Source organism: Heteronotia binoei, chromosome 1, assembly GCF_032191835.1.
Source record: "Heteronotia binoei isolate CCM8104 ecotype False Entrance Well chromosome 1, APGP_CSIRO_Hbin_v1, whole genome shotgun sequence".
Lineage (NCBI taxonomy): Eukaryota > Metazoa > Chordata > Lepidosauria > Squamata > Gekkonidae > Heteronotia > Heteronotia binoei.
The window spans coordinates 192,432,960-192,721,317 of record NC_083223.1 but is presented as its reverse complement, the minus strand read 5'-3'; the positions used below and the strand labels follow the sequence as shown (position 1 = coordinate 192,721,317).

The 288,358-nt window shown below is 44.0% G+C and overlaps 2 protein-coding genes across 2 annotated transcripts; one reads left to right on the top strand and one right to left on the bottom strand.

The window, feature by feature from the left end:
- Positions 1 to 45,564: 45,564 nt before the first annotated feature.
- On the bottom strand, positions 45,565 to 161,568 carry ITPKB (inositol-trisphosphate 3-kinase B). The gene is made up of 8 exons (XM_060245520.1): positions 161,243 to 161,568; positions 153,062 to 154,998; positions 66,207 to 66,306; positions 63,858 to 64,071; positions 51,900 to 52,104; positions 51,288 to 51,389; positions 49,597 to 49,668; positions 45,565 to 49,181 (listed from the first exon to the last, which is right to left on the bottom strand). Exons 2-8 carry the CDS (start codon positions 154,817 to 154,819, stop codon positions 48,966 to 48,968), a joined length of 2,667 nt encoding a protein of 888 aa, XP_060101503.1. The 5' UTR covers positions 154,820 to 154,998; positions 161,243 to 161,568; the 3' UTR covers positions 45,565 to 48,965.
- A 78,852-nt stretch (positions 161,569 to 240,420) lies between these two features.
- On the top strand, positions 240,421 to 269,465 carry PSEN2 (presenilin 2). The gene is made up of 10 exons (XM_060245507.1): positions 240,421 to 240,625; positions 240,828 to 241,060; positions 241,874 to 242,015; positions 255,349 to 255,416; positions 256,602 to 256,822; positions 257,866 to 257,964; positions 259,080 to 259,157; positions 263,915 to 264,034; positions 266,707 to 266,825; positions 269,156 to 269,465. The coding sequence occupies exons 1-10, from the start codon at positions 240,482 to 240,484 to the stop codon at positions 269,309 to 269,311; spliced, it is 1,380 nt and encodes a 459-aa protein (XP_060101490.1). The 5' UTR covers positions 240,421 to 240,481; the 3' UTR covers positions 269,312 to 269,465.
- The last annotated feature ends 18,893 nt before the right edge of the window (positions 269,466 to 288,358 follow it).

Below are 288,358 nucleotides of genomic sequence, written 5' to 3'. Positions count from 1 at the left end.
AGGAAGCAGTAATTTTGTTGATACCGAAAGAAGATAGAGACGCTACAAATGTTAAAAACTATAGACCAAGGTTGCCCTCTATCTGCATTGATATTTATAATGACTTTAGAGATTTTGCTTATGCAAATACAAGAAGATAAGGAAATAGAGGGGTTGAAATGAAAAGGTTTTTCTTACAAATACAGAGCATTTGCTGCTGATGTAATGTTTATTAATGAAAATCCCATATATGTAACACCATTGCTGCTTCGTAAGATACAAGAATATGGAGAATTGGCTGGTTTCTATGTAAATTAAAAAAAAAATGAAAATTTTTGTGTAAAAATATGACAAAGAGCCAACAGGAAGAATTACAAAGGGTAACAGAATGTGAAGTTGCGGCGAAAGTAAAATATTTAGGCATGGAAATTACCATGAAAAATATAGACTTGTATAAAAATGATTAAGAGAAGCTTTGGCATAAAATTTATGAAGATTTAATTAAATGGAATAAATTGAACTTGTCTATGCTGGGCAGAATTGCTGCAATCAAGATGAATGTTCTACCAAGAATGATGTTCCTATTTCAAACAATTCCAATTGTGAAGGACAATAAACAATTTAGTAAATGGCAAAGGAAGATCTCAGAATTCGTATGGGCCAGGAAAAAAACAAGAATTAAAATGAAAATTTTAACTGATGCAAAAGAAAGGGGAGGTTTTCAATTGCCGGATCTAAAATTGTACCATGATTCAGTATGTTTGGTGTGGATTAAAGAATAGATAACATTATTAAACAAGAAATTATTGGTTCTAGAAGGTCATGGAAATGTTTTTGGTTGGCATGCTTATATGTATTATGGGAAAAGCAAGATGGATGGGTTTTTTCACATCACTATATAAGAAGAAACTTGTTAAATATCTGGTCAAACTATAAAAAATATGGGGATGAGAGAAAGCCATTATGGATTGTGCCAACGGAAGTAATAAAGCTATCATTAGATTCTGAAGATGAGATGAGGTTAACATTTAAACAATTATTAAAAATAAATGGAGGAAAAGTGGAATTAAAATCAGCTGAAGAACTACATTATAAATATAATTGGTTTCAACTGGAACAAATTAAAAGTTTGGTAGAACAGGATATCAAAAATGAAGGTATAAGATTAGAACAAACAGAAATGGAAAGAATGCTGTTGGGGGACAATGAAAAGTTGATTTCAAGAATTTACAAATTATTATTGAAATGGTCTACGGAAGATGAAGTAGTGAAATCTCAAATGATAAAATGGGCAATTAATTTTAATAAAGAAATAAAGATGGAATCATGGGAGTATCTATGGAAGAACTCTATGAGAATATCGACATGTTATAATATCAAAGAAAATTGCTTTAAAATGCTATATAGGTGGTATATGACACCTAAGAAATTGACAAAAATGAATAACCAGGTGTCAGATGGATGTTGGAAATGTAAAAAACATGAAGGTTCTTTCTATCATATGTGGTGGACTTGTGAAAAGGCAAGACAATTTTGGCAAATGATTCAGAAAGAAACATCAATAATTTTGGGCTATGACATTAAGAGGTCTCCAGATATTTTTTGTTGGGATTACAACTGGAAAATTTCCCGAAACATGACAGAATGATTGTGTTGTACCTGCTTTCAGCTGCAAGGACATTATTTGTGCAGTTATGGAAGCAAAATAAAATACCAGAAAAATGGGATTGGATTTTGAAAGTTTTGTCTTGGAGTGAAATGGACAAACTTACAAGAATCTTAAAAGATTATGATTTGGAGAAATTTAAAAGTGAATGGAAGAAATTTCAAAAATATGTGGAAAAATACTGGAAGGTAAAGGAACATTTATTGATTTTTGACAGCAGTTGAAATCCTGTGGATTAATGGACTAAAAATACAAAGGAATAATTTTCTTTGGGTTTTTTCTTTTTACTGTGCGATTGTATTTTTTTATCTTCTTTGATAAGGGTTAAAAGATAAGAGTAAGGATGGACTATAATGAATTTATAGCATTTGGTTTTTTCTTTACTTTCTATTTCTTTTATGTTGGTTATAAGGTTTTTAATATGAAGATTCTAGGACTAGAATTACCTTGTTTTTCTTTAGTAAATTTAGTAAACATCGGTGGGGGTCTTGAAAGGAGGGGAGGAGAGGAGGGATGGGGAAAAAATGTAATGTATCGGTGTTAATTTTATATTAATTTTAAGAGTATTATAACAATATATTGCAAAATAAAATTGTTTTACACCAAAAGTCTCTGTATAGTCAATTCCTTGTTCTTGGTTGTATCCTTTTGCTACTAGACATGCTTTGTATTGATCCACACTGCCATCAGGATTGTATTTTACTTTGAGTATCCATTTACAACCAATAGCTGTTCTTTCAGGAGGTAAGTTTGCAAGTGTCCAAGCTTGCTTGTCATGCAAGGACTTGATTTCATCATTCATTGGCATCCATCCATTTCTTTCTTTCTGTATCAGGTAGTTGACTTATTTCTTTCCAGGCTGTGGGTTCTTTGACAGGTTGCACTGTTGCACAAATGCCAAGTCTTGGCGATGGTATGCCTTTGTTGCTCCTTGCTGACTTTTTCACAGTAACTATGGTTGTCTCTGCTTCTCTTGGACATCCTGCTTCCCCTTCTGATTCATTGCTTTCTTGTGAAGGTGGACCTGCCTGCTCACAGGTGGTCTCTGCAGGTTGCCAAATAGCAAAGTCACTGAAGGTAACATCCTATGTAGGATTCTGAACAGTTTGTACTGTGGATTCAGCTTGCATAGGAGCTTGCAAAACACTGATGCCATCTATGTATACCACATTGCATTCTTTTACAGTATGTGCATTAGGTCTAGGATTCTGTATCCTCTTCCACTATTAGCATAGCCCACAAGTATACCAAGTTCTGCTCTGGGGTCTAGTTTTCCCCTTTTCTCCTTAGGTACAAATGCGTATACTTTGCAACCAAAAGGTCTTAAACGTTTCAAACCGCGTTGTTTGCCATACCAAATCTCAAACAGCGATTTGTTAGTCACTTTGGATGGAATTCTGTTATGCAAATAAACTGCAGTATTCACAACTTCACCCCCACATATAATCTGGCAGTCCAGATTGCATTAGCATTGATCTGGCCATTTCCATAATTGTTCGGTTCAGTCTCTCAACTGCAGCATTCTGCTGTGGTGAATAGGGTGTAGTGGTTTTATGTTGAATGCCTTGTTGTTCCATAAACCTTTGGAACTCACTGCTACTGTATTCAGTTCCATTGTCTGTGAACAATACTTCTGGAACTTTGCCAAATTTATTTCTCACAGCAGCAACATAGGATTTAAATTTGTCAGATACTTGATCTTTGCTTTTAATTAAGAAGACATAGACATATCTTGACTTAGCTTCTATGAATGTTAAAAAGTACCTGCTTGCACCAGCCAATTCTTTGATTGGCCTCGCAATATCTGAGAATACTATTTCTAGAAATTGTTCATTGTCTACAGTATTTTTGCCTGTGTATTTTGGGGCGCTACCTTTCCTTTTGCTTTTAGACATATATCACAACCAACTTGCATTTGATCACAATCAATAACATCAGCATTACATTCCTTCAACAATTTCTGCACACTTTACACACTACGGTGACCTATAGTTATATGCCATTTAAGAAGACATGATTTATGCTTACATATAGATTGCATTGTATTATACACTGGTCCATCAACATTAATTACATCGGTAACATTTTCTGCATCATTCTGCACATCATCATCAACAATATGCTTTAGGTAATGAATATCAACTACATCAAGCATAATTTTAGTTTAATTAGGGATCTGTAGAGTGAATAGACTAGATTAGGTTAGATTAGTGTGGGGTATATGTTAGTTGGACCAGCTGGACCTGATAACACTGTGTGGGGAGGATTATGTCTGGGTCAGGAATTCTGGTTATATGGGGGCAGAGAATATATGGCGGTGGGTCCAGGTCCTTGTGTTTTGGAAGAGGTCAGAGATGCCGGAATGCTCGGACCTCTTCCCTCCTGCGTCCCATTCCAAGGCATGTCAATTGTGGGACTAGGACAAATTACTCGGCTCTGACATTGGTGCTGATTAATGGCAGATCTATCAACAACAATCTCTACAAGATTATCTTGTGGAACAACAGATAGATCTGGCATGTGTGACCGAGACCAGGGTGTGTGATGGTGAAACTGTGGCACTGAACCAACTCGCTCCACCTGGGTTCTCGGTCCTTCACCAATCCCGGATGATCGTGATTCTTTCTCTTTCAGGGCACTCCCTGCCCCAAATATCACCGGCATTGAATGTGTCAGCCTTGTGTGGGAGGCTGAGGAGAATTTTGCTATCTGAGTGGTGTACCAGCCGCCTAACATGCCCCCAGCAAGCCTGCCTGCCCTGTTGAACGTGGTATTGGCCTGGGGCTGGACTTCCCCAGGTTAATGGTCCTGGGGGGTTTCAACATCCATGCTGACGATGCAGTGTCTGTACAGGCATAGGACCTAGTGTCCTCCATGGAGACACTGGGACTCAGCCAGATTATATCGACCTCCACACACCAGGCTGGGCACATGCTGGATTTGGTTTTGGGGGCAGGGATAACATCTGATCTGATATCTGTCGTTCCAGTTCCATGGTCAGATAATTATGCCCTGAAAGTTCAATTTGACTTGCAGCCCTCCTCCTGTTTAGGCGGCGGGCAAATTTATGCTCACCCGTGGAGCCAATTGGATCCAGAGCGGCTTCAAGAAGCTCTGCGGGATCCAATGCCCTCTGATGGGTCATTAGATGAGCTAGTGGAGGACTGGTATTCCTGATTCTCTGCTGCCATCGATGACATCGCCCCCTGGTACCCTCTTCATCACCATACCAAATCAGCTCCATGGTATACCCTGGAGCTGAAGATGATGAAATGGCAACTTAGATGGCTAGAGTGAGTGTGGCAGAGATCTTATGACGAGGAGTCCAGAACTTCTTATAGAGGGTTTATGAAAGCCTATGAGAAGGCAGTGAAGTCTGCGAAGAAGGAATTCTACGCGGCCTCCATTGCATCTACAAAGTCACGCCCGGCCCAATTATTTAGGACAATTCGATCATTGACTACAGTGCCTACGGGCAATTCAAAAGTTAGAAACTGTGAGGCTTTTGCGACCTATTTTGCAGATAAGATCTCGACTGTCCACCACAACCTCCCGGCCACGATTGATTCAGTACGGGAACTGGAAGCCCGTTGCCCGTCTTCCGGTCCTATATTGAACTGCTTCAGCCGTCTTAATAGGGAAGATGTGGACAGGATCTTGACTGCAGTGAAGCTGACCACTTGTCCACTGGACCCATGCCCATCCTGACTTATTAAGGCAAGGGTATCCAGGGCTCATTAGCTGATATTATCAATCTATCCTTGGAAGCAGCCAAACTTAAAGAGGCAGTGGTCTGTCTGCTTCTGAAAAAGCCAGTTTTGGACCAGACGGTCCTGGCCAATTACTGCCCAGTCTTGAATTTACCATTCCTGGGGAAGGTAATTGAGAAAGCGGCGGCAGAGCAGTTTCAAGCATTCCTAGAGGATACCTCTTCCTTTGGACCCTTCCAGTCTGGCTTCTGTCCTGGTCATGGGATGGAGACAGCTTTGGTCGCCCTCACAGATGACCTTAGACAGCACCTTGACCAAGGCAGATCAGCACTGCTGTTGTTGTTAGATCTCTCAGCAGTGTTTGACACGATCGATTATGATCTAATGACCCACCACCTTGCCGACATTGGAGTTCAAGGGGTAGCCTTGCAGTGGCTCTCTTCCTTTCTCCATGGTCGGGGACAAAGGGTGGCAATTGGTGAGCAGACCTTGCTGCGGCACCCACTTGAATGTGGTGTGCCACAGGGAGCGATTCTCTCATCAATAATGTTTAACATCTATATGCACCCCCTTGCCCAGATTGCCAGAGGTTTTGGGCTGGGTTGTCACCAATATGCAGATGACACCCAGCTCTATCTGTTGATGGACAGACGGACGCTGCCACAGACCATCTGACAGGACCTTAGAAGTTGTGGCGGGATGGTTGCAGTTAAGCTGGCTAAAGCTTAATCTAACTAAGACGGAGGTCCTGTACCTGGGTCGGGGGGGGGGCAGGATTGGGCATCTGACTTCCCACCTTAGATGGTGCCCCTTTCGTGCCAGCCCAGCAGGTGAGAAGTTTGGGGGTGATACTGGATATCTCCCTTTCCATGGAGGCCCAGGTCACTGCAGTTGCACGTTCTGCCTTTTATCATCTTCAGCAGGCCAGGCAGCTGGTGCCCTATCTGACCTCTCAGGACCTAGCTACATTGATCCATGCAACGGTCACTTCCAGGTTAGACTACTGTAACTCGCTCTATGCAGACTTGCCCCTGAGACTGATTTGGAAACTCCAATGGGTGCTAGGTGCTGCGGCACGGCTTCTGACTGGATTGCCTGTACAGGCAAACAGTCGACCAATGCTATGCGCATTGCACCAATTGAGTACTGGATCCGCTTCAGGGTTTTAGTATTGACATTCAAAGCCTTACATGGCCTGGGATTGACATACCTGAGGGACTGCCTCTCCCCATATGAGCCCTGAAGGCAGCTACGATCTGCCAATCAACATCTTCTGGTCATCCCTGGCCCAAGGGACATCCATCTTGCCTCGACCAGGGCCAGGACCTTTTCAGCCCTGGCCCCATCCTGGTGGAATCAGCCCCCGGTGGAGATACGGGCCCTACCTGATCTGTTACCTTTCTGGAGGGCCTGTAAGACAGAGCTGTTCCACCAGGCGTTCAGCTGAGGCAGGCGGATGCCCCTGGGTTATTGCCTATATCATCAGCCTTCCTTCCCCACAGTGATTTGAACAGTGATCTGAACTGCCATATCGAGGCCACTAATTTACCCCAATCTGTATTATCAGTCTGCCACTTTGTTGCACTATACTGCATTGTGTGCTATGTTAATTGTATTTATTGGCTTTTTTTGGTTTTATTGTATTGCATTTATTGCATTATGTGTTGATTTTTATATGTATGTGATCCACCCTGAGCCCACTTGGGATAGGGTGGAATATAAATTAACCAAAATAAATAAATAAATAAAGTTCCAAATTCAGGATCAACAATATTTCCATTTTTCTTTCTGAGTACAATCTCATGATCTCTTCTGACAATTCTCTTTGTTGATACTAGGTTGCTGACTGCCTCAGGAGCAAATGCACACTCTGTTAGTGTAACCTTTTTAATTTCTTGACTTTCATCCATAACATTTAAGATTACTGTCCCACTTCCTTCAACTTTTAGTAGTTGTCCATTGGCTTGCTCTAATTTAGGGCAATTGTTTTCATCCAATTCCACAAAATAACTGCAAACATGAAAATATGTCCCTGAATCAAGCATCCAATGATTCTCAAGATTTGCATTTGATTCAGTAATTGCATATGTAGAATTTCCACCAGACACGTTCTTAGCCTTGGCTGCTGGCTTTTCAGATTTAAAATCATGTTTTTGTTGGTTGCTATTCTCCACTTGCACACTGGATGTTGCTGCTCCAGTAGAAGCATTTGCACTTTGATTACTTTGATTTTGTTTTAATTTTTTTACAGTCAAACTGGTAGTGCCCTTTTAATTTGCAATAATGGCAGATTATTTCCTTTTTCTCAGGATGGACTCTAAGTTCAGACATTTTATTCTCAGTTTCAAAAAGTTCCCTCCTTCTGGCTTCATCTCTCAAATATTCCAGAATGTAATCAAGTTCCTGGTTCTCTCTCATTCTCAACAAGGATGCAATATTGTTATAGCTTTTAGGAAGGGATTTAAATATAGCAGTAATTATCTCTTCATCTTCAATTGTGGCCCCAATTCTCTTAAGTTCTGAAACCACTTCCATTATCTGATTCAGATGGGTAGCCATAGAATCTGTATCTTTCATCTTAAAATTGTATAGCTTTTCTCTAAGAAATATTCTCTGAGTCATAGAAGGCTTAGATGATTGCTTTTCTAAGAATATCCACATCTTCCTACTTGAATCACAGTCCAGTAATAAAATAGATTCTTTATCACTTACAACGCTCAGAATAATTATGCGTGATTGTCTTTCACATCAAAATCTGGGACCTCGTCCTTATTTTCAGTGAAGACAGCATCAAAGTACACCTTTTTCTGAAGGAGCAATTTTATTTTAATTCTATAGTTGGAGGCGTTTAAACATGGAATTTTAACATTGAGAGGGTCGCTGCTCATGACCTGAGCCATTGCATTTGCTGAGGAGTTGTCTCTCCCAACAGCTATGGTGTTTTGGGAGGTTGAGGGATTTTCCTCTGGATCGGTCATTTTAATCAGGCTTCAGCAGATCAGCAGCAGTGGGGGGAAACAGCGTCTGTGCTTTTTCTCTGTGCTCTTTCACTTCACAGCGTTTGGGGGATGCAGAGATTCCCAGCTTCTTATTGAAATGCAGATTTTTGCTCATCAGCATCAAATGAAGAGACAAGGCTTGCCTTCCAGGGGTCCTTTGTTCCTCTCGATTGTTCCGGTAGCAAAAAATACAGCTTTCAAACAGCTTCTGGTCACTCTAAAATACTTTAACTTTCTGTCTGCCTGTTCCGAATTTAAAAAATCATTCTCCAATGCCAATTCTGAGCAACCATCTGCTCTGCTAACATATGTTGGGAAATACGATTGAATTCAAAGGTGTGGAGTGGCAATAAATGAAGACAAGGCTTGAGCTTAGCAAAAGAAATAAAGTTTAGAAAAACATCAGGAAAAGGTTCTTGGGATAAAAAAGAAATATGACTTAGCTTACTAGCATGGCTAAATACATCTGGTCTCTACATGGCTAAGGATTACAATCACTTTGTCTTCCAGTCCTTGTTCCCAGAAAGCATTTGGGACAGGAAGACAGGCTATTCAGCTTGCATACAAGATCAAAGCTTTTCACATCTAACGTGCTGTCTGACCAATGCAATGTTAACATGTTTCCCGGGCTTAGAAGAGTCAGTCCCTAATTGGGTTTAAGCTACAATATATCATTTCCTCTTTCAGGTAAACAAACAGTTAACTCTATAATGTCTGAAATGTGCATAACTTGTATTTCAACGACCCCACTATGCTGTCACCTGGGGAAAGAGTGGTGGCCAGTGGGAGGAAGAAGCCCAATTTCTCTCAGCAGGGAGAAGTGGAGGGGGAGTAGGAGGTCCTTCCATGAAAAGCTCCCCACACTAATGGTGTGGTGGGTGGGACATCAAGGCAAGCCACACTCCAAGAGGTCATCCCTCAGGGGATAAAGGTTGGTGTTTGGGGGACAGTTGTCCCGGAGACACTCGCTTGTTTGTGGTGTGCCTCAGAGGGCGGTGCTCTCCCCAATGTTGTTTAACATCGACATGCATCCACTTGCACCAGGTCCAGACTTCTGGGAAACAATCAGACCTGCCGTCCAACAATAGATACAGCCGGGTGTCATCTGCATACTGATGGTACCCCAGCCCATACCTCTGGGCAATCATGTCATGTCTGCCTTTCTGTTGTTCTAAATCTGCTTTTGAAGAATTGTGGATAGTCCAGCTGGCTGGACAGGTGTTTCCTTTATTCTGCAGAGTAGAAGAATACAATATGGTGTTTCAGCCCGGGGTGGCGGGGGGGGGGGAGCTGTGAGAGTTGTGGGTATGCTTCCCTTGCTTGTCTGGTGAGGCTGGGGTGCCCAGAAATGCAATCCACCCTCAATTTGACGAGGACCAAGTGGTAGAATGAGGTTTCCTGAGTTTGGTGTGTGCAGTTTGAATGGGGTCCATTCTATACACTTTTGAACCTGTGCCTGACATTTCCCCCAAAAGCACTTTCCTGGCTTACCCTTCGTCCTGTTGGGTTTGCAATGCCACAATGGCACTGGTTCTATTGGGATTGCAGAAATGCCCCTACCTTCAGTTTCTACAGCAGAGATTCTCTGGCATTTTGATTCTATTCTTCTGGGTCTCTATTGACCTTGCTTTTCTTGCTGTTTTTTGGGGACACCTTTTTTGGGGTGGGGTGGGGTCTTAACTCAAATATCATAAATCCAATTGTCACCAAACATGAAGGGCAAGTAGAGGAGAGTCAGCTGGAGATCCCTTGTGAGTTTGGTGTCTCTAGCTTGAACAGGATCCATTCTATACACTCCTGAACCTATGTCTGTTATTTCCCCAGAAATCACTTTCCTGAGGGTACCTCCTTTGGGGGAGCCATAGCTTGAACCCCATAAATCCAATCCTCACCAAACCTGGAGGGCTGGTAGAGGAGACTTCACTCAAGATCCCCTGTGAGTTTGGCAACTCTAGTACATGTGCGGGGCATTCTACCACATCACAAACCTCATTAACTGAACCAATTAATATAGCACCCAAAAGTTCATGATGGTCTGTAGTCTGTGAACTGGCACACCAGAAACTGAATCACATTTTCCCTGTTCATAACCATCCCAAGTGGGGGTAAAAGGGTTACCTCACCTCTGCTATGGCTCCAATCTGAGGGAAAGGTTCTCATTTTTGCTATTTATCAATGAAACCAATATCCAATAATTTCGTGCTGGAAAGAGACTTTAATGTTTTAAATTAAAAAAAATCAGCCACAGGTTTCCAGTTGATTGGGACAAATTTATGAAGTTGCCATATCAGAGGGATCACTAGTTACTTCTCTACTTTGACACAGATATAATGACAGTGTATTTTACCATTCTGTCCTCTTTGTGTGTCATGAACAGCTGGACTTAGCACTTGAAGGTCATGTTGTAACTTATTTTCTGAATGAATTATCTAAGACATTTCCTTAATTCTTCTCCAAAAAACTGTCTCCCAGCTTCTTGGCACTGGCTCTTTTTTTGGTGTCAGATGCACATTTGCAGGGCTTGAAAATTTCTATCTACTCCACCCACAAGCAATAAAGCCATTAGTAAGCTCCTGAGAGCAGGGCAATCATCATGCCAATGTAGTAGGTTGCCTAGTGTTGCCAATCCCCAGCTGGGGGCAGGGGATCCCCCAGTTTGGAGGCCTTCCCCCTGTTTCAGGATCATCAGAAAGTGGGGTGGGGTGAGAAAAGTCTGCTGGGCATTATACTCTATGGAAACCAATTCCCTTTGGGTATATTGGAGAATTGATCTGTGGATATCTGAGGCTCTGGGGGGGGCTGTTTTTTGAGGTAGAGGCACCAAATTTTCAGCATAGCATCCAGTGCCTCTCCTCAAAGTCCTCCCCATGTTCCAAAAAGATTGGACCAGAGGGTCTAATTCTATGAGCCCCCAAAGAAGGTGCCCCTATCCTTCATTATTTCCAAATGGAGGGAAGGCATTTAAAAGGTATGTGGTCTCTTTAAATGTGATTGCTAGAACTCCCTTCAGAGTTCAAATCACGCTTGTCACACTCTTTCTCCTGGTTCCACCCTCAAAGTCTCCTGACTCCATCCCCAAAGTCCCCAGATATTTCTTGAGTTGGACCTGGCAACCCTAAGGTTGCCCCACTACAGGAGCAAGGTTTAGGGAAGGTGGAATAGTCTTCCTCCTGTTTGTTTCAGGCCACATGTGACTATTTGTCAAAAGCACTTACACCTTTGGCAAAGGCACTGGGTGTCAACAGTGACTTTTGTAGTGAACAACTAAGCATGCCTGTGGTGTGTTGGCCTCACTACACTGGCTCTCCATTTGCTTCCCAGCCCAATTCAAAGCGTAGTACTGACTTTTAAAGCCCTATATAGCTTAGACCCAGTATACCTTAAGGACCGTCTCTTCCCATATGAAGCTACACAACCACTTTGATCATCTTCGGAGGCCTGATTAGGGTTCCTGGACCATCTGAGGAGATAGGGGCTGTAACATGAGAAAAGGCCTTTTCAGTCATGGTGACAATACTTTGAAACACCCTCCCCAGATTCAGCTGTCTTCTAGCTTTGTTTTGTTTGGCTTTGCCATATTAAGTCTTTTTAGCCATCTTTCATGTTTTTGTGTTTGATGTATTTACATGTCTTATTTATTGGTTAAATAATGTGTGTATATTTGTGTGTGTATGTGTATTTTAAACACTGTTTTTAATAGCTGACATGTTTGTAATATTTGAAATGTTTTTAGTGGCCTAATGTTTGCTGCCTTGGGGACATTGTATTAGGCGGATAAGTGGCATAAAAATGTTTTTTTTAAGTAAAATAGACTGATACATAGAATCATTTCTGGTCAAGGCAGAATCTTGCTTGGTCTCAAGTTTCCCAGATCCAGTTTGGGAAATTCCTGGAGGTTTGAGGGTTGAGCCTGGGGAGGGCAGGGGAGGGACCTCAGTGGGCTGGAATGCCATGGAATCCACACTCCAAAGCAGCCATTTTCTTCAGGGGAACTGATCTCTGTATTACTTGTAATTCCAATAGCAGGAAGTTGGCAACCCTACCTGGACTGCTGCTTGACACAGCCTGGTGTAGGAATAAGCTTTCAACCTGTTCTGCTTTGGTCTATACACTTTCAAAGATCTCCTGACAATACTGTGATGCTGTGCTTTGCTTTTAGCATTTCGGGTCATGTTGACTTAACCCCTGTGAACATCATTGCAAAAGCTATCTTAAAATAGCCCGGAGCCTTATGGGTTCCCACAGTGAAACTTGAAAGTGAATGCTAAGGATACGAAGACTCATTGCTAAGCACCAACAACATATCAATAAAACCAGAAAGAACTAGTCAAATGGGGGAGAGGAAGTGGCTTTGCAGAAAACAGACATAACACAACTTTGTCAGGACATATTATGTTTCAGATAAATTAGAAGAGGCAGCTACCGCTTACAGCTGATTTAGACATCACTTCATTCCACAACATTCCTCTGAATTAGAGATCAAGAGCAGATGTTGGACTTGCTTGCACACTCTCCTGCCATTTGCATTATCGGTTGGAATGGAATGGAAACAGCCTGCCTTTTGGTGAATGCAGGACCAGGCTAGACTGCTTCACAGATAGCATTTAAGAGTAATGTAAAAGATGGGTGTTTACATGTCTTTTGAAGCCTCTGCTGGAAAGAGTAACATGCAGCTCTTCTGTAGTAATTAAGTTGATCTTAGCAACACAGAACAATCACCATTTCTAGGTCCTTTTGCAAAATTATCCATCCGACTGCAAGCCATTTGACCACCATCACAGGGTTGCCACACTTGAGAAAGGTGCCGGTCCCTTTAACAGGGTTATCTATGTCGTGTTATTTAATCTTCATTTGTTGAGAGTCAGTGTGGAGTAGTGGCTACAGTGTTGGACTAGGACCTGGAAGAGCCAGGTTCAAATACCCACTCCGCCACAGAATCTTGCTGGGAGACCTTGGACCTGTTTCCCTCAGCCTTACCTACCTCATAGAGTTAATGTACAGATAAAATGGAGGAGAGGAGAATGATGTAAGCCACTTTGGGTCCTTATTGGGGTGAAAGACAGGGTATAAATGGAGTAAGGGAATTAAAAATTGTGATCTTATTTATCTCTGTGCCATGAAAAACTTTAACTGCTCATTTCCACACATCAAACTATTAAACAGACAAAAAAATCTTCTCCAAGCCAGCTGTAAACGCTACTCTAACCGTGGCTATTCAAATAATGAATATTTTAAAAGTTCTTACTTATAATTATAGACACCTCAATTTTCATTGGAAGAAAGGTGAAATAAAAGAGATTTTTTAAAAAAGAAAAGAAAAAGCGCTAAACATACCAACAGCACCAACGTGCCTATGGGACCACTTCTCCTAGTATGCCCCTCGTATGTCTTCCAGCGAGCCTTATGCTCAGGAGACCAACACCTACTGGAAGTCCCTGTCCCAAAAAGCATCCAGCAGTCCTGAACCAGAGCCAGAACTGCTTTTCACCCCCCTTTCCCCCATGCTAAATTGGGGACTCAGAAATTTGTATTATGATGCCATGTAATTTTATGATCAGGATTTTAGCTTGGTTAATGTATTATATATGGCTTTTTTAATGAATTTGTTGTGCACTGCCCTGAGCCCACTCACAGGGAGGGCAGTATAGAAGCGTAATGACATAAATAAATATTGCAATAATTTGCTGTAAGACACCCACATATCTAATAACAGTTAAAATATAATAATGATAAATTTTTATTTATACCCTGCCCTCCCTGCCGAAGCAGGCTCAGGGCGGCTTACAGGACATGGTGCGTCACCCCATGATGTAACAATAAACACAACATAACCATTAAAATACATTTCTTAAACCAGAGATTAGATTAAAATTTAAAATTTAAATTACAGTATAAATTAATGGTGCTACATTCTTAATATACATGTAAACATAGCTTATTGATGTGATGGTTCCATCTTAATATGCCAGCTGGAAAAGGATGGTTTTGCAAGCCCTACGGAACTGATTAAGGTCCCGCAGGGCCTGCACCTCCTCTGGCAGCTGGTTCCACCATTGGGGTGCTGTTATCGAGTAGGCCCACTCCCTTGTTACTTTCAGTTTGGCCTCCTTTGGCCTGGGGATTTTCAGTAGATTTTGTGAACTAGATCTCAGTGCTCTCTGGGGAACATATGGAGATATAGCACTTTCAAAGTTATCCTCATTATTAGCACATGAAAGGACTGAAGGATAGATCATATATGTAGCCTGGCAATGAGTAAGTTTGTAATATAGATGAGCCTTGAACCAGCAACTTCCTAAATTACAGCTCATGCTATACCACCTCCTACCTCTTGTATACATAACTGCCCCCTTTTATGAAGGCAGAAGCACCAATGAATGTGCAAAGCTCTCTTGGTTTTTTCAATGGAAAGAGAAAGCCCATCTGAAAATGAATCCAATTCAAAACAGCTTCAGCTGGGAGGGACGCCTTCAAGTGTTGAAAAGGCTGAAGAGCAATGCTGGAGGTTGAAGCCTATTTGGCTGCCTCAGAACTGATGCCAATCCCTGCCTGTGGAATAAAAGTTCTCTTATGCAGCTCTGGGGGTCTTTCTTTTTGATCTAAAATCCCAAATCTAGCAGCTTGCAATCATGGCTGTGATATGTTTATCTGAATGTTCACTTAGGGACGTCTGTGGGTTCCAGAGTACAAAAGACATAGTACTCAGGTTCTGCCATGTGGAGATGATAGAGAGTGAACTAGGCTGAGGTATGATGACAGTGTGATGCAGTGGCTGAAAAGGCAAATGCAATTTTGGGCTGTATCAACAGAGGTATAGTGTCCAGATCACGTGATGTGATAGTATCACTTTACTCTGCTCTGGTAAGACCTCACCTGGAGTATTGTGTTCAGTTTTGGACACCACATTTTAAGAAGGATATAGACAAGTTGGAATGGGTCCAGAGGAGGGTGATGACAATGGTGAGGGGTCTGGAGACCAAGTCCTATGAGGAAAGGTTGAAGGAGCTGGGGATGCTTAGCCTGGAGAGGAGGCGGCTGATCACCATCTTCAAATACTTGAAGGGCTGTCATATAGAGGATGGTGTGGAATTGTTTTCTGTGGCCCCAAAACCAATGGGCTGGAATTAAATCAAAAGAGGTTCCGGCTCAACATTAGGAAGAACTTCCTGACCATTAGAGGGATTCCTCAGTGGAACAGGCTTCCTCGGGAGGAGGTGGGCTCTCCTTCCTTGGAGGTTTTTAAACAGAGGCTAGATGGCCATCTGACAGCAATGAAGATCCTGTGAATTTGGGGTAGGTATCTGTGGGTTTTCTGCATTGTGCAGGGAGTTGGACTAGATGACCCTGGAGGTCCCTTCTAACTCTATGATTCTATGAATTGTTTTTACTTACTTTCTCCTTTTGCTAAATTATCTGCACCAATGGAAATTATGCAAATCAAACCAAGCTGTATTTATTTATTTGAATTTATTCAGTTTGTTAGTAAGTTGGAAAGACAAAGAACTGTGCAGGGCACAGAAGGATATGTAGTTTTCAGGATTTTGACAGGCCACCCATTTACAAGCCTATCACAGCAGCCACAAAGCCAAACCAAACCTGATAGTTGGGATCTGAGATTAATCTGCTCTACAAATTTTGGTAATTAATGGATAGGGATGCCAACTCTGAGTTGGGAAATACCTGGAGATTTGGTGGGTGGAGCCTGAAAAGGGCATGTTTTAGGGAGGGGAGGGACTTCAATGGAATATAATGCCATAGAATCCACCTTACAAAGTAGCTGTTTTCTCCAAGGGTAATGATCTTTGCCACCTGGTGGTCAGTTGTAACCCCAGGAAATCTCCAGCTATCACCTAGAGCAGGGGTGACAAATGCATTTGGCTGAGAAATAGGAAGCAGAGAGTGAGTATAAATGGGCAGTCTTCGCAGTGGAGGACGGTAAGCAGAGGGGTGCCACAGGGCTCGGTACTGGGTCCCATGCTCTTTAACTTGTTCATAAATGATTTAGAGTTGAGAGTGAGCAGTGAAGTGGCCAAGTTTGCGGATGACACTAAATTGTTCAGGGTGGTGAGAACCAGAGAGGATTGTGAGGAACTCCAAAGGGATCTGTTGAGGCTGGGTGAGTGGGCGTCAACGTGGCAGATGAGGTTCAATGTGGCCAAGTGCAAAGTAATGCACATTGGGGCCAAGAATCCCAGCTACAAATACAAGTTGATGGGGTGTGAACTGGCAGAGACTGACCATGAGAAAGATCTTGGGGTCATGGTAGATAATTCACTGAAAATGTCAAGACAGTGTGCGTTTGCAATAAAAAAGGCCAACGCCATGCTGGGAATTGGGGTGGCCATAATATCTGCAGGCCAGCCAGGGACACCTTGAGGGGGGGGATGAATGTGAGTGCGCGCGCGCAAAGCGCGCCCCGCCGGAAACAGGAAGTGACGTCACTTCCGGTGACGTCATGCCACTGCCGGAAACAGGAAGTGACATCACTTCCCGTGACATCGTTTTCCCTGCGCCACCTGCCGGAAGCAGGAAGTGACATCACTTCCTGTGACATCATTTCCCCCAAATGCCACTGCCGGAAACAGGAAGTAAAATGAGTACCCAGCTTGCTGGGGGGAAAGTGTAGATGACCGGGGAAGGCAATGACAAACCACCACCTAAAAAGGTCTGCCGTGAAAACGTGAAAGCAGCGTCACCCCAGGGTCAAAAACGACTGGTGCTTGCACAGGGGACCTTTCCTTTCCATTGGTAATAACAGCTAGGAGCACCTTCATTGGAGGCTCATAGAATAAGACCCCCTGGTCCAATCTTTTTGAAACTTGAAGGGTGTTTTGAGGAGAGACACCAGATGGTATGCTGAAAATGTGGTGCCTCTATCTCAAAAAACAGCCCCCCAGAGCCCCAGAAACCCGACAATTCTCCATTATACCCTATATCAATTCTCCATTACACCCTATGGGAATCAGTCTCCATAGGGAATCATGGAGAGCCCAGCAGACATTTCCCTCTTCCCCTCTGCTTTCTGATGACCCTGAAGTGGGGAGAGGGCCTCCAAACTGGGGGATCCCTTGCCCCCAACCTGGGGATTGGCAACCCTATCCCCTCAGGCTGCTTTCACGGCCAGCGGCTGGCCAATCTCGACTCTCGTCCGGCTTTCCTCCCTGCCGCGCCCCCCCCACAGGCGCTCCTCCGATCCTGAGGAAAGAGCAAAAGCAGCCCTCCCTCCCAGCAGAGAGACATGCTTTGCAATCCATTAAGAGAATACTGGCACATTCAGAGTTTCTGTAGTAATTCATTCTGCCCGCATTCTATTACATCCTATGAATGCAACAACTCCTAGTCATTGATCCCAGTACTAATATTATTGGTCATTTCAGGAACGTTATTTGTGGGCAGTGTAAAACTTTTACTCACTTTATCTTCCACCCTCAAATAACTATTACAAAAACAACCTAGATTCTCCTTTCCTAAAACTAAGAAGTATTTCCTGATGCCACCCTGCCACCCCAGATCTGAGGACTCTCACATGTCTCTATTAAAAGATGCTCAGAAGTACTTTCCACAACTTCCAATGGCAAACAGAAAAGGATTTCACACACACACACACACACACACAAAAAGATTGCCTTTAAAACACTATAACTCTTTTTTGGGTTTTGCTGTAAGTTCTATGGAACTAGACCCTCTTTTTTGTAAGCTCTTGGAGGATTGGCTACATCAGGGGGTGAGGCCTAATATGCAAAGGAGCTCCGACTAGAATTCCACCTCTGAATAATACCCATCTTGATAGACCAAAGGTCAGTATAAGACAGCTAGAAAGCAGTATAAGCAGCTAGAAAGCAGCTTTGGCTTGGCATGCAGAAGGTCCCAGGTTCAACCCTGGCATCTCTAGTTAAAAGGATCATGTCATGTGAAGACCTCCACTTGAAACCCTGGAGAGCCAATGCTAGCTTGAGCAGACAATACCCATCTCGCTAGACAAAAGGTCAGTCTACAGCAGACTGGAAGGGTCTGTGGCTCAGTGGCAGAGCACCTGCTTAGCATCAAAGAATCACAGAGTTGGAAGGGACCTCCAGGGATCCCTACAAAAGAAAGAAAGAGAGAAAGAAGAGAGAGAAGGAGGGGGGAAAAAGACAACAGGGGGTTGGTCTTTTCCACAACAAGCCTCTTGTCGGAGACAGATATTATTTCTCTTTAAAAAAAAAAATACACCACCACAACAACATCCAGAGAGCCAACAAGCAATCTTTACACCAAGCAGCCTAAGCACCCTGTGATAGACAATTTTACACGGCAAAGTGGGAGAGGAAACCCCAATTTTAAAAAGCAAGCGGGCCTAAGGATAGGGTTGCCAAGTCCAATTCAAGAAATATCTGGGGACTTTGGGGGTGGAGCCAGGAGACTTTGGGGGTGAAGTCAGGAGACATTGGGGCGGAGCCAGGAACAAGGGTGTGACAAGCATAATTGAACTCCAAGAGAGTTCTGGCCATCACATTTAAAGGGACAGCACACCTTTTTAAAATGTCTTCCTTTCATAGGAAATGAAGATGTTTCCCTCTCTCCGCCCCCACCCTTTCTGGCTAGTCGGCTCTGAAGAGGGGATTGGCCTCCCTACTCACGAGTTGCTGCTACAGGAGGTGCAAAAGCACATGGTCCTGGGGCTTCCCTCCTCTCCGTTCCTGGCTAGTTGCCTCTGAAGGGGGGATTAGCCTCTCTACTCACGAGTTGCTGCTACAGGAGGTGCAAAAGCACATGGTCCTGGGGCTTCCCTCCTCTCCGTTCCTGGCTAGTTGCCTCTGAAGGGGGGATTGGCCTGCCTACTCACGAGTTGCTGCTACAGGAGGTGCAAAAGCACATGGTCCTGGGGCTTCCCTCCTCCCCGTTCCTGGCTAGTTGCCTCTGAAGGGGGGATTGGCCTGTCTACTCACGAGTTGCTGCTACAGGAGGTGCAAAAGCACATGGTCCTGGGGCTTCCCTCCTCTCCGTTCCTGGCTAGTTGCCTCTGAAGGGGGGATTAGCCTCTCTACTCACGAGTTGCTGCTACAGGAAGTGCAAAAGCACATGGTCCTGGGGCTTCCCTCCTCTCCGTTCCTGGCTAGTTGCCTCTGAAGGGGGGGATTAGCCTCCCTACTCACGAGTTGCTGCTACAGGAGGTGCAAAAGCACATGGTCCTGGGGCTTCCCTCCTCTCCGTTCCTGGCTAGTTGCCTCTGAAGGGGGGATTGGCCTGTCTACTCACGAGTTGCTGCTACAGGAGGTGCAAAAGCACATGGTCCTGGGGCTTCCCTCCTCTCAGTTCCTGGCTAGTTGGCTCTGAAGGGGGGATTGGCCTCTCTACTCACGAGTTGCTGCTACAGGAGGTGCAAAAGCACATGGTCCTGGGGCTTCCCTCCTCTCCGTTCCTGGCTAGTTGCCTCTGAAGGGGGGATTAGCCTCTCTACTCACGAGTTGCTGCTACAGGAGGTGCAAAAGCACATGGTCCTGGGGCTTCCCTCCTCTCCGTTCCTGGCTAGTTGCCTCTGAAGGGGGGATTCGCCTGTCTACTCACGAGTTGCTGCTACAGGAGGTGCAAAAGCACATGGTCCTGGGGCTTCCCTCCTCTCCGTTCCTGGCTAGTTGCCTCTGAAGGGGGGATTAGCCTCTCTACTCACGAGTTGCTGCTACAGGAGGTGCAAAAGCACATGGTCCTGGGGCTTCCCTCCTCCCCGTTCCTGGCTAGTTGCCTCTGAAGGGGGGATTGGCCTCCCTACTTACGAGTTGCTGCTACAGGAGGTGCAAAAGCACATGGTCCTGGGGCTTCCCTCCTCCCCGTTCCTGGCTAGTTGCCTCTGAAGGGGGGTTTGGCCTCCCTACTCACGAGTTGCTGCTACAGGAGGTGCAAAAGCACATGGTCCTGGGGCTTCCCTCCTCTCCGTTCCTGGCTAGTTGCCTCTGAAGGGGGGATTGGCCTGCCTACTCACGAGTTGCTGCTACAGGAGGTGCAAAAGCACATGGTCCTGGGGCTTCCCTCCTCTCCGTTCCTGGCTAGTTGCCTCTGAAGGGGGGATTAGCCTCTCTACTCACGAGTTGCTGCTACAGGAGGTGCAAAAGCACATGGTCCTGGGGCTTCCCTCCTCCCCGTTCCTGGCTAGTTGCCTCTGAAGGGGGGATTGGCCTCCCTACTCACGAGTTGCTGCTACAGGAGGTGCAAAAGCACATGGTCCTGGGGCTTCCCTCCTCTCCGTTCCTGGCTAGTTGCCTCTGAAGGGGGGATTAGCCTCTCTACTCACGAGTTGCTGCTACAGGAAGTGCAAAAGCACATGGTCCTGGGGCTTCCCTCCTCTCCGTTCCTGGCTAGTTGCCTCTGAAGGGGGGGATTAGCCTCTCTACTCACGAGTTGCTGCTACAGGAGGTGCAAAAGCACATGGTCCTGGGGCTTCCCTCCTCTCCGTTCCTGGCTAGTTGCCTCTGAAGGGGGGATTGGCCTGTCTACTCACGAGTTGCTGCTACAGGAGGTGCAAAAGCACATGGTCCTGGGGCTTCCCTCCTCTCCGTTCCTGGCTAGTTGGCTCTGAAGGGGGGATTGGCCTCTCTACTCACGAGTTGCTGCTACAGGAGGTGCAAAAGCACATGGTCCTGGGGCTTCCCTCCTCTCCGTTCCTGGCTAGTTGCCTCTGAAGGGGGGATTAGCCTCTCTACTCACTAGTTGCTGTTACAGGAGGTGCAAAAGCACATGGTCCTGAGGCTTCCCTCCTCTCCGTTCCTGGCTAGTTGCCTCTGAAGGGGGGATTGGCCTGTCTACTCACGAGTTGCTGCTACAGGAGGTGCAAAAGCACATGGTCCTGGGGCTTCCCTCCTCTCCGTTCCTGGCTAGTTGCCTCTGAAGGGGGGATTAGCCTCTCTACTCACGAGTTGCTGCTACAGGAGGTGCAAAAGCACATGGTCCTGGGGCTTCCCTCCTCCCCGTTCCTGGCTAGTTGCCTCTGAAGGGGGGATTGGCCTCCCTACTCACGAGTTGCTGCTACAGGAGGTGCAAAAGCACATGGTCCTGGGGCTTCCCTCCTCCCCGTTCCTGGCTAGTTGCCTCTGAAGGGGGGATTGGCCTCCCTACTCACGAGTTGCTGCTACAGGAGGTGCAAAAGCACATGGTCCTGGGGCTTCCCTCCTCCCCCAAACACCCCAGTTTTCCCTCCCCCTCCCCTCCCCATCGTACCTTCTTCTCTCTCCGCTCTTCCTTCTCTGGTTAACTGCAGTCGGGCGGGAAGCCTGGAGGCGGAGCCTCCAGGGTAGGCAGCAGGGCCCAATCTGGTGAGAGCCCTGGTGCCTGGCATGCCCCCCTTGCCTTCCAGGTGCCCCTGTGATTGGCTGGGGGAGGCAGGCTGCCTTGTAATTGGCTTCATCATTAAAAAAATAATGGAGAAAAAATGACGGACAGGGGCACTGGCCAATCCGGGACTCTGAATGAGTCCCGAGCTTGGCCAATCGGGACGCGGGATTCAGGAGGCGGGGCGGGACTTTCTCGGGAGGACGGGACGTTCTGGCCACCCTACTGGGATTATTAGGAATGGAATTGAAAACAAATCAGCCAGTATCATAATGCCCCTGTATAAATCGATGGTGCGGTCTCATTTGGAGTACTGTGTGCAGTTCTGGTCGCCGCACCTCAAAAAGGATATTATAGCATTGGAGAAAGTCCAGAAAAGGGCAACTAGGATGATTAAAGGGCTGGAACACTTTCCCTATGAAGAAAGGTTGAAACGCTTGGGACTCTTTAGCTTGGAGAAACGTCGACTGAGGGGTGACATGATAGAGGTTTACAAGATAATGCATGGGATGGAGAATGAGTAGAGAAAGAAATACTTTTCTCCCTTTCTCACAATACAAGAACTCGTGGGCATTCGATGAAATTGCTGAGCAGAAAGGTTAAAACGGATAAAAGGAAGTACTTCTTCACCCAAAGGGTGATTAACATGTGGAATTCACTGCCACAGGAGGTGGTGGCGGCCACAAGCATAGCCACCTTCAAGAGAAGGTTAGATAAAAATATGGAGCAGAGGTCCATCAGTGGCTATTAGCCACAGTCTGTGTGTGTGTAATATATATATATATATTTGGCCACTGTGTGACACAGAATGTTGGACTGGATGGGCCATTGGCCTGATCTAACATGGCTTCTCTTATGTTCTTATGTTCTTATTTGTTATGAGGACTTAATCTGACAGAAACGGGACATTGTTGGGCTGGACCACAAGTTTCATAAAATGTAATGTCAGATAGCATAGACATAAACTTTATAAAGGACACAGGCAAACAGAATAAAAAAATATTAATTTTAACTTAAAATACAAATATGCTTAAAAAAACCCTTGTGCTATATTTTGTTTATTAATAGTCTTTGATAACTGACACATCCCAAACCTTCCCTCCCCCACCACCCTTAAAAGATGCCTGCCTAAAGAGAAAAGTTTGGGGAATAGTAAGATTTGCCAATGCAATTTTTACAACATGTCATCAAGAAAAAGTACAGCAGAAATTAAAAATATAAACTAAAAATATAAAATGTTCTGAGCTTAGGAAAATATGAAATGGTTGGGCATTGCAAGCTCCCCCCCACCCCAAGGTCTACTCAGAGTGGCAGTAACTCTCCAAGTTTTCAGGGTTTTTTACAGGTTGGTTTGAGATAATAATTTTTGGTTGTCATCTTCAGCACTTTTTCTGCATTGGGCCCCCATATTAGAAGGGTGTATGTGTTAAAACTAATATTTCTCTGGGAAACTGGAGTTCCTTGAATTTGTAGAACTCTGTATTTTAACTGTGGTTGATCCCAAACCTCCCCCCACCAAGCCTTTAAAAATGCCTGCCTAAAATGGAGAGGTGGGGGAATAGTGGGATTTGACAATGCAATTTAAAAAAAATAAAACATCAAGAAAAAGCACATAGCTGACAGCAGAAACTAAAAATATAAAGTAAAAAATATAAAATGCTTTGAGCCTAGGAAGACAGGAAATGGCTGAGGTACAGCAAGCTTCTCTCCCCCCTCCCATCTACTCAGAGTGTCTGTAGTTCTCCAGGTGTAATGTTCCCTTTTGGCTTTGGTTGTGAATTCCCAGGTTAGAGTACTCACTCAGGCACTTTGTTCTCAGGTCCATTCAGCAGAGACAAGCAGGCTCAAAATATCAGCCATTTGCAAGGAGACAGCTGAAGCTGTTAGTTTTTGAAGTTAACATACAAAACTGGAAGCTGAAACAAACACTCCACCCAGTAGGATTAAACTAAATCATATCATTGGGGGGGGGGGGGCAGACTGTTCCATTACGTACAAAAAGATGCAAAGAAAATGCAGAATGGATTTTCCATTAAGGTCTCTGGGCACAGACAGACTACTCTGGGAATAGAAAATCCACTCTGCATTTTCTTTGCAACTTTTTTCTGTGCTATATTCTCTACTGAGCCTAGAGGAGAATCCAGTGATGATGAAGACAGCCCTGTTCTCTGCTTCCTGCAGCTCGATCTTGAAAGGGTGAGGACAGGCAGGGGAGGGAGTAGGGGGAAGGGAGCCATGGACCTGATTAAAGCCTTTGATGGGCCAGTTCTGACCCATGGCCTGTGAGTTTGATATCTCTGACTTAGAGGCTAGCAATCCTAGGTTCAGGACTGGTGGCAGTAGGGAAACAGTTTGTCATCTCTTCCCCAATGTAATTTCTGTAGTCAGATGGTATTTAAAAAGAGATGTTTCAAAGCAGCCTGGAGAGAAAAGGATGAAGCTAATTGTTTGGACCCTTCCCAGTTGGTTTTCAGACTGGTTATGGGACTGAAATGGCCTTGGTGCCCCTGGTGGATGACATATGCTGGGAGATGGACAGGAGGAGTGGATATGAACTAATAAACTGGAACTTAATCCTAACAAGATGGAAGTGCTACTGATGGGTATAAGGTCTGACCCATTTAAGGTGTCACATGCTCTGGATGGGGTTGAATTCCCTCTGAAGTCTGGGGGTGTTCTTGGACCCAGACTTGCTGCTGGATAAGCAGCACTGACTGATTAGCCAGCTGCAATCTTCCTGGGCAGAAAAGATATAGCCCCTGTGCTGCATGCCTTGATCACAATTAGATTAGGTTATGGCAATGTGCTCTACATGGGGTTGCCCTTGAAAGCCTCAGTTAGTGCAGATTTCTGTAGGGACGATGCTGAATGCAGTAGGTTGTAGGGTCCATATAACTGCAGTGTTAGCCCATCTGCTCTGGCTCCCAATCTGTTCTGCACACAATTGAAGATGCTGGTAATACTTACCTCCAAAGCCCTATGTGACTTGAGGCCTGCATAGCTGAAGGACTGCCTCCTCCCTTATTAACCTTCTCCTCCCACAAATGCTATGGTCATCTTCAGAGGCCTTGCTTTGGATGTCCCATGCCTTCTGAGATTAGGTGGCTAGCAAGTCTGGAGAAGGTCTTCTTGGGCAAGGTAGCAAATTTAAAGCTGAGAGTCTCGTGTTGTATTCTGCAGTAAATGTCGCTTTCTGTACCCACGCACTTAGCAATAGGCTTGCCAAGTTCCTGCCTGGGGCAGGGGTTCCACCTCTTTCGGACCTTCAACCCACCACCCCATAACAGGCTGGCAGGGGAGCCCCACTCCCAAAGAGTTCCAGCACACTGCAACGTGCCTGGTGGAATGACATCACCCGGAAGTGAAGTTATCACACCAGGCACATCACACACGTGATGCTCCAGCAATTGGGTAAAACAATTCTATGGTGCCATAGAGTTTTTACCCAGTTGCTAGAGCATTGTGCCCGGTATGCCTGATGCAATAACATCACTTAGAGGTGATATAATTGCACCAGACCTGTCACAGCGCACAAATAACAGCCCCCCCCCCAGCCAGGTAAGACTTGGCAACCCTACTTTGCAAGCACGAATCCACACAAACCAAAGAAAAACAAACTTTGAGGACACTGTCAAGCATGGTAAAAGTCCAATGGTAATTAATTGTTTAATGGCCCTCCATAAAGCTGGTCTGTGAAATATCATGGAGGACTGAAGTAGTTTGGCTCTGTTATTCTTACCCCTCCCCCTTCTTGCTTTATTGCTTGTAGAAAGAAACAAAACTAACAAGAGAAAGAGTAATCAACACCTTCCCATACATTCCTACTTGGGAGTGTGGGACATCTGGGGAAAGCAAGGACAAGACACTGATAACATTGTGAGAATGTAGACATTTATGATAGTTTATGTGTTAGAGAGCATTCCTAGCCCCCACCTTTGGGAACCCTTTGAAGTATGACTTAAAAGAATTGTATCAATGTATTTTCAGTATCACTCTCAAGAACCTGTACCAGGAGAGCATATCAGTCTATCAATAAATGTAATTTTGTATCTACCTGACTCATCATTGAAAACTGCATGCTTGACAGTCACTGTGCTTCCCACTTCTGATAGAGTTTGGTTGAACTTTGCTGACTCAGTTAAGTGTCTGGGGTATTTACAGGACACAGCAGGTTAATGAAGCCACAAAAATGCTTTCTTCCCCACTTTGTTTAACCTGGAAGATGGCACCCTACACTGACTTGGCCAATCTGACCACCTGGAACCATCCCACAGTAACATCAAGATTAGATTACTGTAATATACTTGAAGTCAACTCAGAAACTCCAGCTGATGCAGAATGTTTTGTTCAGTTTTTAACAGCAGCTAGCCAAAGCATGCATATTACACCCATCGTGCAATCATTCCATTGGCTGCCCATTGGTTACTGGTGGGTTCACCTCAAGGCACTGGCCATCACATGCAAAGCTCTTTGCAGCCTTGGATCATCTGCACATCTGCAGGACTGCCTCTCCCCCATGACATACTCACATGAGTAATTTGAACAGGGCCTACAGATGGACACGATCAACACCTGCTTGTACAAGTGCATTCTCCGTTGTGGCATCCATGTTATGGAACAGTCTGCCTAAGGCAGATAGGAAAGCTCCCACTCTTCCATCATTCTGCAAATTGTATAAAACAGAATTTGTTCAGGAGGGCATTTTGTAAAAATGATAGGGCTGTATTATATCAGAATTGTTCAGGAGATGTTTTAAGAGAGGGAACAAATGTGTGGACTTTATAGCAGTGCATGACGTGTTATCTGTTGCTGTATTCATTATCCTCTTGTCAGTACGCTGATTTCTGTTTACCTAGCACTGTTTACTATTTGTTTAACATGTCACGTTTAATACTTATGCATTGTTCAGATTTCTACTTTGTTTCAGATTTTGGTAATCCCAGTCCTATTACATTGCTTATTATATGGCTCATCCTATTGATGACATTGATTTACACTGTGCAATCTACTTTAAATCCCAGTGAGAAAAGCAGACTATAAATAAATATAGATAAACAAATACTCTGAAATGCCTTCTGAAACTAGCAGTGTCAGTTTGGCTTGCTAAATTTATTCTGTGCTGTTAATACCACTTTGATATGTAGACAGTAGCAAGACATTTCTTACTCCCTGAAAAGCCTCAGCTCCTGACACCTGCAGAAGCAGCGGTCCAGTCTATTGCCTGCCTTCCCCTGCCTTTACAAATACAGTTATCCACTGGCCACAAAAAGAGACTGTCGTGCATATTAAAAAAATAATCCCAAATCTCCTGAATTGGAGGGCAGTGTTACCCCCATTGCTAGAGAAAATTGTAATTTATTTAGTATAGAAAAATTAGATCACCTATTACAGGTTAAGTCATTTTCATTTATGTTTTGTTCCAGGGCTTTGACAGCAAAAGACAAAATCCTCCTGGCCATGCAGTACTGCCACCTGCTGGCTAAAATGAGCACCCAACAAGCATGAGTTTGTAATATGGTTCCGCAATGCTTTCAGGACAGTAAGACGGTTCCTTTGTGGACGTGGATCATGTACAGAGAGTCTTCTTGGAAACATCTGTGCCTGCTGCATAAAATCTAGGGCTAGGCAGCGCTTCTGTTTCCCCTCTTTCTACAGGGAGTTCAGTCTGGGCATGGCCTCAAAGAGCTCTAGGCTTTGGGCTTGTTACCTATGGCCATGAATGAGCTGGGCCGGTGTATCCAGGACAGTACATTTTCCTGTTTGCTTGATTCAGTTGTATATTTGTATTTTGTAAACCACTCTGGGCCCTCTCTGTAGATAAATGTCACAAAATTACTTAAATGGATGCAGTGTAATTGGTGGTGGAAGGCAGGAAGCCAGAGTTAAACCACATGTTGACACTGAAAACAGGGTTTGTTCTTATTGCTTTGTGTTCCTACTTAGCTGACACTGCAACTGTTTGTCAGTACTTTGGCTCCAGGAACTCCGCAGGTAAATGCCAAGATGCCTCTCCCCACCTCCTTGATCTCAAGGTTCCCCAGTATGGTGCCTGTGGGGGAGGGGGGATATGGCACCCACTGATACTTTGCTTGGCAACTTCAATGCCAGAGTAGGTAAAGACTCGGAAGCCTGGAAAGGAGTACTTGGCAAACACGGCATTGGCAACTGCAATGATAACGGGCGCCTCCTGCTAGAATTCTGCATGGAGCACCAGCTCACCATCACCAACACTATCTTTCAGCAGAAGAACAGCCTGAAGACAACCTGGATGCACCCACGGTCCAAGCACTGGCACCTTATCGACTACATTCTGGTGCGCCAGAGAGACCTTCGAGATGTCTTAAACACCCGAGTAATGCCCAGTGCGGAATGTCATACGGATCATCGTCTTGTACGCTGCAATCTCCGTCTTCACTTTAAACCCACACCCAGGAGAGGAGGTATCCCTCGGAGGAAGCTTCAGGTTGGCAGCCTTCAGTCAGCCGAAGTTAAAGCTGCCTTCCAGGCAAAACTCCAGTCAAGAATTGAGGACCCCAGTTGCCCCACAGACCCTTCTCCAGAAGCACTCTGGGAACACCTAAAAACTACCATCCTGTTGATCTCTGAAGAAGTCCTCGGGTTCTCCACAAGGAAGAACAAGGACTGGTTTGACGAGAACAATCAAGAGATCCAAGAATTACTAGCGAAAAAGAGATCTGCCTACCAAGCACATCTTGCTCAGCCCTCCTGTCCCGGGAAAAAAGCAATCTTTCGCGCTGCATGTAGCAACCTCCAGCGCAAGCTTCGAGACATTCAGAATGAGTGGTGGACCAAGCTTGCAGAGAGAACCCAGCTGTGTGCAGACACTGGTGATTTAAGAGGGTTCTACGAAGCCCTGAAGGCAGTATATGGCCCATCATATCAGGCTCAGAGTCCCTTGCGTAGTGCAGACGGCCAAGTGCTCCTCACAGACAAAGCATCCATACTGAACCAGTGGTCGGAGTATTTTCAGGTTCTCTTCAGTGCCAACCGCGTAGTTCAAGATTCAGCAATCCACCTCACCCCACTTCAACCAGTGAAAACAGAGTTGGATGAGATCCCCACCCTAGAAGAGACTGTTAAAGCCATCAAGCAACTGAAAAGTGGCAAGGCAGCGGGAGTTGATGGAATCCCACCAGAGATCTGGAAGCATGGGGGCACAGTACTACATAGCACACTTCACAAAGTACTTGTCACCTGCTGGGAACACGGCAAACTACCACAGGACTTTCGCGATGCAATCATCATCACTCTACACAAGAACAAAGGGGAAAAGTCAGACTGCTCCAACTACCGGGGGATAACCCTGCTCTCCATCGCAGGCAAAATCCTTGCCAGAATACTCCTGAACAGACTGGTGCCCACCATTGCAGAAGAACTCCTCCCAGAGAGCCAGTGCGGCTTCAGAGCTAACAGGAGCACCACCGACATGGTATTTGTTCTCAGGCAGCTCCAAGAGAAATGCAGAGAACAGAACAAGGGTCTATATGTGACTTTTGTCGACCTTACCAAAGCTTTCGATACCGTTAGCAGGAAAGGCCTGTGGCAAATCTTGGAACGTTTAGGATGTCCCCCAAGGTTCCTCAGCATGATCATCCAGCTACATGAAGACCAGCGAGGCCAAGTCAGACACTGCAACGACCTCTTGGAGCCCTTCCCAATAGGCACAGGTATAAAGCAAGGCTGCGTTCCCGCGCCAACTCTCTTTACGATCTTCTTTAGCATGATGCTTCAAAGAGCCGCAGTAGATCTAGATGATGACGATGGTGTCTACATCCGCTATCGCACTGATGGCAGCCTGTTCAACCTGAGGCGACTAAAGGCCACTCCAAGACAATGGAAAAACTTATCCGCGAGCTACTGTTTGCTGATGATGCTGCACTCGTCTCCCACTCGGTATCAGCTCTGCAGCATATGACGTCCTGCTTTGCAGAGGCTGCCAAGCTATTTGGCCTAGAAGTTAGTCTGAAGAAGACAGAAGTTCTCCACCAGCCTGCACCCCAGGAAGATTATCACCCTCCCTGCATCACTGTGGGTGAATCAGTTCTGAAGACAGTCCAGCAGTTCAGCTACCTGGGGTGCATCATCTCCTCAGATGCCAAGATCGACAAGGAGATTGACAACAGGCTGACAAAGGCAAACCGTGCATTTGGCCGACTGCACAAAAGAGTGTGGAGCAACAAGCATCTGAAAAAAGGCACAAAGATCAATGTTTACAAAGCGGTTGTGATGACAACCCTCATCTACGGCTCCGAATCGTGGGTTTTATACCATCATCACTTGCGACTCCTTGAGCGCTTTCATCAGCGCTGCCTTCGCACCATCCTCAACATCCACTGGAGTGACTTTGTGACCAACACTGAAGTCCTCAAGAGGGCGGAGGTTACAAGCATCGAGGCACTGCTGTTGAAGACGCAGCTGCGCTGGGCAGGGCATATTTCTAGGATGGAAAACCACCACCTTCCCAAGATTGCCCTGTATGGCGAACTCTCCACCGGCCATCGAAATAGAGGGGCACCAAAGAAGAGGTACAAGGACTCCTTGAAGAAATCCCTTGGCACCTGTCGCATCAACCATCACCAGTGGTCTGACCTAGCCTCAGATCGCAAAGCATGGAGGCACACCATCCACCAGGCTGTCTCTTCCTTTGAGAACGCACGCATAGCTGGTCTTGAGGACAAAAGGAGATTGAGGAAGAATCGCACTGCTACAGCACCAACCCCAAATCAGACTTTTCCCTGCAGCCACTGTGGCCGGATCTGCCTGTCCTGCATCGGTCTTGTCAGCCACCAGCGAGCCTGCAGCAGACGTGGACTACTGCACCCTTCTTAAATCTTCGTTCGTGAAGTCAAGCCGAGAGAGAGAGATACTTTGCGTGGTGCATGCTGAGTTTTCAGAAAGTGACCTGGGCCATTGTAAGGCAGGGCTCATTGTTGGCTGCCCTCATTTGAATGAAAGACTTTTCCATGGCTGTAATTGCAGCTGCAACCACTGGAGGATCAGGAGGACTGGGTGGACACCTAGGCTTTCCTTAGTCCGTGTGTTCTTCCACACCCCTTCAGCCTTCCCTTCTTTTTATTCTCCAGTATCATCTTCTTTATTCTCCAGTATCTATGTCCCCCTGCAAGCTTTCCTTTATTTCTTTTTATTCTTTCTCTGGCTCCCATGGCAGCCATTCTGGGTTTGGCTTTGCCTCCTGTGGCAGCCATTCTTGAGTGGTGCTCATGACCTCTCAAAATTCCGAAGGCATCCACAGGCTGCAAAGGGCTGGAGACCCTGGGCATGCATTGATCCAATTGCCTTTCAGACCCAGAAGAAGGTGCTCTTGATCTTTCCTTGCTAGCCTCATGCAATAATTGACCCTGCTCTGTTCTGTACCTTACTCCAGTATTTCCAGCATGTTTCTACAGCTTGGCTGATTGTTGGTATGAAATCACAAGAGCAGATCAAGAAAAAACAAGGAGAACAGATTTTAGTTTCCCTTGCTCATGCACATTCATTAAAAATAGACCCTCCCACACCCTGTTGGAGGATCCTGGGACTGAAAAGTGTGAAAAGCACACTCATGTGCCCTGAGCCCACTCACAAAGGAGAATATTCACTGACTATACAACAGGGATGCTTTTTCCTACCTACCTGATTCTAGGGAGGATATTCCCTTGGGTGAGGGATATAGTCCTTTAGATTTTCATCCTAATTGGATAGATGGGATGAATGCATTTCCTATTGAAACCAATAGAAATGGCAATAGGAATATGTCTAATTCTCAACATAGCCAAATCTGTGGTTAGACTAAAGCCATGAATAGATAAGACAGATTTTTCTACAAACCTGAAATATCCTACTTTGCAGGAAGATCTGAAATTTGTAAAAATTGAAAATAAAGCTGCATTTGTAGCTTTAAGAAACAAATGCCCTCTCACTGGCCATTGCTAGGCAGTGTTGCCAGCCCTGTTTCAAAGGCAAGGAGTAGGGACAGGACACTTTCCATGGCTGTTTTTGCCACTGAGGGCCAGGCCTGGAAGCAACCACCAGGCAACTAGCAACAGTATGCCTTGCATGACTCTCCAGGCTCAGCTGCTTGATACTATTTAACAGCAGCCACTTCACAATAGCCACTGTGCTGTAGTGGTTAGAGTTTCAGATGAGGATCTTAAAGACCCAGGTTTGAATCTCTATTCTACCATGGAAGCTCGCTGGGTGACTTTGGACCAGTCAGTCTCTGTACCTAACCTACATCACAAGGTTGTTGTGAAGATAAAATGGAAGAGAGGAGAATTATGTAGGCAGCTTTGAGTTCCCATTGTGGATGAAGTTAGTGTACAAATGAAGTAAATAATAAATATATTTGAAGGTGGGGATGGACAGTAAAGAGGTATGTTGATAGGTGAGTGAGAACAAAACAGAGAAAGTTGAGGACATGGGGGCTGCCAGGAGAAGGGAAAGGGAAAGTATTATAGGAGGGGGATAGAGGGGAAAGTAAGAGCCCCCCCCCCCACAAATCCCACAACTCCTTGCAGATTCCATACTATGCTAACACAACTGGACCCAGCTCTGAACAACTGGGCCCAGCCCAGCCCCAGGCAGCACAGTGTCTGGGAAAGGCTGCCAGGGGGAAGGAGGGAAAGTTGAAGACAGGAGGGCAGATAAAAGTAGGCTGGCTGGTAGATGGGAAGGACAGAACAAAGCAGGAAGGAGAGAAAAGCCATGGGGGCTGTCAGGGAAGAGGAAAAGGGAATAAGTTACATGAGTTAAATGAGATAACCCAGCAAGTCCCAGTGGATGTCCCTGTCATTCTTTCATTCTATAAATATCTTTTTTAAATGACATATTAATCCAATTTTATATTTTATTTATTTTCTATTCTTTTCTCCAGCTCCCCTATTCCCACCACTGGAACATTCCATGAAAGCCTTATACAAAAGGGTACATAGCTTATTCTCTTTTCTTTTTGGTAATAATTTGTGTAAGACATTTTCTCATAACCTTCCCTTGCTGTTCCTGGAGTGCTGTTAAACACCTTTTCATCTTTCAGTGTGCTCCGAGAGCTTTTCAGTAGGATCTGACTCACACATCTCACTCTAACATCGCTCAGAGTGAATCTAATCTGAATAGGTGAATGGCTTCCTTTTGAAAAACTTTAAATTATGTGAAGAGACATGAAACACTCCATCTGGGATGGCTGAACTGTAATCCATCTTTTGGATGTATGCTTGTTGCTAGGTGACTCCAACATTGTGGTGACTTCATTGTATGTATTGCCATCAAAGTCAAAAGTTCCACGTCCCACCTTAGAAAATAGCAGCTTCCAAAGGTGGACTGTAGGTATCACATCTTCACTGAGCTGCTTCCCTTCCTAAAACTGCCCTCCCCAGGAATCACCCCAAAGCTCCAGAAACTTCCCAAGCCAGAATTTGCAACCCTAACCCAGCCCTGGTGAGCAATCCCCTTCAGCTAAAAGGAATGAGACACAAAGGAAACAGCTGAACAAAGACATAGCAGAATGTATTTCTCCATGTGTTCTAGTTGTTCACCCACTCAGTTCATGGCCAGAAGTTCCTCAGCAAACAAAAATGCTGATTTTGCTTCATTGGTAAGTAGAAGGCACCTAAGATCAGAATGGGTTTACAGCCTGGGTCAGCTTTGACTTGCAGAATTCAACCAGGGCTTGCTTGACAGTTCACAAACAAAAAGGGAATGCTGGGCTGGATGAACTTTGGACTGATCTGGGAAAGTCAGTTCTGACGTTCACCCCACTGAAGTTATTGTACTAGCAGTTGGATAAACTGAATTAAAATTATCACTTACTCACAGAACCCTTTTCCCATTGCCAACAGGATGGATCTGACCGTCTTCCAAGAAGCCTTCCTCCAATTTAAACAGCTCTTCTTCTAACAGTAATTTAAGTAAAAAGAGAAAGTTTCTCAGTGGAGTGGCAGGATCCATGCAATAGACAGCCAAGGGCATACTGAAGTAATGATCAAGGCACTATGCCATTAATTTATATTCAACTGGTCCTTATCCAGACAGCCCAGGCTAACCTGATCTTGTCAGCTCTCAAAAGCTAAGTGGGCCCTGGCTGGTATTTGGATGGGAAACCACCAAGAAATACCAGAGGCAGACAATGGCAAACCACCTCTGAAGATCTCTTGCCTTGAAAACCCTTCAGGGTTGGCTACAACTTGGTCTCCCATGATGAAGGGTTTACCACCTCTACACGGTGCAGATTAAGAAGAAGATTTTAGGGACCCAATGACACCAGTTTAAAAATTATGTATGTAGACAAATAGTGTGACCTGTTGTCAAGTCTGCTTCAGCTCTGGTCAAGCCTGTGTGACATCTTTGGTTCAGGGGAAAGCATTCTGGGTAAAAGCCATACTGTATGCCAATGCTGCTAGCTCTCTTCTTCCCCCCTCCCCTCTTCCTGTCTTTTGTTATGTAGTTTTGCTCTGCAATGGAAGCATGTGAAAGAGATAATAGTGCCTTCTCAGACTGGGCAATGGGGGAGAGGCACCTTGCCCAAGGCCAACCGGCCTGAGAACGATTTGTAACATCAATGTGTGAATGTGCCCTGCATAGTACCCCCTCCCTAAAGAATTCCTTTGAAGAACACCTTATATGATTATCCTTACTGTATGTCCCTCAGTCTCGCAATCTCTTAGCTGTTGGATACAATGATTTCAATAAACTAGAAACTTTTTATCAAAAGGTCTCATTATTGAGTCAGCCAACTTGACATTTTGCGAGACTCCCCTTCGAAGTTCAACCTTTCCGGCAACTTTAAAGCCTTATGGCTGAGCAGATTCCGGACAACGGAGAACTTCCCATCAACGTGGATCTGGAAGGGGCAGAGGCGCCGTGGCACGTCCTAGACTCCAGGAGAGCCGCGGACTCACCCCCCCAGTTCCAGCTAGTGATCACGCCCTGGCAGTATCAACCGAGGACCTCTACCACCATCATGGAGCAGGCCCCGATCCGCCGGGAGGCTATTCTGAATCACCACACCAAGCAAGTCCGGATTGCCGCAGCCGAGGCCGCCGAACCAGATCTCATCGAGTCGGGAGAGGCGGACAGCATCATTGTCGTCCAGGTCCCGGAGGACGACAACGTGGGTGCTGAGTGCAGAGGGGCTGAGAGCGGGGAACCGAGGCCCAAGGACATGCACGATGAGGACTACCAGATGTTTCGTTCGATGGTCCGGCGGGAGGTCGACGGAGCGATCCGGGGCCTGAAGGACGAGATGCACACCCTGACGGCGCAACTGGGAAGAGCCCTGGGGGTGACCGGGTCCCGACGCCAGCCACCAGCCCAACCGGTGACCCGAGGCCGCCTGGGTCCCCCGGCCCAGGTGGCAGCCCCTGGAAGAGGCGCTGCTTACCAGATACCGGCAACGCCACCAGCACCCCCGGCCCCCTGCGATGCGGGCCGGGGGCGTGAGCTGGACGCGACCTTCGACGGGGACCCGGAGGAGGTGAATTACTTCGCCATTCAAGCTAACAGCTTTATGTATTACTGGGGGAACTCCTTCCCCGACGAGTTCAGCAGGGTGGACTACCTGGGCTCGAAGCTGAGAGGAGCGGCCAAACGCTGGTATATGAGCCTGTGCGAAACCATAAGCCCTGATCTGGACTATGTGCATACCTTCCTCCAAGCCCTGCTGACCCAGTATGAGGACCCCCTGCAGGAGACCCGCGCGTTGGCAGCTCTCTGCAACATGCAACAAGGGTCCCGCTCCATCCACGAGTACGCCGCGGACTTCCAGGCGAACGCAGCCAGGGTGCGAGGGTGGAGTGAGCTGATGAAAATTGAGCACTTCTCCAACGGGCTGAACGCCAGTATTCTGGATCGGGCCCTTACCCAGGTGAGCCCGGACACCCTGGTGAGGTGGATCCAACTGGCGGGCGAAGTGGAGACCAACTTGAAGCGGGTGGTGATGCTGCGCCAACACCAGTCCGGGAAGAGCCAGGCGAAGGGGACCCCGGGGACACCCAAGCCTCCGAAAGCCAGAAGACCACCTGCTGCGGTGCCGGCGGGGCCCCCCCGATGCTACAGGTGCGGGGACCCGAATCACCTCGCCGCCAGCTGCCCGCTGCTGGCTCCCGCCCAGGCGACCCCGCCCGCTGCAAAGCCCAGCACCCCGGGGTCGAAGAAGACGACCGGCCGCCCTAAGGACGCGGCGAAAAGCAGCGCGGTGGCACCAGAGGAGCCGCTGGAGGAGGTGCTGCTCTCCGCGGAGCTGGCTGACCTGGCTTGGGTCGAAGAGCCGGCGGGAAACGAGGCCGGCCTGCTCTGAACGGTGCCAACCAGCAGGTCAAGCGGGAAGAGGCACCACTGACAGTGAGAGTAACGGGACGGTTGTACTTTGTCAACGTGAAACTCTTAAACCCCAAGCTAAGAAGGTTCTTGCAGATCCGGGCCTTAATATACTCGAGGTGTAACCGAGAACTGATTTCCCCAAAGGTAGTGGAGGCCCTGGGTTTGGAAAGCTCGCAGCTGCCCCATCCCATGCTGTTTGAGCAGATGGACGGGTCAGTGATGTGCGGAGAGCCGTGCACGAAGGAAACGCAAGCCTACCCCATGGGGATCGAGGAGCACTGGGACCACGAGGTTTTTGTCATTGCCCCCTCATGCTCCTACCCGGTAGTCCTGGGGGTGGGCTGGTTAGAAAAGCACGAGCCCCTAATCCGGTGGAGGGCCCAGACTAACAGGTTCCCGGACCCCTCGTGTAAAGTGCATTTGTGGAACACAGCGTGGGGCCCCCGGGCTCCCGTAGCCAAAGAGCGGGCATGCGTCTCGGTAGAGGAGGCGCACCCAGTCCCCAGCGCTTACCGTGACTTAATGGAGGTGTTTAGCGAATAGGATGCCAATCAATTACCCCCCCACTGGAGCACAGACTGCACCATAGAACTGATCCCAGGGGAGAGCTTGCCTAAAGCCAAACTGTACCAGATGGGGTGGGCGGAAAAGAAGGAACTGCGCAAGTTCTTAGATCAGAACTTGGAGCGTGGGTTCATTAGGCCTGCCACAGCCCCCCACGCCGCCTCCGTGCTATTCCGCAAGAAGAAGGATGGCTCGCTTAGACTTTGCACAGATTTTCGCGGGATAAACGCGATTTCGATGTCTAACGACTACCCCATCCCCCTCATCCAGGACCTGTTGAACATGGTGTTGGGGGAGAAATTTTTCACTAAGTTGGACTTGAGGGATGCGTACTTCCGAGTGCGCATCAAGGAGGGGGATGAATGGAAGACGGCGTTTAATACCCCGATGGGACAATTTGAATACCTGGTTATGCCGTTTGGGTTGCAGGGGGCGCCAGGAGTGTTTATGAACTTTATAAATGATGTGTTCTGCAAGTTTTTGTACAAGGGGGTGGTGGTGTACCTTGATGACATCATTATTTACTCACAAGACGAGCAGTCCCATGTGAAATTAGTGAGAGAGGTGCTGAGCACATTGCTCGAGCACCAACTGTATGCCAAACTATCCAAGTGCGAGTTTCACCGGACCGAGCTAGACTATCTAGGCTTCCGGGTGTCAGGGCAGGGATTGGCCATGGACCCCGCGGAAGTGCAGGCAGTGCTAGAGTGGGCTCCCCCGAGGACACGTAGACAGCTCCAATCATTTCTCGGGTTCGCAAATTTTTATAGGGCGTTCATAGAGGGGTTCGCCCGAATCGCTCTGCCCCTGACGGAGCTCCTAAAGACAAAAGGGAAGGGGCCGGAAGCCAAGCGGCCGGGAGCCAGGTTAAACTGGACTCCCGCGTGTCAGGCGGCATTCGACCAGCTCAAGCGCCTGTTCACCAGCGAGCCGGTCCTGAGCCACCCCGATGAGCAAAGGGCCTTCGTGGTTCAATGTGACGCCTCCGACGTGGCCGTAGGAGCCATTCTCATGCAGAGGGATGGGGAAGGGAAACTGCGGCCATGCGCTTACATCTCCCGAAAATTTTCAGACGAGCAGAAAAATTGGTCAGTTTGGGACAAGGAGGCGTTCGCAGTCATGTTTGCCCTAAAAACCTGGAGATCTTGGCTGGAAGGGGCCAAAGTGCCATTTGAGGTGTGGACCAACCACAAAAACCTAGAGGCCCTCACGGGGAAGAGGAAACTCAGTGAAAAACAGATCCGATGGGCAGGTTTCTTCTCCAAGTTTGACTTTACCCTGAGGCACATCCCGGGAACAAAGAATTTCTTAGCGGACGCCCTCTCCCGCCTCCCGCAACACGAGAGTCAGCGGGAGGAGGTGGTGGACTCGCTAATCTCGCCCTCCCAAGTGGCGGCCATGGTGACTACTCGGTCCCAAAAAAGAAGGGAGCTGGAGGGGATTAGCCGTGAGCGCATTGCCACAGAAACCGAGCGGGAGGGAAAGGACCGCCCCGAAGAGGTGCTGAAAGGGAAAGATGGGCTCTGGTACAGGGGGGAGAAATTGTACATCCCAGAGGAGCTCCGGAGGGAAATTTTACAACTCTGCCACTCCTCCAAGCTAGCTGTGATATGGTATTTTGGGTCAGTATGAGAGTTCAGTATGCGGTTGAGCCATGGTACGTCTGATATCAGAAATCAAGCAGTAGGCTAAAATAACAATAGCAGACTAAAAAGGAAAGGTCACTCTGGCCTCTGCCACCAAAGGGCTAACACTCCCTCCCTGGTAAGAGGAAAACCTGACAACAATACACATCTTCCAGGTCCAGTAGGCATTGGATATGGAACAGCACGCTTTAAGAGTTTCTTTAACTTAAGAGTAATTTTGGAAGCCAAAATATGCAAGAAAGATTGAAGTCAGAATATGCAACCAGCAACTCACACTTCTCAATTCTCTGTCATGACCAAATAAAGAATATTTCTTTGTTTCCTCTTGTAAGATGCATTAACCTGTGAGAGGGATGGCTTGCACATTTCGTTAAGACTAAAGAAGAGGAGGGAAAAATATAAATGTGAGAAAAGTATGGGGAACAGGAAACTGATTGGCTGCTAGTCACGATTATTTGTCATTACTAAATGTAATCATATATTCAAATAATGTATTACCATACTCCATAATTATAAATTATATATTAAATATCCCCAGGGCTTTTTTTTTTTTAGCAGGAACATATAGGAATGCAGTTCCAGCGGGCTTGGTGTCAGGGGATGTGGCCTAATATGTAAATGAGTCCTACTGGGCTTTTTCTACAAAAGCCTATGTGAAACAATGGTGACATCAAGGGGTGTGGTCTAATATGCAAATATGTCCCTGCTGGACTTTTTCTACAAAAAAGCCTTGAATATCCCGAGACTTCCGGGGGAGGAAAATGCCAAGCTGAGCCGTCTCTCATAATGGGAGCAGGCTGGAACTTCTGTTCGGGGTAGTGGAAGGCAAATTAATGCCTACTGCCTACTTTTCTCAGTTAGAGAATAGTCCAAGACATGCATGGAAAACTTTAAGGAGATTTACCTTGGCTTAAAGGGAGCCCCGAAGGGGGACTTTTTTGAGGCTTTGAGGGGTCTCAGGGGAAGTTGCATAGTCATCGTCTGCAGAAGGGCCCAGAGTCATTTATTTGACATAAGCTCGTCAGGATCCTAACCTTCTTGGACATTGCTAAACATCTAAAGCTTTGAAAGACCTGTGGAAACTTGGATAATTGGAAGAAAAGGTACAGAAGATTATTTTTTCATTCCGGAGCTATTTATAGCTTAAAGGGACAAAATTAAAAGGTGGAAAAAGAAAGTATAGAAAGCTTGGAAGAAGAGGGAAGGAAGAGGCAAAATTTGGATTTTATAAATATAAAGGACAGTGTTAAAACTGCTAAAAAGTGAGAAGGAATTTATTGTTTTGTCTACTTGCGGTTTGGAAGTAAAAGCAACATCGTCATACTGGAACAGACCTGCAGCACATCTGAGCAAGACAGGAAGCAGTAGAAAGAAAACCTACTCTAGGAATATATAACATTGAGAAACATCGGCGGCCATTGCTGGGAGGCTAAATTAAAAACATTGTTTTTAAAAGAATTTGAGACATTAAAAATTGTTGGAATCAACTGCAAAGAGAGTAAGAAGATAAGTACTATTGGTCATATTATTTGTGGGCTCCTCGTAATTTTTTAAAAGGAAAAGGAAATTATAAGAAATAATAAAAAGTTGCGGCCGCCATTTTGGAAAATTTAAAGACTTTAAAAACAAATATCTGGATTTTGGGGGCTCAGAGGACGGCGAAATTGGGCTTGCCATAAAGGGCAAGTCCTAATCTATTGAACCTGATAGTCAAATTAAAAATTGGTGAGGTCAAAGATTTCGTTATTTTTGGAAGGGTTTAAAAGTTTTAATAATTCATATCTTGGCCTAGGAAGCTCCGAGGAAGATGAAATAAAGTTTATTATAAAAAGTAAGCCCAAATCTCTTGAATCTGATAGCTGAATATGAGATTTGTGAGATTAAAATTTTGGTGTTTTTTTTTTAAATGTCTGAAGCCAAGCAGCGCCTAACAAGGGCTCTTTCAATGGAGAAAATGCAGGAACAATTGGATTCAATGGAAGCCAGAATGATGAGAGGGGTCAGGAAGATGATAGATGAATCAAAAGAAGAAATTATTGCAGAGATTAAAAAAGATATGGAAGATCTCAGAAAGGAATCTGGGGAAACAGTTAAGAAAGTGCAGGAAGTAGAAGGAAAAATGAAAGTATATGATTCCACCTTGTTGAAAATTTAAGAAAAAGTGACAATTCATGACTGCAAATTGATGGAAACTCAGATACGTCTGAGAGGAGTACCTGAAGTGGAGGATGGTGATCTGAAAGGATATATAATAAAAATAATTGCAGAATTCCTAGAAGAAGATCCTGATGAGACCAAAAATATGTATGACTATATGTTCAGAGTGAATTTAGTTTTTGCCAAGAAAAATAATCTACCAAGAGATGTTGTTATAAGATATATGACAAAGGAAATGGTGGTAAGGATTGTGAATAAAAATTTTGAAAAGGCATTGATAGTGGGAGGCAGTAAAGTGAGAATCATGAAGGAGTTGCCAAGGCAAGTGACAAATGATAGGAGAACATACAAAAAGTTGACAGAAAAACTGAGAGACAATGGCACGAGGTTTAGATGGATAATACCTGAAGGTTTGAGCTTTAAACTCCAGGGGAAAAGAGTCACAATTACAAATGCTCAGGAGTTGCGTAGATTTTTTGAAGAAAATAAAGAATTTGCACCATGATGGATTACAAATTATTGCCTTGGAATGTTAATGGACTAAATTCACCACAAAAAAGAAGGGCAACATTTCATTGGATTAAGAAACAAAATTATAATATAATTTGTTTGCAAGAAGTACACATTAAACAAAAGGATTATAAATTTTTATGGAACAAACAATTGGGAGTAGAGTGTTTTTCACTAGCTGAACAGAAGAAAAGGGGAGTGGCTCTATATATTAAACAAGAATTGGAGCCTATATTAGTATTTAAAGATAAGGTTGGAAGATTTGTAGCAGTGGAGATAATATTAAATGGGGAAAAAAATGTTGTTATTGGGACTGTATGCGCCTAATGGTGCAAAGGATGCCTTTTTTAAAGACATTACACAACAGTTGGATGAGCTGATTTATGACCAAGTATTGTTAATGGGAGACTTTAATGGAACAGTTAAGAACTCATTGGATAGATCTGGAGGGGAAAAAATGATGGGAAAGAAGGGAAATTGCCAAAGTCTTTCTTTGAATTGGCTAAACAAGAAAATTTAGAAGATATATGGAGGAAATTTAATCCAGAAGTACGGGATTACACTTTTTTTTCAGCAAGACATAAAACTTTTTCTATAATTGACATGCTGTAGGGAACTAAAGACTTAAGTCTTATAACAAGGAAGATAGAGATTTTACCTAAAATTGGGGCCGACCATAACCCAATAATGTGGATTACAAAATTATCCAAGAAATTGAGAAGATGGAGATTGAATGAAGATTTGCTACAGATTAAAGAAATAGTGACATTTCTAGAAAAGGAAATGAAAGTTTTTTTCCAAGTGAATGATATAGAAGATATTGATTTTCAGACGGTCTAGGATGCTTATAAAGCAGTAATGAGAGGGGTGTTGATTACTTTGAATAATAAAGACAAAAGAAAAAAAGAAAAACAGTTGTTGGACATTCAAAATGAAATAAAGAAAAAAGAAGGGGAGCTGAGAAAAAGACCAGGGAAAAAGAAAATTCTAAGTGAAATTTCAATATTACAAACTCAATTGAGACATTTGTTAAATAAAGAAGTGGAATGGAATTTGAAGACTTCAGCAGAAATCGTTTGAAGGGGCAAATAAAACGGGAAAGTATTTGGCTTGGCAATTGAAGAAAAAGAGAGAAAATAAAATTATTAATAGAATTGTGATAGATGGAAGAGAAGTGGTTACTCAAGAGGGAATAAAAAGAGAATTTTTAAGTACTATGCCAAACTGTTTAAAGGTGTTAAAGTAAAGAAAGAGAAGATGGATGAATATTTACAAAAATTAAAAATAGAGCCCCTAACTGAAAATATGTGAAAAGTTTTGAACGATCCAATTGAAAAGATAGAAATTGAAGTAGCAATCAATGCAATGAAAAATGGGAAAGCTCCCGGGCCAGATGGATATACAGCTAAATATTTTAAAACTTTTAAGGACGAATTAATCCCAAAATTGCAGAAGTTGATGAATATAATAAGAATAAAAGGGAATGTACCAAATACATGGAAAGAAGCTGTTATTTCCTTGATACCTAAAGAAGATAGAGATGCCACGAATGTAAAAAATTACAGACCAATTTCGTTATTAAATATAAAATATTTATAAAATATATATAAGATTTATAAGATATTATAAATATATAAAATATTTATAAGAATCTTGGCAGAACGGCTTAAACAACATTTGATAAACTTTATAAAGGAAGATCAAGCAGGGTTTCTTCCCGAAAGACAAATAAGAGACAATATTAGGACTGTTGTAAATATTGTAGAATATTATGAAAGACATCCAGAAAAAGAAGTAGCATTATTCTTTGCGGATGCAGAGAAAGCATTTGACAATTTAAGCTGTGACTTTATGTTTGCGGTAATGGCTAAGATGGAGCTGGGAGAAAGTTTTATAAGAATGATAAAAGCAATATACTCTGAACAAAGGGCAAGGCTGTGTGTTAATGCAGATCTCACAGAAGAAATGAAAATTAGCAAAGGTACTAGACCAGGTTGTCTGCTCTCACCATTGTTGTTTATAATGACTCTTGAAATTTTATTGATGCAGATTCAAGAAGAAAAAGATACAGAAGGCTTACAAATAAAAGGATGTACTTACAAATATAGAGCATTTGCTGATGATAAAATGTTTATAAATGAAAACCCCATACAAGTTACACCTTTGTTGTTAACGAAAATACAAGAATATGGGGAGTTGGCGGGACTTTCTATAAATAGAGAAAAATCTAAAATTCTGTGTAAGAATATGCAGATGAACAGACAACAAGAATTACAAAGACTAACGGGCTGTGAAGTTACCTCCAAGGTAAAGTACCTAGGGGTGGCGATAACAATGAAAAACATTGATCTGTTTAAAAATAATTATGAGAAGTTATGGCATAAAATGGATGACGATATGCTAAAATGGAACAAGCTTAATTTGTCATTGCTGGGCACAATAGCTGCAATAAAAATGAATATTTTACCAAGGATAATGTATTTGTTTCTAACTATTCCTATTGTGAAGGATGCCAAACAATTTGATAAATGGCGTAGGAAAATTTCAGAATTTGTGTGGGCCGGGAAGAAGCCAAGGATTAAAATGAAAATTCTGTCAGATGCAAAAGAGAGAGGCGGATTTCAACTACCAGATTTAAAATTGTATCATGAAGCAGTTTGTTTAGTATGGATGAAAGAATGGATAACATTGTTAAACAAAAAACTTTTAGTGTTGGAAGGTCACGGAAATAAATTTGACTGGCACGCATATTTATATTATGGAAAAAAGAGGATGGATGGTCTTTTCTCTCACCATTATATAAGAAGCAACCTATTAAATACATGGATAAAATATAAGAAATATGGAGATGAGAGAAGACCTTTATGGATAGTGCCAGCTGAAGTGATAAAGATAACGGCTAAGACAGGCAAAGGAAAGTGGCTGTCATATAATCAATTATTAAAAATACAAAGTGGGAAAATAGAACTGAAAAGTGCTGAAGAACTGAGTCATAAATATGATTGGTTTCAAATGCAACAAATAAAAAGCTTGGTGGAGAATGATATCAAAACTGAAGGAATAAGGAAAGAACAAACAGAAATGGAAAAAGTTCTGCTTGGACACAATGAGAAACTAATTTCAAAAGTATACAAATTACTTTTACAATGGTCTACAGAAGATGAAGTAGTGAAATCTCAAATGATAAAATGGGCAATTAATGTAAATAAAGAAATAAAGATGGAATCTTGGGAATATTTGTGGAAGAACTCTATGAAACTCGGAACATGTCAAAGTATTAAAGAAAACTGTTTTAAGATGATGTATAGATGGTACATGACTCCTAAAAAATTAGCAAAGATGAATAACAAGATGCCAGATAGGTGTTGGAAATGTAAAAAGCATGAAGGTTTTTTCTACCATATGTGGTGGACTTGTGAAAGAGCTAAAATGTTTTGGCAGATGATCCAGCAAGAGATGTCTAATATCTTGGGATATGAGTTTAACAAAGTTGCAAAGACTTTTCTGTTGGGATTACAAATGGAAAAATTTCCAAAAGAAGATAGAACTTTAATCTGGTACTTGCTCTCAGCTGCTAGGACATTGTATGCACAGTTGTGGAAGCAAGAAAAAATACCAGAGAAATGGGATTGGCTTATAAAAGTTATGTCATGGAGTGAAATGGACAAATTAACAAGAATATTAAGAGACTATTATTTAGCAGTTTTTAAGATGGAGTGGAAGAAGTTCAGAAGATACGTAGAAAAAGAGTGGAAAATAAAAGGACATTGGACAGTCTTTGATAATGATTAAGTTTTTAAAAACAAGAATACAACTTTTGGTTTTTTAATAGTTAAGGGTACCTTTAATATTTGTTTTTCTTTAAGTAAATAACACTGGCGGGGGTCAAGGAATGGGGGGAGGGGTGGGAGAAAAAGTAAGATATGGGGTAGATAAATCTTTCCTTTTTTAAGTTGTAAGATATAGATATAGATTTGCTACCAATAAAATTGTTTATTGAGAAAAAAAAGAAAGTGACTGTAACGCAGAAGCCTTTGCCAGGAAAAATGTGGCAAATCTATTGTTTTTGTTGATTATGAAAATAAAGAGAGTTAAAACAAAAAAGCCTTGAATATCCCTAAATTGTAATCAATGTGAAATTAAACAATCATGGCTAGTGAACACATTACAAAGTGCACCCCAGTTCTCTCAGACATGTCTAGAGTTCTGTGTTTGGAATTTAATTCCCAGGCATATACAGGCCCTATTCAGATCAGGGATCAGGTTTCCCTCATGCATCTTCCTCAAACTGGGATGGCCCCAGGGAGCTGCAATTTACATGCCAGGTGACATGCAAGTTTCTCCAGAGGGAAAATAGCAGCTCCCTGGGGATGTTTTGGTCAGGAAAATGGCTTAAGTTCCCATGACTCACATGCCCAGCCTCTACCTGCACCCAGGAATCAAATTCTAAGCATGGAACTCCCAAAGCACCACTCTTCAATGGGAGCCATGAGGAATTTATAACCTGTGAAGCTGCCCTTAAAATTCCAAAATCTTGTCTCCCCAAAATATAGTTCAAGTTTTTAAATGTGATTTCTATCTGCTGTACTTTCAGGTTCCACTCTTCCCATATAGACCAATTTCATTTTATCTTGTTTCCCAGGTAGCTCTAATTGACAGCAATGTAAATGGACAATGACAGCACATCACACAAGCGACCCTTTTGTATGCCTTTATTTTGAATTATTTGACTTATAGGCACTGTGCATTGGTGGTTTTTATAATTCTGCAACTTCTTTGTGTCATTGCTAATCAGGGAGAAATCAGGAGGGGAGAAACTACCTCACAGCAACAGTTCCAGCCTCCAGGAAGGTCAAAAGACATCTGGAGAAACAGTTCACTTCTTTTAAAGCAACAAAGCAAGGAATCTTGTTTTACAAACTGGCTTAACAAAAAAAATGTTAAAGTGTATAGTAGAAGCAATTTAAAAGCTAAATACAGTTTTAAAATGATCTACATGTTTGCTGCTTCAAGGACTTTTTACCTTCCACAAAGGTGGTAAAAAAAAAATTTAAAACTAAACTTTTAAAAAATTCCATGCATTAAGACTTAGTGTTCTATGCAACTTTTAAAAAACAACGGCAATAAATAGAACTTTTAAAAACCCAACCAAAACACTTTTCCACGACACTAATGGAACAGCGACTAGTTCATAAGGCACTTCCACAAAGGCTATTATTAAACAACACAGGAAGCCTGAAGCTGACCAGAGCAGCTATTTACAACAGCACTGAGGAATAACAGATAGGAGCTCAGCCAGATATTAACAGAGGAACTCGCAGAAGGGCTGAGTCTTTGTGCAAGGCTTGAGCAGGGACTGCATGCCAGTTAGTGACCAATGGCATCTCCCACCACACTGGTGACAGAGACTCTTGCTGCAAGGGCAGAAGCTATGGCCATCCCATTGCAAGGACAGCATCACTACAAGGAAGATGAGTAACAGCATGTTTTAGAGGTATATGGTATGTATCATGAACTGACAAAAAAAGTTGAAAGATATCAGAATTGGAGCCAGCCAGAAAACCAGATCAGGATCATTTGTAAGCTAAACTCAACACAGCCCTGTCCTCTGCAGGGTTTCTGCAGTGCTCACTTTCCTTGAGAAATTCAAACACATGAGGAGCCTTTCCCCTCCCTGCAGTTCTGTTGGCTACAGTTCTGATGCAAGTAAACTGCTTAGTTCATATGTTCCAGGAAGTTATAAAATAGCTTCCATCCTCAACTAAAGAGGCAAATGTTTTCACAAGACTACAAGTGGCAGAGATGTCATTCATGTGTGTGGCCAAACTTAGAGCCAAATCAGATGTGCCCATTTCAGTAAGCAGTATCGGGCACATAATTATCAGGCATATGTGGGCCTAATTTGGATTGGGACTGTGGCATGAGGTGAGGGTGGTGTTTAAGCCCCCCCCCCATGCCATTTTCCTGAGCTGACATGGCCTTAGGGAGTTGCTAGGGGAACTTGCCTTGTTAGGGGAACTGGCATGTGCAAATTGTAGTTCCCCAAGAAAGGCTTTAGCCCTCTCTCACCTTGTCGCATAGTCCCAGTCCAAACTAGGGTTTTGTGTGCTTGATGTTTGAAACAATCCAGGAATATTGTAAACAGGCATGCCTGATTTAGCCATGAGAAAGGCAAACAGATAGATTACAATTATGTTCAGGGACTGAAGGGAGAGCCTTAAATCAGTCGTGCATTACCAAGTAGAGGTGTGCATTCAGTTAAATCTGAGTAGAATTTTTTTTAAAAAAAAAAATTTCCATATCAGTATTTTTTGGATATTCTTTCAGCTAGACAAAGATTTAGCTATTCAACGAGTCTGAACCACAATATTTGAAATTATTTGGGAATTTTTGGGACCACCAGATAGTCAAAGTTAAAGGATGTTTTAAGAGATTGTAGTCCTTTTAAATGCCTTCCTTATCAGCTGTCTCATTTGAATACCACTTGGAGAGGGTATTTAAAGGGATCGCAAGCCCTTTAAATGCTTTTGAAGTTCACTCTCAGAGTTGCAGCTTGGAGAACCATTTAAAAGGATCACAATGCCTTTAAACAGCTTCCCCCCCTCTCCATTGAAACTTATGGAGGATGGGGGCACTTTCTTTGGTCCAATCTTTTTGAAACTGGGGGTTTGAAGAGAAGCATCAGTGACTATGCTGAAAACTTGGAGCCTCTACTTCAAAAAACAGCCCCCCACTCCAAGCTCCAGATACCCCTTGGATTGATTCTCCATTATACTCTATGGGGACCATTGATTAAAACAGTCCCCCCTCCAAGAATATCATGGTGCAAGAAAATCAAATCAAATCAGAATTTCCCCCCCAAAAATCACAAATTTGAATACTATACCAGCATTTGGGATTCAAGAATATCAGAAAATACCGATATTTGTTGGGTTCAATATACCCCAAACCCCAAAATACCTATTTTTTTGCACACCCCTATTACCAAAGGAGATCACAGCTCTTTTCCTTTCCATGTTTCTTGCAGATGTATGACAGTTATGTATTTCACCATTCTAGAATTATGCTTGCAAATATAAATGCTCTTTTTAGGCCTAGTTAACACTACTCAGAGATGTGAAAATTGGAATGTTTTGCAAAAGTTCACCTTAGAAATGCTAACTGTTCCTAAAGGGCCTGCAATGCTAACTGAGGCATTTGAATGATGATAGCTACAGCCCTCCCCACTCCACTGACATGCTCCTTGGCTGCCCCCAAGCAATGGAAGTTTAGAGCATAGGATCTTGCCCTGCAAGGCCAAATCCACCTCAACAATTACATGGTTGCACCAAGTTAAATGGGAACCATGGAAAGCTTTACAATCCACACAGCCACTCAAAAACTGCCTAAGCTGACTAGAAATGGCTAAATATATATTGACCTGATATTATTTCTAAAGGTGCTTACAGTCAGCTTTCTAGGTTTAAAGTAGTAAATACATTGCTGCATTGCTGACATTCAGAAACGCTATCTGCCTTTCTCTTGAATTTTTCCCTCTTAAGGTCTGGACTCAAAAGTCTTATGTATTTAGGAGCTTTCCAAGAAGAACGAACTCCTATGATCCACACAAAACATACAATTTGAAGATATATTGTCAACAATTATGTTCCAAATCTACCAGCTTTGGACACAAGAGGGCAGCAAATACCTACAAATATATCTAGCTTTCAAAATGGACCTGGCAGCTTGATAAAATTATAACATTAGGGCACCTTCTTCATTCAGCTCAGTATGGGGAGAGCTGTATAAAGCCTTACATTAAAGAGCTTTCTGTATTAAAACATGTGGGACAGCAGCCAGTTAGTCTACTGTGGGAAAGTTATGCTGGAATCTAAATGCAAAACCTGAAGGAGCAAGTCTTTTCTATCTGCTTCCATCCCCCAAGTTTCATGTTCAGCATTCATTCTGGCATGGAACTAATGTATTTACACATTAAATAGAAGGGTTTCTAACTTTAAGACTGGAAAGGAGAGGGCAGGAGAAAGTGTCTTGTAGTGCAGTTCAGAAAGTCAGTATGAAGGGCTGGGTTCTGGATAGTGGTAGAGTTGGACTTTTGGCTTTAATGCAAGTCTTTGCTTTGAGCCAGCTCTGTTAGGATCTCAATGAGGTTGTCCAGTCCCCAGAGGTAGCCATCCTCCCTGTTCCCTTCTACCCAGGGCACATTGTGCTGAAGGACTTGTCCCTCTGGAAGTGGTGTGGTTTTTCCAAAATCTATCATCCACACTTTGGCTTGTTCCCTCTTGTCATGAATGAAGAGAAGGGAACTCCCAATGACCTGCAAAAGGAAACACAAAAATATTGCAATGGTTATACTCTCTTATAGCTCTGCAGGCCCCTAAGATGTAAGAACAACATCAGGGGATCAGAAACATAGACAAATGTTTGTCAAGAACAAGATGAAATCTGGCATCATTCCCTCCCCCCCGCTTCTAAGAAAAGAAACATCCCTCAATTTGGATTAGAAGCCGGAAAAGCAGATATTAAACATTCAGTTCAAACAACAGTTTTAAGCTAGTTAAAATGAATTCTGAAAACCAAATGTCAGCCCTCCTTCCCCAATACCTCTAAAAAAGGTATGCTCTGGATCTCCAAAGATGAGAAGCTCCATCAGGGTGGAGCAGGTAATGAAAATGTCTGTGCTGTCAGTTAGTCAGGGATGTCAGGGATCACAGAAAGGTGGGCATTTTTACCTCATGGCACTTAAAGAATGGCGATGTTTCCAAAGTGGCACGTATCCCCTTCATCCGGTTAAGGTAACTATTCTGAAATTGAAAGAAAAGAATACTTAAAAGCCCTTGCGTGCCCCACAAACAGGCATTGGCCTTGTTAGTTGAGGCTTGGGGCTGAGAGTTCTCAAGAGAGCTCAGGAATAAAGAGTTGTGAACGTCATGGAAAAACAGATCAAGTTGTCAAGTGCTCCCCTTTTCGGATTAGAAACTGGACAAGCAGAACTCCAGGATTCTCCCAAGCGCAAATGCTAATGATTTACGAAAAGCTTCATAATGAAGGAAGTGATTATGGCAGCAGCAACTGACACAAGTGTAGAGAATGACAAGATGCCACTCTAGTGTGCTCTGCATGGCATATACCCCCCTTTCCTATAGCTTGGTGTGGTTTTGCCTGGACCCTACTGAGCCAGGAACTAAATGGCACTGAAGAGGCAAGCAGGAATGCAGGATCACAAACCCTCCTGCTCTTGACCAGCTGTCTCATTGGCAGCACCTGAGGCACAGGTTGGCCATCCATGGCTTTAAGAGTCTGGATTAAGAGAACCCTTCAGCCATGTTTTTATTCAACTTTATCATTTCTATAATAAGCTTCCCATGAGTTGCCAGCTACTGTAAACCATCTCAGTGAGTCTGTAATTGGGAAAGAGCTATTAGTTAGAGGCTATATATAGTAGGATCTAACAATTGAGCTCTTTTATCCAATTGGACAGCTTGCAGAGTTAATGCAAAATTATGCTTGTGTTTCACCAGGAAATAAGGAAGTAGGAACAACTAGAAATATGTAAATTGTTGGAGTGAGCAACTCAGCATGTCTGGACATTGGGGGGGGCACTATATCACTCTATGTATGTAATAGATGTTATCTCTTTGAATAGGATGCCTCTCTTTGTCTTACCCTCCCACCTCACAGGGTATCTGTTGTGGGGGGAGAAGATATAGGAGATTGTAAGCAGCTCTGAGACTCTGATTCAGAGAGAAGGGCGGGGTATAAATCTGCAATTCTTCTTACCCTGGGAGCTGCTCCCTGACTCCTCCATTTTCACATGGCCTTCTGTGAAGACACATTTCTCTGCACGTCTCTCCTGTAGAGACTGCCGTCATATTCCCACACACACGACGCCAGAAAAGCTGGCCATTTGTGATAGGGAAAGTACTCTTTCAATTAGACTTCTTTCTCTCTCCTTTCAACTGCATCCCGAATGTGAACAAGATCTACTTGAATAAATGTAAGTTTACCTTTTACTTATTGGGAGATTTATTTACTGCACTCATTATCATGCTTCTATGACTTGGCAAACTCTGCTATAATAACCAAAAATCCCAATATAAGCAACCCTGAAAAGTATGAATCCCTCTCTTTGCATGTCACCATCTCCAGCCGCTACAACACAGTTGCTGTTTAAGCCCTTTCTGCCCGAAGTCCACTTCATCCTTACTTCTAACCAATGATATGATCATTGAAACAATCACAGGCTACTGTATTCTTCATACTCTGGAACTCACAAAGAGTTGCATCATTCCTTAGGCAAATTTATGTTTCTCAATCTACTACCTTGCCTTCTTGGAGAAAAAGGACATATTAGCCCAAGGTCATGGATATTAATTTAACCCAGAACAAAAAAACCCTGACAAAACATACTATTATGACTCACCAGAATATTACAGTTTCCTTTGGTAAATTCTTTGAAGGCTTCCATGACCTGTTCTTTTGTCCTGGTCTTCTTAAAATCCCTGTTCACAGTGCCATCTTCTTTCTTTCAAAATCAATAATAAACAGTAAGGTCTTTACTGAGATGAATGACCATAGTTTAAACAAAACAAACACCCACAGGAATGGATTGGATGGTTTTCTGAGTGCCTACAGAAGATGGAGAAACCAGGTTTTTTCTGTCTTACTGTTTTTGAACACAATGCATTTTCTTAGCACTCACTCATAAAACTGGGAGAGAACTCAAAACATGGTGGCCTTATACAGAATCAGCTTATTGATCTTTCTAGCTACGGTCTACTTTGGCTGACAGTTTCTTGACCCTCCAAAGACCTTTTTCAGCCCAAGATCCACAGTATTGCCAGCATATATTTATCCATGCAGGCACCCTTTTCATGCATGGTTCCCTGTTCAGCAGGATATATCTACTCAGGGTCTGATTCCATACACCTGTTGCTGCAAATGTGTGGCTTTAAGGGGGAAACCTCTGACATTCCCAAGCACTGTGTCTCTGTGCTAGACTACAATTTTCTCCATAAAGCTTCATCAGGCTCACCTTTATTCCTTCAATTCTGAACCCTAGAGTTGCTGTAGAGCTTATGGTTTCCCTCCACTGCATGTATCGGGGCTTAGTTACTGCATGCTGAGCATTCTCCTCTTCAGTTGGAGCCTCAGGGTCTACTTCAATCATCTTTTGATACATGTCCTTCCGTAAACTTGGCTTCTTTCTAGCCTTTGTTAGTTCCTCCTCCAAGTAGGTTCTGCAAGAACAACACAAGTTATCAATACCACCTTCTGTAACTGGTCCATTAACTCTCAAGTACATGCATCTGGTAATACTTGAAACAACCTCCACATACACTACCCATTTGTACATCTAGTGCAACTGGAAATTATAACATTTTGTACTGTGGATTTGGGGCACCATATTGTAACTACTCAACGAACTCCCAAGCTAAGAAGACCTTTGATTATATGGCAGTTTCACTGTAAAACTCAAAAACAAAGTTGCTTTATCTCAGCACTTGGCTACAATACTGCACCTGATGTTCTGCTCAATCTTCTGTTATAATCTACTGTGTCTCCTTCCGTCCCACACATGCTGTTTTGCATGTCCTTCAAAGACCCAACTGCTGCTGAACTTAATATAGCGCTAAAACCAGTGTTTTTCTAGGACACAGCTTCTGATGAGGGTGTACCAGTTTGTTCCAGTGGAGTATCCCAAAAGGAACATTTGCTCTCTCTGATGGAAGCCAGCAAAGCAAGTGTGGGAATACTTCACAGATTGGAAGTGGTCTTGGCAGTTCATTCTTGCTGATCTGTTCTCTTAGGAACAGTTCACATGCTCAAAAATCAGCTCCACATAATGCATCTGAAGTCACTAATGGGCATGGATCCCTTCACAAAGAATGTAATAATGAGCCCATCCATGAATACAGAGAGTCCCATGGCACAGAGTGATAAAGCTGCAGTACTGCAGTCCTAAGTTCTGCTCACGACCTGAGTTTGATCCAGGCAGAAGCTGGGTTCAGGTAGCTGGCTCAAGGTTGACTCAGCCTTCCATCCTTCTGAGGTCGGTAAAATGAGTACCCAGGTTGCTGGGGGGAAGTGTGGATGACTGGGGAAGGCAATGGCAAACCACCCCATGAAAACATTTTGAAAGCAACATCACCCCAGAGTTGGAAACGACTGGTGCTTGCACAGGGGACTACCTTTACCATGAATATCCATGAATACAGCTGCAGCAACCTCCATAACCATGTTGCTTTTGTTAAAAAAAGTACCATATGGTAAAAATTGGCAGGTTCAACCCCACAACCTGTCAACAAAAAATGATAGCTGCCAATCTTTCCACCTTTTTCCTCCCCTCCCCCAGCAGTCATTTCCAGTTCCAGGGAAGTCTACCCACAGCCATGCAGGTCAGGAAGTTGTAGAGGAAAGGGAAATTTGGTGATATTGCTCCCTCTTGTCTCTTCTGTGAGCCAAGCCATTCCCCTTCCCACTGCAGCCTCCTGAACCACAAGGTTATTACTCCAGATGGATCAGATGCCATCCTGCAAATAAACTTTCCCATGGACAGAAATGGCTGCTGGAGAAGGCTGGGAAGATCAGCAGTCCTTGTGCTGGATCCACCCCAGCACCAGGACAGATCTGTGCTTGGCTGGTTCACCTACTGATCTCCAAACAATCCCACAAAAGCACAGAAGGCTCTAGGCATGTGGTATAAAGCCAATATTGAACACAATGACTGGTCCTTCATATATATAGACTGGCCTTGGCTCTGAAAACCTGAAAAGCATCCACATAAACACATTCTCCTGCCAGCTGAAGTCATTCAAGTATACATAGCTAAGTTCAGGGCTTGTTTTGAGCAGGAATGCAGTTCTGGCTGGTTTGGCCAGGGCTCTGGCACGAAAAAAGGGTCTCCAGCAGAGGGAAGGCACTAGGCAGCCACACGCTCCTAGACCATGTGATCCTTCCTCTCTGCCACCTTCAGCCTCCAACGAGCTTGCAAAGAGAGCAAGAGACATGAAACTGCCCATAAGCACCCCCTCCTGGAAGAAGCTGGGCCTGCCGCTGCCTGCGGCTCTCTCTCGCCAGCCATGTTGGGGAGGGGGGGGACAAGGTCTCTCACTGGGCTGTTTGAGAATACATATCCATGAAATGCAGTTGATGGCACTGTACTGTTTTGTGTCAATGTGTGGAAAGTAACCCACAGAATGGGTGATGTCAGGGTGTGTGGCCTAATATGCAAACGAGTTCCTGCTGAGCTTTTTCTACAAAAAAATCTCTGGCCAAGTTCCAAACACACAAAAGTATTCCATGTATATGTATTTAGATAAAAGTGCACATGGCCTCTTTTAAACCAGATGAAACTTCTGTTCTAGGAATTTAGCATTTAACATGAAATATAGCATAACTTTTTTTAAAAGTCATTTTTCACTTATGTTAAGAACAGTTCCCGAGGACATTAATGGCAGAGCAGCTTTACATGCTACTGAGTGCTTTCCATGGAAGCTTATGAAGAAAACATGGGATGTGAATGCTAGCATAGGGCCCCAGAATGTGCACCAAATGCCTAGGGTTTAAATCTCCCTTCAGTCACAAGCTCATTAAGATGACCTTAGATAAACCACCTAACCTTGGTTGCAGCCACCCCCTTCATTCAGCAATGCTAAAACATCAATGCCTTATAGTACAGAAAGACAGACAACTGGCTGAATTTGGGAACACTAGCACCTCCTGGTTGATGGGATTCTTACAAGGAAAGCTGCACTAGCTAAACTTGGGTTTGGCCAAGGTGATTCTTCAAGTGACAAAGCACTTAAGCCTTGGAGTGTGCACTCTTCATGCAAATTTTAAACATGCTGGTGAACTGTGGACATTTTCATGTTGGTTTTTAAAGGATATGGAGGAATGATACGGACTTCACCCTGCCTTACAGTGTTGCTGTAGAGATTGTTGAGATATATTGTATGTGAAGCATTTTAAATGTCCATATCACTATATAAATGCTAATTAACTGTATTACCACCACCTGGCTTTGGCATACCTGATATGCACACCTGGGCAATCCTTTTCTGTGGGGTAAGTTCCTCCACAATTTAGAGGAGGGACAGAGTATTTTAAATTGTGGAGTTTGACATAGCTCAAGGCCCAGACTGGCACAGCCAAGTTATGTGTGCACTTTCGTTACCTTCATTCTGTTTGATGTATCATGTTCCACCCTGTTCCCCATTTTTAGACAATTCTCTGTTTCCTTTAGGGCTTCTATATTAAAATTGCATCATATGTAGCAGAGTTACTTTAAGGCAGTCATGTTGTTTGTGACCCACAGTTCTAGTTTTCTGGCATAAAATTATTAACTTGTGTTAGATACATGATCATGATTTGTGAGCAGAAAATGCTGCAAGCAGGAAAAGAGACATCCATATATATACTAATAAGGCTAAGATTAATGTAAAAGATAAGAAAAAAGTTATTGCAGAATGTGTTAAATCATATTTAGCTGCCATTCTTTTGTATGATCTTTTGAAGATTCTATCCCACCTTTCTATGTTCGTCCCTATTTATATATGCACTTGCTAAAAGCTCTTCCTGGAAAGAGAAATAACCTTCTATTTGACTATTAAGTGAATAGATGCAGCTTAGAATCTTTTCCTTTTGAACTGTTAAATATTTTTGCTAACCTCCTGCAAGGACAAAGTGCCAGCTCAAAAACTGCTGGGTTATAATACCCTAAAAATATAATAGCTCATGATCTGACACATAACCTTTATACTTCTGTCGAGAAATCTTTTTTTATCCTATTCATTCATGCATCTTTCACTGTGTTGAAAGAATTCCAGTTTCAAAAAAAGCACACATGCACATAAGGCCTTGAGAAGCCTAGACAGGCTCTTTTGTGTACGGGCGGGGGTGGGGGGAGACCAGGTATTTGAAAAATACATGAGCACAGATTTATTGATTTGCTTACTTCAATTATACCCTGCTTTTCTTCCTAATGAGGACCCAAAGAGGCTTACATCATTCTCCACTCCTCCATTTTATCCTCACAATAACCTTGCGAGGTAGGTTAGGCTGAAAGTGTGTGATGGGTCCATGGTCACCCAGCAAGCTTCCATGGCAGAATGAGGATTTGAACCTGGGACTTAGATCTTAGCTTGAAACTCTAATCCAGATCTTAGCTTGAAACTCTAATCACTACACCACACTGGTTCTCACAGTACAATTGGGTTGGAATAGTTTGAACTGGGATACCAAACTGCCAATTCTTTCATGATTTTATACATTTGAAATGGCTACTTAGATTGAAGAGCATTAAAGCTAACTGTAAGACATAAAAATATGACTTATCACTCATACATAGCAGTTGTATGCCTGGAACTTTGGGTATAACTTGTACCCTAAATTGTTCCCTGCTTGTACATATTTTTAAGGGGAAAGCCACATTCATATGGTTGATCTTCATAACTGATTGCTGTTCCATACTCTGGAACCCTTTCCAGGTACAGAAGTAGTTTATATGAAGTGACCCACTTCATAGTTAATGTCTGCACAATCCAGTGGAACAAAGCTACTGGCTCAGTTCACTTTTACAGCTCATTTGGAGGAAAGGCAGCAAAGACTTTGAAGGCTAGGCATTTTCCCATTTGGCCACAAGAGGTCTCTGCAGTTTGGTGTAGTGGTTAAGTGTGCGGACTCTTATCTGGGAGAACCGGGTTTGATTCCCCAGTCCTCCACTTGCACCTGCTGGAATGGCCTTGGGTCAGCCATAGCTCTGGCAGAGGTTGTCCTTGAAAGGGCAGCTGCTGTGAGAGCCCTCTCCAGCCCCACCCACCTCACAGGGTGTCTGTTGTGGGGGAGGAAGGTAAAGGAGATTGTAAGCCGCTCTGAGACTCTTTGGAATGGAGGGCGGGATATAAATCCAGTATCTTAACAGCCAACAGTTCCAGCTGTATGCAATGCTAGGTGGGCAACTCCTCGCTCAGGAGACATTAGAGAGCGCACAGGTCAAACTATATAATACCACAGTGATTTTTGTCCCTTATCAGTAACTCCTCTCCCCATATCTGTGTGTTTCATGTGATTATGTGTTCATATTTTTGCATATTTTATATTGTTTTTTACTTAATCATTGTAAATGTTTTGTACGTATTTGTATTTTGAATGCTTTTTCATGTCTGAAATGATTCAATGCTTTGTTTTAATGTCTGCTGCCTTGAGGGCCTTGAATAAGGTGGAAAGATGGCATAGAAATATTTTAAATAAATAATAAAAACAATTTCATTCTGGCTTGATAGCTGTTTAAAGACCCTTAAGTCACAAAACACACGCACAACCATAATCTCTGAAAGATCTGTGAAAGGTACTCAGCATTCAGCAAAGCGTTCATGTCTTAGGTTGGGAAGACTGAATCATTGGCTACCTTGAATTGTCTAGATAGAGAAGAGTAGAGTCAGAGCAGTCTTGCTGGATCAGGACCATTGAAGTAAAGCGTCCTGTTTCCAGTAATGGCCAGACAGTTGTTTCTGGGAGGTCCTTAAGCCAGGCAACTATCTTCTGTATTTTTTCTTAGCAACTGGTATGCAAAGGTACACTGCCTCTAAACATGGAGTTTAGTGATTGCAGCTGATAATAACTATCCTTCGTGAATTAGTCTAATCTTTTTAAAAGCCATCTCTGCATCTTATGGCAGTGAATTCCACAATTTCTGTAAAAAAGTACTTCCTTTTGTTAGTCCTGAACCTACTGTTAATCAAATTCATTCGGTGAGGCTGTATGTGTGAGTGTGTATATAAATATATGTTTAAAATAATATCACTGCATTTCCATCTTCCAAGCATCGCCAAAAAATGCTACATGAAAATATAGTAAACACCACTGGTGAGGTTTTTTTTTCCTTAAAAAGGCATGCAACCATGGTAACATAGTGGACTTATCCTATAGTAATCATTTCATTTTTAAATATCCTGTTTAATATGCTAAAGAGCCCCGTGGCTCAGAGTGTTAAAGCTGCAGTACTGCAGTCCTAAGCTCTGCTCACGACCCGAGTTCGATCCCTGGTGGAAGCTGGGTTTTCAGGTAGCCGGCTCGAGGTTGACTCAGCCTTCCATCCTTCTGATGTCAGTAAAATGAGTACCCAGCTTACTGGGGGGAAAGTGTAGATGACTGGGGAAGGCAATGGCAAACCACCCCGTAAAAAGTCTGCCATTAAAACATGAGAGCAACATCACCCCAGAGTCGAAAACAACTGGTGCTTGCACAGGGGACCATTCCTTTCCTTAATATGCTAATACATATGCTAATACTATACAGATAAGAAACAGGGGTTCTATAGGTTGCTGCCAAGTCAACCGAACTGCAAATTATCTTCTGGACAAGAATGTACTGGGTGGGGGGAGCACTGGTTAGCCCAGCTCAGAATGTTTTTGCATTTGTTTATGCAGTTAATTTGAACTCTGCTTCTCTTCAATGCTAGCAGAGTCCAAGTCAAAGAGACTTTTCCCTCACAAAGAATAAACTTATAGCACAGTGAATGTATTTATCCTAGAAATCAGAGAAGATAACTTGACATTCAGAGCCTCGCCTCAGGTAAAGTGCTTCACACAAACATGCATTTTAGTTGGGGTGTTTTCCCCTCCACCAAGCCCTTCATTTGACTTCCCTGCATTTAATTCAAGTATAAAACCATTGATCAGAATGCACTATTGCAAGATGGCTTTTTTCCACAGTTCATCACAATAGAGATCCGGAGAAATGGGGAAGATTGAAAGGAACTTTTAGAATTTAAGTTTTAACATGTGAAAATTTTCTTAAGGGTCAGAGGCACACTACAGTCTTAAGCAATCTGGAATGCCTGTGGATTTTCTAGATACTCTGCTTAAGGAGTAGCTTGAATGAGGGCTGCAGAGTACTTGCTCTGGTTCCTATACACCAGACTACCCCGCATATATGATAAACATATTTGTTGTTGTTCAGTCGCACAGTCGAGTCCGACTCTTTGCAACCCCATGGACAAAGTCACGCCAGGCCCGCCTGTCTTCTACCATCCTCTGAAGTCTGCTCAAATTTGTGTTTGTTACATCAGTAACGCTGTCCAGCCATCTCATCTTTTGCCATCCCCTTCTTTTGCCTTCTGTCTTTCCCAGCATCAGGATCTTCTCCAGGGAGTGCTCCCTTCTCATTTGGTGGCCAAAGTATTTGAGCTTCAGCATCTGACCTTCTAGGGAACGGTCAGGGTTGATTTCCCTTAGGACTGAGTGATGCTGGTACAGGATTCAGGATGAATCAGACAACTAGAGTGATGCTGGTAGAGAATTCAGGATGAATCAGACAGCCCTTACAAACAGGCAGGTCTTGCAGTGCCTCCTGAAGATCTCCAAAGAAAGGTCCCCTGTCACCACTGCAGGGAGCCCATTCCATACAGCTGGAGACAGGATGGGAAAGACCTGAGCTCTGGTTGATACCAAACAGGCCACCATAAGTAGTCACTTAATGACCGCAGTTGGTGTACAAGAACATATGGAGAGAGACAGTCCTTCAGATATGTCAGTCATAAAGATAGATCAAGATGGATAGCCATGTTAGTCTTGTCTGTAGCAGTGGAAAAGAGCAAGCGTCCAGCACCATCTAAAGACTAACAAAATTTGTGACTAGATATAATAATAATAATAATAATAATAATATTTTATTTTTATATCCCGCCCTCCCCGCTAGGCGGGCTCAGGGCGGCTAACAGACACGGGAGTCTCATGATTCACATTAAACAATAATAGACATGGGAGTCCCGTGATTCATAAAACATAACAACTTAAACATTAATTACAATAAATTATTTAAAATACATAAAAACATATAAACATAAGATATAAAAATAGGTGCTAAAATGATGTATTTAAGATGGCTAAGTGTCTATTCATTCATTAATCAGGTTCCGTCTTAGTTGCCACATGGTGACTCAAATGCTAACTGAAAAAGAAATGTTTTGCAAGCCCTGCGGAATTGGTTCAGGTCCCGCAGGGCTCGCACCATCTCTGGGAGGTCGTTCCACCAGCGAGGGGCTATCACCGAGAAGGCCTGCTCCCTAGTGGCCTTCAACCTAACTTCTCTTGGCCCAGGGATTGTTAATAAGTTCTGAGAACCAGACCTCAGTGCTCTCCGGGGTACATATGGGGAGAGGCGGTCCTTTAGGTAGGCAGGTCCTCGGCCATATAGGGCTTTAAAGGTAATAACCAGCACCTTATAGCGAACACGGTAGACAACCGGCAGCCAGTGCAGATTGCGCAGCCCAGGCCGTGCAGGCTCCCACCGTGGTAGTCCCTCCAGCAGCCTGGCCGCCGCGTTCTGGACTACCTGGAGTCTCCGTGTTCGGTACAAGGGCAGCCCCATGTAGAGGGCATTGCAGTAGTCTAACCTCGAAGTGACCGTTGCGTGGATCACAGTTGCCAGGTCGGTGCGTTCCAGGAAGGGGGCCAACTGCCTCGCCCTCTTGAGCTTTCATGAGTAAGTCCATCTGTCCTTATATCTTGGAGAGTGGAGTGATTTCAGATGTGACACTGGCAGGCAAATGACAATCATACATGAATGACAATAGCAGATGTAATTGGATTAGGTGTGATATGCAGAAGGGTACTAGGCATGGAGAAATCAGCATTGGTAATAAGACAGGAAACCTAGGTCTCAATTCAATCCAGGAGGATGCATTGTCTTGAGCTTTATTATCTGTTGCAATTCAGCAGTTTCTCTTTCTAATCTCCCTTTGAAACTCCTTCGTTAAAGAACTGCAGCTCTTAGATCAGCAACTAAATGTCCTGAATGGTTTTTGAATGTTGTGGTTTCAAATGTCAGACTTATGTCCATTTATTTTTTGTCATAGGAACTGGCCTGTTTGTCCAATGTAGAGGGTAGAAGGGCATTACTGACATGAGTTGGCATAAATCACATTAGAGGATGAGCAGGAAAATGAACCTGAGATAGTTATGGCTGATGTTGCTGGGTCTTCTGATGGTGTTGCTAGGATCTCTATGAGAGCAAAGTTGGCATCTTGGTTTGTTGCAGGCCTTGGTGCCAGAGTCCATGTTACTGTTAAGTAGTTTATAATTGTGGGTGAGAAGCTGTTTAGGTTAGTAGGTTGTTTGTAAGCAAAAAAAGATGTGTGTGAAGGAAGTCATTATCCATTGTGGTTATAGGTCATTAGGCTTGAGTTGTGACCACCAGTGGTCTTCTGTTGTGATTTTTTTTTTTGGCTTGTCTTGTAGCAAGCTGTTCCTGGATATAACTCTGGCCTTTCTAATAATCTTTCTCACCATATCAGGAGGATATTGTTGTTGTTTGCTGTAAATCCTTCAAGTGAGTATCTCTGTCTGAGGGCTTGGAGCAGATACAACTATAGCATAGGGCTTGGCTATAGACAATGGATTGTTTGATGTGGATGGAGTGCTAGCTAGGTCATAAAAGGGTTTAAAGATCCTAACCAAGACCTTGAATTGAACTTGGAAACAGTCTGGCAGCCAATGAAGCTGTTTCAAAATGGGGAACATATGTTCCCAGCATCTAGCCCCTGACAATGGTCAGGCTGCTGTATTCTGGACCAGTTGTAGTTTCTGGGTTGTCTTCAAAAACATGTGGCACTAATCCAACCATGAGTTACAGAAGCATAAATCAGTGTATCCAGATCAGCAGAGTCTAGGTAACAAGAAATCTGGTGAATCAAACAGCAAGGTAGGGTGCATGAGTATTACCAAGCTCTTAACCTGCTGTGAAAAAGACAACATCACTACATCTAGGACAAGTAGATTCAGTCCCTCTAGAATATATGCCTTCCCAACTGGTATTACCTCTGTCTTCCCAACTGGTATTACCTTCAGCTTCAGTTTGATCTGCATTACTCACCTGATCACAGCTTCAAAGCACCAGTTCAGAGTCAAGATGGACATATTTGGAAGCTCAGATAATTAAATATAGAGCTGGGTGTCATCTGCTTATTGCTGACACTCTAAACCCAAAGCTTTGGACAACCTCATTTAGTGGCCTAATATATATATGGGTGAGAGATGGGTGAGAGGATATATATGGGTGAGAGAATGGAATGCTGTGGATCCCCACAAGATAAATACCACCCAGCTGATTCTGCACCTCAGGAAAGCATGGAGCTACTCTGCCACAATATGCTGTATCACTTTCCTTGGGAAAAGTAAATTAGAGAGACTGGCCTGTAACTGGCCACCTCATCCCTAGCCAATTAAGGTTTTTTGAGCAGAGGTCTAATAACTGCCTTCTTCAAAGGCCTAGGGAGAGTCCGCTCAATCAGAGAGGAGTTGAAGCAAGGTTCTCCTGGCAAGATTTTATAAAACCATGATGTGCGTGGATCCAGAAGCACATTTGGCAGCCCTCACACTCCCAAATAACCTATCAGAATCCATAAGCAGGATCAATCTGAAACTATCCATAACAGGACAACAGGCTATCCTGACACTTCAGGTACCAGATCTGCCCTCAACTTGACCTCCAAGTTGGAATGGATGAGAGAAATCTTGCCAGCAAAGAACACTGCAAAAACATCTCAGCTGGTGGCCAAATCTTCATCACTGGCAGGGTCAGGTATTATCAAGTCATGAACCACTTTAAACAATTGAGCTAGATGAGATTTTGCAGGTGCAAAGGTAACAGAGAAGGAAGTCTTCTTTGCTGCCATCACTGCCACCTCACAGGTCTGCAAATGGGCTTTTAAGTTGTGCTCTGTCTGATTCATCCTGAATCCTCTACCAGCATCACTCTAGTTGTCTTTCAATCTGCCTCATGTTGCACAATTCCCTGGTAGACCAAAGAGCTGGGGCCTCACAGAACATGGAAGAGAACACCAAGGAGCAACTCTGTTTATGTCCCCAGTCAGCCTATCATTCCATGCAGCTACAAGTGCCTTCACAGAGTCACTGGGAAGGCTCTCAAAATCCCTCAGAGCCATGTGGAAACCAGCAGGATCCATTAATCTCCAAGGGCATACCATCTGAATTGGTCCACCACCCCTGCAGGGAGAAGGCAACAAGCTCAATTGTGACTTCAGAAGACAGTGATCTCTCCAGAACAAGGGCAGAACCTCCAGCCCCCTAATCAGATCACTGGCAACCTACTAAAAAAAAAATCCAAGGTATGTTCTTTTTCATGTGTCCAGTCCATTATTATCTAACACAGACCAATTGTTATCATGGTGGTCATGTATTCATCGCTGTGCTTTCTCATGAGTCACAAGGCTTATCTTGCAACTTCCCAGTGTCTTGTTACCTAGATGTTTTCCACTCTTTAGTGGAAAAACATGCTTTTGTCCCAATCAGTCCAACATGTCACTTCATGCTGAAAGCTCAAAGATGAAAAAGTAATATGGTTTTCCAAAGACTCAACCATCTCAACTAGAGTTACATGCATACTGGGCTAGCTGTACATAAATAGCAGAACTACAGCTTTACATTAGTGGCCACAGCTTTTGGGAGGTGCTTTACAGTTGCTCCAGCCTAGAGGAGGCTGGAGTACTGTCAGTGACCCTTCTCACTCCATGTTCAGATACACATGATTCTAAGTGAAAGCTTTCATTGGCAACTGAAGGAGAACTCTCTTGATGTTATGGAAGATTCATAGCTACCACCAATCCACACATCCTTTGTCACATGTAACAATAAGAAAAGTGTGATGTGATGGCCTCATGCTCAGTATTTCTCCATTCCTCACAAATAGCAACCCATGAAAAATGAGCATGAGAGCATCCCATGAAACATTTCTTATACTAGACGTGACTAGTAAAACACATTAAGAGAAATGAAGGTTATGTCTTAGCCCACTGTTCTCATGGTAGGCACTTGGGGCTCACTGAAAAACATGGGAATTGCACAAAGTGCCTAGCATGCCAGGAATCAAGTAACACAGCAGAGGACTCCCTCTGCAGTACCTGGAAAGAAAAATGTCCAGAGCAGCGGCATAAGAGCCAAGCTTTAACATTCAGTCACAAAGGAATACAGACCTAACTCCCATCTTGCAGTCCATCACACAAGGAGAGTCAAAATCAGCTAGCAGATCTTCCATCTGATTGTATCGCTCCCCATCCTTCACTATGTCCCCATGGTAGGCAGGAACATAAGGCCTAAGGACATCATTCATCAGACGGTCCAAGCAGCGCTGTTCAGACTCACAGTGCTTCTTCAATATCCTCCCATTAGCTGCAGCTTTGAAGCTACCTGGGAGGGGGGAAGACACAAAAATTGAAAGGTTTTTCATTAGTAGAGAAAGCATTTCATACAACTTACAGAATCCTATTCGCTTCTAACCAAATGCTTAAGTGAAGCAAGGTTTGATTGACAAGTGTCAGATATATCATGTGCAAACCTGGAAAGGAAATGTGAAAATATGATTGCACTGACTCTGAACTATGGTTCTTTGTGAGCAGTTATGTATGCTCCACTTAATGTTGTGCCAAATGGCCCACACCTCGTGTGTGAAAATAATATGGGATGACCTGAAAAAGAATAGCAGTGTCATTCAAAGACTAAGTAGACCAGTCTTTCAAATGCTCACTACTTCTCTTCCATTGAAAGACAACTTGCACAGATTAATGAAAGATACCTAACAAGCTTTCCTACATACTGAAGACACTATGTGCAAGTTCCTAGAGAATGTCAGTTAGACTACCATGTGGAAGGGGGCTCACATTCACTAGGCAGGGGAAATTCAAAGATGGTCACATATGCCACTATCCATTCATATTCTCTGGCACACATGGAGGTACTGATTTGTGAACCTGAAGACAGAGCAGGTGAGCTAGGTAACTGAGATGAATATGAGGGGCTGGCACAGCAAAAGGAAAATTAGGTTAACCTTGAGTTAAAAGCACTGGGGGGAATTTTCTAATCTAACAGCAGCTCAGCAATGGAATAAGTTACCCTAGGGAAGCTGTGCAATCTTCTTGCTGGGAGGTTTTCAAGAGGGACCAGTGGGGGGTATAATTAGAATATCCTGGTGAAGGGCAGAAGGCTGGGCTAGATTGAATCTCTTTCTGCTTACATGGTTAGAGTTCTTAGTCCTCTTATTTTGGGACACAGCAAAGATGTGCAACATGAACATGAAGTTCAGACTGTGTGCTGGCATGTTGTTTTTTGTGACCCAGCCATTAATACTGGGTTCCTTGGCTCATCTGTTCTCCTAGGATCACTTATTCTAAGTATTTGTCACGACTCATGCGGGTCTTACCAATTGTTGCCACCACCCTGGGTTAAGGGTTCCCCTTGAGAAGCCCAGAGTTCCCTCCCAAGCCCTTCAGGCCTCCTATAGCTTAGGCCAAATAATAGGCATGAGGACCAGACAAAGTGAACAACAGAAAAAAAGGTTTATTTAAAAGGTCAGTGCACTATAACAAACAAGGTGCATAAAACAGTAAAAGGTAGGGCTGCCAACCCCCCGGTTCGGGTGGGGAATCTCCCACCTGGGAGGTTCTCAATCCACCGGCCCACATTGGCCGGCTGCTCTAGGCATTTCCGGGGAAACTCTATGGTTTTTCCAGACACTCTAGACATTTGGGAGGTAAAACTCTATGGTACAATAGGTACCATAGAGTTTTAAACCCCCCACCATGGCTAAAGCATCTGGAAAAACCATAGAGTTTCCCCAAAAATGCCTAGAGCAGCCATGCACGGGCGCTGCCATTTTGATGACGTCACTTCCGGGTGATGTCATTTTGTTGCACAGTGTGTGCATGAATGTCCCCCGCTGGGGGATGAAGAGGACTTGGCAACCCTAGTAAAAGGGGTGAAGGGAAAAAAACCCAAATGCCCTAACGCGTCTATCTATACAGTCCCTACTGAAGTACCAACACTTACCCCCTTGGGTAAGGGTCTTTCCCCTGCTTCAAGCTCTCCAGGCTACAGCCTGCCTCCAGCTCAGCCTTCCAGGGAAAGAACCTCCCTCTTCCTGGGCTTGGCCCTTTTATCTTCTCCTCCCAGGCCCCACCCCTCTCTGAGCCAGTTTCCCTCCAAAGCCTGGCCACCCAATCAGATGGACAGGAAGGATCTTGGGAAATGTAGGCTCTTTCCAGTAGCTCCTAAGCAGGCTTCCCTGGGGCCTGCAGGCCTCCTAGGCCCAGGATTATGACAGCATTATAGAACTTTCCAAGGGTTTTTATTAGCTACTTTAGCACTCATTCAGCCAGCCCTTGAGGAAATGATATAGCAGAGTAGAATGTGTTATAATTCACAATTTCCAGAAGCAATCTAGGTTAAGGTAGCTAATTATCTTAAGTCCACCAAGAGACTTCTAACACCTGCCTTTCATTACATGAAATCCTACTGAGATTTAATCATCACAAATTAATGTTCTGTACCTGCGTGTCCTGCTAGTTGGATCCAAGGATATTTCTTCTTGAAGGACATAACAAAAGGGGACCAGTGTACCATGTTCTTGATCTTCCGCCATGACTTGCTCTGTGGAAGGAAATGAATTGAGTAGTGCATGGAAATAGTCTCTCCAGCACTATTTGACCTGGAGACAAATGGTGGTTAATATGGAAAGGGATATGGTTAGTTCAATATTGATGGAAGAACAAGCTGAACCAGAACCATATGTTAAAGCAAAGAGCCATTAGATTATCCAAGGACAGATCTATCTACTGCTTCCCCACCAACTCTTCAAATTTGTACAAATGATTGTTCTTTTCCAAATCATGTTCTTTTCCAAATCCCCTGTGATTGTGTGTGAGGGAAGACAGCAGCACATGTGCATAAAGCAAGACAGGAGTATAACAGTTCTAGGACAGGATGCCTCAAGAGAGTTCACACACACACAAAATCCACAAAGGAAAAACCTGCAGCTTTTGTTCTCCTGATAAAGACATATGCTTTGGTCATTACTTTTGAACACAGGAATGTCACATTGATCAGACAAATAAGTGAATAGCCACACTAAGATAAGGTTCACTTAAGACAAAAAAATCTATCTGTAAAGATCTGTGTGTCAGAGCCCAAACAAGAGGCAAGGGGAAAGCAAGTTAAGAGAGGGTTTCCATACAGAGGAGAAGAGACCTCCTGCTCTTGCAGAAATTGTATTTAATCTTGTGTATTATATTCATAAGTACAAATATAACACTGCAGTGGAAACACAGACTCTGAAGTCATCCCAAATTAGGAGATAATGTTTAATTACAATTTAAACTCAGTCTACTGACAGTTATTCTTTGCTGAACAATGTTGAATAGGGGTGAAAAACAACATGTCACCTGATCTCCAAATCTGGCTACATTCCAGGGTGGGGTATGCCTTGACTGAGGATGCAGAGGAATAGCAAATCCCACTACACAGTGGTCACCTTGGAGGTGAAGGGGTCTCCCTACAACATCCTCCCTGATGTGACTGGGTAGTAGTAGAACACCACAAAACTGTGCCTTTTCTTTTGAGTGTATAAACTCATGGGAACTTCTTGCCACAAGAAAAAATTTCATCTAAGTGAATCAGAAAAAAACTTACTTAGATGTAGGAAAGCATCAAAATCATTTCTGAAATGAAACAATTTCCCATACATTGTTTGAAAGAAACACAACTAATTTAGTCTGAGGTATTTCTTATTTTAAAACCAGAAGACTGCACAGACTATCTTGGAAAACAACATGCAAACAAAAAACAATGTGGTGAAAATGCCTAGTTGAACAAAACAAGACATCCAACATTTTAGCACCAGTTAGTTGGTAATCACATTTCAGCTCCTCATTCAAACATTTAACAGAGAACAGGATGACAACTATATGCAAGGAAAAAACATAAGAGTGTCAGGCGAGGACCTGGGAGATCCAGGTTCAAGTCCCCATTCTACCATGGAGGCTTGCTGTGTGACCTTGGGACAGTCACACACTCTTAGCCTTACCTACCTCACAGGTTTTATAGTGAGGATAAAATGGAAGAGGGGAGAGCCATGTAAACTGTTTTGGGTTTCCACTGGGGAGAAATGTGGGTTAAAATGAAACAAGTAAAATAAATAAAAATAAAAAAGTTATAAATCAATACCAAATATAAAAAGTGGTCCCCACTGTTGCAGATTTGAGCTTCTTAATGTGGAAGAACTCCCTCCCTGTTTCATACACTTAATGTCTGTAAAATCCTCCACAGTCTGGACATTGATTTTCCCCCTTGCTGGCATCAGAAGACACAGGCCATAATCTTAGATGCACAAGCATGAAAAGTACAGTAGCAGAGGTATTTGCAATATGCTTTGAGTACACTCTGCCACTTTCCCTTCCATTTGTTCAAGTCCATCTGTTCGTTTCTACCATCTTTCCCAGAGACCCATTGAGCTTTCCATTTAAGGGTAATCAGCATTTTATTTGCTTCTGCTCCTTGCTTGGCACAGGTATTTAGCAAGTGAAAAATTTCTCCATATTTCATCCGTATGCCAGGAAAAAGCCTCACTGCTTAACTTGTGTAAGCCAGGCAGCTGTCAAAAGCATTGGAGGACGGCAAGAAAACTAAAGTTGTCAGAACTATTTCTGTACTACTTGGTGTTTTAACATGCACGTGGCATTATACTGGCATTATACTTTCAGGAAGCATAGATAAAAAGAAAACTTTAAGAAGTCTGAGCCCAATTTAAGGTGCTGGTATTGACCTTTAAGGCCCTATTCAGCTTGGGACCAGTAGAGCATAAGGACTGACTACTTCCAAATGAACCTACCCAACCACTATGGTGATCTTCAGAGGCTCCACTTTATTTATTTATTTATTACTTTCAATTTATATCCCGCCCTCTCCGCAACCGGACTCAGGGCGGCTTACAACATCATAAAATACAATCAATCCAATAAAACATATAAAACCATAATTTATGTATATCAGCTTAAAACCATTCTATGGCGCCATTTCAGTACTGTATAGGCGGTATTAAATTCTCGACTGTGATCGCCAGCATTCTGTAAGATGACCGGTGGCAGCCCTTTGGAATTCACAAAGCAGCTTTCTCAGTCATGGCACTAAAATTATGGAATTCCCTCCAAAGAAGATACATCTTTCTCCCTCTGTCTGTCTGTGCTTTTTTAGCATTCCCTCACTGACCCTCCTTACCATTTATGTACTTATATGTTTTGTTAATTGTTGTTTTAAATGGTTGTGTGTGCACACATGCATATGTGCTTGTACATTTTTAAAGACTTGTTTTAATGTTTGATTCTTCATCATCTTGGGGGCCCTAAGTTGAGTGGAAAGGTGGTATACAAATGTTTTAAATGAAGTGTGAGTTCTCCTGCCGCAGTAGCTTTATGAGAAACACAATTATGCCTGGTAAAAGTTACCCTTTGGTCCAACTACAAAACCCTCACTATGGGCTTTAGCCCCAAGTAAAAACTTACCAGATTGGACTGCAAGTAATCTTTATCTTGTGCCCTAAACTTCATAAACATTCCTTAAGCAACTGGGTACTTGAAACCACTTAAAATGGCCACGCAATTGTTTAGTAGCTATACAACTAGGAGGGTGAGTCTTGCTCTGAGACTGTTTCCAGAATCCAACCAGGGATTTTGTCAACCTGCACTTCAGAACACTCTCCTCTCCTCAATCATTTCATATTTATTTTAGTTGTAGTTTTTGTCAAACTGCTGTCAAAACTTCTGAAGGCAATCCTAAACTCCACCATGTGGATTTTCAAGAAAAAATACTAAGAGTTCAATAATGTTATGTATTGCATCCAAGTCTTCGGGTATAACTCAGCGAATGCTACAGAGGCGACCAGGGGAAACCCTCTGGTCCCCGGATGTAGCTCGCTAATACGCTCCGCCTATCAAGATCTGAGGTGGGAAGTTTAACTGGCCAGGATTGGACCTGGCCAGATGGAGGGCTGTTCCGGGGCATGTATATACTTGGGACCCGGACCACGTTTCGATCTCTTGTGATGTACCAGCTAATAAAGTATGTTGCCTTCAACATGTCTCGTCACTGAGTACATTACACTGGCGACGAAGGTGGGATCTAGCTAGGTAACTTCCCAAGTGGGAAGTTGATAACCTGGCTGGAGACGAGGAAGGCACGGAGCCGCAAGAGACAGAAGTGCCCGCCGCCGCCATGGCGAACCCGAGTGTAATGATGGGCCACCTTCCTGAGTTCGACCCAGCCAACCCCGAGAGGTGGGAGACCTACACGGAGCGGGTCGAATGCTACCTACGTGCAAACCTGATTACAGGCGACAGCCGCATGAGAGACATACTCCTGAGCGTCAGCAGGGAGGCCACCTTCGAGATCGTCAAAGGTCTCTCGGCCCCCATGAAGCTCACCGACAGAACGTACGGGGAGATCGTCAGACTCCTCACCGGGCATTTCTTGCCCCAGCCCTCCATCATCGCCCGTCGATTTCTCTTCCACAAGAGAGATCAAGGGCCAGGAGAAACGGAGCCGTCTACCTGGCTGCACTCCGCCAGATTGCAGGGAACTGCAGTTTCGACAAGCGGGAGGAAGCCTTGAGAGACCAATTTGTATGGGGCCTCCGAGACGAAAGGTTGCAGCAAAAGCTCTTCGTGAAGGAGGAGCTCACCCTTCAACAAGCTTTCAACGAAGCAACAGCATTTGAAAGAACCACCAAAGCATACATCAACCCGTGAGGAGAAGTCCACCAGGAAGATATGGCGCTGGGTGACCCAGAGGACGAAGAGACCTTCCAGCTCCGCCGCCAACAAGGATTGGGCCCGAGAGCCCCCACGCGGCAACGAGCCACAGAGAGACTGACCAACAGCAAGTGTGCCAATTGCGGCGACCCCCACGAGAGACGGGACTGCCCCTATCGCAACATGGACTGTAGGAACTGCGGGAAGGTGGGCCACATAGTGCGGGCTTGCCGGGCCAAGGCAACTCGCAGACGCCAGACCGCTCACCATGACTTGACTGATGCTCACACAACAGCATCGACCAGCCTGCAGGTAATGAACTTGCCCCTCACTGCCCCCGACAAGGTTAGACTGTCGGTCCTAATTGAGGGTGCTCCATGCAAAATAGAGATGGACTCGGGCTCCTCCATCTCCATAATTTCGGACATTAACCACTGGACATTCTAGTGGTTAAGCGCCAGCTCACCACATTACTGGGGCTGGCCTGGTTTAGACCGCTAGGTATTCAATTAGTGGGGGTGCAGCAGATGCAAACGAATAACTTCGAGAACGTGTGCCGGGAATTCCCCGAGGTTTTTGATGGGACCCTGGGGAGTTACAAGGGGCCACCCATCAGCTTACCTCTCGATCCCCTCGTTAGACCAATAAGACTGAAGGCCAGGCGAGTTCCATTCGCTCTAAAACCTAAAATAGAAGCGGAGCTGGACCGACTCACGGCCCAGGGAGTGCTGGAACCGGTATCCTATGCTGCCTGGGAAACACTCATAGTCACCCCAGTGAAGCTGAACGGGGATGTGCAAATATGCGCTGACTACAAGTGCACTATCAATGAAGTGCTACAGGACAACCCATACCCCGTCCCAGTGGTCAGCCACGTCCTGGCGGCCCTAGCGGGTTCCAAGGTTTTTGGAAAACTAGACCTGGCCCAGGCGTACCAGCAACTCCCGGTAGATGACAAGACAGCAAAGGCTCAAACTATTGTGACCCACAGGGGAGCTTTTTGGGTGCAGCGGTTGCAATTTGGGGTTAGTGTCGCTCCGGGGATCTTTCAGAGTATAATGGACTCTCTTCTCAAAGGGATCCCCGGAGTACAACCGTTCTTTGACGACATTCTGATCGTGGCCCCGGACGCGGAGGAGTTCAGCAGCTGCCTGAGAGAGGTGCTCCACCGCTTCCAGACGGCGGGTCTGAAAGTAAAAAAGGAAAAGTGTTCACTAGGGGTGCCGAGGGTGGAGTTCTTGGGGTTTGTGGTAGACGCCGAGGGAATCCACCCAACAGAGGACAAGACCAGGGCGATAGTCCACGCCCCCCCCTGCAAGGCGGAGCTACAAAGTTTCTTGGGATTATTAAATTTTTACCATTTGTTCTTGCCCCACAAAGCAGCCATCGCTGAACCCCTTCACAGGCTGCTCGATAAACACGCCCCGTGGGTCTGGGGGAAGCAGCAGGCCGCCGCTTTTCAGGCAGTCAAAGACCTCCTTGTTTCCAATGCGGTGCTCCACCATTTTGATGAAGCCCTACCATTGATTTTGGCTTGTGATGCTTCCCCATACAGGGTGGGCGCAGTCCTGGGGCACCAACTTCCAGACGGGAGGGAGGTTCCTGTGGCATATTATTCGAGAACCCTGACCCCCGCAGAGCGCAACTACGCTCAGATCGACAAGGAGCCTTTGCTATTGTGGCGGGTGTGCATAAATTCAACGACTACCTGTATGGTAGGCGCTTCACGATCGCTACGGATCACAAGCCGCTCCTGGGCCTCCTCGTCCCAGACCGCCAGACCCCACAAATTTTATAACAGCGAGTCCTGAGGTGGAACCAGTTCCTAAACTCGTATACATACGCCCTGGTTCACTGCCCGGGCAAGGCCATGGGACACACTGACGCCCTCAGCCACCTGCCATTACCCTCGACGGACCCAGATCCTGCCCCTGCCCACCATGTAATGCTTATGGAGACTCTGCCCGAGCGGCCCCTCCACGCCGCTGAGGTGGCTTGGGCCACAGGGAGGGACCGTATACTCGCACATGTTTTGGACTTGGTGGGAAGGGGATGGACCGAGGGCAAACTGGACTCAGAATTCAGGGCATTCGCATCGCGCAGAGACGAGCTGTCCACACACAAGGGGTGCATACTCTGGGGTAGCAGGGTGGTGGTTTCCCCCACTGCGGAAGCAAGTGTTAGAGGCTTTACACGAAACACATCCGGGGATAGTGCGGATGAAAGCCCTGGCATGCAGTTACGTATGGTGGCCAGGTATGGACGACAAGATAGAGGGGTGGTTGAGAAGGTGCCAACACTGCCCAGAGTCCCGGCCCGATCCGCCTAGCGCCATTCACCGCTGGGAGTCCAACAGGAGGCCATGGTCCCGGATTCACTTAGATTTTGCAGGGCCATACCAGGGCCAGATATTCTTCATTTTGGTCGATGCATACACCAAGTGGTTAGAGGTGATCCCCGTAGCTTCCACCTCCACAGCAGCAGCGGTCCGAGCCTTGCGAAGGGTCTTTTGCACACACGGAATCCCCGATACCCTGGTCACGGACAATGGGACCGCTTCCACCTCCCGGGAATTCCGGGATTTCTTGAATAGATATCTCATTCAACACATTAGGTCCGCCCCCTTCCATCCGGCCACCAACGGCCAGGCTGAGCACATGGTGCGCACCACCAAAGAGGCCCTGGGGCACATTGTACAGGGTGACTGGGACCACCGCCTGGCAGCCTTCCTATTTGACAACTGAATCAGCCCCAACCCCGTCACCGGGTCAAGCCCTGCCGAACTACTAATGGGGAGGAAATTGATCATGAGGTTAGATAGGCTACATCCCGACCGGGCCACTGACCTCCGCAGTTCCCCTGAAACCAGGGAAGCCGCCAGGGAGTTCTTCCCAGGGGACCCGGTGTACGCTAAGAACTTTGCAAGTGGCCCAGAGTGGTTAGCCGCCCAGGTGCTGCGCGTGACCGGGTCCCGCTCATACGAGGTCTCGGCGGAGGGGGGACCGATCCTGAGGCGGCATATCGATCAGCTGCGCCGCCGCACTTTACCAGAGGAACTGACAGCCATTGAAGGTGGAGGAAGCGGGGAAGTACAGACAGCAACACCCCCGGAAACTACACCACCCCTGCCGTCCGCACTGACTGTACGACCAGAAGAGCACCACGGTGGCGGGAGCGACCCTCCCCAAGAAGGGTCCCCGGAAGAGCAACAAGCGGCGGATAGCCCTCATCCAGCGTCACCCCAACACAGGGAAACCGCCATCCCGCCAGCCATGGCAGCCGCGCCAACTCCACAAATAACACCGAGAAGGTCAACCAGGGCACGCAGAGCACCAGCCTACTTGAAAGTCTTTGTGTCCTGAACTAGGGGTGGGAGGAGTGTTATGTATTGCATTCAAGTCTTCGGGTATAACACAGCGAACGCTACAGAGGCGACCAGGGGAAACCCACTGGTCCCCGGATGTAGCTTGCTAATACGCTCCGCCTATCAAGATCTGTGGTGGGAAGTTAAACTGGCCAGGATTGAACCTGGCCAGATGGAGGGTTGTTCCAGGGCATGTATATAATTGGGATCCGGACCACGTTTTGATCTCTTGTGATGTACCAGCTAATAAAGTATGTTGCCTTCAACACGTCTCGTCACTGAGTACATTACAAATAACTTATCTGTTTTGCTCCCTGTTGCAGCATATGTAGTTGGATACCCCCTCCTCCCATCTTAAGGCAGGACTTTGCTCCAAAATGATGTCATTTTTTTTAAAGGAAAGCAAAGTAGTCTCTCCAATTAAGATTATGCCTCAGCTTAACCTGGAAAGGAATCATCCTATCAAATGCAAACATAAATTACTGAGTCCCTGGATGAGAGAGACTACCAGAGTAGTAACTGTTCTGGAACCAAGACTTTTCTGTCAGTGTTTATCAATCATACAGAAACAGAAAACCTTGAAATACTTCAGAGCCAGAACAAAATTAAGCAAAGTGATGTTAAGAATAGTACACATCATCACAACAGTTTTCCTAACAGTGACTCATAGACTAGTCTTTTAATTCTAGCTGCAGTCTAATGTCCCATTGAAGAGTCAAAACCTAGAAGTGTATGCTCAGCAACTCGTCAAGGCAGGTGTTCAGAAAAAAAAATGAGGGCTGGTTCAAACATTAACTTTTTCTTGTGTGCAGGACACTGAAAAGGTCTTCCCCAGGGAAGCACTGCAAACAGAGTCTTAAAGTTCAAATACTTGATATCTGTGCATTGCCCTATTACATATGAAGTATGCACACTAGCACCTGACCCTTGGAATAAGTAGCATTGTATGTACACAACTGGACAATATACAGATAAGAACTCTTTAAATGTTACCATTTCTACAAATGTCACTGCCATGGGGGCAGTGTCTGCACACAATTAGGTGAACATACACTAAGATAAGCCAAAAGGGTGTGTCTATATTATCAAAAATTGGAAGCAAAAATACAAAGAGCAGATATCAAGTGTCTTTGATACAAAGTGTCAAATCTTGGCACATTTTGAGCCATTATTCTCTTTAACAGCATATCAAAAACAGTGGTAGGAGGCAAGATAGTTTCTGAAGGTTTAATCTCAAGGCAGATCAAATTTTGGCAAAATTTGATTTGAAACATTAGTCAGAATTTCATAGTAGGAACAGGGTTTTCCCAAACTGAAAACTGTCATAAATACACAAGTGCCACTTCTAAAACAAATTCAAAAATTACTTCAAGAAAAGTCAGTAGATAAGTAGAGGCAGAGGAACACCATCCACACAGTCAAATTCAGAAACTGGGGGGATCCGCACCCAGTTTTTGTTCTCTTCCTTGGACACATTTTGGTGATGAGGGAAAGAAGCCAGCTTATTTATTTATTTATTTATTTATTCTATAATTTATATCCCGCCCTTCCCACAAAGTGGCTCAGGGCGGCTCACAACAACGACAAAACAATAAACAAGGTACAAAGTTAATACATTTAAAAGTCAAAACATTTAAAAAACCCTAAAAACTTTAAAATCTTAACATTAAAACTATCCAGTATATTTCACTAAAATCTGATAAGCTACATTTATCTAGTCGGCATAAGCTAACCGGAAGAGGGTTGTCTTACAGGCCCTGCGGAACTGAGTAAGATCCCGCGGGGCCCTCACCTCTTCCGGCAGCTGGTTCCACCATGTGGGGGCCATTGTAGAAAAGGCCCTGTCTCTGGTTGTCTTGAGACGGACTTCCTTGGGCCCGGGGATGGTGAGAAGGTTTTGAGTCCCAGACCTCAGTACTCTCTGGGGAACGTGTGGGGAGAGACGGTCCTTCAGGTAGGCAGGTCCCAGGCCATATAGGGCTTTAAAGGTAATGACCAGCACCTTGTACCGGACTCGGTATGTTATTGGAAGCCAGTGCAGAGCCTGAAGGCCCGGCCGGATGTGCCCCCACCTTGGGAGGCCCAATAACAGCCGGGCCGCGGCATTCTGCACCAGCTGCAATTTCCGGGTCCGGCACAGGGGCAGCCCCATGTAGAGGGCATTGCAGTAATCCAATCTTGAGGTGACCGTAGCATGGATCACTGTTGCTAGGTCGTCGCGGTCCAGGAAGGGGGCCAACTGCCTTGCCCGTCTAAGATGAAAGAATGCGGACTTGGCAGTGGTTGCTATCTGAGCCTCCATCTTTAGGGACGGCTCCAACAGCACCCCCAGGCTCTTGACCCTGTCCGCCGCCGTCAGCGGCGCACCGTCAAAAGTCGGCAGGGGGATTTCCCCCCCCCCCCCGGTCCACGACGGCCCAAACAGAGGACCTCTGTCTTCGCAGGATTCAGTCTCAGTCCACTCAGTCTGAGCCACTCAGCCACGGCCTGCAATGCCCGATCTAGATTTTCTGGGGCGGAGACAGGTCGGCCGTCCATAAGTAGATAGAGCTGGGTGTCATCAGCATACTGGTGACACCCCAGCCCATACCTTCGGGCAATCTGGGCAAGAGGTCGCATATAGATGTTAAATAACATCGGGGAGAGAACCACTCCCTGGGGCACTCCACAATTAAGTGTGTGCCTCCGGGATAGCTCCCCCCCATCGCGACCCCTTGTCCCCGACCTTCAAGGAAAGAGGAAAGCCACTGCAAGGCCAGCCCCTGAATCCCCGCATCGGCGAGGCGGCAAGTCAGTAACCGATGGTCGACCGTATCGAACGCCGCCGATAGGTCCAACAACATCAGCACTGCCGAGCCACCCCGATCCAGATGCCGTTGAAGGTCATCCACTAGGGCAACCAACACCATCTCCGTCCCATGACCTGGGCGGAAGCCGGACTGGAGTGGGTCAAGGATGGAAGCGTCCTCCAGGGAAGTCTGTAGCTGCCTCGCCACTGCCCTCTCGATAAGTTTGCCTAGAAAAGGCAAATTTGAGACCGGCCTATAATGTGCCAATTGGGCCGGGTCTAAAGATGGTTTTTTTAGGAGGGGACGGACCACAGCCTCTTTAAGCGGCGCTGGAAAAAGCCCTTCCGTCAGGGATCTGTTTATGATGTCCCGTACAGGATATCTGAGATCCCCTTGGCAAGATTTAATAAGCCAGGAAGGGCATGGGTCCAATTTACAAGTTGTTGGGCGGGCAGCTAAGAGAATCCTGTCAACTTCCTCCAGGCTGAGGGGGCTGAAACCGTCCAGAATATAGTCCAAAGACATGCTCGGGGCCTCGGTTGCGTTAACTGTCTCTAAATTGACGGGGAGGTCGAGGCGGAGTGATGCGATCTTGTCCGCAAAATAATTCGCAAAAGCCTCACAGCCTATCTCCAATTCAAAAGAATTTAGTCTGTCCTGGGGCAGCGTGGTGAGATCCCGAATTATATCAAACAATTGTGCCGGGCGCGAAGTTGCGGACGCAATCTTAGCCGCAAAGTATGTTTTCTTTGCGGATTTGATTGCCATCTCATAGGTCTTCAAACTCTCTCTATAAGATGTTCGGGTCACTTCGTCTCGAGTACGCCGCCATTGCCTCTCTAGTCGTCTGAGATCCCGCTTCAGTTGCCGCAGTTCCTGGTTAAACCAGGGAGACGGCTTAAGGCGGGGGCGCAGAGGACGCCTAGGTGCGATCTCCTCGATGGCCCTGGAGAGTCCATCGTTCCAGGACTCTACCAGATCATCCAGGGAGTCGCCAGTGGGCCAGGTATCCCGCAGAGCCGTCAGGAACCGTTCCGGGTCCATCAGGCTCCGCGGGCGAGCCAAAATACGCTCCTCGCCTAAACGGGTTTGGGGTGACATATCCATACGAGCCTTGAGGGCAAAGTGATCCGACCACGGCACTGCTTCCATTGCAATATCGTTCACTTGTATTCCCGCCGCAAAGACCAGGTCTAACATGTGTCCCGCCTGATGAGTGGGTGTTGTAACAACCTGGGAGAGTCCTAGTGTCGCCATGGATGACACTAGGTCCATCGCCTGGCTGGAGGCCGCGTCGTCGGCATGGACATTGAAGTCACCCAAGACCAATAGCCTTGGGTGTTCCAACGCCCAGCCTGCCACGGCCTCCACCAGGGATGGTAAGGCGCCGGCTGGTGCGTTAGGCGGTCAGTACACCAGCCAGATCGCCAACCCCTCCCCAACATCCCACATCAGGCCGGCACATTCAATGCCCGGGATCTTCGGGGCTGGGAGAGCCCTAAAGGAGTAAGCCTCCCGTATGAGTAATGCCACTCCTCCCCCCCGCCCGCTAGTCCGGGACTGGTGGAAGACCGAGTAACCTGGGGGGGTCATCTGGGAGAGAGCCACGGTCTCCCCATCTCGCACCCAGGTCTCGGTCACACAAGCCAGGTCCGCTTTCTGCTCCAGCAGATAGTCCCGAAGGACACCGGTCTTATTGTTAATGGACCTGGCGTTGCATAACACCAGTGTCGGAGGCGGGTCAATTCGTCTGGTCCCACTACCTGTCACCATCGGGATGGGCCGCAGGCTGGAAGGTGGTCGAGCACTCTCATGTCTCAGCCTCCTTCGCTTGTAAGTCTGCCTGCTCCCACCGTCATACCTTCCCCTCCCCAGGAGTACCGGAATCCCCAGGCCAGTCATCTTCTGTGGTGGACACCAATTCGTCGACTGGTGGTGGCAGAAACTCGAGAAGTAAAGTGCTGCTGTACACAACTACAGAGTAGTAGATGCAAGGTGTTAAAGTGCAGTTCTTCTTCTTATGTTATAAAGGCTCTAAGAGCTAAAGTGCGGTAGCATCCAAAAAGTGCAAAATGGTAAAGTCTAAAGTGCGGTAGTGTCCAAAGAGGTGCAAGGCGGTAGTGTCCGAAAAGGTGCAAGGCGGCAAAGTCTAAAGTGCGATGCACAAGTTCCATAATGGTATGGATGCTTAGATGCACAAGTTCCATAATGGTATCCTAGCACTGAACTGAATGTAGTAGACACACTACAGGGCTCATCTCTGCGCCACCCTATCCAACTGTAATCCACCCTCAAAGTCATTTTTAAAAAACACACAAATTTTCATGGCATTCATTCTCATTGCAAGAAGTTTATTTAGCACTCCTGGGGAAGCAAAAAAAGGCCTGAAGATCACGAAATCCAACCCCCACAACAAGACAAAGACTTATTTCCATATTAGCCCCCAAAGAAAACAGACCATGTAATGCCCTAAACAGAGAACACAGCCACAAACTAATTAGGATGGGACATGAACAACATCAAGCCTTCATACTACATTTGCGGCAAGTTCTCAATAAATGAATTCAATAATTTCTGGCCCACATGAAAAACAGGAAACCAGAGTTTTTTATCCCCTCCCCCCTCCATTATCTTCAGGATGCCACAGTCACTAGCCGGGGAGGGGGCAGTCCCACCAGTGTATATCTGTTAGTTTCACACTTGTAGCACTGTAATCCCCCCACATTGTGACCTGCTTCTCATGTCATCGGAGACTACTGAATGACCACAAGCAGTGAGTTATGTTAAGAATCGCCCTGAGCTCTGACAGGAGGAACAAACTGTGGGAGTTGCCACTGCTGCCAGACAAAAGCTGCATCTTTCTTCTTCAAAAAGAAGCTCATCATGTGCTTCAGCAGCTGATCTCTACCAAATGGGCAAAAGGTCAAGTCTGAGCATATTTTGAATGTATCACATTTAGTTTTGGTTCTTATGAGAACTTATGAAGCTGCCTTATACTGAATTAGACTCTTGGCCCATCAAAGTCAGTACTGTCTACTCAGACTGGCAATGGCTCTCCTGGGTCTCAGACGGAGATCTTTCACATCATCTTCTAACTGATACTTTAACTGGCAATACCAGGTACTGAATTTAGAACCTTTTGCATGCCAAGCAGATGCTCTACCATGAAGCCATGACACCTCACAAAATAGGTTCTGTGAACATATACAAAGTTGCCTTATACTGAGTCAGACCATTTGTCTGCCAAGGTCAATACTGTCTATTCAGACATGCTCTTTTGCATGACCTATCAAGAAACATCATCAGACCTCTGCAGCCTGAGATCCTTCTTTGCAGCTCCCCTCCCAACTTCTAATGGGGATATAACTTAAGGACTCAGAGATTTCCATCCCAACTGTTATCTGACAAATGGAGTTTTGATTCTCAAAAGCTTATTTCACCCCCTCCGCCCCCGAATCTTGTTGGCTAAGGTGCTACTGGACTCAATTCTAACCAGTCTTGTCAGTGGAGCACACACTTATCCTATGTCAGGGAACCTCCACAGAACAACACAAGAAGAAGGACCACATGGACCTTTAAAAGGTCTGCAAAGCAGGGTGTGAGAAGAGGGATCAAGCAGTAGTACTGACAGTACTGTGGGGGAAATTCCCAGTCATTTTATCAGGACAACCAGAGGGGCAAACAGGTATCTGAACTGTGAGGAGGCAGAATGCCAGCATACCAAATTCCTTTCTTTGTACATTGCAAGAACTAACCTCAGGGAGGGAAAGGGAGCAATTTTAACACATAGATTTTGTGACACCACCTCACACACTCATGGCCACTTCTAACTGGTGGAAACACAGAGGATTCCGACACATCCCATGAATTGCACAACGAAGCCTAAACTGTAACTTTTAAAGAGCAAAGGCCATGTTCACATTATTAAGAAAGAACTGAGCTTTGCTATTTTTTTCTTTCACCAATCAATGATTACTACAGAAACACCTTCCTCCTCCCTTCTCCCAGTAGACTCTTTTTCCTGAACATGTACTGTTCAGGTACATCAGTTAACCTATTATGACACATCACAATAGAAAAGTGGGGTTTTGGGGGGGGAGTCTCCTAATTAGGGTTGGTGGCTTTTGCACTGGCCTCTAGTTCTGGCTATGCCTCTAAGAGCAGCTAGATCTGCAGATATATGCCAGTGTTTACCATACATTGATCTGGATGGCCCAAGATCTCAGAAGATAAGTAAGGTTGGCCTTGGTTAGTACTTGGGTGGGAGACCACCCGCAAGGTCCAGGGTTGCTACACAGAGGCAGGAAATGGCAGACTACCTCTGTCCATCTCTTGCCTTGCAAACCCTATGGGGTTGCCATAAATTAGCCACTACTTGATGGCACTTGCCACCACCACTGCACATCTCTATATTGTGAAGAGCTTCCCCTGATGCTTTCCACAAAACATGCTACTTCTAAAACCACAGGAACAGCTCACTTTTGTTTTTGTTTTGCTGGAGTCTGAAAGACTAGACCTAATCAGTGAATTTTATATGGCTTCTTAAACCGCCTTTGAATCTACAAGCACATTTTATGAACACTTTTGATATTCCTTCAGCCAAGCTAGGTTGCTTACTCTCCTAAAAATTCTCCATGTAGGCTGATCTTATACAGGAGAGAGCATTCCCGCAGGAAAATGGAAGGGGAGAGTGTTCTATCTATTTTTAAACTATTATCCATTTAACAGCTGGAATGTTCCACTAATGGCCTGGAACCCAGCTTTAGAAAACTTTTCAGAGAGCTAGGCCGTTTTTGCAAAATCAAGCTCGATTCTTAAAGACAATCAGGTTTACTACAAAAGAAGCTTTAATTGCCTAGAGTCTGCTTTAAGAGGTGCATGTGTGACTTCAGTTGGCAGACATATAAAGAAAAAATTGTGATGTGGGTTGTGGGCCACACAGGCTTATGTCCCATTAAAACTGGTTAGTATTTAAGGTCCCTTAAGTCTGCTTCATTTTCAGTATGTAACTTCCAGAACTATGCACTAGGGTCTGGGACTAGTCTGGTGTGTGAATAAGAAAAAATGCAGAAAGTTCTGCTATTTGAATGCAATCAGAAGAACAGACCCCAGGGTTTGGATGGAATTAGTTGAAACAGGAATGCCAGGAATATCAATCAGGCAATTTCATGAAGGATTAATGGCAGTACTGTCTGCGTATAAGAAAATTGTAATGGCTGTATTATATTTTATTTATATGTTTATTAATAAAGCAGGTGGCATGTTGACAATAGAAATCTCCAGTTCTTTCTAATCCAAAGCAAATTATACTGTTCATGGAACTTCTCACTGCCTGGAGAAGTGGCAAGTAAACACAGCATGTCTGCTTCACAAGAACCCTAGTTGTTTTGATCTCCTGTTTCAACCTGGTGAAAAAAAAGGGGGGGGATTACAAACAGGAGATTTCTCCTGGTTTGCCCTTCAACAAAGAAAAAAGGAAGCTATTTTGGAAGCAAACTAATAAAAATCATTCTTAGTATTTCTTTGAAAACCAGTACTGTATACTCAGGGCTTTTTTTGCACAGGAACGCACTTCAGGCTGGCTTGGTGTCAGGGGGTGTGGCCTTATATGCAAATGACTTCCTGCTGGGTTTTCCCTACATAAAGCCCTATATGAAACAATGGTGACATCAGGGGGTGTGGCCTAATATCAGGGCTGGATCTGGGGGGGGGTGCTTGCCCTGGATGCTGAGGGAGGGGGGGTGCCAAATTGGGTATGGAGTCCATTCTATTCTCTGGGCCTATAAGATAGAATAAGCCCATAAGGGGGTGTCATTTTTTAATTTTGCCCCCCTTCAAAAAACATGTAGATCTGGTTCTGCCTAATATGCAATGAGTTCCAAATGAGTATACCAGATAAAATGTCTGGAGATACCACTCAGAAGAATTTCACATAAGCAAAACAAGACAGAAAAGTGTCATGGTTTTGTTTTGAAAATCAAGCAGGGATGTTTCATGACTAGAAGAAAATGTGGTACAATCTAATTAGAAAAGATTCAGGTGAAATTTAGAGTTGCCAGCCTCCAGGTGGGGCCTGGACATCTCCTGCTTTTACAACTAATCTCCAGCTGGCAGAGATCAGCTCTCCTGGAGAAACTGGCTGCTTTGAAGGGTGGACTGCTTTGTACCCTGCTGAGGCCCCTTCCCCAAGTCAAACCCCACCGTCTCCTGGATCCACCCCCAGATTCCATGTATTTTCCAACACAGACCTGGCAACCCTAGTGAAATTGCTTGTTAAAGAAAATCTTTATAGCCTTGGAACTCCTTATATAACTGCCTGCAAGAAAATCCTTACTAACAGCTATAGACTTTTCAGTATAGGTATATTCACATGGCACTGCAACTGCATAAAAATATAAAAGACTCCCCCCCCCCCAGATTTCAGAAAACCTGACCAAGTAATTTTAACTAATTTTTAAAAATGTACTTGCCACAGTTTCTCTGAGTATGTGGCTCCTCCTGTTGTGTAAATTTAGCTTTCAAGGTATTATATTTTTCATTTCAAAATTATCTCAGCAAGATCTTTTATATAGTAAAAGTTGCTCTCCCCTTAAACCAGTAACCTCAAGGCTGGACTACTGTAATACATTCTACATGGATCTGCCCTGAAAATCAACTTGGAAACCTGGAAAGCTGGTACAGAATGCTGCAGCTCACTTACTACCTGGAGCCTGGCAGTGCATGCATATCACATTCATGCTGCAACCACTCCATTGGCTACCAGTCAGTTACCAGGTTCAGTTCAAAGTTGGTTATCACCTACAAAGCCCTTAATGACCTTTGGCTCCCAAACCTACAGGGCTGCTTCTCCCACTTTGCTCTGCTATGACAGCTTTACTTATCAGATCAAAACCAATGGTGAGTGGCCCCAACCTGAGTAGCCCAGGCAAACCCAATCTCATCAGACCTCGCAAGCTAAGCAGGATCGACTCTGGTAAGTACTTGGATGGGAGACCTGCTTAGTATAGCAGAAGTTGGGAGGCAGGGGCAAACTTAACTCAGCCAACTCTCCCAGTCGGGGGTCAGTCACCACAGGCCGCCATGACTTCCAGGTGCAAATACATACACACACATGCACATATAAATACAAAAAAGCCATTGGTGAGTGCTGTTTGGGAGCCAGTTTGGTGTAGTGGTTAAGTGTGTGGACTTGTATCTGGGAGAACCAAGTCTGATTCCCCACTCCTCCACTTGCACCTGCTGGAATGGCCTTGGGTTAGCCATAGTTCTGGCTCTTTGGAATTTACCCTCCCAGATTCTGAGAAGTCATTTTAGAAATAGCCTCATATTAATTTTCACAAACAAAACAAGCCTTAAAACTCTTCAGCAGCCCTGACCTTTTAATTCCTTTCAAGGCCTTTTAACTTCCTGTGGTTTATATTTGGCATTAGCAGCATTAGTGTTTGGACAGCACTTTAAACCATTAAAGTGCTGTTTGAACTTTTATTGTTGTGCAGACTTTGAAATGGAAACGGCAAATGTAGCAACTGGGATGATTATAGGGTTGTCAACTACCTAGAGAAAAATGCCCTGTCCTTTTAACAGAGGCTTAATAGGATGTTATTTACCTCCATGCCTCAAAAAGAGTCATCTGCCCATTTCCACATATTATGCCTCTATTAAAAGAAGAGGACATTTTTATCCTAGTCAGCTGGCAAACTGATGGATGAAGATATCTTCCCAGCCAATGTAGTTTCTGTAGGACAAACATTACCTTCTGGACCTTTAACACTGATAGTAGCCAGCAGGGAGCAATACAGAAGAATTCAATTTCTCCTCTATACTTCATCTCTACTTCTACCTTGTTCTTCAGTTGAATGGTTACACTACACTAACAGTGATCTAAAGAAATATTTGGCATCTTAAACACTGACACATCTATGCTTTGGTTTAATTTCAATAAACTAATTGGCCTTTAGGGTGTTGCTGTTGGGTTTTTGATGCAATTTTACTTCCTGTTGTCATGAGTTAATTAAGTGTTTGTATATGCATGCTGATGTTTAACCACTGAGCAGGTAGAGCCAATGAGAATGTTTGCACGTACTTCCTGCCAAGACTAGGTGTCAATATGCATAGTGACCATTGAGGGAGAGCCCTAATGGCTAATCCATATATTTGGGTGGTAGTCTAGGGGAAAACATTTGGTCAGTTTTATTGCCCTTTGTGTTAAGCCCTTAGATCTCCATGCAGTTGAAGTTAGGACTCGAGAGAGTCGAGATGTTGTCTAGAAGCTAGATAGGATATTGAATCCTTCTTTGTTTTCTAGAAATCCCAGTCATACTTTTTCCTCATTAGTAAAGTAACTACTTTTATTCTTAAGCTAAACTGTGTGCCTGGCTGTTATTTGTGGTTCTCTCCATGTTACTCTGCTAATAGTATCCCTAGACCCTAACAGTTGCAAGACTCTGGCCGATTCCGCAGTAGCCTTTGCTCGGGTTTCACGGCTTTATTTCCCCCGGGGCAGATGTTGGTTTCTGCACGTTCTGACCCGCATTGGCTGTTTGACCCGCCTCTAAAGCGGGGTCACCCCACACCAAGATCCTCATTTTATGAGAAGTTTATTTTTGTTCCGGCCTCGGGGCTCTAGGTTTCTGTGTGGAACTCATATGAACTCGCTGTCAAGCTTCCACAGCAGCAGAACACACCCACAGAAATTCCACGACCATGATTCCACCCTGTTCTCAATTTGTCTACCTCTACGAAAAATTTTTTATTAAGAAATGCATTTTGTGCTATAACGTAACTACCTTTTACGATGTAACATGATTATCCTTCTTCTTCCTGCATCCTATGAACACATGGTTATGTGCTTCTGCCTGCCTCCACTCTATTTTTTTCCCATGTGAATTCGCTCAGGTTTCATTGTTTGGTAAAGCATCTTTCACCCCTCACAAGAAGCCATCTGCATAAAAAATGGCAGCCATGGTATTGTTTTGTGGCTGTGTGCTGTTGATGGCGTGCTTAAAATTAAAATTAAACGTGTGTTGTGTATATTGTGCTGTTTTCTCCATGCACTTGTGCACTCATCGAAACAGTGCTGGAGGTAGAGCCCCGGCACGTCGTGGTCCCGGCAGGTAGACCTGGCCACTGAGTGGGATGCTGGGGGTGGGGTGGGGGGGTTGATGGAGCTTGCCTAAGCATCATAAGATACAAGCATTGCCCCACCTTCACATTTGAGAATCCATTCACATTCACAGCCACAAGCCAGCTGGCCAATCCCCTCCCCTAAAAAAAAAAAATCACGTCATTATGTTATAACGTAACCATGCATACGTTAAAAAAAAGAGGGGGGCAGGCATGTCTGAGGAAGGGAGGAGGGAGGGGGAAATTGCTCTGATTGTGAGGGAACTACAGGAGCAAAATCAATGCGGAAACAGAACACACACAGCAGACTGGGTATTGAATCTGGGGAAAATCCTCTAATGTGGAATCGGGAAATCAGACCCGCATGGAACAGCCCTGCAGCAATAGGGAGGCAAACACCAAGTGCGGAATCAGCCTCTTTTGATTTTGTCACAATGGAAAAAATCCTCTTCCCTATTTGAATATAAAATAGAAACAAACAATCATAGGCATTAATCCTACCCTTCTGATCACCCATGTGTAAAGTTCTATTCTAGTGGAAGGCAGGCCTGTAGCTATGGGGGGCAGTGGCTGTGGGGGCACTGCCCCTGACTTTCTGGGATCCCTTTGGGGCACAGCTTGGTTTTTTCTTTGGGGAAGCATCATCAGTGGCTGCCAGAGCTGAGCAGGGCACCGTGCACTGCAGCAGCAAAAGCTGCAGATGGAGAGGAGGGAGCTGGAGGAGTGGGAGGTAGAGGAATGGGCCAGAGAGGGGAAGATGGATGAGGGGGATGGATGGAGCTGCTGGCTGCAAAGTGCCAGGGTGGGGGAGAGGGAGGTGGAAGGAAACCCACCTTTCACCTTGCTTACACGCAGTCCCAGCACGACCACATTTAACTTTAAAAGGGGTAAATTCTCTGAGATGAGGAGGCATGTGAAGAGGAAACTGAAAGGAAAGGTAAATATAGTCAAAACCTTTTGGGAAGCTTGGAGGCTATTTAAAACTACAATCCTAGAAGCTCAGATAAAATATATACCACAAATTAGAAAAGGCACAAACAGGTATAAGAAAACACCTGAATGGTTAACAAACAAAGTAATGGAAGCTGTAAAAGATAAGAAGAACTCTTTTAAGCGGTGGAAAGCTAGTCCAAGTGAGATTAATAAAAGGGAACACAGGCTATAGCAAATCAAATGCAAAACTGTGATCAGGCAAGCAAAAAGCGACTATGAGGAGCATACTGCAAAAAACATAAAGACCAACAATAAAAATTTCTTCAAATATATTAGAAGCAGGAAACCAGCCAGGAAGGCAATGGGGCCTTTGGATGACCAAGGGGTCAAAGGATTACTGAAGGAGGATAGGGAAATGGCTAAGAAGCTGAATGCATTTTTTGCCTCCGTCTTCACTGTGGAAGACGAGAAGTGTTTGCCTGCTCCAGAACCACTAATTTTGGAAGGGGTGTTGAAAGACCTGAGTCAGATTGAGGTGACAAGAGAGGAGGTCCTACAACTGATGGACAAATTAAGAACTAATAAGTCACCAGGTCCGGATGGCATACATCCAAGACTTCTGAAAGAACTCAAAGTTGAACTTGTGGATCTTTTTAAATCATAGTTCTTAAAGATATGAAGTGCCATTGTTGAAATACTTCGGTGCAAATATAAGTATGAAACTTTATTCATGAATATTACTCTGAAATAAGATATGGAATCTTCAGCATTTTCATATTAAAACATTTTTAAAGGCAGTTTTTAAAAGTACAGGGTGTTTTAAAATTTAGTGGAACTGATCCTGATCCAGTGGGTACTGTGGAGAATTTTTTTCCTTAACAAGAGGAAATAGTCATTGGAAACAGGAAAGCGGAATGTTTTAGTATTAATAATAGATCAGCGTCTGAAAGACATGCAGATGTTTGCAAAACCACCAAACAATGCTGAGATGTTAGACCAGAAACAATTCTTTTTGAACCTATAACTTGGAACAGGTTGTAACCATTCTTATTTATTTACTTTTACATTGGAATGTGCATTTTCACCTAAAATTCAGAATATCCATTTCATCTTCAAAGCAAGCCTGTGAGGTAGCCTGTGTTAAGAAATCATGACCTACCCAAATACACTAAGGAAGCTCTCATGGCCCTGCAGGGATCTGAATTCATGTTTCCCAAATTTAAAGCTAACACTATAGTTGATTACAGTGATTACCAGCCAGGTGATTACCAGTTCTCCCGGTTCCTGTAGTGGACATGGCTACTGTTGAAGCAAATGAAAGCTCATTATTTTAAATGTGGGCAGCCAATAATAAGCCATACCTTACAATGTCCCTGCTCCCTTTCTGAAAAGCTCAGCAGGTGCCAGAGAAAGTATGGACAGATACTATGCTGCCCATGAGATGGAAGTCCTGTTTTACTCCTGCATCACACTGTGTCTATTATATAATGTTGTTTCACCTTTATAAACAAGATTGGTCCATAGGAACTAGGTGGACTTTCTCCTAAACGGAAGGTGGAGAAAAGCAGCTTCATAATATCTGACCAATAATGTTGGAATAGCTGTGGGTCAGAGCTGGAGATAAGAAGTATTTAGTTCAGGCATGCTTGCCATACTTGCAAGGAAGAGGAAGACGGAAAGACACCCCGCCTGCAAGGGGCATCATCTAAAGCCACCTCAAAGTTCTGTCTGTTCCAAACTGCTATATCTTCTGTCTCTCATTTGCATATCTGCCCCTTCCCTTCAGCTGGATGGCCACCTCCTACAAGTTCTGACGGGTCCTTGAACAAGGCAGCTTGCTGGATGCCACTTCTTGACAATTTGCGCCCAGTAAGAAAACATCTACAGACAGAGTGGAACTTTTGTCAAATGCCAAGATTCCCATCAGACAAGCAAAACCATTGTGAGTTATATCTATTTATTTTGAGTTATATCCCACCCTCTCCTGCTCAGCAGATAATACCATTGGAATATTAACAGCAAAGGTTACAGTGATGAAATGAACCAGTGCTAGATGTGAACGGTCCATGCTGAAATAAAGCCCTAAACAGTTTGGAATCTCTTCTGAACTGGAGCAATTTTTTAGAAGCTCCCATCCAATGTGCTGTGATCCTGATTCAAGGCTTTCCTGGTCCTCAGTAGTATCTTTCCCAATACCAACTGAGTCCCTGCATTCAGTGCTCCTGCTTTCTGGGTAATAGTGAAGGACAGCAGCTGTGGGTCCCTGCCCATAAAACATCCTCCCCAGAAAACTGTCAAATGTCTCTACTGCTTTCGTTTTACTGTCCTGTAAAGGTATTTTTGTTTTCCTAGGAGCTTGTTGACTCTGTCAGTTTTTACAGCCAAAAGAATTTCACTGATGCTGAATGATTTTCATTTTATGGTTATTGTTATTTTAGCTTTCTGTTATAAAGTTTAAATGGGAATAAACCTTGGTGAGATATATGGAAGATGAGCATATAAACATTTTAAATAAACAGACATCCTTGCTCAGAAATGATGTTCTGATTACATGTCTGATCTCAGCCTAACCTATCACAGCTATGAAAAATCAAGGAATAAAGAACTGTAAGGCACTTTACATAGTAAAGTTTTTTAAATAACTGAAATGAACTTGAGTCTAAATGCTTCCCCTTCACCTTTGCAAATGGAAACTTGTGACAGACCCTCTTGCAGCACAGCTTACACAATTTTGGCCATGATACTATACACAGAAATTTCTTCTGCTGCAAAAATAAAATCATGAAAAAATTCATGCTCTCCAATTGTTCCTGGCTTCCTGTTACTGGAGATTTACTACAAAACTATCTAAACAGCTATTCGGCTGTTATGATGTGCATTGTTAGGCTAGCAACAGGAAATGCTACTGCAATTTTGAATAGAATTAACCCTCCATCAGCAAGCAGCTGTTGAACATTTTCTACTCTGCTTGAAGGCCAATGAAATTCTTGACATAGCTCATGAAATGCTTCTCTGTTGGCACACAGCTTAGCTATAATGACACCAGGAAGCCCTGGTATTTCCCTGTTCTTCAGCATCTCACTGAAAGGGGGAGGGGTGGGGGACATACTGCTTTTCAGCACTGTGAAGAAACCATCAGGCAACCTTGCCTATTAAGACTTCAGTGCAGTGGATGGTTGCTAAGTTACAGCATGACGTGCAAGCAGGCCCCATGTCTACATTTTTCCATTACATTGTCCTCTGTTAAGCTAGCTAGCCTGAACAGGAGGAGTCTCTCAAACAAACTAACTTTCTATAGATCAGCAAGAGATTACAAGAGCCCCATGGGGCATTAGCAGTCTATTCACATAGATTTATGCAAGGAGGTATGCGTTGAGTGCACAGTATGACAGCAGATGCACTTGGTGAGCCACATAGAACTCCTGGTAAAAGAAGCTAATTATATCACATCTTGATTCCAGTGCAAAAAGTAGGAGAATAAGGATTTCTTTACACAGCCCTCCCACATTTAACTTGCTAGAAAAAAGCTTTCCTTAAATCAAAGCTTTGAAGTCTTCTGTTTTCACTTTCAGATAATAAAAATCAGGCAAATGCAGATTTAGTTCACTCTGAGCCCACTGAAATCTATGAGCCTAGACTAGAGGAACTCCACAAAACATTCTTCAAATTCAGCCCTGTACAAACTGAAGTTAATGTGAATATTAGCAACAAACCAATAATATTGTTCATGTGCAATCTGAATAGCTTTGAATTCCAAGGATCAAAACTTAAAAAAAAAGTTACTAGACAAAGCTGATTCTAAATTTCTGAACATATCTGTTTGACCTATCTAGCCTAATATAAGGTAATCTCCTGGCCAATCTTCATTTCCAGTTGTAGAAGACATTATGGTACCACAGACATTCAATATCCATTATGGGCACTACTCCATAGCCAATAGTGAAATATTAATCTGTCTTTACATCTAAATTTACTACAACAAATCAAGAAATTGTCAAAGTTCTCAGTCACAAAATATAGTGGTCAGGATCTAAATGGCCGCAAAGAATTTTTAAACTTTTTTTGCTTTAAACAGCAGACTCCATGGCATATCACAAACTTTGAAAATCCTACCAGTTTCAATTGGGTTGTTAATGGAGATTTTAAAAATCAGTCAAACAGAGGTAGATGACAGCCAGAGAGATTCACGGAAAGGGCTTAGACTGTAGATGGACACATCACATTCTAGTGGCTTACACTGCGAATGGGTAAAACGGCACAGATTCTAGGTTGTTACAGCCTAATCCCAATATAGTCTGCTGGAGATCTGCTACAGAGCCATTGTAGTTTACCTTCTCCCCCCTGCAAAAGAAAAGCATACAAAGAAAGCAAGAAGCTGAGCGCTTCTATTTTCACCAGTACCACAACCCGAGGATCAGGGCAGATAACTTCCAAGTCACTTTAGCAGGTGAGCCTCAGCAATTCTTACTTTTTAAAAAGAAGTCAATGGTTCAAAATGCCTGGACACAGAAAAAATCTGAATGAAGCATCAGAGATTTGCAGGGCAAAGTTCTATATGCTCATGTAAAGTAGTGTATTTTAAAGGATGGAAATTAAAAGATATATTTGCATTTTTTTTTTTTTGCAAATCTCAGATTTGAATTTAGTGTTTATCCACCTGTGTAAACACCAAGGATCCTTACATAAAAACTCAAATGCCTTCCCTTACCCAACAGTTATTATACCTATTTTTAAAGTACCATCTGATCATAGAAGAATATTGTACAAGCCACTTGACTTCGCAGTCCTCACATTAAATATTATAGCAATGGACTACTATAGGACTATAACAACTACAGATTTATTTTTCAAAAGGCCTCTTGTGGTGCAGCAGGAAATAAATCCTGAACAGGAAATGATGGGGATGTGGGATGGACCTTTTCAGGTCAGGGAAATACACACAATTCCTGCCATTCTAAGAGTGCTTGGACTGCAGTCTTTCCCAAAAGATCAGATTCAGCATGTTTGAGAAAGATACTGCTGAGTACCAGGAAAGCCTTGAAACGATTACAGCCCAATGTTGAGTGTAGGGTTGCCAAGTCCAATTTTAAAAATATCTGGGGACTTTGGGGTGGAGCCAGGAGACTTTGGGGGTGGAGCCAGGAGACATTGGGGTGGAGCCAAGATCAAGGCTGTGACAAGTATAGCTGAACTCCAAAGGGAGTTCTGGCCATCACATTTAAAGGGACGGCACACCTTTTCAATGCCTTCTTTCCATAGGAAATAATGAAGGATAGGGGCACCTTCTTTTGGGACTCATAGAATTGGACCCCCTGGTCCAATCATTTTGAAACTTGGGGGCTATAGATGCTGTACTGAAAATGTGGTGCCTCTACCTCAGAAAACAGCCCCCCCCCCAGAGCCCCAGATACCCATGGATCAATTCTCTATTATTTTCTATGGGAATAAATCTCCAGAGGGAATAATAGAGTTCCCAGCAGACATTTCCCTCCCCTCCCCCCGCTTTCTGACGACCCTGAAGCGGGGGGGGGAGGGCCTCCAAACCGGGGGATCCCCTGCCGCCACCTGGGGATTGGCAACCCTAGTTGAGTAGGAGCTTCCAAAAAATTGCTCCCATTCAGAAGAGAAAGTGGAGGTAAATCTCTGTGTAGAAACAGCCTCAGACAGTTATTCTTTTCACTCTTACACATACACTTTCCAAATCAAGCCTTCAGCTTCACACATGGTCAAAGCCATAAGAATGTACTGCCTGCTGGATCAGATCAAGAATCTGTGCTCCCTCCCATAGAAACCTGCCAAATGTCTCCAAGAGGTTTACAATACAACTGACATGTCCTATTGATGGTCAGTGTTAGCAGAAGAAACTAATAACTGAGAAGCTGAAGTTCTTGGATTAAATAAAATGGTTGAATCCAAAGCTGCAACCAGCCTGTTTACTGCTTTGAATGTCAGCATCAGGTTATGTGCACAGTTCAGACACGGTGCTTTTTATTAACATAAACATCCCTGGAGGATCCTCCCCTTTCACATTTGTGGCAAAACCTAGTTTCTTGTCATGTCTAAGCCACAAACCATAGGCTATGTGAGCCCACAAATGAGCCTAGGCTTAATCACATAAGACGGGGTAACCAAACCGTGGCTCAGGTGGTGTTTTAAGCCCCCACTGCCCTGTCAGCCAACCTGGAGAAGGCATTTCTTCCTTTAAATCATTTCCCAAAGCCAAGTCAGTTGGTGGCTTGGAAAATGCATTTAAAGTTGCTTTCTTTCCACCTTTCTCTCCCCCATTCATTTCCTGCCTGCCTGCCTATTTTCAAATATCTGACATTTATGAATTGTGGCTCTTGCATTAAGCAAGTCTGGCAACCCCTGACATAAAAGAAACTGTTGGTGGTTACATCTGAACCATGCCACTGCATTTTCTCTTGCTGTAGATTCCTCACTTCGTAGCAGGCCTCAGATTCAGAGGGAGCTCACAGGAGCACAGCTCCTGAACCTTTCTGAGAGTTCCACCTCCTTGTCCACTGAATAGTATGTGGAGCTGCATAACAATCCCTGGATGAGCTCCACCACCTATTTTTCTACAAAATTATTGCTGCTTTGTAGTATGTATTTGGGAGGCCTGTCCAACTCAAATCCTTAAGGTGTCCCTCCTGACAAGGTCTATCTAGTTCAGTACTGGTTCATATAAACAAGTAGTGCTTGTTTTCTCCACGCAACAAAGTATTTGACTACAGAAACATGATTGTGCTGAACACCCACTTCAAAGGTGTGTATGTGACTATTTCACTTATTGTAGCTGCTTTTCTTAATGTAAGTGTAGTTTCAAAGAATGCAGTATTTTTTAACAAAAGGTACATTTTCATTTGCTTTATATTTCTCATCTCATTTTGTAGTATCAACACAGTCAGCAATACTTGGTCACTTTTAAGGTACTCCTATGCCAGAGGAAAAACACTGATGGCTTGTCAAGGGGCAGCTTCTGTTTTTATAGGTAGCCAAAATGGCCTGTCAGTGAATGCCCAAGAAGGCCGTAGCTAAACCCATCAGCTTACCTGGTATTTCCTTTCTGTAAAACATATACAAATAAACTGGGTACATACATTTGCAATTGAAACTGGTCTAAACTTATATGCCAGTTTACTGTGGCCACCATGCACCTAGTTGCATATCACTCAGCATCACAAATTCCAGCACCCTAAGTAGTATTAACAAGTGCTGCACTCCAGAAAGACTTCCAGTCATACAGTATTAAAGGAATATTACACAAAGAAGGCAAGAAAGTCCAAAGTAAGTACATGTCAGTGACAGTGTGAAAGGAGGTTAGAAATTCTGGAATATGTTTGATGTTAGCATGGATTCTGTCATGACTAACATGTAAAATGAGAGCAAGGAAAGAATTACATTGTTCAATTAGCACATCTAAAACTCTTTATGAGTATGCATAATACTTCTCTGGGGCATTTGTGACAATAGCAGCCAGGACAAGTTTTGTGACATGTAACTAGCTAGAATTATTGAATCAGTAGATGCAAGAAATCTGGGATGGCAGCCCTCTTCCACTGAACACACAACTTTGGAAGGAACTCACACAGAGCTGCGGAGGAGAAAGGGGACACCTGCCTAGTCAGCCAGATTAGCTGAATAAGTACTGGAAATCAACAAGGTTACAGATGCTGGAAGCATGCTCTGAATTTGTTAGAGCTCAGGACATCTGCTTTTCAGATAGTTCAGACATACATTTCAGACAGTCAGACATACCTCTGCGGAATGTCCTGCTCTCTTTGCTGAATAATCACACATCTGAGATTAAGCCTTCCAGGTCAAAATCTGTTACTGTCAGGCTGGGCTAGCTTACACTATTTAGCCACTCCCACTTCCATTCTCCCATTTCTTGCTGGCCAGGTTTAATGCAGGAGAAGTGTCTCTGCAGCCCCTGGATCCCAATTGGCAACAATGAGAGAGAATGTGTGTGCCTCTTCTCGTACTGGCAGGCTACCGGTCAACATGCAAAGGAAGTGCTTCTGCAGCCCTCCTTAGACTTCAGGCAGCAGTAGCACCAGCACAGGAAGTGGCAACAGGCACCAGCCACACCTGTCACCTTCTCCCACATCACCAACATCTGTTGATTTGGTGCTCCAGTTAGTTAGCCACTTGACTTGACAGTGTGATGAACTAGCCTTGTTTTAGGCAACCCTGGGACTTGTAATGAGATGGACTCTGGCTCATCTGACCAAGAAATTCTAGCAAGAAGCAGACTTACATCAGTGGTTTGGAAAATGGAGTGAAGAAGTGGTTTGGAAGTTGATGGGAAATGGCATGGTATACCCCTACAACTTCCTGTCTAGATCCCTTGCACTCAAATGGCTACACAGTTCTGAAGCAATGCAAGAGAAGGGTGCCCATTACCTCCATTGCTTAGAAACATCTGGAATATATGAGCATGAGCAGAAGTCCTTCCTTCCCTTGCATATCCTTGTCATTCCCTCCCCATTGTATCATTCCAGAGTCACCTCAGGAGCAGAGTAAGGAAGTTCAGCAGTGGAGACTGGAACACATGATACAAAGGCAAACTTTTTTAAAAGCAAGGAAGATGTTTGTTTCCCCTCATTCCATTCCTCATTCAATTCCTACGTGGTTAGTTCTTGGGCACAGTCATGGAAGGGTAAGGCAGGGATAAGAGCAAAATAGAATACAGGGAGCAATAAAGGAGACAGATCCGTCCTTCTTCTCATCCCTTCTTAGGAAAAGGCACTTGAGATCATAATACTTAATATTTGTGCAGTTCTTAGCCCTGACCTGGATAGCCCAGGCTAGCCCAGTCCTGTCAGATCTCAGATGCTAAGCAGTACTTGGCAAGTATTGGATGGGAGACCTCATTGGAATACCAGAGCCTGGGAGAAGTGGCACACTTTATTCAGCCACCTCTCCAAATATCTTCCATGTCCACAGTAGGGATCAGTCACCACCAGAGCTTGCCATGACTTCCAGATGCACATATACAGGTAGGTAGGTAGGTAGGTGACAGATGACAGACAGATAGATCTTCATGTACCTTATCTCTGGAATTCTGACAATGACCTTCCAGAATCAGCCAGTATCATTCTATTATTAAACACAAAGGACTGAGGCAGAGCATAAGGCCATCACTGACTTCATGATTGAGTCAAGATCTGAACCAGGGACCTTCTGCTCATCCTCTTAGCTATGCTCACTAAGTCTCACCAGGGGCATCTTCACGCTTTACCAAACATCAAATCCAGTCTTGGGTACACATATTCACAGTGCCCATATCAGCATACTAATTAAATACATTGTTAATTTCAGATGTGTAAAGTTGTGATTAAGCTGTGATGAAGTTGGCAGAGGTTACAAGGCACATCACATTTCTAAACTGCTAGAAATATGAGTCATGAAATTCACAGCACCTTAATGGGGGAGAGGGAGGGGTATCTCACATGGCTAGAAATGAACTATAAATACAACTTTACAAGATGGAACACTTCAATGAAAAGCCTGGGTAACAAAACATGCTTTGGACCGGAACTTTAAAGTAGGTACTAGGCAAACTTGGAGGGAGATTGCATTCCAAAGCTAAGGTGCCACCATTGTCAATCAATAGTTTTAAGTTTGTAAAATATCTCTAGGACAAAGATGGTGAGGGGTCTGGAGACCAAGTCCTATGAGAAAAGGTTGAAAGAGCTGGGCATGTTTAGCCTGCAGAGGAGGCAGCTGAGAGGTGATATGATCACCATCTTCAAGTACTTGAAGGGTTGTCATATAGAGGATGGTGTGGAATTGTTTTCTGTGGCCCCAGAAGGTAGGACCAGAACCAATGAGTTGAAATTAAACCGAAAATGGTGTCATCGATCGTGGGTTGAGGCTGAACTACTGGTAAGGAGAGAGCTTGAGCCATTCGCTTGATTAGGTTGCTGTAGGACTTGAAGTGCTCAGACAAAGAGATAGGTAGATCCTTGGCAATCTGAGGATTAGGAGAGGGTTCAGCGGGCGATTTGCCGATGGAATCTTCAGCGTTGGAATCGGAGCTGACATCGGAGGATGCTCCACCAACAGCAGAGTGTTCAGACAGATGAGGTGAGGAAGGTGTGTGGGCGGCATGCATCTCATGAGGCGTTTCAGTGGACTTGGACACACGTGGTGTTTCCAACTTGCAGCGTTCTGGCTGGAGAGGAGCAGGTGTAGTGATCGGCGCTGAGTGTCGTGTTGGGGATCTGTAGGAGACTCGGGAGCAAAGAGATGCTTCTGAGCGATGTTCCCAGTCCAGTAGGTCGCGTGGAGGATACCACGGGTATGGTTGAACGGATAACCCCCGTACAGATATGACCATTAAGAACATAAGAGAAGCCATGTTGGATCAGGCCAATGGCCCATCCAGTCCAACACTCTTGAACATAAGAACATATGTATCACACAGTGGCCAAAAATTTATATATATATATATATATATATATATATATATATATATATATATATATATATATATATATATATATATATATATATATATATATACACACACACACATACACACACACACACACTGTGGCTAATAGCCACTGATGGACCTCTGCTCCATATCTTTATCTAACCCCTTCTTTAAGCTGGCTATGCTTGTAGCTGCCACCACCTCCTGTGGCAGTGAATTCCACACGTTAATCACCCTTTAGGTGAAGAAGTACCTCCTTTTATCCGTTCTAACTCGACTGCTCAGCAATTTCACTGAATGCCCACGAGTTCTTGTATTGTGACAAAGGGGGAAAAAGTACTTCTTTCTCTACCTTCTCCATCCCATGCATAATCTTGTAAACCTCTATCATGTCACCCCGCAGTCGACATTTCTCCAAGCTAAAGAGTCCCAAGCGTTTTAACCTTTCTTCATAGGGAAAGTGTTCCAAACCTGTAATCATTCTAGTTGCCCTTTTATGGACTTTTTCCAATGCTATAATATCCTTTTTACAGTGCGGTGACCAGAATTGCACACAGTATTCCAAATGAGACTGCACCATCGATTTATACAGGGGCATTATACTGGCTGATTTGTTTTCAATTCCTTTCCTAATAATACGCAGCATGGCGTTGGCCTTTTTTATTGCAATCGCACACTGTCTTGACATTTGCAGTGAGTTATCTACCACGACCCCAAGATTTCTCTCTTGGTCAGTCTCTGCCAGTTCACACCCCATCAAGTTGTATTTGCAGCTGGGATTCTTGGCCCCAACGTGCATTACTTTGCACTTGGCCACACTGAACCTCATCTGCCACATTGATGCCCACTCACCCAGCCTCAACAGATCCCTTTGGAGTTCCTCACAATCCTCTCTGGTTCTTACCACCCTGAACAATTTAGTGTCATTCGCAAACTTGGCCACTTCACTGCTTACTCTCAACTCCAAATCATTTATGAACAAGTTAAAGAGCATGGGACCCAGTACTGAGCCATGTGGCATCCCACTGCTTACCGTCCTCCAATGCGAAGACTGCCCATTTATACTCACTCTCTGCTTTCTATTAATTAGCCAGTTTTTGATCCACAAGAGGACTTGTCCTTTTACTCCATGACTCTCGAGCTTACTAAGGAGCCTTTGATGAGGAACTTTATCAAAAGCTTTCTGGACGTCAAGGTAAACAATATCTATCGGGTGTACTTTGTGCACATGTTTGTTTACTCCATCAAAGAAATGTAACAGGTTAGTGAGGCAAGATCTTCCCTTACAGAACCCATGCTGAGTCTTCCTCAATAACTCGTGTCCATCAATGTGCCTACTCATTCTGTCCTTAATAATGGTTTCTACCAACTTTCCTAGTATTGAAGTCAGACTGACTGGTCTCTAGTTACCCGGATCTTCTCTGGAACCCTTTTTAAAGATGGGGGGGTGACATTTGCTACCTTCCAGTCCTCAGGAACGTAGGCAGATTTCAATGAAAGATTACATATTTTTGTCAGAAGATCCACAAGTTCAACTTTGAGTTCTTTCAGAACTCATGGATGTATGCCATCCGGACCTGGTGACTTATTAGTTTTTAATTCGTCCATCAGTTGTAGGACCTCCTCTTTTGTCACCTCAATCTGGCTAAAGACTTTCAACACCCCTTTCAATAGAAGTGGCTCCGGAGCAGGCAAACACTTCTCATCTTCCACCGTGAAGACGGAGGCAAAAAATTCATTTAGCTTCTCAGCCATTTCCCTATCCTCCTTCAGTAATCCTTTTACCCCTTTGTCATCCAAGGGCCCCACTGCCTCCCTGGCTGGTTTCCTGCTTCTAATATATTTGAAGAAATTTTTATTGTTGGTCTTTATGTTTTTTGCAATATGCTCCTCATAGTCCCTTTTTGCCTGCCTGATCACAGTCTTGCATTTGATTTGCCATTGCCTGGGTTCCCTTTTATTAATTTTACTTGGACTAGCTTTCCACAGCTTAAAGGAGTCCTTCTTACCTTTTACAGCTTCCATTACTTTGTTTGTTAACCATGCAGGCCTTCTCTTATACCTGTTTGTACCTTTCCTAACTTGTGATATATATTTTATCTGTGCTTCTAGGATTGTAGTTTTAAATAGCCTTCAAGCTTCCCCAAAGGTTTTGTCTGTATTTACCTTTCCTTTCAGTTTCCTCTTCACATGCCTCCACATCTCAGAGAATTTGCCCCTTTTAAAGTTAAACGTGGTTGTGCTGGTCTTTTGGGGCAACTCCCTATTTATACAAATAGTGAAATCAATAACGTTATGGTCACTGCTCCCAATCACTTTTACATTTCTCACCAGGTCCTGGGCATTACTTAGGACCAAATCCAGGATCGCTCCACCCCTGATAGGTTCTGTGACCATCTGCTCCATAGCACAGTCATTGAGAGCATCTAGAAACTCAGTCTCTTTCTCTCGACCAGAACATATATTGACCCAATCAATCTGCGGATAGTTAAAATCACCTATGACGGCACAGTTTTTTCATCTAGCCACCATCTTTAAGCCTTCCATCATATTATAGTCATCCTCTGTCTTTTGATTTGGTGGGCGATAACAAACTCCCATAGTTAAATTGCCTTTTGGGCCCTCTATTTCAACCCAAAGCATTTCTATAAGGGAGTCTAATTCTCTGACCTCAGTCTTACTGGACCGTATGTCCTCTCTGACATACAGAGCCACCCCACTTCCAACCCTTCCCTCCCTATCCTTCCGGTATAACTTATATCCAGGAATCACCGTGTCCCACTGATTCTCCTCATTCCACCAAGTTTCTGAAATTCCCACAATGTCTATGTTTTCTCCTGACACTAAACGTTCCAACTCACCAATTTTACTTCGAAGACTACTAGCGTACAAACATCTATAATTTCCTAGGCAAGCTAGGCCCGGCACCTTCCTCCTGCCGCCTCGAGACTCTGGCAGGCAGTCCATTCTATTTGTCACCGTCTCAGTGGACAACTCTGTTTCATTACCCGGTAGAAAAGTATCAGCTAAACCTTCATCTCTTTGAGATGAGTCTTCCCGAACCAGAGACATTTCATCTCCTGTTGGCTTTCCCCCAAGATTTAGTTTAAAAACTGCTCTGCCACCTTTTTGATTTTAAGCGCTGGTTCCAGGTAGGTGGTGGTGGCGGTCGGCGAAAGCCAGACTGTTGGTCTACATCAGGATCGACTAAATGTCTCTTCCTTGATTTCTCAGGCATTGAGGGTTGGGCCCCTTCTGCATCAGAAGGGGAATCTCGCTGTTTCCCTGGGAACCGGAGTGAAATGTTGAGGTTAGCTGAGTCAGGTTGATCTCGGGTTCAGAGCTAGAAAGCGGCTGTGTCAGCAGTTGTCTTGGTACCGAAGGGCTTCTCCGATGTGTCGGGGAGGTGAGAGGTTGCCTCTACGGGGCAGATGAGACTGCCGTTGAAGCTGATACTGAATCTCTCGGAGCCAGAGAGGGAGTGCGACTGACGTGGTCTCGCTTCCTATGTTTCTCCTTGTCTCTCTTTTGTGTCAAAACAAATTTATTAATCAGCAACATATTGTTACAGTATTCTAAAAGAAGGTAATAACGTTACGTTATAAAAACAATACATCGCATTTTTCATCCCTCCTCCTCTCCCCCCCTTTTCTTGACCCTCGCCGGTGTTACCTATAATTATTAAATATATATATATATATATATATATATATATATATATATATATATATATATATATATATATATATATATATACACACAAGGTAATTTTATCAAATCAAGAGTCTCCATTTTAAAGTTCTATAACCATAAGAAAGAGATTTTAAAAAAGCGAAGAAAAATAAAAAAATAGGTAAAGGTAACTAACGTCTGTAAATCCATCTTTAGTTTGTCTCCTCACACCTTTAGTTCTGGAAATTTCTTTATTAGTCCATTATTCCATCACAGTTCAAGTATTATCAAAAATCACTAAGTATCCCTTTACCTTCCAATATTTTTCAACATATTTTTAGAATTTCTCCCATTCCTTTCTAAATTTCTCCATATCATAGTCTTTTAAGATTCTTGTAAGTTTGTCCATTTCACTCCAAGAAGTAGTTTTTAAAATCCAATCCCATTTTTCTGCTATTGTAACTTGCTTCTATGACTGCGCATATAATGTCCTTGCTGCTGAAAGCAGATACCACACCAATGTTCTATCTTGTTTTGGAAAACTTTCCATTTGTAATCCCAACAAAAAAGAGTCTGCAGACCTCTTAATATCATAACCTAAAATTTTTGACATTTCTTGCTGGATCACTTGCCAAAATTGCTTTGCCTTCTCACAAGTCCACCACATATGGTAGAAAGATCCTTCATGTTTTTTACATTTCCAACACCTATCTGACACCTGATTATACATTTTTGCCAGTTTCTTAGATGTCAAATACCATCTATATAGCATTTTGAAACAGTTTTCTTTAATATTATAACATGTCGAAATTTTCAGAGTTCTTCCACAGATACTCCCATGATTCCATTTGTATTTCTTTGTTAAAATTAATTGCCCATTTAATCATTTGAGATTTAACTACTTCATCTTCTGTAGACCATTTCAATAATAGTTTATAAATTCTTGAAATCAATTTTTCGTTGCCTCCCAACAGCATTCTTTCCAATTCTGTTTGCTCTTGCCTAATATCTTCATTTTTAATGTCCTGTTCCATCAAACTCTTAATTTGTTGCAATTGAAACCAATTATATTTATACTGTAATTCTTCAGCTGATTTGAATTCCACCTTTCCTCCCTGTATCTTTAATAGTTGATTCTACGTTAACCACATCCCTGCATCAGTTTCTGAAGATAATTTTAATACTTCTGTTGGCACAATCCATAGCGGCTTTCTCTCACCATATTTTTTATATTTTACCCAAGTACTTAGCAAGTTTCTTCTTATATAATGATGCGAGAAAAAGCCATCCATCTTATTTTTCACATAAAACATATATGCATGCCAACCAAAAATATTTCCATGACCTTCTAATGCCAGCAGCTTCTTATTTAGTACCGTCATCCATTCTTTAATCCATACCAAACATACTGCATCATGATACAATTTTAAATCCGGCAGTTGGAAACCTCCTCTTTTTTCTGCATCAGTTAAAATTTTCATTTTAATTCTTGGTTTCTTGCCCACCCATACAAATTCTGAGACTTTTCGTTGCCATGTACTGAATTGTTTATTGTCCTTCACAATTGGAATTGTTTGAAATACAAACATAATTCTTGGTAGAACATTCATTTTGATTGCAGCAATTCCGCCCAGCACAGACAAGTTCAGTTTATTCCATTTTATCAAATCTTTGTCAATTTTCCGCCAAAGCTTTTCATAATTATTTTTATACAAATCTATATTTTACATAGTAATTTCCACACCTAAATATCTTACTTTTGAAGCAACTTCACACTCTGTTACTTCTTGCAGTTCTTCCTGTTGACTCCTTGTCATATTTTTACACAAAATTTTCAATTTTTCTTTGTTTATATAGAAGCCTGCCAATTCTCCATAGTCTTGAATTTTATGAAGCAGCAATGGTGTCACAGATAGGGGATTTTCATTAATAAACATTACATCATCAGCAAACGCTCTGTATTTATAAGAAAAACCCTTCAGTTTCAGCCCCTCTATTCCTTTATCTTCTTGTATTTGCATAAGCAATATCTCTAGCATCATTATGCATATCAATGGTGATAACCTTGCCTTGTACCTTTGCTGATTATCATTTTCTCTGTCAAATCTGCATTTATACAGAGTCTTGCTTGTTGCTCAGTATATATCGCCTTCACCATTCTTATAAAAGCTTCTCCAAGCCCTAATTTCTCCATCACTGCAAGCATAAAGTCCCAATTCACATTGTCAAAGGCCTTCTCTGCATCTGCAAAGAATAATGCCACTTCTTTTTCAGGATGCTTCTCATAATATTCAACAATGTCTATGACTGTTCTGATATTATCTCTAATTTGTCTCCTAGGGAGAAATCCTGCTTGTTCCTCTTTAATAAAATTGTTCAAATGCTGTTTGAGTTGTTCTGCTAGTATCCTAGCATATATTTTGTAATCGTTGTTAACTAATGAAATTGGTCTATAGTTTTTTACATTTGTGGTGTCTCTATCTTCTTTTGGTATCAATGAAATTATTGCTTCCTTCCTTTGGTATTTTCCCATCAATCCTTATAGTATTCATCAATTTTTGAAGTTTTGGTACTAACACTTCTGTAAGGACTTTATAAAATTTTGCTGTGAAACCATCTGGACCTCATGCCTTTCCCAATTTCATCGAAATTATTGCTGCTTCAACTTCAGTTTTTTCAATTAGTTCATTTAAGACCTTTTCCATATTTTCTGTTAAGGGGCTTACTTGAATTTTCTGTAAATATGCATCTATTTTATTTTTCTCCACCTTTTGACCTCGAAATAACTTAGCATAGTATTTTAAAAAATCCCTTTTAATTCCTGCTTGGTTAACTATTTCTTTACCTTCCAATACAATTTTAGTAACAAATTTACTTTCCCCCTTTTTTTTCATTTGCCAAGCCAGGTATTTTCCAGGCTTATTTGCTCCTTCAAAGGATTTCTGTTGTAATCTCTTAAAGTTCCATTCTACCTCTTTATTTAACAAATGTCTCAATTGATTCTGCAATATTGTAATTTCCCTTATTATTTTCTTTTTTCCTGGTCTTTTTAAAAGTTCCTTTTCTTTTTTTCTCTTGGCAAATCTCTTTTTGAATATCCAGCATTTGTTTCTCTTTGTCTCTTTTATCTTTATTATTCATTGTAATTAAAAAACCTCTAATTACAGCTTTGTACGCATCCCACACAGTTTAGAAATGAATGACCTCATTTTCATTTATTTGAAAGAAAGCTTTAGTTTCTTTTGCTAGGGACACCACTATCTCTGTTTTCTGTAGCAAATCTTCATTTATTCTCCATCTCCTAGTCTTTTTCACACTTTTTGCCGACCACATCAGTGGGTTGTAATCAGCCCCAACTTTAGGAAGAATTTCTATTTTTTTCATCATAAGTCCAAGCTCTTTTGTAGTCCATAACATATCAATTCTTAAGAGTTATGCCTTGCTGAAAAAAAAGTATAGTCACGCACCTTGGGATTAAATTTCCTCCATATATCTTCCAGATTTTCTTGCTTCACTAAATCAAAAAATGACTTTGGTAATTTCCCCTCCTTACTTCTTTTTCCTGATCTGTCCAAATCATTTATAATTGTTCCATTGAAGTCTCCCATTATCATTATTTGTTCATAGATCACTTGGTCTAATTGTTGCGTAATGTTTTTTTAAAAAGAGTCTTTTGCCCCATTTGGGGCATACAATCCCAACAACAACGTCTTTTTATCATTCATCGTCACTTCCACAGCTAGATATCTGCCATCACTGTTCTTAAAAATCAATGTTGGATCTAATTCTTGTTTAACATAAAAAATCACACCCCTTTTTTTTTACTTAGCCAAGGAGAAAAATTATTTTCCCAATTGTTTATTCCATAAAAATTTGTAATCCAATTGTTTAATATGTACTTCTTGTAGACAAATTATATTACATTTTTGTTTTTTGATCCATTTTGCGGTGAATTTAGTCCATTTACATTCCAAGATATTAATTTGTAATCTATAATGGTTCTTCTCTTTATTCTGTATCCCCAAATCCCCTATTTTCTTCAAAAAACTTCCGCAGTTCCAGTACATTTGTAATTGTAATCCTTTTCCATCCATGTTCAAAACTTAGACCTTCTGGCAGTATCCATCTGTATCTCACGTCCATGTCCTGCAACTTATCTGTTAACTTTTTGTATAGTCTTCTGTCACTTATGACTTTTCTTGGCAACTCTTTCATAATTCTTACTCTGCTTCCCTCAGTTTCCAGTGTTTTTTCAAATTGCTTTTTCAAGATCTTTTCCACCATATCTCTTGTAATGAATTTAACTACCACATCTCTTGGTAATTTATTTTTCTTGGCAAACAGGGAATTAACCCTATATATATATATATATATATATATATATATATATATATATATATATATATATATATATATATATATATATATATATATATATATATATATATATAATCATACAGATAACTAGATTCATCAGAGTCCATCTCTAAAAACTCAGCAATGATTCTTATTATATATGTCCTTAAATTAGATCCTTCATCTTCAGGTACTCCTCTCAAACGAATCTGGTTTTCCATTAACTTGCAATCTTGCAGAGCAGCTTTCTCCTGCAATTTATTAATCATGGAATCTTGATCTTTCACCTTATATTCAACCACATGTACTTTATTTAACGTTGTTTGTGAGTCCTTTTTGAGATCTTCAATTTCTTTATTTATTTCTGACTTCACCACCTCTAGTTCTTTGACTACTTGCTTTTTATTTTCTGTTATTAGCTCCTTCATCACTTTGATCAGTCTTGCCTCCATGGCATCTAGTTGTTCTTGTATTTTTGGCATTTTTCCCTCAAGTGAAGCACGTGTCTGTTTTAGCAGCCTCTGCTCCGACATTCCACTCCCCTCACTGCCAAAATAAGCTTTCAGGTAGATCTCTCCAAATTAAAAATAAATCACTGGATCTTAAAGATTGGGAGATGCCCTTTCCAACGCACCCAAAATCGCCATTCTCAGGGCTTCCTAGCCCAAGGTATTAATTTTTGTGTAAACCAATTTTATTGTTTTGCAATATATTGAAAAATATTCATCAAACATATACTTAAAGGTATTAACCAATACACATAATATATTAATTTTTAAAGTTTTTAAAATAGACAAAATGACGCCCGCAATTTTTCTAACCCTTTTAAAATTTTCTTTTCTCCAAAAGGCCACCAAAATTAATACTACTCATGTATTCCAATATGTTTCACTCTGTGGTGATGAAATCTGTCGGCTCCAATAACTTTTAAAGTCCCATTTTTTTTCTTTAGAATTTTAAATTATTTTGACCTTCTTTTGATGGTTGCCACAATTTTTCTATGATTTTCAAGTCCTAGAGAAGACCAGGAGGTCTTTACATTCCCTTCTTCCAATGGCCTCTTCCTGCTTTTCTTGCCACGAAGTCCCGTTCTCAATTATTGAAAGATCTCGCGATACAATTTTTGCGTCACTTCCTGTGCAGTCTTCCAGCTCAGCAACTCAGTGATGATGGGGGGTTTTTGCAGAAACCGCAAGTATTCCAAACATAAGTTGTTTTTCAGCCTTTAACTTTGCTTCTAAATCTCCAAAAAGTCTCAAAATTGCCCCCTTCTCTTGTTTATAACTTTAGAATATTGTAGCTAAGTCCAAATTTCAATCTTTATCTCATATAAAGTTGATTTTAGTCCCAGAATGAAAGATAAAGATCTCCTTACCTTGCAGCCAAATTTAACCTCCTTAACACTGTCCTCTTCAAAGATTAATATTTAGAAATTTAGATAGTCCAAATAAAGCTTGAATCTTGATGAATTTAAGTCAATTTAATGACCACGGAGACCCTCTGTAGACGCTGGAATGCAATTCCTCGATGGGGACTCTTCAAAGACTAAAAGGAACCCCACTGGGACTTCTCGTCAGTCAAAGTAAATCCCCTCAGAATATTCCATGCATGTCTTAGCCTTTTCCCTCACTGAGAAAAGTAGGCAGCAGGCATTGGATTCACCTTCTCTGCCCAGAACAACGGCTCCGGTCCACTCCCCTTTTGAGAAGCGGTTCAATTCTCCATGATCCAACCCCGGAAGTCTTTTCTCCTTGTCTCTCTTGTGCTTCTTCCCTTTCTCCATTCCAGATCCCATGTCCTCCCTGCCTCTTTTCGCAGGTGTCGAGGACTCCGATTTAGAGACCGAGCCTGTACATTCGAGCAGGCGAACGGTATTGGAAAGCAGCTGGCTCTGAGAGCCAATCTTGGCTGCAGGGGTCGCTGTCAATGCCAACATCAATGGCATGGTCAGTGAGTCGGTCGGCACCAACGAGATGAAAGTCATTTTGCTCTGTGTAAGAGCTGACTCAAGAAGTGCGGCTGAAAGACGGGCTGCTTGGTTTTTCCTGGTCTGCTTGGAAAACCTGGCAAAATGAGGGCAGAAGTCAACTTGGTGGCTCTCTCCTAGGCACAGCAAGCAGAGCGAGTGGCCGTCTGGAGAAGCAATCTTACTCCCACAATGCACACAGCGTTTGAAGAACCCTAACGCTTGTCCATAGACTGATGCAGGTAGCGGGGATCAAAAAAGGGGGGATATACCCGGGAGGGTCGAGAAAAGTCACTAACTACTACCTTTAAAAAAAAAAAAAACCAGGAACCAAAGATGAAATGACGGATGAGGAAAACGGTGGAAATGGGCAGAAGAAAAGCTAAGGTAAGTACCGACCGGAGCTGCAGAAGAACGGACTGTTCGGTGCAGTGGTCAGAAGAGAACTGGTGAGATATCCATGCCCCACCCAGCGGGCATGTGCAGTAGGGGCTCTGTGCATGCCCACTGGGTGCAGAGCACAAAAATCCTGGGCTTTTTAATGTACTAATTGGGTTTGGCGCAGGCGCCCTAATCCCATGGGTGTGAAGCACAGAGACCACGAAGAAGATCTCCCAGGAGCAGCATTTTAGAGACCTACTGGGGTGGGGGAGGGCAGTCAGAGAAAATCGATTTCTTCATCCCTTCCTCCAAGCAGAAATTTCTACTGGATCCCCCAGACAAGCTGATAAGAACTATGTTTCTAACTTCCATTAATAAGGCCAACAAATGGAGGGGAGAACTTAGCCAGGTGCTGCTACTCAGAGTTTTCACTAAAAATCACATTGTATCAATCTTTTATTCAGTTTTGGTTCCTGTGAACCACTGTGGGATAAAATACAGTAAATAAGAATTTTAAAACTATTTTTAATGACAACACTAATATTTACAAGCACACCTTGTCTTAGGCTTCCCAATCCCCAGGTCCCAGCGGGGGATCCCCTGGTTTTACAGGCTTCCCCCCTCCCCCAGCCAGCTGGCCGGCGGGGGAAGCCCCACCCCCACAGCCATTATGCACCTCCAGGAACGATTCCCATAGGGAATGATGGGGAATTGATCCGCGGGTGTCAGGGGCTCTGGGGGGGCTGTTTTTTGAGGTAGAGGTGCCAAATTTTCCATATAGCATCTAGTGCCTCTCCCCAAAATACCTCCTAAGTTTCAAAAGGATTGGACCAGGGGGTCCAATTTTATGAGCCCCAAAAGAAGGTGCCCCTATCCTTCATTATTTTCTATGGAAGGAAGGCATTCTAAAAGGTGTGCTGTCCCTTTAAATGTGATGGCCAGAACTCCCTTGGAGTTCAATTATGCTTGTCACACCCTTGCTCCTGGCTCCGCCCCCAATGTCTCCTGGCTCCACCCCAAAGTCTCCTGGCTCTACCCCCAAAGTCCCCAGATATTTCTTGAATTGGACTTGGCAACCCTACCTTGTCTCCATATAAAAATAAATAATTCATAGTTCAGCAACAGTCCTAGTATTCTACCTTATTCCATTTACAGTGCCCAAGTCCTTAAATTGTATTTTCACCTTTAGATCAGATTCAGTTTAAAATTCAATTTAAGATTCAGTTTGCTGTCTCAGCTGAAAACCCTAAATAAGAAATTTTGAAATTGCCTTAGACTATGTAAGATCAATGGGCCACTATTCCAGCTGGCATCACCTTACCAGCCCTGCTATCAAAGATTCTTTTTAAAGAGACATTCTGAATGTCAAATCTATTACCTTATGCATGTTAAGCATGCCAGGGGCTGTTGTACTAAGCTAAGGCCCTCCCCCTAAGCTTGTTTCTTTCTACTTCTCCGGAGAAGGAGGAGGAGGGTTTTATACCCCGCTTTTCTCTACCTTAAGAAATCTCAAGATTCCTTAAGATTCCTTTTCCTTTCTCTTCCAACAACAGGCATCTTGTGAGGCAGGTGGAGCTGAGAGAGTTCTGACAGATCTGTCACTGGCTCAAGGTCTTCATACAGAAGAGTGGAATCAAACTCTGTTCTCTGGATTAGAGTCCACAGTCTTAACCACTATACCACACTGGCTCTTATTAGGTTACCCCAGTAGGTTACTTTATCACATCAAATCAAACCTCTGAACTCCATGCAGACTGGTAAAACCTTTTCTACTGGCTTTGTTCCTGGGCATTGAACATTACTGTTTAATAACAATTAAGCTGGTGAGCCTTCTTTCTGGCATAGAGATAATGTGATGGCATGAAACTTCAGTGGTTTAACTGCTGCATAGCTGTAAAAAGCCCAGGAGTAAGGCCAGTGTACTTGGTGGCAATCTTACAAATTTTGTGATGCACAAAAGCTATTTCGTATCCTCAAATAAAGCACTGCAGGCACCATCTTGACCAAAATATAGCAAAATGAGTCAAGCTGACCCAAGTTCCAGGTGAACAATTACTTTGAAGAGATAGGTTGTGCTCCAATCACATTGCATTACGGTTGTTTTAAGGCATGCAGCATTGTTCCAAGATTAGATATATTTGTTCAGTTTATCTGATCCCTATAAGGTGCACAGAATGCTCATGCTCAATCAGTGTTATACAAAGAGTGCATAGCATGAGGTCAACACTGTTCACACAGTGAAAGAAGAAGCACTGAGCCCCCAGCTCTGGGGGGGGGGGGTGGAATTGCTGATCTTTCTTTGCCTGAGAACTTCTGGTGTAGTACCAAAGCACTGAGCACTGAACAACCCTAATCAGACTGCATCCATAGAAACCTGGGACAAAGCCCCAAGGAGTATATAGAATGTGAGCTTCCTCCTGTTCCCTGCTGATAGGCTACAGTTGGATCCACAACATCAAAAAAGAATTCCCTTTAGGTGTCTAAGATGACATATGAAGCTGCCCTATATAAAGTCAGACCAATTTTCTACCTAGATCAGTGCTTTCTGCTCCAATTAGAAATGGCCTTTGAGGACTTGGGCACAGAAAGGCCTCTTCTTAATAACTGGTATCCAAGATCCTTAATCTGATTATGCCAGGTATGGCATGGTCTGCATGCAAAGCATGTGCTCTACTACTAAACCATGGCCCCAATTTGATGATTTATTATTATAGAATAAAAATCAAAAGTGGCTTTACTCCGGAGGGCGGAGCGTCGCGGAACATGGCGGATGCCTGAAAGAGCTGCTCCCTCTCTGATCCACATAAATTGCACATTCCTTCCGGTTTGGGACCACACCTCACCTGGATTCGATGGTTGGAAGAGTGAAGGGTAAGTCCAGATCCTTCCGGGCTACCCAAAATCTCTCCAAATTTCTCAAACAAGGAGAAAAACATCATTCTTCTACCCAGGCCTGTGAAGCTGTAACTGTTGGCTTAAAAAAAATCCATGAAACCCTGTCTGACGTCGCACAGACGGCAAACACCGCTCACGAAATGGCAGCTCAAGCACAGTCTGATATTTCCGCTTTAATCACAGCAGAGAAATGGGCGTGGGAGAAAATTATGTCCTTGGGATAACAAATTGAGGAAACGTAACTTAAAATTTCATGGGATTGGTGAGAAATTGGAGGATACACATGGCATAAGATCATTTTTGATCTTGTGGTTGGAGCAAACGTTGGACTTAGAAGATGGCACTGCGCCGATTATCGAGGCGGCTTACCGCCTAGGGCCTCTGACTCCACATGCAAAAGACTTTCCTAGAGATGTGATTGCTACATTTTCAAACGTTTGCACCCAGGACAAAATATTAGCCAAAGCATGTTCCTCTGATGGCCTCTTACTAGATGGAAAGAAGATCCTAGCTCTGCTAGACCTTTCCCAGGAAACTCTGCAACATCATAAGTTTTAAAGCCTATCACAAACTGCTTAATGGACAATAGAATTCGATTCCGCTGGTTTTCACTGACCCAACTCCTTGTGGTCCATCAGGGACAGAGGTTCCTGGCCTCAGACCTCTCCTCGGGACATGAGCTTCTTCTAGTCCTTGGTTTAGAGCAACCAAGATCACCTTCCTCTGCATCCGATCGCTCTTCTCCTTTTACAACGCGCTCCACGCGACAGGACAAGAAATAATTCTTTGCAATCAGGCGGAGTGCACTGAACTTTCTAGGATACAGGCCAATACGTGGTTTTTACTTGATTTGCTAGAAAAACCTATGCAACTCGGTCCTTGTGGAGGAATGTCTAGAACTTTAGTTAACTTTTGCGGAGATAGAGAGGGCAATTTTCCTCTTACTTTTTGAAGTTGTTGGATCTGGGGGAGGGCGCGCCCCTGGGTTTAATTTTTTCCTTGTTCATTTTTTTGCATATGCAAATGTTGACAAATGTTTGCTTTGGCAATTTTCTTCTTCAGGGGTTGGGGTTGGGGGGCGGGGGAGGAAGGAGGAGAGGAAGAGGTGGGAGGGGGTGTTTTTTTGGGAGTTAATGACACTATAACAGGTATTCTCCCTACTGTCATCTTTTTTTTCACTCTCCAGGTAGTGATGTTAGATCACTGGTTGTTAATAGTGGTTATAATACGGAACTCAATATGGAGGATACACTCAGTTTATTGTTGTTGGCATAGGCTCTTCTGGATGTTGGTAGCCTCTCGATTTTACGCCTCTATTTTTTATGAACTACCATAGGATTTCCACAAGGTTCTCTCTGTGTCAAGGGGTTCACATTCTCTTTGGTTGGACACATGGCTCCCATCCAACTAGAGGGGTTGTTACCTCCCCAAGCTCTATATATGGTTTTCCCCCATATAAAATGGTGGCCAGCACCCCAGGCTTCTTATATGGTGCTCCCCTGTAAATTGTATTACATGTCGATGGTACTTCCAAGGTATGCTGCCCTGCCCAAAGGAGAGCCTGCAGTCAGGCGCCAAAGCATTTTATATGGTGATCCCCTGTATATTATACTCTTAAAACTAAAGAGACCAAATGATTGGAAGCAATAGGTTGATTTCTTTGAATTGTTGAGGCTTAAACAATGTTATAAAGGAAAAAAAGCTCCAATCTGCTTCAATTCCTGGTTTTCAAATAACGCACATGGAATACAAAATAAGCCTATTTGCAGACGACATGGTCGACTGCAAAGACCCATGTGTTGCACTGCAAGCTTTAATTCCATTTTTTACTGAATTCCATCAGATTTCAGGCCTGTCTTTTAATCTTGCTAAATCCTTAATCTACCCAATTAATATATCTCCAGAAACACAAAGGCAGCTCCAAGACAACTATTCATACCGCTGGGTCACCAATCACTGGTCTTACCTAGGGGTTTCCATCCCTTTGCACTTGAAAGACTTGATTAAAGCCAATTTTAATGTGGCATATCATCAAATTAAGCAGACCAAACTTGGAACTCCCTAGCTCTCTCATTGATAAAGCAGATAAGCATTATTCCTTTATTTTTCCGAATTTTCTTTATTTATTTCGTGTTCTCCCAATAGCTATTTCTCAACACTCCTTATGCAAATGGCAAACACTTTTGAATAACTTCATTTGGAGCTATAAAGCCCATAAAGTTAGTTTTGACAATATAAAGAGGCCAAAAGCCAAAGGGGGGCTGGTACTCCCGGATCTCAGTTTATACTATAGAGCCTCAGTACTGGCCTCAATGGCCAAAATACTGTACTTCCACCCTAGCCCGTCATGGGTATATATTGAGGAAACACACATAACGCCTTTAAGGTATTCCGAATTTATTTGGCTCAAGAAAAAAAGAGAGACCAGATTGGCAAATTCTAAACCCACTCAGGCAAGTCTTACTCACTGTCTGCGACCAGGCCTGTTGGGAACTGGCCCCTGGATTGTCTTTCATAACTTCTTTTACAGGGCAACCATGGTTTCCCCCGGCACAACACTCTTCCTCACTTGCTACTTGGAAGAAGGTGTCAGTTACATTTATTTTTCAACTTTTTTCAAACAGAAAGTTATTAACAAAAGCACAATTAGAAAAGAAAACACTGACCAGAATTCCATGGTTTGAATATCTGCAGCTAAGTCACTTTTTGAATAGCCCCTCAGGTTGAGAAGTTACTTCTCGCCCCCAGACAGAATTTGAAAGTCTTTTCTCTAGATCCTGTCCTAAATTTAAAGGTCTTATTTCCCAAACCTATAACATATTAATGAAAAAGCTTGTGAGACTCTGTCCTCATATTGTGCGCATTGGCAGCAGGAAAGTGACATCACATTAGCTAGTTCCCAATGGGACTTTATTTGGGAAACTGAAGCCATTCATATGAACTCAGTCAATATTTTGCAACAAAATTATAAAGTAATGGCACGATGGTATCGCAAGGATGCCAACTAGCTCATATTAACTCTCTTCACTCTCCGTTTTGTTGGCAACAATGTGGAATAGTCACCTCCACTCATTGCTGGTGGGAGTGCCCGGTGACCAAAGCCTTTTGGAACAAGGTTTTGCCCCTAGTAGAAAACATCACAGGCATATCGGTCCCTAGGCAGCCAGATGTAATTCTTTTAAACAACTGACAATCTGTCAAGACATCAGATTCCAAAATCTCATTACTTATATCCCTTACAACAGCGGCCAAAACCATCATAGCACAGAACTGGAAGTCCACCGGTCCCCTGAGTGTAGATAGCGGGATGCGCAAGATTTGGGAGTATAATACTTTAGAGAAAATTACTGCTGATATAAATTCTCACGATCCAGTTAAAGCAATTGGGAAATTTTATGCTAAATGGTACCCGGTTCTGAATAAAATTGATATAGATCCATGATACACTGCTTCAGTCAACAGATGTGAAATCTATAAGAGTGCTATTTTGTCTTGATTTGCATTGGAGAGATGTTTTATCTTGTAATCTTTAGGCTCACTGTTTGCTTGTTTGACAACTAATGGCCATTAGCCTGTCATTTTCAAGACGATGGCTTTCCATAAAGCCATATGCATAGCTGGATTTAATAAGACTGTAAAATAAAGTGACTACAATCTAGTCATGTAGCACCTTTGCTAAATCACTTTTAGCCTTTAACTTTAATCCAGTTAGTCTCCTGTGGTGGTGGGGGGTATCTTTTTTGTAAATTAAGTAAATTTATATAATCCATACATTACGGCTTTTGTGACCTCTCAAAAATTACTAAAGAATCTTGCTAGAGTTCTACATAAAAGGGAAAATATATTCATTGGTGAGGGAACTCTAGAGTTTGCTTTCCAAAACCGCCTTTGACAAGTTAATGCCAGAAATGAATCAATGTATGTATACAAACTTGTTCAGTCTGCCAGCATATTAGCTATAGGCTTTAACTGTTCTTAAAGACTAGCATCTATGAAAAGATTCAGTTTCCCAGTATGTATACAGTCCAGTTTGTTCACCTGTTTACTGGGAAGTGAGTTTCATGGTATATGCAGCTCACAAAATACTCTGACGTATGTCTTGTAGGCTGTTAAGTCACAGGAAAAGGAAAGGTATGTGCAGCCTGATCCTATAGATGTTTATTCAAAAGTAAATCTCAAGGAGCTCAATGGTACTTACTCCCAAATAAGGCTGTTCAAGGCTATTATTTCAGGATAATCCATCCTGTCAACAGATCCTCAGGTGCCAAGGTAGTGTTGGTCAAAATGGCTGGAGAATGAGTTCTGTGGGACATCTCTAGCCCCACTGTGCCTAAACCTGGCTGCTGAGTTATATACGTTGAAATGCCTACCTCAAAAATATATTATAGCATTGGAAAAAGTCCAGAAAAGGGCAACTAAAATTATTAAAGGGTTGAAACACTTTCCCTGGGAAGAAAGGTTAAAGCACTTGGGGCTCTTTAGCTTGGAGAAATGTTGACTGAGGGGTGAAATAATAGAGGTTTACAAGATTATGCATGGGACAGAGAAGGTAGAGAAAGAAGTACTTTTCTCCCTTTCTCACAATATGAGAACTCGTGGACATTCAATGAAACTGCTGAGCAGTTGGGTTAGAACTGATTAAAAGGAAGTACTTCTTCACCCAAAGGGTGATTAACACATGGAATTCACTGCCACAGGAGGTGGTGGCGGCTGCAAGCATAGACAGCTTCAAGAGGGGATTGGATAAACATATGGAGCAGAGGTCCATTAGTGGCTATTAGCCATAACAAATTGTTGGAACTCTGAAGTAGTGATGCTCTATATTCTTGGTGCTTTGGAGGGAGGGGGAGTGGGAGGGCTTCTAGTGTCCTGGCCCCACTGATGGACCTCTTGATGGTGCATGGTTTTTTTGGCCACTGTGTGACACTGAGTGTTGGACTGGATGGGCCATTGGCCTGATCCAACATGGCTTCTCTTTTGTTCTTATGTTCACTGCTTCTGTCAATGTTAGCCATAGCTTAGTAGCAGACACAAAATGGTGTTGCTACAATAAGTCAATTCAGTTCACAATGCAACAGTGTAACATATGATTTTATGCTTCATTCAAAACTTCTTCTGAGACAGTGAGCTCAAAGAATTGCACTGCTAATCTCAAACTCCACCAAGAAAAATTGTAATATATATTTCTAGTTCTCTTAGGTCTTTGAGGAGATGTTATCTACATATGACAACAGAGGTAATAATAAACCTCCAGAAGTCACAGGAAAAGTAGCTGTGGGGCTGTTCTTCACAAAATACAGCAAAACATCACAGTTTAATTATATTTTTAGGGTGACAATACCAAAACCACAGCATGGGAAAAACACTAGATCTAAATGGACTTGAGGTGAATGTAACCCTTTCTACAACCTCAAACTGGGAAGAACATCAATAGCAGCATGGTGTAGTAGTTACAGCAGGATGCAGCATGGTGTAGTAGTTACAGCAGAAGTCATCAGCTTCTGTAGAGTAGTTTATGCATCCCATAGAAGATCCAGGAGAAGACAGTAAAAAGATCTGTATGTACTTTTCTTTTTTTTAAAGATTTTATTTCATAGAAATTTGATAATATGCTTCATGGGGGAGTAACTAGGGATAGTTTTAATTACTTGTTTCCAAGAGGCAACTGTAATTAAAGAAAAGGTTGGCAACCCCTGACAGACAATGATCTGAGAGAACCAGGTTTAATTTCCCACTCTGCCACAGAAGGTCATTAGGTGACCTTCAAGCAGTTATTCTCTTTCACCCTAATCTACTTCACAGGGTGGTTGTTGGGACAACAGTGTTGGAAGCTGCTGGGTCCCCACTGAGGATCAACATGGGATATAAACATCTAAATAAATACAACTATCTGTGTTACTTAGGGCTGTCAGGTTCAACTCAGGAAATATCTAGAGACTTTGGGGCTGGAGCTGGGAGACTTTCCCATTCCAGATGGATGGATGGATGGATAGATAGATAGATAGATAGATAGATAGATAGATAGATAGATAGATAGATAGATAGATAGATAGATAGATAGATAGATAGATAGATAGATAGATAGATAGATAGATAGATAGATAGACAGACAGACAGACAGACAGACAGACAGACAGACAGACAGACAGACAGACAGAAAATACAGCAGTGCAGTTTTCCCTGAATACAGTCTTCATTTCCTCCTCCTCTTTTTTTTGTTGCCTTTTTTGTTCCCCAAAAGCTGCTAAATGAAAGTGAACACACACACTAAGCAGCCAAAACATAAACAGTTTGCATGCCCACACTTTTGTGATCTTCCTGTCAATAGCTTTACTCACCAGAGCTGCTGAATGTAACAATTTGCTGTATTTCAACCAACTTAGAGAGAGAGAGAGAGAGAGAGAGAGAGAGAGAGAGAGAGAGAGAGAGGTCTAGGGGGTGGAGTTTTTCTCTATCCCATACTCAGGTCCTAGTTAACTCTTTACTATTCCTTTCACTATACAAATAGCTTCTAAAATGAATGCAAACGGACAGAGGGACTAGATTCTCTCTTTTCCTCTTTCACACACATGGCTCTGGCCTGCTCGCCCTGCCCCCATACAGTTTTAGTCTCAATGAGATTTAAAGGCACACACGCACACCTTTCAAAATACAAGGTGTTTGCAAACTGGGGAAGGCAATGGTAAACCACCCCATAAAAAGTCTGCCATGAAAATGTTGTGAAAGCAACATCACCCCAGAGTCGGAAATGACTAGTGCTTGCACAGGGGACTACCTTTACCTTTTTAACTCTGCCTGAGATCTAAAGGCATATCTTGTCTGTTGGGGTGTGGCTTCCCCCACCGGCCAGCTGGCTGGTGTCAGGGAGCCTGCAGAACTGAAGGATATCCTGCCTGGACCTGGGGACTGGCAAGCCTACTGTTGCTCTAAAACCAGTGATTATGTGGCAATGAATTTTGTTAACAATTACAATGGTCCCCCCCTCCCCCGTATCAAAGAAAAGAAGGTTGCATCCTCATACCCCAAGGGAACAGCCCTGTACCAGAAACCTTACTATCTAAGAGAATTCCATGGATGCCCAAATATTTTTGAAACTCTAGCAGTAATTTGAGTGTCTATCTCATGTGCTAGTGAAGATATACCAGTCTCAGCAAAACATCTGGCTTACTCTCACCTTGGAGAAAATGCCCCTTCAGAATTGTTTCTGTCCATTGTGACTGTCCCATCTTTGAACTTCTGGCACTGCCATGCAGGCCTCACTAGCAACCTTCTCTCCTAGAACTGGTGTATATGCCAGATGAAATACTTCCAGCTATAAGCTGCCCCTTCTCTTATCTTAACCCTTCTAGAATTTGTATGCAACATGTACTGTGAGCTTTATCTTTTGTGAGCAACAACTCATCCCGCAGCAGAGACAGGATTTCACAGAGATTTCCCAAGTTTCTATAAGGTAACTGGCTACAGCTACTCATCAATTTCGCTGTTTAGTCACCTCTGTCATCCCAGCTTGTGCCCAGTTAGAACTATGACCACACAGCACATACTGTACCAGGTAGTAGTTAGTTCCTGTTAACTAGTTGCTTAGCTTCAAGCCAAATCCATTTTTTCTTCCAGGCTGAAACAAATGAGCTTAAAGCCATATAAATGTTAACAGTGAATGTCCAGAACAGTTGAAAATTTCAAGGGTATGTTAAAATCCGGCAAACATCTGGAGAGCATAAAAAAATTTCAGAAAGGAAACAGCTACCTAATAGTCATTATCAATATTCACTAGAGTATCATTTTTAACATTAAGAATATACCCAGAATTCCTGCAAATAGTTCCTCATCAAAGTACAAAAAAATTATTTGTAGAAAGTTTGATCACTGGACATTTATGCCTTCTGATGGGAAAGAAAAACTATTTCTGGTTCAAGAAGCCCATCAGTACACATATCATACCCCACTTTCTCCCTCCTTTTTTCTAATCAATAAGTATCAATATCCACACCAATGCCAAGTCACAGACCAGGCTACTATTTCAGCAACTTCATGCCAGCATCAGAGTCAAACAGTCTTGGACAAATGCAAAAGAACTAGGTTGTTAAATCCATACTCATAAACGAGGAACAATATGTTCATGTTCAGTCATGCACAATAAGGCTACAGCAAATTGTGGGTGGAGGTTTAAACCGCTGCCATAAGTACTTTTTGGGTTAGCACATATATTAGCAGCTAACAGCCATGGAACATCCCAGGACCTTTAGTGTCTCTCTGCCCCTTTATATGGTATATCAAAGAGTAAACTAAATCAATTCAAGTCTGTAGAAACTTTAAAGAATAACGTTTAAAGATAAAAACCTAGCAAAAACTTGGCCTTGGTACATCTTGGTACTGATAAAAGTACCACATTGTGGTTCGGTGCCTTTTTAGTATTGTCTTCTTTGCATTTTGCTGCTGTTTGTGAGAACACAATGAGACAGTGTTTTTGAGTGAAACATATCCTGTCCATGTTTCCATTATGTAGCTGCAGAAACATCTAATACACAGTAGCTAAATAAAAGAAATTGAATCTCTCAGCTTCAGTCTCAACAATGCATTCTCATAAATACAAATTAAACTTTACTAGGCTATAATATACACAGACCTTTAGTATCAGACTAGATCCAGCAGTATCTGAGGACTGTTCCATGACATCCCATACACGCCTCCCTGAGCCCCTTGGAGGAATGTAGACTTACTGGATGGTCAGTTTTCAACCGCCATGATCCCACCCTCCCCCACCAAGTGGCTGGCTGCTAGGTTTTGGGGTTTTTTTACTAGAATGGAAGGAATAAGGTTTTCATATAAGGAAGCAAATGGTCTTTCATCTTTTCCCACTACAGGTGTTTGCATGTTAAGTCTATGCAGGGAAGGGGATCAGGACCACAGTCTATGGTCCATCCTTCCCTCCACATATAAAGATCCTATGTGCACAGTGACTACACATAAAAACCTGTACACAAGATCCACTCTTCAAGTATCCAGGCTGTGGACATTACATCATATTTGGGTATCTAGGCATAGATTCTGTAGATGCAAGACTCTTGAATACATAGAGGGTTTGAGTGGGGCCAACAAGTGCAAAGTTATCTCACAACTAGGGTTGCCAACCCCCAGCTCCGAACAGGGGATCCCCCTGTTTTGGTGGCTTTTCCCCGTCACCAACCAACTGGCCATTGGGGAAACCCCACCCCCAGTGATGCCCCTGACACAATGATGTTGCATGGAAGTGACATCATCATGCTGGGGACACTGTGTGGGGATGCTCTATTGGGAGGCTCTATCCCAATAGAGATTTGCCCTCAAACCAAAGCATCCTCGTGCAACATCCCCAGTCTGATGATGTCACTTCTGTATGACATCATCACATCGGGGACATCACTGTTTGGGGGCAGACCCCTGGCCCCCCTCCCAGAAGGCTCCCTTCATTCCCCGACTGGTGTGAGGTAAGGATCTCTCAATTCCATTTGCTTTTACACAGCTGAAAACAAGAAAAGAGAGATAGTCATAATCCACTGAGGCCTGACATAAATGTATTTCCATGGAAGTAAAATTAGAACTGGAAGAACCTATGCCTTATTGCAGAACTGTGGGATCTTGGATAATGAACATTAGCTTTGAAAGAAAACAAAGAATGCACACTAATACATAGCCCATACAAGTGCATGTATATTTCTATTTCTGCAGGTTTGCCACAGAATTCTACTTGGTGAAACAATATCAGAAAAACAACATTCACTTTTGGTTTTCTTACACTTGGCCCCACCACCTCATGTTGTTTACAGTTAACCCAGCAGATAACAGATCTCTTTGCTTGCAACTGAGGTCAGTTCAAAAGGGCTTCAAGAAAACCAACCTAAATCTGAAAAGGAAACTGGTATACTCATGTTAGGAGGACTGCACGCACAATTTTTTTTTTTAATCTGTGGTTGAAGTGCTTGGCTTGGCATGCTGCCAGCAGAAAAAGGAAATGCAAGGTGCATCCCAAGCTTTCCTTTTGCAAGAGGAAATATCTTCCTATGAAAGTTTGAGCAATGGAAGCTTTGCCTCTTTTGCATTATTATTGCATCACATATTTCTTCTTCTAAGGTGTTATATAAAAAGGAGAACTGAGCATGTCTCCTCCTCAGGGCTTTTTTGTAGAAGAAGCCCAGCAGGGACTCATTTGCTTATTGGGCCATGCCCCTGATGTCACCATTGTTTTGCACAAGGTTTTTTTGTAGGAAAAGCACAGCAGGAACTAATTTGCATATTAGGCCACACACCCCTGACACCAAGCCAGCTGGAACTGCATTCCTGCTCAAAAAAAGCCCTCCTCTTCCTAAACATTGGCTTAAATCAACCTCCTTTTGTAGCCTTGCATTATGTTTTTTTTTCTTGGTGGTTTCTTTTTCTAATTCCCATAATACTCTAAATCATCAACATCATTGCCTTAATTTTCTTTTTTTGCTCAGTTAAACACAACACCAGTAGCACATTTCTAAGCATTCAATGTGTATTACTCCAACCGTTCATTCGAAAACCCTATAACGGCAAAAGCCCAATAATGGTTTAGGCCTAAGGCTACCTACATGAAGATTTTAGATGTGGATAGCTCTGAACTGGGAAGTACCAACTTACAACTCCAATTCTTAGGCCAGTACTTACTTCAAAGTAAGTCTCATTCAACTCAGTGGAATTTATTTATGGGTAAATATGCATAGAACATAGCTGAAAATTAATAAACCTTCCTTATTGCATATGATCGGTAATCTTCATAATCTTCCAAGTTACTTGCACGTTCATTATGTGTTGTGGTGCCAAGAATAGAACGCTGTGTTCCATGCTATTCTATTAATTCTAAAAGGAATAGTACTTTGACTTCAAGTCTGGAAGGCTACAGTTCTTGTTATAACTTAAAATGGCATTTATAGTGTACCATAAAGAGATGTTCTAGAAAGTGTGTCTGTTACCTAAGAAAAGGAAATTTCCCATGAACTGAAAGATATGCCAGATGTTAAGGTGAAAGAACTGACATAAGAGGAAAGGAGTGGACTAAATCGCTTCCAATGTGTACGCAGAGGTAGCACATTAAAGTGGAAACAAAACAGTTGGTGATAAGAAAAAGCAGCACAATGCTACAGACAATAAGGGTGCGACAAGCACAGCTCTGAAGTCCTGAACCTGCTCCATGACCAAGGTTATGGGCCTACCAAATGTTAATTCATTGTTGGCCTGATTTTGAATAAAGCGATACATGGATGGGAGTTTCATACAGCAAATTTCCTTCTGTTAATGTGCTGTCTCTGAAGTGCTATAATCATTTCAAAGAGTACCATTTCCCCCCTGCCCACGCTTTTCACTGCATAATCTTCCTTGGACTTTTAAAAAATGTTCTAATGAGAGCACTATAGTGCTAAATGGCACCATAGAGATACATTGACTCAAGTAGTGCTAACATTAAGACATTTTTTTTTTTTAAGTCCAAGGAAGATTGCCTGGTGAAAACGGCAAGAAAAAGCAGCATTGTAGAAAGTGCTACAGACATTTTAAACAGCACATCACAGCGATTCTGCAGCACAATAAAGGAGTTGAAAATGGGGGGGGGGGAGGACAGTTTCCCTCAAAAGTGGCTCCACCACACTTTGCTAATCTGATGCAAGCAGGTTTGTATGAACGGGAACTCAAAACTATCCCCGGGCCAAAAGAAGCCCGCTTAAAATCTACCAGGGACAGGGCCTTCTCTGTTATGGCCCCTTCCTGGTGGAACCAGCTGCCGGAAGAGGTGAGGGCTCTGCGGGACCTTGCTCAGTTCCACAGGGCCTGTAAGACAACCCTCTTCCGGCTGGCTTATAACTAACCGGCACAAGAAACAAAGTGTGGTTCTATTAGACTTCTGTTGCTCTTAATTGTTTTAAATGTTTTAAATATTTTAACTGTATTAAATACCTAAACTTAATTTATGTGGGATTTTATGCTGTAAGCCGCCCTGAGCCACTTGGTGGGAAGGGCAGGATATTAAACAAATAAATAAATAAATTCCACTAACAGCTGGTTACTAAAACAGGTCTGTCTGAAATGACAGGGGAGAAAAATGTTAGCAACCAGTTACTAAAACTGAATACAAAGGCAGTTTGAAAAGGGCCTATAACAGAGAACAAAACCATCCAGGTTCAGAAGCTGTATACATGCCTGCTAAATACTTTAACTTGCCCACTTTTACTTTGCCTATTACTACTACTGGAAAACTTCTGTCCATTAGTTAAAAACTGGCTGCTGATTGTGATATAAAATTAAGGCCTTCTGAGCATTCCATTTATGCCTCCTAAGCACACATTTGTTACCTTTGGAGAAAGTATGCTGACTCAATGAATACTCGTCAGAGCCTGCCCTCAGTTCTTTAAGTCTTAACCTTAAACTGCAAGTTTAGTCCAGTTTGTGTGCAAGGAGTTATTTGTGTGCAAGGAGTGTCCCTAACTCTACAGCAGGGGTGGCCAATGGCAGCTCTTCAGATGTTTTTTGCCTACAACTCCCATCAGCCCCAGCCAGCATGGCCAGTGGCTGGGGCTGATGGGAGTTGTAGGCAAAAAACATCTGGAGAGCTACTGCTGGCCACCCCTGCTCTACAGGATCGGTCACATCTCCCTTATAGTAAAATGCTGGCAATCCTTCCACAAGATCACACTTCCATAGAACTTAGTGAGGCTTTTTTATTTCAGAAAGTTAAAATTATACTTACCCCCCATGAATTCATGAACACATGAAGATCCTTGCTCCATTAAGATCAATACTGTATTCAGATTAGCAGTATTTCTCCAGGTTCTCAGGCAGAGGTCTTTCACATCACCTGCTACTTGGCCCCTTTAACTGGATATACCAAGGATTAAAACCTGGAACTTTCTGCATACCAAGCCAATGCTCCTGAGCCACTGGCCCTCCATATGACAAATCTCCAAAATGTCCCTTGTTATGCATGAATTTTAATGCATCTCAAAATCCTAACTGACTGCTTACTCCATTACTCTCTCCCCTTTCTCATGTTGCTTGTTGCATTTGTATACTTGCTTTCCTTCAAGAAGCACATGGCTGATTGAGGATCTGAACCTAATTTTCCATGATGCAGCACTAACACTTGACCTCCCTCCTACTGATTTCCCCCTTTTTCTCTTGCTCTGACCTGAGCTTGTTAACATCTCCTTTTGAGATGCCCTGCAGCCGCCCCTATGAGTACTGGACCATCAGGCTTGAGCACTAGTTCCAAGTTACAGCATATTCCTTTATAGACAGGAGATTTTGCCTATTCATTACATCCAAAATGGGAGAGTAGCACTTGCTACAACAGCTAAGAATCAGGCAACTGATCAATGACTCAGCAGAGTTAGGAACAACTGCTTTGGTGAATCAGCAGTCTTATGGACCCTACAACAACAAATGGATTTCTATAAAACGCACACTTGGCCAAGATTGAAAGATAAGTAGATAACATCATTTGACCTTCAGCAAGAACAAACTGTCAGGGAAGAATAATGCAGTACAGCTTCTGAAATGAGCTCTGAGTTATCTTGGCATGAACAAACCTGTATACAGCACTGAAATTATAAATTGTTCCCACTGACCCATGCTTTGCTCTTACGTCCTTTCGATACAATTTTCATTCCCTCTGATCTTTCATAAGCTATTTCATACTGCCTTTCCCACATCATCCCCAATTCAGCCAACTTCTTGTGGGGGGTGTCTGCAAGTTACTCAGTTAAGTGTATTGTCTTCTAAAGACCATTGCTTGTTACTATCGCCACCATTTAGTTAAGCTTCATCAAAATGTCAAGGTGACAACTGGTCAAACCCAGCAAGCAAAAAAACAATGACTTGCCAGTAGCATGACCATTTGTTTGACCAGTTACTTGCTCAACATTTCTTGTTGAGTTGCTCCTCCTAGACAGAGTCAACAATTTTAATTGCAGCTATGAAACTTTAGATTTAACTAATATTTTCTGAACATTTATGTAATATTTTTTTTTTGCTATGCTAAGCCAGTTGTGAAATGGCTAACAGTATGTGCACCATGTGGCCAGGTCCTGTACTGTGCTGCAATCCTTCCTTATATCAAACTTACATTCCTCCCATATAAGCATTTGTTGCAGACCCTCTGGTGAGTACAAAGTTTCTGGGCAGGACCTAACAGTAGCCATAATGAATGGCCTGATCCAGCTGTCAACCTTAGATTCCTCTCCAAATGTACTTATTAACTGTTGACTAGGATCTTGACACAAGTCCAGGACTCTCACAGTAAAACTGGCCTGATTACATCTTTATTAGAGGAACAGTTTGCAAATACTGTTAGCCAGAAGAAATCTGCTCTTGACTGATAAAATCACCATCCTTCACATGCAACTACTTAGGGGGTATTAAATGCAAAGAAGCTCTTCAAATCAGAGGAAATGGAGAGAGAGAGAATGAGGTAACTTGGAAAAGAAGAATTAACTGAAAACAGAATTTTACTCATATCTCAGCATGTTCTGTAGAACTGGCAACAACACTGTAATTTTACCTGAAAGTAATCATCTTTTGCTTAACTAAATGAGAGGCACAAGGAATAGGAAAAAAGCATCCAAAAACTAGATGCACAGTAACACTAGCTCACAAGTGTTTGCAAATGCAGTGTCTCAATTTAATGGCTGGTGTTTAATTAAAATTCCTTATAAAGTGACATGATACCACTTTACTGCACCATGAACTTCAAATGAAAGCAGTCTGTTTGCTAAGAAAATCAACACAGATTTCAACAGTGTATACATTAGTAGCAACACATTTATGAGGATGGATTAAATGCAAGAGGAACTAAACAGAAGGGATCCGTGCTGGGGCACTGGCCAGGAAAAGGAGTCAGAAAAAATTACATAAGAACAGCTTGAGAGATAGGATGGCATGGTTCCTACCAGTGGCTCTCAGTAGGTATAGAGTCTTTAAATGTGTCTGGGGAAATTGGTTTCAGATTTCAGTGGATTCACTGGCATCAGTTCATAATTTTTTATACATTCACCTAGAGAGTTCTCACTAGATGAGGGTACAAAATAATTGGAATAAATACTATGTTTGTAAAGGACCTCCATCGTTCCCCCCCACCACCTTTCTTTGAATTTCAGTACAGTATGCAGACATTTCATTGGTTCAACTATTTGAACATATACCCACATACTCATAGGGTCTAGCTGCTGCCACAGCTCCAAACCAACACCACCCACGCATTTTCCTTCCTTCCAATTACAGTTGGTGGCACCCTAATCAGACACTGTAAATGCTATCTTCTCCCCCCTCCCCCCTGCATACACATATATTATGTGCTCAGTGGAAATTTAAAAGTTAGTAGTATGCTGACACTGGGCCTTAAGTTTCTCTAATTACTTCTTGTTCAAAAGGGAAAATTATTAAAAATCTGAATGCTAAGCTTTATTTAGGAAATCTGAAATTGCTTAGAGACACTGCTCTTATTTTTATTCTTACAATTAAGTCTGCATATTAATTCATTGTTGCTGGAAATTACTTCATTCTCCTGAGCAACATCAGAAACATACAGTATGAAGAGGGCAGTATAGTAATATGTATATTGGGGTGGTTTTATGTCACTTTCATGTCTTTACTATACATATATGCATAGCCTGCTCCTTCTCTATTTTATTGTTTTCACATTTCTAACGGTAATGTATAACACCTGTGTGTGAGAGAGACAGAGACTGCAAGAGGGCTGCCAATCCCCAGTTGGAGGTAGGGGATCCCCCAGTTTGGATGTCCTCCCCCATTTCAGGGTTATCATAAAGCAGGGTGCAGGGAAGGGAAATGTCTGCTAGGCACTCCATTATACCTATGGAGACCGGTTCCCATAGGTATAAAGGAGAATTGATCTGTGGGTACCTGGGGCTCGGAGGGGGGGCTGTCTTTGGAGGTAGAGGCATCAAATTTTTCAGCATAGCATCTGGTACCTCTCCCCAAAACATCCCAAGTTTCAAAAAGATTGGATCAGGGGGTCCAATGCTATGAACCCCAAAAGAAGATTCCCTATCCTTCATTATTTCCAAATGAAAGGAAGACATTTAAAAGGCGTGCGCCCCCTTTAAATGTGACAGCCAGAACTCTGAAGGAGTTCAGTCATGCTTCTCACGCCCTTGCTCCACACCTCCATCCCCAGATATTTAGTGAGTTGGACCTGGCAGCCCTATATGAATGTGTTCAGTTAGTTGGGAGGAAAGGGTTGCATGATTGACTGGGAAAATTTCATAAATCTGCCTAGTTTAGAGAACAACTGTTTATTCATGTGAGTACTACCATGCATAAAAGGCAATTTACTAAACTGATTATGTATAACTTGTATGAGAGATGCTTTCTGTACTTGTACAGTTACATACAAGAGGCCTTAAAGTTATGCAAAACTGTGACAAGACAAAAATAGTCAGAGAAAGGAAACATGTACTTTAAACAAATAGATTTGGGCATGCACATGTATGGGGTCCTCAATAATTAAACAGTTAATCGTTTCTTCAGGAGGGTCATGAGGGGAGAGGAAATGGATCTTTTATACTAGACAGGAGGAACAGAGAGCACGAGAAAAAATGCTGCCCTGCTGAATTCCTGCATGACATGCATCTGTTAAAGGAACAGAACTGCTGTCAGGGAAAATAGTAGTAACCTTAGAAACATCTGTGTTATGTCCAGGAACTGGATCATGTTCAGTCCATAAAATTTATTCCAGAAGCAGAATCAGGTAATTAACATCAGTTGAGCAGCAATCATCAACTGACTGGTACTGATACAAAATGATACATAATACAAAAAAATTAGATTGCTGGATATTTATTACTCCCTCAGAAAGCCAAGATTAGCTTGACCAAAAAGATAAACAAAGCTCAGGGCAGCAACATTTCCATGGATGCTCAGTATACTGGTTATGGCAGCCCCACCCACCAAGAAAGCTTCCCAAAATCCTCTGCAGGATCATGGCGGTTTATGAGCACAGAATATATTTACACTCTGATGCCTTCAACCTGCACAGCCATATAATACCTTGGACAGTAAACAACAACAAAAGCTTGTAAAAGCCCTGCAGACAGCTCACAAATTTTCATTTGTTCAAACGCTCCATTATTTTGATATTCATGTACAAAACATCTTTGCATAAACTTGGGATTCCTCCCCAGGAATTATGTATATTCAGACATCCTTAAGAAAACCACTGTGATATAGACAGTTAAATTAATCTGACAGTTTTGTTCCAACATCAGTCAGACCATTTGTTTGGGGTGGGGTAGGGAGGAAGAATCTACATGGAGTTTACATGGAGATGCATATGAAGTAGTAAGAGCTTTTGACTACCTAACATTAATTCTGGTTTATCTCCAAAATAATGCAAAACCATTCCATATGAAAACATCCAAGGCAGGCCCATGAGTTTTTGGTGTCCCAGGTGAGCAAGGAGCTGGGCACCCTACTATAAATCAGGTGCAATCCCAAATGCTGCCTCTCTGCTGCAAGCAAGGCACATGCAGCTGCCACCACAACCTGGAGCTGAGAGGACAGCTGCTGCTGCAGTCCCAGCTGGCTCTTCTGCCATCCTTGAGGGAATGGGGAAGGACATATCAGCAGTGAGCTGGGTAGGCACAGAGCTGGGTAGGCATACAGACATTGAGAGTGGAGACAGCTTTTCCTGCCTTCCTGGAGGGGAAGGCAGGCTCTGACTGAAGAAGTCCCAGACACAGTAGCATTATTGTGGTGCCTGGGGCTGCTGCCTGCTGCAATGCCATGCTACCACCACTCAGGGGCCAGCTCAGCTATCTGGCTGCATTGATCCAGAGGCACCCAAAGCAGCTTCTTGCTGAGGGACATGTCTGATCCTGTGATACTACAGCAGGGCTGGCATGGTGCCCCTCCATATCTGGAATAGACTGGCACCCTAGGTATGCCTCATGAACTGGCCACCCCTGAAAGTACCCGGACTCAACTGCCATCTTACCATCTCTTACCTGTAATATTTTTTCTCAATCACTTCATAAGAAACTGTGCCCTTTGCTGTCTGAAAAATACATGGATAGAATATGGCATTTGGTGGCTGAGGAAATTTATCATGAATGCTTCTCAAATACATCACAGGATACTGCATACACAAAAGGGAAACTGTACTATCAATGATTCCAGCATACTGCATGGAATGGCAAATATTTAGAGCAGGTACTGACAAGGTTTACCATTAACATCCTTTTGAGATGTTGACAAATGGATTTGCTCTGGGTGCTTTTAATGCCAGCACTCTTATTGCAATGGTGATTTTAAAAGCATGAGAAGCACAGAGATGGGAAAGTTGGCTATTTCATTTACACCTGAACACGTTAGAGGATTTTAGTGTGTGTGAGAACCTACAAACTTTTCACAGAAAGTTATGATGAGCACTATGTTGCAGTTATTGCAGTGCATTCTGGTAAGTGGGAAAGTACTAAAATCAGGTAAACTACTGGCAATCTGTTGTTACAATATATTCAGTCTATAACTTTGAGGTACCTTGTTAATAGCACAAAGTGCAAATCCATGGCAACCATTTTCATTTTGGATGCTTTTTAAACTGGAAAGTCACTCTACAGATGTTGTTGTCCATATCATCTTGGCAAACCAAGCTTAATAATAATAATAATAATAATAATAATAATAATAATAATAATAATATATTGGATTTATACCCCGCCTTCCACTCTGCATCTCAGAGTGGCTTACAATCTCCTTTACCTTTCTCCCCTGCAACAGACACCCTGTGAGGTAGATGGGTCTGAGAGAGCTCTCCCAGAAGCTGCCCTTTCAAGGACAACTTGCAAAAGCTATGGCTGACCCAAGACCATTCCAGCAGCTGCAAGTGGAGGAGTGGGGAATCAAACTTGACTCTCCCAGATAAGAGACCACGCACTTAACCACTACACCAAACTGGCTCTAAATCCAAGAAATAAATCCAAAAAATAATGCATAACCCATTCATGTTCACTTACAGTTAAGACTGTTGTGGTCATAATTAGAATTTACTCTCATGTAGGAGTGCACAGGATTACAGCTGTTGAGTTAACATGTGGGTCTACAATCTTTTTTCTTAATTTAAACTCATCTTCAGTAATGTACCTCTTACTCAGTATTTATAGGCTTCTTTTGTAATCCTCACTAAGTCATGGTTATTGTTTCTTGCTCCAGTTCCATGCCAAATTGCTGTTTGACTTTCCATGTGAAATTATTAAAAGATTATGTTGTTTATCTTATCATCATTTATCTCTCCTGTTAGGTTTCCTACTGGTAAACTCTGAGCGGACAGGGAAAGAGAACAGTTATTTAAGCTCTCTCTTCATTACTATCAAGCCTGTTTAGAATTATTACTTGCAATGTATAAACGCTGCTGACTCTTTGAATCTGGGATTTATTAAAGAAAGCATGAAGCATTACAACATGTCACTGGATTAGGCAGCCCTGATTCAGCTCCGGCTGTGGAAGAAATACATAACAAGAAATCCTACAGAATTATGCATTTTCAGACTGAGGTCATCAATTGCCATAGAGAAGATAAAAACAAATGTAGTTGAGCCTGGAAAGAATGTTGCTAAAATTGGAAAAACATTTAATGTGAGTAGCCTAAGGGTATAATAACACGGCACTGTAACTTAAGAAAATCCAGCAGCATAAAGCATACCAAAAAGATTGCAGACTTAGCTGTTTAGCTCCCTAATCTGCAGGAAAGCTAAACCTCCCCTAGTTCTTCTCAAGCATACCCCCCCAACTTGCCTCCCCAGCTCTGAAAGACTCAAATAAAAACTATTGTATAAAACTACATGGAAGAAGATAGAAGCATAAGTTTATTCACTACTTGTAAAAAAATGTCCAGCTATGATGAAACTGTAGAAACATACAAGTGAAACTTAGCTGAGACTATTAATGAGTAAATGAAAATAAAATTGGTAAAACAGTAGTTAAACATTTGCATATGAATGTAGGAAGGTTTTGGGGGGGTTCCCTGTGGATTTCAGCCATTTTGTAACTTTTCAGTAAACAATGCTTACTGAAAGAGTTCATGACAGGAACACTTCAGAGATAAACATAAGCAAAAAAAATAGTTGGTACAATATTTCATTTCCAGTAGCCAGTCAATCAGCCTGTACATTTCTGTGAAAAGTCACCATGAAACTACATTAGCCTTGAATTGGGGGCAGTTGAGGAAGAAATGATTGCACTGGGACCCCATTTTTCCCCTCCTAAATAAAAACACAAGACAAAATGGGGGAGAGAAGATCAACAGCAGCTGCAAAAATAATAAAGTCCTACCTGTCTTCTCATATCTCTTGGTGCTGCTGATTGGATAGAAAAATGGCTTCACAGTGCTGTTGTCATAGGAAGGTTTCCATAGGGGCTGACTGAATAGTTGAATATGAGAAAACTGGCAAGGGAGGGAGCAAAGCAATTATACAGTATCCAACCACCTTGTGTGAAGATGTACATCTTCTGCATTCCTCGCCATTGCTGTGGTTCTTCTGGAAGGTTCCTCAGGAAGGATCAGACTCAGGGGTCATAGGACTTGTGTGGAAGAATAACCCAACGAGGGACAAGGGGCTGAAATAGCTCCTCCTCTCTCCTCTGCAAGTGCAGCTCTGCTAAGGGGAGGGGGAAGTTCATCTACTTCTCTCATCACTCTGGTCCACTGACCTACATAGCCCTTCCTCTCCATGGATCCTCTATTGAGTACTGTGTCAGATTCAAGGTTTTGGTTCTGACCTTCAAGGCCTTGAGTGGTCTGGGACGGATGTATCTGCAGGACCTCCTCCTCCACTATGTCCCTGGAAGAGCGTTGTGCTCTGCAGGTACCAATCTATTAGTGGTCTCTGGCCCTAAAGAGGTCCAACTTTCCTCAACAAGGGCCAGAGTTTTTTCGGTCCTGGCCTCAACCTGATGGAACTCTCTACCCTCTGACACCAGAGCCCTGAGGAATCTTTTACAATTCTTCAGGGCTTGAAAGACAGAGATGTTCCACTAGGCTTTTGAGTAAGGACAGCAATGGTAATAAGCTGGCACTTCACTCTTCCACCCCTCCGGGCTATGCTCTCTCCACTGTGATGAAACAGTAGGAATTGTTAAGACATCATCCGGGAGTGTATGAAACATAATATTATATTTGAAACTAGGAATAAGACCCATTGTGAAGGAAAATACAATGAACTCTAGAAAGAGGATCTGGGTGAATCCTTGCTGCCTTCCCACCCACTCAAGTCAAGGCATTCACTCCCACCTTGGTGTCTTCCCACCCCCAACTTCCCACCACCACACCTTTTCCTTATATCACCCACCCACCAACAACCTCTTCCTTTCAACTACCCCCACCCGTAACATTGAGTCACCTGCACTCTTGCCATCTTCCCACTCCCCTCACCCATGACATTAATTCACACACACCCCTTTGCTGTCTTCCCACCCACTCCACAGCTGAAACAGATGCTGGCTTCCCCAGCCCCACATGTGTGTATGTGTGTGTGTGTGTGTGTCCCTGTGTCTGTGGTGGCCAAAGTCCTGAAAGAGGACCAGAATGGAGATAATTAAGGAATAATAAATAAGGATAATTAAGGATAATTAAGGATAATTAAAAAATTAAGGAATAATAATTATGAGAGGTGTCGAGGGGTGGGCATGATGATAGTCACATAGACACTGAAGCTCAGCGTTCCTTTTGTTTGCAGTGAATTTTTGCAGCATTTTCCTGTCATATTCAGCCATGTGGCATTTAACATGAGTGTGAGCTTGTGGCATGATCTGGGGTGTTTTTGTGTGGCTTGGTTGTGTTATGGTATACCACAGAGTATGCACCTCAGAGTGGCTGTTTTCTGTAGGGAAATTGATCTGACTTCAAGTTTTCATCCCCTCCCCTCTTCCTGCAGCCTCTCCACAGTCCTTCTCCAGAGTTTAGACCAAAGAAGAAGGGAAGCGACCTAAGCAGGTTATAATGACACAGAGTCCACCCTGCAAAGCAGCCATTTTCTCCAGAGGAGCTGGCCTCTATCATTATTGTATTGTCTATTAATATGTTGTACACAATCCTCATAATATATTAATAGTTTCAGTGTTTTCCAGGTAGTGCTTGAAGTGCTACGAAAGCAAATAAACACAGACAGACTAAAGACTGTGGCAAAACAACTTTTTTAAAAGGATAGTGTAGACTGTTGGCAGTACAACAGACTACCTCCAGCTCCCTGGGAAAGCTATTGCATCTGTTCACAACCTAAATCATCCATCACCAGCAAAGCATGATTTTATGTTCCAATCACTCAGGGGTTTTGCATGAGGAAGGCCCTGGATTCAATCACTGGAATCTCCAGTAAAAATGGATCAAGCAGTAGGTGATGTGAAAGACCTGAGACCCTGGAGAACTGCTGCCTGTCTGAGTAGACAATACTTACTTTAATGGACCAATGACCAGATTCAGTATAAGGCAGCTTCACCTGTTACACCCATGACCACTGCTATCTGAATCTTCTGCAGAACTGCACTAGAATTGATATGAATAGCTTCACAAATATTCTGCCACTATGGAGCTGGCTACATAAAAGTGCACTTGATCTACTGTAGCCATTTGCTTCAACACAATGACAGATGATAGGCACAACAGTGGAAGAGAGTTAGCCTAATTGCCTCCTGCACACAAAATGCCACTGCACCTTAGCTGACCTACTCTGTACAATGCCTCAGCTACCCACATTTGTTAGTGATGGGATGCCAAGTACTTTATGGTATAGTGATTAGTACTGGCTAAGATTTAGAAAATCTAGGCTCAGTTCCAAACTCTACCATGGAAGCTTGCTGGGTGACTTGGGGTCACTCACTCTCTCAACCTAACCTACCTCACATGGTTGTTGTCATGAGCACGAAAAGAAGAAGGAGAATGTTGTAAGACACTTTATATACCTATTGGAGAGAAAAGTGGGGTACAAATTAAGCACTTTTTAAAAAAAAAAACTACTTTAGAAAGCCCATGTGGCAGACTGCACTTCTAAAAGCTCAGTACTGCTGTGAAAACAAATAAAGCACTGTGAAGGGTCAATTCTTCATAGAAACATAGTGCCTTGAGTGACAGGCTACTCTAAGCAATCTGACTGGTTAGCATCAGTTGAGCAGAGAAAGACTTCTGAACTGGATGCTGAGGAGGATTCAGTTTGATTTCAGTCCTAGATGTGAAGAGTTGTGTACTGACAATTTCAGAATTCTGCACTGAGCAGATTAACACAGACAGGAGAACTGAGGAAAGTTGGAAGGATGAGTGGGTAGTTAGATGAAGACTCCCATTCAAGCCAAAGAAAAGGGACAAATTTGCTAATGAGAGGAGAATTTCTCTATTCAGTCAAACAGGGAGTTACCTCTGAAGAGTGCAAAGATCTCTAGCCTATGGTTAGAAACTGCCTTTAAAGACCTTAAGAGTCAGTTAAAAACTCAAGACAAGTACTGGTGTTTCAAAAGAAGGGCTATGGGTACTGGAAAGAATGAACCAGCCTTGTGGAAACTGAAACAGTCAGAGAATACACAAAGAAAGTGTACTGAAGTGTTTGGAGAAAACACTGGAACAAAAGCCTCTCAACATAAATACTTAAGTCACTGTGAAAAGCTTAAGAAGCTCTCATTAGCCTGAAACATAAAAACTAAAGTCTGCATATTTTTTTTTACCTCAGATATTTCAGCCCCTGATTTCACCTGGCCTTACCCCTCTGCGTAAAACAAAATATTTTGTTATTTTTGAATTTCAAAATGCCTCAAGTACCATTTAAGTTGTTTAAGTTAACAGCAGGATCATGATCAGGTTCCTGGGCTGAGTCAACAGCCAAAATATTGTACTGTGACAGGGTGTGGCAGCCAGAGTTCTTCAACAAAGAAGAAAATGGCCCAGTAAAAGCAAATAAAAATGAAGGGAAAATCCTGCATTTGAGAGAGGGAAGTGGAAGGAGACATCAAAGAGTTTCCAGCTCAACATTAGGAAGAACTTCCTGACCATTAGAGCAATTCCTCAATGGAACAGGCTTCCTCAGGAGGTGGTGGGCTTCCCTGGAGGTTTTTAAACAGAGGCTAGACGGCCATCTGACAGCAATGAAGATCCTGTGAATTTAGGGGGAGGTGTTTGTGAGTTTCCTGCATTGTGCAGGGGGTTGGACTAGATGACCCTAGAGGTCCCTTCCAACTCTATGATTCTATGATCATAATTTCATGTATCAATTTCCAGAAATACTTGAAGACAGGGCTTTTTGGTAGAAAAGGCCCAGCAGGAACTTATTTGCATATTAGTCCATACCCCTTGATGTCACCAATGTTTAATATAGGGCTTTTTGTAGAAAAAGCCCAGCAGGAATTCATTAGCATATTAGGCCACACACCCTGACACTAAGCCAGTCGGAACTGCATTCCTGTGCGTTCCTGCTCAAAAAAGCCCTGCTTGAAGACATCTGAATTCTAATTTTTTTAAAGGTAAACTTCTTTATGAGGATGTACTTGGCAATTTCTTTCTGCTAAAGAATGCCTAGCAGGTTTGGTTAGTTATTTCAAAATGCTGGGGGGGAGGGGAGACTTAAAACATATATTGAACTAGACATAGTAGTTCATATAACAATAATACTCATTGTAAAAGTTAGTCCTGCCTGCCAAAGGCCCATTCCCTGACTCAACCAAGCTCCTCCTCCCTATACCACTAGCTTCCCACCCTTGGTCTATTTTTAAAATCTAACATGAGGAAGGTGCCTCTCAGACCTTTCTCCAACTTCTTTTTTCTTCAGGCTTGAAAAAACATATGGGCACATTTCACGTATGATTTTTAAAAATGTAAGAAGGTATAATAATCCATAAGAAAATACCATTGTTGCATTAGAGCATCACGTAGCATGTGATTAAAACTTTACGAAAGTTACATTCCAAAAAGTAACACCAGTGATTCTGGCCATTGGTGGTTATGTGGATCTTCAGGGTTAGGTTCAGCTCTCTTCAGATCAACAATGTGGTTTTTAATAAACATTATTTTTAGTTGGTAGGATTTTGAGTCAGAGGTGAGGAAACAGACACAAGCTGGTGACAGCTGATATGGACAGGCTCATTTCCCACCCAGAAGGGTGTGCCTCACTTACTGTCTTTTCATTTGTCTGGAGCGCCACTTGATTTTGAATATATCTGATGCTTTGAGTGGTTACAGAAGAACTATCTAGTGTCAGGTATCTTCAAGACAGCCAGCCACAGGACGGCTGTCTTGAAGATGTGTTTTGGTAATTCTCAGCTTTTTCTTATTAATGATTTCAGGGCCAAACAGCACTTGATTAAAACAGCTTGTTTGATGGTAGCTCCCTCTTTTTGGAACTGTTCACCCTAAGAACTCTCCTTATTGGACAGCTGTCATCAACAGCTTAAGATGTTCTTATTTTCAGATGACTTTACAGCTATTATTATTTACTCCTATTTTAATATGCTGTTCAGCAAATTAAAATACCTTTAGTTTTTAAATAATGTTTATTGTTTAAATGTATATTTGCACATTTGACTACTTAAATAGTTACTTTAAAAATGACTGAAATGTTATAAACAAATAAACACACATATCCTAGTAAAATACATGCTACCAAAGTATACTGGAGAGAATAAAGAAGCAGCGCTGTTACTACAGTGGTTCACGCACCCACTGATGAAAGGCAGGACCACATGTGGATGCAAGAGGAAGAAGCTACAAGCAATACTAGCAATTCTCTTTCAAGACAGAATTGACCAAGTTTCTTAAAAAATAGGAGAGTGGAATTCTCATCTGCAGCTTAATTACACACAACTCCTCTCTTAAATACTTTTTCCCCATCAAGAGGCTGAAATAAAAGGGCTTGTGAAGCAGGATTGCTCAAACCGTAGCCAGAGGAAGGGGAAGGATTCATTCCCTACCACAAAGCTGCTTAGTTTTTTTAAACTGGACCCCCACCTTCCTCTTTCTATATGATTAAGGGCAACTCCAGGTCTAAATACTAAGTTTGCCAATTCTGGGCTGGGGAATTTCTGGAGATTTGGAGCTGAAGCCTAGGGAGGGCAGAGTTTGGGGAGGAGCTGGGAAAAATGCCACAAGTTCCACCCTCCAAAGCTCCCATTTTTTTCCCAAGGGAGCTGATCTCTGTTGTCTGGAGATAAGTTGTAATTCTGGGAAATTACCAGGCACTACTTAGAGACTGGCAACCCCACTCAGTTCACATAACAGCTGCCACTGCTTCTGTCCTGGCCTTTATATATGTGGTGTTGAAGTATTAGAGAATACAGTCAGGTTGGAGAACCACAGCTGTAAAGCATCTGTATGAGAGATATTACAAAGATTTGCAGTGTTAAGCAGATGATGAGGTGGTAGAAAAGGTTGGTAACCAACAGGTAACCACAGGTGTACTTCAAGAGGAAAACTTGAATTGAACTGGCCACTCATAACTGCCAAACCAAGCTGGAACTGTGAAGTAAAACTGCCCTTGATAATAGGCTAAATTCCAGCACTTAATAATATGGCAAGCCAGCAAGACCAATACCTTGTATAATGGAAGCATTACTGTTAAGCTTGGCTCCATCTGTTGAAGCAGCAACAAGCTTCCAATGCTTCCAATACTGCAGGTATGCTGGGAGGGGGATGCTCAATACAATGGAGCACACTGAAATTATGGATGGAATGATGAGCCTTCATTACCCACATCACCCCTCATGATTCACAAACAAACAGGGCATATGTGAATGACAGATACTTCTAACCATGGGGCTGGAAAGGCTGCCACTGCTTATAACTGCACTTCTAACATGATTTGGAATATACTTAGTCCCAGTTACTAGTCAGTCTTCCACAAGATTTAGCCCTCACAAAGCAACGTGTTTCTCTTGTTTCCCAGTGCCAATGCAGCACTATACCAACAAAAGGAATTAATGTGTATCCCATGAAGGGCTTTTCTAAACAGGAAATTAATTATAACATGCTTTGCAACTGCAAAAACAGAAGCAAAGGGTCTGACTGGTGTTTGGCTAGAAAATACAATGTGTAAACAAAGCTTAGTTCAGAATTATTTCACAGTTGCTGCCAGTCAAAAGAATGAATATACTTTTCCTTTCAACAGTGAACACACACACACCCTCCCAATCACTCATTCTGTTTTGCTTATGCAAGAATAGAGACAGCCATGTGTAATGGTCAGTATCAGCCTACTATCTTGGAAGTCTAAGTTTAGACACACAGTCAACCAAAGGAAATCAAATTAAAATGTGAAATGTGAAAGAAAAGTCAAAAGAAATGTGCTGAGTGAACTTGGTCTGGATACATACTCTCAGCCTAATCCACCTCACTGGCTTGCTGTTATTCCTCATCTAAATAGTTCACATCTTTCCTACTGAGAAAAACTGGATCATGAGGGCATGAATACAGTGATAAAAGTTGTTGTTATTATTATTATTATTATTATTATTATTATTATTATTATTATTATTATATATTTTTGTTAATTTGTATTCCGCCCTTTCCCAAGCCCAACAAAACACACAAAGAAACTCTCTCTTCAGCATGGCAAAAAGCTCATACCATGAATAAAACATCGGTCTTAAAGGTGCTTTGTATTTCTCCCGTGTGATTGAAGGAACTGGGCAAAGTAAGGGGACAAGGAGAGTGAGGAGCCTCAGCCAATGGAAGGGAGGCTTGGCTCAGTAGCTCTGCTGTGCAACTGAGAGAGTCTGGCAAAGTAAAATGAGACATGGAAGGAAGCAAGAGAGGGAAAAGGAAGCAGACAACAGTCAGTTGCTCGCAAACCTCATAGGAGCCCTGTGGGGGATGAATGCAGCCCACAAGTCATATGTTTGACACCCCTGTTTTAAAAGCAACAAATACTGGGGGGCAGACAAAACTGCACAGTAACATTGTACTTTAATAGAGACAGTCAATATTGTACCACAGAAGAGAAGCTTTCTCTGTGGTACAAGTTAGCCATCTGCCTTCAATAGACCATGCTCACACATTATCAGATGCAACAGCCATCTGAAAAAGAAGTGAGCTTTGCTTATAAAATTAGAGCTGGAATTCTTAGGAGGACACTACATTCTGTAGATCCCATGCTGTGTGGGATAAAAATGTAGGAAGTGCCTTACTGAGTCAGACTATGAGAAATTCTAAGCAAAGTAAGATCCTTCTAAACTAACAGAATTGAACAAACATAGATGGGTATAAGTATCTGCCTTATGACAGCACCATAAGGTTCCATCTAGTCCAGTATTCTTACACCAGCATGGGCCAGCTAGAAGATTCTGAAAGTTCAGCATGGAGGTAATGAGCATCTTCAGTTTGTCCCAGGACATCTAATACACAGATGTGTACTGCCTATGAACACAGGGTTTCCATTCTTGGCTACTATAACAAACAGCCATTGATAGGTTTTGGTACATCTATCTAATTCTTGTTCAAAGTTAAGTCCCCCCCCCCCCGCCCCCAAGTTATATAAGCAACTGCCATTGCAACAACTTGTGGAAATAATTAAATTAAATCCCATTTTTAATTAATTAGGCAGTATGTGAAAAAATAAAATAATAATGCTTCAGAAAGCATTACTAACAATAAAGCAAGTGGAGATGATGGTATCCCAGTTGAGCTATTCAAAGTCCTAAAAGATGATGTTGTTAAAGTGATGCACACATTATGTCAACAAATTTGGAAAACACAACAGTGGTCACAGGATTAGAAAAGATCAGTTTATATTCCAATCCCAAAGAAAGGTAATGCCAATGAATGTTCAAACTATCGCACCATTGCACTCATTTCACATGCCAGCAAGGTCATGTTAAAGATCCTACAAGCTAGGCTTCAGCAGTATGTAGATCGGGAACTACCAGAAGTTCAAGCTGGGTTTCGGAGAGGTAGAGGAACTAGAGATCAAATTGCCAACATTCGATGGATTATGGAGAAAGCACAGGAGTATCAGAAAAATGTCTATTTCTGTTTCATTGACTACGCTAAAGCCTTTGATTGTGTGGATCACAACAAACTGTGGAAAGTCCTTAAAGAGATGGGAGTACCAGACCACTTCACATGTCTCCTGAGAAACCTGTATAAGGGTCAAGAAGCAACGGTCAGAACGGGATATGGAACAACCTGATTGGTTTAGAATAGGAAAAGCAGTTCGACAAGGATGTATATTGTCACCCTGCTTATTTAATTTATATGCAGAGTACATCATGCGGAATGCTGGCCTGGATGAAGCACAAGCCGGAATTAAGATTGCCGGGAAAAACATCAACAACTTCAGATATGCAGATGACACCACTCTAATGGCAGAAAGTGAGGAGGACCTTAAGAACCTCTTGTTGAGGGTGAAAGAGGAGAGCACAAAAGTAGGCTTTAAACTCAACATCAAAAAAAACTAAGATCATGGCATCCGGCCCCATCACACCTTGGCAAATAGAAGGGGAAGACATGGAAGTAGTGACAGACTTCACATTTCTGGGATCCAAGATTACTGCAGATGGTGACTGTAGCCATGAATCAAAAGACGTTTGCTCCTTGAGAGGACAGCTATGGCGAACATGGGCAGTATAATAAAAAGTAGAGACATCACCCTGCCAACAAAAATCTGTATAGTCAAAGTGATGGTATTCCCAGTAGTAATGTATGGCTGTGAGAGCTGGACCATAAAGAAGGCCGAGCACAGAAGAACAGATACTTTTGAGCTGTGGTGCTGGAGAAGACTCTTGAGAGTTCCTTGGACTGCAAGAAGATCAAATCAATCGGTCCTAAGGGAAATCAACCCAGACTGTTCCCTGGAAGGTCAGATGCTGAAGCTGGAGCTCAAATACTTTGGCCACCAAATGAGAAGGGAGCACTCCCTGGAGAAGATCCTGATGCTGGGAAAGACAGAAGGCAAAAGAAGAAGGGGACGGCAAATGATGAGATGGCTGGACAGTGTTACTGATGTAACAAACATGAATTTGAGCAGACTTCGGAGGATGGTGGAAGACAGGAAGGCCTGGCATGACTTTGTCCATGGGGTCACAAAGAGTCAGACTCGACTGTGCAACTGAATAACAACAATGTGAAAAAAATATTTATTTCTGCCTGTCCTGTGTGAGTCTTAAATTCTAGCATACCGGAACAGTAAGAATACATAAAGCCCAGCCTACACTGCCATCATACCTGTACTATTTATTATCTTCATTGCTATGAATCTGAACTACTACCATAGAATACTTGAAGTGTGCACACCTAGAATCTGGCTGCCACACTAGAAACCACTCCATAAATTATTAACAAGTAAATTCAAGGGCTATAACACGAATGGGGAAAAAATATGAAGACAGCAATTGCCAATACAATACATACAGAAATAAATGTTTCCAATAAAAACAACAGTATCACATGCTCCATCAAAAAAAAAAAGGACTAAAAACAAGTTGTTTGATACCTTATTAGGGTCAATCCTAATACAACCCACGAAACTGATGCACTTCTCAGGATCCAACTAGACACAACATTTCCCCCAGAACTTCATGATCAAATATGTGCTGTGAGTTCCATTCTAGAAACTTAATTCCAGGCATTTGCAGGCCCAATATGGATTGGGACTACAACAAGTGGTAGGGGGCTTAAGGCATCTCCCTCAAAGTCATTTTCCTGGTCAGAAATGGTGCTGGAGGTACTATTTGCTCCTCTGGGAAAATCTAGGCATACCACATTGGTATACATGGTGCCCCCAAAGGAGCTAATAGTAACCCTTGGGGCCCCTTCAGATCAGGAAAATAAAGTAAGTAAGTAAAGTAAAGTAAAATTTTATTTGTATCCCGCCCTCCCCCGCCAAGCAGGCTCAGGGCGGCTAACAACAACAAAACAACAATACATTAATAAACCATTACATTAATACACATTAAATTAATCTTAAAAACCAGTTAATACATTAATTAAAAACCATTATTAATCTGATTACATTAAACTAAGTTACATTAATTAATCTAACCATATTATTGTCGTTGACGCTATCTATCAGTTGGTATCAATGGCGGATTTTCTTGTTGTGCACTTGTAATTCAGCTATTCAGGAACGCCAGTTTAAAGAGGGTGGTCTTGCAGGCCCTGCAGAACTGATCGAGGTTCCGCAGGGCCCGCACCTCCTCTGGGAGCTGATTCCAAAGATATGGGGCTGCAGAAGAAAAGGCCCGTGTGCGGGTGTTCTGGAGTTTGATTTCTTTTGGCCCAGGGGTAGTCAATCTGTTTTTTCCTACTGACCTCAGTGCTCTCTGGGGCTCGTACGGAGAGAGACGGTCCTTCAGGTAGGCCGGTCCTCGGCCATATAGGGCTTTAAAGGTAATGACCAGCACTTTGTACTGGACCCGGTATACAATCGATAGCCAGTGCAGTTCGCGTAGCCCCGGCCGTATATGTTCCCATCTTGGGAGACCAAGCAGCAGTCTGGCCGCCGCGTTCTGCACTAGTTGTAACTTCCGGGTCCGGCACAGAGGCAGCCCCATGTAGAGGGCGTTACAGTAGTCCAATCTTGAGGTGACTGTCGCATGGATCACCATTGCTAGGTCCTGACGCTCTAGGAAAGGGGCCAACTGCCTCGCCCGCCTCAGATGGAAGAATGCTGACTTGGCAGTGGCTGTTATCTGGGCCTCCATTGATAGTGAAGGCTCCAGTAAAACACCCAGACTCTTCACCTGCTGTGCCGCCTTTAGTGGCGCACCGTCGAAGGTCGGGAGAGATATTTCCTTCCCCGGAGTGCCACGACCCACATAGAGAACCTCTGTCTTCGCTGGGTTTAACTTCAGCCCACTCAGTCTAAGCCACGTTGCGACAGCCCGTAAAGCCCGGTCCAGGTTCCCCAGGGCGGAGGCGGGCCGGCCGTCCATTAGCAGATAGAGCTGGGTGTCATCTGCATATTGATGACAACCCATCCCAAACCTCCGGGCAATCTGGGCAAGGGGGCGCATATAGATGTTAAATAACATCGGGGAGAGAACTGCTCCCTGAGGCACCCCACAGTCTAGTGTGCGCCTCTGGGATCGTTCACCCCCAATCGCCACCCTTTGTCCCCGACCCATGAGGAAGGAGGACAGCCATTGTAGAGCCAACCCCCTAACCCCTATGTCGGCGAGGCGGTGGATCAGCAGCCGATGGTCGACCGTATCAAATGCAGCCGACAGATCTAGTAACATCAGCACTGCTACACCGCCTCGATCCAGTTGCCGTTGGAGGTCATCTACCAGGGTGACCAGAACCGTCTCCGTCCCGTGGCCCGGCCGGAAACCAGACTGGCACGGGTCTAGGACACCCCAAATGGTGTGGGGGAGGTTGAAGCCTCCTTTCATTGCATGCTGTGGTCCCAATCTGCATTGTACTCACGCACGCCTGGGATTACATTCCTAGGACAGAACTAGCAATACATGTTTGATAATGTAGACCTGAGCAAAAACCTAAAATGTAATTAGGACCTCAGTCTAACCAATCTTACGAGGTTACTGCAAAGCTAAATGAGATGTATAGTACAGCAGTTAGTGTTAGAGAGTCCACGATAAATCCCCATTCTCCCACGGACTGCAGGCCATTCATGCTGTCTCAGACGAACCTTACCTCACTGAGTAGCTGTGAAAATAAAATGGAGGAGAGGAGAATAATGTGTAAACTGCTTTGGGTTCCTACTGGAGGAGGAAAGTGTAGTATAAATAATTTATGTAAATAAATGTTTGCAATAAATTTTGTTCACTGTAAGTTACAAAAGAAATAATAAACAAAAGTAATAGTAATAGAAGGCTGCTATTTGTACATTAGACTGTTGCCCTCTCTGGCTGCTAAAATCATGTAAAAAAAGGTAAAGATAGTCCCCTGTGCAAGCACCAGTCGTTTCTGACTCTGGGGTGATATCGCATCACGATGTTTTTATGGCAGACTTTTTACGGGGTGGTTTGCCATTGCCTTCCCCAGTCACTTTCCCCCCAGCAAGCTGGGTACTCGTTTTACCAACCTCGGAAGGATGGAAGGCTGAGTCAACCTTGAGCCAGCTACCTGAACCCAGCTTCCATGGGGATCAAACTCAGGTTGTGAGCAAAGAGCTTGGACTGCAGTACTGCAGCTTTACCACTCTGCACCATGGGGCTCCTCAAAATCATGTAGGGACCCCATTACTTAACCCATGATGTCTATCATTAGTTGTATTTTTAAATAGTCAGCCTCATACCACCTTTTTACTGAGACTTTGTTGCCTTGATACTGTGAACTGCAGAATAGCTTCAGAGCAGTGATGCTCACTTACAGAGCAATCCAATGCAGTTACTCCACTGAAATGAATGGGCTTAGATTGGTGTAACTCTCCTTACGATTGCACTGTTAGTGGCTCAGTGTTTAACATGTCACCTGAGACTCTTCACACCAACCTTCCCCAATATGGTGCCTGCCATGTTTTAGGAAAGGGAGCAGGACTATTGAATGGTGGGGCTTGTGTGAGGCAGATGGGTTCCACCTTGAAACAGCCACACCTGAAAGAATTGGTGGACATGTCAGCTGTGAGTTTGGTGGTGAACATGTAAGCTGCTTGCCTTGCACCAGGGATGGAAGTAAACTGCCTCTCCTTTCTAGCAGCAAACCCGCCCCCCTCCCAACATGCTTTGGAAACACTGTACTCTCATCACAGTACATGGGTGGCTTTTTACATAGGAAAGCATTTTTTTTAACATCCCTTGCTATTTAAACTGCCATGCCTGGAAGGATCAAGATGCACACATTTAGTCAAAACTATGGCAGATACCTAAAAAAAATTCAAGTGCCTCAAATCCAGCTCATCCCTGGAGACTGGACTCACAATTAGTTATCTTGGGTCTTTGGAGTGAACATTATAAAAGGACTTGCACAAAAGCTGCATCAGGGTCATTGAGTCTGTGAGATGCAGGTAAACTTGGACATCTCAAAGTTAGATGAAATCAGTGGTCCAAATCTGGATTGCTCTCTAATAGCTTGGGTTGTAAGTATGCTCCTGGCTGCCACCAGTCAATTTTGTCAAATATTATCAAGTTAGCTTACATGTAGACTACATGTACTCAATCTCAAAAACTGGAACACACTTCCAGAAAATGATTTTTTAGAAAGAAGTCAAAATAGGTGAGCAAGCACATTTATATGCACTTGCATTCTGATTATGAACATGCCCAGTGAAATGTTTGATTGCACATGTGTACACATTTACACAAGTGCTCTTCAAGCTTCTTATACTTGTTCCTACTAATAAGGGGCATGAGTACAGTTGATTCTCATGGGGAAAAACCCTATTACTCTTTAGCTGAACAAGACAGAAGAAGCTGGAGGCAGTTCTACGTAAGGCTAGAGGTGCAAGACTAGGCTTCCATTGACAGCAAAAAGTCCATCGATTCAAGAAACTTTCCATAAGCAAAGCAACTTTGCAAGTTTACTGGCCTTTCTAGAACAAACTTGATTTAGCAGGGAAATAACGAGGCGCACACTTACTGATTGAAAACGAGGTATTTTACTATTTGGCACCAATAGCAAGGTTCATTTGAGCATCAAGGCTCCCAAAAATAATGAACCCCGTACACTTCTCAAACCATCAGCTTTAAGCAAAAGCGAGCCTGCAGCCTGGCCCCTTACACGTTATCTGATTCACTTCCCCCCTCCCCTTTCTCCCTGGTAGTTCTCCAGTGTGTCTGCTTATCTTTATTCAACAAGGAGTTTCCTGTTATCAATACACATTCGTCTCACACCCATTTGGGCTGCCTGGCTTTGACAGTTTAGCAGAAGCTCCTCTGAGGGGCCTCCCAACAGACACTCTAAATGTTGCATCAGACATTCTCTTTTGAAGGCACAAACCCATATTTTCATTTATTATTATTATAGGGGTGTTCATAATTATTCAGGGGTCTCCCCTTCATTGACAGATTATATAATAAGGCTGTTATGATCATGATAGCTTTTCTACCCCCTAAAAGGCAAGAAAGTCACTGTGCTCAAGTCTCCTGCCCCAGAATATGGTTAATGATCCAGTTCTGTCTTTGATAAACAGATATCTTCTTTTCTGTTGTTGACATCCCAGCTAGTGAAATGATGCCTATACAAATATACAGCCAGTCTTTATTATCAGTCTGAAGGAAATATGATTAAGTAATCAGCCATTTGCTCATAATGTGGCTGAAACACTCATTATAATCCACAAAAAGTGGAGAAATTAACCTGATGTTAACTCTATGGGGTAGAATCCACCCCAAACAAAGGTTGTAATGTTATCATGTATTGCTGAAATTATTACAACATGCAACAAACAAAAGGAAGGAACAAATGAATATCTGGAAAAAGGATAACAAAATATGCCTACTACATATTTCATGCAGATTCAGTGATCAGCCCAAATCTGAAACTCCTGTGTGTTGTTAGCACGTCATACTAGGTATCATAGCTGCCATATCCTGAATCCGAAGAACCTGTCAAAGCAGAACACTGTCGCAAAATTCAAACAAAAATACAAAACTGTGTGGCACAAATGTCACTTACATAAATAAGTTTGTATTCAAACATATCTCATAATACATGACCAAAAGTGCAGAAAAATTAATGCAGCCCAGCTCCCAAGTAAGTAATTCAATCAGTCCAGTTCTCACAGAGAATGAAAGTGGTTATACCATCCAGTCCAAGCCCTCACGAAGAGGGGAAAGGGCTCAAAGAGCAGCGGTGAAGTGAAACTTAGGAAGAGGTGGGGCAACAACAGCAGCTCTCCACTTACTCCTCTTCACTTGTCGAAAGAATCCGTCGTCAATCTCTCAACGCGTCTGTTGACTATACTTGCTGAACGTTTCGGAGAACCGCCCTTGGGCAATTCAGACTTTATCAAGAGCAAGATAAATGGTGAGTAACTTTCTCTCAACTGCACATCACAGATCTCAAAACAGGCAAATGCTCCAGCAGTTGAGAGAAGAGGAGTAAGGTGGAGAGTTCCTTTGAACGGACTTGCACTTCACCGCTGCTCTTTGAGCCCTTTCCCCTCTTCGTGAGGGCTTGGACTGGATGGAATAACCACTTTCATCCTCTGTGAGAATGGAACTGATTGAATTACTTACTCGGGAGCTGGGCTCCATTAATTTTTCTGCACTTTTGGTCATGTATTATGAGATATGTTTAAATAAATAAATAAATAAACTTTTATTTATACCCCGCCCTCCCCGCCTAGGCAGGCTCAGGGCGGCTAACAAGACATGGTAAAACCATGATACAGATAAACAATAGATAATATAATTAATAATTTAAACAATAAAATCAATAAAACAGTATGACATTAAAATACAGTCGAATGGCGTATAAGATGGCTCGGTATTACTGATCTTATCAGGAGTTCTGTCTTAAAAAGCTAGCTGGAAGAGGGCAGTTTTGCAGGCCCTACGGAACTGGTTAAGATCCCGTAGGGCCCGCACCTCCTCCGGCAATTGATTCCACCATTGGGGGGCCTTTGTAGAGAACGCCTGTTCTCTGGTAGCTTTTAATTCAGTTTCTTTTGGCCCAGGGATTTCAAGAAGATTTTTTGAACTTGATCGCAGTGCTCTCTGGGGAACATATGGAGAGAGGTGGTCCCTAAGGTAGGCAGGTCCTCGACCATATAGGGCTTTAAAGGTAATGACCAGCACCTTGTAACGAACCCGGTAAACAATTGGCAGCCAGTGCAATTCCCGCAGCCCAGACTGCACATGTTCCCACCGAGGCAGTCCCAGTAGCAGCCTGGCTGCTGCATTTTGCACTAGCTGCAGTTTATTTATTTATGTAAGTGACATTTGTGCCACACAGTTTTGTATTTTTGTTTGAATGCCATATCCTGAATAACAGGAGCCAATCTAAGTGATTAAAGAGGTGTTACACTATCACAGCAAACACCAGTCTTGTAGAACTGTAAAAACTAATGAGTTTATGTTGGACTGAGCACTAATGGACTAAAGTCCCAATGCATGCACCTGACAAAGTGGACCACCAAGAACTTATTCCACAATATATATATTTAAGCATGGTTTACATATGCAGAAAAATTAGGTGAGAATGAAGTGGCGCAGCCTGAGATGGCTAAATGAACTACACCAGATTGCAGTGGGTGGATTCTGGCTCTGAATGTTCTTTGGAACTCTCTGCAAATCCAGGACCCTCTCCCTCCAAGTGGTCTGAAAGGACATGTCAATCTTACCCCCTTAGCATTCTAACCACCTCATGCTCCTGCACATGTGGACCAGACTTGAGCCTTTAACCTGGAGTGATGACCTACAAAATATTGTTCAGGTGGGTAGCCGTTTTGGTCTGAAGCAATATAAAAGTTTGAGTTCACTGACACCTTTAAGAATTAAACTTTATTAGTCTTAAAAGTGCCACTATACTCAAACTTTGTTCTATTACAAAATATTGCATAATTTACCAATGTTGCAGTTGACTAAGATTCTATTGGTAGAATAAGAGCTTTAAAAGAAGATGAATAAAGCTCACAGTTAGCAACTTTTTGTCAGAAACTGATGGAAAGAGCTTCCCTCTTATATACACAGCTTAAAACAAACACAATGAGCCTAAAGCACTGACTGGCTTAACACAAAAGGCAGCAGAGCACATACTAGCCCTGATGACACTGATGCCATTTTGCTGGCCCCTTGCCACCCACCTCTTCTGTTTTAGCTGGCAGTGTACATGTCATGGGTCTCCAGTCAAAAGACCCAAAATGATAGAAAGCTGCTTCCCGTTAGCATTAAGTTAGATGGACAAAAGGTCTGAACCAGGACTTTTTTTGTAGAAGCCCAGCAGGAACTCATTTGCATATTAGGCCTCACCCCCTGGTGCCAAGCCAGCCAGAACTGCATTCCTGTGTGTTCCTGCTAAAAAAAAAAAAAGCCCCGGTCTGAACTAAACTTATGCTCAAACAGCCAAGAAAACCTTAGCTCACTCAGAACATAATACTTCTTAAAAGTATTTTCCAAATTTTGCAAAAGAGTTATATAAAAAAGACAAGTTTTGATAGAATTTTTGAAATAGATACAAGCATTTTATCTATTTATGTCATTTATACCCCACCTTTCTCCTTTGTCCCAAAGTAAACATCCTGAAAAATCTATCAGCATGAAGAATCATGCAGAGCATAGCCTCTTCAGTGTACCTATGTAGATTCTGGGCACCAGTTAGCTAAAGGACACTATGTCTGGAAGTGCCCTTACTCCACTGGCTGCAATCAAATTGAACCAAGAGTCTCTCTGCATATTACAAACTCCACATGTCTACCACAAGGATTTGGTATCAGAAGTCCTGTATCTCCCAGACATATACCAGCCCTTTTCTGCTTGAAATAAAAACATGCAGGAAAAAAGTGGCTCCTGCTGTCCTCTCCCAGCATTTCTTCATCTTCAAACTGCCCCATGGAACTGCTGTTAGCTCCACTACAAAAAACTGTATAGTCACTTAAGTAATATGTTTCCATAATGGAGTCAACAGTGGCTCCAAAGGACACTGGTGACCTTCCAAACCACATACAAATATCTGAGAACCCCCAAGACACACACTACCGTTACACATGCCCCCCTCCCAAAATCTTATAAACTTTTTAAAGGGGGGGGGGATGTGTTCACAAGTCACACAAGGATCTTTCTTCAGTCTGCAGGTGGGAGTTAGGTGTCAAAGAGGATAAAGCACAAGAGTCAATGGCAGCTTTAACAAGGAGAGGGAAATGACCTATCACTTGTGGACAAAAAATAACCAAACATTTGAATGCTGTGGGAACTGGCCTGTGAGCAACTGTTGCACATTTTAACTTTAAATTGCCGTTTAGGATGTTTTGATACAGTAGGCCTGAGAGTCTGCTTTTAAGTTCTTGTGTAAATCTGCAAACATGCACTTCTTCACTGTTCCAACAAACCTACAGCTTCAGCCTTGAAGAGGATAACTTATAAATCAATGGCCTTATATATAAAATAAATCCAAGACCAAATGGAACAAAGTTTGCAACAATTATTCTTTGGAATGCCCACAGATGTTTAACATCATACCTTCAGGGGGAAAATTAGATGGTTTAAGAATTAGATGGTTTAAGAAAGTAATGCAGTTGTGTCTACATAAGATAGCAAGACTAACAACCCTGAAGCCCTCAACTTCAGTTGCAATAAGATTTTCTTTTCTTTTCTGAAAAGGCTTGGTAAGATTTTTAGAAATTGCATTTTATTTTTAAATGCAGGCTAGGTAGGGCAAGGCATGACATACGCTTTTTATCTAATCTTATTTAGATAGAACAAAGTTTGAGTCCACTGGCATCAAGACCAAAAAAAAAAATAATTATGGGTATAAGCTTCTGTGTGCATGCTCACTTCTTCAGATGCTTGAAGAAATGTGCATCTGAAGAAGTGTGCATGCACACAAAAGTTTATACCCAGTGTTAAACTGTTGCTCTTAAAGGTGCCACTGGACTCAAACTCTGTTCTATTGCTTCAGACCAACATGGCTTCCCATGTTGGTCTGAATCTCATTTGCATATGCTATTATTTTCTGCATAATTTCTGCTATTATTTTCTGCATAATTGTGATAGTTTATTTAATCTGTTCAAGAGTAACTAGAGTGATTTTACATAAAGTTCTTAAAAGACAACATTGAATGACATTGGCTGAAATGTCTTTCTAATCAGAAGACTGGTACCTGTTCAGAATGATAACTGGAGACTGATCATTCCTTACACAGCCTTCTGGTTTAGTGGTTAATATGTTACTTTAAAACAGTCAAAGAGACTTTGGGTTTCCATGTATCTGTTTTATGTAAGTCACCCCCTTCACAACCTCACACATGGCAATAACTCTGGAACTTTGCACTTTACCAGTAGAAGCAGCCATATGTGACTTGGGAACCCCAGTTTGGACTGGATATGATAGCTAAAATGTTATTGATGATCACATGGAGTGCAGACCAGGGCCAACCCTAGGCTGTCTGGTACCCTAGGGAAAGACTAACTTCTGGCACACACCCATCCCACACTGATAACATCACTTAGTCATATGGGGGGCACCCGATTTGGTACCCCCAGAAGGCCAGTGCCCTAGGCAATTGCCTAGTTAGCCTACTGGCAGGGCCAGCCCTGGCACTGACTAGAGGACACGTATGAGAATAGAAATTAAATCGGATCAGAAATTTAGGTAAAAAATCTTAGATTCTCCTTGGCAGATACTTGTTTAAATGTCTAGATGAAACTACTCTTAAAAACATATCATCAGCAAGGCAGAAGTCAATTCAGACAGGGAAAGAGCCCAGCAATAATGCTGGCTTTTATTTGAGAATAAAAGCATAAAGCATTCCTGATTAGTAGCAGCTGATGAGGTCTCAGTAATGAAGCAGACCAGAGCGGCAGTCAGTGTGGGATTGTTTTGTTTTCCTTTAAGATGAAAGACTAATTAAAATAAATTTTCCCCAGTTATCCATGATGAACACAACAGCTGAAACTTCCCTTGCCTTAACTAGACCCCTGGAATTCTTCCTACCATGAAATGACTTTGTACCATCATCTTATGGGGGAAATCCAAGGGGAACTCAGTTGTGAGCACACATGAACACCTGTTTGGACCACAGGAATTTAGAAACCATTACAGAGGATGCAAATAATGCATTTTTCCTCTTTCCCATGTCTGCAATGGCAGACAAAGCTGCAGTCATTATGTGGCAGGATTCACATGGACTTTGACTATCCAAACTGATCCAATTAACATTGCTTAAACTGGTCCATTAAAAGCAATAATTTAGAAATACATTTAATTTATAGCTATTTATAACATGCTAATTATAATAAGTGACTCAAACTGGTTTAACACCTATAACTGTACACTTAGAAGCTCTTCAAACTGAGACCACTTCCCCATGGATGATTTGCCCCAAGTTCAGTGCTGCTGGGAAGTGGGGGGTTTCACTGCTTACCCACTGCATTGTGCTGCATTCGTACACCTCTTGGCACTTCACGGTTTCCCCTCCACTCTTTCTCAAACCTGCTATTCTCCAAAGTTTTGGAGACAACTCCAGTAAAACATGAATGGCTGCTGTGTGGGTGGGAAATTTTGGGGTTTCCCATGCACATGGCAGCCATTTTCCTTGGCACTGTCCCTGCAGCCACTTCCTCCCCCTGCCACGGGGGACTTTTTAAAAAAATTGTTGCGAGATCATCACACTGATATATCATTGTATTATGTTCTCCAAAGTCTCAATATTCATTTTTTTAAAATTAAGTCTCTATCCTCCTCCCTTGTGGACCAGTATGGCAGGAAATAACTTTTGACTATAAAAATTAATCATGTATATTTAATTTATTTTAATTAATAAGTAATTTTTAATTATTTTATTTATTTATTTATATTTAATTGATTTATTAATTTATATATTTTATTTATTTCACTCTCCCTGTGTCCAGGCTCAGAGCAGGTGACGTATATGACAAGTCGCTTATTGGACCAAGGGACCAGTAGATCATCAAAGAAGCTAGTATTCAGGAAATTCCAACCTGCTTATCACCAAGATCATCCACAGAGCCTGTACTATTTTATGACACCCAAGTATCTGAGCCTTTCAATGTGTTCATTTACCAAATAGTGAATACCTTTAACTGTGTTAACTAGTCACATGGAAACTTACCTTTCTATCTGATTGAAGAATGCTGTGCTGTCCAGTTTCCACCAGCCTTTTAATTAAAAGTTCTGAAAACTTGCAGCCCAATTCTATTAGTGTTTATTCAAAAGCAAAATTCACACTGGTTTCACAGGACTTACTGACAAATAAATGTGTACAGGATTGCAGCTTTAACCTTCAGGTTAGTTAATGCTTAGTGTCCTTGAATATATACTGAAAAAGACACACAGAAATCAGTCTCTTGGCTCTAAGCAGTCTGCAGTGTTTGCAGGCTGCGTATCCAGAGCTTTCAGATTTCACATGAAGATTCTATAAAGGCTCTGTTGCTATAACAATTGGTTTGCAACTGACTAGTTAGTGAGCATGCTCATTCACAAAACATGAATTTCTAAATGGAAGCAATTCAGATCAATGAATTACATATCTTTCGTTGAACTCCGTCTGCCCAGATTGTGTCCCAGGGTGATACAGCAACGAATGCGGAACTAAAAACCAGGTTCAAATCTTCACTGGGTGACAACGTTCGGAGTCTTTCTCACAGGCTTATTGTGAGAATAAAATGGGAAAGGATAACCACATATACCACCCTGCTACGTGATGGCTGTCAAGGCTTCCACACTTTTAGCAAGAAGCCCCATTGTGGTGAGAAAGGGCGGTGACCCCAGGGTCCATCACATGGTCCTCTCTACAGATCTCCAATTCTGTGGAATCTCCAGTATGACAGACAGCACAAACTCAGCAGCCATAACACTATTCATGTAAAGATTCAACCTTTCCCTGTTAACAGGGCGAACCTTAGCTGAACAAGCCAGAAGACAGGAGAAGCTAACACAGTACTTATGAAAAGTCCTGATGCTAAGCAGCAACACAGAATCAGTATTAAACCGAAAATGTTTCCTATTAAGAGAATTTCCAACTTGAATGTTTGTATGAGGTAGGAAGGGAGATGGAACTTTCAACAACCCATTCAGAAACCTGCCAGGTGCCACCCTGTTATTGTCTAAGAGATACTTTGTTCAAAACTTACCACTCTTGGCTTATCCAGGGTCTGCTGAAAGGCTGGACTCTGATCCAAGGACCGCTCTGGATCACTGGAAATGTCCTCCTCTGACTCTTCCCAGGATGAGGAAAAGCCAGTGGAAGAAGCAGAGGAAGAAGATAGTTTTCTGATGGGCATATTTTTGGGAGGGCTGTCTCCTGCCTCTCCCTCCTCCTCAGTGCCTAAGTCAGTAACAATGACTGCAGGGATGCTGCCACCTCCTATATAGAGGCCCTCCCCTTCTCCCAGGGATTTCCCCTGTTGTCCTCCTGCTTCTGTAGATGGTGGCAGCTGCTCTTCAGGTTGCTTCTCTTGCAGGCCATCTCCAGTGACTTCTGCCATAAGTTTAGGAAGTGGCTCAGAGGGTGATGGTAGTTTCTTTAGAGAGTCTGCCAAAACCAACAGGCAGCTGCTGCTGTTGCCCTCTTTCTCATCAGTCCTGGCAGGACAAAGTGGGATGCCTGCCTCCCGGAGCTGCTCTCCAAGGGGCAGCTCCCTAGCCTCTGGGCCCTGCCCTCTGTCATAGCTGCTCCTCCCCTGCTGAGCTTCCAAGAAGCCAGGATCCTTGAAAGATCTGTTCACCCCATCCAGCTCCTCCGAATGCCTCCTTCCACCTTCTCTTGGCTGCCTCCCGCTGCTGGTCCCTACTGACACCTGAGCTCCCTGGCACCCACTTGCCCAGTCCAGCACTCGGGAGTTCTGCCCCTCAGGGGATTGACTCTTGTTCTCCTCCATGTCCTGCCTCCCACTAGACCCCATCCTTCTTGCCTTTCCCGAATCCTGCTCCTTGGATATTCCCTTTGCTCTCTCCATCTCATCCCAACAATGCCTCTTTGAAAACACATCCTCTTCTGTCTCATTTGAATGGGGTGTCTGGGACAATCTGGTCCCCTTCTCTGCCTCTTTTGAATCCTGCACTCTGAAGAGGCTTGTGCCCATCTTCATCTCCTCTGGGCGCGGCACACAGGAGAGCCCGTTTTCCATCTCGGTTGTGCCAGGCGCACCAGGAGAGTGGCTGTTCTTCTCTGTCTTGTCCGGGGCACCCTGGTCCCTCTCCTGCTCCAGTGTCCTCCCCATGGTCTCCAACGGGGACAGAGGATTCCCTGGACCTTTCATCTTCTCTTCCTCCTCCTCCTCCTGCTTCCTGGTTCCCTTGGCTGGCATGCTAACACGTGGCTGAGCTGGCAAGGCTGGGCTCGGTGAAGGCGACCTCCTCCTGCCTGGACGGGGGCTTTTAAGGAGGAGTGTAGCAGCACCCGAGCTCTGTGCCTGGATGTGCGCCTCAAAGAGCCCCACTTTCTGGGTCACCTGCACGTTCTGCAGCTCCCGCTGGAGGATCCGTGTTGAGCCAGGGGAGGGCGACCGGCTCGGGGGGCTCGCTTGCAGCCCTTGCCCTAAGCGGCTCGCCCAGCTCGGGCTGCTCAACCGTCGAGGAGTCCTGCGAGCGCTCGCCGTCTCTTCGGCCGCCTCGGGCTGCTCCGCCGAAGGGAAAAGGAAAGCCGATCCGGAGGCGGCGGCAGCGCTGCTACTGCTGCTCGGGCTGCTGCTACTGCTGCTACTGGAGCCGACGCTGCGCCTAGGAAGCGGGTAGCAGCTGCTGTGCCTCTCGCTCCCCCGGCCCAAACCAGGCAGCACCTGCCTGCGCGTCAAAGGAGGCGTCTTGCTCCTGCCGCCGCGCCTCTCCTCCTCTTCCTCGCCGCTCTTCATTATCACTAGGCTGTTGAGCGCGTAGCAGGACACGGCCATAGTAATGGGTCCGGCCGCCGGGGGACAGGCTCCGCTTCCTCCTCCTCCTCCGAGGTCAGCCTCTGCCGAGCAGCCCACGTCCTCTCAGGGCCAGCAGCCACAGCGGTGGCGGCATCGCCTGGGGAGCACCAGACGCGCACGGATGATAAGCTGGCCCCGGCCCGCAGCTCCATAAACAACTGTGGAGAAAGCAGGAGACAGAGGACAATGAGCGCGGGAAAAGCTAGATGGCTCCAGCCGGGCGCGCTCATTCGCTGCCGGGGTCTCGGAGCTCGGCCAATGGTGGCAAAGCTGGTGCTCCAAGGCGGGCGTGGAGCGGAGGGGGGGGGGGCGGAGAAGCGAAGCTTAGCCGCAAGCTGTGTTGTACTTGAACCCGGACAGCTCACTAGGGTGTTAGACCTTGCCCTAACTAAGGCTTATGGAGTTTTAAATGCCATAACAGGCAGCAAAACTTTCGATTTCATAGTCGGTTGAGATATTACTGTGAATCATTATTTAGCCTTCTTCAGAAACTATCAAGTGCAAACAATCCAGCCATCATTTCCCCATCTCTCCATCGTTTTATTAGGGACCTTCCCTAAGACATGGAGTGCATTCTTTTAAACGGTAAACATTCGTCTGAGGCTTAGGAAATCACTCAGCCTAACAGTTTTCTCAGCTCAAGATACAACAGCCTGTTTTTAACTGTCAAGGCTCATCCTGTGAACATGATAAAGCACTTTAGAATCTAGGGTTGTTTTCTGTAAAAGCAGGGCTATTTTGTAGGAAAAGCCCATTAGGAACTCATTTGCATATTAGTCCACACCCCCTGACATCAAGCCAGCCGAAACTGTGTTCCTGTGCATTCAGGCTCAAAAAAAGACCTGTGTAAAAGTAAATGTGGTCACAAGCCAATTGAAATAATATGATTTCTGAAAAGGTTGGAGCCCTTCCAACTTTCAAGTCGGGGACTTGGGGGGTGATGCTGGCTGAAGAGAAACCCACTACAAGCTGCAGAAATACTAGCAGAGAACCACAGCTGAAGTTTGTTTCCAGTGCTCTGTCTTGCCGAAAATATAGACAACTAAGAAGACTGGGGCTTTGTGAACCTCATATGAAAGCTTACATTCTGAATAAAACGAAGTCTTAAAGGTCTTAAAGGTGCACTTGTCTATTGCTCAGTAATGGTAATCAGCCCTCATGTCTAAGAACAAGGGAAGAGGACACAAAAGCTTTTATATGCCTGTAGGTCAGTGGCAGAACCATCAAGTATAGTGGTTAGAATATTGGGCCTGATCACTGTCTCTCAGACTAACTTATCTTGCAGCGTTGTTGTTATGGGGATAAAATGGAGGTGAGGAAAATTAAGTTGTAAACTGCACTGAGTCTCCATTGGGAGAACAAGTGTGACACATAAATCTAAATAAATAATACATCTACTTTAGATGCAGAAAATCCCAGGTTTAATCCTTGAAACCTCCAATTAAAAATAATCAGGTCATAGCTGATGTGAGACCCCGGCTCCTGAGACCCTGGTGATCTCCTTCCAATCAGAGTAGCCCATACCAACAGCCTGGCTCAGTATAAGGCAACTTCTTGCAGCTAAGAAGTGGGTTGGGGGAGGTTATGAGCCCCAGCCATGAAGTTGAGGAAACTCACTCTGGATTCACTTGTGGGGCTTCAAGGAGTGATGATGGCACCTCTAACCCAGGTCACTGGCCTCAATAAAATGACAGAAGATGGAGAGCAAAGTTGGGCCTGGAAACGTACCCATCAGGCTGAAGAAAGTAAAGGGTGAGGGCAAAAGCCCTTGGGAGGAAGGTCATGGAGCTAAAGAAATTTTAAATGTATGTGGTGGAGGGGAAGCTTTTCTGTAAGAAAGAAGGTGTGAGGGTTTGGGGAAGGGAGGATAGAAGCCTTAGGCTTAAATGCTTTAAGAAACTGTGGGAAGACAGGCTGGCAAAACTGCTAGTCCAATGGAGTGAGTCATGCAAGTGACTATGCAAAGTGAAATTTAGGCCCAAATGAAAATCACAATACAGCTAGGCAAGAAGGACTTCTCTGTACAAAACTGTACATGCCCAGTATCTCATATAACTTTTCTCCAAGGCTAGGAACAGAGTGTTGTGCAAGGAGAGAATGTGTGCTCTAGATACCCCTTAATATTTGGGGGCCCTCAGGGGGCACTTCTCTCCCCATTGCTTCTTACCCAGCTGGTGCAGAGGTTTGGGCTTGGGTGCCATCAATATGCTGATGACACCCAGCTGTATCTGTTACTTGATAGCCACCCTAATACCACCCCACAAAATCTGGCTGTGGGTCTGGAGGCCAAGGTTGGATGGTTGAAACAGAGTAGGGTAAAACTGAATCCAACCAAGATGGAGGTTCTGTGTCTGGGTGGAGGGGCTTCAGGATTGGGGCATAGGTTGCCCAGTCTTGACAGGGCACCACTGACACTGGCACAGTCCATTAAGAGTCTGGGAGTGATCTTGGATTCTTGAAAATGGATCCCAAGTCATGCACATTGTCGGGCTGGCATTCTTCTGTCTGTGCCAAGCAGACATCTGGCTGTCCTCGACCAGGGCCAGAGCCTTCTTAGTTCTGGCCCCAACATGGTGGAACTCTCAGTTGGATTCCATCAAGAACCTACAGGACCTTATGCAATTCTGCGCAGTCTGTAAGGCAGAGATGTTCCACCAGGTTTTGGGTTGAGGACAGTGACAGTTACCATCTTAGCTGGCACCCTTCTCCACTCTCTAGATGCATTTTGCCTCCTCTCCCTGCCTGCAAAGTAGCCAGCAGTCTGAACTGGGATTAATGATCACCATCTGGTTTTAAAATGTTTTTAAATTACTGACAGTTTTTATTTGCATGTTTTCTTACGGACTTGTACATTGTCCAGCAGAAATTGGGCAATTTAATCATTTTAACATCATGGTTTATTCTGTGCATTCTATTTCTCTGTGTGCCCACCTGCACAAGTAGAATTGTTTGTGTCTGCCTTCTTGTATGGTCTCATATGACACACACACTGCCAACCTAAGCTAAGTTACACCCTTCTAAGTCTACTAAAGGAGACTTGGATTTCAAAGGATTTAGAAGGATGCAACTCTTCTTAGGATCATAAATGAACCAACCAATACATGCTACTGTTTATGAATTCTGAAATAGCTGGGCAACTTGATGAACCCTTGGTGGAGGGTTACTAAGCATCTGGGCCAGCTATCTGTGGCTTCAGCCTTTTGCCCATTTATTTGAAAGCAAGGCACACACAATTTAATTTAATGAGTAAATATGTGTAGTATTTTCTAATATCAGATATACTTTGTCCAAATCCCTCCTGTCCAAAGTAAGAGTAGATAGCATGAAACAATGATTGCTATGCATAGTAGCGAAGCATATATAAGTTTCATGCGTTGTTACTCTGTGTACCTATTTTGGCAATGCCCCAGCTCAAGGTTATTTAACATAGAATAGTTAATGTTCTTCACTTTGTACTCAAAACCAGAAGCCTAAGGAACAACATTTTTGTAGGCATTTATAGCAGCAGGGATTCCAATGTGGATGAGTGACCAGATATTCATCTGGTACAAAAAGCGTAGTCTGACATCTGTGGTATTACATTACAAACTTCTGGTTTATTACACACACACACACACACACATACATACATACATATATATATACACGCACACACACACACACACTTGTGTGTGTGTGTATGTACCAATTACATTATCATCCAAGAGTCTTGTGGTACCGTGAAGACTAACAAATCTATTAAATTCATTGTAGCATAAGACTTCCATGAGCCACAGCCCATTTTGAAAGATGCTCAAGATGCAATAGTAAGCAGAGTTACAACCTTCTAAGTCTACTAACTTCAATACATTCATAAGAGCATAAGTCTTATTAGGACTTCAGTGACAAAGTGGTAACATTGGTTGATATTTATTTCACTTATTTACAATATGTTTTTCAGCAAGAATGGTTCTCAAAATGGTTCTGAATAGTAACAGTAAAAGAAAGCAATTAAAGTAACAATTAATTAAAAACTACATAGACAGTGCTATCCTGAGCAGAATTACATCTTTCTGAGTGCATTGACTTTAGTGGACTTAGACTAGTTTATCTCTGCCTAGGATGGCACTGTCAATCATATAAATGAAAATCCCCTCCCCCCCACACACACATACACACACACACTAACTTTACCACTTCATGTATTTATGGAAGTGTCTTCTGGCTTATGAAAGCTTATGCCACAATAAATTTTTCAGCCCTTAACACAATGCCTTTGTTGTTTTTGCACAACTTTAACATGTCTACATCTGAGAATATTCAGCTGGATTTGTACTATAGTTATGCTGTAATGTTAAATTTTATTTCTCAAGACATTTATTAGCTGCCTTTGTACTATGCAGAACTCAAGGCCACTTACAATGTAAAATTTTAATATATGTGATTTTTATATCCTAAGCCCATTATAGGAAAGAAAGCAAAGTTTGTGTTTATTATTCCAAGTCCTGTAAGTCTAAAAGTCCATCCTGTGAGTTGGCTATTCAGGATTTTTGCAAATACAATATATTTTACTATGCTACTGGACTATTCTCATCTAATCACACAACTGAATTTGTACAGGTATGGGTAGACTTTAATCTTGCCTGTTGCTTTGAGGTGTGCTGTACGTCTGTGCGCATATATCTCTTCTAGCCTCCTGTGTTACTGCTTATTATCTCTCAGATAAGTATTAATTATGCATATGAAATATAAAGAACTTGCACATGTTGAATATGGCACATTTTGTTTATTTAATTTGTACCCCCCATGTTTCACCAGTGGGGACTCAAAGTGGTTTACATCTTTCTCATCTCCTCAATATTATCCTCACAGCAACCCTGTGAGGCACGTTAGGCTGAGAGAGTGTGACTGGCCCAAAGTCACCCAGCAAGCTTCCCCGGCATGAGTGGGGATTTGAGCCAAGGTTTCCCAGATGTTAGTCTGGCCATCTTAACCACTATGCCACACTGGATCTCTTTTGTGCATATTTCTGATGATAAAGCAACCAGGATTTGGGAGACCCAGGTTCAAATCTCCACTTTAGAATCTTGCTGGGTGACCTTGGGCCACACACACACACACTCAGGCTAACCCACCTCACAGTCACAGGGTTGCTGTGAGGATTAAAATTGATAAAAAATAATTATGTAGGCTGCTTCAGGTCTCCATTGGAGAGAAGAGTGAAGTATAAAAGAAGTAAATCCACTTGAAATTGTGTATATTGTAATTGTTTTATGAATCTGCATACCTTTCTACTGGATTAAGCTACATGTCATGATATGCCTTGTCTATTAGAATTCCAGTATGGATTGCTGTTACACACAAAATGCTACAGTCAAATCCATCTATGAGCCCTGCTTGCTGTTTCTGTGTAGTGGCAGCATGCAAGCTAGCTGTCTTGGAGCTGCTACCTGCATGACCCATTAAGATTAGAGCTCATTTTATGGAAACTTTGAGTGTCTCCAGCTGTGGACAGAGGCTATGTGTGTAAGATATCTTGTAAGCAGACTGGAAGCGGCCATCTGTGTTTATGTACAATCTAAAAGTCCCTTGATGGATGTCTTTCCCTCACGATCCTAGGCAACAGCTAATGGCTGGTTCTACCAAACCTCCAGTCCGAGGTGAAGTGCTGGAGCCCATCAGTATCACCGTAGATCTCCTAACGCCACAAAACTTAGCGGCTGAACCGTCTCTCTGCGTAGAGAAACCCACTACATCCCCTGGAATCTCTCTCTCTCTGGTTTTTCCCTTCCGAGCCCAGCCTTCAAAGGAGCTTATTGCAGACGCCCCCTGCAAACCTAACGTGCAGCTGAATCCAACTTGAATTGTAACCCAATGGTCGCCCAGCTCTACCTCTTTAACAGAGCGAAGAGGAGTTTTGTAGAAACGGCAGTGAAACTTGAAACTTTCGGAAGGGTAGCATCGCAGTCTGTTGCAGCCAAAACAACACCAAGCCTTGGGACACTTGGGCTGCGATCACACACACACAATAATGCACTTTCAAACCACTTTCAATGCACTTTCCAACTTGCCAGTTCACACAGTACAATCCAGTTGTAAAGTGCATTGAAAATGGATTGAAAGTGCATTATTTTAGTGTGTTTGATCGCAGCCTTGTCATGGGCAACCAAAGGTTTTGTGGCATAAATTTCTCTTCATCCATCAGGCGAAGTGGGCTCTGGCTCGTCTCAGCTGATGGCACAATACGTCCCTGAGTCTTGAAGGGGCACAAGATTCCGTAATTGGGGGATTTGTGCCACCCACGACCGAGCCCAGTCTCAATCTACACTGACACGGTCCCAGGAAAGAACGGTCCCCTTAAGGGAGGGGAAAGAAGAGAAGAGAAGAAAAGACGCAGAACAAAATCATAGAGGTCGACCTTACCTGTTCTATGGAGACTGATGCACTCTCCCAGTTCACATCTCCTCGGAGGAAAGCGCAGGCATCAAGACGCTCAGACTTTCAAATACTCCAGAAATTATTTCCTCGTCCAGATCAAGGCTTTGGAGGTGTTTGCTCTCTTTCCCTCTTTACGGTGTAATGGTTTTGTCTTTGTTTTTTAAGCGACTTATTCAGCTGGTTGAATCGAGAACTTTATTTTGTTCACTGATGTGCCGCCTGCTTAATTACTTTTCTTTTCCAACGCCACCCGTGTCATTCAGCGTGGCGTTTTGTTGAATGTGCAGGAGGAAAAAAAGCAAGCGAGCGAGCGGGGAGGGGAGGGGGTCGGAAAGCAGGAAGGAAGTTGTGGGCCTGTCTGGGGTTGAACTCAGCGGAACAAGTTTTTTTTCTTTTCTTTCTTTTTTTTTCTCTCTATCGCTTGGCAGGACGGCTGGAGGGAAACACTTAAAAAAAAGTTTCCATTGTTAACTAGCTCAGAACAAAATCTGCTCCAACCTTTGTGGGTTAAAGATACCACCATCCGTTTTTCCACTCCTCGTTCGTTCTTACTATGTATAACTTACTGCAACTATTTAAAAACATATTTAAAACACTCGTTTCAAACAAGATCCCAAGCTGGGACTCCTTCTGTTGCAGCCGTGCTGTCTCCATCCAAAGCCACCAATAAGACCTACGGAAACGAGGGTTGTCGGCCTCCAGGTGGGACCGGGAGATTTCCCGTTTTTATAGCTGATCTCCTGCTGGCAGAGATCAGCTCCCCTGGATAAAATGGCTACTTTGAAGGGTGGAGTCTATGGCATTGTACCATGCTGAGGCCTCTCTCCTCTCCAAACCCTGCCCTCTCCTGGATCCCCCCCCCCCAAAAAAAATCTCCAGGTATTTTCCAACACAGACTTGGCAATGCTAGCAATTATGCATAAGCAGGTCTACTCTGAAGTAAGTTCCATTGAGCCCAATAGTTTACTCCCTGTAAGCGTACATAGGATTGTGACCATGTGCATGTAGAATGCCTGCAGAAATTGCAATTGCCCTTATCTGGTTACCTTTCCATACTGAAAGTAGAAAAATGAAATGAATGTTATCCTCCTTCCTCAGCTTATCCTCCCACTTACACCTGACTCCTATCTCTGTTATTTCCCTTGTGCTAAATTTTAGACTGTAAACAAGCAGGAATCTTCTGCCTTCTACTCCGTAAAATAAATGCATAATGCCAACAGGTTATTATTCTGCTTCTGATAAAACCACTGAAGTATTTGAGTACTAAAGTCAATGATCAAGTATTTTTTTATACATTAGAGTGAGGTGACCTGTATCAAACAGCAGTTGCTGAGCAATCTAGAAGGATGACAGTTTGTTAGGACATTGATAACTGAATATACGTTTCCTGGTGTGAATACCACTTATATTCTTATTCCTTTAAAAAGTATTCAGGGCTGGTTTGTGGGAAAACTCACTATTAACTGTTCAATTTCCAGACCAGTGTATTGTTGCTCACCCACAGCCCTATTAGAACCAGCCTGCCAGGTAAGCACCTGAGGACATCAGCTATGGCCTATAAATGTTTCTGCCATTAACTAACACACACATGATGACTCCTATGGAAAGTCTATTTAGGGATTTAACAACTGCATTGAGATTTATGTTGAGACATACCAAAACACACATCTCTGCCTTTGAAAAAAATCTGCTTCCTTTTAATCTGCCTCTTGTATTCTCACAAAAACTCATGTATCAAATGTTATTTTTTTGAGTTTATACTACATCATGTGCATGGCCTAAATTGTGTGAGTTAGTAGCAAATCATAGATTGTCCTACTGAGTAGTAGAAGAAGAGATTGGATTTATATCCTGCCCTTCACTTGGAGTCTATGAGCAGCTTAGGAATCTCCTTCCCTTTCCTACAACAGACACCCTTTGAGGTAGATGGAGCTGAAAGAGCTCTTTTAAGAACTGCTCTTAAGAAAGCAGCTCTGAATGAACTTGTGACTGACTCAAGGCCCCATCAGCAGGTGCATATGGAGGACTGGGAAATCAAACCCAGTTCTCCCAAATTAGAGCCCACGCTCTTAACCACTACATCAAAGTGGTTTAGGACAAATGTAGGCTATTGGAAGGGGGGGGGAAATGGTGGGAAGCTGAGATGAGATGTACAGGGCATAAGCATTAAGGACAAAGAAAATAGAAGGGAGAAATTTCTCACCCACTCACATTATCTTTATGTCTGGTCCCATATCTGGGCCCCTCTCTTTTCTTTTTGTCCCCTTTGATCTACAGAGTTCTCAGCACAGGTACAAGGTAACTTAAATACTGTAAAAGACAGAGGGAATGTGAAAACAGGAAGTGGAAATCACTCGTACTTGCTCTGTCACTGCTTGTTTGTAACAGTTAAAGTCACCCTAAGTGATTGCCTCACACCCATGAACTCACTTCCAATCAGACTTGTCAGCGTCTAAGAATGGGCATTTGAAGAAGTGCTGCCTGAATCTGCTTGTTTTGGCTCGCACAGAACAGCTGGGGCAGACTGTCAAACAGGTTATGGATCAATATTAATGCAGGTATGTAGTGTTTTGCAATTTAATTTTTAAAACAAACTGTTCATGCAGTGTTGTTTGCCCACTGTAATTATGAAATCATATTAATGTAAATGAATATGTTTGTTCCAAAATATGCCAGAATATTAATATGCCATACATTTTGTTGGAATTCTGTTAATATAGCCCACCCGTGAGAAAAGAATCTGACCAATATATGTGTATTAACTATTGTACTGTTAAGTTGTTTCTAGTTTATGATGATCCCATAAATTAATTACCTCCCAAATGCTCTATTGTTAACAGCCTTGCTCAGGTCATACAAACTGAGGGCTGTGGCTTCCTTGACTGAGTCAATCTGTCTCATGTTGGGTCTTCTGTTTTCCTGCTGCCTTCGACTTTTCCTAGAATTATTGTCTCCCAGTGACTCTTGTCCCTGTGACCATAAGTACAATAACCTCAGTTTAGTCATTTGAGCTTCTAGGGAGAGTTCAGGATTTATTTTTTTAGGGGGAGGGGAGTTCAGGCTTGATTTGATCTAGAACCCACATATTGATCTTTTGGGCAGCTCATGTTATCTATAAAAATCTCCTCCAACACCACATTTCAAATTAATCAACTTTTTTCCTGTCAGCTTTCTTCATTGTCCAACTTCACACCCACAGTAATGGGAAATACTGTGGTTTGGATTATCTTGGTCTTGGTCACCAGTGACACATCTTTACAATTAAGAATCATTTCTAGCTCTTCATAACAACAATAATTTTTCATGATTCAGAAAGTGTAAAACTGTGCTGTGCTCTATAAAACACAAACTGATTTTCTTCTGAAATTCTCTTGTATGTTCCAGTAACCAACATAACATAAGAACATAAGAGAGGCCATGTTGGATCAGGCCAATAGCCCATCCAGTCCAACACTGTGTCACACATGGTCAAAAAACCAGGTGCCATCAGGAGGTCCATCAGTGGGGCCAAGACACTAGAAGCCCTCCTACTGTGCCCCCCCCCCCACAAGCACCCAGAATACAGAGCAGCACTACCCAGGCTCTGCTTCATATGTTTATCCAATCCCCCCTTGAAGCCGCCTATGCTTGTAGCCGCTGCCACCTCCTGTGGCAGTGAATTCCATGTGTTAATCGTCTTTTGGGTGAAGAAGTACTTCCTTTTGACTTCCGGGATCGGAAAATGGCAAGCTGAGCTGCTTTCCTTAACGGGGGCAGGCTGGCACTTCTGTTCGGGGTAGTAAAAGGCAAACTAATGCCTTCTGCCTACTTTTCTCAGCTAGAGAATTGTCCAAGATATGCACAGATACTTTGAGGAGACTTACCTTGGCTGAAAGGGAGTCCTGGAGGGGGCTTCTTTGAGGCTTTGAGGGATCTCCGGAGAGAAGTTGCATATTCATCATCTACAGAAGTTTCCAGAGTCATTTCTTTGACTTAAGCTCGACAGGATTCGAGTCTTCTTTTACAACTTTAAACATCTAATCTACAAAAGACTGGTGTCGATTTGGATAAACTACAAAAAAAAGGTATTGATCGCTATCTTTTCACTCCGGGACTAACTAAAGCTAAACAAAGCAAAATTAAAAGGTGGGCGTTGGATATAATGGAAGCCTGAAAGGAGAAGAAGAAAAGGGGCTAAATTTGAACTTTGTATATTTTAAAGACAGTGCTAAAAGGAGAAAGGAATTTATCGTTTTATTTATTATTTATTATTTATTTATTTCATTTATATCCCGCCCTCCCCCACCTTGGCAGGCTCAGGGCTGCTAACAACATTCTATAAAACATACAATAGTAAATAAAACCTTTAGATTTACAATATAAAACATTAAAACATTAGACTTAAAATTAAAACCAGTCCAATAAATGCAGTTATACAGCGGTATAGATCTTTAGACCGCATTGGCGGATCCTTAATTACCGACCTTCTTAGCAGTCCGAGTGTGCGAGTTTAAAAAGGGTGGTCTTGCAGGCCCTGCGGAACTGATCGAGGTTCCGCAGGGCCCGCACCTCCTCGGGGAGTCGGTTCCACAGGGTAGGGGCCGCGATCGAAAAGGCCCGTGCTCTGGTGTTCTGATATTTAATCTCCTTCGGCCCAGGGATAGTCATTAGGTTTTTCCCAGTTGACCTCAGTGCTCTCTGGGGTTCATATGGGGAAAGACGGTCCCTCAGGTAGGCAAGTCCTCGGCCATATAAGGCTTTAAAGGTAATGACCAACACTTTGTACTGGACCCGGTATATAATCGGCAGCCAGTGCAGTTCACGTAGCCCCGGCCGTATATGTTCCCGTTTCGGGAGTCCCAACAACAGCCTGGCCACCGCGTTCTGCACTAGCTGCAGTCTCCGGGTCTGGCACAGAGGTAGCCCCAAGTAGAGGGCATTACAGTAGTCTAGTCTTGAGGTGACCGTTGCATGGATCACTGTTGCGAGGTCCCGGCGCTCAAGAAAAGGGGCCAACTGCCTTGCCCGCTTCAAATGGAAGAATGCTGACTTGGCAGTGGCTGCTATCTGGGCCTCCATTGATAATGAAGGCTCCAGTAAAACACCCAGGCTCTTTACCTGGTGCGCCGCTTTCAATGGCGCACCATCGAAGGCCGGGAGAGCTATTTCCCTTCCTGGAGCGCCGCGACCCACACACAGGACCTCTGTCTTCGCTGGGTTCAACTTCAGCCCGCTCAGCCTGAGCCATGTCGCAACAGCCTGTAAGGCCCGGTCGAGGTTCCCTGGAGCGGGGTTGGGCCAGCCATCCATTAGTAGATAGAGCTGGGTGTCATCTGCATATTGATGGCAACCCGGCCCAAACCGCCGGGCAATCTGGGTAAGGGGGCGCATATAGATGTTAAACAACATCGGGGAGAGCACTGCTCCCTGAGGCACCCCACAATCTAGTGTGCACCTCCGGGACCGCTTACTCCCAATAGCCACCCTCTGTCCCCGACCTAGGAGAAAGGAGGAAAGCCATTGCAAGGCTGACCCCTCAACCCCAATGTCGGCGAGGCGGCGCGTCAGTAGCCGATGGTCGACTGTATCAAATGCAGCCGACAGATCTAACAGCATTAGCATCGCAACGCCGCCTCGATCCAGTTGCCGTTGGAGGTCATCCATTAAGGCGACCAACACCGTCTCCGTCCCATGGCCCGGCCAGAAGCCAGACTGACATGGGTCTAGGACAGAAGCGTCATCCAGAAACCCCTGTAGCTGCAACGCCACGGCCCTCTCAATAATTTTACCTAGAAACGGTAAATTAGACACCGGACGGTAGTTCGCCAATTCGGCCGGGTCTGCTGTAGCTTTTTTCAAGAGAGGGCGGACCAAAGCCTCTTTCAGAGGTGTTGGAAAATGCCCCTCTAAGAGGGATCTATTTATGATGTCCCGTAAAGGACATCTAAGTTCCCCTTGGCAAGATTTAATCAGCCAAGAGGGGCAAGGGTCCAGATCGCATGTTGTCGGGCAAGCAGCAGAGAGGATTCTGTCGACTTCCTCCAGGCTGAGTGGGTCGAAGTGGTCCAGCACTAAACCCGAAGACAGGCACGGAGCCTCAATTTCACTCACTGTATCCAATGTGGTAGGCAGGTCTTGGCGGAGCAGCGAGATTTTATCTGCAAAATATTTCGCAAATGCCTCACAGCCTATTTCTAATTCTCTAACATTTGGTTTGCCTTGTGGCAATGTTGTAAGATCCCCAATTATTCTAAATAATTGTGCTGGGCGCGAATTTGCAGATGCAATCTTGGTTGCAAAGTAATCTTTCTTTGCAGCCTTGACTGCCATCTCATAAGACTTCATAAACGTTCTATAGGATGTTCTCGTTGCTTCGTCCCGAGTATGCCTCCACTGCCTCTCTAGTCGTCTGAGCCCTTGTTTCAGCTGGCGCAACTCCAAGGTATACCATGGAGCCAGCTTCGTACGAGGGCGCAGAGGACGCCGGGGTGCAATTTCGTCGATAGCCCTGGACAACTGGCCCTGCCAGATTTCCACCAGGTCATCGAGGGAATTGCCAGTGGGCCAGGGATCCCTCAGGGCCGTTTGGAACCGTTCCGGGTCCATCAGGCCCCGAGGGCGAGCCAAAATAGGCTCTCCGCCCATACAGGGTTGGGGCGGCGTCCCCATACGGGCCTTAAGGGCTAGGTGATCCGACCATGGTACTGCTTCTACGGCGATATCGTTCACCAATATCCCGGCTGCAAAGATCAGGTCTAATGTGTGCCCGGCCTGATGCGTGGGAGTCGTGACAAATTGAGAGAGTCCCAGTGTCGCCATGGACGACACTAGGTCCATCGCCTGAGTGGAGGCCGTGTCGTCGGCATGGACGTTGAAGTCACCCAGGACCATAAGCCTCAGGTGCTCCAACGCCCAGCCCGCCACTGCCTCCAATAGTGATGGTAAGGCGTTAGCTGGTGCGTTAGGCGGACGGTACACCAGCCAAACTGCCAACCCCTCTCCAACATCCCACGCCAGACCAGCGCATTCAATCCCATCAATCTTTGGGTCCGGGAGAGCAGTTGAGGAAGTTGAGGAAGTTCTGCAGTTGAGGAAGTAGCCCCATTGTCATAGATCTGCAGCACTCATAGTCAACACAGGAAGTACATCAGACATCGCGAGATTTCTCTACCAGCGAAACGAGACTTGGTTGCAGGAAAAGCAGGAAGTACCAGAGGAAGAAGAAGGAAGTAAAAGAAGTAAACAGCCTACTCTAGGATTATAATATCAGAGAGAAACATTAGTGGCCATTGTTGGGAGGACAAAGTTTTAACAATGTTTTTAAAGTGACTGGGGCATTAAAAATTGGTGGAGTTAATTGAGTTGGTAATTTTAAAGTAAGGACTATTGGATAATGGTGAAGAAGATCTGAATTGGATAAAGGGAAAAGAAGGAAATTTTTTTAAAGTGAAGCAAAAGTCGCATCTGCCATTTTGGGGAAAATAAAAACTTTAAACATTAATATCTGAGCCTGTGATGCTCAGAGGACAGCGAAATTGGGTTAATTGGAAAGGGCAAGCTTCACTCTATTAAACCTGATGGTCCAAATTTAACTTGGTGAGATAAAAATTTTTGATCTTTTTTACATGTCAGACCCGAAACAAATTCATACTAGGTCTGCTTCAATGGAGAAAATGCAAGCTCAACTAGATGCAATGGAAGCCAGGATAATGAAAGGGGTGAAAGAAATGATAACTGCCTCTAAAAAAGAAATAAGAAAGGGTATTGAGGACTCAAAAAAAGAATTAAAAAAAGAGATAGAGAATCTCAGAAATGAGACTGTAGTGATAACAAAAAAAGTACAGGAGGTGGAAGAGAGAGTGAAAACACATGATTCCACCTTATTAAAATTACAAGAAAAGGAGAAGAAATAATACCAGAGAAATGGGATTGGATTGATCTAGAAGTATTCAAGATGGAGTGGAAGAAGTTTAGAAGATACGTAGAAAAAGAGTGGAAAATAAAAAAGCATTGGACAATTTTTGATAATGACTAAGTATAAGAGGGAGGAGGATATGAATTTTGGTTCTTATTAATTAAGGGTACCTGTAATAATAATGTTTTAAGTATAGTACACCGGCGGGGGTCAAGTAACGGGGGGAGGGGTAGGTAGAAAGTAATATATGGGATAGAGGAAAAAGTAGTTATTAAGGATGTAAGAAATTGAATATATTACCATATGTTACTAATAAAAATTGTTTGGAAAAAAAAAAGTACTTCCTTTTATCAGTTCTAACTCAACTGCTCAGCAATTTGACTGCCCACAAGTTCTTGTATTGTGAGAAAAGTATTTCTTTCTCTACCTTCTCCTTCCCATGCATAATCTTGTAAACCTCTATCATGTCACCCCTCAGTTGACATTTCTCTAAGCTAAAGCGCCCCAAGCATTTTAACCTTTTTTCATAGGGAAAGTGTTCCAACCCTTTAATCATTCTAGTTGCCCTTTTCTGCACTTTTACCAATACTGTAATATCTTTTTTGAGGTGTGGTGACCAGAATTGTACACAGTTCTCCAAATGAGGCTGCACCATCGATTTATACAGGGACGTTATGATACTGGCTGATTTGTTCTAAGTTTCCTTCCTAATAATTCCTAGCATAGTGTTGGCCTTTTTTATTGCAGTCACACACTGTCTCAACATTTTCAGTGAGTTATCTACCACAACCCCAAGATCTCTTTCCTGGTCAGTCTCCACCAGTTCACATCCCATCAACTTGTATTTATAGTTAGGATTTTTGTCCCAAATGTGCATTATTTTGCACTTGGCCACATTGAACCTCATTTGCCACATTGACACCCACTCGCCAAACCTCGACAAATCCCTTTGGAGTGCCTCACAATCCTCTCCGGTTCTCACCACCCTGAACAATTTAATGTCATCTGCAAACTTAACCACCTTACTGCTTACTCCCAACTCCAAATCACTAATGAAGAAGTTAAAAAGCATTGGAACCAGTACTGAGCCCTGCGGTACCCCACTACTTACCACCCTCCACTGCGAAAATCTACTCACTCTTTTTTCTGTTACTTAGCCAGTATTTGATCCATGAGAGGACTTGTCCTTTTACCCCATGACTATTGAGCTTACTAAGGAGCCTTTGATGAGGAACCTTTTTGGGAGTCAAGGTAAACAACATCTATTGGGTCCCTTTTGTCCACATGTTTGTACACCCCCTCAACTCTAACAGGCTAGTAAGACAAGATCTTCCCATAGATTTACAATATTATCTCTACTGCTTCTTTTTCTGAATCTGGTTTTAACATCTGGCATTTCTCATTCCATGCATGGTAACAGTCTTTATTGTAAAATGTTAAGCATTGTTTCATTTGCATTAGAAATCAATGCAATGATCCAATAGTTGCTGCAGTCTTTGACATCTCCTTTTTTCAAAACTGGAATGTAGATTGAGCATTTCCAGTCTGCGGGCCATTGATTTGTTTCCATATTTGTTGGCATATTCTTGTTGAGATTTTGATGGAACCATTTCTGTGGCTTGGAATAGCGCTATTGGTGATTTGTTTCTCCCAGTTGCTCTCAGTGCATCTTTCAGTTCACTTTCTAAAACTATATGTTCTTCAAAAGATTCTTCTTTGAAGGAATCTGTCATTCTTTAATCTCTTCTGTATAGTGTCTTCAGTGTCTTGTCCATAGGGTTGCCAGGTCCAACTCAGGAAATATCTGGGGACTTTTGGGGTGGAACCAGGACCAAGGGTGTGACAAGCATGACTGAACACCAAAGAGAGTTCTGGCAATTATATTTAAAGGGACCACACGCCTTTTAAATGCCTTTCCTCCATTTGGAAATAATGAAGGGCAGCAGCACCTTCTTTTGGGGCTCATAGAATTGGACCCCTTGGTTCAATATTTTTGAAACTTGGGGGTGTCTTGAGGAGAGGCACTGGATGCTATGCTGAAAATTTGGTGCATCTGCCTCAAAAAAAAAAAAAAGCCTTCCAGAGCCCCAGATACCCACAGATCAATTCTGTGGGAAACTGTCTTCATAGGGTATAATGGAGTGCCCAGCAGACATCCCCACCCGGCTTTCTGATAATCCTGAAGCAGAGGAGGGCCTCCAAACCAGGAAATCCCCTGCACTGAGCTGGGGATTGGCAACCCTACTTGTTCACAGCTTTTCCTTATTTTGTTCTGTTAAGTTAATCATGTATTTCCATGTTGATCTTTCAGCATGCCTAAATTTAGTGCTTAAGGACCTGGGGTCAAACTAGACATGACCATGGTAGATCTGTACATTTAAATCTCCCATTGATTTATTGGATCTTGTGGAACAAGTCTCTTGTTCTGCCTTTTTTGTTGTTTTCTATTTCTTTACACTGGTTATTATAACAGTACATTAGTTATTGTAATAGTTTGCTTTGTCTCCACATGCATGTCAATAGAATTCTTCATTTAGACTTTGATTCTATTTCTGTCATCTTTTACTTTTGCTTCTTGTCTATCCTTAACAATTTCCAAGAGGTTAATCAGTCAACTATCAAAGGTTTTCATTTCTTTTGGTTACAGGATTAGTGTTTGCATATTCTTCCTTGATAATACCTCTGTTTTCAACTTATAGTTCTGCTGATTTACATTCACGTGAACTTAGTGGTGCAAATCTATTCATTACATGGTGTTTAAACACATCAGGGGGCATATGGAGCATGCCTAAGCAGGTTTACTCAGAAGTAAGTCCAGTTTTCTTCAGTAAAGCTTTCTTCATGCTTTAGGACTCCTTTACCTATTCTGGGCCAGATGTAAGTGTTGCAGTCTGTAAGCAGCTACACTCTTCAATGGACATAGAAGGGTACAACTCCACATAAGAGGACACCTGGCTTCAACAGGAAGGATCCGAGCACATGCTTTTCACACTCTCAGTGAAATCTTTTAGATATGACCTCACTGACATTTGACTGCCTTGTGCTATGTGCTCATTAGCTGTTAAAGTGAACAGACATATAGATATAGTGTATCCTTGCAACAACTAGTAAATTATGTATTGTACACATACTCTTAACAGGAAAGAGAGACTGGCTGTAGCTCCCTGTTCCCTGGGCTCTCAAAGGCAAACTTGGGTTTGTTGCTGCTTAAGGACCTGGGGTCAAACTAGACATGACCATGGTAGATCTGTACATTTAAAGCCTGTTCTAAAGGAACCTGCCCTAACTGCATACTAGGGTGAGCAGGGTCTGATTTTTAGAGAAAAGGGGGCTGCATAGGGGAAGGGAATAGAGCACTGTTTCCCATTTGCAGGGTCGGGACCCAGTACCGAACCACGGAAGCCTCACTACTGGGTCACAAGAAAAGCCAAAGCTAGCCCCACCCCCAGCAAAGCATGACCTCTGCTCTGCTTCCTTCCTTCCCCATCTCTGTGTGTGCAGAGAAAAGCTAGCCTTGAAGACTGACACAGGCTGCAAAGCCTGAGCTCTGTTTGGCTTCCTTCCTTCCCCGTCTCTGTGTTGTGGAAAGAGGAGCTGGGCTACCTCTCCTTCCTTCTCCCCCTCTCCCAGTGTTTGAGACAAAAGCTGGCATCCACTGGCACTTTAGATCCATGAAGTGTTCTTCAAGGTATGAGCTTCAATGTGTCTTGCAGTATCTTCTTTTGGGGAGATTTCCCGGGAGGCCTGGGAAGGGGTTTGTGTTTTTTTCAGCTGGTCGGGGAGTGGGCATTCCATTAGGTTTTTTTTTTTTTACCAAATGACCCCTGGGCAGAATTGTTGCTGGCTGGGGTAATCTGATGGTGAGTAAGGCTTTTTTCCCCTTTGTCCCCCCTTCTTTCTTTTTCTGTCTGCAAGAGATGCTCTGTCTGTATTCTTGGTGCTGGGTGTTGGGGGAAGCAACAGTGGGAGGGCTTCTAGTGTCCTGGCTCCACTGGTGGATATTGTATGAGAGAATTTTGGACTGCGTGGTCCACTGGTCTGATCCAACATGGCTTCTCTTATATGCTTATATTCTTTCTTTCCACGTCTTTCTTTTACTTTCCATCCATTTCATTCTTTCCCTTTCTTTCTTTCCTTCCACTTTTACTGCATGAAACTTTTCTGTTCATCATACTGTTGTTGCAGACACAGGAGCTCTGTCAATGGAAAATTGACACCCCAGTTGTAGCCAGCTGGACTTTCTATGAGATTTCCGTGTGAGTGAGTGAGAGTTAGAGGTGTGGGGCAGAAAGAGATTATTGGAGATTACTATTGTATATCTCAACAGCACTGGAAGTGATGGTACTATGAACTTGGCACCATTTTACTGGTCCTGCTTTTAACAGCTGTCTGACACCAAAATTAAACTTCTCCTGTAGATATTAAAAAGGATGAAAGAAGTTCACTGGCTGAATATTGTCATGGGTGCTGGGGATCCTGCAGAGGAAGTTGAGCCTGCAGGAGAAACTGTGCCCCTGCCACCTGCACCAGTGCCCCTGCCTCCTGCTGGAGAAGATCCCAGCCCCCCTGCCTCACCCTCTCGGGTGGCGCGTGTGCGTGACCGCCTCCGTCAGGACCTCAGGGATCGGAGGAGGGCGGCACGCTCACAAGCAAGACGCTCTCTGAGCCCTGAGTTTTGAGAGGATTCTGGCCCTTCTAAGAGCAAGGATGCTTGAGTTGCAACAGGATCCTGGCTGCCTCTGAGTCAGCAATTAGCCCAAATGGGCAACAGCCAGCAGAGGGCTATATAGCTGTAGGCTTTGGGAAGAGGCTTTGTGGAAGCAACTAGTCATCTCCCTGACGTTCTAGCATCCACTCCGGCTTGACTTTGGTCTCTGGACTCCCTGACTTTGGCTTGTGACTTCTGGACTCCCTGACCTCGGCTTCTGGACCTCAGACCTGCGATATTTGTACAGTGATTCGGATTTGGCGCCTCGGACCCTCCTGCTTACTGGCTACAGACCTCGGACTGCCCCTGGACTTTGCCTGACCCGGCCCCAGCTGTGACAGACTGCTTCCACCCGACAAAAACCCACTCCACAGGATGGATGCTGAAGCAACTGAAACCACAGGACTACTGGCTGCGCTCCAAGCCCAGGTACAGCAGCTAACACAGGCAGTGGTGCACTTGCAGCAACAACCTGCGGCCAGTGCTCCAGCCAAGTGCCCAGTTCCCCCACCTGACAGATTTGGGGGTGCCGTGGAAGAATTTCCTGCTTTCCTAGCACAGTGTCGGCTGTACTTCGAACTGAGAGCACGGGACTTCCTCGACGACAAAACGAAGGTGTGTTTCATCATCAGTCTGTTAAAGGGGCAGGCGGCCAAATGGGCCACACCCTTGCTGGTTGCGTCCTCTCCCCTACTGACTGATTACCAGGGGTTTGAGGCCCACCTGTCTGCTGCCTTCTCAAACCCAGTCCAAGCAGCCACAGCCAACCGGAAGATCAGGGCGCTGAAACAAGGCAACTCCTCGGTGGCTCAATATGCCACCGAATTCAAGCTCCTGGCCCAAGACTTGGCATGGAAAAAGGCTGCCCAGATGGACCAGTTTACCGAGGGGTTGGCAGAGGAAGTCCTGGATGAACTGGCCAGGGTAGAGCAACCACCCACGCTCCAACAACTTATCACCCTCTGCCTCCGCATCGATGGCCACCTGGAAAGTCGCCGCCAAGCCAAGACCAGAGGGCGCCAGCTCCCTGCGCCATGCCACTTGGCTCCTCGCCCATCCCCAGCTAGTACCAGCACCAAGGATGAGCCTATGCAGCTTGGAGCTGCTCGACCCCGCCTGACCCCAGAGGAAAAGACCAGACGCCGCACGCAGAATCTGTGCCTCTACTGTGGCACGGCAGGCCACTATGCCTCTGGCTGCCCCGCTAAGCATCGGATACCCAGACCTTCACTGCCACCGCCGCCAAAAGGGCAGCCCCAGGCGTAAGTGGACCCCCCAGCCTGGGGCGACTAGCTGGGTCCTCTGAACAGCGGGCTGATACCCCGGGGCCATTCCTGCTACCAGTCAAACTCCGTCTGCCTGACGAACGCTGGCTGTTTGTGTATGCCATGCTGGACTCGGGAGCGGCCCACTGTTTCATAGATGCCGCCTTCGTAAAGCAGCACCAGATCCCGGTGCAGACAAAAGAGATTCCGACGCTGGTGGAGGCTATTGACGGGTGCCTCCTCCGTTCTGGGCCCGTCACCCAGGAGACCTATCCCATCACCTTTCACATCCAGCAACACCAAGAACAGCTGCAGTTTAATGTCGCCCGCATGCCTCGCTTCCCGCTGATTCTGGGCCTTTCCTGGCTGCAGCTGCACAACCCCATCGTGGCCTGGGCCCAGCAGGAACTATGTTTCCGAGACCCATGTCCTCATCTGACTCCTCCCACCACTCTAGCAGCCGGCATCCCGAGTGGTGGTCCTCAGCTCCCTCAGAAGTATGCGGATTTCGCCGATGTCTTCGAAGAGACAGGAGCGGATCAGCTTCCCCCTCACCTATGACTGTGCCATTGACTTGGTACCTGGGGCACCACTCCCGGTGGGGCGTCTGTACCCTATGTCAGAGCCTGAGTTGGCAGCTCTGCGAGACTTCCTGGACAAGAACCTGAAACGCGGATTCATCCGACCCTCGACGTCTCCCCTGTCTGCTCCAGTCCTCTTCGTGAAGAAGAAAAGTGGGGAGCTCTGGCTGTGCAATGATTATCCACGACCGGTACCCTCTACCATTGATCCCTGAACTCTTGGATCGCTTAAAGGGGGCCCAAATCTACACCAAGCTGGACCGTGGAGCGTACAATTTGGTGCGCATATGGCCCGGAGACGAGTGGAAGACCGCGTTTGGGACCCGATACGGGCAGTACGAGCACCTGGTGATGCCCTTCGGATTGACCAACGCCCCCGCTGTCTTCCAGAGGTTCATGAATGACATCTTCCGGGACCTGCTCGACCGCTTCGCGATCATATACCTGGATGACATCCTAATTTACTCCAGTGATCCTGCCCAGCACGCCGAGCACGTCTGCCAGGTCCTGCAGTGCCTACGAACCCATGGCCTCTACGCCAAGCTGGAGAAGTGCGACTTCGACCTGCGCTCTGTCGAGTTCCTCGGTCACATTGTGTCACCGCAGGGGATCCTCATGGACCTGAAAAAAGTGGAAGCGGTCCTGACCTGGCAGGCTCCTCAGAATCGCAAAGACCTGCAGCGATTCCTTGGTTTTGCCAACTACTATCGGCAATTCATCCCGGCCTATGCATCCCTGACAATACCCCTGACTCAACTACTCCGCCCCAAAGAACCCTTCTGCTGGTCCCCAGAGGCCGATAACGCCTTCTCCACCCTGAAGACCCGCTTTGCCACCAGGCCACTCCTGAGATACCCTGACCCCCAGCTTCCCTTTACGGTGGAAGCTGATGCCTCCAACGTGGCCCTGGGAGCAGTGCTGTCCCAGCGCGAGGAGCCGTCTCAGCCACTCCAGCCCTGCGCCTATTACTCGCGCCAGCTTACTGCTGCGGAGAGGAACTATACCATCTGGGAGAGGGAGTTGCTCGCGATCAAGGTGGCTTTTGAGGTTTGGAGGCATTACCTCGAAGGGGCTCGCCACCCTGTTCAAGTGCTCACTGACCACCGGAACTTAGAGCACCTCCAGACCACCCGCTGTCTCAACCAGCGCCAGATCCGGTGGTCCCTCTTCTTCTCCCGCTTTGACTTCCGGATCTCCTACATCCCCCATACCCAGAACCGGAAAGCAGACGCGCTCTCCCGGAAACCAGAATACGCCCCTGCTTCAACTGAGACCGTGCCCGCTGCTCCCATCCTGCCGCCCTCAGTGTTTGCAGCCACCTCCACTTCACCCACACTCGTGGAGAACATTCGTGCTAGCCAGGCCAACGATCCCGGGGTCCAGCAACACCTCCAGGCACTCCAAGACGACTCGGCAGGCGAGTTCACGACTCGAGGCGACCTTTTGCTACACCGCGAACGCCTCTATGTGCCGCCCGGGCCCTTGCAGGCAGAAGTGCTACGCCTGACCCACGACTTGTTACCTGCCGGGCACTTTGGACAGCATAAGACCACCCACTTGCTGACGCGAGAATTCTGGTGGCCACGAGTTCGCTCCGATGTTGCCCGTTACGTCAGCTCCTGTGACGTCTGCCGACGGGCCAAAGACGTCCCGGCCAAACCCTCAGGGTTGTTACAGCCCTTGCCCACACCCTCAGGACCCTGGGATACCATCTCGATGGACTTCATCACGGAACTTCCACGATCCAAGGGTCAGACTTGCATCTTGGTGGTCGTCGACCTATTTACCAAGATGGCCCACTTCATTCCGTGCCCAAAACTTCCCACAGCTCAGGAGACAGCCCAGCTCTACCTGCAACACATCTTTCGTCTGCATGGACTCCCAGCCCACCTGATCTCAGACCGGGGCCCCCAGTTCTCCTCTCGGTTCTGGCAAGCCCTCCATTCCAGCTTGGGGACTCAAGTGCACCTGTCCTCAGCCTACCACCCACAGACAGATGGTCAGACAGAGCGCACCAATGCCACGCTAGAGCAATATCTCCGCTGTTACACCTGCTACCAGCAGGACAACTGGACCACTCTGTTGCCTCTAGCAGAATTTGCATACAACAACGCGGTCCATTCCTCCACCCAAATGACCCCGTTTGCTGCAACCTACGGGTACCACCCTCAGTTCTTCCCAGCGATCCTGCCACCCATGAATGTCCCCGCTGTCGAGGCCTACCTGAAAGAACTCCGCGCCAGCCAAGACTTGCTCCAAGAGCAGCTACAGTGGGCCAAGGAAGCCTATAAACTGGCTGCGGACCGGAAGAGGCAGGAAGGCCCCCCAATCCAGTTGGGGGATCAGGTGTGGCTCTCAACTCACTACCTGCGCCGGCCTGGTCGGTCTCACAAGCTGGATGCGCTGTTCATTGGACCCTACCCCGTCATAGAACAAATAAACCCCGTCGCCTTCAGGCTCCAGTTGCCACCCCACCTCCGCATTCACCCCGTGTTCCATCGCTCCCTCCTTGTTCCAGCTGCACCCCCTGACCCAGCTCGGCCTCCTTGCCCACCGCCGCCACCACCGGTGTTGGTGGATGATGAAGAAGAATATGAGGTGTGCCAGATCCTGGACTCCCGGTACCATCGTGGAGGCCTCCAGTACCTTGAGGACTGGGAGGGATACGGCCCAGAAGACCAGTCTTGGGAGCCCGTGGACAATCTTCATGCCCCGGACTTGGTGCAACGGTTCCACAACGACCACCCCAACCTCCCAGGCCCCTCGACGGAGGGGGGCCCTGGGGGGGGATAGTGTCATGGGTGCTGGGGATCCTGCAGAGGAAGTTGAGCCTGCAGGAGAAACTGTGCCCCTGCCACCTGCACCAGTGCCCCTGCCTCCTGCTGGAGAAGATCCCAGCCCCCCTGCCTCGCCCTCTCGGGTGGTGCGTGTGTGTGACCACCTCCGTCAGGACCTCAGGGATTGGAGGAGGGCGGCACGCTCACAAGCAAGACGCTCCCTGAGCCCTGAGTTTTGAGAGGATTCTGGCCCTTCTAAGAGCAAGGATGCTTGAGTTGCAACAGGATCCTGGCTGCCTCTCAGATAGCAATTAGCCCAAATGGGCAACAGCCAGCAGAGGGCTATATAGCTGTAGGCTTTGGGAAGAGGCTTTGTGGAAGCAACTAGTCATCTCCCTGACGTTCTAGCATCCACTCCGGCTTGACTTTGGTTTCTGGACTCCCTGACTTTGGCTTGTGACTTCTGGACTCCCTGACCTCGGCTTCTGGACCTCGGACCTGCGATACTTGTACAGTGATTCGGATTTGGCGCCTCGGACCCTCCTGCTTACTGGCTACAGACCTCGGACTGCCTCTGGACTTTGCCTGACCCGGCCCCAGCCGTGACAAATATCTGCACAACAGGTTGCTTTTAAAGGCATGGGAAACACAGCCAGTAAAAAGCTGCAAGCCCCTCATAAATATCCTTTTTGGGATAACTGCAGAAAAGCTTGTATGAACTTTATATAACTTTAAATTAATTCATTAATTGCAGTACAATTCTCTGCTACCTTTCACAACAATTTCCCAGTGTTTTAGTCAAGGAAAAGTATGAAAAATAGCTGTCAAAGATTTTCTTGAAACCAAGCAAACTTGGTTGTAGCTTGAGGCAGAGTTCCAGTAGTAGCAGGTGAAGGAAGGGCCTGCTAAATGTGTCAGCATATTTTGAGGTACAGCAGCTGCCAGGGCCCAGTGGTGGTACACAGCACTGGCATTCCTGATGGCAATGGCAACAGCACTTCCAACTGCATACACTGGCCAGTGCTGTTGAGGAAGTGGTGTGTAGGTGGTGCAGGCAATTGAACATGGGCATTAGGAGTGCTTGCAAGCGGGAGAAGAATACACAAACAGATAGGTGCATGCAGGTGTGAGGGTGGAAAGAGAGGACCCTGGGAATGTATGAAAAAGTTGCAGACTACCCACTTTCCACCCCCATTTTGGCTCAGCGTGAGTTTCAGAGAGATTTTTCTGAAAACAAAGTTACTTCAGAAGAAGAGGCAGGTTTGGGGGAGTGCCCTGGAAGTGACATCACAGGAAAAGGTGGAGTTTTGGTTTTGGTGGAGTTTTGGTTCAGTGTGCCCTGGAAGGGACATCACTTGACCTTTGACCTGGAAGTGACACCACAGGAAATAACATAATTCCTGTCTCCACCCCCCCCAAAGTCTCCTGGCTCCACCCCTAAATTTTAGTGGGCCACGAAGGAGAAGTGTAAAAATAGCCAGGCCACGGGAAAGAAGAGTTTGCGAAACCCTGAGTATTCTTTGTGCCTGCCCCTTCCGTTGGTTTGAACCTAGCTGGTTTGGAGCTAGTTGGCAGCAGGAGATGTGGGGAAGCACTGTTAACCACCACTGACTGGGTCTGACCTGAATGGCTCCAAAGGCATTGCCAGCACTACCTGGCTTACTCCCAGCAGCCAGTGGACAACTGTGATCTTCTCAGTATGTTGAAGGGCCAATTTATTCCTGGCCTAGCATGCAAGCTGCTGAACAGGCATCCCCAAAAACACAAGAGGCTACATGACCTCTACGGTTGTCTTTTAGCAGTGGCTGAAAGCTTTTTTGTTTGGTTTAGTATACCACCACAAACTGTTATTAGCAGAGCTTTTCTTGAGCAGGAACACACAGGAATGGAGTTCCGGCTGGCTTGGTATCAGGGGATGTGGCCTAATGTGCAGATAAGTTCCTGATGGGCTTTTTCCACATAAAAGCCCTGTGTGAAACAATGGTGGTCTCAGAGGGTGTGGCCTAACATACAGATGAGCTCCTGCTTATTAGCCCTCATCCCTGATTGTGTGTTTTATCTGATTATATTTTTATGTGTTATGTTATTTAATTGTTTAAAATATTTCATATATATTTGTATTTTTAATTCTTGTTAGTGTTTGAAAATTTTAAACATTTGCTGGTAGAAAAGAGGCATACATTTTTAAAAAATATAAATAGCCTCGTTAATTAACCTAACATTTCTTTCCCCTCCTCACCACACAAGCTCATCCAGCTTTTGCATATCCAGTATAGCAGATGAGGGCATGGAAACCTGTTTCCACATCTGTTTTTTGTTTATCAAATCAGAGACTTTGTTTGTAACTAATAATGACTGAAATCACAAATGCTCTCAGCTGGTTAATCCTGTTGATTCCAATGACTTACTATTGAGCAGGATATATTATGCGCTTATAAATCCTGTTGTCAGATTGGAATGAAATGTTTTGAAGCATGCCTTTAATGTATTTAGGATGTGGCTGATGCATAGCTGTGTGGTGGCTTACAACTCAGCAGCATGCTGTCCTTTCTTAGGTGAAGCAGAAAGAATTACATTAACAGCAGCTGTAGGAGCTGAAAAGAGCTGTGTGTGTCACCCCACCCTGAAGATGCAAAGAAATAAGATTTACTAACATGTAAAGCTGCTCACAACCTGAGTTCAATCCCGGCAGAAGCTGGGTTCAGGTAACCAGCTCAAGGTTGACTCAGCCTTCCATCCTTCCAAGCTTGGTAAAATGAGTACCCAGCTTGCTGGGGGGAAAGTGTAGATGACTGGGGAAGGCAATGGCAAACCACCCCATAAAAAGTCTGCCGTGAAAACATCGCATGTGACATCACCCCAGAGTCGGAAATGACTGGTGCTTGCACAGGGGACTACATTTACCTTTACTTTTTTTTATTTTTACCAAGCAATGTGTTTATAATCATGAGCAATACCAAAGTGCATTTAAGAAGGGGGAAAGTAATTATTGTCCACATTTGCTATTAAGAGTAACTGAAAATGTTTGTCCTTCTTGTGGACTGTCAGACAGCCATAATGAGACAGCTTTGCCTTCACTTTGAATAATTCTTATTACCCCCAAGTAAGAGTTGTTTTCTAAAGCCTGCAGTATGTCATAGAAGGCAATTTTCTTTATCTCCCATTATTCTTGGCACTATTTCATTCTTTCTGCTTTTGTAACCCCTAGTCATATATTTTGTGATTGTGACATTGTTAAGACAATCCACAGCACCTTTTTAGGGATGAGATGATCAGGAAGTCACATGAAACGCTGTAAAAGTTTCCACTCGTGGGCTGCATGGCCTACGCACTTTAGAGAAACAGGGAGGGGTTAGGAAGGGAGAACCACTCTGTAATTTTAGAGACAAAGGGGGAAGGAAGGTAGGAATTTGTAATATGTAATTTAAATTAAAACTTTAGCAGGCACAGATATATCTGAAGGACCTGTGCCTTAAATGTGCAATTGTTAGGGTTTGCTGCAGTGCATTATATACACAACATAGATCTTTGTCTCAAAAACAGAAAGACAGCTTTGAAAATGTGTAACAGATGTTTTTAAAAATGGATATCTGGGTTATTATTAATCTCAAAAAGCAACTGAGCTATGAAAATAACCTTAAATTAGGTTGCTGGACAACAGTTACTTATCTGTATACAATTCTTATTGCCATGCAACGTATTACAAAAGATTGTGGACCCAGGATCTGACATGAATGCCGCAGTGCAGTTTTCTTAGCAGCTCACCAGCCCTTAAATGTCAAGCAATTATTTGAGTCTTTGGAGAAAGTTCACCCCCTCCCTACAAAACACTATTATCTATTGTTATTATTATCATTACGTTTTTATTCCACCCTTCCTTCATGGAGCTCAAGGTAACAGAGATAGCTACCTCCTCCCCATTTTGTCCTAATCAAAATAACCATGAGAGATAGATTTCACTGAGAAAGTTCAAGCTTACTAAGGGAACTTCATGCCAGAATGGGAACTTGAACCCAGGTCTCCATTGTCCTGCTGCTCTGGCACTGTGACCATGCTCAGAACTAAAAACAGGAAGGGTAACGGAAGCTGCATAATCCTGAGCATAGTTACAATTGTACAACCAAACCCATGTGGTAAAATATGTATTTACTAGAGAATCAGGATTTATGGGATTTGTTGTTAGCTCATGGCTCAGAAAACATCTCACAGATACCCGGATGCTCTGTATGTCTGAGATGACCACCAAAGTAGTAGAGGAAATACTGACATAGTAGGAACCATGTTGCATGACCATAAACAGAATCTATTTTGTTAATACCAATCAAAAGAAATCTACATACACCTTCACCTAGTCAAGAACTTCAAATAACCTGGGATGGGAATTTGCACCAAGATAGGATGACCTATCTCTCTCACCAAGATATACCAGGCAAGTATCCACTTACCTAGAACACTCTCAAAGACTGCCGATCCTGGGCAGGGCTTTCTTTGAGCAGGAATGCAGTTCCTGCTGGCTCGGTATCAGGGGGTGTGGCCTAATATGCAAATGAGTTCCTGCTGGGCTTTTTCTACAAAAACCCTATGTGAAACAATGGTGATGTCAGGGGGTGTGGTCTAATATGCAAATGAGTTCCTGCTGTGCTTTTTCTGCAACCCCCCCCCTGATCCTGGGTGATAGCCAAAATACATCAGCTTTCCATATTAGCTTTGTTACAGATTTCACTGGGATAGGTATGTTAATCTATTGGAGCGAAAACAAAACAGAGTTTTATGGTACCTCAGAGACTCATGGAGTTATTGAAGCATATGCTTCAGTGGTTTAGAGCGCAATTTATCACATGTGTTTTAACCCACACTCAGTTTTCTCCTTTATGTGTGTGTATCCGCTGTCTGAGAGACTATGTCATACATCTGATGAAGTGAGTAGCCTACCAAGTTTATAGCCTTTAGGTGTCACAAGGCTTTTTATTTTGTTTTGTTTCCCTGTTTAGATTGTTCGCTTTGTATGTAGATAATATTAGAAGGTCTATGGAAAATTTTTACATTCTTATAAGTCACTGCTAGGGTTGCCAACTCCAGTTGGGGATGGGATCCCCTGGTTTGGAGGCCCTTCCCCCACTTCAGGGTTATCAGAAAGTGGGGGGGGGGATGTCCACTAGGCATTGCATTATAACCCATGGAGACTGGTCCCCATAGGGTATAGTGGAGAATTGATTTGTGAGTATCTGGGGCTCTGGGGGGCTGTTTTTTGAGGAAGAGACACCAAATTTTCAGCATAGCGTCTGACGTCTCTTCTCAAAAAAAGCCCGTTTCACAAAGTTTGGACTAGGGAGTCCAATTCTATGAGCCCCAAAAGAAGGTGCACCTATCCGCCGTTATTTCTAATGGAAGAAAGGCATTTAAAAGGAACAGAGTTCCTTTAAATTTGATGGCCAGAACTCTCTTCAGAGGTCAATCATGCTTGTCACAACCTTGCTCCTGACTCCACTCCCAAAGTCCCCAGATATTTCTTGAGTTGGACCTGGCAATTCAAGAGGAGTGAGGAATACCTACTTACTGTGTCAACTTTCCCTGAATGGAGATGGTTAAATTAACACTGTCTGGTAAAAAACTATGAGGACAGACTAAGGGCATTCTTGCTGTCACCTCAGCCCTCCTCCTTTACCTCTCCAGCTGGGTCACAGATGGTCTCTGCATAGCAATATAGCACTGTCTGCTACCCGGCTGAATTAGAAGTCTGCAGGTAGGCTATTTAAAATTAGGATTGTCAGCCTCCAAGTGAGGCCTGGAGATCTCCTGCTTTTACAACTGATCTCCAGCTGGCAGAGATTAGCTCCCCTGGAGAAATTGGCTACTTTGAAGGGTGGACTCTATGGCATTGTACCATGCTGAGGCCCCTCCCTCCCAGATTGTCATGAGCCCTGATGAGGGGGAGCTGGAAGGGTTAACAGACCTGGAAGAGTTGCCAGCCAGTTCCTCAGCTGAACAAACAGCAGCTGGCCCATCAGTCACTCTCCAGGCACCAGTGTCAGCTGTTGATGATCAATTCCTCCAAGCTCTCCTCCTCCCTTCTCAAGAGTTCAAAGCAGGCTCCGGAAAGAACTTTCAGAACGAAGACATGAGGCACTCCGATGGTTCAGATCTCTCAGCCCTGAGTTCTAGCAGAGTCACTGCCACCCAGGGAGCAGGCTGATTGAGGCTCCTATATAGCTCCCACTCAGGACCTGGTAACCTTGTGGAAGCAACAAGTCTATTCTCTGGCTTGCATCCACACTCCTTCCTGATCCTGACCTGCTTGATTTCCTTGGCACTCTGACCTTTTGGCTTTTGGACATTGACTTCTGATTCTGGTTTGTGATTCTGCATTGGTGACTTGGCTTCTGCTTAACTTCCTGGACTTTGACCTTGGACTGGCTTTGGACTCCTGCCTGCCTGCACCCTGAGAACGTGACAGAATGCTTCCACCCACACATTCACTCCACAAGATGGATGAGGAGGCAAGCAGAGGCTCTGGGCAGCTAGCAGCCTTGCTCACTCAGGTACAGCACTTCACTCAAATAGTGGCTCACCTGCAACAGCAGCAGCAAGCCACTGTCGCTGCCCCACCCAAGTGCCCAGTGCTTCCCCCAGAGAAGTTAGCTGGGAAGGTGGAGGTGTTTCCTGCATTCCTGGCACAGTGCAAATTGTATATTGAATTATGTGCCAGAGACTTCCCCAATGACAAGACCAAGGTAAGCTTCATTGTCAGCCTCTTAAAGGGGCAGGCAGCTAAATGGGCTACTCCCTTGCTTCTAGCCCCATCGCCCCTGCTGACTAACTACCAGGGCTTTCTGGACCATATGGCGGTGGCTTTCGCTAACCCCCAGCAAGCAGCCACCACCAATCGGAAGATCCGGACCCTGAAACAGGGTAGAGACTCGGTTTCCCAGTACTCCATCAAGTTCAAACTTCTGGCGCAAGACCTGGCCTGGAATGAGGCTGCCCTCATGGACCAGTATACGGAGGGGCTGGCTGACGAAGTTCTTGATGAGCTGGCACGAGTAGACTGACCGGCCATGCTGCATTGCCTAATCATGCTGTGTCTCCGCATCGATGGCCGCCTGGAAAGCCGCCGACAAGCGTGAAGCAGTGTCCGTCCCTCCCAGTTGCCACTGCCGCCAGTAAAAGACCAGCCCCAAGTCTGAGTGGACCCCTGACTTGGAACACCTAGCCAGGTCCCCTGAACCCTACGTTACCGGCCAGGGCCCGTTCCTTGTACTGGTCACACTTGGCTTGCTGGACGGGCGCTGGCTGTTCGTCTATGCCATGGTTGACTCCAGGGCCTCCTGCTGCTTCATTGACATGGCCTTTGTGAAGCAACACCAGATCCCAGTGCAGGACAAAGACACCCCAAACCTGGTTGAAGCCATCGACAGGTGCCTCCTTCGCTCTGGTCCGGTGACCCAGGAGACCTGCCCTGAAGAAAGGACAATGGCCTGGCCAACCTTGTCCTGACTTCATCTATAGACTTAGAAGGCAGGCTTAAGCCTTCCTGTGCTTTGCCCTACGTATGAATGCTGAGGGCCTCGGAATGTGCTGCCCTTTTCACCGCCTTCCTGGAATACACATTTGGGGTAACAAGCTTAGGTAAACATTGGTCTCTTCAATCTGCACATTGTTAGTAAATGATTGTGTAAAGAATAATGTATATAAATAAAGCAACGCAGCCACTGACAGACAGACTGGACAGACTGATGCGATGAACATCAACCCTGATTGGATAAAATATGGGGATTGGATAAAAATATGGAGCAGAGGTCCATCAGTGGCTATTCGCCACAGTATGTATATATATATATGTGTGTGTGTGTGTGTATGTGTATACACACACAAACATATATTGGCCACTGTGTGACACAGAGTGTTGGACTGGATGGGCCATTGGCCTGATCCAACATGGCTTCTCTTATGTTCTTATGAGTCGTGTGACATTCCTACAAATGGTGCAGCGAACAGGGACCCCTCTCATCAACGCCTGGAATAGGCCCCTTGAGTGCACTCTGTCGTTCTAAACGCCCCCTTCATTGGTGAGTATGGGAGGACAGTTCTCGCAAACCCAGCAGAAACATTTGGAGAAGCTGTGGTTCCTCATTCAGAAGTACAGCGGGTCCGTGACTTCTGGGTAACTTAAGACCCTCTTACAAGAGATCAGTAAGCCCTAGTACCAGGTACCCGGAGGTACCATGCCCCTGGTACCCGGAGGGAGGTTCTCTTAAACTTTGGAACTGGGAGAAGATAGGGAAGGCCCTTCATACAGAGCCTCGAGCTTCTGTTGAACTGCTTCAAGCCTGGCATAAATGCAGGTTTGCAGTAGAGAAATTTATGCCCGTTTCTAACACAAGCCAGCTCTCCAAAGATTGTCCCCTAAAATGCACTGGTGTCCAACTTGTGCCCCCTACCCCTCCTCTTCTTCCTCCTCTTTCTCCTCCTCCTCTGCCAACAGATCCATCCGTGGGCCCACCATCTAACGCCCCGGGACGCATGGTCTGTGAAGTTTTGGAGAAGGAACTTGATCAGGCTAAATTGGAAAATGTTCCAGAATTGGCAGAAATGTTGTCTATTTGCTTTGAATATTTGACAGGGGAAGAGTTGCCTGACCTTTTATCGGTATGCCCAGTAACATATGCACAGAATGAGAATAGGCAACAGGTTGTTAACTGTACTGTGTTGCCCAACTCTGTTTTGAGTGAAATTCAAAAGGTTATCAGAGACATGGGCATAGGGGGAACCGATGTGCAGAGTCTTTTAGAAGGACTCTCTAATGGATACACTGTGATTCCTAAAGACTGGAAAAATATGATGGGGGTGATGTTAACTCCTGGACAGCATGAGGTATGTGACAGTGAATATTGTAATTTGGCTACTGCTCAAGGGCGTGGCTCCAATAGGGCTTATACTGCTGAACAACTATATGGATCTGGACAGTTCAGTACTATTGAAGCACAAGCTGTGCTCTTTGTTGCAACCCTTGCTATAATATCTAAAGGTGCTTTACAGGCTTTTGCCAAGGTATCTACAGAAGGGAAACCAGCCTATAATTTTGCAACTGTCTGTCAAAAACCACAAGAGCCCTATTTAGACCTTATCAACTGTCTTCAGGCAGCAATCAGAAGACAGGTTGATAATCCTGATGCAGCAGGAGAATTGATGATGAAATTGGCAAAGGCAAATGCTAATTTGGATTCAAAAAGAGCCCCGTGGTGTAGAGTGTTAAAGCTGCAGTATTGCAGTCTTGAGCTCTGCTCACGGCCTGAGTTTGATCCCGGTGGAAGCTAGGTTCAGGTAGCTGCCTCAAGGTTACTCAGCCTTCCATCCTTCCTAGGTTGGTAAAATGAGTACCCAGTTTGCTGGGGGGAAAGTGTAAAAGACAAACTTTACTTTGCAACAGCATTCAGTGCAGCAGGCTGAAGTTGCTGCTGTAAGAATGGCCTGTCAACGCTATTTACAAAGGTCTTTCAGTTTAATAATTGACACCTTATATGCATTAAATTTGATTCATTCATTCATTTATTTATTTATTTTATTCGATTTATATCCCGCCCTCCCCACCGAGGCAGGCTCAGGGCGGCTTACAACAGAAAAAAGCTAACAAAAATCAATTTAAATACGTTAAGAATTATACAATAAAATACATTAAAACCTAAAAATACATAAAACTCGCATCGATATACACTATGCTACGTTTCCTTAAATCAGTCTTTCAAATTTTCCAGTATTCAATAATCTGATGTTCGAGATTTAATATTCAGGCATTCCGATCACAATTAATTATATGCCAACCGGAAGAGGGTTGTTTTACAGGCCCTGCGGAACTGTTCAAGGTTCCGCAGGGCCCTCACCTCCTCCAGGAGCTCATTCCACCAACAGGGAGCTGCGATTGAGAAGGCCCTGTCCCTGGTCGCTTTCAGACGGGCCTCCTTTGGCCCAGGGATTGTAAGGAGGTTCTGAGACCCCGACCTCAGCACTCTCTGGGGAACTTCCTGGTGCATGTATCACTTCTCAAATTGACCCTAATTTGATTGGCTATGTTTTTAATCTTGCAGTTTTTAATTTCTTGCTGTGTGTTACCCAATTTTTGTTTTGCTACTATTCGAAGCCATTCTAATCTTCCTGGTGTGATTGCTCGGGGCAGTGCATGCTGATAAGGTTTAAAAAGTGCTACCTCTCTATTTACTAATCCCTCTCTGTCATAGCTATTTTCACCAGAATGCCAAAGCATTTGTCAAACAGTTCTCATTACCTTTTGATCAGGACAATGGTCCATCCGGTCCAGCACTCTGTGTCATGCAGTGACCAATATATGTCCATTTGGTGTAGTGGTTAAGCATGTGGACTCTTATCTGGGAGAGCCAGGTTTGATTTCCCACTCCTCCACTCACAACTGCTGGAATGGCCTTGGGTCAGTCATAACTCTGGCAGAGGTCTTCCATGAAAGGGCAGCGGCTGTGAGAATCCTCTCAGCCCCACCTACCTCACAGGGTGTCTGTTGTGGGGGAGGATGATAAAGGAGATTGTGGGCCGCTCTGAGACTCTTGAATGGAGGGCAGAATATAAATCCAATGTCTTCTTCCATACACACACACACACACACACACACACATACTGTGGCTAATAGTAACTGATGGACCTCTGCTCCATATTTTTATCCAGTCCCCTCTTGGGGCTGGCTATGCTTGTAGCTGCCGCCGCCTCCTGTAGCAGTGAATTCCACATGTGAATCACCCTTTGGGTGAAGAAGTACTTCCTTTTATCTGTTTTAACCTGACTGCTCAGCAATTTCATTGAATGCCCACAAGTTTTTGTATTGTGAGAAAGGGAGAAAAGTACTTTCTCTACTTTCTCCATCCCATGCATGATCTTGTAAACCTCTTATCATGTCACCCTGCAGTCAATATTTCTCCAAGCCAAAGAGCCCCAAGCATTTTAAACCTTTCTTCATAGGGAAAGTGTTCTCTAACAAACTTTGGCAAATGGATGTTACCCATATAGTTTCCTTGAAACCCTGGTACTGTGTTCATGTTTGCATTGACACGTACTCTGGATATCTTTGGGCTACTGCTCACTGTGGTGACGCCACAAAACATGTCATGGCTCACCTTATTTCTGCCTTTGCGGTAATGGGTTGTCTGCAACTGTTGAAACCTGATAACGCCTCAGCATATAGTTCTTCTGAATTTGTTGCTTTTTGTGCACAATGGAACATTCAAATCCAGCATAGCATTGCATATAATTCCACAGGTCAAGCTATTGTGGAACATGCTAATCAGACATTAAAAACCACTCTTCAAAAACAATTAAAAGGAGTGAAAATGAAGGTTCCTACCCAAATGGGGGTTCAGGAACAATTGAATTTGGTCTTATTAACTTGGCATGGTCCAGTTCCCCTTATTAACTGGGGGTGCTGGCATGCTGCTGTGTTCTCTCTTACAGATGCTTTGCAGGTTCTGGCACGTTGTGCTCACCCAGCTAAAGATGATGCGGCATCAGGGTCTCCCAAATCTGATTCCCAATTTCAATCTCAGCCTCATACGGAAGATGGTGCGATGCCCACACACCCAGACAGCTCGTGATGTCACATTGGGGGGATGTGAAGCGTCTAACTAATCCAGCTCAACAAACGTTGGAAGAGGCTGGGTGAGAGCCATCTCCAGAGGACTTGGTGGCTACTGTATTTGCACAGCTAACAAACTTTGTTGTTTGTGTTTATGTATTGTGTCTCCTGTCAAGGCTATTAGTTTTGGAGATCGTCTTCAGTTTAATATTTAGGAACGCTTAGCTAACATTAACAGTGTTTCACCTTTTTGTTTGACACAACAAACTGATTTACATATGCTATTAGGAACCTGTCTAATTCCTGTTGGCAAGGCTCCAGGAACTGATACAGCTCTTGGTAAATGTTTGAATGAAGCAACTCTACCTAACTATAAGCTTCCAGTGGATGACTTAACTTTATATACCCCATAAGTGGCTAACCATGAAAATCTTACTTGTGCACAGATGGTAAGTTGCTCCCACCATAAGCCATTGCGCGGTTGCCTGCAAACAAGTGCCCCCTTGTGGAAATGTAATACAACAATTCTCTCTCTCTCTCTCTCGGCTTGGCTTCGCGAACGAAGATTTAAGAAGGGTGCAATAGTCCACGTTTGCTGCAGGCTCGCTGGTGGCTGACAAGACCAATGTGGGACAGGCAGGTCCGGCCACAGCGGCTGCAGGGAAAAGTCTGATTTAGGGTTGGTCCTGTAGCAGTGCGATTCTTCCTCAATCTCCTTTTGTCCTCAAGACCAGCTATGCGTGCGTTCTCAAAGGAAGAGACAGCCTGGTGGATGGTGTGCCTCCATGCTTTGCGATCTGAGGCTAGGTCAGACCACTGGTGATGGTTGATGTGACAGGTGCTAAGGGATTTCTTCAAGGAGTCCTTGTACCTCTTCTTTGGTGCCCCTCTATTTCGATGGCCGGTGGAGAGTTCGCCATACAGGGTAATCTTGGGAAGGCGGTGGTTTTCCATCCTAGAAATATGCCCTGCATGTAACCAGTAATTATGGCCATCACCTGGTTGGTTTTTCTCTTGCTTCCATTGAATTTTTAGTTATATTCCTGCTAATATATCTCTTTCTGTATGTTGTTTAAGTCACCTTGCTGTGGTGTTGCCTCAAAGATCCTGGCTTATGGAATCCTCTGCCTCACAGAGAAACTGTCCCCTTAGACTCTACCTGTGATTCTTCTGATATGGCATTATTATCTCAAGCTGAATATGTGTCTTGTGTACAAGAATATGTAAACCATCAGGAGAAGAATATACCTTGCAAGCCAATCATGCATATGTATTAGCAAAGCAATTGGAACATTACACCCCTTTAATACAATCGATTCCAGAGAGTGATGGTAAGGGGTCAGATACCCTTAAAAAAACAGAAAAGAATGGGATGAAGGAAGGACAATGGCCTGGCCAACCTTGTCCTGACTTCATCTATAGACTTAGAAGGCAGGCTTAAGCCTTCCTGTACTTTGCCCTATGCAAGAATGCTGAGGGCCTTGGAATGTGCTGCCCTTTTCACCTCCTTCCTGGAATACACATTTGGGGTAACAAACTTAGGTAAACATTGGTATCTTTATTCTCCACGTTGTTAGTAAATGATTGCGTAAAGAATAATGTATATAAATAAAGCAACGCAGCCACTGACAGACTGGACAGACTGGTGCGATGAACATCAACCCTGAGTTGTATGGCATTCCTATACTGCCCGGTCATGCTCCAGATCCAACACCATCACGAGCTAGTACAATTCGATGTTGCTCACATGCCCCGCTTTCCCCTCATTCTGGGACTCTCCTGGCTTGTAAAGCACAACCTCCTTGTGGACTGGGCACAGGGAAAGCTGAGCTTCAAGAACCTTTGTCCTCACCTGGCCTGGTCGGCCACCCTGGCTGCTGGTCCTCTACTTCCCCCAGCCTGCACAGACTTTGCTAATGTCTTTAAGGAAAAGGGGACCGACCAGCTCCCCCCTCACCGGCCTTATGACTGCGCCATCGATTTGGTACCAGAGGCACCCCTGCCCATAGGGCGGCTGTACCCCATGTCCGAACCGGAGCTAGCACCCCTGCGGGACTTCCTCGCCAAACACCTGGAACGGGGTTTCATCCGGCCATCCATGTCCCTGCTGTCTGCCCCTGTTCTCTTTGTCAAGAAGAAAGGCAGTGAGCTCCGGCCCTGCAATGATTATCGGGTCCTGAACAAAATCACCATCTGAGACCACTACCCATTGCCACTAATCCCAGAACTACTGGATTGCCTTAAGGGGGCCCAGGTCTATACCAAGCTGGACCTCCGGGGCGCGTACAACTTGGTGCGGATCCGCGCAGGAGACGAATGGAAAACAGCTTTCAAGACCTGGTATGGCCAGTACAAGTATCTCATGATGCCCTTCTGCCTGACCAATGCCCCTGCCATCTTCCAAAGTGTTGTGTCAAACAAAAAGATGTCATTCCTGATGAATGACATCTTTCACGACCTGCTTGACTGCTTTGTGATCATTTATTTAGTTGACATTTTAATTTATTCCCAAAGCCCTGCCCAGCATGCAGGGCACGTCTACCAGGTCCTGCAATGCCTGCACAAGCATGGTCTGTATGCCAAGCTAGAGAAGTGTGCCTTCGACTTAACAGCAGTCAAGTTCCTTGGCCACATTGTCTCACCCCATGGGACTTGGATGGACCCAAGCAAAGTCAAGGCGGTCCTGACCTGGCAGACGCCGCAGAACCACAAGGACGTACAGCGGTTCCTTGGCTTTTCCAATTATTACTGCCAGTTCATCCCTGCCTATGCTGACATAACCATGCCTCTGACCCAGCTCCTCCGCCCCAAAGAGCCATTTCATTGGACTCCAGAGGCAGACCATGCCTTCACCACCCTGAAAACCTGCTTCACCACCGAGCTGCTCCTGTGTTACCCAGACCCACAGCTGCCGTTAATAGAGACCGACGCCTCCAGCGTGGCCCTCAGCACAGTACTATCCCAGCAGGAGGACGCCTCCCAGCCGCTCCAACCCCGCACATACTACTCGCAGCAGCTGACGCCCTCAGAGTGCAACTACACCATCTGGGAGCGGGAACTCCTGGCCATCAAGACTGCCTTCGAGGTTTGGAGGCATCACCTTGAAGGGGCCCACCACCCCGTCCAGGTCCTGACTGACCACCAGAACCTGGAGCATCTACAGACTGCTCAACGCCTCACCCAGCATCAGATCCAGTGGTCCCTCTTCTTTTCCCAGTTTGACTTTTGGATCACCTGCACCCCACAGAACCAGAACCAGAACCAGAACCAGAAAGCGGATGCCCTCTCCCGAAAACCGAAGTACGCTGTGCCTCTAACAGAGGAGACCCCAACTGGGGTCATCCTTGCACCCTCGGTCTTTGCTGCCACCACAACTTGCCTGACCTTGACTGCAGACATCCAGGCCAGCCAGTGTCAGCTGTTGATGATCAATCTCCTCCAAGCTCTCCTCCTCCCATCTCAAGAATTTGAAGCAGGCTCCGGAAAGAACTTTCAGAGCGAAGACATGAGGTACACCAATGCTTCAGATCGCTCAGCCCTGAGTTCTAGCAGAGTCATTACCACCCAGAGAGCAGGCTGATTGAGGCTCCTATATAGCTCCCACCCAGAACTTGGTAACCTTGTGGAAGTAACAAGTCTATTCTCTGGCTTGCATCCACGCTCCTTCCTGATTCCTGATTCTGACCTGCTTGATTTCCTTGGCACCCTGACCTTTTGGCTTTTGGACATTGACTTCTGATTCTGGTTTGTGATTGTTTAAAACAAACAATCCTCTCTGGTTCTCACCACCCTGAACAATTTAGTGTCATCTGCAAACTTGGTCACTTCACTGCTCACTCCCAACTCCAAATCATTTATGAACAAGTTAAAGAGCATGGGACCCAGTACTGAGCCCTGCGGCACCCCACTGCTTACTGTCCTCCACTGCGAAGACTGCCCATTTATACTCACTCTCTGCTTCCTATTACTCAGCCAGTTTTTGATCCACAAGAGGACCTGTCCTTTGACTCCATGACTCTCCAGCTTTCTAAGGAGCCTTTGATGAGGAACTTTATCAAAAGCTTTCTGGAAGTCAAGGTAAACAACATCTATTGGGTCTTCTTTGTTCACCCCCTCAAAGAAATGTAACAGGTTAGTGAGGCAAGATCTTCCCTAATAATATGTATTAGGATTCTCCTTGTTCTGTTTTTCCTTAGTTTGCTATGCCAATAAAGGTGATGGTGATCCTGATGATGATGATCATCATCATTATCATTATCATGATGACGATGACGACAAGCTAGAATGTGTCCAGAGGAGGGCAACAAAGATGGTGAGCGGTCTGGAGACCAAGTATTCTGAGGAAAGGTTGAAGGAACTGGGTATGTTTAGCCTGGAGAGGAGACAATTGAGAGATATGATCACCATCTTCAAGTACTTGAAGGGCTGTCATATAGAGAACGGTGCAGAATTGTTTTCTATTGCCCCAGAAGGTTGGACCAGAACCAATGGGTTGCAATTAAATTAAAAGCATTTCCAGCTAAACATTAGGAAGAACTTCCTGATAATAGGTACAGTGCAGAGAAACATGCTTGACACTTTACACTTTCTACTTTGTATTCTAGCTTGAGTGGTTCCTCAGTGGAATAGGCTTCCTTGGGAGGTGGTGGGATCTCCTTCTTTTAAGGTTTTAATACAGAGGCTAGAAGACCACCTGATAGCAATGCTGATTCTCTGTGAACTTTGGCAGATCATGAGAAGGAAGGTGGAAAGGGCTGCATTAGTTTTTGTGGCCCATTCTTACACACCCAAGGAAATGCTGATTGACACTTTGGGGTCAGTCAGCAATTTTTCTCCAGGCCAGTTTGGCAAGGGATCCTGGAGGTTTTTGCCATCTTCTGGACATGGAGCAAGGGTCACTGGGAATGTTTGCATGTGAGGAGGTATTTGTGAAGTTCCTGCATTGTGCAGTGGGTTGGATTAGATGACCCTGGAGATCCCGTCCAGCTCTATGATTCTATGAGCAGTATAGTTTTGTATTGGCTTGCTGGGCTCCTAGGAACAGAAAAAATCCTAGGAATGGGAAAAATTCAGAGAACAGGAGAAGAGAAAAAATGCGTGAGCAAGTGTAAGAGAACCTAGCTATCTTCATGCCTTTCACAATGCACTAAGTGACCCATATGTGCCAAAACTGTATGTCTTACAGATTTAGGAGAAGGAATGCTGCTGTCTCACTTCCAAGCACAGGAAGATTAGTTAGCATCTTGTACCAGTGCTAGAATCCCTCTTGCAGTTGAAAGGCTTCCATGTCTGATTCTGGTTTTAAAATAAAATGAACATTTTGTATACATTAAATTAAAATCCACTGAAAGTCACACTTGTAGAAAGTTTAAAAAATCATTGCATTAGTCATTTATTATAGGTCTGTATTTACAAACCCATATAGATAGAACCAACTATGTCAGTTCATTTGACTCTGTTATCTTACCTCCAAAACTAATTTAATGACCAATTATCTGCTTTTAAACCCCCTTCAGATCAATACAGCAAGCACCTATGTAACCGGAGAAGGATGTAAACTTACTTTTTGCCAATGAGTTGGACCTACCTGTTTTTCCACTGGTACATGAGGGATGAAGAGACATTTTGACTCCTAAAAGGACTATACTATGGATTGTGGGACCCACAGAGAAAAAAGTAATGTGAGAAACAGTACAAAGAGGAATCAGTTGAGAGCACCTGTCCTCCACCTTGGACCAGTGAAAAATGGGTATGATTCAACACAGTGTTGCAATTAATAACTGCACAGATGAGGCAAATATTACAAAATTTGGTGACAGCAGGTACCCACCAATATATCTGTAAAACTGTTCACATTTGCTCTTACCCTGTCACCATAAAGAATGTCTGGATCTTACACAATGCAATAACTAAAAATATATTGAACCCTTGTAAGAAGACAGGCACAAAGATCAAGGAGTATCTTGAAAGGGCAGGGTGCCAAACTGGGCTTTAAGTATCTGTTGATTTGCAAACAATGGAAAAGTAGGACTTTTATGGGTGAACTGCAATAATCTCACAAAAGCATACCCTTGGGCGTGTCATGCTGAAAGTCCTGATTGTCACTGCTCTGTGAAGCATTTGTAAATGTCAGATTTTTCCATTTATTCATACAGCCATTGAATAACTAATCTCTGAACACATACACGTATGACTTGCTTTCTAATGTGAAAACCTATGCATGCTGATAGTAAGCTCTGCTAAATTAACCAAAACCTACTTCTGAAGAACATTCATAAGATTGGGGAACATGAGTTGTACAATGTGAACAACAGAAGAGGTTTGGCTTTTAGTCATCTGCACTTTATTAAGAAAAACTCTATCACACACACACATAACTGTGTTTGCACATTTCCTTCCCTGTTCTATTCCCAAATAGCATACTCTTCAATGGACATTCTTTCCACTGGAATTCCCTTTGATTCAATTGTAAGGGGACTTTAGTTTATCAGCCTGCCATGGCACATTGCTAAATCTTCATATATTAAGATTTTCTTTTAGCTGTCCCTTTACTTGACATGAAGGACATGATTTGTTTTTGAAACTCTTTCAGCTGATACAATGAGTAGTTTTGTGTAACTATCTGGTCAGGAGCTAATACAAAGCAACCTTCTCTCCAGCTGTGGGGATATAAGAAAAAGATGTCACAGGCTACTTTAAAGGAGGTTTTCTTAAAAGCAAATAAGAACTTGGATGTTAATGCTTGAAGAAAAGATTGGGAACTGGTTAATAGGACAAACATAACTCCACTAATCCTGCTCTGAAGGCCTGCGTGGCATCCTTGCCAGCCAATTGTTCCATATTTTTGTAGGCAGCCATGCTGACATCTGCAAATGTCACCATTGTGTTTGCCAACCGGATCTACAAGGTACAGTCCTGTAGTCAAGCACAACGCTTGTATCTATAGCCAAAGGAGTGAAACCAGTGTTAAACTCTGCCCTTAAAGGGATGACCAGAGAATGCTGACTGAAAATGGATACTTGCTGGAGCAGGAGAGCTTTTAGGTTATTAGCCTTACAGGAGCTTTATTTGGGGAAAATGTGCTGCCAATTGCCTGACATTTTCATTCTTTTCATTTAAAAAATAAATCCTCCCACACCTACCAGAAGCCAAAACAGAGCTGTGTCTGCTCATCAGGAGCAAGGAAGGGAAAACTGCACACAGACCACAAAGCACCAAGAGGTCAGCATGCTCCTGGATAGACCCACTGAGGAAGAAGAACACCATGTGCTTGTCTGTTTCCAGGTCTTTAATGAAAGTGAGCTTTTGCCAGAAAGGAATGCAGGATAGAGGGACATACTAGTGAAGAATCAAGCCTTATTATGGTGGGAACGCTCTAAGAAATGGTTGTCTCACAGATACAGATACCCTGATGAAGCTGTGTGAAACAAGTAGGGATATTCAAATGAAATAAAATTTATTTTCCCAGGCAGCATCATTTTTTTCTAATATTCCTTGTTTTCACTAGAAAGGGATCATAGAAATGTCACAGAAACCAGGGGAAATGCACTGAATGGCTGGAAAAATATTTGTTTGTAACAAAATATTTGCAACTGAAAGCATCATCAAGGCTTCCAAAAGAAAACAGGTGGGTTGCCACTGAAAAATTATTTTTTTTCAGGCTGGTAGCATAAGAATTGAGGAGTAACTTGTGAAGGACCCTTTCAGCCTTCTTTTTATGTGCTTGATTATTCCCAGCAAAGAACCAAATGCGGCTACATTTTATTCACAACACCTACAACCTGTGGTTATGACTGACTGAAAATGCTTGGTTTGGACTGAATTCAGTGCACATCTGCCCCCAGCTGGTTTTAATTACCTTTGAGCCCCTAATGGCTGGACACAAATAGGATGCTTATGGACTCCAGTGAATGAACGAGTCCCCCTGAAGGTCTTTCCTTCAGAGATCCAACTAAGTAGGAATGAACATGTCATCTCACATTTCAATTGTCTTGAAGTGAGGATTAACAAAGACTTTAGTGATAATTTTTAAAGATGGAATTTGGTTCATGAGCAGCAAGTAGTGACCAAGGAATGATCATACCATAGGAGGGAATTTTTATAAGGAATGTATTTTATATGCTTTTAGAATTTTATATAAATGTTCTAAAGATTGGGGATATGTCCTAGACCTAGTCAGTCCTTATTGCATACATTTTAAGCAGTATTTATGGCTAATGTGTTTGTTGAATTGTTGGTTTTAAATTTTTGTAGTTCATCTTGAGACTGCAAGAAAGACGGGCTATAAATGAAGTAAAACAAATCAGCTGTTTTTACAAGCTGTGGAAAGGAAATTTGTAGGCAAAATACAGAATATTGCATTATTTTCTACTTAGTGGAGTTCACTGATGCATAGGAGAGAAGCAATACACACAATATCATTTAATACAGATACATGAGCAAAAACAAAGGAGGACTTTCCCACTTCCCCATTTTAAAAAAGCATTGTTACTACAATGTTCCCCTGCCCCACTTATCCAGTGAAGTAAACCATAAACTGGCATCTCAAACTAATTTTTACTGTTCTCCAAGATCAAGTTTTGATATTAGGTTCAGGGAAAATAGTGGCAAAGTTCCACTCATTCTAAGACAGGATTAGGGCCTTCTTTTGCTTAGCTCCCTCTAGTGTCTCATTTTCCCAATACCACAAGATTCCATTGTCCATAGGAAGATTAATATACCAGAAAGTTAAGTTTTGTTTTGTTTTTAGAAATCTCCTTCTGTAAACTAATTAACTAGCAAAAGTATATATTGAAAACTAAATAGTATCTGAGCAAACAAACAGGAAAAATAGATTTAGGCTGTAATCGTAAACATATGTACTGGGGACTATGTTCCATTGAACTCATTGGGTTTTTACCTCTGAGTAATCATGCTTATAACTGCACTGCTGGACTCACAAAGACACAATACAGCGACTTGAACCTGATGGGGCAATCCAGGACCCCTGAAATTCACATGATTTTTGTGATATGAAATATAACTGAAATATATTTCAGATCACTGGAAGTAACAATGCTGTATGCTGCTGCAATGAAAAATATTAATCAAATATTAACAGGGATTTTTTTTGTAGCAGGAACTCTTTTTGCTATTAGGCTACACACCCCTGATGTAGCCAATCCTCCAAGAGCTTACTGGGCTCTTAGTACAGGGCCTACTGTAAGCTCCAGGAGGACTGGCTACACCAGGGGTATGTGTATGGCCTAATATGCAAAGGAGTTCCTGCTACAAAAAAAGCCCTGGATATTATAAATAATTAAAGGAATACAGTGCCCTTGTACAAATAAATGGAATATCCCACATTTATAATACAAGGTACAATTTTGCTCACATCTCAAAAAAGGTGGCTTAGGTTCAAATTTTGGAAAATTTAATGATCAAGTGATTGTAGTGTATTCCTGTAAGAAAAGGCAGAAGAGTCTGGTACTTTTCACTTTAGACTGTAAAGAGGGTACATGATAGAAGTTGATCAAAGCCTACATAGTGTGGATAAAGTGGTGGGAGGAAGCACCTTTTTTCCCTTTCCTATAGTGCTAGTAGGTTGTTGTTGTTCAGTCACACAGTCGAGTCCGACTCTTTGTGACCCCATGGACAAAGTCACGCCAAGCCCTCCTGTCTTCCACCATCCTCTGAAGTCTGCTCAAATTCGTGTTTGTTACATCATTAATGCTGTCCAGCCATCTCATCTTTTGCCGTCCCCTTCTTCTTTTGCCATCTGTCTTTCCCAGCATCAGGATCTTCTCCAGTGAGTGCTCCCTTCTCATTTGGTGGACAAAGTATTTGAGCTTCAGCTTCAGCATCTGACCTTCCAGGGAACAGTCTGGGTTGATTTCCCTTAGGACTGATTGATTTGATCTTCGTGCAGTCCAAGGGACTCTCAAGATTCTTCTCCAGCACCACATCTCAAACGCATCTATTCTTCTGCGTTCGGCCTTCCTTATGGTCCAGCTCTCACAGCTAGTAGGTGGGAGCACTCAAAATTGATGGGAAGTAGATTCAGGACAGTCAATAGAAAGTGCTTTTTTGCACAATGCATAACTAATTTAATGTGTTCACTGCTAAAAGATATAGTAATGCTCACTAGCTTAGATGGATTTAAAAGAAGATTATTCATTTATGCATTTAAAATATTCATATGCAAGCTTTCCACAAATTGCACACAATATGATATATTCTAATAGATCAATGTTACAATCCCCTTTTTAAAAACCCAGCAACAATATCAAATCAAGGAAAAATAGGAAAACACTAAATCTAAACTAGCAGCTTAAAGCCAAGAGCAAACAAAAAAAGAATTATGATGACTGTTTAATGAATATTAGCAAAATTCTGGGGGTTACAGCTTCTCGAAGGCTCTTAGAGGGTGGCTGAATGGCACTCTGTCTTCAGAAATGGCATAGCTTTTGACTATCAATTGCTGGAAGATGACAGCAGGAGGGAGGTTTTGTGCCCTTCTCGTAGACTTTATGGGACATCTGGTTGTCCACTGTGGGGAACAAGATATTGAACCAGGTGGACCATTGGCATGATCCAGAATGGCTCTTCTAATTATAGTAGAGCTCAAAGAGGTACAAAAATGGTCTTTGCTCCATGTGAGCTCATCTGCCATGATGGTGGATATGAAGAAGGCACCCTCCACTTGCCAGTTCGCCACTTCGGAGTGTGATAAAGTGATTGAGCCTGGTAGGAGAATTTCTGTAAGGGTGTACATGTGTGTGCACATGTAATTTCTGAAAGTAAATTGAAGCCTGTACTGCTTCTTGCCATTCTCTTTTTCATAATGGGATAAATGAGGATGACTTTTATCATCAGGGGAAAGCACACAGAAAAGATATTTTGTTACACTGAAAGAATTTCTCATTTCCTTTCTACAGGCAGAAATACTTATTTTTGCTGATAATACTGGGATTGTTGCCTAGTACTAGATGCAGTTGCTTTGGTTACCACTCTGCTGGGCATAACAATTATCCAGCCATTAAGGAACACCCCATTCCTCCCCTCCCCACCCACATACTGGTTGCCTGTCTAATATCCAAAGAGGAAAGCAAAGGCAGATGCCACTCTGCCTGTTCAGACAGACGGTAATTGTACAGGTTGCTCTCTTACTAGGAGCCAATTTGTACAGCCAACAGTGAGTAATTCTGACTATAAATGGTATGAATAGAGATAGTTTCAACTATCAAATTCATCTTGATGGCATCCTGCAGAATTAGGGTATGTACAGGTGATAATATTTTCAGAGTGGGAAAAGAAACACATTAGTGTTCCTTTTATTTAATGTTTTTCTCCTTTTGTACCTTGCGTCAATGGCAAATGTGTTTCATCAAGTTTCATAGGACCTCATATGGTAGTTGCTCATAATGAAAAAGCCCATTCCAGTTGGACAATTAGCAGTACTATGATAGCATTCCAGATGGTTTTGTACAACCATCGTGGGTACCTGTGGGATGCCACCAGGGTTGTCAGTTTGGAGGAGAAAAGTGTCCTGTGGTATCACTGATGAGGTATTGTTCTGGGTTCCATGCTTATTACACAGAAAACTGCCTTGTAGCAGTCTATCAAATGTAGTATTGTCTGTTCTGGTAGCTCTCCACCCTCTCAGGCAGAGGTCTTTTACCTCACTTGCCACCTGATTCTTTTAAATGGAGATGTTGGGGACTGAACCAGGGGCTATTGGCATGCAGAGCAGATGCTCTGCCTGTGGACCGTGGCCTCACCCACATTCTTCTGGACCTTTTTAATAGGGTTTGGGGAGTGTGTGTGATTGAGATCATATTAACTTTACTGCCTGATTGCTTATGTAACCATTTTTTTAAAGTTCAAACCATTTTTTTAAAGTTCAAAGCTTTCCTGCAAAGGCCTACCAATAGAAGCAACTTCTGCTTTTCAGAATAATTTATCTGAAAGATATGCACTCCCTCTCTCCAGCAGACTTTTCCTCACTGCAAGGCTCATCCTAGAATAGCCTATATTTTTGCATTTGTATGTTGAAGGTTTGGAGTTACTGCCACTGTAGAAAAAAGCTGCTCCGATTGTTTTGATAAGCTATTATGCAGCATAGCTGAAATCATGTAAGTCATAAGTATTATTTGACTCAGTGGCTATAACTTTTTAAAGGCTCATGAAGCACTTAATCTAAATAATTAAACCCAGACTATCCAATGCTTATTTCATTTACAGCTGAGCTCCAACTATATGTTCCAAAGAGATAAGAATTGACTAGTTTGCCAAATGTTTCTTCATAATCTCAGTACTACATCTACACAGTCTTGGTTGGACAGTGTATCCAAAAGAAAGCACACTGGGGGGATGCTACATGTGTTAAATTTACTGCTTGCATGAAATCTGTGCACACACAACTGTATGAATGTAGGACGCTCCCTTCTTTTCTAAGATGTTCAGCTGTACAAAGAAAACTCTATGGACATATACAGGTATGTTCAATAATAAAAATAGGTCACCCTCTGCCATGCCTGTTCATTTCTGCTAGACACAAAGCTCAAAGGTAGAATTTTCCCCAGCAAGCCTCACAGATCATTCACCACCTCAGCCTAGAATTTTATAATACTACCTCCATCTCTCTCCCATTTCTGGTGCTTTTTTACACCCACCTCCCCTTCCAGGCTGTTTTCATAACCCAAGGTCCCCTAGATCCTGGGTTGTGACTGCAAGGCAAGTGGTAAAGCCCTTTTGACTCAGGCAGCAGCAAGACTACGGGCCAGAGCACAACTGCCTGGCACACCCTTCCAGGCTTATGCCAGTTCTTTCAGACATCACAATCACATGTGCACCAACTCTGTGTAATGGAAGCATGCACTACCTATGATTCTCCTAATATTTATGGGTCACCATGTTGTATGACCAGAGCCAATGTACATATTTATGTGCATATAGCTTTGGTACATGCAAAAACAATCACTGGATTTTTCCAGGTTCTCATTCATGCATATCAATGCACACGCTGCCCCTGTGGTGACTGCATATAGCAGGAGGATCACATGCACTCCCATTAAGCTTCATTGGTAACCTCCCAGTATGTTAACTGTAATATCTGAAAAAGGCTTATGTTTGTGACTGATGTTACATTTCCCAAAGGACAATCTGGCTGTGATCTAAGGGTTAAAATGGAAAATACCTCTCTCATGCCTCAGAGGAAATGTGTTGATCTTAGGCACAATATAAATAATGACGATGACGATGATTGAATTTACCCAGCACTAGTAAGAAAAAAAAACAGTGTGTAAACAAAGATCTTTGAATGACTGAAGTGTCATTCTTTAGCTACGGAGTTCTGATCTCATTCAGTTGTAAGCTGAGGAACTGAGTATTGTTATGAATGTACAGCAACTAGTATATTTTAGAAAATTGTACAGATAATAAATGACAGTGATCCTTGAAACAAACTTGTGTTGGGAGCTAGCCAGTGATTGCTGAAAGGTACGCAAGTCAAAAGGGAAAACTGAGAAATCATTGAGCTGGTAGACATCTGAGGGAGTTATTTATTTAAAACATTTTTATTCCATATTTATACCATAAAATATGGTCCTAAAGGCAGCAAAAACATTTAAAACAACTTTAAAAACAAAATACATAAAGAGGAGAAGGATCAGGCTTCCCCCCTCCCCCAGCCAGCTGGCCGGCGGGGGCAGGCCCGCCCCCACAGCCATCATGCACCTCCATGAACGATTCCCATAGGGAATGATGGGGAATTGATCCACCGGTATCGGGGGCTTGGGGGGGGGGGCTGTTGTTTTAGGTAGAGGCACCAAATTTTCAGAATAGCATCTAGTGCCTCTCCCCAAAACACCTCCCAAGTTTCAACTTGATTGGACCAGGGGGTACAATTCTGTGAGCCCCAAAAGAAGGTGCCCTTATCCTTCATTATTTTCTATGGAAGGAAGGCATTTTAAAAGGTGTAAATGTGATGGCCCGAACTCCCTTGGAGTTCAGTTATGCTTGTCACACCCTTGCTCCTGGCTCCACCCCCGAAGTTCGCAGATATTTCTTGAATTGGACTTGGCAACTCTACCACCCACCCAGCCTCAGATGGCAAAGGCACTCAAAGAAGGCCTCCTACTAGGCTTCCCAATCCCCAGGTCCCAGTGGGGGATTCCGCGGTTTTACAAGCTTCCCCCGCCCCCAACCAGCTGGCCTGCCGGGGAAGCCCCTCCCCCACACCCACCATGTACCTCTAGATCTGGGGCAGGACCTGCAAACAGATCCAGTTTTAAAATGTGTGTGTGTGCCTTTAAATTGGAGCAGGAAGTACTTCATGGGAAAGGGTTAACAACAGCAGACCTCCGAGTGTTTGTTTTTGTAATGTACTCAGTGACAAGACACGTTGAAGGCAACATACTTTATTAGTTGGTTCCTCACAAGAGAGGGAAACGCGGGCCAGGTGCCGCTTTATATACAAAGCCCAGAACAAGCCTCCGACTGGCCAGGTCCAATCCTGGCCAGTTAAACTTCCCGCCACAGATCTTAATTGGCGGAGTAGTTTCGCGCACTACATGCAGTGACCAGGGACTTCCTCTGGTCACCTCTCTAGCATTTGCTGTGCAGTACTTCCGGATTGAATAGCAAGACACAACACTCCTCCTCCCCTAGTTCAAGACACATAGTCCTTCAAGTAGGCCGGTGCCCTGCGTTCCCAGGTTGACCTTCTCGGGGTTATTTGGGGCGTTGGAGCGGGCACCGTGGGGGGTTTTCTTCTCGGGGACTTGACACCGGCAGAGGGCTGTCCGACTCTAGTCGCGGTTCCAGAACCGCCAGTCTGGGTGGGTCGTGCCTCCTGGTGGTTTGCTCTTCTGCTCGCGTCGTCGGTAGGATTGGCGCCTGCGGGGCCGCTTCCAGGGGGTTTGCTAGCTCTCCCCCGCTCGCCGCTTCCCCACTCGCTGTTGGCTCTTCCGGCAAGATGCGGCGGTGCAGCTGGTCTATGTGCCTCCTTAGGATCTGACCCCCCTCGGACGAGATCTCATAAGAGGGGGAACCCGTCACCCGAAGCACCCAGCCGGCAACCCACTCCGGGCCGCTTGCAAAATTCTTTGCGTAGACTGGGTCCCCCGGAAAGAATCCCCACGCCGCTTCCCTGACTTCAGGGGAACTGTGGACGTCGGTGGCCCCGTCTGGATGTAGCCTGTCTAACCTCGTGATCAATTTCCTCCCATTAGTAGTTCGGCAGGGCTTGACCCGGTGACAGGGTTGGGGGTAATTCTGTTATGAAATAAGAAGGCTGCCAGGCGGTGGTCCCACTCCCCCGTACAATGCGACCCAGGGCCTCCTTGGTGGTGTGCACCATGCGCTCTGCCTGGCTGTTGGTGGCTGGATGGAAGGGGGCGGACCAAATGTGCTGGATGAGGTACCTATTAACAAACTCCCGGAATTCCCGGGAGGTGAAAGCGGTCCCATTGTCCATGACCAGGGTATCGGGGATTCTGTGCGTGCAAAAGGCCCTTCGCAAAGCTCTGACCGCTGCTGCTGTGGAGGTGGAAGCTACGGGGATCACCTCTAACCACTTAGTATATGCATCGACCAGGATAAAGAATATTTGGCCCTGCTATGGCCCTGCAAAATCTAAGTGGAGCTTGGACCACGGCCTCCAGTTGGACTCCCAGCGGTGGACGGGGGCGCTTGGTGGATTGAGCTGGGATTCCTGGCAGGGTTGGCACCTTCTCACCCACCCCTCTATCTCGTCGTCCATACCCAGCCACCATACGTAACTGCGTGCCAGGGCTTTCATCTGCACTATCCCCAGGTGTGTTTCGTGCAAAGCTTCTAACACTTGCTTCCGCATTGCGGGGGGGGGGGGGGACCACCACCCTGCTACCCCAGAGTAAGCACGCCTTGTATGTGGAGAACTCGTCTCTGCGCGATGCGAATGCCCTGAATTCAGTGTCCAGTTTGCCTGTAGGCCACCCCCTTCCCATCCAGTCCAAAACTCGTGCGAGTATACGGTCCTGCCTGTGGCCCGAGCCACCTCAGCGGCATGGAGGGGCCGCTCGGGCAAAGACTCCAGAAGCATCACATGGTGGGCAGGGGCGGGATCTGGGTCCATTGAGGGAAGCGGCAGGCGGCTAAGGGTGTCAGCGTGCCCCATGGCTTTGCCCAGGCGGTGCACCAGGGTGTATGTGTACGAGTTCAGAAACTGGTTCCACCTCAGGACGCGCTGTGACAAAATTTGCAGGATCTGACGGTCTGGGGCGAGGAGGCCCAGGAGCGGCTTATGGTCCATGGCAATCGTGAAATGCCTACCATACAAATAGTCGTTGAATTTGTGAATGCCCGCCACGATTGCCAAAGCCTCCTTGTCGATCTGAGCATAGTTGCGCTCTGTGGGGGTCAGGGTTCTTGAATAGTAGGCCACAGGAACCTCCCTCCCATCCGGGAGTTGGTGCCCCAGAACAGCACCCACTCTGTACGGGGAAGCATCGCAAGCCAAAATCAGTGGCAGGGCCTCGTCGAAATGGTGGAGCACCGCATTGGAAACAAGGATGTCTTTGACTGCCTGAAAGGTGGCGGCCTGCTGCTTTCCCCAAACCCATGGGGCTTGTTTATCGAGCAGCCTGTGGAGGGGTTCCGCAATGGCCGCTTTGTGGGGCAAGAACGAATGATAAAAATTTAATAACCCCAAGAAACTTTGTAGCTCTGCCTTGCACGTGGGGGGCGGCGCGTGGAGTATCACCCTGGTCTTGTCCTCCATCGGGTGAATTCCCGCGGCGTCTACCGCAAAGCCCAAGAACTCCACCCTCAGCACCCCTAGTGAACATTTTTCCTTCTTTACTTTTAGACCCGCCGCCTGGAAGCGGCGGAGCACCTCCCTCAGGCGGCTGCTGAACTCCTCGGCATCCAGGGCTGCAATCAGAACGTCATTGAAAAACGGTTGCACTCCGGGGATCCCTTTGAGGAGAGAGTCCATTATGCTCTGAAAGATCCCCGGAGCTACACTAACCCCAAATTGCAGCCGCCGTACCCTAAAAGCTCCCCTGTGGGTCACAATGGTCTGATCTTCTGCTGTCTTGGCGTCTACCAGAAGTTGCTGGTATGCTTGGGCCAGGTCCAGTTTCCCAAAAATCTTAGAGCCTGCTAAGGCCGCCAGGATGTGGCTGACCACCGGAACGGGGTAGGGATTGTCCTGGAGCGCCTTATTATAGTGCACTTGTAGTCAGCGCATATTCGCACATCCCCGTTCGGCTTCACTGGGGTGACTATGGGTGTTTCCCAGGCCGCATAGGACACTGGTTCTAGAACTCCCTGGGCCGTGAGTCGGTCCAGCTCCGCTTCTATTTTAGGTTTTAGAGTGAACGGAACTCGCCTGGCCTTCAGTCTGATTGGTCTAATGAGGGGATCAAGGGGTAAGGTGATGGGCGGCTCCTTGTAACTCCCCAGGGACCCATCAAAAACTTCGGGTAATTCCCGGCACATGTTCTCGAAGTTGGTCGTTTGTATCTGCTGCACCCCCACTAATTGAATACCTAATGGTCGAAACCAGGCCAGTCCCAGTAATGTGGTGAGCTGGCGCTTTACCACTAGAATGTCCAGTGGTCCCCTGAAGCTCTGTCTCTCTACCTGTACCGTGGCCCATCCCAAGATGTGTACGGGGTTTTTCTGAAAGTCCCGCAGTATAAAATCAGCCGGTCTCAATTGGAGCTGGTGACGGGGGCACAGTTTTCTTAGGGTCTCCTCCGAAATTATGGAGATGGAGGAGCCCGAGTCCACCTCCATTTGGCATGGAGCAACCTCGATTATGACTGACAGTCTGACCTTGTCGGGGGCGGTGAGGAGCAAGTTCATTACCTGCAGGCTGGTCGATGCTGTCATGTGCGCATCGGTCGAATCATGGTGTGCGGGCTGGTGTCTGCGATTGGCCTTAGCCCGGCAAGCCCGCGCTATGTGGCCCACCTTCCCGCAGTTCCTGCAGTCCATGTTGCGATAGGGGCAGTCCCATCTCTCATGGGGGTTGCCACAGCTGGCACACTTGCTGTTGGCCGGTCTCTCTGTGGCTCGTTGCTGCGTGGGGGCTCTTGGGCACATTCCTTATTGGCGGTGGAGCTGGAATGCCTCTTCGTCCTCTGGGTCGCAAGGCGCCATCTCTTCCTGGTGGACTGCTTCTCCTCTCGGGTTGTTGTATGCCTTGGTGGTTCTCTCGAACGCGGTTGCTTCGTTGAAAGCTTGTTGAAGGGTGAGCTCCTCCTTTGCGAAGAGCTTTTGCTGCAGCCTTTCGTCTCGGAGGCCCCAGACGAATCGGTCTCTCAAGGCTTCCTCCCGCTTGTCGAAACCACAGTTCCCTGCAATCTGGCAACATACTTTATTAGCTGGTACATCACAAGAGAGGGAAATGCGGGCCAGGTCCCACTTTATATACAAAGCCCGGAACAACTCTCGGACTGGCCAGGTCCAATCCTGGCCAGTTAAACTTCCCGCCACAGATCTTAATTGGTGGAGTAGTTTCGCGCGCTACATGCAGTGACCAGGGACTTCCTCTGGTCACCTCTGCAGCGTTTACTGTGCAGTACTTCCGGATTGCATAGCAAGACACAACAGTTTTACTTTCATTTTGGACAAGTGAGTATGTGCATAGCCCCTGTACTTTCCAGACCTGATTGTGGAGGCACCAGAGACTCCTGCTTTGTTCTACTGCTTCAGACCAACACGGTTGCCCACTTGCACCAGAGACAGTTAAGTGTGTGTGTGTGAGTGAGAGAGAGAGAGAAAGCGGGGGGAGGGAACTCTATTATTCCCTATGGAGACTTATTCTCATAGGAAATAATGGAGAATTGATCCACGGATATCTGGGGCTCTGGGGGGGGGCTGTTTTTTGAGGTAGGCACCAGATTTGCAGCATAGCATCCAGTATCTCTCCCCAAAATACCTCCCAAGTTTCAAAAAGATTGGACCAGGGGGTCCAATTCTATGAGCCCCAAAAGAAGGTGCCCCTATCCTTCATTATTTCCTATGGAGGGAAGGGATTTAAAAGAAGTTCAATTATGCTTGTCACACCCTTGCTCCTGGCTCCATCCCCAATGTCTCCTGGCTCCACCCCCAAAGTCGCCAGATATTTCTTGAATTGGACTTGGCAACCCTACCTCCTACAGATGACTGCAGTGATTGGATAGGTTCAGGTAGAAATACACAACCTTTAAAATATGTTGATCCCAAGCCATATAGGGCTTTAATGGTAAATATCACCACATTGAATCGGGTCCAGAAGCAAACTGAGGGACAGTGTAGATGGAATGAAACTGAAGTTTTATGATCTCTGTAGCTCAATCCAGTCAGCACTTGGGCTGTGATTTTCTGTACCAGTTGTAGCTTGCAGATGCTTTCAAGAGCAACCCCACATGGAGTGCTTTGCAACAATCTAACAAGATGTTACCTGAGTGTGCATCAAAATGTCAAGATTTATTTATTTGCCCAGGAAAACTCTTGGCTGGTTCACCAAAGCTGGTTCACCAAAGCTGATTAAAGGCACCACTGCCACCTGCTTATCTAACAGGAGGCCTGGGTCTAGCAGCAACTAAAACTATGCTTGATTGGGGGGGGGGGGGATATCTATAAATATTATGAAGAGAGGAGATAGAATTTGGAAGCAAGGTTAGAGTTGCCACCTTTATCCATTCCTGAATAGAACAGGTGTGTCAAATATGTGGCCCCGGGGGCTGAATCAGGCCCCAGGAGGGCTCCTGTCAGGCCCCCAAACAACTGGTTGTCATCTGCTTCCTTCTCCCTCTCTCTTGCTTCCTTCTGCATAACAGCTTGCTTTGCAAGGCTTACTCAATCACACAGGAGCTACAGAGCAAAACCTCTGTTTTCTCCATTGGCTGAGGTTCCTCCCTTGGGGACAAAGCGGGGAAGGCAGAGTTTGTTTTTCCAAGCTCTCCCAATTGCACAGCAGAGCTACTGAGCAAAGCCTCTCTTCCTTCCCCCTTCTGGTCCCTTGGGGAAGGAAGGAGCCAGAGCCTCCTTTGCCCAGTTCCCTGATCCCATGGGAGAGATATAAAGAAGCACCATTAATACCAAGCACTAATGTTTTAAGGTGTTTTTAAAAAATATTTAATTGTGTTTGTCTATGTCCTTTATAAAGTTTGTATCTCTGCTACCTAATCTTAAATAGGTATACACATGGCCTGGCCTGACATGGCCCAGCCCAACCTGACATGGCCTGGCCGAACAAGGTCTCATTTACATCAGATCTGGCCCTCATAACAAATGAGTTCGACACCCCTGGTTTAGAATGTTCCTTTGCAGTGGAAATCAACACCTGTCAACTTCTATTGGGCCTATTCTTGCTCATAATCCAGGGTGTACAGTCACTTCTGGGTTAAATCTTTTCTAGCAGGGAATCTCCTTGTAAAATTCAGAACTAATTAAAAAACTGGTGACTTTCCCTTGACACTTTCTTCTTATGAGTTGTACTATTCAAAAAGTCAGAATGAGGATTTACATACACACTAGTAACTAGTTTGCTCCAATTCAAATTAGTTTCCATTGGTTAGGCATTTTTTTTCCATATCAAGTTATATGCATTTATATAAGAGACAATTGTCCTTGCAAAGGAATGCAGCATTTGAGCAGCAATAGTACTTAGTAGTTACAGTCTGAAAAATTACTGGCTGTCATTATTACTTACCATAGTGTGCGTGTTGGAGGCCAACTTTTGGACTGAAACTCTTAGCACCATGGTGGCTGTGTCTAGCAGTGATAGTTATCCCAGATAAGAGATTTCCCTATATTCATGGGAAAACCTATTGTTCTCTTGCTGCAGGCAAAACAAGGCTCACCCCATCTTCAGGGAGAAAAGATAGTAAAATACAACTAGGGTGTTGTTAGAGAGGACTCCCCCACTAAATAAATTACTCACTTGTTAGATGTAATTCATTATTTAAAATATTTATATACTGTTTTTTCTGTCATATACTCCAAGTGTTCACATACACCTTATGAAATGCATGTAAGCTATCAGAGAATACATAATACTATCTTTGTGCAACCAACATTTATGTACCAACATTTAAAAACTCTGTACTGTAGAACTCAAATTTGCAGACAGTGTGACTTTTTCATACTGAGAATACCAGGGAAGTCTCTCACCCTGCTAAGTAATTTATCTTACTCAGGATTTGGTTACTTCACTGCCAAAGAACAAGAGGCACTTATATTATTAAGCCAGAACAGAACATATCCTTACTTAGTTGGGAGACAAGTGCTTTTGAATTATGGAAGAAATAAAACCATTCCTTCGAAGTATCATTAACCACTCTCAACAAACTGCCTTTTAACAAATCAAATATTGGTTGGCTGGTTCATACATTTTGCATTACATTATGCTAGCTCTGTGCTCCAGACATGTAGGAAGTTGTGTTCTTATAGAGAGAGCAACTGCTGAGTAGGGAAAATATTCCATCATGCTCTGCCTTTCTATCCATTGAGCCATTTCTATTTATCTGTCCTGTAGGTTTTTATACTATCTTCGTTCAACAAACTCAAGCGGCTATAAAAGAGTTATCTCTTACTCATTTAATCCTCACAACAGCCCTGTGAGGTATGCGTTTGCATTTATTTTTGTTTATATCCTGCTTTTATCCCCAGCTGGTGAGGCCCAAAGTGATTTAGAACATTCTTTTCTCACAACAACACTATGAGATAGGCTGGGCTGACAGTTAATGATGGGCCTAACATCACTCAGCAAGTTTCCATGGTAAAAGTGGAGATTCAAGCCTGGGTATCCCAGGATCATAATCTACCACGCAATGAGGGTTCTGGGTTCAAATCCCCAAACTATCAAGAAGTTCACTGTGAGTTAGGTTGTGCTGACATCATGAATGGCCTAAGGTCAGCCTTGGGTTGCCAACTTCCAGGTGGTGGCTGCAGATCTGGGACCGAGATCACCTGGAGAAAATAGCCACTTGGAAGGTGGACTCTACATCATTATACCGAATTATACTCCTCCCTTCCCCAAACCCTTCTGAAGCTCCACCCTCAAAATGTCCAGGTATCTCTCAAGCTAGAGATGGCAATCCTAGGTCAACCAGTGAATTTCCTAATGGGATGGGGATTTGCACTAAGGCTTCCTTGATCCTATTAATCACTCATCTCTTGCCTCCTTTCCATTTCCTTCCTTATGATATTCCCACTCTCTACATTTGGATTGTAACCATGAGAAGACTTGTCTTTTGTAGTCTATCAGAGTGCAAGCAATAGGAGGCCTTTTCTAGTGATTTAGCAAATTGAATAGCATAACATATTTGAATAGCTGTCAGTGTATCCCTCCCTCAGCGCACTAAAGAACCATCTACAGAAGACTCATGACCCCTAGTGTGCATTCTCAACATCCCTTTTAATGGCACAAGACAAAATGAGAAAGTGAATTTCAAAAGGTTATCTGTGTTTGAGTCCCCTTGTGGTAGTATGGTATCTGATTGAGAACCATTCTGAAATAAAAGAACTCACTGGTGTGTGGAAGTAGAAGAGTGAAGCCAGAGGAGAGAGCTGGTTAGGAGACAAGCTTCAAAGGCTAAGCAAGGACTTAACTTGAAACAGAGAGATAGGTCAAGATGAATACTGTGTAAATAGAACACCATCCTGTTAAAGTCATCTGTTAGCATTGTAGAATATTACATTGTTTCAGCAAAAACACAAAGGAGTTTCATGGTACCCGCAAGACCAACACATAACTATTTCAGTAGGAACTTACTTGAGTTTTAATAATTCATTTTATTATCTAAGACATATGTTGTCTTTTTCTGAGGGAAGTCAGACTCCAATAATAAAAGGCTGGCTCCTATAGATGTGGTGCTAGAGCTTCACCACTATTCCTTTCCTCTATCAGCCTCTAAGAGCAACAAAAAGGCAATACTGGAGGTTGGTGGACCTAAATTAGCAACAGACCCTCTACTATTCCCAGCATCTGGTACACAAGTTATAGTCCTGCTGTGAGTCTGGGGTCTGTTTACTGCAAATAGCTCTACATTATAGTCTTAGTGACCACCCTTGGGGAATGGCAAATCCTGGGATCAGATGTGGGGAAGCAGTTCACCTGTCACATATGAGTGCCTCTTTACCTCACTTTTGCCCTTCATTATTATTGTTGTTGTTCTTGTTATCTTCTATTTCTATCCCACCCTTCCTGTAAGTGGGCTCAGGATGGGTCACAACAGTAACAATAAAATTTAGTTTAATAATAATAATACCACAGATTTATACCCTGCCCTTCTCTCTGAATCAGAGTCTCAGAGCTGCTTACAGTCTCCTTTATCTCCTTTCCCCACAACAGACACCCTGTGAGGTGGGTGGGGCTGAGAGAGCTCTCCCAGAAGCTGCCCTTTCAAGGACAACTCCTATGAGAGCTATGGCTGACCCAAGGCCATTCCAGCAGGTGCAAGTGGAGGAGTGGGGACTCAAACCTGGTTCTCCAGATAAGAGTCCACACACTTAACCACTGCAATCACAGTACTATTAAAATAACAAATCAAAACAGCAATCAGAATGGGTTTGCCTCGACAGAGATGCTCAGTGTAGGCTCATCAGAAGCCAGATTTGTATATTTGCAATTAAATATTAACCTAACTCACAGTAAAAATATATTTGTATATTTGCAAACATAGAAAATACTATCAAAGATTTCAGGTTTTCACAGCTGGTAACATCATTAGGGTTTGTAGAATCTTTCGGGATCAAAACGAAACGAACGAAACGTCTGGAAGGAAAACTTTCTCCAGTAGAACACGGCACTTGATCCCGAAAGATTCTACAAACCCTAATAGAAAATACTACGAAAATGCCATAAAAGCCCTGACCTGGATGATAGAATAAATAATCAATGTTTATTAATTCAATAGAAGGAGAAGTATGACTCCCAGAAAGCCCCCACCTTTTCCTAGTTTCTAGCAGTTAGCTGGCCAGCTATTTCCTGCGGTATTTAACCTTCAACTTTTAGACTTAGAGATAGAAACCCCCCCTCTTTCTTCTTTCTGCCTTTTTGTTTTTCTTAACAGCATTTGTCTCTCTAAGCAAGCAATAAAATAACATTTAGAGTAGGGAAAGCTACAATTTATGGCATATAGCATGAAAGGTCCAGGGGAAGATATGTTCAAGGGCGAGCTGTGAATGCAGGGCTGTGAACATAAAATTCCAATGTTTTAGATAAGGGAAAGATGTTGCTAAGCAATATGATAACTTTCGATTCCTGAGAAACTTGATCTTTCTTGTATGTCTAAAGCCTCCCCCCAGCCTCACACGGCCGGTCAAGGTAGACTGTGAACCCTGCGACCAATGGCAGTTTGCCACAGGGTGAGATAGGGAATTACGTCGAGAATCTTTAAGAGGCTGGGGCTTGGCTACATCGGGCAGAGAAGGGCGTTGCTGTTTGCCCATCTCTCCACTTATCTGCAGAAAGTGAAATAAAGTTGTTTTCTCTGAACAACATGTCTCCAGCCTAGTGATTGATATCTGGAAGAAGGGGGGCATTGCCCCAAAAACCGGTTAACAATTCTGGTGTCAGAAGTGGGATTTGGAAGCCCCCTTTGGGGTCGGGCCTTTGGTCCTGGTCCGTTGGAGAGCAGGGCGAACGCTCCTCTCCTGTGATTTTGGAGGGCGCCCCAGCTGATTTCAGCTGCCAATTCACTGTTTGAGGCGTGGCACTCTGCTCCCCAAGAACCCACAAGGAGACGTTCAGTTGAAAACAGCCCACCGGAGGAGTCTGCTGTGTGGAACCGGTGAGTAGAAAATAAAATAGTGTGGGGAAACTAAAGTAGTTTTGGGTGTTGAGGGTGTTTGTTGGTGTGAGTGGTGTGTGTGTGAGTCTTTTTGGTAATGGGATGGTAAAATAAGACATCTCAGGTAAAGAGGAATGAGGATTGGGGTTTGAGTCCCCTGAAAATAAAGACGTCTAAGGATAAAGGAAATGAGAATTCCGTTGGGGACGCCCAGATTTCGGAGAGGCCGAGATCAGGAATTCAGAAGATAGTCTGTTGAGAAGACTACTCTTCAATTGAGTTATTTTGGGAATTGAGGCCCCTGAGTGAATGGTTTGATTATTATTGTATGACTGTATTTTGATATTGGGCCACTTAAGGTGTCCACAAATGAGGTTCCTGTAAAACAACACAGGCATATGAGATTCATCGTTTATATTTGGAATAGGAGCCTAGTCCCAGAGTGGAAAAAGAAGCTCCGTACATTTTGCTGTGAATAGCCTTTATTAGACACGGCTATTCCTCCCCGGCCTCACTTAAGGTGGCCTGGGAGAAGCCTAAACAAAACAACCAGAAAATGTCTTCATTTGACCCTTTAGAATATATACAAACCCATCAGCTCCCGTGCAAGGAGAGGAGGGAAAGAGAAAAGGAGAAGGGGGGAGGATGAAGTGGCTGTGGCTGCCCCCCCCCCTCTCTCCTGTAGGCGAGATAGTAGCCTCCTTAAGTAGGAATTGTCTGCCCTCTTACAAAGAGACGGAGACTGAAAAGAGTTGAAAATTATTTTTTTTACAAAAGGAGAGAAAGCCCTGGCAAATTATTGAAGCTAGAGAAAAAAAAAAAAAATAAAGGCCCCCTTGGGTAAGTGCCATAGGAGAAATCTGGAAGGAAAAAGAGATCAATAAAACACTGGCTGACTGAGATTTACAGCCACCCCAAGAAAGTGAAGGAGGGGTGTGAAGCTTTCCGGCAGTTTGTGTTGCAAGGGTTTGAGCGGAGAATCATCCCCAGGAACGTGAACACTTAAGAGGGCTTTTGAATATGGTAAGAGAAAGACAAGGGAGAGGTAGAGGAAGAAATTAGTGAAGAAAAATTAGAAGTGAAGCAGAAGACTGATGGTGATGCAGAAACTGCAAGAGAGAGAGAGAGAGAGAGCAGGAGAAGGACCGAGGTTTGTAACAAGGGGAGGGGACAGATGATTGAGAGGATACTTGTAAGTTTTCATAAGGCTTTTGAGAAATCACAGGGGTATACAATATTGAAGTCCCACCTTGTGGAACAGAGAAACCCAGAAGGAAATTGCAGAAGTTAGAGGGTTGTTGACAGAGCCCTGACTGGATTTATGGTAAAGGCACAGAAAATTATTGCAAGGAAATGGAGCCAGTTATGGTGCAGATTTCTGGAAAAAAGGTTAGCTCACAAAAGGATACCAAACTGGGAAAAAGTTTGTGGAGAGGACTGTGAGGATTCAGTTTAAGTACAGAGAAGATGTTTTAGAGTAGTTGAGGGCAAAAGAAAGATAAGAACGTGGACAGAATGTTTTTCAGACGAACTTGATTTACACAAGTGCCGCGGTCGCTGGGCAGAATACACACGGTAATTAATTGGTCGTAGCAGGTGGAATGTTGTGAGGTTATGTTTAAGCAGCCAGGGGCGGCAGGAGAAGTCTCTCCCTGCTGATTCCAAGAGCAAACCCCGGTGCATCTTTTTTGAAACTTTCCAGATGTTTTTCCTGTGTGTAAATCTTTTTCTATCCGCACTTATAATGTTAGAGGTGGTACTCTAGCAGAGGATGACATAGAGGTGATTTTTCACTGACATTAGTGGTTGCTTAAAAGGATTAGGCAAATTTTGGGAGGAAAAATTTATGGCTTGGATTTAGTGCAGAATTTCAGTTGCAATAGGTCTCTGTGTCATTCTATTGATTGTATTAGCTTCCACTGTGTAATGTTAGAAAGATGAACTTTAAATAAAATAAGAAAATATCTCAGTAGCTACTGAGTCATGCTTTTGTGGCATCCTCACCTGTTTTCGATTGCACAGGGTCTTGTACAATCAATTTCTGGTTATTGTAATCATGTGCTTTGCTGGATCAAAGCCAAGGTCTGTTGGGTTTAGTTAATAGGTAGATCTATATTGTGTATTAGAAGCATCTGTTTGGCCAGTGCTGGAGAGCTAATGCTAGACTATACCAACTCTCTTGCCATTCTGAAAATACAAGAGGACTGTATCAAAAGTCCTCACAATACATTCTAACCCTATTAAAATGAAATAATGTTATTAAAAACTAGAGCTGACACTCTCAGTGTCTGAAAGAGGTCTTGAGATGAGGAGGTTTAAATATGTCAGAGTTGGTATGAAGGGCTTTTGAATGTAGTCATGAGACAGGGGTTACAAAACCCAGGTTTGCAGAGACAGAACGAGAGAAGAGAAAGGGGTGAATCGTGAAGGGAGAGAAAGGACGGGGTTGAAACAGAAGAATTGGTGAGGCAGGCAAGGTGTTCAGAATAGGGGGGGTCAGGGCTGTCTGGTGTTTACCCCCCCTTGGCTGAGCCCTTGTTAACTTTAAGGATGGGTGAGTTAGGTATAGATGTGGAATTTTTGGTGGATCTAGGAGCAAGAAGTGGAGGATGTATACAAATGTTGTGTCAGAAGGAATGTTGGGGGCAGGGAAATGTAAAACTCTGAAAAGGGTTATAAGAACAAATATTATCATGAAATGTTTTGTAGAGGGAAATGCCTGGTATAGCAGGAAGTAATTTGTAAACGTGTATGTGAGAAAATGTGTGCTGGCATCTGTTTTCTCCTTTTAAGTCTCAGGGAACACTCAGGAGCAATTAGGTCTAATCTGGAAAGGTGGCCCATATCAGGAGGGTATTGTAAAATTGTGGGAATAGAAAATTGTGAGGGCTTAGTGCCCATTTTAAAACCCCTTCGAGTTTAATAAAAGGGAAGGGCAGGTGTGGAGCTGCATGGATTCTTTTGGATGCCTAATTCAGGCACTTGCCTGTTGGGAGTTAGAGAGCTAATGTGCAAATTGGGTATTGTGATTGTATTTCACTGTGCAGTCAGGATGGCTGCGCTGAAAGAAGTGCATGAGACAGAAAAATTGACCCCAAAGTTTGGGTAACCCAGGAAAAATAATTAACCCAGGTTTGGCTCATTCATAATTATTGATGTATTGGAATTGCTTATATATTGCTTATCTGTGCACATAAAGTTATAGGAGGAGATGTTCTTTTTTTTTTAAACCGTTGCCTTGAAAAGTTCAGACAGGAGGCTTTGTGCTCTGGTAAGGCAGATAGCGAAAAGCTACTTCGTGGGAAAAAGAATGCAAAATGTAAAGAGAGCAGGGAGCTGTTGCTTTGAGCCAGAATGCAGCCAGGCTGCAGGAGCAGAGAAGGAAAAAGGGGAGGTGACTGGCTACACATGAGGACAGATTCCAGACTATTGCAAATAGAAGCAACTTTGTTGGAGCAGCCTGATTTGCTAAGTCACCACCATTGATTATGTGGGACCGGCAGAAGGCCTTTCCAGCAATGTGCAAAGGGAGTTTGAGGAAACCCATGATTGTATAGAGGTTACTGAAGGATAAACCAAATATAGGGAAGATCTACAGGAGACCGCTATTGAAGGTGCCTGGAACTTGTATACAGATGGGTCTTCTCGGGTGATAGAGGGCAAGAGATACTGGCCATGGAACTGGAGTCCAGTGCACTCCCCTCTATGTCTGCACAGACTGCAGAATTGTACACCCTAAAGCGAGCATTGGAAATTGCAGCAGGGTGGTCAGTAAATATCTACACAGGTTCTAAATATGCCAGTGGGGTTGTACATGTGTTTGGAAAACTATGGTGTGAAAGAGGGTTGTTAACATCCCAGGGAAAGAACCTTGCCCACCATAACTTAGCTAAAGGAAAACTGAAATGGGTGGGAGACCGTTGGCAGTGTATCCCTTCGAATGTATCCAGTGTGATTTCATTGATTTGCCTCGGGTAGGAAAGGTTAAACACTGCCTGGTCCTCACTGACCAATTGACTGGGCGAGCGGAAGCCTTCCCCACAACCCGAGCAACTGTTAATGTGGTGATGTAAAATATTATTGGAACAGATTATCCCACGTTTTGATCTCTTTTAAAACTTTAAATTCTAATAGGGGGGCTCTGGGAGTAAAGTGGAAGCTCCACACCCCTGGCACCCCCAGAGTTCAGGAAAGACCAAATGTATGAACCAGAGTGTGAAATGTTACCTTTAGTATTATTTGGTATCCAGACAAGGCCTCATCAGTCTACAGGCCTGTCTCCATTTGAGTGCTTGTATGGGATGGGAATTTGGGACATAGCCCCAGGCTCTGGAAATCCCAACTTGCACCTTCTTAAGGATGCCTATTTAAGAAAACATTTGCTGGCACCGTTTTTCATTCTCTCTTGCAACAGGGAGGCTGGCGTGACCGTTCAGAGGGCACCACTTGAGACCCCGGTCCATTCCTATCTGCCAGGCCAGTGGGCATACATCAAGGCGTGGAAAACAGAGTCCCTGGTTCCAAAATGGTTCCAAATCCCTTCTAACTACGGAAACAGCAATCCGGACGAAAGAAGCAGGGTGGACCATCACACCAGGGCAAAGCACGCGGTTTCCCCAGAGGCTGAGTGGGAATCGAATCCAGTACCTGGAAAAGACTTAAAAATTACTTTCAAACGGCGAGCAGATAAAATAAATGCCCGGACAAGTATTCTTTTGTAAACCAGTGGGTAGACCGGGTCCTGTGGGAGATCATTGGCAGTTTAAACTTGTGTATTTTCCTGCAGAAAAGAAGGGTGAAAAGGAAAGGTGGGAGGTTTGGGTAAATTTAATTGATACTGCAACAACCATTTGGTGTTTAAGGTTTAAAGCTGTGAGTTTTGGTCGAAAAGTGCGATTTTAGGAGGTGGATGAAACAGGGAGTACTACAGAAGGGGCAAGGAACGGAGAAGCTACTAGGAAGGAGATAGTAGACCCTGAGTTTTGGCATTATCAATACTGTGTAAGAAAATATTATAGTTAAATGTGGGATTTGGGTTCTCCCGATATCCCAGAGTGGACCCCACAGCAGAGGTGGACAGCAGTAGAAAAAGCTTGGCCTGATATTTTAGTTACAAAAGAAATAATACTGTGGAAAGGAAAGTGGTGTGCACATTTGGATTTGCTTCTTATTGGACAAGCATCTCCAGAACCATTTACTGCAGGGCTTGAGGATTTCATAGCTGGTGGTTTATGGATAAGGGACCCTATATTGAATAAATACAAGGAGAAGGTTCGATTTGCAAAAGGGTCACTGGAGGTGAAACCACAAGACTGAAGGGAGTGGGACAAAAAAAAAAAAAAAAAAAAACATTAGACATAGTTTCAGAAGACATACTTACTACAGGGTTAAAACCACCAGTCATTAGTGGCTGGATAGCAAAGAACTATTTTGACGTGAACGATTGGGGTACTAAATACTGCAATATTTGTGGTTCCCCTTTCAAGTGCGTATAGACTTAGAGGTGACCATCCATCAAAATTGCTGGGATCCAAATCGAGAATTGCCTCATATCCCTTGGTGGCATTATTGTTGTGCATAGCCTTTGCCATTGCCACCGAGGAAAATGAATGCCCTTGTTTAGTTACCACCAAGAAAGGACAACAAATCATGCAGACATTAATTTATAAATCTACATTTCAGTGTTCTGGAGAAATAACTGAATGCACATTCCAAGATACCAAATATTCTGTTTGTGATGGCACTATTTGTTATGATCCTAAGGGAAATTCTGAAAGAATTTGGATCGAGATCCACTCCTATGGTACTTATTTTTCACCCAGTATTTTAATTACCAGAAGTATACTACAAAGAAATGGCCCAATAAGTTTTTTTTATTTGATGCCTGTAAAGCAATTAATGCCAAAGGAAATGGATGTGAAAGGTTTAGTTGGGAGAAAACATATAGTAAAAGCAACAAATATATGGGAATAAAATACTGAGATGTATATATGGCTAACTGGGGTAATGTGGTTTGGAATACTGGAAGCCCTTGGAATAATAATCGGAAAAAATTCCAGGGCTCTGCTAAACTTCAAATGGTTCCATTGAAAAGGGATTGTATCACAATAGGTACCTGCACCCCCTTAAATTTTACAGTTCTACAGCCAGAAATGTAGACCTGGCTGGAAAAATTGCAAAAACAATGAGTGTGAAAAATTGTTATATTTGTGGAGGAACCTTAAAGGGTGATCAATGGCCATGGGAGGTTATAGAATTCGATTATAACTCACCTTATAATTTGACAGCCCATCCAAAACATGAGGCTAGAATCCAATGGGAAGTAAGTAATCAGCTAATAGGGCAAATGTGTATACAGCGTACTTCCAGAGATATACAAACCCCTTTACTTGTAGGAGATGCCAACTGCCAAGGTGTTAGAATAATAAATGGAAGTTCAGGAAAACATTTTTGGGGAAATGTATCTAAAATACAGCCTTGGGAGAACCTTACACAAATTGTTAAACAAGTATGGCAAAATGGAACAATCAGTAAGAATGGAGAGGCACCCCCTGGGCTGTATTGGATCTGTGGATAGAGGGCATACTCTCATTTACCCCAAAATTGGACAGGTACTTGTTTCCTGGGCCATTTAAAACCAGCATTCTTTATGATCCCCCTAGCTAAAGGAATATCTTTGGGACAGTTATATGAAGACAGAGAAAAACGTGAAATTCAGATAGGTAACTGGAAGGATGATGAATGGCCACCTGAAAGAATTGTTCAATACTATGACCCTGCTTCTTGGGCTGAAGATGGCACCTGGGGTTACCGAACTCCAATATATTTGTTAAATAGATTAATAAGATTGCAAGCAGTCATAGAGTTATTAACTAGAGAAAATGGCTTAGCTTTAGAGGTCTTAGCAAAACAGGGAACAAAGATTAAGAATGCAATTTATCAAAATCGCTTACCTTTAGATTATTTACTTGCTAGTGAAGGAGGGGTATGTGGGAAGTTTAATTTGACTAATTGCTGTTTAGAGATTGATGATACTCAAGAAGTAATAGCTGAAATAACTGGGAGAATGAGAAATTTGGCTCATGTTCCTGTTCAGAAATGGTCAGGAATTCTAGATTCAGAAGGATGGTTGGGAGGTGTCTTTTCAAATTGGAAGCAAGGTTTGTTCTTCCTGGGAATTTTACTGTTGGGATTAATAACACTCCCCTGCATTATCCCACTGATCAAAGGGATAGTGAATTCTGCAGTGCAGGCTGCTCTCCCTCCCAGTAAGATTGCAGTAATGCAAACTAACTATTACCCTAAATATGAAATAATACCACCTCAAGAAACGTATATTGAATTACAGTGAATTAATAAATATGGTAAAAAGAAAAAGGGGGAAATTGATAGAATAAATAATCAATGTTTATTAATTCAATAGAAGGAGAAGTATGACTCCCAGAAAGCCCCCACCTTTTCCTAGTTTCTAGCAGTTAGCTGGCCAGCTATTTCCTGCGGTATTTAACCTTCAACTTTTAGACTTAGAGATAGAAACCCCCCCTCTTTCTTCTTTCTGCCTTTTTGTTTTTCTTAACAGCATTTGTCTCTCTAAGCAAGCAATAAAATAACATTTAGAGTAGGGAAAGCTACAATTTATGGCATATAGCATGAAAGGTCCAGGGGAAGATATGTTCAAGGGCGAGCTGTGAATGCAGGGCTGTGAACATAAAATTCCAATGTTTTAGATAAGGGAAAGATGTTGCTAAGCAATATGATAACTTTCGATTCCTGAGAAACTTGATCTTTCTTGTATGTCTAAAGCCTCCCCCCAGCCTCACACGGCCGGTCAAGGTAGACTGTGAACCCTGCGACCAATGGCAGTTTGCCACAGGGTGAGATAGGGAATTACGTCGAGAATCTTTAAGAGGCTGGGGCTTGGCTACATCGGGCAGAGAAGGGCGTTGCTGTTTGCCCATCTCTCCACTTATCTGCAGAAAGTGAAATAAAGTTGTTTTCTCTGAACAACATGTCTCCAGCCTAGTGATTGATATCTGGAAGAAGGGGGGCATTGCCCCAAAAACCGGTTAACATGGATAGCCCAGGCAAGTCCGATCTTGTCAGATCTTGGAAACTAAGTTAGGCTAACTTTGGCAAGTACTTAGATAGGAGATTGCCATGATATACCAGCAGTCAGGAGGACAGGGGCAGGCTTTATTCAGCTTCCTCTCTGAATATCATCCAGGCCCCTAGTAGGGGTCAGTCACCAGAAGTTGCTGTGACTTCCAGGTACAGACACATAGACACAATACAAAAATACAAAAAAAAGTCATAAGAATCTGGGACACTCTCTTTCCACCAAAGGGGATCAACCCAGATAAATGCTACTCCTGAAACTTCTCACTACTTGGAAATGAAAAATCCTGCATGAGACAAATTGACCCTAATGTGGGGAGATTCTAACACACTGCTTTCCTTGATAAAGGACAAATAACCTAATCCTATGCATGCTAATTTAACAATAATAAACCCAACCAGATTAAATAAAACTGAGACTAAGGCAGAGATATTCAACATGATGCCCATGTAGGGCTTTTGTTCAGCCAGGATTCTGATTGGGCATTGGAGATAGTATTGGTGGGGCAGATTTTTTAAAAAATCACTTTTGCAGCAGCTGCCATCACAGCACAGGGAACTTCACTGTGCAACTGAAGGCAACCTGTGCATATGCAAGAAAATGTTTTTTTTTAAAAAAATAATATGTTCCTTTTAAAAAGCATCCTGTTAAGCAGAGCATCTGCCTGAAATGTTAAAGAATTACATTCACGGTTATGCATAACTTCACTCCTTGATATTTTGTGGCTGGCTTCACCTCCTATGGTAGTTATTTCATGATAGTGCCCACAAACCTGTGTTAGAATTCCAAAGTTGCCCATAGACTCAAAAGGTTGGAGATGCCTGGTCTAAGGTAAGCCCAACTGAAAAACACATCAGTAAAACAATTAAAACCAGACTAAAATATATACACACAAATATATAAACAATTAACACATAGCTCAGGAAGGCAGGATCACTGAGGAAACATCAGACAAAACAAAAAAGTCTTTATTTGCTGGCCTTAAAGATCAACACCAGCACCTTAAATTGTGCCTGGAAATATGGTCCCTACAGCCCACTTCAGCCAACATTCTGACCGCAGCTTTTTGTACCAACCAAGGTTTCTGAACACTTTTCAAAGAGGCAGCCCCACATAGAGCATACTGCAGTAATTATAATCTAATCTAGATGAAACCAAAGCATGTACCATAATGGCCAGACCCTTCTTGTCCAGGAAAGGCTGCAGCTGACTAACCAGTCAAAGCTAGAAAAAAACACTCCTGGTCATAGCTGCCACTGCTTATCCAGCAGTAGGGCTGGGTCCAAGAGCACCCACACACTATGAACCTGTTCCTTCAAGGGGAGTGCAAGCTTAAATCATGGATCACCAGTAACTTTTGCTCACCAGTAACATTTTTGTCTTGTCAGAACTGAATTTAATTTATTAGCCTGATCTGCTCCAAAACTGCAGCCTCCCTGGGATCTGCTGGAAGTGCAAGAAACAGCTGAGTTTCATGCAGATAATGTTGCTGATGTTAGAAATTGTGGTTAGCAGATTGCTCAAAGGCTTTAAAGCACAGCAGAGCTCAACTGGTCAGAGTGTATGTGCAAGCAGGAAAATAAAAGTAACACAGAGCTTTAATGTATTTGAAAGCTAATACAGGAGTTTATTATATGAACTCAATTTTCTAGATAGGATAAAGGAGAGACAGATTATCTAATCTAACTAACTAGATGGTCTGAAATAGAAGCGAGTATCCTGTTCTCATGTTGCCAAGATGGAGAGTCAGGCAATGTGGTGTGGATGAGGAAGGAAGCCAAAAGGAAGGAAACAATCCCTGAGAGTATCAGTCTACATACCAAAGGGGATAACAGCAGAGTAGAGAAGGAAGGATGCTCTGTGATGCCTCTCTATCTTCCCACAGGAAGGATGCCTCTCTATCTTCCCAGCTCTCTTATTGCTCTTCTTAATTGTCTGAGGAAAGAGACAGCATACAGTCCTTGACTTCCAACAGGTGACAGCCCAGCACAAATCTCTAGATGCCCTCACCCAGAAGTTTCATGTACCGTATTTTTTGCACCATAAGACTCACTTTCCCCCCCCCAAAAAAAGTGGAGGGAAAAGTGTGTGCGTCTTAAGGAGCGAATACTGCAAAAAATTCACACAAATGCCTCTAAATTCACACAAACAGCTCTAAAAACTAGGTACGTCTTATGCTCAGGTGCGTCTTATGGAGCGAAAAATACGGTAATTAAAAGAGCAAAGTGATTGCAGAAAGGCTAAAACAGGGGTGTCAAATATATGATCCACATCACATAGGGTTGCCAGCCTCCAGGTGGGAAACATACACTGGAAGAATCACGGAGAAATGAAAAGCAATACAAAAAACCATGATAGAAATAATGAAACAATAATTTTATAAATTTAGAAACAATTTAAATAGCAAAAATCTTCTCATTAAGTGATTCAACACACATATATAAATATACCATTTTACAGGGTGATAACAATCAATGCCGTAACAATACTAACACATCAAAGCACTGCAATTTCATTATTTTATACATACACACATAAAGTGCCAGTACAAAAGGTGCTTATAAGACAGATATCAGTGCAATATTTCACAAGTCTCTTTTCTTGAGAAACTGCCCCTCTGACGGAGCCTGGAGGCGGCAGGACGCTTGTTGCACTGTTTCCAACTTCTTTCTCAAAGAGGGAAATCCAATATCTTTAGATAGCTAAATGCAACAAGTCAAAATATAAAGCGCAACTCAAAATACAACATTTCCTATAATACAATAATTACTCAAAATTAATGCAGTAGAACATAATCTTCTAACTTACCATCAGTTATGAAAGCCAAAGCATATAGCATTTTCCAATGGCATATTATTGCAAACATTTCTCCAAAGCGCCAAGTTTTAAAGATACAACCATCCCTTAGTGACACACACCTGTTAGCAATCTTAAAAGGCCAGGAACCCCACAAAACAACAATATTACCAAATTCATAAATAACATACCTACAGGAGAAGTGTGACAGATGTGTCTGGCTTTCTAGGTGTGAAGCCCCATCTAGGAGAGAGGAGCAAAATGCTAGCTTTCTGTGATGTAACTGGCATAGGAAATGGTAGATTTAGATTGGCCCTGATCTGGATGGCCCAGGCTTGTCAGATTTTGGAATCTAAGCAGGGTCAGCTGTGGTCAGTACTTGGATGGTCAGGCCATCAAAGAAGTCAAGGGTTGCTACTTAGAGGTAGGCAATGGGAAACCACCTCTGAACACCTCTTACCTTGAAAACCTGACGGGGATCACCATAAGTTGGCTGTAGCTTCACAGCAAAAAAAAAAAAAGATTAAGATGGGGAGAATCTTCCTATTCTGCATAGAAATCCAAATGGGGGAAAGAGTGATCCATGTGCATTGGGAGCTGGAGTCCAGGTGACTGAAATTACTGGCTCTAAAGCCAGGCTGGTTAGTTTTTTTGGAGGGGAATTATTGGCTAAAATGGGATCTTTTCAGAAAACAAAGGATTGCAATAGAGGATAAAGGAAAGGCTTGATAGTTGATTAAATTACTACGGAGAAACAAGTAAAATTGACTGTGGAACTGTGACGGGTGTTTTGGGCCAATTGGAAAGTTTGAATTAGAGCAGGGGTGTCAGACTCATGAGGGATGGAACTAACATAAATTAGATCTTATCAAGATGGACCACCATGGGCTGGGCCATGTATATACCTATTTAAGACTGGGTAGCAGAGTGAAGAGGACCTAAAGAACCTCTTGTTGAGGGTGAAAGAGGAGAGCATAAAAGTAAGCTTGAAACTTAACATCAAAAAAACTAAGATCATGGCGTCTGGCTCCATCACTCCTTGGCAAATAGAGGGGGAAGACATGGAAGTCGTGACAGACTTCGTATTCTTGGGATCCAAGATCACTGCAGATGGTGGCTGTAGCCATGAAATTAAAAGATGTTTGCTCCTTGGGAGGACAGCTATGGCAAACCTAGGCAGTATAATAAAAAGTAGAGACATCACCCTGCCAACTAAAGTCAGTGTAGTCAGTGATGGTATTCCTAGTAGTAATGTGTGGCTGTGAGAGTTGGACCATAAGGAAGGTCAAGCGCAGAAGAATAGATGCTTTCAAGCTGTGGTGCTGGAGAAGACTCCTGAGAGTCCCTTGGACTGCAAGAAGGTCAAACCAGTCAGTTCTAAGGGAAATCAACCCTGACTGTTCCCTGGAAGGTCAGATGCTGAAGCTCAAATACTTTGGCTACCAAATGAGAAGGGAGCACTCCCTGGAGAAGATCCTGATGCTGGGAAAGACAGAAGGCAAAAGAAGGGGACAGCAAAAGATGAGATGGCTGGACAGCGTTACTGATGTAACTAACATGAATTTGAGTGGACTTCAGAGGATGGTGGAAGACAGCAGGGCCTGGCGTGACTTGGTTCATGGGATCACAAAGAGTCAGACTTGACTGTGCGACTGAACAACAAAAAGCAGATATACACTTTATAAAGGACACAAACACAATTAAAGATTTAAAAAAAAATTAAAGATTAAAAAAAAAATGCTCAAAACATTAGCACTCAGTCTTAAAGATGCTTTCTTTGTATTTCTCCCATGGGATCCAGGGCACTGGGCAAAGGAAGTAATTCCTTCCTTCCCCAGAGAACCAGGAGGGGGAGAAGCCTCAGCCAATAGGAAGAAAGAGCAACTTGGCTTAGTAGCTCTGTTGTGGGATTGAGAAAGCTTGGCAAAGCAAGCTCTGCTTCCCCACCTTCCTCCCCAAGGGAGGAGCCTCAGCCAATGGAGAAAATAGAGATTTTGTTCTGTAGTTCCTGTGTGATTGAGCAAGCCTGGCAAAGCAAGCTGTTATGCAGATGGAAGCAAGATATAGGGAGAAGGAAGCAGATGATCAGCTCAGGGGCCTGATAAGAACCCTCTGGGGGCCTGATTTGGCCCTTGGGACGTTTGACACCCCTGAATTAGAGGTTCTCCACAGTCACAAGGCACCACATTGCATCAGTGGCCAGTGATTGCATTACCTTGTAAAGGACAATACAAACAAGCAGCGTCTTTGTCTTCTAGTTCAGTGTGGCTTAGTTGCCTTAGCCCAGCTTGCACAACTTGCCTTCCCTGGTTTCTCCCACCAAAACACTGGTTCTTCTTCAAACATTATTGTTTTTGGAGCAGTATGCATCTTGAAACACAAAACTGGGTGCTTGCTCCCCATGCCCTGTGCTTGCCTCCCAGGGGTTGGGACTTGCTCACAGTGTTACACATGCAGTACACACATTCAGGCTGGAAGTGAGGGCTGTATGGATGAAAATGTGGGGGCTGGCAACACTCGCTCTCAGCCTAATCTCCTTCAGAGGGTAGTCTTGGGGCATAAACCAAAACTCACTTTGTTAGTCACCAGGGATGAAGCTGGGTTAAATTGGGAATGGGGAGGGGGGATGTATGCTGTTTTGAACTATTTGAAGAGAAGGAGTAAAAAGTAATTCAAAAGTGTTTAGTATTGCTATGTAGATAATTTCACCACTTTAAAGCCATTTCAGAAACCAAATTATAATCATTCTTGAAGCTGTAATTTGATGTAAAAATAAAATGAAAGATACTAAAAGCTCAATCATACGAGTGGAAAAGGATTTGGGAAAGTTAATGGCAAGATGAGAAATTCCTGGAGATTTGAGGGCAGAACCTGGCTGGGAATGGCAGTTTGAGTTGGTGAAAACGGGGACGCGATACCATCGATACCCTCCAAGGCTCTAATTTCCTCCACGGGAATTAATTCCTGGAGATCTTCAAATCCCCACCAGGAGGTTGCCAATCTAGAAGGGTTTCTCTACCGCAACCGCAGTCACGATGCACAGATCTACTCGGCCTGTTTCTATACCGGCTTCCAATCCCTCTTGCCTGCAACGTACAGCTTCAAACGGAGAGAGGACATTCAGGCAATGCTGGCTCTCCATTGGCAAACCATTGCCCTGCCCATCTCCTTCATTGGATGAAGAACCAAGGAAGAAGTCATTCTGTGAGTGACAGCCCGTTAGGCCAATCAGGACAAACATTAATCCCAAACCAATGTACCGGAGGGGAATGCATCAGAGCCAATGAGGGGTGGAGAGTTGCCGGGGGTTTAAGGGGGGGGGGGGCTTGGTAAACAAGACCTTAAACTCGTGCTTCGGAGTTGGGGCGGATGCGGTAGCTTTTTTTTTTTAGGGTAGCGTTGGAACGTCGCCGGGCAGAGCTGGGTAAGGTTTTCTTGCAGTTGCCAGTGCGGTCCATAAAGAGATGTTCTTGTTCTCTTACCGGCTTTCTGGTTCAGGGGATTTTATTCTCGCAGTTGAATCATTGGGAAGGGGGTGGAGGACAGGAGAAGCTGGAGTGGGAAAAGGACTGCTTCAGGGTGAATAGGGCGCGTCCTGTGAACGGATCCGTCTCTGGGCCTGTTTCGTGGGAGTGCATAATGCCAGAAGCGAATAGGCTTCCTCTTTTAAGAGGCGATGCTCTGGTCAGCTAGTTGCTGTGTAGTCGTGGGCCTCTCTTCTCAGTATAGCTCGGAAAGGCTGTCAACTCAACTCTTACTGCTGAAAGGAAATTCGAGCACTTCCGTGAACAGGTTTTAACAATTGTTATATAGCTGAGGATGCGGGAAATGTGTTGCAGGCTGCTGGTTTTTTTCACTGTAGCACGAAATATGTATGATATGGAAAACAAATTGTAATGTAGAGCCTGCTATAGGATCTCAGAGCAGTCGAAATGTGAACTTAACTTTTGTCTTTATGTGACAGCTGCGTTTCTGGGCTGTAGGTTCTGGGTGTTTAAATTGCCTGTTTGGAATGTGTGATTGTTTGTATCTTTGTGTAAGATCTTGTTACACTGTTGTGTAGTCTACATGTTAATTCTTTTGCAGATATGTTCCCTCTCTCCCAGGAAATTTGTAGTGTGTAATCAAGATGCAGGAGTTGGCAAAAGAAACTTGTATACAAAATACACAAATTTTGGTTTGCATACACAATACAAGTTATGAGATTGCAGATATTAATCACTAACTACTAGTTACATAGTATGCTTTGGTGTCCAGGGGTGTAATGTACCAGTTGTGCAGAAAAGTCTTGGGACATGTTGGTAGTTTGCCCCAAGCCATAACACATTCCTTTATTTCAGGATTTTGAAGTGCTTCAAATTTGTAGTGCAAACAACATGCTTGACATTATAGTAAGAGTAATTATTTTAATTTCAGTATATTTGATAGCAAGCTGAATCTAAACAGCTTTTGTAGTATTGAATGGATCCCCCCTTTCTTTCCAAACACTGAAATAAGAATTTAAATTTATGATCTGGCACCTCAAACCTGCTGATCTTACTGAAACCCAAAGTGCTTTTGAATGCTCTTTTTAGACTCTATTCTCTAAACTTTGTGGGGAGTATCTAACCTGGCACCTATTATAAAGGTGGCTTCCTAAGTGGTGTTGTCCACCATCCCAGGTGGATATATAAGACTGAGGTCAGAGAATTAGATTCCCTTCTAGAAATGCTTTGGGTTGAAATAGAGGGCCCAAAAGGAAATTTAACTATGGGAGTTTGTTATCGCCCACCAAATCAAAAGACAGAAGACAACTATAATATGATGGAAGGCTTAAAGAAAGTGGCTAGACAAAAAAACTGTGTCGTCATAGGTGATTTTAACTACCCGCAGACTGATTGGGTCAATATGTGTTCTGGTCGAGAGAAAGAGATTTGAGTTTCTTGATGCTCTCAATTACTGTGCTATGGAGCAGATGGTCACAGAACCTACCAGGGGTGGGGCGATCCTGGATTTGGTCCTAAGTAATGCCCAAGACTTAGTGAGAGATGTAAAAGTGATTGCACCGCTTGGGAGCAGTGACCATAACGTTATTGATTTAACCATTTGTATAAATAGGGAGTTGCCCCAAAAGACTAGCACAACTATGTTAACTTTAAAAGGGGTAAATTCTCTGAGATGAGGAGGCATGTGAAGAGGAAACTGAAAGGAAAGGTAAATACAGTCAAAACCCTTGGGGAAGCTTGGAGGCTATTTAAAACTACAATCGTAGAAGCTCAGATAAAATATATATCACAAGTTAGGAAAGGCACAAACAGGTATAAGAAAAGGCCTGCATGGTTAACAAACAAAGTAATGGAAGCTGTAAAAGGTAAGAAGGACTCCTTTAAGCGGTGGAAAGCTCGTCTGAGTGAGATTAATAAAAGGGAACACAGGCTGTGGCAAATCAAATGCAAGACTGTGATCAGGCAGGCAAAAAGGGACTATGAGGAGCATATTGCAAAAAACATAAAGATCAACAATAAAAATTTCTTCAAATATATTAGAAGCGGGAAACCAGCCAGGGAGGCAGTGGGGCCCTTGGATGACCAAGGGGTAAAAGGATTACTGAAGGAGGATAGCGAAATGACTGAGAAGCTGAATGCATTTTTTGCCTCCGTCTTCACTGTGGAAGACGAGAAGTGTTTGCCTGCTCCAGAACCACTTATTTTGGAAGGGGTGTTGAAAAACCTGAGTCAGATTGAGGTGACGGGAGAGGAGGTCCTACAACTGATAGACGAATTAAAAACTACTAAGTCACCGGGTCCGGATGGCATACATCCAAGAATTCTGAAAGAACTCAAAGGTGAACTTGTGGATCTCCTGACAAAAATATGTACTCTTTCATTGAAATCTGCCTCCGTTCCTGAGGACTGGAAGGTAGCAAATGTCACCCCCATCTTTAAAAAGGGTTCCAGAGGAGATCCGGGACATTACATGCCAGTCAGTCTGACTTCAATACTTGGAAAGTTGGTAGAAACCATTATCAAGGACAGAATGAGTAGGCACATTGATGAACACAGGTTATTGAGGAAGACTCAGCATGGGTTCTATAAGGGAAGATCTTGCCTCACTAACCTGTTACAGTTCTTTGAGGGGGTGAACAAATGTGGACAAAGGAGACCCATTAGATCTTGTTTACCTTGACTTCCAGAAAGCTTTTGATAAAGTTCCTCATCAAAGGCTCCTTAGAAAGCTCGAGAGTCATGGAGTAAAAGGACAGGTCCTCTTGTGGATCAAAAACTGGCTAATTAATAGGAACCAGAGAGTGAGTATAAATGGGCAGTCTTCGCAATGGAGGACGGCAAGCAGTGGGGTGCTGCAGGGCTCAGTACTGGGTCCCATGCTCTTTAACTTGTTCATAAATGATTTAGAGTTGGGAGTAAGCAGTGAAGTGGCTAAGTTTGCAGATGACACTAAATTGTTCAGGGTGGTGAGAACTAGAGAGGATTGTGAGGAACTCCAAAGGGATCTGTTGAGGTTGGGTGAGTGGGCGTCAACGTGGCAGATGAGGTTCAATGTGGCCAAGTGCAAAGTAATGCACTTTGGGGCCAAGAATCCCAGCTACAAATACAAGTTGATGGGGTGTGAACTGGCAGAGACTGACTAAGAGAGAGATCTTGGGGTCGTGGTAGATAACTCACTTAAAATGTCAAGACAGTGTGCGATTGCAATAAAAAAGGCCAACGCCATGCTGGGAATTATTAGGAAGGGAATTGAAAACAAATCAGCCAGTATCATAATGCCCCTGTATAAATCGATGGTGCAGTCTCATTTGGAATACTGTGTGCAATTCTGGTCACCACACCTCTAAAAGGATATTATAGCATTGGAAAAAGTGCAGAAAAGGGCAACTAGAATGATTCAAGGGTTGGAACACTTTCCCTATGAAGAAAGGTTAAAACGCTTGGGGCTCTTTAGCTTGGAGAAACTTTGACTGTGGGGTGACATGATAGAGGTTTACAAGATAATGCATGGGATGGAGAAAGAAGAGTACTTTTCTCCTTTTCTCACAATACAAGAACTCGTGGGCATTCAATGAAATTGCTGAGCAGTAGAGTTAGAACATATAAAAAGAAGTACTTTTTCATCCAAAGGGTGATTAACATGTGGAATTCACTGCCACAGGAGGTGGTGGTGGCTACAAGTATAGATAGCTTCAAGAGGGGGTTAGATAAAAATATGGAGCAGAGGTCCATCAGTGGCTATTAGCCACAGTGTGTATATATATGTGTAGTGTGTGTGTGTATATATAGAATTTTTTTGGCCACTGTGTGACACAGAGTGTTGGACTGGATGGGCCATTGGCCTGATCCAACATGGCTTCTCTTATGTTCTTATGCAATGATGAGAGTGACATGATCTAGTCCAAGGTGAAGGTTCCACACCATTATAGGACCAATTTTTACGGATTATCAGAGTTACTCCAAGTAGACTGTGTCCTTGATAGCATGTAAAGCTGCATAAGCATACCCTTTGGAGTTTCAAAAGGAAGGAGGGCCTGTGTAGGAGCATTGCCTCCTACCTTAAAAGGAAATTGCCTCTTAATCCTGAATGTAAGGAAACAGTCTTGAGGACAGCCAGTCTCAATTCAGAGTGACCTTTCCCTTTATTAAAGGGGCATGGCCAAACATGATGAAAGTGGTCCTGCAAGACTGGCAGCACCCATGAGGTTTTGTTTGCCAGCTGAGTCAGTGGTAGGAAATGTCCCTTCAAAAAACTCAGCATAGGCCTCTAGTTCTGCAGTAAGCATGCCTTAAGTATATGACACAGCCTAGGTACATACATGCTACTGCAGAATGTTGGGGTACTTTGAAACAGAGCGGACTGAACTGATGTGCTCAGACTCCCATGGGACTGTGCTAGTCACTGTGTTGATTTCTGCTAGTACACTAGAGTAGAATAATTAGCAAATGTTGTGTAACATACACACCTGTGCTCTCCAGCAAGCTTCTGCTGAGGTAGTTTCTCCCTTAATTTTGTATCTTTTAATGCAAAATACAAACAGTAGTTCCTTGAAACAACCAATGGCAGTTTGAAACAGATCAGTGCACAATGGTGTATTCTACTCATGGCCAATAGACTTTTCAAAGTTTTGTATTGTTTCAAAAACCTGTAGAACCTTTTTGATTAAAGGCAGCATAGGGACAAAAATGGGTTTTTTAAATCACAGGAAACAAAACCTTCTCTAATGATTTTAATTCTCTTAAAGCTACTCCAGCACAAATGCAGAAACATATAGAGCTCTCATTGTCAAACTTGATACATTGCTTGAAACAATGAATATGTTTTGTGTCAAACCTCATTGTTTCATTTCCTGTTAGTTTTGCATTCTGGGTTGGTTGGTTGGTTGTTTTGGGCCTTTCAATATTTGTAGTGGTTCTTTGCTGAGAAAAGGCATGCCTGTGTATTGGGAGGTGGGCTATACACAGAACAGAAATGACAGATCTCTGCAGAGAAAGAAAGGTTTCGTTCTTTTTACTTTAGGGTACCTGTATACCCTATAATTTATAAGACTAAAGAATACTTTTTAAGATAGAATATTGAGGAAATGCTGGTATATTAGCAGATCTGTCCAGCTAAAGGAAGTAGAATAAGAGTGGACTTATTCAACTAAAGGGGAAATAAGATTATTGTGATGTAGAACAACTAAATAGGAACTTCCAAGCAAGATAATTATCTGAGCTTTAAATAGAATCCAGGTCCCCTGACTTTCAGGAACTTTCTAACTTTGCAGCAAGGGAGGTACTCAAAGTAATAACTAGGTTAAAAAAATGTGTGAAAGGAATCAGAAGCTTCAGGAAGGACATTTTGAAATTTACTGTATCTGGGACAGTCCTGGTACATGTGTTTTCACTCCTCTATATCAAAGGGCCTCAGCAGCAGCATTGTGTGTATATGATATATTCCAAGTATATCTGCAGATATTTCCAAGAGGCAGATGTGTTCCCAAATCAACTTGGGGATTTGCCTTGATGCCAGATATATTAGGATCCCAGGGAAGTGGGAAGGGAACCCTAGATGCTGCTCCATCTCACAATTCCCTGGTCGTCTCTAACTCTACTGTATAGTCTTTGTTGACTTGTAGGCAACTGTATATGTAAATGTACCAACTCAGCATCATACTACTTCTCCTTTTTAGCTTCCTGAAAGTATATGGTGGGGAGGAGCTTGATAGCAGTTACTGCTTACCCAGAAGCATTAGGGGCACTGCTGCCTGGTGTCAAGCATGGTAGAATTCCACTGGTGATTGATTGTTTGAGTCCCCCATAAAGCTGGCCTGTGAAATATCATGGAGAACCAAGGTCTATTAACTCTGTTATTCTTTCCCCCTCCCCCTTCTTGCTTTATTGCTTGCGAAGTAGAAGTAGAGAGAAACGAAACTAACTTGAGAAAGAGTAATCAGCACCTTCCCATACATTCCTGTTAGGGAGTGTGGCACATCTGGGGAAAGCAAAGACGGAGTCCTGATAACGCTATGAGAATGTAGACATTTATGATAGTTTATGTGTGAGAGTGCATCCCTTGCCCCCACCTTTTGGAATCCTTTTGAAGTATGCCTTAAAAGTATTGTATCAATGTATCTTTAGCATCACTCTCAAGAAACTGTTACACAGAAAGTATCGGTCTATCAATAAACGTAGTTTTGTATCAAACCTGACTCTTCATTGAAACCGCATGCTTGACACCTGGTCACAGAAGCAGTGGAAGTGAGCATGGAGTTGTTGCCAGGCAATTATCTCTCTGTGGTACCTTCTCTTCCCTTTCTGCTTCCTGAAGAGAAGCATAACCAGTAAGCTTAATTAAAGAAAGCAGCATCTGCAATGGAGGAGGGTACTGTGGAGTACAGGGCCACATACTGGCAACAGCAGGATTTCCTGAATTGCTGTCCTTAGTATCTATCCATTAGTGCTGGATCTGCAGCTGATGCATCTGCACAGTGTCTCTGTGACAGGTACTGCTGTAATATTTGCAGTTCCTTCAAGTAGGTGTTGACTTTTCTTTTCTTTCAGAGGATTGTATATCCTGATACATCAGGTCACACATATTCTTCATTTGTAGCAACAGCGTTTGATTGGAGGTGACTGACAGAAGTGTACACAGGATAGCCAACCTCTTATCCTCTCCAAACCTTAATCAATCATTGTACTCAGCCTCTGTTGTTGCCAAAATTGTTTGCAATAATGTGGAGGGGGATGCATGTGGCAGTGACTGGCTCAAGCCACTTGATTGGGAGCCTGAAGATAATTGGTTTTTTTTTTTTTTTTTTGGTGAGTATTTCTCTCTGTTCATGCCTGGAAGTAATGGTTAACTTCTGGCAGTCCCTAATGGGGCTTGGATGTTTCAGAGAGGTGACTTGCTATTGCCTGCCCCTGCATCCCAGCCCTGGTGTTCCTTTGGCAGTCTCCCTTCCAAGTACTTGCCAGGGTCGGCCCTGCTTAGCTTCTGAGATCTAATGAGACTGAGCTTGCCTGGGCTGTCCAGGTCAGAGTTGAGCCTAAACAAAGTTTCTTACTTTCTTTCTATGCAGAAAGTACTTTTTCTGTTTGGGCAACCAAAAAAACATTGGAATATGACTATCTAGCTTTTACCTAAGATCAGATATAAAGCTGTACAACTTGGTTCTTGATATGTTCTGCTCTGCAGGTGATTGCCCTGGAGCTCTCCTTGGGGAAATTAGAGGCAGCTAGGAAAAGGAAAGGTCCCCTGTGCAAGCACCAGTCGTTTCTGACTCTGGGGTGACGTTGCTTTCACAACGTTTTCACAGCAGACTTTTTATGGGATGGTTTGCCATTGCCTTCCCCAGTCATCTACACTTTCCCCCCAGCAAGCAGGGTACTCATTTTACCGACCTCAGAAGGATGGAAGGCTGAGTCAACCTTGAGCTGGCTACCGGAAAACCCAGCTTCCGCTGGGGATCGAACTCAGGTCGTGAGCAGAGCTTAGTACTGCAGTTTTAACACTCTGTGCCACAGGGCCTGTAGAGGCAGCTAACATGGAAATTATTTAGTATCCTTTAAAAGGACTCCTTTCACAAAAGCATATTTGTCCTAAACCTGATGTTATACCCCTTCAATCACACACACAAACACCTTGCCTTCCTGTCACCCAAAGTCATCCCTTTCTCTAAAATCAGCACTTCAAATGTGCTATCAGGTTATAAATGATAATTTTAGTATCTCTTTGTTGTATGACACATATTATGCAAGGCACAAATCCCTTGCAGCATGTTCCCCTAGTTGAGAAAACCAGTCAACAATCTGGTTCTGCCCCCTGATGCACTGCTTTTTCTTATGAAGCATTTTATTTCTGTGCTGCCTTTTCTATCTAAAAACACAATCCTAGGATATAATCATGGTGAATGCTTGACTTTTAAAAAGTGATCCTGGTGGCCTTTCAGGAGATCACATTTGAGAAGTCATGCATTAGGTGCAGCCATTGAGATAAAAGTGGGGGACAGGTGGGGAAGAAAAGAAGTGAGGCATCTGAAAAAGGTTATAGCAGAGAAGTAGAAGGTGCGAAAGCGCTGCTGATGGTGGTCCCATACTTGCCTTGGACTCTGAGCACTAGGCTCTGGGGGTGGCTGAGCCATCTCCTCTTTACTGGTTTATATGATTGTTACTAATTTCTCCTTTTTCACCCAGATTAACTTTGTTTAGGCAATTTATTTAAGAGGTGTAAATGGTGAGATTAGTAGATAGAGAGGAGGGCTAGAGTGCTCAACAGCATAGACTTAAATAGAGTAATGGAATCTGACCAGCCAAGGGTTGTTAGAGTTCAGTAAATCTTTCAGGTTACCGCCGGTGTTAGGTCAGGCATGGAAAGCCAGGAACAAACACTAAGGAGCTGGGCCAGGGAAGGATGTTGCACCAGCAGCTACTGCTTCTTTTTTCTTGTACACTTGTCTGCCTGTCATCTTACAGTGCTGTATGACAGGCTCCATCCAGTGCCAAGTGAAAATGCCACAACTGTTCTCACACATCCAGCACTGCTTGGTTGGCAATCAGGCCTTGAACCCTTGAGAAAGCTTGGACGCTATTTAAAACTATAATCCTAGAAGCTCAGATAAAATACATACCACAAGTTAGGAAAGGCACAAACAGGCATAAGAAAAGGCCTGCGTGGTTAACAAATAAAGTAATGGAAGCTGTAAAAGGTAAGAAGGACTCCTTTAAGCGGTGGAAAACCAGTCCAAGTGAGATTAATAAAAGGGAACACAGGCAGTGGCAAATCAAATGCAAGACTGTGATCAGGCAGGCAAAAAGGGACTATGAGGAGCATATTGCAAAAAACATAAAGACCAACAATAAAACTTTCTTCAAATATATTAGAAGTAGGAAACCAGCCAGGGAGGCAGTGGGGCCCTTGGATGACCATGGGGTAAAAGGATTACTGAAGGAGGATAGGGAAATGGCTGAAAAGCTAAATGAATTTTTTGCCTCCGTCTTCACTGTAGAAGACGAGAACTTTTTGCCCGCCCCAGAACCACTAATTTTGGAAGGGGTGTTGAAAGACCTGAGTCAGATTGAGGTGACAAATGAGGAGGTCCTACAACTGATAGACAAATTAAAAACTAATAAGTCACCGGGTCCGGATGGCATACATCCGAGAGTTCTGAAGGAACTCAAAGTTGAACTTGTGGATCTTCTAACAAAAATCTGTAATCTTTCATTGAAATCTGCCTCCATTCCTGAGGACTGGAAGGTAGCAAATGTCACCCCCATCTTTAAAAAAGGTTCCAGAGGAGATCCGGGAAACTACAGGCCAGTCAGTCTGACTTCAATACCGGGAAAGTTGGTAGAAACCATTATCAAGGACAGAATGAGTAGGCACATTGATGAACACGGGTTATTGAGGAAGACTCAGCATGGGTTCTGCAAGGGAAGATCTTGCCTCACTAACCTGTTGCATTTCTTTGAGGGGGTGAACAAACATGTGGACAAAGGAGACCCGATAGATGTTGTTTACCTTGACTTCCAGAAAGCTTTTGATAAAGTTCCTCATCAAAGGCTCCTTAGAAAGCTTGAGAATCATGGAGTAAAAGGACAGGTCCTCTTGTGGATCAAAAACTGGCTGAGTAATAGGAAGCAGAGAGTGAGTATAAATGGGCAGTCTTCGCAGTGGAGGACGGTAAGCAGTGGGGTGCCGCAGGGCTCGGTACTGGGTCCCATGCTTTTTAACTTGTTCATAAATGATTTAGAGTTCGGAGTGAGCAGTGAAGTGGCCAAGTTTGCGGATGACACTAAATTGTTCAGGGTGGTGAGAACCAGAGAGGATTGTGAGGAACTCCAAAGGGATCTGTTGAGGCTGGGTGAGTGGGCGTCAACGTGGCAGATGCGGTTCAATGTGGCCAAGTGCAAAGTAATGCACATTGGGGCTAAGAATCCCAGCTACAAATACAAGTTGATGGGGTGTGAACTGGCAGAGACTGATCAAGAGAGAGATCTTGGGGTCATGATAGATAACTCACTGAAAGTGTCAAGACAGTGTGCGTTTGCAATAAAAAAGGCCAATGCCATGCTGGGAATTATTAGGAAGGGAATTGAAAACAAATCAGCCAGTATCATAATGCCCCTGTATAAATCGATGGTGCGGTCTCATTTGGAGTACTGTGTGCAGTTCTGGTCGCCGCACCTCAAAAAGGATATTATAGCTTTAGAGAAGGTGCAGAGAAGGGCAACTAGAATGATTAAAGGGCTGGAGCACTTTCCCTATGAAGAAAGGTTGAAACGCTTGGGACTCTTTAGCTTGGAGAAACGTCGACTGCGGGGTGACATGATAGAGGTTTACAAGATAATGCATGGAATGGAGAAAGTAGAGAAAGAAGTACTTTTCTCCCTTTCTCACAATACAAGAACTCGTGGGCATTCGATGAAATTGCTGAGCAGACAGGTTAAGACGGATAAAAGGAAGTACTTCTTCACCCAAAGGGTGATTAACATGTGGAATTCACTGCCACAGGAGGTGGTGGCGGCCACAAGTATAGCCACCTTCAAGAGGGGTTTAGATAAAAATATGGAGCACAGGTCCATCAGTGGCTATTAGCCACAGTGTATGGAGCACAGGTCCATCAGTGGCTATTAGCCACAGTGTATAGAGCACAGGTCCATCAGTGGCTATTAGCCACAGTGTATGTGTGTATATAACATTTTTTGCCACTGTGTGACACAGAGTGTTGGACTTGATGGGCCGTTGGCCTGATCCAACATGGCTTCTCTTATGTTCTTATGTTCTTATGTTCTGGTGAGTGCTTTGGAACTTCTAAATGGCTTCTCATGAATGGTTTATCATCTTAGCTGGAGATTTGGAGGACACAACACAGAGGGGTCCCACAGCAAGTGGCAAGCCATCTGAGGTTCCATGGGGAACTCTGATGGGGTTCTGCTGCCCTCTGGGTCCTCATTTTGTGATAACTCTTGCCTGCCAATGCTTGCTAAACCAAAAAAATAAATCATGTTTTGCTACAGATTGGTAACTTCTGAAGCTATATTGGGTTAAATCTTGCTCTCAGTACAGTTCCTGAGCAACATTCTTGATGCCACAGTGACACTACAAACAGCAGTATTCACATGTTGAATATGATGACTGGAAATCAGGTTTAGTATTAGTTTTAAGTGTATCATTATCTAACTATTTCTTACTTTTCTCCCTTTACCTTGCTTGCTGTTTTAAGGTGTCTGTGAGTCTTTGATGTAGCCTCACAAGCTCTTCTGTGAGGGAGGGAGCATGATCACCTTCATGAATAACTCTGACAGTGAGGAGGAAACCTGCAATGAGAGGACATCCCTGATGTCAGCTGAAAGCCCCCTTGTACCTTCTTACCATGATGGTGTGCAAACACCTGAAACAGCTGAAACTCACACACACAGGGTAGGTCTGCCCTGCTTCTGGGAAGAAGCAACACTTGAGAAAATGCTGATCCAGTTCTCTGTGTGGGGAGGTCCTCCTATGTAGATATTCTTTAATTACTCCTGTGGAAGAGTGGAAACATAGGCTAGGGAGCACCTCTTGGGTGGTTGAATTTGGCCTAGAAGCTGACAGCTAATTAATCTCTTGTATGTTCTTCTTGCAGAAACGGCACACTGGCAGCAGTCACAGTTCCAACAAAGCTGCAGATGGCAACATATCTGATTCAGAAAGAGCTCCAGCGGGACACAGTCCCCTGGATAATGAGGAGGAAGAGCTGACCTTAAAATATGGAGCAAAGCATGTGATCATGCTGTTTGTGCCTGTCACGCTGTGCATGGTTGTAGTTGTCGCAACCATAAAGTCAGTGCGTTTCTATACTGAAAAGAACGGACAGCTGTAAGTAATCCTTGACAAACACTAACATGCTAAATCAGACACGTAATGTTCTGTATTTTAGGGCTGTAATCCCCTGTACAAAAATGCTTCTTACAGTTGATGCTGTGCACTTGAAAAAAATGAGGGGAAACTGAGCCAGGATATTGAAGCAGCTGGATCTTTTGCTAAACAGGCCAGGATCTTTTGCTAAACAATATTGACAGATTAAATTGAAAAGAGTATGGAGCTGTTTAGGGGGAAGGATGCATGTGTGTTAGGGGTGTGCAAAAAAAAAAAAATCCCCTCCCCATTCGAGTCTGTTGGACCCAACAAATATTGTTATTCCTGAATATTTCCGAAAACCAGTATTGGTATTGTACTGGTATTTGGTAAATTTTTAGGAAACAAGAATTTATTTGGCTCCACTATGCCCATAGAGTATAATGGGTATTATGGTTCCCATAGAGTATAATGGAAAATCAATAAGTTTAAATGTCTTCTGAACTTGGTGAGTAGTTATCTCCTCGGGTATCCCATAGTAGAAGTCAAAGAAAGATACAAGCATAGATGACTGTGGCCCTGAAGCAGCAAAGAGAAATGCCTCTTACCCAGATTACTATTGGTAAAAATGTAATAACTAAGTTGGCAATTGCTATTTTTAATGGTATCTCAAAGGTCTGATGCCAGAGTGTTACCGTTACCTTTCTGTTTTGGCCTGGGATGTTGGGTTCTGTATAATTGCTGCTCTGTCACACAATTTAATGGGCTAAATTTCTCTTGATGGCAAATGTGTGAGTGCAAGCCACCTTTAATAGAGATGTGGATCTCTTCCAGGATTTATACCCCATTTACTGAAGACACACCCTATGTAGGCCAACGTCTCTTGAACTCTGTGTTGAACACCATCATCATGATCAGTGTGATAGTAGTAATGACAATCTTCTTGGTTTTGTTGTATAAATACCGGTGCTACAAGGTAAGGATAATGAATAGATTGAGCAGGCCTCTCAGCTGCTGAATGTTTTAGTTGGTCTTCTAACTGGTTTTTTAAAGTTTGAGATGCACATGGTGTGTGCTATAAGGTTTTGTCATGCATTAAGAGTAAAGACAGTTGTCACAGTGGGTATTTGCAGGCTGCCGTCTGCGTATACCTGCAAATCAAATGCTGATTCATTCCCATGCCTTGCTTCTTGCATGATGCTTCATATGGCCCATGCATTATATCCTGTAATACTAAACTAGATAATGCAAGCAGCATGATGGGGACAGGCCCAAGAAAGAGGGAAATGTTAGCATTTAGGGGCAGCTCCCAGCTGTGCTGGGAAAAAAACGTACCTTTACTGTGTCAGGATGAAGAGAACCCTCCAAAATAGTGTATGGTCTCATCATGCTGCCATGGAATCCTGCCAGCAGGAAGGCAGCACACAGGCTCAAGCCCAGACTTTGCTGGGAGGCTATTAAACTGAAAGGATGTAGTTTACAGGTTACTTACTGTTAGTTACAGGAGGGTTTGGGTGGAACGGAAGCATGTAGGGGGTGATGTCAGGAGCGCTAGTCAATAGATACTTTCCACAACCAACTTTCCCCCAGGTTTAAGCTGAAATTCTGTGTTTTCTCAAAGTTTGCCTTGGATAGAAAATATATATTTGAACTAATAAGTTGAGAGTTCTTTTAGCAAGCCTTTGCTTTTCCTGAAACATTATGCTTGTCTTAACTCTAAAAATTATTTGTGCTACTTCCAAAATTCTGTTGTAATATTGTTATGTAACTTCTGTGTTTAGGTTCCAAATTAATGTGTACATTGTTGAACCAAATTTACTTCCTCAGACAAGGTCTTCTGACTCAAAATGACATTGTTCTGTCTTCCTTTTGGCTCAGCTCTGAATGATAAAGTTGCACTGAATTTGTATTCACGTGGCATGCTAGTCATATATACCCAACTTGGAAATGGCTTCCTAGAGTTTTAGAAATGGAAAGAATGATAACCTTGTGACTTGGAGGCAAAAAGGGCAAATGGCATCTTTGAATCTTCTTTTAAGTAGTCTGCAGTGGCAAGTTACAGGGTACAAAATGACTGTATTGAAAGCAGTTAAAGTCAACATTCAGGATGGATGCAGAATAGACCTTTCTATATCTAATATTTTGTGAGCATCCTCAGCATCTTAAATAATCCAAATTTGGGTCAATATGAATGTTGCTTCCATGGGATTGTATTGATACAAAATTCTGTTAGGGTTCCCGTCCTTTCAGTGTTTCTGCTAAGCTGAGTTAGTGTGAGCTAGCTCACAATTTTTTAGCCTCCAGCTAAAAATATTTTTATCTCAGCTCAGGAAAAATGTCCTTAGAGCAAACTAATGTATGCAGTAGCTCACGACTTTAATGCCAATAGCTCACAAAGTAGAATTTTTGCTCACAAGACTCCACAGCTTAGAGGGAACATTACTTCCTTCCCTTCCCAAATGGAAATGACCATGCTGACAAAACAAATCTCTCTTCATTCCAAAATAGGTCAAGAGAATTTATTATACTGAGCCATGAAATTGTTGTTCTTAAATAAACTGACACAATTTAGCAATCTGTTAAACTGCGCACAATCCATTAGCCTTATATGGCATGGCAGTGCAGAGCCTTGGTATCACACAGTCTCAGACTGCAAAACTAGACCTCTGCTGCATGGCTGGTGAGCTTTGTCTAGCTGGGAGAGGTCACCGTTTCTGGTGCCTTATAGATAGCAATTGACAGTTTTTGATTAGTACCATGGAGAAGTTGCAGGGTTTGTGGCTCTTAGGCTGGCTTCTAACTCCACCCCCCCCCCACACACACAAATCCGCTCACTGCCTAAACAGGAGGGGAGTTTCAGGTCTAACTGGGCTTTCTAGGTAACAGTGTTAAGAAAGTAAGAGAATATTATAGAAGATAGATAAAGGCTTTAATAGGAGGTTATATTGGACCTTTAAACAGTCATGATATGTTATTTTTTAAATAAATAAATATATAATTATTTCTCATGAAATAATCTCATATTGTTATGCTAATATATCATGTCACGTCATGTATTTGCCAAACTATTCTTCTTACACATTTATACATGGAATAAGAAATCTTCAGTATTCATATTAGTAAAACTGCCCATATATTATGTGTTTGGGCAATTATAACAAAGCTTATTTAATATGTTTCTCCCCTTTTCCCCATTCCTCTTTTTTCCCTTCTGTACCCCCACTGAAAACTTAAAATAAAAATCTAATAGACTAAGAGACCCCCCCCCCCCCAAATTGTGCCAAATTTGATTGAGGAAGATCATGACACTTTGATCTTCTTCGTGGTCTCTGTGCATTCACACATATGGGTAATCCGCAGGATTGGCCCCGACCTCGGAGAGTTCAAAGCAATCTTGATCGTAGATCTGGCGCGCCTCCCACTTGTCCTGGGAGGAGACAGCTACTGCGCATGCCTGGACAAGGGGGAGGTGCTTAGCCACTCAGTTTCTTCCTTACCGCCGACCGGATCGCACCTTCCTCGTTGATCTCCAACTTCTTCATTGCAATCTCCAACAACTACCTTCTCTTCGCTTCAATTCTTCATCTTCTACTTCTCCTGGTATCGTATAAAAAAAAAAAAAAAAAAAGCCTCCTCTTACTATCTTTCTGGACTTTCCCCCTCCCTCCCCCCCCCCCTCCCGGGCGGATGGAAGGAAGGGACAAGATAATCTTTAAACGCTGTACCAGCTGCTCCTCAAAAATCCCCTCGTCCGACGGCCACTCTCTTTGCTTGTTCTGCCTTGGAGAGGCACACCGTCCAGACTCCTGCGTGCACTGCAGCCAATTTGGCAAACAGGCCCGCAAGAACCGCGCCGCGAGACTCAAGAGCCATCTCATTGGGAGAGGCGCAGTCGGCAGCTTCCGTGGCACAGACTCCCTGTAAGCCTAAGACCGGCAAGCACTCTAAGAAGTCGGACGACCCCAAAAAGCGTCGCCGCTCCGATTCCGCCCACTCGGACCCGACGGGCAGCACTAGCTCAAAAAAGCATAAGACCCGCCCTCTCGACTCGGCCTCGAACCCGACCACCAAACCGAAGGCCTCGAACCCGACCGCCACTGCCTCCGGATCGATGCCGAAGACTCCGACGTCGAAGTCGACGGCAACACCGTCAATCACTCCGTTGGAAATCATCCGCATCTCATCAAAGTCGCCGTCCATTCCGAATTCCCCACCAGACCAGCTGCTGGATACGCACTCTACCGCATCCGTTAGGACCCACACTCTCGACCCCACTAAATTCGTAGATCTCTCACAGCCGATAGACGCCCACGCGCTCACCAGAGAACCCTCGACCCCGAGAGATCCCCTGACTAGACCTCGATCTCACAGTCGCAAACGCACCAGGTCCCGCAGTCGCCGACACACCAGGTCCCGCAGTCGCCGCCGTACCAGGTCCCGCAGCCGCCGCCGCACCAGGTCCCGCAGTCGCCGCCGCACCAGGTCCCGCAGCCGCCGGCGCTCTCGCAGCCACCGCAGGGGGAGACACTACTATTACTCTCCATCGAGATCTAGGTCTCCATCCCCACGGCACCGAAGACGGCACCGACGATCACCATCCCATGATCGCCATTACCACAGCTACCAAGAGTCTCCGCGCTACCGAGATCGCACACACAGACTCCAAACTGCTTCGATCGAATCGCTTCACCATGACGACCCCACGGACCTCGGCGCCGAACCGAAGCTCCCGTCACCACTAGAATCCCTACACACGGCTCCCAAGACAACACCTCAGCCCGACCTACCTCAAGGAACCGACGACGGATCCGAGGAGGAACTCTCCGACTCCGACCACTCTTCGGGTTCGGACCTACAATCCCCAGACTCCGACATAGCCAAGCCAGCAGACTTATCACCGTCTGAAAGCCCAAGATCCTACCTCGACCTGGTAGCAAACATGGCAAGCTCGCTAAATCTAAAGCTCAATACGGACGCCCCCAGAGTCTCGGACGTCGTTTTTGATCTAGTCCACGCGGATCTTCCATCCAGCTCTTCTCTCCCAATGCTCCCCGTTCTACTAGAAACACTCAAAGAAGCATGGGACAAACCGGCATCGGTACCGCCAACATCCAAGAGGGTTGAAGCGCTGTACAAGATACACGCACCTGATTCCAAGTTCCTGTTCACCCACCCGGCTCCGAACTCGATCATTGTACATTCGTCCTCGAAGTCGAAGCAGACTAGACACCCGGTACCACCAGAACGGGAGGGCAAAAAACTCGACACCATCGGAAGAAAGATTTACGCCCTCACTACAGCCACAACCAAAATCCTCAACTACATGGCATGCTTCTCCGCATACACCCACAACCTGACCACCTCCCTCGCCGCATTGGTACCATCCCTGCCCGAGGCATCCCAAAAGTCAGCCACCACGACCCTGCAGGAGATGGCCAGAGTAACCAAACAGCAAATCAACACTGCCCGTCACGCTGCACAGTGTTCCTCCAGAACCTTGGCCTCAGCCATAGCACTCCGCAGACACGCGTGGCTCAGGTCCTCCTCCCTCCAACCAGACATCAAATACAAAGTTGAAGATTTGCCCTTTGATGGCCTTGGCCTGTTTAGCTCCTCTACAGATGACATCCTCACATCTGTAGACGATGGCAGGAAGAGGGCAAGACGACTGGGAGTCTCCCAACCTCTGACCCAAACCAATCGACAAAGGAACTGGAGGTCCAACCAATACAAAGGGAACAGATCCCCACGACAACAGGAACCATGGAAGCGCAAACCACCGCAGTCCAAGCCTTCCTTTCAACACAGACGCCAAACAACCAAGAAACCTTCAACCACACCCAAACCGTCTCTCTGACCTCCCTGCCCCGAGCCGTCCAGTCTCCCTCCATCAGCCAAACCCATCAACACGACTACAACCATTCTACACTGCCTGGAGGACCATAACATCGGACGCCTGGGTCCTCGCCATCATTCAAAGAGGCTACCTAATAGAGTTTACGTCCACTCCAAAGCACCACCGGTTCCTCACCACACCCCCGTCCGCACCCCTGCAGACGGAAATCGCGTCTCTGCTGGACAAGGGCGCGATAGAACCAGTCCCACCCCAATACCATCGCACCGGCTTCTACTCCCGGTACTTCCTGGTGCCAAAAAAGGACGGAGGACTCCGACCCATTCTCGACCTCCGCAAACTCAACCTACACATAACCTACAAGAAATTCCGTATGGTCACGCTTCAGGCAATCCTCCCGCTCATCCCAGAACGAGCATGGATGGCGTCCATAGACCTCCAGGACGCCTACTTCCACATTACAATCAACCATCATCACAGAAGATTCCTCAGGTTTGCCATAGGGAAGCAGCACTTCCAGTTCTGCTCCCTTCCCTTCGGTCTCTCCACAGCACCAAGGGTCTTCACCAAGTGCATGGCAGTAGTAGCAGCCACATTACGCCAGCAACAGATATCAATCTTCCCGTACATAGACGACTGGCTGATCGTCGCCCATTCCAGGGAGCAACTACAACTGGACGTCTCGACCACCCTCTCCACCCTGGCCACCTTAGGCCTCCTAGTCAACCTCTCAAAATCCAAACTAGTCCCTACCCAAAGGATCCAATTCATAGGAGCAGACATCTCCACGCTCTCACAAACGGCTTTCCTACCTCAGGACAGGGCACTCGCCATAATGTCACTGGCCAACACTATCATCGCCCAGCGCTCCCAAACAGCGCTCACCTTCCAGAGAATGTTAGGCCTCATGGCAGCAACCACAGCAGTTCTGCGGTTTGCGAAGCTGCACATGCGTCCCCTCCAAATGTGGTTCGTAAGAACTTTCCGCCCTCACACACAACATCAATCCACACTGCTCACCCTTCCACTACACATTGTACCATCCCTCAAATGGTGGACCAAGGAACATCACCTCTACAAGGGCATGCCATTCAAGCAGACACCGCCCTCGGTGATTGTAACCACAGATGCCTCCAACTGGGGATGGGGAGCCCACTTGGAAGACCTCACGGTGCAGGGCCAGTGGACAGACTACGAACGCTCTCTCCACATAAACTGCCTGGAGCTCATCGCAGTGCACAAGGCTTTGCGGTCCTTCCTCCCATCGCTAAGGAACCAGCACGTCCAGGTCACCTCCGACAACATCGCCACAGTCTTTTACATCAACAGGCAGGGCGGCACCGCCTCCGTCAGACTCTGCAAGAGAGCCCTAGCCCTGTGGCACTGGAGCATAAGCCAGGGCATCTTCCTCACGGCCGTACACCTACCAGGGGCCGAGAACACCCAGGCAGACGCCCTGAGCCGCCACTCCACCAACAACCACGAGTGGTCTATCAACAGCCGATACATCAGACAGATATTCAGCATCTTCGGACAACCGAAGATAGATGTATTTGCTTCACCGTCAAATGCCCAATGCACCCGCTTCTACATGAGAGGTCCTCCATCCCACCTCTCCAGGGGGGATGCCTTTATACAAACTTGGAAAGGAACACTCCACTACCTCTTTCCGCCCATTCCACTTATCACCAGAGTTCTACAGAAGATTCAGGTAGACCACACAAACTGCATCCTCATAACTCCATGGTGGCCGCGCCAACCCTGGTTTACGACCTTGCTGCTCCTGTCCAACAATACCTTCATCCAGCTCCCTCAAACACGGGATCTCCTCTCTCAACAGGGCGGCAGGGTCCTTCACCACAACCCGGCATCGCTCAAATTAACAGCCTGGAGAATCAGTTTCTAGACTTCCCTCCGGAGGTCCGTCAGGTCCTAGTGAACTCCAGAAAACCATCTACTAGGAAATCCTATCTATTTAAGTGGAAACGCTTCTCACACTATGCCTCACAGCACAACTTCGACCCCAACCTCGCCACTATACCTCAGGTACTAACTTACACCTTAACGCTATCCAGAGCGGGTCTGTCGTATTCTTCCCTGAAGGTACACCTGGCAGCCATCTCTGCCTTCCACCCCCGCATCGATGGCACAACGGTATTCTCTCACCACGCGACCAGAGCTTTCCTCAAGGGCATCATTCGCCTACACCCACCAATCAAACAAGTTCTACCCACCTGGAGCCTGTCCCTAGTCCTGAGCCAACTCATGAAACCACCCTTCGAGCCCATGGCCTCCATCCCACTACACCTGCTGTCATGGAAGACGGCACTACTTACGGCCCTCACCACAGGCAAGAGGGCCAGTGACATCTGCGCATTCAGAGCAGACCCACCGTATACGATATTTCATAACAGTACGGTGGTCCTCCGACCTGACCCGACCTTCCTACCCAAGGTCGTCTCTACCTTTCACCTAGGAAGACAGTCCACTATACCAGCCTTCTTCCAGCACCCCGCGGACGCGGGACAAAGGGCACTCCACAACTTGGATGCACGGAGAGCCCTAGCCTTCTACATAGACAGAACCCGCCAAATCCGTAAAGACCCTAGACTCTTTGTCACCTACGCTACCCATAATAAGGGCAGCAGAATATCTACCCAGAGACTCTCCAAATGGATTGTTGCTGCCATCGAACTCTGTTACCAGCTGGCAAAGCAACCAATCCCTCAACATATACGAGCCCACTCAACCAGAGCCGTGGCTACCTCGTCTGCCTTCATGAAAGGCATCCCTATAGAGGACATATGCGCTGCAGCCGTCTGGTCCTCCACATCTACCTTCGCCTCGCACTACGCTCTCGACGTCCGTGCCCGGCGAGATGCCTCCTTCGGACAAGCAGTGCTACGATCGATCTTCGACTAACCACTGTGAGTACCACTATCATTACGTTACGCTCTAACCCTTCATGTTCTTACAGGTCCAGCACCCACCTCCGAAGAAATGGCTCGCTAATCACCCATATGTGTGAATGCACAGAGACCACGAAGAAGATGGACAGGTTTCTTACCTGTAACTGGTGATCTTCGAGTGGTCATCTGTGCAATCACACAGACCCACCCAGCCTTCCCCGCTGCTGGAAGCTAGTAAGCACAGTTATTTCCACCTATCCGGCGGCGGGAAGAAACTGAGTGGCTAAGCACCTCCCCCTTGTCCAGGCATGCGCAGTAGCTGTCTCCTCCCAGGACAAGTGGGAGGCGCGCCAGATCTACGATCAAGATTGCTTTGAACTCTCCGAGGTCGGGGCCAATCCTGCGGATTACCCATATGTGTGATTGCACAGATGACCACTCGAAGATCACCAGTTACAGGTAAGAAACCTGTCCTTATTGCTGGTAAACTGCTGAATTTGTATGACTTCCAGGGAATATTGTAAGGAATCTTAACAAAGGGAAGATAACAAGATGTACTAAGGTTTAATCAAAGCATTGGAGGCAATGCTTAGTGATAACCATACCGACCACCTACTGCACCACCAGAAAGCCTGCCTGCCCTGCTGGATGCTGTGTCCACCTGGGCATTGGACTTCCCCAGGCTATTAGTTCTGGGGGATTTCAATGTCCATGTTGATGACGCAGCATCTCAGCAGGCACAGGTGTCGTCCATGGAGACACTAGGACTCAGCCAATTTGTATCGGCTCCCACGCATCAGGCTGGTCACATGCTGGATTTGATCTTTGGGGCAGGTATAGTACCAGATCTGGTGGTGGCAAAGCCAGTTCCATGGTCAGATCATTATGCCCTGAAAGCCCAGTTAGACCTGAAACTTCCCTCCTGTTTAGGCAGTGAGTGGATTTATGCTCTCCCGTGGAGCCAAATGGACCCAGAGCAGTTTCAGGAGGCCCTGTGGGATCCGATGTCCCCTGGCGGGTCATTGAATGAATTAGTGGAGGACTGGTACTTTCAGTTCTCCGCTGCCATTGATATTGCTCCCCGGCGCCCTCTTCGTTGTCGCGCCAAAGCTGCCCCGTGGTATACCATGGAGCTGCTGAGGATGAAATGGCAACTTAGACAGCTAGAGCAAGTGTGGCGACATGCTCCTGATGAAGAGTCAAGAACCTCTTATAGAATGTTTATGAAGGTCTATGAAGGGGCTATGAAGTCCGCTAAGAAAGAGTTCTACGCGGCCTCCATAGAGTCTGTGAAGTCACGCCCAGCCCAACTTTTTAGAGTAATTCGGTCATTAACGGTCTTGCCATCAGGCAATCAAAATGGTAGAGAATTGGATATTGGCTCTGAGGCTTTTGTGATATATTTCGCAAATAAAATCCTGACTCTCCTGCCACGATTGAGACAGTACACGAGCTGGAAGCCCCTTGGCTGTCTTCTGGTCCTATATTGGACTGCTTCAGCAGGCTCTTACCGAGCATGTGGACCGGATCCTGGCTGCAGTAAAGCCTGCCACTTGCCCCCTGGTGAAAGACAGTCAGGATGGTATCAGGAATTCTCTGGGTGATGTTGTCAACTTGTCCCTTTCAACAGGGACCTTCCCAGAGAAATTCAAGGAGGCAGTGGTTCATCTGCTTTTGAAAAAAAACATCATTAGACCCTGGGGTTTTGGCCGACTACAGCCCAGTTTCAAATTTACCATTTCTGTGTAAGGTAGTTGAGAAAGCGGTGGCGGAGCCATTACAGGTTTTCCTGGATGAGACATCCACCTTGGACCCATTCCAGTCTGGCTTTCGCCTGGGCCATGGGACGGAGACTATCCTGTTCGCTCTCACAGATGACTTAAGACGGCATCTGGATCAAGGCGGGTCAATGCTGCTGATACTTCTTGATCTGTCAGTAGCATTTGACATGGTCGATTACGACCTTATGACCCACCGCCTTGCTGTTGCCGGAGTTCGGGGGTGGTGGTGGCCTTATAATGGTTTTCCTCCTTTCTCCGGGGATGGAGACAAAGGGTGGTGCTTGGCAAGCAGACTTCCTTGCGGCATCCACTTATATGTGGAGTGCCACATTCTCTCGCCAATATTATTTAACATCTATATGTGCTCCCTTGCCCAGATTCCTTGAGGTTTTGGGCTGGGTTGCCCACCAGTACGCTGATGACACCCAACTCTATCTGTTGATGGGTGGACAGCCAGTCACCACCTCTGACCAGTTGTTCAAGGCCTTGGGAGCCGTGGCTGGGTAGTTACAACAGAGCTGGCTAAAGCTGAATCCAGCTAAGACGGAGGTTCTGTACCTGAGTCGGGGTGGGGTGGGAATGGGCATCGAGCTCCCAGCTTTGGACGGTGCCACATTGGTGCCAGTCCAAAAGATGAGGAGTTTGGGAGTGACCTTGGATGCCTCCCTTTCCACGGAGGCCCAGATCATGAAGGTTGCCAGGTCAGTCTTTTATCTTCAGCAGATCAGGCAGCTAGCACCATATCTATCCCCCCAGGACCTGGCTACAGTGATCCATGCAATGGTCACTTCTAGACTAGACTACTGTAACTTGCTCTATGCTGGCTTACCCTTGAGACTGATCTGGAAACTGCAGCGGGTGTAGAATGTGGCGGCTCACCAGACTGCTGGCGCTCTGCAGTCTGTACTGGCTGCCCATCGAGTACCAGATCTGCTTCAAGGTTCTAGTGGTAACATTTAAAACCTTATGCGTCCTGGGACCAACATACCTGCGGGACCGTCTCTTTCTATATATGCCTAGGAGGTCGTTACGTTCGGCCTACTAACATCTGTTGGCTGTCCCCGGTCCAAGAGATGCCCGCCTTGTCTCAACTAGGGCCAGGGCTTTTTCAGTCCTGGCCCCAACCTGGTGGAATCAGCTCCCTATTGAGATCCGGGCCCTACCTGGCTTATTAGCCTTCCGTAGGGCCTGTAAAACAGAGCTGTTCCATCAGGCTTTTAGCTGAGGCTGTGGGCATCTATTTTTGATCTGGTTGGCCTCCCCGGTCAGCACTATCATCTGTGCTAGGAATTGGAATAAAAACTGCCATCCCTATGAGATATCATGATGTGAGATGGCTAGGCTAGGCAATATGTGATGTCATGGTAATCTGAGTGCTGTTTGTCTGTTTTAAAATGTTTTATTGTATTTTATTGTTTTATTATATGTTGTACTCTGCCCTATGGGGAATGGACCGAATAGAAATTTACTAAAATAAATAAATAAATAAAATAACATTTTTTCTTTGTATAACACATGACAAAATGCAGGCCTTAGCTAAACTTTGGTTTAAATTGTAATCTAGTGAAGGCTATATACAATGCAATCCAAAGCAGAGTTACACCCTTCTTAGTTCACTAAAGTCAGTGGGTTTAGAAAGGTATAACTTTGCTTATGCATTGCACTGTAAAGCTTGATTCCTGTGTATGTTTATTCTAGTGAAATTTGTGGGAATTATTCCCAGAGAAATATGAATATGGTCAGATTAAAAGATACTCTAATAAGGCACTAGCAATTAAGTTAGCTGCTGATGTTCTGGCCAAGAAAACATTAAGCGAGGGGAAGGCTTGAGAAAGAAGGGAGGAAATGTTCCAAGCTGTAGGAATAGGGAACTAAAAGATATATCTGCAAGCCATGTGGGGGGAGAAGTCTGAAGAGGAGCATGAGATCAAAAGCAAGCTGATTAGGTGCTGCACCTGGTTTATGCAAGGCTATTTACTGTTTTCTGAACAAAAATATTAACTAGCATCACTAGGAAAATGTAATGTGGCTGCTGAAAAGAAAACAAAGGTGGCTGTCATTTTTGCTTTGAGATTTTATAATTGTTTGTAAGTGCTGATTCTAACACTCAGATGTGATAGTTTAGGTCATGAAGATGGACCTCTGTGTTACGAATTTTGATGCTAGCACTCTGGAGCCTTGCTGTAATCACCCATAAATTTGCCAGCCATGTTTTTTCAGACTCTTTCTTCTTCTGTTTCCTGTCCATTCTGTCTCCAAGAACAGAGTTTTCCGTGGTTTTTGGTTGATGTTGTGTAGCTTCCTTTTTATTTCAGTGCTCTAGCCATGGCAACCTTTGAAGTCAGATGGCAAGTCTTGGAAAGAAAAGGAACTAAAGCATCAAGTAACCTTCTCATAAAGCCTGAAACCATACCAGATTAATGAACTGCAGCATTCTGTTTAACCAGCCCCTTGCTTTAGAAAGACAAAGGAAAACAAACCAAGGAACACCTTCTTTGGTGTTTTTAAGTGGAGACAATAATGCCCATCAGCTTGAAGAAACCAGTTGTGAAATTCCTCCTGAAGCAGCCATTGTTGGATCCAAATTAACTATAAATCCATAGCCAATGTCCATTTCTGAGCAAGGTCCTTGAGCAAATGGTGGTCATTTAATGCCAGGCTAGATGGTTTAAATTACCTAAACCTGTTTCAGTCTGGTTTCCAGCCTCATTGTGGAATTAAAATCTTCATCACCCTGGTAAAGGCCACCGATCAGAACTACCAAAGGAAAAGGAGCAAATCTCTGGTTCTTGTGGATTTTGCATTGGCTTTAGATACCATTGACCACCATACTCAAGCAATTCTGTTCCTAGCTAGCTGATCAGTGCCGGGAGGTGAATTTTTGAGGTCCTGTAGTTTTGTCCCCAGTGATTTTTAGTACACGAAGCTGCTTAGAGAGGTCATCCAAGGGTGTGGCATGAGATACTACCTATATTCTGATGACATTCAACTCTCTAGGTCTGTAAATGTCCTGAATGAGTGTTAGGAAATAGTAATGAACTGGATAGAGACTGATTCCTAATCCCCCATTAGCTGAACCATGGAACTCCCCAGTCTTGTTTGGATTAAATTTTAGTTTATCAATCTGGTTTGTGTGGGATTGTACTCCTTTGTGATGTTTGATCTTTGACTACAGGGGATGGCTCAGGTCTTGGTGATCTACCTGTAGCATAATTTGCCAACTTTGGATGGTGTCCCAGGTTTGATCACATTTTTTCAATACCTTGATCAGATCCAAACTTGGTTACTATTGGGAGCAGTTTTTATAGTCTGCCCTGGAGCTTCAAATGGTACAGAATGTAACAGCAAGATTACTGACAGGCATAAACAATATAGGACATATAATGTCAGTTTTAAAAGAACTGTACTGGCTGCAAGTTGGTTTCTAGGCACAATTCAAAACTAGCATTTTCAGTTCTGGGTGCCAGGTAAATACTTTCTGTTGAATAGGCTTTGCATTGATTGTTCTTTCTGTCCTGTTTTAGTTGGCATGTGCTGAAATGGATTTAGAATACTTCCTTTAAAAATGCCCTATCAAAGCTGTCCACCGTACCTTTGATGGTACTATTTTATTCTTCTGTTTAATATACTGCTTTGTGGCTATTATTGATTTATGTGGCTTTATTTTGTAATGTTTGGGGCCATATTTTATGGGAAACAAAGCTAATAAGAAAACTAAATACAATAAATAAATGGTCTCACTAAGATTATCTTTCCATTGAGCAGTTCATTCATGGCTGGCTGATTCTCTCATCTCTGATGTTGCTGTTCTTGTTCACCTATATCTATCTGGGGTAAGTGAGGACTACTGTTGCTCAGCTGTTTTAACAGTGCTTCATTCAAGGAATTCTCAGACTTTCTAATCATGATTTTCCTTAAGTTTTTGCCCCTTGACTTAGCAAAAGTATAGATAGTCACTCTTTGCATCTGGCATGAACAGTGGAGCATTTAGAAGGAAAGGGAACATACTTATGTCTTCTTGCTTTCTCTTACTCTTATAAATGATCATTATCTTCCTTGCATTAATAATTATTTATATAAAATCTAACTGTGTATTAATACTCTCACATGGAGTAACTAACCCAAGCAATGTCATGTATTTTATAAACCAGTTATTTATATGTAATCATAGATATGTCAGCTTTGCTCCATTTTCCTGACTGGTATTCAGAATTTTCTATAAAACTGTGGCTGTTTCCTCCGCAAATGTATTGAAGGGACAGAGCAATGTCTCAAAGGTAAACATGATTTACATGCAGAAAGGTCCTTAATGCACCTGTTTTTAGCAGGAGGCTAGACATTCTGAACACATAGCTGTGAAAAAACTGGTTTAAAGCAGCTTTTGCCTCTACAAAATGGGGAATAGCTTGTCTATTTAAAAGTACCTTTAACAGCCGGTGAAGAGTGAGGAGGAGTGGTCAGACATGAACTTCTTCTTCCTGCCCTTCCTCCAATTTTTCAGTGTGTCTTTGTGTTACTTTGGTACCTTCCTTCACAGATAACATAATGGTGGCTTAATTATGTCACTGATGGACACAAGGCTGTCTCTGAAAATGGTTTCCTTGTGTTGTTGTAGTCTTCCCACTTCCAACATAGTAGCCATGTTCATGTTAAAGTGAACACATGTATAACCTACATCTATATGTGTGTACACCTGTTTGTAAGGAAAAACTGGTGTGCGTATGCTTTATAAATGAAACTGGGAGTCAGTACCTGGGTAAATGTAGTCCTTAATTCACACATTCAGCTGTACTTGAATGTGTTGAATGTAACATGACTATTACTCATGTTTATAAAGAAAAATCAAGTGTAGTTTGTATGTGCATTGTGTGTAACTTGTACACACAGCTAGTATTTATACTTTGTTATGTCATATTGTGCATTTCCTTCCACAACACTGATTTCTGCTGTTTTGCTCGCTGGTGGCTATTTTTTCATGTACTTCTTGGCTAATCTTCTTTATGATTTGTATTCCATAGTGAGGTGCTAAAGACCTATAATGTGGCTATGGATTACCCTACCCTGTTCTTCATCATTTGGAATTTTGGAGCTGTGGGGATGATTTGCATCCACTGGAAGGGGCCCTTGCAGCTCCAGCAAGCCTATCTCATCATGATCAGTGCCTTGATGGCTTTGGTTTTCATTAAGTACCTGCCAGAATGGTCAGCCTGGGTCATTCTAGGAGCCATCTCTGTTTATGGTATGTCTGCAACTGAAAAACTCCAGGAGTGATTTCTCCTTATGGCTTCTCTTTAGTGAAGGCAGAGAAAGGGACTCAGAGCTAGCTTAAATGAATGTCTGCACCAGCAACACTAAACACAGTCTGTTTGCATCTGTGCATTGTTTGTACCATATCTGAGAATTACTGTTTTTGTTCCACATAAAGAGTCCATTTCAAATTGTGTTGGGAAGGAGGAGGAGGAAGTGATCACTCTTGCACCAGTGTTATCCACAATTACAGTTGCCAGCCTCAAGGTGGGACCTGGAGATCTCCTAAGATTACAACTGATCTCCAGACTATAGAGATCAGTTCCCCTGGAGAAATTGGCTACTTTTGAGGATGAACTCTGTGGTATTATATCTTGCTGAGGTCTGTCCCTTCCCTCAACCCTGCCATCCTCAGGCTTCACCCCCAAATGTCCAGGAATTTCCCAATGCAGAGTTGACAACCCTATGTACAATACCCTTCCTTAACAGGTGCCCTTGCTCTGCTTCCTGCCTTCTTCCAAGAAAACCAAGTAAGAACATAAGAGAAATCATGTAGGATCAGGATAGTGGTCCATCCAATCTAACACTGTGTCACATGGTGGCCAAAACCCATGTGCCAAGTACGTCTTTTAAAAGGTGCATGCATTTTTCGTAATGGTGCAAGTTGTCTATTTCTTCCCTTACAGTTGGCATGTCTTGGGGGGCAGGGAGCTGAATTTGCAGCAGGGTGAAAATATAAAAACTGACATTCTCTTTCTCTCCCTCTTAAAAAAAAAAGAAATGAAAATCTGTTGCCTGAGTGAGTTGTTTTGTTCTACCTAATTATATGTCTGGCTTTAAATCTTTTACTTGCGTAGCTGCCTATCTGATCAATGAGAGATAGCTTATCAAAGTAGGCAAGAAGTCCTGCATTACAGGGAATTTAATAAAATGTGTTACATATTTGAAACGCTCTGGGAAGGACAACCTGTTAGAAGATGGTACACAAAAAATGCAAAATGCCATAATTGATCACCTTTTTTTTTTTCTCCCTAGACTTAATGGCTGTTCTATGTCCAAAAGGGCCACTTAGGATGTTAGTGGAAACAGCACAAGAGAGGAATGAGCCAATATTTCCTGCACTTATTTATTCTTGTGAGTAAAACAGGAAGTTCCTCTGCATGATTGTGTCCTATCCCCACAGCCTAATATAAGAACTAGTGGTACATTATCAGCCTGATATAAAAGTACAAAATCAGAAAAACACAAGGATATCAAAATGGTACACTTTTCCTGACAAAAGTATTCTCACAGCTGCACATGCAAACGCAAAATGTGGGATTTGGCTCAGAATTCAGGTTTAAATAATATATATTAAATCTCTAGAGCAGGGTCTCCCACACCTTGAATACATCTTATCCCCTCCCTTGGCTAACAGAATAAACAATGCCAATAAACCCCAAATATGCCCGTGAATGCTCTTGATGTAGAATTGGTGTTACCTTGCTGAGAGTCTTGCATATTAAGTATGTATTATATCCAGCCCAGTTCAGGATATGTACTAGTCTAGCTGAGCATGAAACTGGTCTTCAGTATGTTTCAAAAAGATAAAGGAGACCACAATAATTTCCCCCAAGATCTAGCATCTTTTCAAAGGGAGCTGTGCATTTAGTGCTGGAATTTCTGCAAAGTCCCTTGGGAAGAAGAAACTACAGAGGAAAATAGTTTCTTCATCTTTGAGGTTATATGAGGCCTTCTCCTGCTTCTAGTCAGGAGGTCCTCTGAAAAAGAAGGCCTGGCTGTCCTGTGCAACAACATACCAGACACATCTGCACTGGTCTTGCTCTCTGTTCCCTGCATATGAATGAGAAGCCAGTGCAGATAGGGTTCTAGGGATTTGGGGAGTGTGTGGAATCAAATCCACTCTGACCACATTTCCTCCTTGAGGTGCTGTGGGTAGGAAGGAGATGTGTTATATATAATGAAAAATGCAGCTTTGGTATATCAAAATTATGGAGGCTTTGTCTTAGAGAACTTTGATAACTGATGGATTGGACAGATATTCTGATGACTTTTTTCTGTTATGTAAAATGTAAATCACAGCCCTTCAGTGTGCATAGGTATTTGTGGTGGTCATTTTTTCCTACTGTTTACAAAGCAAAGGAAAAAAAAGATAGTAAGACTGTTTTGATGATGCTATTTAGAAAATTTGAACAGTTCTTGCGTCCTATTTGTTCAAGTCACTGATTGGAGTCATTTCTCCTCTACAGCTGCTATGATGTGGATGGTAGGCATGGCAAAACAAGATCTGGCACATAGAGGAACTGCTCAGCAAACATGGGATCCAGGTAACCTGTGTGTCTTTAGAAAAGAAATATTGTGCCTTGAAAGTGTTCTGAAGTGCAAGGCATTCTGCAGCAGTCCTCTTGCTGGATGTGCAAGACAACTCCATGTCCCACCTGGTTCTATACTGGGGCTGCTTGTAGAACAACAAACAGAGAGAGTTCTTTCCTCTTTCTTCCTAGCTGTCTTCCCACTGAAAAGTCACTCACTATTTATTTGCTTAATTTATAGTCCACCTTTTTTACTGAGACTCAAGACAGTTTACAGCTAAAAACCAATGCACTAAGATGAGTATCAGACATATAGCCCACAAAATTGGAAGTACCGCACTAAAATCACAACATAATAGACAGTATAATCCTAAAATACTGTTATTCCTGGAAACAGCTTTGGGGTATCTGTATGTCGATGCACGTAGAGACCAAGAGGGTGATTCTTAGCGACGCAAGAATGAAGGCTGTACACAGTAGCTGTAAAACCACTATATACATTTATTTACAACACCACTCACTCTCCTGACTGACAATATGCTCCGCTGCACTCCAACTCCTTTAACCCACAATCACCACTGTTACTCTGTACATTTATACATGGGACAGCCAATCAGCAACTTGCTGTGCCATGCTGACTCTGCTGGCTGATGTAATTCCTCTGGCAGCCAGCCACCTGCTGTCATGTAGATCATCTAAGCCTTCAGATCTACTTTCTGTTCTGCAGCACATGCTATAAGCTGTCTCTTTACACATAATAGTGACACCCCTCCTCAGGTTATAGCTGTGCTGTCATCCATACATTACAACATGGCATATACATATTGATCACTTTACCATCAATACATTGGTTACATACATTCCCATATATCCATTAATTACAGTTCAGTATTTTGTTCTCCTGAACACTTGTGTTAACGCACACACATTTTGCTCTGCTTGCCAATTAACCTGCAAGCATACCCTTATCAGTTGGCACTTTGCCCAGACTGACCATATCTCCTCAGTTGGCTCTCTGCCCAGACTGAGCACTTGCCTTATCTTTTTGCTGGCTTGTTTCCCAGACCTGTTGGAAACACTACTGTATCTTGTCTGTTATAAGCGTGTATATTCTTTTCCATACACATTTTTACTTACACATTTTTATATTTTTAACAATCACAGTTTGGAAATGTTCACGCTTTAGCTTTAGCTTTACAATCATAGTTTAGTTACATAGTTTATCATACATTTTCAAACAGTAAGTTTGTTTTATTTTACAGCATTGTCTTTACATTCCAGCACTTTATTCATTTGCACATTGCACCATTATAATTCAGTTATTGCTTACAGCCTCTCCTTCCAGGCTTTGCTCATGTGTCTCCTTGCTCTCCAAGAGGCATCTCATTCAACAGTTCCAGCACACTGGGATACGTTTTAGGATGGTCATCATATACATAAGTATATCCTCCTTCTTCCCTAGTGAAGGAAGTATCCACGTGTACCTCTGGTGCACTCTCACAGCCCTTTGGCTTTCCATCTGGCAAACTGTTTCCCTTGCCCAGATAGTTCACATCAGTATCAAAACCATATCTTTTTGGCGGCACACCCTTATTTTCTCTTGCAGAGACTCTGACCGGCTCCCTTTTTACAGCCTCAGAAGTCTCTTGCTCTTTACTGCTGCCTGCTGAACTGCTCATACTGTCTTCCTCCTGCTTCAGTGAGCTTTCCGGCTTTTGCCCCTCCTCACTTTCTAGAGACAGTCGCAGCTTATTTTCTCTAGGCATTTCATTGGCATGAATCTTTGACCAGTTTTCATCCTCGCAAAACGAGGCAGACCTACTCAGCCTTATCAAGTCATTATTGTCCACAAACCTCCAGGACTTCATGCCATTTTGGTACCCAACAAACACCAGCTTTTTGGCTTTGGGATCTCCCTTTCTCCTCTTAACCAGAGGGATGTTCACCCAAGCCTTTGAACCAAATATCCTTAGGTGATCCAGGGATGGCTTTCTCCCATACAACAAGACCCTGTAGGGTATATCGTTTATAGCTTCTGTCCACAACCGGTTGGAAATATAACAGGACGCCTTTAAGGCTTCACCCCAGTATGCCTGCTTTAGACCACTATCTTCTAACAAAACATGGCAAATCCCTTGGAGTACTCCCGCTCTCCATTCCACAATCCCGTTTTCCCACGGAGAGGAAACATTAGCAACCCTGTGCTCTATGCCCTCTTGCCTCAAATAGTTGGCAAACTCTTTGTTCAGGAACTCACCCCCCTGGTCAGTCTGGATTGAGGCAATCTTGGCATTTAACTGTTTTTGCACTCTCCTAGCCCAGTACTTGAAGGTGGCACAGACATCACTCTTGTGCTTAATAGCATACACCCACGCAAACCTGCTGTGGTCATCGACTAGAATCAACCCAAACCTATTTTTAGAAACACTGGGTGCATACGGCCCCACCAGGTCGGCATGTATTAATTGGAGCGGTCTCTCAGACACTCGTTCACTCCATTTGGTCGATGGAACTGCCCTTGATTTGGCTGCTTTACAAACATTGCAATCTAGAAAGGCATTGCATTTATCAACCTTCACTCCCTCTAATATTTCCAGAGTTTTATTTATTGTATGGTAGCTGGCGTGGCCCAGCCTTCTATGCAGCCTGTGAATGCACCTGTTGTGTGGCTGTCTATTCCACACAGTCTGTGCTTTCCCCACATTTTGCATAAGCTCATACACATTGGCTTTTAGAGTGCCTTTAGCCAGCTGTTTACCCTGCTTCAAAATTGCACAGCCCTGCTTTTCAAATATTACGGTAAACCCAGCTCTTGCCAGAACAGAGACACTTAACAAGTTAGTTTCTAGCTCTGGCACGCACAATACATTCTCAAACCTGTGATTAAGTCCAGGAAAATAGACCGTGCCTTGTCAAAGCACGCTAGCTTGTCTCCCATCAGCTAAGCTGACAGTTTTTTGCTCAGCTGGCTTGCAGTCGTGCAGCTCCTCTTGCTGGCAGCAGAATATCTGAGTAGCCCCAGAATCTACAACCCAGGGCAGACTCTGCAGTCCCGGACCAGTTCTTACCAGAGTCACCTGGGGAGTCCTTGAAGACTGCTGCCGGCTCTTTCTCTGCTGCTGCTGAGGACAAAATCTCTTCAAATGTCCGAGTTGATTACACAGATAACAACGCCTCCTCTGCACCTGCAAGGCTTTTTCTCCCTCGGCTTGCCAGCTGGAACCAGCCCCAACAGACCTCTGCTTATCTTCTCCCTTGGCTCGAGTCTGCTCTCTCTTGCTTTCCAGCTGCCTTTGCTCTTCAGCCAGGAGTTTGCCGGTCACATAAGGCAAAGTTAGCTTGTCAGCATCCTGCCCTTCAAATGCTAACACCAGCATGTCATATCTCTCGTCCAGAGAGCTCAATATGATGTACACCTTATCTTCCTCAGCCACGGCCTTCCCTCTTGCTTCTAGGTCTTGGAAACAATTAGACATACCGTCGAGGTGGTCCCTCATCGACTCCCCGGCCAGCATACGTTTCCTGTAGAGCCTCCTCCATAGGGATATCAGCGAGCCTGCTGACTTCTGTACATACACAGCCTTGAGAGCTTCCCAAGCCTCCTTTGCTGTCTGGTGCCCCGGACATGCACCAGCTGGTCATCTGCAACACTTAGAATGATTGTGGCTAGAGCTTTTTGATCCTGAACGGCCTCTGCCGCCGTGGGATTAGCTGGAGGAGCTGACACACAGTCCCAAAGCCCCTCTTTCTTCAGGAAATGTTCTAACCTCAGCAACCAGGTGTTGTAGTTGGTAGTGGTGAGCTTCTCCACCAGCACAGTAGCTCCTGCTGTAGCCATCCTGCTCAGACTCCTTTCAGCCACTGCTGGTCTCACCTCCTAGGCAGCCTCTGGAGCAAGTCAGCGCCCTTTCTTTACCACCTCTCTCTCAGGTATTCTAGGCGCAGCGGAAGCGTGCTGGGCCCATAACCCTGTCGATGTGCGTAGAGACCAAGAGGGTGATTCTTAGCGACGCAAGAATGAAGGCTGTACACAGTAGCTGTAAAACCACTATATACATTTATTTACAACACCACTCACTCTTCTGACTGACAATATGCTCTGCTGCACTCCAACTCCTTTAACCCGCAATCACCACTGTTACTCTGTACATTTATACATGGGACAGCCAATCAGCAACTTGCTGTGTCATGCTGACTCTGCTGGCTGATGTAATTCCTTTGGCAGCCAGCCACCTGCTGTCATGTAGATCATCTAAGCCTTCAGATCTACTTTCTGTTCTGCAGCACATGCTATAAGCTGTCTCTTTACACATAATAGTGACACTGTACCCATTAGCAACACTGCTCATAATTTTTTTCTTTATATGATACATGTAGGGAAAAATATTCTGAAGATTCTACCAAAGGCTGTTTTGATAGAAGGTGAAGGCTTCAGATAAACTTTTCTTGGGAAGGAATCACACCTTTGACTCATAGTGGAGAGGTGGGGAATTGTAGGCACATGTGGGGTTAAGGAAGGACAGAGCGAGAGTTATTGCATCAGCTGTATACTGGACAAAGCTCAAGGAAGGTGGATTAGTACTGATGCATGACTCCCCTACAGAGAGAAGAGATGAGGGTTTGAGGAAGATTTCCTCCTCTGAAGAAGACACTCATTTTTAAAGCAGTAAATTAAGATGCAAATACTGTATGACCTTGAGTGGCTTTTGTCTTCCTCTTACCACCACCACCACACCCCAATCCCACATGACCTGTTTGTGTGGGGAAATCAGCTGATGTGCGAGAGAGCCATGATAGTTCTTCATACACCGAGCCTGAAATTCCAGAGATGAGAAATTCAACGACAAACCATCCAGTTACTTCTTCCTTGGAAGAAACAGAGGAGGAGGAAAGTAAGTGAAGCCTTTAGTGTCCTTTTGCAAGCTGGTGTACTATTTTAAAAGTCTAGTCTAAAACAGATACTCTTCTTAATCCCTTTATTCTCTGATGTCCTGAAAGGACTGAGTTCTAAAGTTCATGCCACTTTGCAATGATCCTCTTGTTGGGTACATGGTGTTTACTGGTCCTAAGGTCCATGGAATCGAATGGTGGTTGTGCAAGATAGACTAAACTCTGCTGTTCATCTTTCACTCTTTCCTTAGAAGCCATCAACCCTGATCCTGACTGATTCAAGTTGTGTACTTAAGTGTCAGTGTTAAAGCGCAGCTCTGTGCCTTTCGTATGGCATGACTCAACTTTGTATTCATTGTCTCTTCCAAAATGTTTATTGGCTTCTGGTTTGCTTTTTGCCTCCATTCCATTCCATCCTTAGCCAGATATGCAAACACAGGATATTTGATTCCCTCCACCTCAAGATTCCTGAAATTCCGTTTGCACTTCTCCTGAGCAATGTCCCTTTTTGTGTACTCACACAGACTTTGAGGTGTCTTCCCTTCCATCTTCTACTTGCATCTATAACAGTATTTGTGACCTGGAGGACTGCCTCTCCAGTAATGAGGTTGCATACCAGCTTAGAGTGTCCTGCTCACTGTGCCCTCTGTTTGGCCAGGGCTGTCATCTATGGCATGTACTTGTGCTTTTTCAGTGGCAGCTTCAATGATGTGGAATGGGGTGCTGGGAGAAGTATGGAAGGATCTCTTGTTACATGGAATTAATCATTTTTTAAAAATTAATCATAAGGCCTATAAAACTATTGACGTGCAAGGTTTGATCTGTCGTGGTTATTGAGGGCTTTAATCTGACCCCTCAGCTCCTGTTTTTCATATTGTTGGTATATTGAAGGGAGGGGCTATGGTTAAGTGGTAGAGAATCAGCTTGACATGTGGAAGATCCCAGATTCAGTCCCCTGGTATCACTAGTTGAAAGGACCAGGTAGTAGATGATGCAAAAGATGTTTGTTTGTGATCCTGGAGAGCTATTGCCAGTCAGAATAGAGAGTATTGACCTTGACAGGCCAAGAGTCTAATTCAGTACATGGCTGCTTCTTGTGTTCATTGACTTCCCACTTCTATTGGCTATAAGCTATCTTGAACTTGAGGCAAGGCAGAATATAGTCTTTAAACATACTGCGGCATCAGCTTTCTGAGGCCTTGAGCAGAGATTTTTCCAAGCCCCCCCTCTCCATGATCCTTCTGATGGAGATGCCAGGGACTGCCCTGTGCATGCCAGCCATATGCTTTGCTGTGGCTGGTGTCTGTTATGTGCTAAAACTATGCAGCCTGCATAAGTTGTTCGTACCTTTGTCCCCGAAGGAGTTCTGTCATGGAATTAACTATGCATTTTATAGAAGTATATATCTTGTGACCTTGAAGAGATCTTTTTACACTCTAATTACCATCAGTGCTTTATGAAGCAAGATGTTTCTAATGTAAGTGTTGCCCATTGAACTTGTAAATCACACAGGATATAATCCTGCATAAGGCTATATTCCTGGGACTTGTCATATTGGTTTGCATGGAAATTGAGTATGTTAGATTATGTACCTGGATCAATATCTCCCAAATTCTCCAAACTGAGGCACACATTTCTGGATTTTAATTAGAGACGCACTTTATTGTACCCCAGAAGATTAGTTTTCATGTATCTGAGGGAGTCAGGTGCCAGATTAAAGCCAGAGGGAGCTGTTACAGGCGTGCCCATCCTGACATGGCAGGACAATCTGCTCTCTGTGGAGGTTGATTGAAAGAAGGCAAGACTGTAGCAGTGAATCATTCAGTCACTGCAAGGTGCTTCCTCTGTGTCTGGGTGCTCTTGCTCATTTAATGTATTTATCTCCAGCTCCCACACAGTGTGAAGCTACTGTGTAGGAGCAGTATAGTCAGGTTAAATCAGTGTATTTGAATATGGGAATGGGATCAGGTTCCATAAACTTATAGGTAGCTTTGAGCAAGTCCTAGCTCTTTGCTTCAACCCCCCCTCCCTTTTTGCTTTATTTTTAGGGGTTTTGATATCCACCTTTCTCATTGAGACTCATGGTGTACCATAAATGTAGTGATTTGACAATTAATGATTTTTTTTTTAAAAAAAATAACACCCTCCCCACCCTTTGGTGGTAAGAAATGGATACCACCTACCATCAGTAGGATACTAGGGGTGAGAAGATGATGTCTATGTGGGTGGGACTGGGAAAATATCTGGACATCCTATCTGGACATTAGCTCCCCTGGCTTTGCTGCACTCTTTCAAAAAAGATCATAACAAAACAAGGTTTGGAGAGATGACAGAAAAGCCTGGGAAAGGGCTATAAGGTGCTACATGAAAGCAAGAGCAAACCCGCTTCCTATCATCTGCAAAGCCAAACCAAATAGCCAGTGTGGAAGGGACCTTAGACTATATTTTCACTTGCCTCTCCTGCCTCCGATATAAGTTTGTCCCTCCAGCACTCCTCACTGGATAACTTGTTTGTTAATCTTGCCTGTGTCATTTGGTATGAATCTTACTTGATGTCTTTTTTTTTTTTAACATGGAGGGACTGAAAAGCAACTCATGACTGGCAAGAAGCGAGGGAGAAGTGTTTTGTGTGCATGTGTTGATTTTAAACTTCAATTTTTATATCATTCAATAGGAGGTGTCAAGTTAGGCCTTGGAGACTTCATATTCTACAGCGTACTTGTGGGGAAAGCAGCGGCAACTGCTAGTGGTGACTGGAATACAACTCTGGCTTGCTTTGTAGCCATCCTCATAGTAAGGAGAATTGTAAAATCTACATGTTCATTGACATGTTGCCAGAATGGTGATATGGTTAGAGCAGCACTTGTCAGAAGCTTTTACTAGTTCTTTAAGAGTGACGGGTTGGTCTAGAACAAAATCACGTATAGAGGTGTGAAGCCTCACAACTTCATTGTAACATTACCACCAGTCCCCTTAACTAACTCGCCAGCCAGAAACCAAGGGGCTAAGTCTCTGGCCCTCCCATATCTAAAATCAAGAAATCAACCCTGCAAGGTAGAATGCTTGCAAGTTGAGTTCCAGAAAACAGTTATTCTAGTAGTTGTAGCCAGTCAGTACAGGGTTTAAGTACTTCAAATTGAAACCCCAAAACCCAAGAACACCACAAAGTATAATTAATGAGATGTATTAAAATAATATGCAGAAATATACCATGTATATGAGCAGTGAACAGGGAGGATAACATAACAAGGATAAGTATCTAATTTAAGCACATTTACCAACACTGGACCTCTAGATCCAGATGATACCTGACAAGACTGAGTCCAACAAAGTTTCAAAGTCTAAAACAGGGGCTCTAGCCAGCATGGCCCATCACAAATCAGGGTGTCTCAAGCAAAAGGCAAAACTAGAATAAAAGATCTTTCTCTTATGCTCAAAGACCCATGTTGGCAAGATTTTAGTTTACTAGTTAAATGTATAATGATTGGCTAAGTTACACCATTCAATCTGACTAGGTGATCCAACCAATCAGGTGAGTCACCATAATGAGACCATATAATCTGCAGCTGCACAGGGCTTAATCAAGCAAGCACCTTCTCCCACTCTCAGGTCCTTGGACTAACAAGATAGAGTGCATAGATGGAACTCTCTTGAGAATTCTTTGGCCTTGAAGCTGGCATTTGTGTCAGCTTCCTTACCTCACACATTGAAACTAGAAGGAGAATAGGTTTTTATACCCCCCCCCCCTTCTCTACATTATAGAGTCTCAAATCAGTTTACAATCACCTTCCCTTCCTCTCCCTACAACAGGCAGCTTGTGAGGTTGATGAGGCTGAGAGAACTGTGACTTGCCCAAGGTCACCCAGCTGGCTGTATGTGGGGGAGTGAGGAGTCAAACCTGCTTCTTCAGATTAGAGTCTGCTGCTCTTAACCACTACACTACAGTGGCTCAGCTTTACCTTGAGTTCTCAGAGAGAAGCTTCCATGATTTTTACTAGGCCTCAGCCTGAACCAATGTTCCAGAATTGACAAGTGACTGCTAGGCAAACACTGCTTTCCAGTGTGGCACCAGATGATGATTTGCCTGCTGACATCTTCCTTTTTTACTCAAAGCATCTCCTCTGCAAGTCAAAGGGCCAAAGCTGGCTTTCCTCCACATTACAGCAGGAGTTGCTTAAAAAAAAAAACCCAGAAGGCATTATCAGTGTGTTTGGAAACAGCTACCTCCATCAGAGGAGGATGCTTGGCTTGGAACTTTCCAATACTTCATGATTGGCCTCAGCACCCAGGACAGCTATTCTGTGGTAGGCTATTTTCCTTACTGCAGCCAATTTATGGTGGCACCATTTAGATCTTAAAATTCAAAAAATACCCACAGAACTAACAAGGGTGGGGATGGGGACCCCAGATTAGAGTGTGAAACACAGGACAAGGGTGACCTGAGTTCAATCTCCAGTAAGCCCTGAAATAAAAGGGAAGGGGCAGGGGAGACACATTTGCTGCTCTAAGCTCCTTGGAAGAAATGTCAGAAGCAGGTGGTCAATGGCCCATGGCTGAGCTATGATATCTCCAAAAGAGGACTGGAGGAAAGATGCAGGTAGGCAGATGGCAAACAGGGAAGGTGACAGGTTTGGAAGGCAGGCAAGGGTTGATGGACCTGGAGAAGCACCTGGAATGATGAGGCCTGGCCAAACCCCATCCTGCCCTACTCCCATGTCCTTTTGTTATTCAGCTCATTCTACTGCCACTGTTTTGAAGCAGGTATTTTTCCACTTAGCCTTGTGTTTAGAATATAATTTACTGCTCTGGGGCTGCTATGGAGAGGCTTGCAGTATTCATATTGCCTGGTTGAATTTGAGGTGTTCTCTTGTCTGACTAGTTAATGCTCTAGAACAGGTACATGGGGCCACATTGACCTTTCTCTGGGACATTTTTGTTTTTATAACAAATGTTTTGTCCTTGCCTGGGGTTCATTGTGTTCAGAAAACCAAATTGAGCAAACAGGCTGGAATTTGATGCCTTATGCATGCTGTATGTGCAATTTAGTATTTATACATTGCTTTTATCTGTAAGGAAATACTCTGCAGGAAGCCAGGCTGTGACCATTGTCCTTTTCCTTGCAGGGTTTGTGCTTAACTCTGTTATTGCTGGCTGTATTCAAGAAAGCATTACCTGCCCTTCCTATCTCCATCACTTTTGGTCTGATCTTCTACTTCTCAACAGACAACCTTGTGCGACCTTTCATGGACACACTTGCATCTCACCAGTTGTATATTTAAAAATGGAGGGGAGGAGGAAGATATGCCGAAGAGAACCTCCTCAGAAATCCTGCTGTGCAACAGAACAACCTTAAATAGATGAAATTCCTATGGGTTTTTCACTTAGTGCCATATAGTTTTCTGGGAAACTTTTAAAAGCAAATATGTGTGTCACTGAAATTTGACAGCCAAGCCTTTCAAATGCCGGTGCTGAAAGTTTTCGCTGCAGCCTGATCCTAGAGCTGTTCACTTAGAGTTTGGTCCCTCTGAATTCAGTAGGGTTTTCTCCCAGGCCAGTGTGCAGAGGCTTGCAGACCTGATCACCTTGAGAGCCATTTTGGTGTAGTGGTTAAGAATGTGAACTCTAATCTGGGAGAATCGGGTTTGATTCCCCCACTTCTCCATATGCAGCTGCTGGGTGACCTTGGGTCAGTCACAGTTCTTGCAGAGCTGTTCTCTCAAGGCATTTCTCTGACAGCTTTCTCAGCCCCACCTACCACATAGAGTGTCTGTTGTGGGGAGAGGAAGGGAAGGAGATTGTAAACTGCTCTGAGACTTCAAGTGAAGGGCAGAAGTATAAATCCAATCTCTTCTTCTTGAGGTTCTTGGGTTCTACCTGGCCTTTTAAGCTGATATCCGAGTCGAACAGGAACAGGTTTTGATGAGAGTATCTTGTAGCATGCAGACAGTATGCCCACAGAGAGCTTATCTTGGGATACAAATGGGTGATGAAAAAGTCAATGATGCTAGCAGCTGTACTGGTCCAAAATCCAAAAACAAGTCACAGGCCACATAATACCTTTATTGGGACCATGTACAACAATATAAACGTATGAGCAGGCTTTTGCTTTTGCCAGAACTCTTCCTCAGGCTAGATGTTACAAATTTTTAAAAGGAGTTGGGTGGGGAGAAAGATATTTCAGACCATGATTTTAAAGGCTTTCTTTCATAGCATTTCTGTGAGCATAGTATCAGTGATCTGAAACTTTGCCACAGAGTGCACACAATGCTCTTTCCGGAAGTTAATAATAGACTGAACTGCCATTAGTGTAAAAATGTAACAGCAAGCTTGTTTGGGAGCTTCTTGCACATTTTAGGGCAAAACTGGCTGCTTTTCTGATATACCTTACGGGAGCAATCAGATCACAGAGAAGAAGTAGAGTGTGATAGGTCTCCAGCAGGAGTAGGCAAGCCCCAGCACCCATGTCAAACACCAGCATGTCTGCCCAATTGCTTGGCACACATGTCTGGTTCTTTGGCCAAGGGATTGGCAGTGCAGCTACAGGTTGGTTCATTCCCAGTGCATGTGGCCAAGTACGTTCCTCATTCTTCTCTCTCCCCACATTTTGTTTGCTATCCCACCAACATCTTCAAGTAGACAGTCCAAAGGGGTGTGTGTGTTTGGGCCAACAAAATGGCCTACCCCTGCCATTTAGTGTATTTTTAAATTCTTCATGGAGGGCCCTGCTGAAAGAGGAAAAACTATAATTAACAGTGGATTACCCCATAGCTTCCCTTCTCCTCTGATAATGAGTCCAAAGCATGGCACACACATTGTGTCATATGATGTACTGTTTGGAATGGGTTGGTAAGAGGAGATGGATGGAAGCTGTTGGGGGTCCCTAGCAGCTGGCCACAAGTCCCCTGGAGACCTATGTCACATTTTGCTTTACATGCCTTCTTTGACAGAAGCCATCTGGAGCACTGTGCTATAAGTAACAGAACTGTGGATATACAGTTGTTTGCATTCATTTGGTCAGTGATCCACATCCCAGGTCAGAAAAACTGGGGTGTGTGTATTCACATATGCATGCATACTTATGCAAAGATTGCTCACATAAGTTGATGTATGATCTGAAAGCACTTTGGAGGGAACTGGAGGTGCAGTTTTGTGACAATTATTACTTGTGGCTTAGGGGTCAACTCAATGATACTGCATATTTTGTGGGTAGCAGTGGATAATAGGCTTAGTTCACTGAGATTATGTGTTTGGAGGAGGGTGTGACTGGCTGCTCATCCATGACAGAGAAAGGATCACTGACTGGCTGAGAGCATGAACTTTCCCCTTTTTGCTACCAGTGAGTAGGAAATGGAGGGGTGGCATCTAGCTTACTCTTGTTGAAGATGGAGGCAGTAGGCTTTTGATCTGACTTGACAAGAAATTTCTTAATTTACTATAATGTACTGACTAAGAATGGAAACATGTCTTTGAGAATATATAGTGTTTTCTTTTGTCATGCCACAAATTCCTTTTCTGATTCAACTGACAATCATGTCATTACATGCTTGTCTCTTTTGTTCAAGATTGGCTGAAGAAATGCATTTTGGTTTTGAGGGAAAACTGTGACAGGACTTGCTGCATCAGCATGTTTTCTTTCCCCCTCAGTATTTGAAACTATGATCATGCTTTTTATAGAGTGGTTGTAATATTGACAAAATGTAAACATCTGAGCACATTGCTAGTCATAGTATGAATTTGCAGTTAAAAACCAAATTAGGACCCTAAAGGTTTGAGTTTCCCTACTCTAGGAGGATGTGACGCATTCTGTCTCTTATTTTTTAGGGGGAAGATCTGCAGGGTAGGTTACTGTGCTAAAACTCAAACACAGTTGGGAGAAAACCCTCTAAAACTTAGCTTTCTACTTTTGGATTTACTCTTGTAACTCATATAAACAATTTCCTCTGCTTCATAAACAAATGCTATATGCTTCTTAGCCAAAAATTCTTAGGTTTGATTTCCCTATTTTTTGCAATATTCAAAGTTTTTTTTTTAATGCTTAGCTTAGAAATACTGTGTAAATATTTAATGTAAAACTGAACTATTTTGGAAATATTATAGTTTGTTTCAGAATGTATACAGCAGATTCAAAGCTGAATTTCTACATTAATCTAAGTGAGGAATAAGTGATGCTGCAAATATTTCAAGGCTAGAATGACTCTCAAAATGCCTCACCTCTAATTGCCAGCAAATACTTCATTTCTCATTTAGACAGCCTCCCTGGATATCTGTCATTTTAGCTCCTGTTTTGAAAAGTGGTCTGTTTCCTTAATCCTGTGAGAATTGTCTTCTCTTGTCCAATTGAAAGGACAGATGTAATAAAACAGATGCAGCAATATCAGGGAACAAATCTCTGTCCTCTCTTTAGGACCAGTCTACTGAAAAGCCTATCTGTGCAGGCTCCAATGAAATTAATTTCAGTGGGCTTGGAAAGGAAAGCTTCACTGTTGCTAGATCCCCCCCCCCCCAGCTTCTTTTATGCAGGCCTGCCTTGCCTGTTACTCCTTGGAGGTCTCCCATTCAATAATAGCCAGAGCCAACCCTGCTTCGCTTCTGAGATCTGACAAGATTGGGCTAGTCTGGGCTATCCACTTAAGCCATGGTTTTAGGGGTTTTTTTTTAAAAAAGGTATTTTAATTATGTTTAAATATGCTGGCAGTTGAGCATACTTCCACTGTTTCCCTTCCCCAGCAATCCTTTCCAATTCCAGGAAGGTTTAAACCAGTGGTCCACCTAGTCCAGCATCTTGTGTCATGCAGTGGCCAACCAGTTGTCCTGGAGAACCTGGAAGGTTCTTCCTGGGGTCATGGGGTCTGTACAATCTAACAGCCAGATGGGTAGGGCAGCATCCATTCATTTAAATTAGCTGTTTCTCAGTATTTTAGTGGTTCAAGATCAATAATGAAGTGGTTCTTAAAAGTATTCCATATTTCCTTCTTTTACAGAAGAAATACTACTGGGCCAGTCCAAAATGTTCTGATACCTGTGGTAGAAGAACCCAGATGGTACTTAATAAATGCTAGGCCACACAAAAGATTTTGTTCTTGGTACAACTCCTGCTCATTCTATTGGGGCTTGGGCAGAAGGACTTCCAGGTACAGCTTCTCATGAAGATGAAATTGCAGTTGAAATCAAGCCCAGGAATACAGCATACACATGTCACCAGTGTATACCCCTGGATTATTAGAAGGTATTTCTATGCAACTCAGTAGATCGGTTAAGTAATCTAAGACAAAAATCCATCAAACAATGCTACTGCACAGCTTTTGCTGACTTTAGATGGACTTGGTTGGGGTTCTGGAGACATTAGGAAGGAATATGTACTGCATGGGAGATCATCCCTTGTGAATTAATGAAGGAAATAAAAACAGTTATGTAGCTCTGGACATGGGGTGGGTCTAGGGGGAAAAATCAAGATTTTGAATGTAGTTTTTAACAGGTCAGTTTTCATGATGAGTGTTGTCATGTGTGTGTTGGGAGAGTGAGTCAAATATATACTGGCTGTGTACAGGAAATGCTTCTAATAAAGTATAAAATGCATCCAGTGTATGTACTGCAAGTCTAATGTGTATGATTAAAAATGATGTGGATTGTAAAAATAGAAAGTAATGGGTTTTTTTTCCTGAAATGTAAATATCTTTTGAATGGGTTGATTTGGATACCTATTGTAAAAACAATGGGAAGTTGGTTAAGTCGGATCTGTTTGGCATCAGAGAATATGCAATACACCCTAAAGAGAGACCAAATGAAGGGGGTAGAGGAGGGAGAGCAAATGGGATCCAAGTGATTGGGCTGGTTCTATCTACTGTGAATGCAGGTGAGCGGTCTGGGATCAAAATATCTACTAAACCACCTCCTCCGCTTTGTCTCCGGAAGAGCGTTACATTCTAGTGGTCGAAATCTACTGGTGAGGTCTGGCCCCGACCTGGTGAAAATCTCTGCCAGAAGTAGGGGTGCCAAGTCCAATTCAAAAAATATCTGGAGACTTTGGGGGTGGAGCCAGGAGACATTAGGGATGGAGCCAAGATCAAGGCTGTGACAAGCATAATTGAACTCCAAACGGAGTTCTGGCCATCACATTTAAAGGGACGGCACACCTTTTCAATTCCTTCCTTAGGAAATAATGAAGGGTAGTCCAATCTTTTTGAAAGTTGGGAGGTATTTTGGGGAGATGCACTAGATGCTATACTGAAAATCTGGTGCCTCTACCCCAAAAAACAGCTCCCCCAGAAACCTGCAGATCAATTCTTCATGATTTTCTATGGGAATAAATCTCCATAGGGAATAATAAGAGTTCCCAGCAGACATTTCCCTCCCCTCCCCCCGCTTTCTGATGACCCTGAAGCGGGGGGAGGGCCTCCAAACAAGGGGGTCCCCTGCCCCCACCTGGGGATTGGCAACCCTAGCCAGAAGATACCAGGGCCCTGTGGGATCTTTTACAGGGCCTGTAAAGCAGAGATGTTCCACCAGGCTTTCGCCTGAGCACAGTGAAGGTTGCCGAGCTGGCACCCCGGCTCCTCCCTAAGAGGAGAATTGCTCCCAATGCCTAGAAAATAAATTGTAGCACATTATAAAGGATGTCATTGGGTTGTAACTTTTTTTAATCAACTGGTTTTATTGATTTTATATGTATTTTTCCTGTTGTACATCGCCTAGAGCCCAGCATTTGCCAGGATGAGGCAATTCATACATTTGAAGGAGAAGAAAAAGACAACTCCTCTCAGGTAGGGGGTAGGATTGAAGCTGCACTAGATGGGCTTGGGTAAGAGAGGCCAAGGAGGAAAGTTGAATGATGAGGCAGCAGGAAGGCAGTCAGTGAAAGAAGTGCCAGCAGTATAACAAGAAAACTACAACATCACCCATCACCCTCCCTCCCCCTTGTAGATATGTAGGGGCGAACTATTTGAGGTTGGGAAGATTTTTGAGTGGTGCATTATAAAAAATAGGCAGTTTTCTACAGTTAGAATCTCAGTAACTCCATGTAATAGAAGTGTAATGGAAGGCTAAACGAATAACGAAGTTTTAGAACTTCCATCTTAATGGTGAGGAAAACGTTAGTGATGCAAAGCAGGCTTGTGCCCCAAACCTTTTAATTTGCTTTGGTTTTGTGATATGTGGAAGGTCAAGATGTATGCATTATTTTGTGTTGTTCACATCTGTAGAGCTTTTACAGTGCAGTCCTAAACAGTTTCACCCTTCTCAAACCATTGACTTCAACAGATAAACGAAAGTGTGACTGTATTTAGGACTGCACTGTTAAAGACTGTATAAGCCTTGTTCTTAGAAGGGAAGTCAGTCTGCTTCTATTTTAGAAAGGCTGAGAGTTAGTACATGCCTATGCAGGATCACAAACACTTTTGCCACTTAGATTTTGCTCAGAAAAGAATGATTATAGGCAAGAGTCGTTTTGTAGAAAAATAGGTGGTGGAGCTCATTAGCATAACTCACTAGCATATGCCACCCCTCCCACCAGCCAAAAGCAACCCAACACAAGAAAGGAGAGCCCTGGGCAAGTGAGACCTGCTTGGGCTGGCTAGAGATCCAGCCAACCCAAGCAGGCCTAGCTCACCTGGGGCTCTCCTTGGCCATCCCCCTCACACAATCAAAAGGCCAGCAATCCACTCACCACCCAAAATCACATAAATGGAGAAAGGGTGGCGTGGGCTTCTCCAGGGGTTAATGAGGGACACCGGGGGCATGGCAAAGCTCCTGGCTGCCCTCTCTCCTAATCCAGGGATTGTTATGCAGCTGCACCTACTATTCAATGGACAAGGTAGGTGGGGAGGAGGGGGAGGCATCAGAAAGGTTCATGTGAGCTCCTGCTGAATTCAAGGCCTGATTATAGGATAATGAGCTACACTCTGTGTTCTATTTTGTGTTAATTTAAACAACAAAACTGAGTCTGTGGTCTTATGTGTCCATGACTGATAAAGAATTGCTCAGCTTCTCCCTGATTGTAGCAGTTTTGGCTGATAGCTGATGAAAATGTCCTGGGAGGAGAGTTACTCTACAACACGATAGATACTGTCGAATGATCTTTTGCATTCATGTGAGACAATTGGTTCCTAGCACTGAATGTTCCCACATTATGTTAATGAAGAACATCTCAAAGCTACAGGTATAAGTAAATGTTGTTCTCATCTAAGGCATGCTGTAGACACACCTATATTTTGGAACAGGGTGCTATATTTAGCTACTGTCTCCTCCAATATTAAGTGATATGTCACAACATGATCTGCTGTCTTCATACCACTCTTACGTTTCCCCCTTTGAATAATAGTGAAGGGTGCACTGCATGAGAGTGGATTTCTGAGATCTATGGAAAATTATACTTGAATGTAGCCATAGCCCATATAATCTTGATTAGACAATGGTTTTGAGTCTGAAGGCACTCAGACCTCCCCCCCCCACCATAAACAGGTGTTAATCTCATGGGGATATTCCCTCCCACACACATATAGCATGACGGCAGCAGGACTTTCTGCTAGGCAACTATGTATCAGGAAAATGGTGCAAGGAGAGCATCAACACCCCCCCACACACACACACACACACACTGCCCCCAGGGCAGCACTGTCTCCTATTATGCTGCTCTGGCCTCCAGTTAGAAAGCATTCACTATTATTTACAAGAACAGAGGAATGAAACTTCTAGTGTCTGCCACTAGAGATTAATTAAGATTAGTAGCCATGTTAGTCTGTCTGTAGCAATAGAAAAGTGTAAGAGTCCACTCTGCCACAAATTCTGTTGGTCTTTAAGGTGCTCCCAGACTCTTTTCTACTGCCACTAGAGAGCAGTGTGCTGACATAACTTCGCCTTCAGTATCCCCTCTTTAAGCTTCAGAGTATTATGCAAACCATACTTTGTTTCATTTTTAAGGCACAATGTGCTTCACAGGAGTTAGCATTGTGACTCACATATAGTGGTTGAGATGGCAATGCACTTCACTGTGCAATGCAATTGCACACATGGGAAACAGAAGACCAAGAAATACATTGCCTTTGTAGCACCTGAATTTATCCTGTAAGTATATGAATTTGGCAAAGCTATCCTTATAGCTTTTAAAGGTATGGGACAGAAGTGACAAGCTAGTGTTCCATATCAGTGTGCTTGATGAAAACAAGACAGTGCTGTGTTTTCTATGCAATAACAAAATATTGTGTCACTTAGGAGTTATAAATTACTTGTGCCATAAAACTTCATAAAAAGAAGTTCCCTCAGTTATGTAATATTTAATCTTCAGGCAAAAAATACACAAAGTGGACTATGCATTTCATTTTGTTTTGGATTTTTTTTGCAACACATATAAGTGTAGAAAATGGGAAGTAATAGGGATTGGTTCAAAATGTACAGACTATGAGACCCCGTGGCGCAGAGTGGTAAAGCTGCAGTACTGCAGTCAAACTCTCTGCTCACAACCGAAATTCGATCCCAGCAATTTCTGGGTTCAAGTAGCCGGCTCAGGGTTGACTCAGCCTTCCATTCTTCCGAGGTCAGTAAAATGAGTACCCAGCTTGCTAGGGGGAAAGTGTAGATGACTGGGGAAGGCAATGGCAAACCATCCCGTAAAAAGTTTGCTGTGAAAACGTCATGATGTGACATCATCCCAGAGTCGGAAACAACTGGTGCTTGCATAGGGGACTACCTTTACTTTTAAGGAGCATTAATGTGTCCCTAGGTTGCTCTGTAAGGGAATCTTGGAACAGCTGTATGGACATACTTTAAGCTAAACTGGGGCAAAGGCAAATTACCCAAGGCACAGCTGCCCACCCTTCCTGAAAATCATAGTTGATAATGTCCTGTCCTCACATATTTAGCAGGAGCTGGCGGCTGCATATAGTCATTGTTTTTTATGATGCCAACAAGTATGTAGAGGTAAGTTTCCCAGCACCAGTGCAGACATTTAACGAGAAAGCGAACAGCCATGTGCCAGAAGAAGGAGGTGGGAATTGGTTACATGACTCAAACTCCAGAAATTCTGCTTCCAATCCCACCACTCTTCCCCAAGGATCCCGTAACTTGTAAGGGAAGTTGCTAACCCTCAGCGAGTTCCTCTGAGGTCATTTACTTCATAAGTGTATTATGTATCCTGTGCAGAGCTTTTTTTGAGCAGGAACTCACAGGAACACAGTTCCTGCTGGTTTGGTGTCAGGGGGTGTGGCCTAATATGCAAATTATTCCTGCTGGGCTTTTCCCACAAAAAAACCCTGAGTGAAACAATGGTGACATTAGGGTGTGTGGCCTAATATGCAGATGAGTTCTTGCTAGGCTTTTCCCCACAAAAAAGCCCTGATCCTGTGTAATTTTCAGGAGTGGAAAAGGAGCACTTTTGAGCATGCACAGAATGGCCTTCCCATACTCTTCATTAAATTCCAACCAGCCACAAACTGGAATGGGAGAGTAAATCTCTCCTGGTTAAGAAGTTAATGGCAGATTCTTAGCCCAGATTAAGGTATTCCACCTCTTCTTTTATGGAAAAAAAATAGTTCATGGTTTTTAGTCTGAAGTTTGTGTGCAGTGTTAGACTGCCCTTTCCCTCTTTCCTTCTACTCAATGTGGTGCTTATTTTATGAGTTGTTCTCCATTGATATGTAGTCTGTTTGGACACTAGTGGGGCTTTACCCTGGAGAAGATGCACAACACTTGGGTCCATTGTTGCCACAACAAATCTCTTTTGCCACTGAAGCTTTTGCATAACTCTCCAAGGGCATTCTGGTTGATTATAGTGCCCTTTTTCAGTGGAATGGGAGGATTCAAAGCCTGCCCTGTGTCAGCGAGTTGTTTATTTTCCAGTATTACAATGAGCAACAATTCATACCAGCAAAAAAGAGAACTGAGCCCAGTATGTCTAAAGATGTTGATGCCCCATACTATTTATGGCATGATATAGAAAGGGATATAAATAGACTCTGAAGTGATGGTGGTTGAAGACATTTTATATTTAGGACTCCGGTGCAGGTAAACTGACAGACAGCCACACTGGAACTTTCCTCAGACTTGGCAGCATCTGGGGGGAGAGAAGCCTTTCAGCTGAAGTGACAACATGGCAGGTTGTCTCAGGTTAAGGGCAGGTCAGCCCACAGGCAACTGGCATAATCTGCAGTGTTGTGATATTCCATGTATTCACAAGCAGAGCAAACCTGCTTATGCAATTTTGTTAGATTGGGTGTCCCTGGCTGTAGGGGCATCACCAATTTATATTCCGATTACAAGTGATGTCTAAATTCTAGTTGCTTTTATGTTGGTCTTGCTGTTATGTGTGTGACTGCTGTGATCTGTGTTGGATGTGATTATGGGTTTCTGATTATTTTATTATATGATTTAAGGCAATTTGATGTGTTTATGGTATTTCTTATTTTTATGCTGTAAGTTATCCCAAGAGCCATTAGGCTGAGGGATATACATTTTTTACCAAATAAATAAAGTCATTGACCACCTGGAGGGCCAGCTTGGCTCAGAAGACAGGCAAATCTTACATTAGTAAACAGGATAACAGCTTGTACTAGAATTCCCTACCATCTGAAACTTATGCAAAAGATCTTTGTTTCCCTAGTGTCCTAATTTTGCTTCATATAGCCCTAGGCTTGCCACCTCTGTGTTGGGAAATTTAGGGGTGGAGCCTAGAGAGGCAAGGTTTGGGGAGGGACCCATCTGAGTGAGGTATAATGCCACAGAGTTCACCTTCCACAGCAGCCATTTTCTCCAGGGGAACTGCTTTCTTTTGTCCGGAAAACAGTTTTAATTTCAGGAGATCTCCAGGCCCCATCTGGAGGTTTGCAACCCCATGTCATATAATCAGATTCTCAATGCCTGGTTCCACTATCATCTTTAAACAGAACCTACATGGTCTGAGGCAGTACACCTTTTGAATTCTAGTTGTGGGGGAATGGGGGGACCAAAATGGAGAAGTGTTGACTGGCTTGCTTGCATATAGGCTTTCCAGTGTAGGTGGCTGGTAGGGTTGCCAGGTCTGTGTGGGAAAATACCTGGAGACCTTGGGGGTGGATCCAGGAGAGGGCAGGTTTTGGGGAGGGGAGAGGTCTCAGCATGGTACAATGCCATAAAGTCCACCCTTCAAAGCAGCCATTTTCTCCAGGGGAGCTAATCTCCTCAAGCTGAAGATCAGTTGTAAAAGTGGGAGATCTCCAGGCCCCACCTGAAGGCTGGCAACCCTAGCGGCTGGTGACTGGGGGGAAACAGATGGAACTTTTTGAGTCTCATCAACCAAGGCTCTTTTCATTAAGAAGAGGCCCATGTGTGTCTGCAGAAAGCCCCAGGTTCTACAATCCATTGAAAGGTTTTCAGATAAAGGTGTTTCTCAAGCCTTTTATCTGCCTGAGCCTCAGGAGAACCACTGCCAGTCAGGGAAGATAATACTGAGGTAAATGGACCACATGTTCTTAGGTTCTGTGAAGATGTGAATCATGTGATCAGTAGTTGGATGAGTGCTTACAAAAATCATGTATGTCAACCTCCTGACCTGGAGTTAGAATGGTATAAAAATGTAATAACTTAATAAATCCAGGAGAAACAGGGACACATGGAAAGTAGTGCCCATGTAGGGTTGCCAGCCTCCAGGTGGGGCCTGGGGATCTCCTGCTCTTAGGGTTGCCAAGTCCAATTCAAGAAATATCTGGGGACTTTGGGGGTGGAGCCAGGAGACTTTGGGGGTGGGGGTAGAGCCAGGAACAAGGGTGTGACAAGCATAATTGAACTCTAAGGGAGTTCTGGCCATCACATTTAAAGGGACAGCACACCTTTTAAAATGTCTTCCTTCCATAGGAAATAATGAAGGATAGGGGCACCTTCTTTTGGGGCTCATAGAATTGGACCCCCTGGTCCAATCGTTTTGAAACTTGGGGGATATTTTGGGGGGAGGCACTAGATGCTGTACTGAAAATTTGGCACCTCTACCTCAAAAAACAGCCCGCCCCAGATACCCACAGATCAATTCTCCATTATTTTCTATGAGAATAAATCTCCACAGGGATTAACAGAGTTCCCAGCAGACATTTCCCTCCCCCTGTTTTCTGATGACCCTGAAGTGGGGGGAGGGCCTCCAAACTGGGGGATCCCCTGCCCCCACCTGGGGATTGGCAACCCTACCTGCTTTTACAACTGATCTTCAGCTGGCAGAGATTAGCTCCTTTGGAGAAGATGGCTGCTTTGCAGGGTGGACTCTATGGCACTGTACCATGCTGGGGCCCCTCTCCACCCCCCCTCTCCTGGCTCCACCCACAAAGTCTCCAGGTATTTTTCAACACAACCTGGCAACCCAATATGTGAATAGATTATAGATCCTTACCTTAAGGAAGAGATCCTTCCCCTAAATGTTGGGCAAAATCCTGTATTTAGAGCAATTGCTAATTTCTGGCCTACACTGATATATTTCTATATCTTATTTGACCTGCAATTTTGATAAACTTCATGTACTGATACAGATATTTTTGGATCACGTGCGCAAATTAGGTTTTATTATATTGAAGTATGTAATCCCTCCTGTGCAGTTAAGTAGCTGCATATTCTCAGCCTTTTATCATTCTAATTAATACAGATTTCTGTGCCAGGCTGTAGGGAAACTGTCTCACATCCTCTGATTCATGGCATATTATATTTCCTCAGGAACAATGCATGTTCCATTGCAGCAGGCATCTTTTCATTGTGTCTAATTCCTCTCCTCCAAAAAAACCCCTAGTAAGTTACAACAAATTGCCAAGTACAATATGCCTTGCAGTACCCTTTGTATATATTTTATCTCAATCGACACCATCACTTGCAGAAGAGGTATAAACTTCATCATTCCTGAATTGCCAGAAAAGTTATCAGTCCTCACAGTTTCTGAAATAAATTTGAAAATATGGTGGTATTGTATATATATCAAAGACCATGTAGACAAAACCCAGGACATTTAAAACTCACTGAGCATGTATTCAGCCAAAGTTATGCTTTTTAAAATTGAAGTAATGACCAAACATAATAGGAAACATGTTTAATTTTGGCTTTATAGCAAAAAAAAAAAATAGCTTTTGATTCCTTTTTGGTAAAAAAAAAAAAAAAAAAACCAAACAAACCAAGTTGAGGTGCAGTAGAAAAAAACCACCAGAAGATTTGAAGAAATTGTGTGTGTTGGGGAGGAACTACATGCTCCCCAGAATAAAATTGGCATTTGGAAGAATAGAAAAACATGTATTATTTACTTTCATATTCAGCATAGCTTAACTTTACTGATTTTAACTGCTGCATCCTATGCTACCTTAGCATATGTATCTTGGTTTCTGCCATCTGAGAACGGAGAAAAAGTTAAAAATCTGAAACCATTGTAGTAAACAATTTTTATAACAATACTCTCATGCATCTACAATAAGAGTAGCAGCATTTTTAATGTTGAACTTTATAACAACAAAAACAATGAACTCTTCTCTAGTAAGTTATTGCAAGACTCTATCCCATGTGATCCAGCCCATCAGTTAAGATCTGCCTCTCAAGCCCTGCTCTCTGTGTCCCCTCTTTCAGAAGTCAGGGCATTTTTTATGGTGGCACCTTGCCTTAAGAATGCCCTCCCCTTTGAGGCTTACTGCCTTTTTGACACTACATCAAAACACATCTTTCAATCCAGGCCTTTATTTAGAAGTTTTAACAGCTTTTTAAATGGTCTCTAAAACAGAAACTTATAGGTAGTTTTAATTTAATATTGTGATGTGTTTTTTTCTGCAAGCAGCCTCAAGCCAGACTCTGAAGAAGCCACATAGAAGTATCCTAAATAAATTAATAAATGCACATCATAGTGTGTTAACTGAGGACATGTCTCATTTAAATAAGAGGAGTCTAGAAAGCATGACTGCAGTATATACAGGAATAATCTCCCCTATAATATAATTCTCCAGACAGACTGGCCACAGTTCACCTACTCTCCCACTGCCTGAGCTGCCTGTCACTCAATCTCAATGGAAAGCAAACTCCACCCTCCAGCCTCAGGGTAGACAAAGATTAAGCCACTGCTTTGCAGAGAAGAAAAAGAAAGCCTTCCCTCAACTGGCTGAGAGAGGAGGGAAAGAGGCAGAGAAAGCCTCCTCTCAATTAGCTGAGAGCTCCTCCCTCTTTTTCTCTGGAAGGGAAACAACCAGAGACAGGGGGGAAATGGTGTTCTGTGGCAGCAGACCAGATACAGAGAGATAGAGAGCAGGATGGGGGGAGGAAGGGAATAGGGACAGAGAGAGAGAGAATGAAGTTGTGTGCTTAAGATCAACAGTGTTATCAGAGTGACCATGTTGGTCTGAAAGCTATAATTAAAGGCCTTTGAGGGGGAATTCATTAAGCCCAATCCAGACTAGGGATGCCAGTTCCAGGTTGGTGGGAAATTCCTGGAGATTTTGTGGTGAAATTTGAGGAGGGCAGGGTTTGGGGAGGGGAGAGGCCTCAGCTGAATATAATGCCACACAGTCCACCCTCCAAAGCAGTTATTTTCCCCAGGGGGAGAGTGATCTGTTGTCTGGAGTTCAGTTGTGATATCAGGAGATTTCAGGCTCCTCCTGGAGACTGGCTACCCTAGACCTGGCTGCTTGCTACTGTTCAGAAGCAAGCCCCTCCCCCACCATGACAGGCAGTGTGGAATAGCAGTTAGGGCTTCATAGTGGGGTCTGCCATACCCAGGTTCTTGCTGTGTAAGTTGACTGGGTGATTTTGGACCAGTCACAGACTTTCAGTCTAACCTACTTAACAGAGTTGTTCTGCAGATTAAAGGGGGGGAGGGAATGATGTCAGCTGCTTTGGTTCCCCCCCCCCCCCCGTGAAGAAAGACTGTGCTTTTCCTAGGTAGAGGATGCAGAGAGGGGGAGGTGATGGAAAGCTGAAGTCAGAGGGGCAGATAAAGGGAAGGAGATAGGGTTGCCAGCTGCAGGTTGGGAAATTTCTGGAGATTTGAAGGGTGGAGCCTGGAGAGGGTAGGGTTTGAGGAGGAGTGGGACCTCAGACAGGTACACTTCACTATACACTCCACCCTCCAAATCCAGACATTTCCTCCTGGGGAACCATTGTTCCCAATCTCCAGATGAGGGCTGTAGATCACTCAGAATTACAGCTGCTCTCCAGATGGCAGAGATCAATTCCTCTGGAGAAAATGGCTGTTTTTCAGGGTGGACTCTGTGTCATTATATCCTTCTGAGGTCACTTCCCTCCTGCTTTGGTCCACACTGTGATTTTGAACCATTCACAGACTTTCAGCATAACCTACCCCACAGGGGTGTTGTGTGGAGAGAGGAGAATGATGTAAGCTGCTTTGCTCCACACTGTGGAGAAAGACTGTCCTTTACCTAGGTAGAAGCTGCAGGGAGGGGAGAGGAAATGGAAAGCTGAATTCAGATCAGTTCCCTGACAGGAAATGGCTTCCTTGGGTGTATGAGTTAAGGGCAGGCCCAAAGCCACAGGGGGAGGGGCCTGGGGGCCCCTGGCCCCTCCACTCAACCCTCCCAACATGTATGGCCCCTCCTTTCCCCAACAGGCAAGCACTTGCATTGCCTCCCTCCCCCCTGTCGCTGTTGTGGCTGCCGCTACACCCTCTGGCCCACTCGCCCACCCCTCATCGCCGCCAGGCTCCATTCACCCCCCTGCCCCCCCCCGGCTCACTGCAACTAAAACTAAGTCCTGCTGCCAGCTTCTTTTTGCAGCCCATGCCCACACGTTTTGTTAAGAGACTCTTTTAACAAAACTTGCAGGCGCAGGCTGCAAGAAGAAGCTGGCAGCAGGACTTAGTTTTAGTCGCAGTGAGCCGGGGGGGCAGGGGGGGGTGAATGGAGCGTGGTGGGGGCGAACGGAGGGGATGGGCGAGTGGAGCATCCTGGCGGCAGCAGGGGGGGGAAACGAAGTGTGGCGACAGTGGGGGATGGGCGAGTGGAGCACCCTGGCAGTGGCGGGGGGTGAACGAAGTGCAGCAGCGGTGCGGAGCAGGCGAGCAGAGCACCCTGGTGGCAGGGGGGCAAACAAAGTGTGGCAGCGATGGGGGGGGCAGGCAAGCGGAGCACTCTGGGGGTGGTGGGGGGAATGAAGTGTGATGGCGGCAGGGAGCGGGCGAGTGGAGCACCCTGGCGGGGGGGGATGAAGTGCGGTGGTGGGGAGCAGGCAGAGCACCCTGGCAGCAGCGGAGGGGGCAGTGGGGGGCAGGAAGTGCAGTAGAAGTGGCGGCAGTGGGGGGCAGGTGAGCAGAGCGCCTTGGCGGTGGTGGGAGGGTGAACAAAGTGCGATTGCGACAGTGGGGGTGGGCAGGCGGAGTGTCCTGGGGGCGGAGGGGGTGGTGAGCAACATGGGGGAAGCCTGGCTAGGGGACTATTCACCCTAGAGCCTCTCCTGCCCCCACTTGATCTTCCCGCTGCTCTTGTGGCTGCGCAGCCCCCCCCCCCACAATTTTTTTCTTTGGGGCCCCTCCACCAGAAATTTTCTGGCTACAGGCCTGGGTAAGGGGGGTACTTACCCAGAGCCTTTTTCTAGAGCCCGTTGTATTTTTCCTCACAACAGACCTTATTCCTAGTCATACTATAATGCTGTAAATTTGATGAGAAAAAAATCTTCATATTACACATTTTTGAGTAAAACTTTGACTAGAAAAGCTATTCATTCTGTGTAAAAGACAAAACATTTCATAGGATTTTTTATGCCCCCACCCTCAAAATTTAGAGGTGGGGTGTCTTTGCTTTTTTTAAAGTTTCCCTTAATTTTGTCTGGATTTTTCTCTGAGTGTTCACATTCCTTGGCACAAGATTTAGGGCTTAGACCTGTTACAGAAAACTCTTGTTCGTCAGCAGCAGTTGATGTGTAGTCATGTCTCCCGGACTGGTCCTAGGAAGACCTACTTACATTAAGAACAGGGAAGTGGATGATACTATGGAAAGTTTGCTATGTTATCTGATGCTTTCATTTCTCCTTCCTAAAAGTTTGAAGGGTGTGACAAAACCAACTGATGTCTTTGGTCTTTGTTCCCGCCCCCCACATCTTGAAATATAACTGCATGTTTTACTTGAGATACATTTGCTAGTTCTGTCATACTTTTAAATGAAAACAACTGAGCTAGTTGAGAAACAGCAACAAAGTAGAATATAACTTTCACAAATTATAGTGGTTGTTTACTTTAGATCACCATTTAGCATGAAGTTCTCGAGATAATAATCTGAAAATACCAATAAACATAACAAAGCAGCTAGCAGAAAACAGAGCCATAATTTTAAAAATGTAATAGAATACAGTTTCCCATTAGAAAAGGCAAATAATATCAATTAAATGATAGTCACAGGAAAATTCTTGCCCTAAGTACTCTATCCTTCCTCCCTTGGTAAGATCAGCTGGAATGTCAAGGAAAAATGGCACACAGGATAGCTAAAGCCACAATAGCACAGTAAGAAACCATGCACAAAACTTTGTGGAGACAGTGGCTAGGCTCTAACATTGGGGACCAGCAGCCAGATCCAGCAACGCTTACCCATCCAGACCTCCTGCAGCATGTTTTAGCTCCTGCACAGTACTGTGGGTGTACAGGGATGTGACAGTCTCTTACTATTGCAGGGGAATTTACATGTGTTGCTATAACCCCCTCCCTTCCAAGTTGGTATTGTATGGTGGCTCAATGGTAGAGCATCTGCTTGGTAAGCAGAAGGTCCCAGGTTCAATCCCTGACATCTTCAACTAAAAATGGTCCAGGTAAGTAGGTGTGGAAAACCTCAGCTTGAGACCCTGGAGAGCCGCTGCCAGTCTGAGTAGACAATACTGACCTTGATGGACTGAGGGTCTGATTCAGTACAAGGCAGCTTCATATGTTCATATGGTATAAAAGTCAAGGCTTTGATTTGTTGGCTGTAAAATAGTGTGTTCTTGTTCACAGCTTACAGTGTCAGAAAGCTTTATATACATTTTAACTCAATAACTTTAAAAGACCTTAAGTACTATTTCACCATTGAATTATATCTTTTCTGTAAGGAAACATTCAAGGACTTCCCCTTGAGACAGTTCCACCATTCCCTTCCAGTCTTGACAGCTTCCAGTTAGACTCCCTCCTCCTGAAGTATTGACTTGAATCAGATTTGACCTGCTTACGTGCAGAGCCTCTAATCTACCCAGTCTGCTCCACTCTCATAACAGACTCTTTTTATCATGAGTCAAACACCCAACTAACAGGTCTGTTCACACCCAGAGATCGACCTCTGCTGCCAAGAGCCTGCAGTTACTCCAACATTCCACCAGCTCTCTGAAAGCTGCAGCCTTCAAGCTGACTCAGGCAGTCATATGGGAACGGTTGTTTGACAGCTAGGGGTGGACAGCCTCCTCTCTGTTACAAATGGCAAAAAAAATCACTTGGTTTGGAATTGGGTTGTGGTAGGTTCAGCAACCAATAGTGGCTGGTACTGCCCCTAGGTGGGAAAAGTTAGTTTTGAGTCCAGTAGCACCTTAGAGACCATCAGAAGTTTCAGGGTACAAGCTTTCAAGAGCCAGAGCTCCCAGCCTAAGCTTTGATTCTTGGAAGCTTGTACCCTGAAACTCTTGTTGGTCTCTAAAATGCTCAAATCTAACTGTTCTACTGCAGACTGACATGGCTACCCTCTGAAGCTGTCCCCTGCTGGCAGATCAATGCATTTCTGTTTATTTTACTATGCCTTTTACCATGCCTTAAGCAATGCAGATTGCACTCTAGCACCTGTACAGTCCTTCATCAAAGACGAACTGATGCTTCCGCTGAGGCTAGGCTAATGCTGGTGATGTGATGATGTGTTTTGCAATCCAGGAACTAAATGCAGATGTGCTACTGCTACTACTACCATCCCTGGGCAATGTCCTGCTCAGTGGGTAATCAAAATTGTTTTGTGTTGCTGTGGTCCTCTGTCCTGTGGATCTGATAAAGGAGTATCTGCCATACAGGCTTTTCTGTTCCAGCTATGTACGTCTGGGGAAATATACTTTACAGAAAGGATTGTGTTATATATGTGATTGGTAATGTGTCTGTTATATGGAGTTCTTGCTTGGCTCATTGGAGCCTGTAGGACCGAGCTTGGGAACAATGGACAGTAGGATCCAAATCCCTGCTGCCTTGCTCCAATCACGGGCCCCCTGCTGGTTTGAATGGTCCAATAGGACGCTAGAGCAGGAACCTGGAATGTATATATAGTTGGCCCAGTAGTTAGTCTTATACTGCAGCCCTATGCTATGCTGTATCTAATAAAGAGCTGATTATCACTACCACCTCACCTCTTCCATGCGTTGAACCCACTATATTATAGATTGCAATTGAATTGCCTCAGTTATTCTTTTGTCCC

Excerpts from the sequence above, each read along its gene's own strand:
- ITPKB (XM_060245520.1), bottom strand. The coding sequence starts at position 154,819 with ATGGCCGTGTCCTGCTACGCGCTCAACAGCCTAGTGATAATGAAGAGC. Across the intron at positions 66,307-153,061 it reads CCCTGGATAAGCCAAGAGTG|AGCAAGTCATGGCGGAAGAT; the intron begins GTAAGTTTTGAA and ends TTCCTTCCACAG. Across the intron at positions 49,669-51,287 it reads AAGGAAACTGTAATATTCTG|AATAGTTACCTTAACCGGAT; the intron begins GTGAGTCATAAT and ends TTTCAATTTCAG.
- PSEN2 (XM_060245507.1), top strand. The coding sequence starts at position 240,482 with ATGATCACCTTCATGAATAACTCTGACAGTGAGGAGGAAACCTGCAAT. Across the intron at positions 242,016-255,348 it reads ATAAATACCGGTGCTACAAG|TTCATTCATGGCTGGCTGAT; the intron begins GTAAGGATAATG and ends TCCATTGAGCAG. Across the intron at positions 257,965-259,079 it reads TCCTGCACTTATTTATTCTT|CTGCTATGATGTGGATGGTA; the intron begins GTGAGTAAAACA and ends TCTCCTCTACAG.